The sequence below is a fragment of the Oncorhynchus mykiss genome, chromosome 27 (genome assembly GCF_013265735.2).
Source record: "Oncorhynchus mykiss isolate Arlee chromosome 27, USDA_OmykA_1.1, whole genome shotgun sequence".
NCBI classification, from domain to species: Eukaryota; Metazoa; Chordata; class Actinopteri; order Salmoniformes; family Salmonidae; genus Oncorhynchus; species Oncorhynchus mykiss.
This window is the reverse complement of record NC_048591.1, coordinates 1,402,331-1,690,688: the sequence shown is the minus strand read 5'-3', so window position 1 is coordinate 1,690,688 and position 288,358 is coordinate 1,402,331. Positions and strand designations below refer to the sequence as shown.

The window sequence follows — 288,358 nt, the reverse complement described above, 5'->3', positions numbered from 1 at the left end:
TATATACAGATACCGGTTAGTCAAAGCTTATTGAGGTAGAATGTACATGTAGGTATGGTTAAAGTGACTATGCATATATGATTAACAGAGAGTAGCAGTAGCATAAAAAAGAGGGGTTGGGAGGTAGTGGGACACAATGCAGATAGCCCGGTTAGCCAATGTGCAGGAGCACTGGTTGGTCGGGCCAATTGAAGTAGTATGTACATTAATGTATAGTTAAAGTGGCTATGCATAAGATAAACAGAGTAGCAGCAGCGTAAAAGAGGGGTTGGGGGGTGGACACATTGCAAATAGTCCGGGTAACCATTTGGTTACCTGTTCAGGAGTCTTATGGCTTGGGAGTAAAAACTGTTGAGAAGCCTTTTTGTCCTAGACCTGGCACTCCGGTAGTAGAGATAACAGCCTATGACTGGGGTGGCTGGGGTCTGACACATTTCAGGGCACTTCCTCTGACAACGCCTGGTGTAGAGGTCCTGGATGGCAGACAGCTTATCCCCAGTGATGTACTGGGCCGTACGCACTACCCTCTGTAGTGCCTGTCGGAGACCGAGCAATTGCCGTACCAGGCAGTGATGCAACAGGTCAGGATGCTCTTGATGTTGCAGCTGTAGAACCTTTTGAGGATCTCAGGACCCAAGCCAAATCTTTTTAGTTTCCTGAGGGGGAATAGGCTTTGTCGGGCCCTCATGATTGTCTGGTGTGTTCAGACCATTCTAGTTTTTTGTTGATGTGGACACCAAGGAACTTAAAGCGCTCAACCTGCTCCACTACAGCCCCGTCGATGAGAATGGGGGCGTGCTCGGTGCTCCTTTCCCTGTTGTCCAAAATCATCTCCTTAGTCTTGGTTACGTTGAGGGATAGGTTGTTATTCTGGCACCACCCGGCCAGGTCTCTGACCTCCCTATAGGCTGTCTTGTCGTTGATCAGGCCTACCACTGTTGTGTCGTCAGCAAACTTAATGGTGTTGGAGTCGTGCCTGGCCATGCAGTCGTGAGTGAACAGGGAGTACAGGAGGGGACTGAACACGCACCCCTGGGGAGCTCCAGTGTTGAGGATCAGCATGGCAGATGTGTTGCTACCTACCCTCACCACCTGGGGGCAGCCTGTCAGGAAGTCCATGATCCAGTTGCACAGGGAGGTGTTTAGTCTCAGGTTCCTTAGCTTAGTGATGAGCTTTGAGGGCACTATGGTGAACGCTGAGCTGTAGTCAATGAATAGCATTCTTACATATGTGTTCCTTTTGTCCAGGTGGGAAAGGGAAGTGTGGAGTGCAATAGAGATTGCATCATCTGTGGATCTGTTTGGGCGGTATGCAAATTGCAGTGGGTCTAGGGTTTCTGGGATAATGGTATTGATGTGAGCCATTACCAGCCTTTCAAAGCACTTCATGGCTACGGACGTGAGTGCCACAGGTCTGTAGTCATTTAGGCAGGTTGCCTTTGTGTTCTTGGGCATAGGGACTATGGTGGTTTGCTTGAAGCATGTTGGTATTACAGACTCAAATCAGGGACATGTTGAAAATGTCAGTGAAGACAGCTGCCAGTTGGTCAGCACATGCCCGGAGCACACGTCCTGGTAATCCATCTGGCCCCGCAGCCTTGTGAATGTTGACCTGTTTAAAAGGTCTTACTCAGGTCGGCTCCAGAGAGCGTGATCACACAGTCGTACTGAACAGCTCATGCATAACTCAGGTTTGAGTTATGGAGCAAAGTTTTGTTAGCAGCCAGGAACCCACCCACCCAGTCCCACGGTATAAATCTTGATCAAGGACAGGGTTGAAGTGGTGTGACTGAATAGGATGAGAATCCTGAAGAGGGCACGGCTTGTCCAACAGACGTCCACCAGTGAAGCTTATAGTGGAACGGATTCTGAACATAGTATGGGCAACACACAAAGCCTAGATCAAATCCAATTTTATTGGTCACATACAGTGCCTTGCGAAATAATTCGGCCCCCTTGAACTTTGCGACCTTTTGCCACATTTCAGGCTTCAAACATAAAGATATAAAACTGTATTTTTCTGTGAAGAATCAACAAGAAGTGGGACACAACCATGAAGTGGAACGACATTTATTGGATATTTCAAACTTTTTTAACAAATCAAAAACTGAAAAATTGGGCGTGCAAAATTATTCAGCCCCCTTAAGTTAATACTTTGTAGCGCCACCTTTTGCTGCGATTACAGCTGTAAGTCGCTTGGGGTATGTCTCTATCAGTTTTGCACATCGAGAGACTGACATTTTTTCCCATTCCTCCTTGCAAAACAGCTCGAGCTCAGTGAGGTTGGATGGAGAGCATTTGTGAACAGCAGTTTTCAGTTCTTTCCACAGATTCTCGATTGGATTCAGGTCTGGACTTTGACTTGGCCATTCTAACACCTGGATATGTTTATTTTTGAACCATTCCATTGTAGATTTTGCTTTATGTTTTGGATCATTGTCTTGTTGGAAGACAAATCTCCGTCCAAGTCTCAGGTCTTTTGCAGACTCCATCAGGTGTTCTTCCAGAATGGTCCTGTATTTGGCTCCATCCATCTTCCCATTAATTTTAACCATCTTCCCTGTCCCTGCTGAAGAAAAGCAGGCCCAAACCATGATGCTGCCACCACCATGTTTGACAGTGGGGATGGTGTGTTCAGCTGTGTTGCTTTTACGCCAAACATAACATTTTGCATTGTTGCCAAAAAGTTCAATCTTGGTTTCATCTGACCAGAGCACATTCTTCCACATGTTTGGTGTGTCTCCCAGGTGGCTTGTGGCAAACTTTAAACAACACTTTTTATGGATATCTTTAAGAAATGGCTTTCTTCTTGCCACTCTTCCATAAAGGCCAGATTTGTGCAATATACGACTGATTGTTGTCCTATGGACAGAGTCTCCCACCTCAGCTGTAGATCTCTGCAGTTCATCCAGAGTGATCATGGGCCTCTTGGCTGCATCTCTGATCAGTCTTCTCCTTGTATGAGCTGAAAGTTTAGAGGGACGGCCAGGTCTTGGTAGATTTGCAGTGGTCTGATACTCCTTCCATTTCAATATTATCGCTTGCACAGTGCTCCTTGGGATGTTTAAAGCTTGGGAAAAAATGTTGTATCCAAATCCGGCTTTAAACTTCTTCACAACAGTATCTCGGACCTGCCTGGTGTGTTCCTTGTTCTTCGTGATGCTCTCTGCGCTTTTAACGGACCTCTGAGACTATCACAGTGCAGGTGCATTTATACGGAGACTTGATTTCACACAGGTGGATTGTCTTTATCATCATTAGTCATTTAGGTCAACATTGGATCATTCAGAGATCCTCACTGAATTTCTGGAGAGAGTTTGCTGCACTGAAAGTAAAGGGGCTGAATAATTTTGCATGCCCAATTTTTCAGTTTTTGATTTGTTAAAAAAGTTTGAAATATCCAATAAATGTCGTTCCACTTCATGATTGTGTCCCACTTCTTGTTGATTCTTGACAAAAAAAATAAGTTTTATATCTTTATGTTTGAAGCCTGAAATGTGGCAAAAGGTCGCAAAGTTCAAGGGGGCCGAATACTTTCGCAAGGCACTGTACATTTGGTTAGCAGATGCTTTTGTGAGTGTAGTGAAATGCTTGTGCTTCTAGTTCTGACAGTGCAGAGATATCAACAAGGAATCTAACAATTCCACAAGAACTACCTAATACAAACAAATCTAAGTAAAGGGATGGAATAAGAATATGTACAGTTGACATACACCTTGGCCAAAAACATTTAAAACTCAGTTTCACAATTCCTGATATTTAATCCTAGTAAAAATGCCCCGTCTTAGGTCAATTAGAATCACTTTATTTTAAGAATGTGAAATGTCAGAATAATAGTAGAGAGAATGATTTATTTATTTCATCACATTCCAAGTGGGTCACACACTCAATTAATATTTGGTAGCATTTAAATTGCTTAAATTGGGTCAAACGTTTTGGGTAGCCCTCCACAAGCTTCGTACAATAAGTTGGGTGAATTTTGGCCCATTCCTCCTGACAGAACTGGGGTAATGGAGTCAGCTTTGTAGGCCTCCTTGCTCACACACGCTTTTTCAGTTCTGCCCACAAATTTTCTATAGGATTGAGGTCAGGGCATTGTGATGGCCACGACAATGCCTTGACTTGGTTGTCCTTTGGCCATTTTGCCACAACTTTGGAAGTATGCTTGGGGTCATTGTCCATTTGGAAGACCCATTTGCGACCAAGCTTTAACTTCCTGACTGAGGTCTTGAGATGCTGCTTCAATATAGCCAAAATTTTCCTGCCTCATGATGGCATCTATTTTGTGAAGTGCACCAGTCCCTCCTGCAGCAAAGCACCCCCACAACATGATGCTGCCACCCCCGTGCTTCACGGTGGGGGATGGTGTTCTTCGGCTTGCAAGCCTCCCCCTTTTCCCTCCAAACATAACGATGGCCAAACAGTTCTATTTTTGTTTCATCAGACCAGAGGAAATTTCTCCAAAAAGTACGATCTTTTTCCCCATGTGCAGTTGCAAACCGTAGTCTGGCTTTTTTATGGCTGTTTTGGAGCAGTGGCTTCTTACTTGCTGAGCGGCCTTTGAGGTCATGTCAATATAGGACTTGTTTTACTGTGGTTTTACTGTACCCGTTTCCTCCAGCATCTTCACAGGCTCCTTTGCTGTTGTTCTGGGATTGATTTGCACTTTTCACACCAAAGTGCATTCATCTCTAGGAGACAGAACGCGTCACCTTCCTTAGCAGTATGACGGCTGTGTGGTCCATGGTGCTCATACTTGCTCATGTTGGAGCAAAACTCATGACTATGATTACATTTCCATTATTAGCAGTATCTAGGCTGTCCAGTTTGAAGAGCTAAGACAGAATGGCTATATAAGGAATGGAACATATATGACCAGGGCCTGCTACCATTATAACCTATACAGCTGTCTGATGTGGGCGTTAAGCAAGAACTGAGAAGAAAAGATAATGATTAAAAAAGGTCAAGGAAAGCTATTTTCATATAGAGGGAGGGAACTCTATACGTAATGCAAAGAGAGAATCCTATTAAGGCAGGACTCTGTAATATGAGAATTTAGTCTCGGCTACATATGTAATGAAGTCCTTCCATGGGAGGGCTCGGCTTTCCAACTCTGTATTACAGCCTATATTGAATTCACAGGTTCTAGTAAAAGTGTTATATTTCTGAGTCGATATTCCACAACACGTACCATTGTTTGTACAAATGAACGTGGTACCTTCAGGAGTTTGGAAATTGCTCCCAAGGATGAACCAGACTTGGAGGTCTACAATTTGTTTTCTGAGATCTTGGCTGATTTCCCCATGAGGTCAAGCAAAGAGGCACTGAGTTTGAAGGTAGGCCTTGAAATACATCCACAGGTACACCTCCAATTGCTCAAATGATGTCAATTAGCCTAAATCAGAAGTTTCTAAAGCTGTGACAATTTTCTGGAATTTTCCAAGCTGTTTAAAAAGGCAGTCAACTTAGTGTACGTAAACTTCTGACCCACTAATTGTGAATTATAAGTGAAATAAAATATCTTAAACAATTGTTGGAAAATGTACTTGTGTCGTGCACACAGTAATGTCCAAACCGACTTGCCAAAACTATAGTTTGTTAATAAGAAATTTGTGGAGTGGTTGAAAAACGAGTTTTAATGACTCAAACCTAAGTGTATGTAAACTTCCGACTTCAACTGTACACATATGGAATGAAAAATCAAGATATGAAAACTTTAAAGTGACTAGTGATCTATTTGTTAGTGACCAATGATTTCAAGTCTGTACAGTCGTGGCCAAAAGTTTTTAGAATTACAAAGTCTGCTGCCTCAGTTTGTATGATGGCAATTTGCATATACTCCAGAATGTTATGAGGAGTGATCAGATGAATTTCAATTAATTGCAAAGTCCCTATTTGCCATGCAAATTAAATGAATCCCCAAAAACATTTCCACTGCATTTCAGCCCTGCCACAAAAGGACCAGCTGACATGTCAGTGATTCTCTCGTTAACACAGGTGTGAGTGTTGACGAGGACAAGGCTGGAGATCACTCTGTCATGCTGATTGAGTTCGAATAACAGACTGGAAGCTTCAAAAGGAGGGTGGTGCTTGGAATCAGTTCTTCCTCGGTCAATCATGGTTACCTGCAAGGAAACACATGCTGTCATCATTGCTTTGCACAAAAACGGCCTCACAGGCAAGGATATTGCTGCCAGTAAGATTACACCTAAATTAACCATCTATCAGATCATCAAGAACTTCAAGGAGAGCTGTTCAACTGTTGTGAATAAGGCTTCAGGGCGCAAAAGAAAGTCCAGCAAACGCCAGGACCGTCTCCTAAAGTTGATTCAGCTGTGGGATCGGGGAACCACCAGTACAGAGCTTGCTCAGGAATGGCAGCAGGTAGGTGTGAGTGCATCTGCACACACAGTGAGGCGAAGACTTTTGGAGGATGGCCTGGTGTCAATGTAACAGTATAGACTTTACGTCCGTCCCCTCTCCCCGACCTGGGTGCGAACCAGGGACGCTCTGCACACGTCAGTCACCCTCGAAGCATCGTTACCCATCGCTCCACAAAAGCCTCGGCCCTTGCAGAGCAAGGGGAACCACTACTTCAAGGTCTCAAAGCGAGTGACATCACCAATTGAAATGCTATTAGCTCGCACCACCGCCAACTAGCTAGCCATTTCACATCCGTTACATCAAGAAGAGTAGCAAAGAAGCCACTTCTCTCCAGGAAAAACATTAGGGACAGACTGATATTCTGCAAATGGTATAGGGATTGGACTGCTGAGGACTAGGGTGAAGTCATTTTCCCTGATAAATCACCTTTCCGATTGTTTGGGGCATCCGAGAAAAAAGCTTGTCTGGAGAAGAAAAGGCCAGCGCTACCATCAGTCATGGGTCATGCCAACAGTAAAACATCCTGAGACCGTTCATGTGTGTGGTTGGTTCTCAGCCAAGGGAGTGGGCTCACTCACAATTTTGTCTAAGAACACAGCCATGAATAAAGAATGGTACCAACACATCCTCCGAAAGCAACTTCTCCCAACCATCCAGGAACAGTTTGGTGACAAACAATGCCCTTTCCAGCATGATGGAGCACCTTGCCATAAGGCAAAAGTGATAACTAAGTGGCTGGGGGAACAAAACATGAATATTTTGGGTCCATGGCCAGGAAACTCCCCAGACCTTAATCCCATTGAGAACTTGTGGTCAATCCTCAAGAGGCGGGTGGACAAACAAAACCCCACAAATTCTGACAAACTCCAAGCATTGATTATGCAAGAAGGGGCTGCCATCAGTGGCCCAGAAGTTAATTGACAGCATGCCAGGGCGGATTGCAGAGGTCTTGAAAAAGAAGGGTCAACATTGCAAATAGTCTCTTTGCATCAACTTTGTCATTGTCAATAAATGCCTTTGACACTTATGAAATGCTTGCAATTATATTTCAGTATTCCATAGTAATATCTGACAAATTTATATAAAGACACTGAAGCAGCAAACTGAAAATGAATGTGTCATTCTCAACTTTTGGCCACGACTGTAGGCAGCGGCCTCTCCTGTGTTAGCGATGGCTGTTTAACAGTCTGATGGCCTTGAGATAGAAGCTATTGATAGATTCTGTTGATGCACCTGTACTGAACTGGACGGTAGCGGGGTGAACAGGCAGTGGCTTGGGTGGTTGTTGTCGATGATCTTTTTGGCCTTCCTGTGACATCGGGTGCTGTAGGTGTCCTGGAGGGCAGGTAATACTGAATCCAGAGCCTCACATGTAGTGGAATCGTCACTTTCATGACAAACATTGTTAGGTCCAGAGCAGGCCATATCATTAAAACCTGTGAATAAGCTTATTTACAAGATGAGCAAATCAGAAGCTTTTGCACAGCAGACAAATACGTATAGAACATGAGCCAGTTCCCTATTCAGCATTAGCACTGCTAATTGATTCAGGTCCTAAGGAACAGAGATTATTATTATTATTAGTTCTCTTTATTATGAGTCCTAAAGGTCAGATTTTAAGTGACTTGAGTATGAATTGAATATGGGTTTTGTAGACTGGTACATTTAATGTAATCACTGAAGGGTTAATGATAAGCACTCTCCCTCATAAGCACTCTCCCTCTGAGGGAAAAATGAACTGTTGCACTAAAACTATTGAATATGTTCTGATATTTTGCCATATTCAAGGAGGGGGAGAATATAGCAGGAGCAGTTTTCACCTGCAAGTAATTGTATGAAGTGTGAGAATGGTTCCAAGATGTTTTTCCTCTAGTCAAGGCTATTATGCATTGTTCTTACGCCCCCACCTGGTATAAACTGGTATTGGTCTTGTGTCAAGTTCAACGTTTGAGTTCCCTTTCATTTATGATTAGGGCAGAGACGGTACGGAGAAAGTTGAGCTCCGCTCCTTTTTGTACTATAACATGTCATATGTCTAGTCTAACTGTATAAGTATCTTATGAATATACACTGCTCAAAAAAATAAAGGGAACACTGAAATAACATCCTAGATCTGAATGAAATATTCTTATTAAATACTTTTCTTTACATAGTTGAATGTGCTGACCACAAAAATCACACAAATTATCAATGGAAATCAAATTTATCAATCCACAGAGGTCTGGATTTGGAGTCACACTCAAAATTAAAGTGGAAAACCACACTACAGGCTGATCCAATTTTGATAATAATGTCCTTAAAACAAGTCAAAATGAGGCTCAGTAGTGTGTGTGGCCTCCACGTGCCTGTATGACCTCCAACGCCTGGGCATGCTCCTGATGAGTTGGCGGATGGTCTCCTGAGGGATCTCCTCCCAGACCTGGACTAAAGCATCCGCCAACTCCTGGACAGTCTGTGGTGGATGGAGCGAGACATGATGTCCCAGATGTGCTCAATTGGATTCAGGTCTGGGGAACGGGCGGGCCAGTCCATAGCATCAATGTCTTCCTCTTGCAGGAACTGCTGACACACTCCAGCCACATGAGGTCTAGCATTGTCTTGCATTAGGAGGAACCCAGGGCCAACCGCACCAGCATATGGTCTCACAAGGGGTCTGAGGATCTCATCTCGGTACCTAATGGCAGTCAGGCTACCTCTGGCGAGCACATGGAGGGCTGTGCGGCCCCCCAAAGAAATGCCACCCCACACCATGACTGACTCACCGCCAAACCGGTCATGCTGGAGGATGTTGCAGGCAGCAGAACGTTCTCCACGGCATCTCCAGGCTGTCACATGTGCTCAGTGTGAACCTGCTTTCATCTGTGAAGAGCACAGGGCGCCAGTGGCGAATTTGCCAATCTTGGTGTTCTCTGGCAAATGCCAAACGTCCTGCACGGTGTTGGGCTGTAAGCACAACCCCCACCTGTGGATGTCAGGCCCTCATACCACCCTCATGGAGTCTGTTTCTGACCGTTTGAGCAGACACATGCACATTTGTGGCCTGCTGGAGGTCATTTTGCAGGGCTCTGGCAGTGCTCCTCCTGCTCCTCCTTGCACAAAGGCGGAGGTAGCGGTCCTGCTGCTGGGTTGTTGCCCTCCTCCACATCTCCTGATGTACTGGCCTGTCTTCTGGTAGCGCCTCCATGCTCTGGACACTACACTGACAGACACAGCAAACCTTCTTGCCACAGCTCCCATTGATGTGCCATTCTGGATGAGCTGCACTACCTGAGCCACTTGTGTGGGTTGTAGACTCCGTCTCATGCTACCACGAGTGAAAGCACCGCCAGCATTCAAAAGTGACCAAAACATAAGCCAAGAAGCATAGGAACTGAGAAGTGGTCTGTGGTCACCACCTGCAGAACCACTCCTTTATTGGAGGTGTCTTGCTAATTGCCTATAATTTCCACCTGTTGTCTATTCTATTTGCACAACAGCATGTGAAATGTATTGTCAATCAGTGTTGCTTCCTAAGTGGACAGTTTGATTTCACAGAAGTGTGATTGACTTGGAGTTACATTGTGTTTAAGTGTTCCCTTTATTTTTTTTTGAGCAGTGTATATTTATATCAAACTGAAGATCACACTCAGATATTTGAATATCTCAGCATCTTGATGCTATCTGAGCTAACGTTCTGAATGTTTACTTTGTTAGCCATTTCACGCCTCATTGGCTAACGTTACCACGAGCAGTCAAAACAGTTGAAACTGTTACATTTTCATGTACAGGAGCTGGAGGAATCTACATTCATAATGGTCTAACTTTAACCCCTGTTGCGTGCTTCATTGCGAGACTACAATAAAACGGGGCACTCGCCTGAACCCGAAGATCCTTTGTGCGCGCATCTCACGGAACCCAAACCTTATTGTGAATAAATTTATTTTGTCCCCCTACACCAAACGCGATCACGACACGCAGATTAAAATATCAAAAACAACCAATTATATTACATTTGGGGACAGGTCGAAAAGCATTAAACATGGTCAATTTAGCTAGCAAGTTGTCCTATTTAGCTAGGGATATAAACATTGAGTTGTTATTTTACCTGAAATGCACAAGGACCTCTACTCCAACAATTAATCCACACAAACAGGTCAACCGAATCGTTTCTAGTCATCTCTTCTCCTTCCAGACTTTTCCTTCTCTTGACTTTATATTGAGTTTGGCAATTTTCATAAATTAGGTGCATTACCGCCACTGACCTCATTCATCTTTCAGTCACCCACATGGGTATAACCAATGATGAGATGGCACATGGGTACCTGATTCTATAAACCAATGAGGAGATAGGAGAGGCAGGACTTGCAGCGCGATCAGCATCACAAATAAAGCTGACTTCTATTTTAGCCCTTGGCAAAAAAAGATGCTCGTTGGTAAGGGCGAGCAGTGTCGATGAAATAATTTAATAATCTAGATTTCTAAATTTATTTTGCAACGCTGGAGAGTAGTCAGGGTATCAGTCCTGCAATGTAGCGCCAGTCAAAAATTGAGGGGTTACACATGCGCAAGCAAAATCACAATTTGAAATCACCAATCCTGTTCCACAATCTCACTAAAACATATTCACCCATCACTCAGATGCTACGGTACACCCGCTTTACTCACCGATGCATTGTAGAATTGAGGCATCTTCCTTAAATTGGATTATTCTCCTTGAAGTGAATACTTTACCCTGGGAAGCAGCCCTTATACACGTGACAGCCACCAAGTGTCACACTTAAGATTACTTTAATGGTCAATTCCACACAAGGTTCCACCAAAACTTGACTCCTGCTCTTAACCCGAAACCTCCTAAAGACACAGTTTTTTTTTTGGAGAGGTGCTGCTGCGGCCAAGGGCACAACGACAGGCAATGGAATCTAGGAACCTACAGTTGCCAACTCACTACACGCCAGATTTTTCCCGTCATACCCGAGATTTGAACTGGCAACCCCTGGCCACTGGCTCGCCTCTCTAACCGCTAGGCTACCAGCCACCACAGGAGGGTAGCAGAGTGGTGGCCCAAGAGCAGCTAGGGCTTTTGCCTCGTTCCTTTTCATGCGTAAGTTGGCCTTATTGGAAGTCTCCTAATAGAACAGGAAGACAGTCCAAAACAGGACATATCTATCCCTACCACACATCTCAGGTTAATTATCAGCCCACCACCTCAAGTTAAACCATAACTGGACGGAGATACTCTTCCTCCCTGGAAAACCTGCCCACGCAAAGACCTTTGACGAGACTGTTGTTCTCTGCGACAGACACTTCCCTTGAGGAAAAGTCTTAGCTGATTCTGTTGTGTGTAGAGCATGAACCCACAGGTGCGGGTCACCACTGCAATTCAACTGCAACTCCCTGTTAGCTTATGCCATCAGTGGCCGTATGTGTCCAGTGTCTCACTGTAGGAGTTCTGATTTAAAGTCTCAATGAATAAGATTACATGAACATGGGGGGGGGGGGTGGGGATCTTCTCCTTGATTAGCACTTTTACTCATAGACCTCTAACTCATCCAGAATACTGAAGCCCATCTGCATGTTACAACTTATTTAATACATAATTCACACAGCAAGATTTTGATGTTTGCTACATGGCAATTGTGTTCTGCCAGTATATTACCATAGGGCACCATACATTCTATAAGTGTGTCTAAAACAGACACTACCCCTTTCTGAAACACATTATCAAACTTTCCAATGACCTAATGCAGGCACAAATGTGTCATCTGAAAGGAAATGGACAACAATTCTATGGATGCAGGGCCTAAAATAGTCCATGAGATCAACATGATACACTATAATTATATACACACACACAAAAGTACATGGACACCCCTTCAAATGTGTGGATTTGGCCATTTCAGCCACACCAGTTGCAGACAGGTTTATAAAAATCGAGCACACAGCCACACAATCGCCATAGACAAACATTGGCCTTACTGCAGAGCTCAGTGACATTCAACGTGGCACCATCATAGGATGCTACCTTTCCAACAAGTTAGTTAGTTGACCAGGGTAGAAATTTGACTACGTGCTGTTATTGTGAAGTGGAAACATCAAGGAGCAACAAATTGCTCAACTGCGAAGTGGTAGGCCACACAAGCTCACAGAACGGGACCGCAGAGTGCTAAAGCGCATAAAAATCATCTGTCCTCGGTTGTAACACTCACCGAGTTCCAAACTGCCTCTGGAAGCACAATAACTGTTCATCGGGTACTTCACGAAATGGGTTTCCATGGCACACAAGCCTAAGATCACCATGCGCAATGCCAAGCGTTGGCTGGAGTGGTGTAAAGCTCACCGCCATTGGACTCTGGAAACGTGTTCTCTGGAGTGATGAATCCCCCTTCGCCATCTGGCAGACGAATCAGAGTTGAGGATGACAGGAGAATGCTACCTGCCCCAATGCATAGTGTGACTAAAGTTTGGTGGAAGAAGAATAATGGTTTGGGGATGTTTTTCATGGTTCGGGCTAGGCCCTTTAGTTCCAGTGAATGGATATCTTAACACTACAGCATACAACGACATTCTAGACGATACTGTGCTTCCAACTTTGAGGCAACAGATTGGCAAAGGCCATTTCCATGAAACTACTTCTGACATTATGCACCCATTAATCTCTAGTGGACAGATTTAGTTAAACATAACTGGTACCGTAGATTCTGTCACCATCCTATGGGATGTGTGATAACAAGCAGCATTAGTGCCGGCTCTTGGGTTTCGTCATTGGTTATGTGGACCTACCAGGATTGGGTGAAGGCGGTGCTCAAACTGCTTTGGTTCAACGGATGCCAAACAGGCTGAGAGATCCCTTTTGTGAGGGTGAGGACTTCGCATACAGGAAATCTCAATTTATAACACGCTTATCCCCAGAACCTAATAGAGAACAAATCACAGAATATTTTACAGGCTAACCAAGATAATGCAACCATTACAATTTGTGGAAAAGCTGTTCGCTGTATTGAGAAGACCATGTGCCTAAATAGAATCTCTCATATGACTAATAATTCTGTAGTTTGTTGTAGTGCACATCACCAACAGTAAGATAGTAATTTTATTGACACACGCCATCTGTAGTCAGCTACCATCTGCCTCACCCCAAAAAACGATATAACACAAATGTTCCCACACTTTCTCAGTGTGCATACATTAACACATACATGTTTCATATACATACATACATAATATAACTTAAGCTTTACAATCTTTTTGCTGATCGCAGAGGGGTGGGGTAAAGGACTGCTGATCAGCAGTTTACCAAGCACATTTCAAAACCAACCTCCCCTTCCCCTGGCCTGTACACGATGACTGAAGCTTGGAGTTAACTGTGGGAAAAGGAGTCCTAGGTCATGTTCATAAGAACATGGAACAAAAAATAAATAAAACGGGAAACGAAAATTAGCTGTCTTATTGGACAAGTCCAGATAGTCCTCCCCGGTTTCAGTTCATTTTCTCCTATTTGGTGCCTACTGAACATGACCCCGAAGAGGGCAGGATATGCTGGCCTGTTTCAACAGAACACTCTTAAGAGAGAATCCCCTGTTCGATCTTATCAGTGCCTTGCATCCTCCAGGGCATGTATTCATACAACTCAGATCAGATAGTGAACATTTCATTATTAATGAGTGAAAGACACTTTTCTGGGCCAGATTTACTCAGTGTTTGCACCAGTTATTGTCAGAGTGGAAAACATGACCAACAAAGCCAAAAACATGACACCATTGATCTTCAAACTTTATCTTAAACTTTTCCCCTCTGGAAAAATTACAAGTGCAAATTTGGGTGCTTTCAGCAGAAGTGTATATTACAAGCAGGATCAATGAGTTCGCCAGCTAACTTTGATAAACAGAAATAATCAGATTTTCTGGCTCATTAGGAAATCTAAACTAAGATATGTGCTTCTGGTTGTTAGTTTAATCAGACCATGCATTTTCAAACGTGTCCTTCAAAAAAAAATGTTATTTCAGAATATTTAGGCAAGTTTGCTGGCTAAAGCATTGATCTTGCTTTGTACTATACCCCTCAGGACTCAACGTTGTGGAACTTTCAGATAGAAATAAGTAGAACATGGCTCTGACATATTGAACAAAGGAATCATTGATTATATTTATGGTATTTCTACCTGCAATGTTCGACAATATTTCACTACTGAACCTGGCCCTTTGTCAGCAGATCCCATTGGACCGAGTGATCCTTGCGGGACTGGGGTTCCCTGCCCATGTGGTGAACGATAGATACTAGTCATTGATATTTAGAACAGCATCATGTAAACATGACACATATGTCATGTGTGTCAACAAGTCCATTGAAATTAAAAAGAAAAACTAACAAAAACAGCATGCAAGTGTTAAGGAGTGGAGCTAATCCCCAGGCTATGGAGGACCACAGTATCTGCTTAACGTCTTTGGACGATGGGGTCAGCTTTAGGCCTACATAAAAGTTCCGATACAAATACATTATGTAGATTAGAACATACTGTACATGCTTTTATAGTGGGGAATCATGTCAGCTCTACAGGAAACATATCTTGAAACGTCCTGAACTACGCATCCCTCCAGAACGCGGCCCAGCATTTCACCCCTGGAATCGAGGTGAGCTGACCAATAAACGGGTCTAACAGTTGACCGATCAATAACAGAATTTCAAAAAGACCAGCACATGCTGTGGCCCTCCAAGACCGGAACATTGCATTATTTTAATGTTGACAGTGACTGATAGGACATAACACTGAACAAACACCTGAATAAATAGTATTAAGCAGATGTGCCAAGTGTGTGGGTTCATTCCAGCTGTCTAGAGAATAGTCATCTCAAACAGAGCATTCCCTGTTTAAATGTTACATGGGGGGCATGGTCATTGTGATTGGCACATGAGTTTGTTTTAGAGAATTGTGTTTACTCTTGTTCACAACACGTTTTCACTCCTTACAGCAGTGTTCTTCAATCCTGGTCCCAAGGACCCACGAGGTGTGTAAGGCTTTTGTTCCAGCCCAGTACAACTACTTATAAACTTGTTGTGGTGTGTTGGTGCAGAGCTATATAACAGGCCCTGTGGGTATCCAGGACAAGGTTAGAAGAGCACAGCATTTCAGTATTAACTTGACAACTCAATGCTCCCATACAGTTGGAGACAACCAACCAATCACCCACCTTGTGCCATTTCAGACACAGCAAAGGTGGTGCAAAGTGAATGGAAACACTGCTACATTAGAAAGACCGGGAACTGCACAAAATGCTTTCCGCTATTGTTGCCATGCATTCATTTTTTTTAAGGACAAAAAAAGGAATTGTATTTAAAAATTGAAACCTGGGCCCAGTTTTTCAAAGTTACCTGATCGGATTTTGGCAATTTGTTTAGATTAAATGCATAAAAATAGAACGAATCTAACAGACGTCCCCATTCAAGTCAATGATGCACGTGTTCTATTAATTCTATTTCTACGGATTAATTCTATCCAATTACCGAAATACGATCAGATAAGTATGGAAAAAGTGGGCCCAGGAGACAGACTTAAACTTTAAAAGCCTTTGCCCACCCCAAGGTCTTGTAAAACTAACGACGTGTCCAATTGCAGCCTTAAAAACCAGACAATCCAGCTCTGTTTATAGTGGCAATTTGGCAACAACTGTTTTATAATGTCATCTTTTAGTTAAACTGTCTAACTCATTCGCCTTGCCTTGGTTGGATATAATTTCAAATGGATATATAATTTTGTTTAACTTTAAGAGAAAACTCTGCCTTCATGGCTCATCACTCCTTGTTCAACTGGACACCAAAGCTCTGCTGCCACCCATGGGCCACCGGATGACCTCCTTTAGGTAAGAAAACAACTCCCCCAACGTATTGGAGCACAGAATGGTCCAATGCCAGTGAGGCAAAGTTGATGCAGGGGTTGGCCGTTAGAGGGTGGGGCTAGGGAACCCCCGTCCAGTCCGTGCCTCCATTGAACAGTCCAGACAGAGCCAGTCACCCAATGGCAGAGGGCCAGAGCAGAGCATAGCCAATCACATATCAGACCAGAGGACGGCCTTGCTGCCCTTCTCCACACTGACCACGTAGGCTCCCGATGGCGACCAGGACACCGAGTTGATGGCCGAGCTGAGAGAAGAGACAACAGAACGTCAAACCTGAGCAGGACGGCATAACGGGAGTGTCAGGTAGAAGTTGCACCTTACCCCAAAGAGATAGAAAAAGTGCCTTTCCTTGCATCTGCGCCAGCATGGGCTGCGCCATTGAGGGCTAACTTCATTTTAAAGTACAATCCCTTCTACCATGAGTCGGTCAACAAACAAAGGGGTCATACTGCCACCTGGAGTGTGTTGTCTGAACAGGCAAAACACGGTTGGTGATTTAATGCCATTGCAGTAATTGAATGTTTGCTGACGAGTACAGAGCATTTGGAAAGTACTCAGACCACTTGAATTTGTACTTTACAGCCTTAATCTAAAATGGATTAAATACTTTTTTCCTCGTCAATCTCTACACAGTACCACATAATGCCAAAGTTAATTTTATTTACCTTTATTTAACTATTCTTATTTTCAATGACGGCCTAGGAACAGTGTGTTAATAACTACCTTGTTCAGGGGAAGAACGACAGACCTTGTCAGCTTGGGATTTGATCTTGCAACATTTCAGTTACAAGACCAATGCTCTAACCACTAGGCTACCTGCTGCCCCAAATGTACACACACAAGTTTGGACACCTAGTAATTTAAGGGGTTTTCTTTATTTTTACTATTTTCTGCATTGTAGAATAATAGTGAAGACATCACAACAATGAAATAACATCTGGAAACATATATTTTATATTTCAGATGTTTCAAAGTAGCCACCTTTTGCTTTGGTGACAGCTTTGCACTCTTGGCATTCTCTCAACCAGCTTCATGAGGTAGTCACCTGGAATGCATTTCAATTAACAGGAGTGCCTTGTTAAAAGTTAATTTATACCTTCTTAATTGATTGGATATCATTTGGAAAGGCACACACACCTGTCTATATAAGGTCCCACAGTTGACAGTGCATGTCAGAGCAAAAACCAAGCCATGGGGTCGAAGGAATTGTCCGTGGAGCTCCGAGACAGGATTGTGATAAGGCACAGATCTGGGGAAGGGTACCAAAACATTTCTGCAGCATTTAATGTCCAACACAGTAGCCTCCATCATTCTTAAATTGAAGAAGTTTGGAACAACCAAGACTCTTCCTAGAGCTGGCCGCCCGGCCAAACTGAGCAATCAGGGGAGAAGGTATTGGTCAGGGAGGTGACCAAGAACACAGTGGTCACTTTGATAGAGCTCATCTGTGGAGATGGGGGAACCTTCCAGAAGGACAACCATCTCTGCAGCACTCCAGCAAATCAGGCCTTTATGGTAGAATGCCCAGACAGAAGCCACTCCTCAGTAAAAGGAACATAACAGCTTGCATGGCGTTTGCCGAACGGCACCTAAAGGACTCATGGTATGAGAAACAAGGTTCTCAAGTCTGATGAAACCAAGATTGAACTCTTTGGTCTGAATGCCATGCGTCACGTCTGGAGGAAACCTGGCACCATCCCTACGGTGAAGCATGGGTGGCAGCATCATGCTGTGGGAATGTTTTTCAGCAGCAGGGACTGGGAGACTAGTCAGGATGGAGGGAAAGATGAACAGAGCAAAGTACAGAGAGATCCTTGATAAAAACCTGCTCTGGGGCACTCAAGACCTCAGACTGGGGCGAAGGTTCACCTTCCAACAGGACAATGGCCAGAAGCACACAGCCAAGACAATGCAGGACTGGCTTCGGGACAAGTCCCAGCCGACGCTCCATATCCAACCTGACAGAGCTTGAGAAGATCGGGAGAAACTTCCCAAATACAGGTGTACCAAGCTTTTAGCACAATACCAAAGAATAATCAAGGGTTTAAATCACTGCCAAATGTTCTTCAACAAAGTACTGAGTAAAGGGTCTGAATACTTATGCAATTTTTTTTTATTTTTATAAATTTGCAAAAACATCTAAAAACCTGTTTTTGCTTTGTGATTGTAGGGTATTGTGTGTAGATTTTTGAGGGGGAAAAAACAATATTCAGAATATGGCTGTAACCTAACAAAATGTGGAAAAAGTCAAGGGGTCTGAGTACTTTCCAAATGCACTGTATATTTAAGCAATAAGGCCAGAGGGGATGTGGTATACAGCGGCAGGGTAGCCTAGTGGTTAGAGTGTTGGACTAGTAACCGGAAGATTGCGAGTTCAAACCCCCGAGCTGACACGGTACAAATCTGTCTTTCTGCCCCTGAACCCACTAGGCCGTCATTGAAAATAAGAATTTGTTCTTAACTGACTTGGCTGGTTAAATAAAGGTAAAATAAATAAAATAAGGGCTGGTCTTATGCACAGGAGAGTGCTGGGACACAGCCCTGAGCCGTGGTATATTGGCCAAATATCACAAACCCCGAGGTGCCTTATTGCTATTAGAAACTGGTTAAAAAAACATAATTAGAACAGTAAAAATAGATGTGTCACACCAGTGGTATAGCATGGCTTTCAGCCAAATCAGCATTCAGGGCCCAACCCACCCAGTTCATATTGGTTGATACAGAATTCAAGTTGCGAGTGCCACAAGGAGAGAAACATGTATTCTGATAAGCAGTCAATGCACATTTCTTAATGCAATTGCAGTAATCTTCTGAAAGCAATTTTGATCGACTTAAGAGGGGAATCCCAGCTTTCCATGGCTACTACTCTTTCTCAACTCCTAAAAAGGAGCACTCAGTGCTGTATATGAACATGGTTTAGGCGCATTTAGCCTCCATAATTCACTGTGTGCATTGGTGAGACCGGGGGATAAATGTAACACATTCACTGTGTTTATGTTAAGTTTTTGGTGGAACACTAAACACATTGATCATGTTTAGAGTTTGGGATCTAGCTAATGATTAGCCCAATTGAGTATATATATATATATATATATATATGGTTAACCCTGTGTCTCAGCCTATTTAATTATATTTTCATTAATTTTTGAGTAGAATGTCACTCCCCAGAACTGCCTTTCTCAGTCCTTATACAAAAAAAGTCTCCAGGTGGTTCATGCCCCTGGGACCCTCAGATAATCCTTACCCGAACCCTTGCCACTATAGCTAAAATTCTATGGGAAACACTGCATAGAAAGTCCCACCCAGTTCACTACCTCAAAATGGTAAAAGTCCTCAATGGCACTGCTCAAGTTAAAACAGGCTTTGTGGTACTAAAGCTGTATATCCAGGTCTATGGCTTACCTTCAAATCCTGAACCTGAAACCATTAAAAAAAGTGCAAAACTGACTGGAGAACAGTGTGGAAGGAAGACTTGATCCTACTCCGGAGGTTCAAACTGACCAGTGGTTCTTGTCCAGGGTGCGCTCCAACTTTCCCGTCAGGACATTCCACACATACAAGGCGCCGTCTGCAGAGCCCCCCGCCACGTAACTGCCATCAGGACTGAGGAGTACACAAGGCAATAGTAGGGTCAAAATAAGGGGCTCAAATGGAGTCATGGGACTGTGGTTGGAGGTGAGCATGTGCACACTTGCATGGAGAAAGGTAGGGAATTTGACCACAACCGATGTTAGTAAAACTAAACCAATAATAGCCATTTGGGACACAATCCAATCTATTCCCTACCTAGTGAACTCCTTTTGACCAGGCCCAATGGGCTCTGGTCAAAATTAGAGCACTATGTAGGGAATACGTTGCCATTTAGGACACAATATTGGTGTAAAGGGTGTCACTCACCTGAAGGTGACTCGGGTCCAGTCAGCACCACACTTGAAGCCCTGAGCACTGGGAAGAGAGATGAGAACACACAACATAAACCTCCAACACCACTAATCCGCGTCAAACCTGGGTTCAAATAGTATTTGGTTTCCTTTGAAATAAATTGAGTGTTTGATTGCGCCTGGAGTGCCAGACATGCAGGGTTTGCACTATTAGGACAATTCCATTGCCTACATATAGCATCTATTCACCAATAAGAATAAAGAGAATCTGACTACCAACGCATCCGATTGCTCAATTGACAATATGGGTGAGGCTCTCCATAACTAAATATATTAAATGAAAACCCTGAGCGCTGGCTTGACACAGCAATTGGTGTGTGGCGGTCAAGTGAGTGATCTGTAGTCTACAGTACTAGAGCAGTGACATGTCCCCGTACCTGAAGGTCTGGCGGACAGCGTTACTGCGCAGGTCGATGATCTTAACCAGGTCGTCCCGGGAGCAGGTGAGCAGCTCGGTGCGGTCGTGGTTCAGGTCAAGAGACGTGACTCGGCCCAGGAGCTCCAGCTCGCAGACTATACTCTCCGCTCTAAACAAAAAAACGAACAATCAAATGATTCATTAGACGCCACAAGCTAAAAAATGATAAGTGTTAGGAGAGGGGGGCATTCATTAGAGCACACCATAGCAAAATACGTTTATTGGACACATTCATGTAGGTCCCTCCCAGTTTATGCATGTATGCTTCCGCTTGGTTCCTAATGAATACATCCCAGGACAAAAAGCCAGTGTCACAACAAGAAAATAACCCTCAAGGCAAAGGGCCTATACAACCATTGCCCACGACACAATTACACTGGGTATGTATGATTTTCCCCAGCTGGGTTCTCCACTTCCAGTATTTGGATACTCCCCTATAGCAGCATGAGAGCGACATGTTACCCCTTTTCTAGCATGAGTACTACTTTTAAGTTTGGTAGGGTGCATGCTAACTGGAATTTAAGCAAAGTCAGGGGGACCGACAGGCTAAATTAGCTAGCTAGCCACGTAGATTAGCTAGCTATAGCCATTTACATTTATTTTTCCATTTTAGATAGTTTTTTTGTATGTTTAACTAGCTTAAGTTAGAACTTAGCTAAATATATAGTAGTTATCTTTGTCTGCATTGCCACGGAGCTGACTAGCAGCAGGTTCAGTGGATGGAGGGCAACCCCTTGTTGCTTGTTTGCTGATTAATCGCAGTACAGCTGTGACAGTCACCTCGCAATAACAAGCTATAGGAGATTAGGAAATTTTAAATTGCGAAATTATTTTGAAATTGTGCTTCATATGAAATCTATTTCATGTCCATGTTGCTCATTAGTGCACTCATACCCCTCCATTTCCAGCAACATTGCTCAGCGATTTTGCTATTGTATCATAGTCTTAAGGGGGTACTGTAAAATGTACATTTTTCCCAAAAACTTTGTTACATATCTTCCCAGTTTTATTTTTCCTTGTTTTTGATTATTTAGCATTTTATTGCTCAAAATTACAATAATTTATAGAGAAACAGGTCCATGTCAATGCTTAAATCATATGACCTTTGGAGGTCTGGGCAAAAAAAACTAACATTTTTATTTGAGTCTAATTCCCCTTTATTTCCACATCTAGGAGAGAAGAATGCATTTGCAGAGAGAAGTTTCTGTACTGATGCTGCTAATTTCATGGAAGACTTTGAAAAACAAATGGGAAGCATACATTAAGCATTACTAGGGATATGGTTATGTTTACAGTTTGTCAGGTTAAAGGGGCAATCTGCAGTTACGCCATCCATTTTCGGACTTTGAAATGAATAATATGTACCTATTGATTCTTGAAGAATATAACTTAAACACCTCATGAGCTTAGTTCAAACAACGAACCCCATCAGAACCCCAAATATAAGGTTATTTTACTACAATGTTTGTTTACAAAGTAAATGTACAAAAACCTAAATAACCTCAAAATATGGTTAAAACTAATTTTGATATCATGGATGGTAAGTCCCAATTCTCCAGCCCTATCCCACAGTACTTTACCGAAATGGGGGCGGGGAAATCGCTTGATTGTTTCCCCTGCGGATTGCCTCTTTAAGGTTAGTTGGATGTATACACCCCATCTAAAAATGGGGACTATCCCTCCACACTCACCTGATGTCCCAGAACCGCACTTTCTTATCAAAATGGCCGCTCATGACACACTGCTCTGTGCAAACTATGTCATTACAGCTGGACCCAGCAAACACAGTCTTCATGCCTGGAGGAAGAAACAGACGGGGGGTTCCTAACAAGAAAAACTAATCCGCAATGAGTAGACCATACACTATCTGCGTTAAAATCTTAAAAGCCATTTTGTGTGGCTGAAAAAATACAAATCCTTTAAAAAAGGGGAACCAGAAACGAGGAACAAACAAAACGCTAAAACTAAAAGGGGATAAGAAAAAAAGTCGACTCTTACAGACTTTGCTGCGCAGGTCCCACAGTTTCAGAGTCCTGTCGTAGCTCCCGGAGACGATACGAGCGTTGTCCAGGAGAAAGCGAGCCGCCAGCACCTTCCCGCTGTGGCCTGTCAGCGTGTGCTGAGGGGAACGAATGAAAACAAGCATTTATTGGCCAAGCTCAGATAGTGTTTCACTGAGCATTTTCTTCCATTTCGTGCCAAGTGAACACAACCCTGCTCAGCACAATATCTGGGCCATAGTTGGAGCCTATAACTAACTAGGCCTGGAGATTTCACTCAGTCACGTTAAGGTGAAGGAAAACTCATGGCCCTTTGTGTTTGAGAACACAGGTGCAGTCTCAGTTTGAAAGTTGAGATCAGCGGCCCAGCCCCATATCACAGCCTGATACTCCTTAGCGAATGGTTCTGTTGGACTTCTGTCACAGTGACTCCATGGTTTCTTAAAGACACAGGATGTGTCATCATCCTACATGTCAGCAGCCCGTGTCCAACGATGCACAACTAGAGCAGGCTGGGAATGGAGCAGGAGCTGTTAGGAGCCGATGGATAGCAGGCAGTGGAGCTGCGCATCAGACCTTTTACAACACATCATTGACCATCAGCACAGTATTTTTGCCGTCTCACACAAACACAGCCTAAAACAAAGTTATTTTAGGCTCCGAAAGCTTATGTTCTTATGTACATTGCATTCGGAAAATATTCAGACCCCTTGACTTTCCATATGTTGTTACATTACAGCCTTATTCTAAAATTGATCCACACACACACACACACACACACACACAATACCCCATAACCTGCAAAAACAGGTTAGACATTTTGCAAATGTATAAAAAATTTAAATAAGTATTCAGACCTTTCTTGAAGCACTTTTGGCAGAGATTACAGCCTCAAGTTATCTTGGGTATGATGCTATAAGCTTGGCACACCTGTATTTGGGGAATTTCTCCCCCTTCTCCTCTGCAGATTATCTCAAGTTCTGTCAGGTTGGATGGAGAGCGTCGCTGCACAGCAATTTTCAAGTCTCTCCAGAGATGTTCGATCGGGTTCAAGAACAGGCTCTGGTTGGGCCACTCAAGGACATTCAGAGACCTGACCCAAAGCCACTCCTGCATTGTCTTGGCTGTGTGCTTAAGGTCGTTGTCCTGTTGGAAGGTGAACCTTCGCCCTGGAGCAGGTTTTCATCAAAGATCGCTGTACTTTGCTCCGTTCATCTTTCGCTCGATCCTGACCAGTCCCCCAGCCCGTTCATGAAAAAACATCCACACAGCATGATGCTGCCACCAAGCTTCACTGCAGGGATGGTACTGGCCAGGTGATGAGCGGAACCAGGTTTCCTCCAGACGTGATGCTTGGTATTCAGGCCAAAGAGTTCAATCTTGGTTTCAGACTAGAACATCTTGTTTCTCATGGTTTGGGTACCTTTTGCCAAAAACTCCAAGCGGGCTGTCATGCGACTTTTACTGAGGAGTGGCTTCCATCTGGCCATCCTACCATAAGGCCCGATTGGTGGACCACTGCAGATATGGTTGTCCTTCTGGAAGGTTCTCCCATCTCCACAGAGGAATTCTGGAGCTCTGTCAGACTGACCACCGGGTTCTTGATCACCTCTGACCAAGGCCCTTCTCCCGATTGCGCAGTTTGGCCGAGCGGCCAGCTCTAGGAAGTCTTCGTGGTTCAAAGCGTCGTCCATTTAAGAATGATGGAGGCCACTGTGTTCTTGGGAACCTTCAATACTTCAGAAATTGTTTGGTACCGTTCCACATAACTGTGCCTCGACACAATCCTGTCTCGGCGCTCTACAGACAATTCCTTTGACCTCATGCCTTGGTCTTTGCTCTGACATACACGGTCAACTGTGGGACCTTATATGGACAGGTGTGTGCCTTTCTAAATCGTGTTCAAATCAATTGAATTTACCAAACGTGGACTCCAATCAAGTTGTAGCAACATTAACATTGATCAATGGAAACCGGATTCACTTGAGCTCAATTTCGAGTCTCATAGCAAAGGGTCTGAATACTTACGTAAGGTTTCTCTTATAAATGTGCAAACTTTTCAGTATAGGGTAGTGAGTAGATTGGCGAGGAAAATATTGAATTTAATCCATTTTAGAATAAGGCTGTAACGTAACTAAATGTGGAAAAAGTGAAGGGGTCTGAATACTTTCCTAATGCACTATGTATTGAGCTTGTCTGATGATTTAAGCACACTGATTAAATAATTATGACACACAAATGACAAGAGGAAGCCAGAGATGAAGATGGTCTAACCAGGAGGGGAAAAACATTTTTTAAATGTTCCTGATACCCCCTCCTGCTGCCGGCCTTCGCAGATTCTGCCGTTAACACCTCTGAAGTAACCGGTAATAGGCTACACCAGAGGTCGGCAACCTTTTCCATTTGGAGAGCCAATTTACCTTACAATTTCTACCGATCTGCGAGCCAGTTATGATTTTCATTTGCACATTTGTGGAACGTTTAATTTAGTTTGTCGTCTTTGTATCTCAAAATCACTTACAGTGCCTTGCGAAAGTATTCGGCCCCCTTGAACTTTGCGACCTTTTGCCACATTTCAGGCTTCAAACATAAAGATATAAAACTGTATTTTTCTGTGAAGAATCAACAACAAGTGGGACAGAATCATGAAGTGGAACGACATTTATTGGATATTTCAAACTTTTAACAAATCAAAAACTGAAAAATTGGGCGTGCAAAATTATTCAGCCCCCTTAAGTTAATACTTTGTAGCGCCACCTTTTGCTGCGATTACAGCTGTAAGTCGCTTGGGGTATGTCTATCAGTTTTGCACATCGAGAGACTGACATTTCTTCCCATTCCTCCTTGCAAAACAGCTCGAGCTCAGTGAGGTTGGATGGAGAGCATTTGTGAACAGCAGTTTTCAGTTCTTTCCACAGATTCTCGATTGGATTCAGGTCTGGACTTTGACTTGGCCATTCTAACAGCTAGATATGTTTATTTTTGAACCATTCCATTGTAGATTTTGCTTTATGTTTTGGATCATTGTCTTGTTGGAAGACAAATCTCCATCCCAGTCTCAGGTCTTTTGCAGACTCCATCAGGCTTTCTTCCAGAATGGTCCTGTATTTGGCTCCATCCATCTTCCCATCTATTTTAACCATCTTCCCTGTCCCTGCTGAAGAAAAGCAGGCCCAAACCATGATGCTGCCACCACCATGTTTGACAGTGGAGTTGGTGTGTTCAGGGTGATGAGCTGTGTTGCTTTTACGCCAAACATAACGTTTTGCATTGTTGCCAAAAAGTTCAATTTTGGTTTCATCTGACCAGAGCACCTTCTTCCACATGTTTGGTGTGTCTCCCAGGTGGCTTCTGGCAAACTTTAAACAACACTTTTTATGGATATCTTTAAGAAATGGCTTTCTTCTTGCCACTCTTCCATAAAGGCCAGATTTGTGCAATATACGACTGATTGTTGTCCTATGGACAGAGTCTCCCACCTCAGCTGTAGATCTCTGCAGTTCATCCAGAGTGATCATGGGCTTCTTGGCTGCATCTCTGATCAGTCTTCTCCTTGTATGAGCTGAAAGTTTAGAGGGACGGCCAGGTCTTGGTAGATTTGCAGTGGTCTGATACTCCTTCCATTTCAATATTATCGCTTGCACAGTGCTCCTTGGGATGTTTAAAGCTTGGGAAATCTTTTTGTATCCAAATCCGGCTTTAAACTTCTTCACAACAGTATCTCGGACCTGCCTGGTGTGTTCCTTGCTCTTCATGATGCTCTCTTCGCTTTTAAACGGACCTCTGAGACTATCACAGTGCAGGTGCATTTATACGGAGACTTGATTACACACAGGTGGATTGTATTTATCATCATTAGTCATTTAGGTCAACATTGGATCATTCAGAGATCCTCACTGAACTTCTGGAGAGTTTGCTGCACTGAAAGTAAAGGGGCTGAATAATTTTGCACGCCCAATTTTTCAGTTTTTGATTTGTTAAAAAAGTTTGAAATATCCAATAAATGTCGTTCCACTTCATGATTGTGTCCCACTTGTTGTTGATTCTTCACAAAAAAATATAGTTTTATATCTTTATGTTTGAAGCCTGAAATGTGGCAAAAGGTCGCAAAGTTTAAGGGGGCCGAATACTTTCGCAAGGCACTGTATATTTTGGTTAAGCTAAATGATACAAATCTAAAAATAACCTACATAAAGCAAACACAGAAACATCGCAGCCTGCAGGTAAAAAATATACTGATAAATATAAACATTCTATCAATCACATTGGCTATGCATGGCCTGTCTGCAACAAACTTGAAACATTGTTTCAACTAGTCAATGGATTAGTCCACTGATACAGGAGCAAATCAGACAGGTTCTTTGTGTAAAAAAAATATATTTCATCTATTTGCGACTGCTCGACCAGTCGACGAAATGGGGTCAGCCCTACAAACTTCATTTGCATGCTACAACAATAAGGACAAGCTAATTGGGTTTGTTTTGTCCTGGATGTATAGAAGGGCCCTTCTGAGGCACACTTACCCTCAGTCTGTAGTCATCCACAGTCCAGATCCTACTGGCAAAGTCATTGGATGCAGCCAGCAAGTAGGAGCCCTGCGACACACATCACCCAGTTAAACAGTGGAGTGGAAGAGCATCATTGCAGTCAGACATAGGTCATTCAATTACATTTTCTAAACCTGAACTGAGGCCCACTGAAAAGAAACAAGAAATCTAGTTCAAAGACAACAAAAAAATTGTTCAGGTTGCAACACCTCACAAAAGACCAAAGATGGACAGTCGTGACTCATTAAACTTGCTGTGCAAGTATCCACAAGCAAAAAAAAAAAAAAAACAAGTCAACAGTTAACATGTCATCCCCCACGCATAATGCAGCCCTTGGGCCAATTATTGCCAATAATTCAAGTTCAAACAGGACAGGAGATATGCTTGTTCAAAGTTTATAAATGCCGGATCCCTATGGAAAAACGTGTCATTCACAAGTTTGTCAAAATTGGGCTAGTGGTGTCATATATCGTGTATAACTAACGCAAATATGAACAGAGACAGATCCATAGTCTCCCCTCCGATTTCTATTACTGGTCATGCTGCAGGGTTGGGGTCAATTCCATTTAGACCTTCAATTTCTGAAATGTAATTGATCCCAACCCTGCTGCAGAGGTAGCAAAACAGAAGGCAGAGGTTGCCTGTGACCTGAATAGGGGAAATTAGGTCTTGCCTGAAATGGCAGCCTATTTCCTATAAAGTGCGCTTCTCTTTATAGGGCAGGGTCCTTTTTATTTTATTTCTTGTTGGACATGACTAAAAACACAAGCAAATCAGCTCCAAGTGATTTCATAGTGAAATATACTTTCCAAATGCAGTGAACTCAGACCTTGACTTTTTTCACATTTTGTTATGTTACAGCCGTACTCGAAAATGTATTCAATTGTCCCTCCCCCCAAGTCCACACACAAATACCCCATAATGACAAAGAAAAATAAGGAAAATATCACATTTAGACAAGTATTCAGGACCCTTTACTCAGTAATTTGTTAAAGCAACTTCGGAAGCAATTAAAGCCTCAAGTCTTCTTGGGTATGAAGCTACAAGCTGGGCACACCTGTATTTGGGGAATTTCTTCCATTCTTCTCTGCAGATCCTTTTAAGCTGTCAGGTTGGATGTGAAGCATCGATGCACAGCTATTTTCAAGTCTCTCCAGAGATGTTTGATTAGGTTCAAGTCCGGGCTCTGACTGGGCCACTCAAGGACATTCAGAGACCTGTCCCAAAGCCACTCCTGCGTTGTCTTGGCTGTATACTTAGGGTCGTTGTCCTGTTGGAAGGTGAACCTTTGCCCCAGTCTGAGGACCTGAACAGAGAAAAAAAAAACTGATCTCGCTGTACTTTAGCCCATTCAGCTTTCCCTTGATCCTGACTAGTCACCCAGGCTCTGCCAAAAACATCCCCACAGCATTCTACCACCACCATACGTCACCCTAGTGATTATGCCAAGTTTCCTCCAGACGTGGCGTTCGACATTCAGGCCAATGAGTTCAACCTTGGTTTCATCAGAGCAGAGAATCTTGTTTCTCAAGGTCTGGGAGTTTAGGTGGCATTTGGCAAACTCCAAGCGAGCTGTCATGTGCCTTTTACTGAGGAGTGGCTTCCATCTGGCCATCCTACCATAAAGGCCCGATTGGTGGACCACTGCAGATATGGTTGTCCTTCTGGAAGGTTCTCCCATCTCCACAGAGGAACTCCAGAGCTCTGTCAGAGTAACCATCGAGTTCTTGATCACATTCTCCCCAGACTGCTCAGTTTGACCGGGCGGCCAGCTCTAGGAAAAGTCTTGGTGGTTACAAACTTCTTCCATTTAAGAACGGAAGCCAGTGTTCTTGTGGACCTTTAATGCTGGAGAAATGTTTTATATCCTTCCCCAGAGCTGAGCTCTACAGACAATACCTAAGACCTCATGGCTTGGTTATTGCTCTAACATGCACTGTCAACTGTGGGACCTTATACATACACAGGTGTGTGCCTTTCCAAATCATGTCCAATCAATTGAATTTACCACAAGTGGACTCCAATCAAGTTGTGGAAACATCAAGGATGATCAATGGAAACAGAATGCACCTGAGCTCAATTTCGAGTCTCAGAGTCAAGGGTCTGAGAATACTTATGTAAATAATATGTTTCTTATTTAATACATTTGCAAAAATTCCTAAAAACCTGTTTTCACTTGGTCATTACGGGGTATTGGGAGTAGATTGATGAGGAAAATATTGAAATCAATTTTAGAATAAGGCTGTACCGTAACAAAATGTGTAAAATGTCAAGGGGTCTGAATGCACTTTATATACAAAAGTGGACACCCCTTCAAATTATTGTGGCTTTTTCAGCCACACCCGTTGCTGACAGGTGTATAAAATCGAGCACACAGCCATGCAATCAATCTCCATATACAAACATTGGCAGTAGAATGGCCACACTGAAGCGCTCAGTGACTTCCAACATGGCACCGGCATAGTCAGTTCGTCAAATTTCTGCCCCGGTCAACTGTAAGTGCTGTTATTGTGAAGTGGAAACGCCTGGGAGGAACAAAGGCTCAACCACAAAGTGTTAAGCCACACAAGCTCACAGAAAGTGACTGCCGAGTGCTAAAGCTGGAAGCAACGTCAGCACAAGAACTGTTAGTCTGGATCTTCATAAAATGGGTTTCAATGGCCGAGCAGCCACATTCAAGCCTAAGATCACCATGAACAATGCCCAGCATCGGCTGGAGTGGTGTAAATCTGGAGCAGTGTAAACGCCTTCTCTGGAGTGATTGATCACGCTTCACCATCTGGCAGTCCGACAGACGAGTCTGGGTTTGGCGGATGCCAGGAGAATGCTACCTACCCGAATGCATAGTGTTAACTAAAGTTTGGTGGAGGAGCAATAATGGTCTGGGGCTGTTTTCATGGTTCGGACTAGTTGATGATCCATGATATAGGGTGCCATTTTAGACAGGCTAGGAGATTAATCAGGATGACACTCACAGCACTGTCAAACTCTATACTGGTGATCCCGGCGTTGCTGCCAGTCAGAGCACCCTTAGGCTCACAGCGACCTGCATACAGGAAGAAAACAGGGGTATTCATTAGTGCACACCGTAGCAAAAAATGTTGCATAAGAAAACATTTAGCAATCAAAATGAGCTTTTCTTATTGGACAAATTCAGGTTAGTTTATCACCGTTTCCATCCATTTGCTTCCTTTGGGTTGATAGGGAATACACCCCAGAACCATATCTAATCGGTGCCTACGGAAGTCCCTGACCGGTCTACTCAAATCTTAGAGATAAATAAATGGCAGTCAATTTGAAAGGGGGTGATGTCTGGGCCGTGTTAAATTGTAGCACGTGGCGGAAAACTAAAATTAGTGTTTCGTATTGGACGAGTTCAGCTATTCCCCCCCCCCTTCAAGCCATTTTCTTTTGGTGACGAATGAACAAGACCCATGACAGACTGCTACAACACAGAACAAAAGAGTACCCATTAAAATACACACCAACTGAACAGTCAACCATTTCAAAATTACAACCTTTGTGCAATTCTATGCAGCTATGGTAAATAATCTGGGGTGTGAACGTTTAAACGAAAATTGGGATCCTTAATTTTAAGAAAAATCCCTGACAGAAAGCTGTTCCCCTCACCCCAAAAATGTATCACAATGCAGCTGGCTAGCCCGCGCTTCTCTTCGCTAATGATTTGAGCGTGTGTTCAGTCTGTCTGTTTCGTGTAGAATATCCTGGCCTATTCATTCATAGGCCCTGCTTTACTGAATTTGAGAGACATTGCAAGCAAAGAAATAGCGAAATACAGCTTTTGATTGCCGACAGATGGGCCTAGTGTGTGGTTCTGACTCGGACAGCCTGGTGGCCAACCTGCCTATACTTTGCCCATCCCCCAATCCCTCACAATGAAAGATGCGTCTGTGGTGCAGAATCAGAATTCTTTAGGTAACATATGAAAATGAATAAAACATCTTATTTATCAAAGTATACTTATGTGTAAAAGTTACTTGGGCCCAGAGAGGGGAGAGGTCGGGTTAGTCTTATCTGTGAATGTGTCTGTAACTATTCCTAAACCATGTGAAGGGATGGTGTGATTAATGGGGAACCAGTTACGTGGCTCCACAATGTCTGTGTGCCAGTCACTCTTCTCTCTGTAAGCTTGTCCAGGAGGGGTTGTATTTTTTATGGGAGTATCTAGAAATTGACAATTGATATGTCATTGGATGAGGTAATGTTTTGGTTCTAAGTGGTACCAAGAACGAGATAAGAACTTCAGTTTAGGAGACCAAACTGAAGGATAATTTATAGCCAATGCTGTCTGGCTATAGGATACTCCTTTTTTCAAGTAAAAGGTTCTTTGTGTAATGTTCCTAAGATCTGTTATTTGTCATGTGAGTTTAGATGGGTGTGTCTTTGCTATAAAGGATCTCAGTTGCCATTATGTTGACACTCTCAGAGAATTCATTTATAGACACTGAATTGATCTGAGAGTCACAGGGCTATGGTGAAGCTCATAATTAAAGATGGACTTTATGATAACTCTGACTTGTGTGTGGTTTGCCCTCATGATTTGGTAATACAGGAAATTTCCATGACACGTCTCTCACAGAAGTACGGCAACTAATATCAGTCTCCTCCAGTCCAAAAACATTTCATCTTTAGAGTCGATTCCTAGTGGACGATTCCTACCAAAAAAAACATCCTTCCCTGGCTTTTCCAAATTGATTGTATTTTGCATTACTTATTTTACAGTATATCACAAAAGTGAGTACACCCCTCACATTTTCGTAAATATTTGAGTATGTCTTTGCATGTGACAACACTGAAATTACACTTTGCTACAATCTAAAGTAGTGAGTGTACAGCTTGTATAACAGTGTAAATTTGCTGTCCCCTCAAAATAACAACACAGCCATTAAATGTCTAAACCGCTGGCAACAAAAGTGAAAATGTCCAAATTGGGCCCAAAGTGTCAATATTTTGTGTGGCCCCCATCATTTTTTCAGCACTGCCGTAACCCTCTTGGGCATGGAGATCACCAGAGCTTCACAGGTTGCCACTGGAGTCCTCCTTCACTCCTCCAAGACGACATCACGGAGCTGGTGGATGTTAGAAACCTTGCACTCCTTCACCTTCCGTTTGAGGATACCCCGCAGATGCTCAATAGGGTTTAGGTCTGGAGACATGCTTGGCCAGTCCATCACCTTTACCCTCAGCTTCTTTAGCAAGGCAGTGGTCGTCTTGGAGGTGTGTTTGAGGTAGTTATGTTGGAATACTGCCCTGCGGCCCAGTCTCCAAAGGGAGGGATCATGCTCTGCTTCAGTATGTCACAGTAAATGTTGGCATTCATGGTTCCCTCAATGAACTGAAGCTCCCCAGTGCCGGCAGCACTCATGCAGCCCCAGATCATAAAAATCCCACCACCATGCTTGACTGTAGGCAAGACACTTGTCTTTGTACTCCTCACCTGGTTGCCGCCACACACGCTTGACAACATCTGAACCAAATAAGTTTCCAGTAATCCATGTCCTTAGTCTGCTTGTCTTCAGCAAACTGTTTGCAGGCTTTCTTGTGCATCATCTTTAGAAGAAGCTTCCTTCTGGGACGACAGCCATGCAGACCAATTTGATGCAGAGTACGGCGTATGGTCTGAGCACTGACAGGCTGGCCCCCCACCCTTCAACCTCTGCAATGCTGGCAACACTCTTACGTCTATTTACCAAAAGACAACCTCTGGATATGACACTGAGCACGTGCACTCAACTTCTTTGGTCGACCATGGCGAGGCCTGTTCTGAGTGGAACCTATCCAGTTAAACCGCTGTATGGTCTTGGCCACCGTGCTGCAGCTCGGTTTCAGGGTCTTGGCAATCTTCTTATAGCCCAGACCATCTTTATGTAGAGCAACAATTATTTTTTTCAGATCCTCAGAGAGTTCTTTGCCATGAGGTGCCATGTTGAACTTTCAGTGACCAGTCAGTATGAGGGAGTGTGAGAGCGATGACATCAAATTTAACACACCTGCTCCCCATTCACACCTGAGACCTTGTAACACTAACAAGTCACATGACACCGGGGAGGGAAATAGCTAATTGGGCCCAATTTGGACATTTTCATTTAGGGGTGTACTCACTTTTGTTGCCAGCGGTTTAGACATTAATGGCTGTGTTGAGTTATTTTGAGGGGACAGCAAATTTACACTGTTATACAAGCTGTACACTCACTTTACATTGTAGCAAAGTAATTTCTTCAGTGTTGTCACATGAAAAGATAGTCAAATATTTACAAAAATGTGAGGGGTGTACTCACTTTTGATATACTGTACATATTTCAAAAAAATAATTGAATTTTGCGCGCTGCCTTTCCACCGGAATGTTGTTGAAAGGTTAACTTGCTGGCTCCCTAGCTAACTTTACGTGTATGACATTACACCCGTTGAATATGGCCAGTGTCAGTAAAGTCGGCAAAAAAGCGTAATGAAATTGTCAGCAGAGCAGGTTAGGCTGTTCATGTTATCCAGTGGTAAACAAATCATTGGCCAGAGCATCAAGTGTGCTCTCTGAATGCTCGGAGAGTGAAACGAGATGGGTGGGTCTAAAGCTTGAGGGTGTGAACAATGCTGAATGGGTGAAGACAGAGCTCTTCACAAGATAAAACATTCAAAAGACCCTTTTCTCAAAAGTGAGTTTACAAGTTTAACTTTTAAAACATAATTACTTTCCCATTGTTCCTCAAATGCAGTGCATGACATTGTGTAGCTCTGATTCTCTACTTTAATGAAATGAAAAAATTATAATTTCAAATTCTGTTACATAAAACCAAATCCAGGTGGTGAGTCAAATGGATTAATGGGCAATGATCGCGCTCATTACCACACAATTGAATTTAAATTAGGCCTAACTGAATGATAACGAATGCTTATTTATCAGCATTGGCACTCCCATTTAAAGCAAATTATTTGACCGCACGCCTTATGGGTAGATAAGATACTCTTATGTTTTAATTTGTGAAAAGCAGCAGTTAGGGCACCACTTTATTTACTATAAGAAACAAAAACATGCTACGTATTGCAGTAGGCTTTTAGAATATTGCAAAACATATGCTTGACTCTATCCGAGTTGATGCGTGAGGGGAAGCAAATGATAGCCAGCCTGTGCCAGCCCATCGAAACCACATTTAAAGTAGAAACTAATTTCACACATAAGAGTTAGCCTAAAGACAAGATTAAATTGACAGTCTGATGAGTGACAATATTAATCAGTGTACACGAAGAGATGGGCGCAGCTTAGAATTGACAGATGCAGGGAAAGGAGCATCACAATTAAATCCTGCTTCAGAAAGACTCCATGCAGGTAAAACGTTTTGATTTCTATATAGTATCAGAAAGAGCATATTCTGCAGTTTGTGACACTTAGTTGTCAAATAACAAATTCAAGAGATTCAGCTCTATTTCCAAATAACTTTTCCCAAGAATATCCACGCTGTCCATGCGTTCAGCACCACTCGAGCAGCAGCATAGCTCTGGCTATTAAGCAAAGACGAGTAACTTAAAAAATAAACAGAACAGCATATTTTAATACATTCTTATTTCCACAATGTTTCTTTAAACCTGACAAAACCAAATAATGGATTTAACTCTTGAACTAGCTTTTTTTAAAACATTTTTTTATACACGTCTAGCCTATGAGATTTGGAGCCTGCTGGTTCTGTTCTACCCGATAATAAATTACACACACGGTGTCCCGGGTATAAATCAGTCCCTGATTATATGGGAAAATTTTAAAAGATGCAGTGTAACTGGCTTCAAGGTCCAGAGTTGAGGGCCTTTAAGAAAAAAACAAATGCCATGTTTAAAAAATGTTTAAAAAAATAAAAATTCTAATGTGATCTTCATAAACAACCAAATGATTATTCTTCGGGTCACATAATTGAAATGTATTCATTGGACTGTTAGAATGTTGAGTCATTGGCTGGAAAGGGGGATCCCGAGTGGCGCAGTGGTCTAAGGCACTGCATCTCAGTGCAAGAGATGTCACAGTCCCTGGTTTGAATCCAGGCAGTAACACATCCGGCCGTGATTGGGAGTACCATAGTGCGTTGACCCAGCGTCGTCCAGGTTTGGCCAGGGTAGGCCGTCATTGGAAATAACAATTTGTACTTAACCGATTTGCCTATTTAAAGATTATTTTCTTTGCGTTTTAATGGAAAGACAAAATTGTCACATACCTAATTGACACAACCATTTGGTGCACTAATCATTCTCCTGTCATGAAGGTCTCAGCTGCAAAACTTGAGATCATCTACCTATCCCAAACCCACACCCTGATACTCCTTGGTGATTGGTCATGTTGGATGTCCAACATCACTGTGACGCCTTGGTCTCAGAGACACAGGATGCGAGGTCATCCTCTCTGTCAGCAGCCCCTGTGACCAACGATGCACAACTAGAGCATGCTGGGAGTACAGCAAGGGCTGCTGGGAGCAGAGGGGACAATGGGAAGGGACTTGGGCAATCAGACCTTTTACATTTCATCACTGACCTCCAGATCAACAAGTCACACACTTTCCTCATACAAAGACGTCACATACCTGAGACCACTTCCCACAGTTTGACCCTGCGGTCCATCCCTCCGGTGGCCAGGAGTCGGGAGCCTGGGCTGAACCGCACCGCATTCACTTCCCCATCATGGGCTTCCTAAACAGACAAATGCCACACACAGTGGTGACCAGAGGTCATCAGCGTCATTCATGTTGATATAGGCACACACGCAACTGAACATTTTTCAAAAAGGGGTTTGCGACAAAAAACATCTTATTTGCAGAATTCGTCCATTTGGTGCCTAATAAAAACGAAAATTGTGTTCACAGTAAATACAGGCAGTGACTGTAGATACAGAGGTTGTTTTTAAACCACAAACGTCATACACACTTTGCCAATTGGTCCACAGTTCCTTTGAAAGTCCATAAAAGCCATTTGTGACTAGTTTAGCCGTATGTCACCTAGGTTTTTTTTGCAGAAATGCCTTCTGGAACATGTTAACTTTCATGTGCCTTAAACTTGTACGCCATCTGTAAATACGAATAAAGTTGTTAAAGTGTCATCTATTTATAAAATATTTTTATCTGGACACTTTGTTCACCTGGAATTTCTCATCATTGTAGGCTACTACTTTTACCACTTAGTCTTAATCTTTACTACACTACTCACTGTTAGCACATGACCTCACATGTGAATCCTTAAAGAGATGGGTGGGGCTGGCTTAAAAAGGTGTGAACAATCCTGAATGGGTGTACACAAAGAGCTCTCCGGTAGGTGTCCCAAAATAGTCAAGGGCCATTTTCTCAAGTGGGGTTACAAGTTATCAACTTTCAAAGCAGAATTACTTTCCCATTGTTCCTCAAATGCAGTGTATAATATACCATTGTAGTTCTGTGTCTCTGCGTTTATTCAATATAAAAAAACACAATTTCAAATTTTTCTACATAAGACAATCAAGGCGGCCGATCACATTTATTTTTCTTTCTCTTCTGCATCGTTTTCTAAAGTCTAGGTCTCAGCTTGAAAACTTGAGATCATCTACCTATCCCAATCCCACAACCCCACACTCCTTGGTGATTGGTCATGTTGGATGTCCATCATCACTGTGACACCTTGGTCTTTTAAAGAGACAGGATGTGAGGTCATCCTCTCTGTCAGCATCCCCTGTGGCCAACGATGCACAACTAGAGCATGCTGGGAGTAGAGCAGGGGCTGCTGGGAGCAGAGGGGACAATGGGAAGGGACTTGGGCAATCAGACCTTTTACATCTCATCATCGACCTTCAGCACCTGACCTAAAAAATTTCATAAATTTCATAAAAATGTGTGCATGTCCACATGTGAGAGCTGGCCTGATCTCAAAATACTGTGTAGGAAAATGAAACCAAGACACTTACAAACACATGGAGGGCAGTGGAGGGAACGCGGACATCGGCACACACTCCGGAGGTCGTCTCCGTGTTTTCAGGTGATGTTCCGTACGAGTTCCCAGGACGACGCCTGTCAACAGAGTAGAGAGCCGTAAAACTACTAATCACCTCAAACACGCAGACAATCAAAAACAAAATGCATTTAGGGAAGTCGAAATACAACCATATGTTCACAGAACTCATAGCACAACATGCAATGGTCCCAGGGAAGCCAGTGCATGGTCAGAAAGCAGAGCGATGGAAGTGGGAAGTAGTCAGGGAACTCTTGTCAGGAAGCAAATGGAAGCCAGGGATTTCTAGGATCCCAAATCAGTTGCCGCTAACGGCCAAACTAGACCACAAGCGTAGCATAGCTGAAACGGTAACCAACGAGACATGCAGAAGCAACTCACAACTGCCTCACACTTCATTTTAGTCTGTTTCTATGCTAACGGAAAGGAAAATGCAACACTCGCAGGGTAGATTGAGTAAATCCACACCGGAAATCCTTCAAACAAACAAGGATACATACTATATCCAATACGCTATAGCCAAGTGTCACAGTAGCTAAATAGTGTAGGAGCGGTTGCCAATTGTAAACCACTTTAGCTGGGAAGCTAACCAACATGGAGCAAAACAATTGACTTATTTACAGTAAGCCAACAAACGTAATGCTGCCTCAAGAGAAAGACATGAAGTCTAATACCATGGTAATTTCACATCTAACAACCCATATTAAAAGTACCTTTTTTTAAATTCATAAAATTACAAATTATTTTATGAATAAGAAAAAAAAGGTACATATATATATATATATACTTATCAAAGATGGCTGGCTAATTTAATTATCCTGTTTTATGGAACACCCCAGTCTCCACGCTTATTTACATACCGGTATAAGGGTGGGGAAATCACATACAAAGACGCAGGTGCTTTGAAAAGCATGTCAGTATGTGATATTTGCACCCTAATGAGGGTATACTTACGAGATGAAGCACTTTGGAATTATCAAACAAATTACCCCATTCACAGATGGAATTAGTCTTATACTCAAAACAAGCAATAAAATGTTTTTAAAAAAAAAGGTAACATTCAGCAAGAGTTCCAAGATTTATGAATTTGCATAATATGATTAAAGCGCCATTGAATCACTAACAAAGCAAAAGTTATGTCCGAGACCATGTTTTAAATCAATCGATCAGTTTAAGATTTGATGGTCAGTCAATAAGTGCCACTGTCATTCCCAGATTTGGCCCTAGATAAATCCCACGTGGGAAACTAATAATCTGACCAAGTGTTTTAATTTGTTTTCACTGAGAAACCAAAATGTAATAGTGCCATCATCCTGGATTATTTTTAGTAGCTACATCAAGATGCCTCCTCTAACACACACACACACACACACACAGGCGTGCACACAGCTGTGAGCCCTACAGACACCACAGTGACGTTTCACCTGGAGTCTGGAGGAAGGAGTCCGGGATGCACAGACTCAGATACGCTGCAGACGGACAGACAGAGAGAAGCCATCAACAGGATGGACACACCCGTCCAAAGGATCCACAGTAACATAAGGGAAAATGTTTGAAAATATAATGAAACAGAAAACGAAAAAAGCCCCTTTCCAGGGGTGTATTCATTAACGCACACTGTTGCAATACTTTTTGCAACTCCTCCGTTTGGTGCCTTATGAACACAACCCAGGACAGACGAACAGACAGACACCCATAGAGCGGAAGACTTCAGACTCGCCACAGAGAACCAAGCAAACGCACCCAAATATGTTGGAGATTGAGTCCAACAGGCCGCTTTGAGGAGGCTGTCCGGAAATACGTTTACTACAAGAGAGGATCAGAGAGGAGGGTTATTTCATACGCGACGCAAAACCCCCGCCAAAAATATACATCCCGGTCCAGAAAAATGCCTAGCCCCAGCTTTCTAGGCACTTGTGTAGATTTGAAAAGATTTGAAATGTTGAGTATGAACCAGACTTTGGTTGACATTTTTTGGGGGGGTATTTCAATTACTTTCAAGACACATTTGGAAGTACAGCACCAGTCAAAAGTCCAGACACCTACTCATTCAAGGGTTTTGTTATTTTTTTACTATTGTCTACATTGTAGAATTATAGTGACGACATCAAAACCATGAAATAACACATGGAATCATATAGTAACCCAAAAAAGTGATAAATCTAAATATATTTTATATTTGAGATCCTTCAAAGCAGCCACCCTTTTCCTTGATGACAGCTTTGCACACTTGCCGTTCTCTCAACCAGCTTCATGAGGTAGTCACTTGGAATGCATTTTAATTAACAGGTGTTCATTTGTGGAATTTCTTTCCTTCTTAATGCGTTTTAGCCAATCAGTTGTGTTGTGACAAGGGTGGTATACAGAAGACAACCCTATTTGGTGAAAGAACTGCTCAAATAAGCAAAGAGAAATGGCAGTCCATCATTACTTTAAGACATGAAGGTCAGTCAATCAGGAACAGGTCAAGAAGTTTGAATGTTCCTTCAATTGCAGTCGCAAAAACCATCAACGCTATGATGAAACTGGCTCTCATGAGGACTGCCACAGGAAAGGAAAACCCAGAGTTACCTTTGCAGCAGAGGTTAAGTTCATTAGAGTTACCACCCTCAGAAATTGCAGCCCAAATAAAAGCTTTACAGAGTAACACACATCAACTGTTCAGCGGAGACTGCGTGAGTTAGGCCTTCTTGGTCGAATTGCTGCAAAGAAACACAACTAAAGGACACCAACAAGAAGAGACTTGCTTGGGCCAAGAAACACGAGTTATAGAAATTAGACAGGTGGCAATCTGAACTTGTCTGATGAGTCCAAATTGATTTAGTTCTAACCGCCGTGTCTTTGTGAGATGCAGAGTAGGTGAAAGGATGATCTCTGCATGTGTAGTTCCCACTATGAAGCAAGTGGTGTGATGGTGGTGGGGTGCTTTGCTGGTGACAGAGTGAGTGATTTATATAGAATTCAACGAACACAACCAGCATGGCTACCAAAAGCATTCTGCAGCGATAGGCCATCCCATCTGGTTTGCGCTTAGTGGGACTATCATTTGTTTTTAACAGGACAATGACCCAACACACCTCCAGGCTGTGTAAGGGCTATTTGACCAAGGAGAGTGATTGAGTGCTGCATCAGATGACCTGGCCTTCTCAATCACCCGACCTTAACCCAATTGAGGTGGTTTGGGATAAGTTGGACCGCAGAGTGAAGGAAAAGCAGCAAAGTGCTCAGCATATGTGAGCTTCCTCAAACTCCAAGACATGAAAAAGCATTCCAGGTGAAGCTGGTTGAGAGAATGCCAAGCATGTTCAAAGCTGTAATTAAGGCAAAGGGTGGCTACTTTGAAGAATCTCAAATATCATTTTGATTTGTTTGACACTTTGTAGAATAATAGTCAAGACATCAAAACTATGAAATAACACATATGGAATCATGTAGTGACAATGTAGAAAACAGTAAAAATGAAGAAAAACCCTTGAATGAGTAAGTGTCTCCAAACTTTTGACTAGTACTGCAAGTATTTGGATTATATATTTAGTAGCTGAATATTGGAATGCATTTGGAAATAGTGTATTTTCTAATACAACAAATAAATTCTCCCATGCATTTCAACCCAGGTCCGTATGGTATTTGGAAGGAAAAAATCTGAATAAGTGGGCTTTTTATACTAAGTTAATTTGAAAATAAGTATTTAAAGAACAAATCATTTGAACCCAGGTATGGTATAAACAATATGTAAATTGAAGATTTCACCCAAGCCTTTCATAGGGTAAGGTGGAGCTACTTCCATATTGTTTAGATCTATCAAATTCTTAGATCTACATCAAGTGTGTAGGACTGGCGAAAGGGGCCGTTTCTGGACAGGGTTTCACTAAGAACATGTTTGAGTCACACTCCCACCTGGGGGTGCGGCTGAGCGGCCGGTTGGGAGAGGCCTCTCTAGTGCCTTTCCCAGAATCCTCAGCTAGAACCTCGATGTCGTCGTCCCTGAGAACAGGAGACCAGAAAAGTCAACCACCAATCCTAGGGGTGAGTCTCAATTGTAATTCCTTGATCCCTCGCATCCGCTCTTGCCATAATTAACTGTATAGTGTGATATGCATTTAAATTGTAGATTTGATTACCGTAATTGCTGGACTATTAAGCGCACCTGAATATAAACCGCACCCACTGAATTATTAAAAAAAATGTATTTTGTACATAAATAAGCCGCACATGTCTATAAGCCGCAGGTGCCTACCGGTACATTGAAACAATTGAACTTTACACAGCCTTTAAACGAAACTCGGCTTGTAACAAAAATTAAAACAGTAGCCTGCCAAGAAAGTCATTGGTCACTATCTTCGTCCTCCTGTGCACTGAAACCACTGAAGTCATCTCCTTCGGTGTCGGAGTTGAATAGCCTCAGAATTGCTTCATCCGATGTTGGATCGTTTTCATTGTCGCTCTCATCACTTTCATCCGGAGGCAAATACCCCACTGAGCTCACGCTGCCCCTTCAACCCGCAGCAGTCCAGCCTTTCGAAACCCGTTGATGATAGTGGATTTTTTGACAATGCTCCACGCTGTCAGGACCCACTGGCAGACTTGACCATAAGATGCTCTTCGCCTGCGGCCCATTTTAGTGAAGGATTTCTCCCCACTTGTCATCCAAGCCTACCACTGAACAAGGAGCGCCACCTTAAATGCATGTCGAGTGGCTGCAAATACTTTGGGTCATCTGCTTTTCTTCCCTCTGAAAGCTTTTGTTGTCTTTCTGCACTGAGTCAGTTCCTCACGCTGCTGTTTCCAACGTCTTATCACCGACTCATTAAGGCCAAGCTCCCATGCAGCAGCTCTATTTCCTTTTCCAACAGCCAGATTTATCGCCTTCAACTTGAAAGCTGCATCATATGCATTTCTCTGTGTCTTTGCCATGATGAGGGTGACAAAATTACTACCGTAATCAGAATGATGGGAAGTTTGAGTGCGCTCGATTTACGTCACATTATGTGACGGTGCTCAGTTGGCGGCATGAATCTTGTGAAAGCAGGGGAAAAAAATCCAGAAATTAGCCGCGTCATTGTATAAACCGCGAGGTTCAAAGTGTGGGAATAAAGTAGCGGCTTATAGTCTGGAAATTACGGTAATAAAATATTTAAATGTCATCTTCCTCAAATATTGAACCGAGAATGAAGGGTATGATGAAGACGCTTTGCGACAGTAAAGAAAATCTGATTGGTCCTCAACTCGCAGCTCAAACACTTAATTCAGGATAAAGTGGAGTTAGCCTGCCACGGAAAAGGTTAAAGCTGATGCATTCGTTGCCATAGAAATGAACCTAACTAAAAAGGTAAGTCACCCCAAGTTGAGTTAAGAATTGACCAGTTTAGCTCACAAACTACTCTATCCCTCTGCTCAGAGCAGTCTGTGGTTCTATGGTAAATAATACTCACGGGTCCAAGGGCAGGGGCTCCTTTGCAGCGTCTGCAAGCTCCTTCTGAAGCTTGGCTTGTCTGCGCCTGGAACGAAAAGCATGAGAATAACTAGATAAAATGCACTCATTACTGGATTACACAACAACCTAAACACTTATTTGGAAGGTTTTACTTAAAATGAATGTGACATGAGGTCATCCTGCCTGCTTTAGTTGAATCCATTGATTGCTAGTTGCTCCGGATAAGAGTGTTTGCTACATGATTAAATACAAAAAGTACTAAAATTGCATGCAGGCCACTTGGGGGAACCTAGAAGATCGATCCCTGAGCCACAGCTGGGTTTCCAAGCCTTCTCAGCGCCAGGCCAGCCACCCAGTTGCTCTATGCACCCTCATCACACTAGGATATGATACAATTAGAGCCGAGTCAAGCTGTGACGCCCTGGTTCACTCACTTGTAGGTTCGGTTTCTGTAAAATATGGAGTGCTAAAGCTTGGAATAAATAAAATGTGACTCAGTGACAAGACAAAGTTGTTTTCCTCAAGAAATAGAATATGCTTCATATTTTGTTTCGTTGCCATGATACTTCCTGGTATCGTGATACCCGGTATCAGGACAACCCCACTCACTTGCAGTCTTTCTCATTTTCCGCATTGAGCTTGTTGGCCTCTTGGGATTTCTCAGCCATCCAACGCGACACCAACTCCTGGTTGTCATCGGTGGTGCGCCGCAGCTTCTCCTCCAGGGCACCGAAGGTGATCTGCAGGGCGTCGTACTCATCCTTCAGCGTCTGGTTAGCCTGCTCCAGGTCCTGCAGCTGTCCACGCAGCTCCCGGCACTCTCCCTCCAGCTCGGCAATCTGCCGCTGGTACTCCTGCATCCTGGCAGATGAGATTGGCAGAAAAATGTAATCATATCGGGGGGGGGAAAGGAGGAAAGACCATTTGGGATGGTCAGTTGCAATGTCGAATAATCTAATCTATACCGAACAAAAATATAAAAAACACATGAAACAATAAAAAGTTAGTTCATAAGCAAATCCTTCAATTTAAATCATTAGGTCCTAATCTATGGATTTCACATGACTTGGAATACAGAAATGCACCGTTGGTCACAGATACCTTAATAAAAAGGTAGTTAGGTGCTTGAAACAGAAAACCAGTCCGTATCTGGTGTGACCACCATTTGCCTCACGCAGCGCGACATCTCCTCAGCATAGAGTTGATCAGGCTTTTGATTGAGGCCTGTGGAATGTCCCACTCCTCTTCAATGGCTATGCAACTTTGCTGGATATTGGCAGGAACTGGAACATGCTGTTGTACACATGGATTCAGAACAGCCTTTCTTAAAAGTTTTGTTCGCAACGTGTTCGAGTAAATGTATAATTATTTCATTAATTAGGCCAAGTGCAACTGTGCTCCCTGTTCAGTGCGCTCTGCTTAGCAGCGGTGCCTCTGCTCAGCTTGGCAGCTAAGCGAGTGGGAGGGAGATGTGCTTCACCGGATCTTTTTTCGGCAGTTCTCTTGAAGATCACCCAGCAGCGCTGTCGTTCAGCAGAAGATGGGCTGTCTGCTACTAACTTGTCATTCCCACACACCATCACTCACCGCTGTCATCGAATTTGACTCAAGCTAGCCAGAAGTTCTGACTGAGATCAATAGTTTTGAAACAAATACAGCGATGAGTTTCTCACTCTTGGTTTCATACAAACATTGACAAATAACGAGGAGCGCCCACAATGTGTTTTGTGTGGAGAAGTGCTTAGTAATGGGTCTCTTAAAACGAATAAATTAAAATGAAACGTCCTGACTAAACATCCATAGCATGACAGTAAACCCAGGGACTTGGGGGGGGGGGGGGGGGACAAAAAAAAAATTGCATTTTTGTCCCCCCCAGTCTGATCTTTGCAACATTAGCTATTGTTTTTGCATCAATCCCACTAGACCGGAATCAAACGATGAAACCATCAGCCAAACGATTGATTCTGTTATTTCAGTGCAATGCCAGTTTTTTTATAAGGCCAATATGGCAATGTAATGTTATTGAGCTGTCAGTTTCCCTAGCTAATTACCTACTTTTCACACTGACAATTATAAACAGCTGTAATGTCACAGGCTTCACTGTCATGGTGAACAGTAAAGGCCTGCGTGGGACCCATTTCTTCATCCCGCTCCCACAGCTTTTCATGCACACTCCTCCCCCACCTGGCGGGACAACAAAAATATTTTCATCCCAAAGCCGCAGCATGAAAAATGCCGACCGCGCCGTAATGATCCCTGTCGGGACCTGCAGTCGTCCCGCGGGAATGCAGCCCTCTAGTCCACAACACTGCTCACCAGCAGGGTCAGACAACCAACGAAGGACCAGTCCACGGTCTTTTCTGTATATTAAAAATACCAGTGAATGTTACAAAGTTCCATCTTGAATTGATGGGTAGCTAGAGGAAAGCAGTTTAAGCTTAAGGCAGGTGTGACAAACCTCCAAAGTTGATTTCCAAACTGTATGAAGGTTTGTTTTTTGATGACAGAAAACAAGTAAAACAAAAATGTGAGGAAGTCCTGGAAGAAGCTATTGATGATTAAGGGTTAAAAGACATGAACATGACTGGGGATTCAAACATATCTTAGACAAATTACTATATAGTTTAAGACCAGCCATAGAAAGAACTATATGCCAGTGAATCTGAATCACATGGACTCAGAAATGTCATTCCTCTGCTGAGGTGTAAAACACAAAAGGAGACACATTTGCATATGTTATGGTCTTGTGAAGGCTGGCTGAATTCTTTCAAAGAGTATGTTATTTTATCTCAACATGCCTAAAAATTCTCCCCATTCCTTAGTTTCTTCAAATAAGCAAACAAAACCATGAAACCAAGCACTTATAGCAGCTAAGTAATGCATTTCCATTAATTGGAAGGTTGGTTATCCTCAGGAAATGTCAAGTTAAGTATCACTAGCTTTGATTTACTACAAGATTAAGGGTAAACTGGGCAACTGTCATAAGGTCTGGAGGCCTTATATGGAATACAGTTAGAATAAAGGAGTCTATTGAAAACATGCCCATGTCAGGGGAGATACCTATATAGGAAATCCCTAGCTGCTGGGCTGCTCAGTCCTGGTGGTCTGCCGCTCTGTGGGTTGTCACCGGCATTGGCCTAACACACCCAAAACTAGTAAATTTGTGTTTCACTAAGATCCTAAAGCTGAGTGGGGTGTGTTGGGGCACTGAAGTGTGGTAAACCCCTAGGGACAGGACGGGGCAACCCAGCTATAGTGTGCAAGTATAAATAGTTGTACATTACGGTTTGTCCTGTGAGATTAATTGCTGAAATTGCTGTTTGTGTTTTAAATGTATATTTGAGGAGTATGTGGGCTATTTATAAAATTATAACCTTTTCATTGATAATTAAAACATTTTAAGGTGGGAACTGGGAAGGAAATTGTATTGGGATGGAGTTGAGTTATTGACTAGGCTGGGGGGGGGGGGGGGGGGGGGGGGGAAAATCGGGCGTACAGGCAGCTCAGGCTTGCTAGTCAGTCTGGCTGAAATTTGATAGAGATGATGTCTTAAAGTCCACCAAAAGTCTGTAGTTTGTTAGTCTAATGGTTAAAAGGTGCAACATTATTTATTACCGAATTACCTATGATCGAGTTCAGTCTTCTTAATCAGTTAAACATAATTAATAATATCTTACCTAGCTAGACGACTGGGAATTTTTGCCTACTTTTTTTATTTCAAATAGACGACTTTTTGGATTGTGTATAAATGCAGGAAATGAGCTTTAGATGCCCCAAAAAACATCTGGGAGAGGACCCCTCCGCCAGGTTACGTCACACCCACTTCTAAAACCAAAATGGCGCCCCTGGCTTCAGGAAACAGTGCTTCAACAATGGAATAGTAAGTCAGATCTCAAGGTATTGTTGTCATTTTATAACAGGTGATGATAATGTAAGCAGAAATAAGGGATTACAATACGTTGAGTTTCTCTTTCAAACAATCACCTTGTACACAACTAGCTAGCTAACATTAACCAAAGCAAGCTAGCTAAAAACGTATACTGCAACCCTAAGTAACAGTACAGATTTTAAAAAATCCAGGCCTACTGTACATCTTACTGTTGAAAACACGTCTAGGTTGGAATTGTTGCTGTTTATTCTGAACTGGAATAAACTGAAGCAAGATGCTTTGGAGACAAACACTCACAGTTCTGGGTTGCTCATCTACTGGTACAGCAGGAAGCAGTCTCCTGCCTGCCTGAGATAGCAGTAGATGTTCTAATCCAGTTTGGCACCACATACCTATACAAGTCAGTGCTAGGGGAGTGATTTCCTTGTCTACTGACTCCTTGTGGTGGGACGGGTGTCTGCAAGCTGACCTCGATCGACAGCTGGACGCCGTTTCCTCTGACACATTGGTGCGGCTGGCTTCCGGGTAAAGCGAGCAGTATGTCAAGAAGCAATGCGGCATGGCAGGGATGTGTTTCAGAGGACGCATGGCTCTCAACCTTTTTGTCTCTCCCGAGTTGGAACAAGACTAAACCCCTTACAAGTACAGAATCAATGCTGCATATGACGTCAGGGTTGCAGTCAAACGGCGGCCAGAATAGACCTGCTTGTTTAAACCGTCAACCAGCCAAACAACTCATTAGGATTGCGTGTTTCTGTTTTCTGGTCTACACCTGTGTGATGTGATCAGATTATTACATTTCATAATAAAAATGATATTTTAACAGTCACAGTTCTGACCTATACTTTTTTTCAACAATCATTTCTAAAGTAAGATGTACAATAGGCCTGACCATTGTTCATCTGTATTGTTACTTAGGCTTGCACTATTAAAAAAAACTTAGCTTGTGTGTTCTGTTAGACATTTGTGTGATGTGATCAAATCAGTTTATTCCTGTTCAGAATTTAAATTATGTATTGTATTTTAACAGCAACAGTTCAAACCTAGACAGATATGCAAGAGTTTTTAAATGGGGATCAAACATGAATAGCTATTTATGAGTATTAAGTTATTGTTGTCGTCTATATTGCATTTGTTTTGGGCGTTAGGGCAATGTAATGTACACATATTTACGTATAGTTGCAGGTCTTCCTGGGTCCCAAGAAAACAGAATTTCTAGTTTGGGCCCCAGGCTGAAAGTTTAAGAACCCCTGATTCAGAGCTTCCCAAACAGCCTCAATGGGTAACACGTCTGGTGAGTTTGCAGGCCATGGAAGAACTGGGACAGTTTCAGCTTCCAGGAATAGTGTACAGATCCTTGCGACATGGGGCCGTGCACGATCATGCTGAAACGTGGTGGCGGAGGATGAATGGCATGACAAAGGGCCTGAGGATCTCATCGCGGTCTCTGTGCATTGAAATTGCCATCGATAAAATGCAAATTGTGTTTGTTGGCTATAGCTTATTCATGCCTATACCATAACCCCAACATGGGGCACTCCGTTCACATCAGCAAACTGCTCGTCCACACAATGCCATAGACGTGGTCTGTTGTGAGGCCGGTTTGACGTACTGCCAAATTCTAAAACATTGAGGCGATTTATGGCATAGAAATTAACACTTGATTATCTGGCAACAGCTCTGGTGGACATCCCTGCAGTCAGCATGCCAATTGCATTCTCCCTTACCTTCTGACCTCTGTGGCATTACAAAACTGCACATTTTACAGTGGCCTTTTGTCACCAGCACAAGGTGCATCAGTGTAATGATCATGCTGTTTAATCAGCTTCTTGATATGCCCCGTGTCAGGTGGATGGATTATCTTGGCAAAGGAGAAATGCTCACTAACTGGGATGTTAACAAATTTGTGCAAATGACAGAAATAAACTTTGTGCGTATGGACATTTTCTGGGATCTTTCATTTCAACTCATGAAACACCACATTGTTCAGTGTAAATAGGATGGTCAGAAATCCCTGATTTATCAGGAAGAAACCATAATTCTGGTTCATGGGAACGACATCAGTAGGTAACAATATAGCAAATAGCTGGAGTGTTGGAAAGTACAAAAAGTCCCAATCAAGCACAGAGACTAAATAACATGTAGAGTAAACTCACTTGGCCTCATTGTGCTGAATCTCCTTGTCCTTCTGCTGAATCTGGTGGTTCAGCTCAATCACACTCTGGGCCAGCTATATGAAAGCAGAGCAAGAGAGAAGAGAAAGACATTCAGTCAAAAACATCCACAACTGATGGCAAGTTGGTTACAAAACAAACCCAATTATAAACAAATGGAAAGTCAAGGTCTTAAATCCAGACCTTGCTCCAAATTACATAGTCGCAGACATTTTGAGACTTATTTGAATCAAATAGCTAACCAACAGTAGTATGCTCTTCAGATAATGTCTGGTAAATAAAGTCATTTGAGCAACAAGCTTACTTTGAAATCACAGATAGCCACATGGTTAACACGAGACTTATACACATTTCACCCCTTCGATCGATCATGACTCATGATCAATCCTTTATTTCCAGCCATCAGTCACCGCATCTTTGGGGACAGGGCTACATAAGTCTTGTGAGTTATAAGGCAATGAGGCCAATGACAAAGTCAAAAACAATGGAGCCTTTGATTCTGGTCCTCCGTCCCACTCCTGCCCCATACACAGTGATTTAGTGGAGGGTGTACGCCACATACCCACTTTTTCAGTTGCCATTGCATATAATCACTTCATGCCGGAGAATACAATATTACCGAAACACAAGGGGCGCTATTTCTATTTTTTGACACAACAAATTTAGGCAACAGGGATCTTGAGCCAGGAGGGGATTGAATGTTTGAAGTAACCAAGAAACTTGATCTTGACATCTAGCCACTTAGCTAGCAAACCAAATGCATAGCTGGAGCACTGGGCATGATATCATTTGACATCGTAAGATTTCTTAGTTACTCTTAACTTAGTATAAGAAGTGGCATAGCACATGCCCCTCTTTATAACTGGGAACTTTCTGACTCAGTTTGGACTGCCTCAATTACCAGTCAAGTTTGGACGCCTACTTATTCCAGGGTTTTTCAATATTTTTACTATTTTCTACATTGTAGACTAATAGTGAAGACAATTATACACAAATGGCACCGGAGAGGATGGCTGCCGTTTTACGGGCTCCTTAACCACCTGTGCTATTTTGTTGCATTGTTTGTAACTCATTTTTGTACATAATGTTGCTGCTACCGCTTATGACTGAAAAGAGCTTACGGACATCAGAACAGCGATCACTCACCTCGAACTGGAAGATTTTATCTTTAAAGACTAAAAAGTGAACTATAAACTGGACGATCTAAAATTAAAAGACTATCCTACCAATGGTATATTAAAAACTAATATCTTACATTTCACCGAGACGTGGCTGAACGACGACACGGACAATATAGAGCTGGCTGGCTTCTCCGTGCATCAGCAGGACTGAGCAGCTACGTCTGGTAAATCGAGGGGCGGGTTATTTGTCAACTGCTGGTACTCGATGTTTAATACTGAAGAAGTCTCGAGGTATTGCTCACCTGAGGTAGAATACCTCATGACAATTTATCAATTTACCTCATCCATATTATTCGTAGCCATCAATTAAACACCACAAACCGATGCTAAGATCACTCAGCGAGTTGTACAAGGCCATAAGCAAACAAGAAAATGCTCATCCAGAAGCAGCACTCGTAGTGGCCTGGGGACTTTAATGCAGGGAAATTTAAATCCGTTTTACCTCATTTCTACCAGCATGTCAAGTTCAACCAGAGAGGAAGAGAGATTTTTTTTTTTTTAATACGAAAGACTCTAGAACACCTTTACACCAAACAGAGCTCTCCTTCACCCTCCATTTGACAAATCTGACCCTAATTCTATCCACCTGATTACAATCCCCAACTAAAGCAGGAGGTACCAATGACTCGCTCAATATGGAAGTGGTCAGATGGTGCGGATGCTACTTTGTTTTGCTAGCTCAGATTGGAATATGTACCGGGATTCATCCAATGGCATTGAGGAGTATACCACCTCAGTCATCGGCTTCAACAATAAGTGCATCGACGACGTCATCCCCACGTACGTACATGTTTTACAGGCAACATCCGCATCGAGCTAAAGGTTACAGCTGCCGCTTTCAAGGAGCGGGATACTTATCCGGACGCTTAAAAGAAATCCTGCTATGCCCTTAAACCATCAAACAGGCAGTGTCAATACAGGACTAAGACTGCATCCTACTACACCGGCTCTGACGCTCGTTTGATGTGGGAGGGCTTGAAAAATATTACTGACTACAAAAGGGAAAGCCCGCCGCGAGCTGCCCAGTGACACGAGCCTACCAGACGAGCAAAAAGCCTTTTATGCTCACTCCGAGGCAAGCAACATTAAAGCATGCACGTGAGCATCAGCTGTTCTGGATGACTGTGTGATCACTCTCCATAGCCAATGTGAGGGAGACCTTTAAACAGGTCAACATTCAAAGACTCGGGGCCAGACGGATTACTGGGACATGTACTCAAAGCATGCGCAGACCAATTGGCAAGTGTCTTCACTGACATTTTCAACCTCTCCCTGACCGAGTCTGTATTACAGACCACCATAGTCCCTGTAAAGCTGATATTTTGGTTAGAAGACTTACATGCTGACCAGACAGCATGCATCACGTAGTCTGGCCCACCCACACACAGGTTGAAATATCAAAAAGTGAACCAATTATATTAATTTGGGGAAAAGTCAAAAAGCATTAAACATTTATGGCAATTTAGCTAGCTAGCTAGCTTGCTGTTCCTAGCTAATTTATCCTGGGATATAAACATTGGGTTGTTAACATTTCAGGTAAACTAAGTCCTCTACGCCGACAATTTATACACTGACGTCAATACAAATGTGTTCGAAAATCAAAAACTTCATGAGAACCTAGGAGCTCATTTTGCACCACAATTCTATAGGCTATGCAAAAGCACTAGAAAACAGTGATGGCCTCTACTAAAAAGAGGATCCCATCAGCTTTCTATAGGCTAGGCCTACTATATTTATTTCTCAACGTTCCTAATATTAAGCACATTGTTACTCTTTACAACAGGAGTATAGTCTACCTAGCTGACATGAAAACGAACCAAGGGAAAAGCATCCTCCATTTACTGTAAGCGCATAGATGACATGCATTTTCCCCGCTGCCCCCGTTTCAAGACATGCATGATAATGGTCTTTTAGGGAAGTATTCAATGCTTTGACTTCTTCCACATTGCTACATTACAGCATTACTCTAAAATTGATTAAATATTTTTTTTTAAGTCCTCAGCAATCTACACATAATACCCCATAATTGCAAAGCAAAAACAAATGTAGAAATGTCAGCTAATTTAGTAATAGTAAACAGAAATACCTTACATACATTGGGGCAAAAAAGTATTTAGACAGCCACCAATTGTGCAAGTTCTCCCACTTAAAAAGATGAGACCTGTAATTTTCCTCATAGGTAGACTTCAACTATGACAGACAAAATGAGAAAAAAAAATATCCAGAAAATCACATTGTAGCATTTTTAATGAATTTCTTTGCAAATTATGGTGGAAAATAAGTATTTGGTCACCTACAAACAAGCAAGATTTCTGGCTCTCACAGACCTGTAACTTCTTTAAGAGGCTCCTCTGTCCTCCACTCGTTACCTGTATTAATGGCACCTGTTTGAACTGGTTATCAGTATAAAAGACACCTGTCCACAACCTCAAACAGTCACACTCCAAACTCCACTATGGCCAAGACCAAAGAGCTGTCAAAGGACACCAGAAACAAAATTGTAGACCTGCACCAGGCTGGGAAGACTGAATCTGCAATAGGTAAGCAGCTTGGTTTGAAGAAATCAACTGTGGGAGCAATTATTAGGAAATGGAAGACATACAAGACCACTGATAATCTCCCTCGATCTGGGGCTCCACGCAAGATCTCACAAGAACGGTGGGCAAAAATCCCAGAACCACACGGGGGGACCTAGTGAATGACCTGCAGAGAGCTGGGACCAAAGTAACAAAGCCTACCATCAGTAACACACTACGCCGCCAGGGACTCAAATCCTGCAGTGCCAGACGTGTCCCCCTGCTTAAGCCAGTACATGTCCAGGCCCGTCTGAAGTTTGCTAGAGAGCATTTGGATGATCCAGAAGAAGATTGGGAGAATGTCATATGGTCAGATGAAACCAAAATATAACTTTTTGGTAAAAACTCAACTTGTCGTGTTTGTAGGACAAAGAATGCCGAGTTGCATCCAAAGAACACCATACCTACTGTGAAGCATGGGGGTGGAAACATCATGATTTGGGGATTGTTTTTCTGCAAAGGGACCAGAATGACTGATCCGTGTAAAGGAAAGAATGAATGTATCGTGAGATTGAGTGAAAACCTCCTTCCATCAGCAAGGGCATTGAAGATGAAACGTGGCTGGGTCTTTCAGCATGACAATGATCCCAAACACACCGCCCGGGCAACAAAGGAGTGGCTTAGCAAGAAGCATTTCAAGGTCCTGGAGTGGCCTAGCCAGTCTCCAGATCAACCCCATAGAAAATCTTGAGGGAGTTGAAAGTCCGTGTTGCCCAGCAACAGCCCCAAAACATAATTGTGCAAGTTCTCCCACTTAAAAAGATGAGGCCTGTCATTTATCATAGGTACACATCACTGCTCTAGAGGAGATCTGCATGGAGGAATGGGCCAAAATACCAGAAACAGTGTGAAAACCTTGTCAAATGTTCTGTAAGTCTTCCCCTCTGTCATTGCCAACAAAGGGTATATAACAAAGTATTGAGATAAATAATTATTTGGTCAATAACAAGTTTTCCACCATAATTTGCAAATAAATTAATTAAAAATCCTAGTGTGATTTTCTGGATTTTATTTCTCATTTTGTCTGTCATAGTTGAAGTGTCTCTCATCTTTTTAAGTGGGAGAACTTGCACAATTGGTGGCTGACTAAATACTTTTTTGCCCCACTTTAAGTATTCAGACCCTTTCCTACGAGACTCAATTTAGCTCCGGTGCATCCTGTTTACATTGATCATCCTTGAGATGTTTCTACTACTCCACCCGGCACAGCCAGAAGAGGACTGGCCACCCCACATAGCCTGGTTCCTCTCTAGGTTTCTTCCTAGGTTTTGGCCTTTCTAGGGAGTTTTTCCTAGCCACCGTGCTTCTTCACCTGCATTGCTTGCTGTTTGGGGTTTTAGGCTGGGTTTCTGTACAGCACTTTGAGATATCAGCTGATGTACGAAGGGCTATATAAAATAAATTTGATTGATTGATTGATGTTTCGACAACTTCATTGGAGTCCGTGTTAAATTCAACTGATTGGACATTATTTGGTAAGGCACACACCTGTCTGTATAAGGTCCCAGGGTTGATAGTGCATGTCAGAGCAAAAACCAAGCCACGAGGTCAAAGGAACTGTCCGGAAAGCGCCGAGACAGGATTGTGTCGATGCACAGATCTGGGGAAGGGTACCAAAACAGTGGCCTCCATTCTTAAATGGAAGAAGTTGGAACCACCAAGACTCTTGCTAGAGCTGGCCGCCGGCCAAATTGAGCAATCGGTTGAAAAGGGCCTTGGTCTGGGAGGTTCCCAAGAACCCGATGGTCACTCCGACAGAGCTCCAGAATGCCTCTGTGGAGATGGGAGAACCTTCCAGAAGGACAACCATCTCTGAATCACTAAGCAGTTGATGTTACTCTTCAATAACACAGACCAAAGCAAATCAGGGGGAGGAAAATAAGTTTATTCAAAGAGAACAAATCATGCGGGGAGGTAGATGTTCAGTCCCCCCTGTGCTTCTCTCCTGTGATTCTCTCCACAGAACAAAGGGACAGGATGTAGTTTTTTAACCCAGCCCTAGCCTGTGATTGACCAATTATAATTTCTTGCAATAAAACTGGGCCAATGGCCAAATTACAAGTATCCTATTTCAGGTTCAACATATAAACAATTTGGACCAATGAGAACTTGCCATGTAGCCTGGCACAGTGAAGCATGGCGGTGGCATCATCATGCTGTGGGGATGTTTTTCAGACGCATGGACTGGGAGACCAGGCAAAGTACAGAAAGATCCTTGATGAAATCCTGCTCCAGAGCGCTCAGGACCTTGGAAGGTGAACCTTCGCCCCAGCCTCACAGGAACAACGACCATAAGCACACAGCCATGACAACGCAGGAGTGGCTTCGGGACAAGTTTCTGAATGTCCTTGAGTGGCCCAGCCAGCGCCCGGACGTGAACCCGATTTAACGTCTCTGAAGAGACCTGAAAATAGCTGTGCAGTGACGCTCCACATCCAACCTGACAGAGCTTGAGGATCTGCAGATAACAGTGGGAGAAACTCCCAAAATACAGGTGTGCCAAGACTGTAGCATCATACCCAAGACTCAAGGCTGTAATTAATGCCAAAGGTGATTCAACAAAGTACTGAGTAAACAGTCTGAATATTTAGGTAAATGTGATATTTCAGTTCTAAAAACCTGTTATGGGGTAGTGTGTGTAGATTAAGGGGGAAAAAACAATTTAATCCATTCTAGAATAAGGCTGTAACAAAAAACAAAAAAATGTAAATAGTGAATACTTTCCGAATGCACATTTTTAAATTTGGGGTCTGCTTGATCTATAAAAATGTTTTAATGGAGATTCAGAACTCCCATGGTTTACTTTGGCCTTAGTTGGTGATGTTGATCACTTTTACTAGATTTATGACATATTTTAGCCTCTCTCCCTAATCTTGACACCCACCGCCTCATCGTTGGCGGGGACCTCCGGGAAGACAAAAGCTCTTTCTACATTCATGACCCAAATGGGTTGTGTTGATCCATGGTGCATCCACCACCCGGTCACATTGCACTTCAACTTTTCTCATGTTGATCAAGCCTACTCGCACATAGGTTCTATCTAAAAAGTAGTCTTTCTCCCTTCAGTTAAGACTACAGAATATTCTGCTATAGTAATTTCAGACCTTTCGCCCAAAATAATGCCTAAACTCTAACTCCGAACACAAGAAATTAGAATTGGAGATTTAACAGGACCATATTGTCTAACAAAGAATTCTGTGACTTTATCTCAACCAACAGATGTATTAATGACGACACCTCTCCCTCTTCTTTGGGAGACTTCCAAAGGTGTATTACGGGGAAAGAATTTCTTACAATGCTCATTATGGTCAAACAAAGAACTGAAACTTCAAGAACTACTGGACTCAATCCTGGCACAAGACCACCAATATACAACTTCACCATTCCCTGAATTATACACAGAGGCTAAAACTTCAAACTCAATTTAACCTGCTTTCCACTGAAAGCAGAGTTTCTGTTGCAACGAACAAAGGGGGAGTACTTCGAATATGGTGACAAGGCCAGCCTCCTGTTGGCACACCAACTTAAAAAGCCAGTCAACATTCATCTTATTTCTCAGGTATATGACTCGTTGCATAATATTACAAGTGATCCCTCTAATATTAATACAACTTGTAATTTTATTCCAACCTCCACAAATCCAAACCACCATCAGATAATACCGCTATGGACAACTTTTTAGATATTCCATCCATTGATATCCAAGTTATGGACGGACATAAGTAAAGTTCTGGATAACCCTCGGCATCTAGATGAAATAAAAGGGTCTAAAGGTAACGCAAAGTGGTAAGGCCACAGGCCCTAATGGCTTGCCCTTCCATTTATTTAAAGCCAATCAACTTGCCCCATTACTATCAGATATGTTCACCGACTCAGTATCAAAGGTAAGGCATGAATTATATCGTTATTTCTGAGTTGTGTGTCGCGCCTGGCGGAATGAAATATGATCGTCTTTGTTTGATGGGGTGCTGTCCTCAGATAATGGCATGGTTTGCATTCGCCGTAAAGCCTTTGAAATATGACACCGTGGCTGGATTAACAAGAAGTCAAGCTTTAATTTGACATATTGCATGTGTATTTTCAAAAATGTTAAATATTTACAATTCTGTAGTTTGAATTTGGCGCCCTGCACTTTCACTGGATGTTGGTCAGGTGGGACGGTAGCGTCCCATCTAGCCTAGAGAGGTTAAGCTATCTGTATTCCCAGTCATGTGAAACCCATAGATTAGGGCCCAATTAATTTAATTAAATTGACCGAATTCCTTATGAACTTTTACTCAGTAAAATCTTTGAAATTGTTGACTGAGTTTATATTTTTGTTCTGTGTATGAAGTGGTTAATTTAAACCCGTTCTATTTTTGCCTCAAACCGGGGCCAGTTTGTTTGAGAGGAAATGAGAAAGCAAGGATTTGGCATCTAGTAACATTTTCAGACACAGCCAAGAGGTGACCAACCCTCATTCTGGAAATCTACCCTCCAGATGTCATCCCAAACCTAATCTAGCACACCCAATTCTACTAATTAGCTGCTCCCCAGAACCTCAATTAGCTGAGTCAGCTGTGCCAGGTTAGGGTCAGCACGAAAGCCTACAGTGTAGTTCTCCAGAGAAAGATTTGGGCAGGACGTTGGACGGGCAGGCACAATAAACAAGCTAACCTCGCCCCTTTTCTTATGAAGCTCTGTCAGCTCCTCCTGGTGCCTGATTCGCATCTGGGCCATCTCCTGCTGTAGGTTGTCGCTGCGACTTGAGTCTGCCCCCGGGCTGAGGAATCAAACACAATGGTTATACAAGGTCACAAGCAAGGTTAGTGCTATCCGAGATTCTTGGGAAATCCCTACCCTAACCCTTACCTTAACCGTTTCAACATCAATGTGGTAACTAAGATTTGGATGTCCCAAGGATCCCATTTAGACATTCAAGCAAGGGATTTCTGGAACACCATCCAATCTAATGCAAACAGTTCTTATAACACCAATGCCCACTTCTAAATTAACCTCTATCCCCTAGGCACTCGAGTAGATCTGAAAGGACTGGATAGGTATAAGCAATATGGTAGTAGCCGGATTTCGCATCACACACAAACAAGTTCGAAGGTCAAATCCTGGGGAGGCCTACCTGCCGTCATGTCTGTTCTGAAAGTCATATTTGTCCGACTGGTATCTCTCTGAAAGAACAGCCTGTAGATCGGACTTCTCCAAGAGACGGTTATCTGAGACGAACACAAAAAGGAACTTTATTAAAAACACACTTTCTGGGTTACCTGCACAGGCAGCAGAACTAAAAAGCATCTTAGCATCGTGAGCACTGAGATATGGTATGTGGCGCTAACATTGGTGGATGATCTCCTCGAAGGCCTGCCTCTGCACACGGTCCCTCTGCTTCAGCTGCTCTCCGACGTGCCTCTTCCATGAACACTCCACACGACGTTCTGCCATCACCACCTGCACACACACCCACCAAAAAGTTAATACATCCGTCACACCCTGTCTCGTGAACCCATTTCAAGAGAAATGACTGGCAAAAGCATAGACTGGCTTCCAATATTAAGTAATAATATATCAAGTAAAGCCAAGTCTATAAGAATAAATGGGCAAGGCGAGTACTGCCGCTTCATTCTTGTTAGAATAAATTCATGTTCCATTTGATTATGAAATCTTTCAAAATGCCATACATGCTGACCAAACCGCTCACATGCATATGGATTTCGTACCCCCACACCAGACACGATCAGGAGATTCAGGTCAAAATTTCAAAACAAATTCTGAATTATATTAATTTGGGGACAGGTCAAAAAGCATAAGATTTAGGCAATTTAGTTAGCTAGCTTGCTGTTGCTAGCTAATTTGTCCTGGGGTATAAACATTGGGTTGTTATTTTACCTGAAATGCACAAATGTCCTCAACTCCGACAATTAATCCACAGATAAAAACAGTAAACCGATCTCGTTTCTCATCATCGCTCCTCCTTCAGGCTTCTTATTTTGGACTTAATATGGCGGTTGGCAACCAACTAAAGCAATACTACAACCTACCGGAGTGTGGACCGTCATCTTTTGCATATACCTATCCACTCCAATCCTTTCAGATCTACTCGAGTGCCTAGGGGATAGAGGTTAACTTAGAAGTGGGCATTGGTGTTATAAGAAGCGGTGTTTGCATTACGGGGTCAGGAAATCACCCATGATGGAATATGCTCCTAAAAAACTACGAGATTTGGCCAGACATGCAGCGCGTTGCGTGTCACAAAAATAACAGATTTCGATTTTAGCGCCGGGCCACCCGGACGCTCGCTGATGCCCGCGAGTAGCGTGGGTGCAATGACTGCGAAATTAATGTACACATACAAGCAATTCAAGGCTCGCACAATTGACGTGTCCGGTCTGGTCAGCATGTTATGTTAAGTGGAATATATCAATACAATTTATTTTTTTTAAATAGTAAACACGGACGAGAGCCAGAGATAGAGGCGAAGCGACAGGGTTAACTAAGCCTAAAAATCAGTCCACGAAAATAAGACAACGAACTGAGTTTCTGTATGGTGGTCAATGAGTGTCAAATTAAGTCAACAAAAAAGGGAATTGCTCATTTGATCTAATAGAAGTTTAGTAATGGTTAGGTTGTTAAGAATGCACTGATGTGGACGCACATAGCATTTTGTCAACGGAATAAATGTACTTATAGAGTTGCGCCTGTTGTTCACACAGGTACAGTTGAAGTCAAAAGTTAACAAACACTTAGGTTGGAGTCATTAAAACTCGCTTTTCAACTACTCCACAAATTCATTGTTAACAAACCAAAGTTTTCGCAAATCGGTTAGGACATCTACTTTGTGCATGACAAGAAATGTGTCCAACAATTGTTTGCAGACAGATTATTTCACTCTGTCACAATTCCAGTGGGTCAGAAGTTTACATACCTTAAGAAGTCAAAGGCACAGTCAACTCAGTGTATAGGGGGCAGCATCTCCACTTTTGTAAAAAATAGCATGCCCAATTTCAACTTCCTGCTACTCATGCCAAGAATATAAGATATGCATATTATTAGTAGATTTGAATAGAAAACACTGAAGTTTCTAAAACTGCTTGAATCGTGTCTGAGTATAACAGAACTTATGTAGCAGGCAAAACCCCGAGGACTAACCGTTCAGATTATTATTTTTTTTTTTAGGTCTGTCTGTTCAGTGAGTTCTCATTGGGAAACAATATTTTGTAGGCACTTGTTTTCAGTTCCTACCACTTCCACTGGATGTCACCAGTCTTTGGAATTTGGTCGAGGTTATTCATTTGTGCAATGAAGTACGACCATCTAGGAAATGGGTAACACTGGTGAGAGTTAAGCAAGACTTGAAAAGTAGCGTTAGTTTCCTCTCGTCCTCTATTGATCACAGATAGACCCATCTACAATTTTATCGATTATTAACGTTTAAAAATACCTAAAGGGTTATTACAAAAGTAGTTTGAAATATTTTAGCAAAGTTTATAGGCAACTTTTGACCAGGACGACTGATCCGTGTAAAGGAAAGAATGAATGGGGCCATGTATTGTGAGATTGAGTGAAAACCTCCTTCCACCAGCAAGGGCATTGAAGATGAAACGTGGCTGGGTCTTTCAGCATGACAATGATCCCAAACACACTGCCCAGGCAATGAAGGAGTGGCTTCGTAAGAAGCATTTCAAGATCCTGGAGTGGCCTAGCCAGTCTCCAGATCTCAACCCCATAGAAAATCTTTGGAGGGAGTTGAAAGTCCGTGTTGCCCAGCAACAGCACCAAAACATCACTGCTCTAGAGGAGATCTGCATGGAGGAATGGGCCAAAATACCAGCAACAGTGTGTGAAAACCTTGTGAAGACTTACAGAAAACGTTTGACCTCTGTCATTGCCAAAACAGGGTATAACAAAGTATTGAGATAACTTCTGTTATTGACCAAATACTTATTTTTCCACCATAATTTGCAAATAAGTTCATTAAAAAGTCCTACAATGGGATTGTCGATTTTTTTTCTCTCATTTTGTCTGGCATAGTTGAAGTGTCCCTATGATGAAAATTACAGGCCTCTCATCTTTTAAGTGGGAGAACTTGCACAATTGGTGGCTGACTAACTACTTTTTTGCCCCACTATATACCTGCTGGAGCGCGTGCTACGAGTGGGTGCTGCTATGGTGACCAGCGAGCTGAGATAAGGTGGGGCTTTACCTAGCAGAGACTTGTAGATAACCTGTAGCCAGTGGGTTTGGCGACGAGTATGAAACGAGGGCGTACAGGTCGCAATGGTGGGTAGTGTATGGGGCTTTGGTGACAAAACGGATGGCACTGTGATAGACTGCATCCAGTTTGTTGAGTAGAGTGTTGGAAGCTATTTTATAGATGACATCACCGAAGTCGAGGATTGGTAGGATGGTCAGTTTTACGAGGGTGTTTGGCAGCATGAGTGAAGGATGCTTTGTTGCGATTATAGGAAGCCGATTCTAGATGCATTTTTGGATTGTAGATGCTGAATGTGAGTCTGGAAGGAGAGTTTACAGTCGCCCACGTATTCTAAGTCAGAGCCATCCAGAGTAGTGATGCTGGACGGGCGAGCAGGTGCGGGCAGTGATCGATTGAATAGCATGCATTTAGTTTTACTTGCGTTTAAGAGCAGTTGGAGGCCACGGAAGGAGAGTTGTATGGCATTGAAGCTTGCCTGGAGGGTTGTTAACACAGTGTCCAAGGAGGGGCCAGAAGTATACAGAATGGTGTCGTCTGCATAGAGGTGGATCAGAGAATCACCAGCAGCAAGAGCAACATCATTGATGTATACAGAAAAGAGAGTCGGCCTGAGAATTGAACCCTGTGGCACACCCATAGAGACTGTCAGAGGTCCGGACAACAGGCCCTCCGATTTGACACACTGAACTCTATCAGAAAAGTAGTTGGTGAACCAGGCGAGGCCCTCATTTGAGAAACCAAGGATGTCGAGTCTGCCAATAAGAATGTTGCCAGCCGTAGAGAAATGCTTATTGAAATTCTCAATTATAGTGGATTGATCAGTGGTGACAGTGTTTCCTAGCCTCAGAGCAGTGGGCAGCTGGGAGGAGGTGCTCTTATTCTCCATGGACTTTACAGTGTCCCAGAACCTTTGAGTCATTTGCATCCTGTAGTACTTTCTGTTTGAAAAAGCTTGCCTTAGCTTTTCTAACTGCCTGTGTATACATTTGTTCCTAACTTCCCTGAAAAGTTGCATATCACAGGGGCTATTCGATGCTAATGCAGAACGCCACAGGATGTTTTTGTGCTGGTCAAGGGCAGACAGGTCTGGAGTGAACCAAGGAATATATCTATTCCTAGTTCTAAATTGTTTGAGAGGGGCATGCTTATTTAGGATGGTGTGGAAGGCACTTTTAAAGAGTAGCCAGGCATCATATACTGACGGGATGAGGTCAATGTCATTCCAGGATACCCCGGCCAGGTCGATTAGAAAGGCCTGCTCGCAGAAGTGTTTTAGGGAGCGTTTGACAGTGATGAGGGGTGGTCGTTTGGTCGCAGACCCATTACTGATGCAGGCAATGAGGCAGTGATTGCTGAGATCTTGATTGAAAACAGCAGAGGTGTATTTGGAGGGCGAATTAGTTAGGATGACATCTATGAGGGTGCCCGTGTTTACTGATTTGGGGTTGTACCTGGTAGGTTCATTGATCATTTGTGTGAGATTGAGGGCATCAAGCTTTGTTTGCAGGATGTGTTTTAAGCATGTCCCAGTTCAGGTCACCTAGTAGCACGAGCTCAGAAGATAGATGGGGGGCAATCAGTTCACATATGGTATCAAGGGCACAACTGGGGGCAGAGGGAGGTCTATAGGAAGCAGCAACATTGAGACTTGTTTCTGGAAAGGTGAATTTTTAGAAGTACAAGCTCAAATTGTTTGGGTACAGACTTAGTAATACAGAACTCTGCAGGCTAATTAACTTCACAGCTCTTCATTATAAAGGGTTTAAACACCGTTTCCCCATGCTTGTTCAATGAACCATAAACAATTAATGAACATGCGCCTGTGCAAAGGTCGTTAAGAAACTAACAGCTTACAGAAGGTAGGCAATTAAGGTCATAGATATGAAAACTTAGGGCACTAAAGAGGCCTTTCTACTGACTGAAAAAAAAACAAAAAGAAAGATGCCCAGGGTCCCTGCTCATATGTAGTTAAGAAATTCATGTCAGCAGGCAATATTAACTAAGGGGGGCAAAAAAGTAACTTCTCTTGCGTTCAGTGCAAGCAGAGTCAGAGTACATGCAGCAGTTTGGGCCGCCTGGCTCATTGCGAACTGTGTGAAGACCATTTCTTCCTAACAAAGACGAATTCATTTGTCATAATTATGTAAAATACCAGCAAAGGTTGTGTAATGTAACAGCAATATTTAGACTTAGGGTTGTCACCCGTTACATAAAATACAGAACGGTTCCGTATTTCACTGAAAGGATAAACATTTTGTTTACAAAATTATAATTTCCGGATTTTACCATGTTATACCAAGGGCTCGTATTTGTGTGTTTATTATAATTAAGTATATGATTTGATAGAGCAGTGACTGAGCAGTGGTAGGCAGCAGCAGGCTCGTAAGCATTCATTCAAACAGCACTTTACTGCATTTGCCAGCAGCTCTTAGCAATGCTCTAAGCACAGTGCTGTTTATGACTATGCCTAACAACTCCAGAGATTAGGCTGGCAATACTAAAGTGCCTATAAGAACATCCAATAGTCAAAGGTATATGAAATACAAATAGTAGAGAGAGAAACAGTCCACTAATAACTACAACCCAAAACTTCTTACCTGGGAATATTGAAGATTCGTGTTAAAAGGAACCACCAGCTTTCATATGTTCTCATGTTCTGAGCAAGGAACTTATACGGTCGTTTTTTTACATGGCACATATTGCACTATTTCTTCTCCAACAGTGTTTTTGCATTATTTAAACCAAATTTGACATGTTTCATTATTTATTTGAGACTAAATATATTTTTATGTATTATATTAAGTTAAAATAAGTGTTCATTGTTCATTCAGTATTGTTGTAATTGTCATGGGAGCATATATTTTGGCCGATTAAATCGGTATGGGCTTTTTTTGGTCTTCCAATAAATTGGTATCGGCGTTGAAAAATCATAATCGATCGACCTCTAGTTACAACACCTGCAAAGGATCGGTACAAAGTCGCTGGACGAGACAGGACTGGCAAAAAGTGCTCTTCACTGACGTGTCGCAGTTTTGTCTCACCAGGGGTGATGGTCGGATTCGCGTTTATCGTCGAAGGAATGAGCGTTACAGAGGCCTGTACTCGAGGTGGAGGGTCCGTCATGGTCTGGGGCAGTGTGTCACAGCATCATCAGACTGAGTTTGTTGTCATTGCAGGCAATTTCAACTCTGTGCGTTTACAGGGAAGACCTCCTCCCTTCCTTCCTGCAGGCTCATCCTGACATTACCCTCCAGCATGACGATGCCACCAGCCATACTGCTCGTTCTGTGCATGACATGAATGTCAATGTTCTGCCATGGCCAGCGAAGAGCCCGGATCTCAATCCCATTGAGCACATCTGGGACCTGTTGGATCGGAGGGCGAGGGCCATTCCCCCCAGAAATGTCCAGGAACTTCAAGGTGCCTTGGTGGAAGAGTGGGGTAACATCTCACAGCAAGAACTGGCAAGTCTGGTGCAGTCCATGAGGAGGAGATTCACTGCAGTACTTAATGCAACTGGTGGCCACACCAGATACTGACTTACTTTTGATTTTGACCCCCCCACCCTTTGTTCAGGGACACATTATTCAATTTCTGTTGGTCACATGTCTATGGAAGTTGTTCAGTTTATGTCTCAGTTGTTGAATCATATGTTCATATACATATTTACAGATGTTAAGTTTGCTGAAAATAAACAGTTGACAGTGAGAGGACGTTTATTTTTTTGCTGAGTTTAGGTAGGGGTAAAGTGACTACAACAGCATAGATAAGACAGTAGCATGTGTGAAAGTGTGAGGCATCAGTATGCATGTGTGCAGGCTCATGTAGTGTGTGTGGTGGGGTGTCAGTATGTGCAAGTGTGTGGGTTGAGTCCAGTGTGTGTGCGTAAAATAGGTAATATAGTGAGAGAGAGAAAAGGTTCAATGCGAGCAGTCCGGGTAGCCATTTGATTCGCTATTTAGCAGTCTCATGGCTTGGGGGTAGAAGCTGTTAGGGTACTGTTGGTTCCAATTGCCATGAGGTAGCAGAGAGAACAGTCTATGGCTTGGGTGACTTGAGTCTGAAAAATGTTGGGCCTTCCTCTAACACAGCCTGGACAGAGGTCCTGGATGGCAGGGAGCTCGGCTTGTTAAATCATATACAAGAGCAGTAACAACGTCATGTGGTGTTGGTGAAAGGCATAGCCTCCCGATTGACTGCGCAAGAAAGTACTATACACAATCATAAACAGCTAATTAACCTGTCAACTTTGAAGATTATGGTAGCCCGCTCTGGTCTAGCTAGGAGCTTGTTAGCAAGCTAACGTTAGCTAGCTAAATTTACGCCACAAATGCCTCCTACATTAACTAGCTAGTAGCCAGCTAGTTAAAAATACCTAACGTTAGTTTGTGTAGCTAATGTTGTTTTCTAACTAACGATACATGTAGTTTTAATTTTACAAATTCGTACGTTACGTCTATAGTACGACAAGCTAGCTAGCAGGCTATCTGCTAACGCTAGCTAGCTTGCAAGCTATGTAGCGATGTTTTCAAACACGCAGTCATTAGCTAGCGTGATAAATAGCATCAAGAGGAATGGAAAATGTTAACTTACGTTAGCTAGCGTAGGTAGTTCCACATCCACTCAGATCATGACATTTAGTAGTTTTCAGCTGCTTGCTTGTGCTAAATTGGCGTTGGTTGATGTTTTGAAAAAAGTTTTCCTATTTAAACCACATGGCTAGCTTGTGATACCTAACAGCCAGCTAGCAAACGGTAGCGAATTAAGATAGTCGATATTCATCAGCCGAGACGAGAGCCAAAACTATTTATAAAATAAACAGAAAATCATCTCGGATTGCACATTTTGGTCACAAACAACCAGGTGTAGGTACTGCTTCTTCTTCTGTGGGTTTTATGGCGGACTACATCCCAAAAATATGTATTGGCGCCACCAACTGGACGGGTTTTTAAAAAAAAGGGGAAAAGAATCTAATCCATACATGATAGAGAAACTAACTTAATCCACCCCCCAAAAAATTGTCAATTGACCAAAACTCCCACTTCTTCCTTCTTTCAAATCTCCATATCTCCCTTCTCAGGCTGTAGGATCTGAGAGGGTGATACGGCTTGTGACAATATTCCATATAACTCCTCCACCGAGAAACCTCTCCGGCACATCCACAATAATACTATTTTCCTGGACCTTCTCTCCACCTTGGCAGTGCCATTAATCACCATAGTTATAAAGGCCACAAAGTCTACCTTCTTAACCTTTGAAATATCAGGGTTCTGCTGATGAAAGGCAACCCCTGCAGCCAGTGGGGTTTCTAGCTTGTATGGCTCCTTGGGCGACCCCCGACCCCTTCAGCCCCCCTCAGACATTTGGAACAACACAAATAAATTATCATAACATTTAAAACTATATATATATATATATATATATATATATATATACAAAAATAAGACTCAAATATCAAAAATAAGTAACAAAGACAAATAGAAACAAATTTGTGTTGATTTGGCACTCGAGCATCAATACGTTACCCATCCCCCAACACTGTCAACGAAGAGTCAAGACTAAACCAATTCACCTTGGTGGTGTGCAGACTAGTTTTATATTATTCCTAACGATTCCGCACAAACCAGAAAAAAATCCAACAATATGTCTATGAAACTATGAATGAATTGTGGTTTATTTTGTAGCATTTCGTGGTGTGACTGATTTTACTAATTGCATTACTACTGTACAAAGTTAGAGGTGCGCTATTTGATAGATTCCCCTGCTCCCCCTACCTCGGGCTTCCAGTGGGGAGACCTGAGGTCAACCTACGCCCGCCCCCCTCCCCATCTTGTAGTTCTGAGTGGGAGACCTTCCCAGGCAGTAGCCTGTCTAGCTCACAAGCTAGAATCAGGGGGCCCACTCTGTCAAGGTTAATTGACCCACAGTCCCACATGGTGACATGATATCATTGACGTGACGTGCAAATGAGCGATAGAAAACCGATCACGCAAATGTCACCATTCCGTATTTTTTTGTGCGGGCGCCCTGTCCCGCCCTGGGCGGCTGCCCATGTGCCTCTACCTAAATCCACCACTGCCTGCAGCCTGCAATGAAGGCCTATCCACCACCATGGACACATCAGGAGCACCATTCAAACCCTCAAACCTTTTAACAGCTGCTGCATATGAAATGCTCTGGACAACCTTAACTTTGGCCACATCATTTTCTTTCACCCTTGTCGGGCATTCAAAAGACGTGGCTCCATGGTTCCTACCTCAATTGCAACATGTTACATCACTTTTATAACACATGATATGATCTATTCCACAACTTGGACATCTCAGTTTCTCCCTTCTGCAAACACTTGAAAAATGACCAAAAGCTTTACTATGATCACACTGCATTGGTCTTGGGATAAATGCTCTGACTCTGTAGTTGATATACTCCAACTGCACTTGAGTAGGGAGAGACTCCATTTCAAAAAACAAAAGAACAGATAAACTCTTCACTTATTCATCATTCACCACACGATTCATCCAACATGCATCAATCACTCCCAGAATATTTTTCATTTCTTCAACATCGACTTCCCACGAGACGCCAGATATTAACCCCTTGAGGGGTGACCTGTTCCGAAGAGACGCATACGACACGTCAAACTTATCAAATCGGGTGAGACGCAACACATGTTCCTTCTGATCCGCAGAAGTGCAAAAATCAAATCAGCCCGCCTCTCGTGATCCTCACAGCCTTCACTTCACCCATTACTCTCTCTACCAGTTTGGATAGCTCAAATGGATTCTTCAAGATTGGTATTTAGATTAGCTGCTCCTCATTAATAAACCATGCTCGTACAAGATCCGAAGGGACATTTTCAGCACTGTGCTCCATTTTCCATTCTTTTGGACAATACTCCAATTCTCCTTGATTCTAGCATCATTAGATTCACAATCCACTTCAGTGTCCGCTTCTGCCATCTTTCCTACAATGTACCGATGCTCCTTGGTAGGTACTCTAGCTGCGTCCTGGACTTTTGGGTGTATCGAAAGGAGTCAGTGTATCAAAAGCGCACTGGTTAGAAGCTCTTGATTGAACAGTGTTGTCTATGCCAATAAAAGTGTTCCCATTGGTCAATTCTAGACGTAACTAATACAATATATATACAAAAGTATGTGGACACCCCTTCAAATCAGTGGATTCGGCTAGTTCAACCACACCCGTCGCTGACAGATGTTTAAAATCGAGCACACAGCTATACAATCACCATAAGGCAGTAGAATGGCCTTACTGAAGAGCTCAGAGACTTTCAACATGGCACCATCATAGGATGCCACCTTTCCAACAAGTCAGTTTGTCAAGTTTATGCACTACTAGAGCTGCCCCGGTCAAATGTAAGTGCTGTTATTGTGAAGTGGAAATGTGTCGGAGCAACAATGGCTTAGCCACAAAGTGGTAGGTCACACAAGCTCAAAGAACAGGACCGCCAAGTGCTGAAACGTGTAGAGCGTAAAAATCATCTGTCTTCGGTTGCAACACTCATTACCGAGTTCCAAACTGCATCTGGAAGCAACATCAGCACAATAACTGTTTGTTGCGAGCTTCATGAAATACAGTGCCTTGCGAAAGTTTTCGGCCCCCTTGAACTTTGCGACCTTTTGCCACATTTCAGGCTTCAAACATAAAGATATAAAACTGTATTTTTTTGTGAAGAATCAACAACAAGTGGGACACAATCATGAAGTGGAACGACATTTATTGGATATTTCAAACTTTTTTAACAAATCAAAAACTGAAAAATTGGGCGTGCAAAAGTATTCAGCCCCCTTAAGTTAATACTTTGTAGCGCCACCTTTTTCTGCGATTACAGCTGTAAGTCGCTTGGGGTATGTCTCTATCAGTTTTGCACATCGAGAGACTGAAATGTTTTCCCATTCCTCCTTGCAAAACAGCTCGAGCTCAGTGAGGTTGGATGGAGAGCATTTGTGAACAGCAGTTTTCAGTTCTTTCCACAGATTCTCGATTGGATTCAGGTCTGGACTTTGACTTGGCCATTCTAACACCTGGATATGTTTATTTTTGAACCATTCCATTGTAGATTTTGCTTTATGTTTTGGATCATTGTCTTGTTGGAAGACAAATCTCCGTCCCAGTCTCAGGTCTTTTGCAGACTCCATCAGGTTTTCTTCCAGAATGGTCCTGTATTTGGCTCCATCCATCTTCCCATCAATTTTAACCATCTTCCCTGTCCCTGCTGAAGAAAAGCAGGCCCAAACCATGATGCTGCCACCACCATGTTTGACAGTGGGGATGGTGTTCAGCTGTGTTGCTTTTACGCCAAACATAACGTTTTGCATTGTTGCCAAAAAGTTTAATTTTGGTTTCATCTGACCAGAGCACCTTCTTCCACATGTTTGGTGTGTCTCCCAGGTGGCTTGTGGCAAACTTTAAATGACACTTTTTATGGATATCTTTAAGAAATGGCTTTCTTCTTGCCACTCTTCCATAAAGGCCAGATTTGTGCAATATACGACTGATTCTTGTCCTATGGACAGAGTCTCCCACCTCAGCTGTAGATCTCTGCAGTTCATCCAGAGTGATCATGGGCCTCTTGGCTGCATCTCTGATCAGTCTTCTCCTTGTATGAGCTGAAAGTTTAGAGGGACGGCCAGGTCTTGGTAGATTTGCAGTGGTCTGATACTCCTTCCATTTCAATATTATCGCTTGCACAGTGCTCCTTGGGATGTTTAAAGCTTGGGAAATCTTTTTGTATCCAAATCCGGCTTTAAACTTCTTCACAACAGTATCTCGGGACCTGCCTGGTGTGTTCCTTGTTCTTCATGATGCTCTCTGCGCTTTTAACGGACCTCTGAGACTATCACAGTGCAGGTGCATTTATACGGAGACTTGATTACACACAGGTGGATTGTATTTATCATCATTAGTCATTTAGGTCAACATTGGATCATTCAGAGATCCTCACTGAACTTCTGGAGAGAGTTTGCTGCACTGAAAGTAAAGGGGCTGAATAATTTTGCACGCCCAATTTTTCCGTTTTTGATTTGTTAAAAAAGTTTGAAATATCCAATAAATGTTGTTCCACTTCATGATTGTGTCCCACTTGTTGTTGATTCTTCACAAAAAAAATACAGTTTTATATCTTTATGTTTGAAGCCTGAAATGTGGCAAAAGGTCGCAAAGTTCAAGGGGGCCGAATACTTTCGCAAGGCACTGTAGGTTTCCATGGCCGAGCAGCCGCACACAAGCCTAAGATCGCCATGCGCAATGCCAAGCGTCAGTTGGAGTGGTGTAAAGCTTGAGGCCATTGGACTCTGGAGCAGTGGAAACGTGTTCTCTGGAGTGATGAATCACGTTTCACCATCTGGCAGTCCAACAGATGAATCTGGATTTGGCGGATGCCAGGAGAATGCTACCTGCCCCAATGCATAGTGCCAACTGTAAAGTTTGGTGGAGGAGGAATAATGGTCTGGGGCTGTTTTTCATGGTTCAGGCTAGGGCCCTTAGTTCCAGTGAAGGGACATCTTAACACTAAAGCATAAAACATGCAAAATAAAGTTATGCTTTTGAATCATCTATCCATTTTTGGCAAACCTGAGTCAACATTTTGGACAACATGGGTCCCATTATGCCTGGCGAAAACCAAACCCTGCATTCCACAGTAAGAACCTCATACCAACGGTCAAGCATGGTGGTGGTAGTGTGATGGCTTGGGGATGCTTTGCTGCCTCAGGAACTGGACGACTTGCCTTAAATAAAACATTCACGAATCAGAATAACAAATACAATTTGAATTACAACTCTTGATAACTCCATAAAATAAATAATTGTATCCCATAAGGTAATTCAAGAAATAGTGAAATAGACTAGAGACAGGTGTCCCTCATTCAGGGGCAACGCTCTCGGTCCTTCTCGTGGTCCGAAACACACATAGGACTATTAATAAATGATAACCTTCTTCCAATGTATCAGCGCTACAATTAAATCTCACCATATGTCTCTAGCCTTTCTGGTGAGGGTGATCAGGCCTCACCAGAAAGTCAGAACAGAGATCAGAGGTCATGCAACCCCATTAAGTGAGTGTTTCTTTCCCCTTTCTTTCCCTCTTCCTCAGACTCATTGTTTAAAAACATTTCAAACATTTTGTGTACCAGTTTTACATTGGGTTTTTCTGTACATTTCTGAGCAATAGACTTGCATGTTTGCAAGCAAAACTTGCACAATAGATACTTCATAAAATGTTATTTGTGTGCCATTTAAGCTGCATCCTTTCTAACCCATGAAAAAAACACTAAAACCAAATAAAAAGACCCCACACAATAAATGAAGCACAGTATTAACATCACTAACAAATATTCATAACAGGTGGGTTGTGTGTAGGTGCTGTCGTGGGTGGTAAAATGTAGGGTAAAAACAAACAAAATGGCCTGGCATTACTTCATTTTGGAGCTCCCTTAACAACCGGATCTGGGTACCTTTATACTGTTCCTGCCTCAGGACGCCTTTCAATGGGAGAGATACAGAATCATTGGTAAACTCATCAGAAAATTTGGTAGTGGACATTCCATCAGTCCTGGAAGAAATAAAATAAACATGTACTTAGTTTTCTTCATTTTAATCAGTCCTAAAAATTCTTAATCAAGTTTACTGCATCTTTGGGCATTATGTCTTGATAAAACCATGCGTACCCAGAATCATACTTGAGACACATCAGATGATACAGTGTCCCATTAAGCAGAATAGGCACCTTCTAAAGTAAACAATCCCAGTGCCCCTTTCTTGTAATCTTATCATTTTTACCTGTTGCATTGACTTATGTTCTGTACTGACTGTCCCTGTGACATCAACTAGTCAAAATATGAAACATGTTGTTTAACAACTCTACTAGGTCCTTCAAAATGTTGGTGCTGGCTTATAAGCTCAATATTCAAACATTTACTTGGATCTACTTCAATTTTGGACACAGTTCCACGTAATGTAATAATATTATTGTTTTAGATTACATTACCTTCTTACTTAAATCACTGGTGTTACCCAAACTATAGAATTGAGTAATAATAATTGAAAATGGTCAACAACATCTCTCATTCAATTATTCATACCTCTGTCTCAAATGTCCCATTGTGTCACTTACAGTCTGTTTGAGTTCAGTGAGTACCACTCACTTTCACTGGCGGCTTATCTATTTGTCCACAGGAAGCTTATCTCTAACCCAAACACCAGAGGCTCAATCCCTCTGTTCGTCATGTGACCTTGTATTAAAACCTCAGCATTTTCAAATTACTAAAATATCTGAAAGGCACTAATAACATATTACCATTCACATACTGGCAACACTCATTACATCTGACATCAACTGATAGATCGTACTGTTAATCTTTCCACTTTACCTTCTTTATCAATGTCTTTGTTTCTCTCCATATCTGTTACCTTCAACTAAAACCCTTCTAAACTTTCCAGCAGAAAAAAACATTCTCAATCACTACTGCTAAGACACATCACTCTCAAACAATGTCCTGCTTTTACCCCTATTGCAAGGTTTAAAAATCAAACAAAACAAACATGATAACTTTCTCCATATTGGAAGGCATTGTTTTCATTTTAGTCTACCCTTACAATGTTACTCTATGTATTTATTACCAATTTCTGTATTCACTTTCTGCTTCACATTATTATTTTAAGAGGAATATGTAATGCACCAAATTTATAAAATACATCGGCCAAATCAGAAGGGAAGAGAAACTTTGGAGGGAGCGTCCTTTTTGAGGTAGCTCTCGAGACTAGAGTATTATAACTAGGCTAACACTACTGATCAGTCCACTGTAGATGGAGTGATCTGTCCATAATAAGTCTGGCACCAGAGACAGGATAGGCTGGGCCTTAAGTTTAGTTAATTAACAAGTCTCTACGTGTTCAACATTAATTGGTTCAATTTAAAAAGGCATGGGTTTTGTTGGTAGAGGAAATCCCATAAGCATTTATAGTTTTATTGGTTAGGGGTAAATCAGGTCCCGTACTTTAACCAAAAGTGGATATAGTGGCTCTCGTATCTACCAACCATAATGTTTAGGCCAGATTAATCTATTTTTACCCGTGGGCATTGCAGTACCAAAGATTTTGTTTCCCCTAAGGGGCGTCCCTATAGTGGCTGGTTAATTTAATTTCTAATGAAGACTCTGATTAACATGGCATTATATTTTTTCAGTTAAATGCTGTTTTAAAAGCATAGAAAACATGCCAATCTTTGTTTGAGACTTTATTTCCCGAGACCATTTAGACAGTCATACAATGCTTTGATCTTATCTTTATCAAATGATCCATAAAGGGACTACTCTGAACATTTCTCAGAATACTTTTTACACCACTTACGTACATCTACGTGTGGGTATACAAGTTGTATATATATTGTTTTTTCCATTGTTTATCAAATCTGTGGGGCGACGCACAATTGGCCTAGTGTCGTCCGGGTTAGGGAGGGCTTGGCCGGTAGGGATGTCCTTGTCTCGCGCACCAGCGACTCCTGTGGCGGGCTGGGTGCAGTGCGCGCTAACCAAGGTTGCCAGGTTTCCTCCAACACATTGGTGCGGCTGGCTTCCGGGTTGGATACGCGCTGTGTTAAGAAGCATTGCGGCTTGGTTGGATTGTGTATCGGAGGACACATGACTTTCAACCTTCGTCTCTCCCGAGCCCGTACGGGAGTTGTAGCGATGAGACAAGATAGTAGCTACTAAAACAATTGGATACCACGAAAAAGGGGTAAAATTAAAAAAAATATATTAAAAAATTGTTTAACTTGGGTCAAACAATTTGGGTAGCCTTCCACAAGCTTCCCACATTAAGATCTATATTTCATAGGACTTCATCGTTATTAGAACTTATGGGTTGAAGTTTTTTTTGTGCAGATGATCAGATATTCAGGTCGGGTGATTTTTGGCCAATTCCCCCTGACAGAGCTGGTGTAACTGAGTCTGTTACGGTGAGTGAATGAGGACCCAAAAGCGAACTAACTTAAACAGAGCTTCTTTAATAACCAAACATAGGTAGGCTCAGATAGACCGGCAGATTCCGACAGGACAGGACAAGGTTACAGCAAACATGACGATAGTCTGGCTCAGGCATGAAACACAACAAACAAGAATCCGACAAGGACAGGAACAGAAACAGAGAGAGATATAGGGACCTAATCAGAGGGAAAAAGGGAACAGGTGGGAAACGGGGTGAATGGGTAGTTAGAGGAGACAAGGAACAGCTGGGGGAAAGCGGGGGAGAAAAGGTAACCTAACAACGACCAGCAGAGGGAGACAGGGTGAAGGGAAAGGACAGAAACAAGACACAACATGACAGTACATGACAGTACCCCCCCACTCACCGAGCGCCTCCTGGCGCACTCGAGGAGGAAACCTGGCGGCAACGGAGGAAATCCTCGATCAGCGCACGGTCCAGCACGTCCCGAGAGGGAACCCAACTCCTCTCCTCAGGACCGTACCCCTCCCAATCTACGAGGTACTGGTGACCACGGCCCCGAGGAAGCATGTCCAAAATTCTACGGACCCTGTAGATGGGTGCGCCCTCGACAAGGATGGGGGGGGGGGGGGGGGGAAGACGAGCGGGGGCGCGAAGGACGGGCTTGATGCAGGAGACATGGAAGACCGGGTGGACGCGACGAAGGTATCGCGGAAGAAGAAGTCGAACTGCGACAGGATTAATGACCCGAGAAATACGGAACGGACCAATGAACCGCGGGGTCAACTTGCGAGAAGCCGTCTTAAGGGGAAGGTTCTGAGTGGAGAGCCAAACTCTCTGACCGCGACAATATCTAGGACTCTTAGTTCTACGCTTATTAGCAGCCCTCACAGTCTGCGTCCTATAACGGCAAAGTGCAGACCTGACCCTCTTCCAGGTGCGCTCGCAACGTTGGACAAAAGCCTGAGCGGAGGGGACGCTGGACTCGGCGAACTGAGATGAGAACAGCGGAGGCTGGTACCCGAGGCTACTCTGAAAAGGAGATAGCCCGGTCGCAGACGAAGGAAGCGAGTTGTGGGCGTATTCTGCCCAGGGGAGCTGTTCTGACCAAGACGCAGGGTTACGAAAAGAAAGACTGCGTAAGATGCGACCAATAGTCTGATTGGCCCGTTCTGCTTGACCGTTAGACTGGGGGTGAAAGCCGGAAGAGAGACTGACGGAAGCCCCAATCAAACGGCAAAACTCCCTCCAAAATTGAGACGTGAATTGCGGACCTCTGTCCGAAACGACGTCTGACGGAAGGCCATGAATTCTGAAAACATTCTCGATGATGATTTGTGCCGTCTCTTTAGCAGAAGGAAGCTTAGCAAGGGGAATGAAATGAGCCGCCTTAGAGAACCTATCGACAACCGTAAGAATAACAGTCTTCCCCGCTGACGAAGGCAGTCCGGTGACAAAATCTAAGGCGATGTGAGACCACGGTCGAGAGGGAATAGGAAGCGGCCTGAGACGGCCGGCAGGAGGAGAGTTACCGGACTTAGTCTGCGCGCAGACCGAACAAGCAGCCACGAAACGACGCGTGTCATGCTCCCGGGTGGGCCACCAAAAACGCTGGCGAATGGAAGCAAGCGTACCCCGAACGCCAGGGTGGCCGGCTAACTTGGCAGAGTGAGCCCACTGAAGAACGGCCAGACGAGTAGGAACGGGAACGAAAAGAAGGTTCCTAGGACAAGCGCGCGGCGACGGAGTGTGAGTGAGCGCTTGTTTTACCTGCCTCTCAATTCCCCAGACAGTCAACCCGACAACACGCCCCTCAGGGAGAATCCCCTCGGGGTCAGTGGAGGCTACTGAAGAACTGAAGAGACGAGACAAAGCATCAGGCTTGGTGTTCTTAGAGCCCGGACGATAAGAAATCACGAACTCGAAACGAGCGAAAAACAGCGCCCAACGCGCCTGACGCGCATTAAGTCGTTTGGCAGAACGGATGTACTCAAGGTTCCTATGGTCAGTCCAAACGACAAAAGGAACGGTCGCCCCCTCCAACCACTGTCGCCATTCGCCTAGGGCTAACCGGATGGCGAGCAGTTCGCGGTTACCCACATCATAGTTACGTTCCGACGGCGACAGGCGATGAGAAAAATACGCGCATGGGTGGACCTTGTCGTCAGAGAGGGAGCGCTGAGAAAGGATGGCTCCCACGCCCACCTCTGACGCGTCAACCTCGACAACGAACTGTCTAGAGACGTCAGGTGTAACAAGGATAGGAGCGGATGTAAAACGATTCTTGAGGAGATCAAAAGCTCCCTGGGCGGAAACGGACCACTTAAAGCACGTCTTGACAGAAGTAAGGGCTGTGAGAGGAGCTGCCACCTGACCGAAATTACGGATGAAACGACGATAGAAGTTCGCGAAGCCGAGAAAGCGCTGCAGCTCGACGCGTGACTTAGGGACGGGCCAATCAATGACAGCTTGGACCTTAGCGGGATCCATCTTAATGCCTTCAGCGGAAATAACAGAACCGAGAAATGTGACGGAGGAGGCATGAAAAGTGCACTTCTCAGCCTTCACAAAAAGACAATTCTCTAAAAGGCGCTGGAGGACACGTCGAACGTGCTGAACATGAATCTGGAGTGACGGTGAAAAAATCAGGATATCGTCAAGGTAAACGAAAACAAAGATGTTCAGCATGTCTCTCAGGACATCATTGACTAATGCCTGAAAGACAGCTGGAGCGTTAGCGAGGCCGAAAGGAAGAACCCGGTATTCAAAGTGCCCTAACGGAGTGTTAAACGCCGTCTTCCACTCGTCCCCCTCCCTGATGCGCACGAGATGGTAAGCGTTACGAAGGTCCAACTTAGTGAAAAACCTGGCTCCCTGCAGGATCTCGAAGGCTGAAGACATAAGAGGAAGCGGATAACGATTCTTCACTGTTATGTCATTCAGCCCTCGATAATCTATGCAGGGGCGCAGAGACCCGTCCTTCTTCTTGACAAAAAAAAACCCCGCTCCGGCGGGAGAGGAGGAGGGGACTATGGTACCGGCGTCAAGAGCTACAGACAAATAATCTTCGAGAGCCTTACGTTCGGGAGCCGACAGAGAGTATAGTCTACCCCGGGGGGGGGGTGGTTCCCGGAAGGAGATCAATACTACAATCATACGACCGGTGTGGAGGAAGAGAGGTGGCCCTGGACCGACTGAACACCGTGCGCAGATCGTGATATTCCTCCGGCACCCCTGTCAAATCACCAGGCTCCTCCTGTGAAGAAGAGACAGAGGAAACAGGAGGGATAGCAGACATTAAACATTTCACATGACAAGAGACGTTCCAGGAGAGGATAGAATTACTAGACCAATTAATGGAAGGATTATGACAAACTAGCCAGGGATGGCCCAAAACAACAGGTGTAAAAGGTGAACGAAAAATTAAAAAAGAAATGGTTTCACTATGATTACCAGAAACAGTGAGGGTTAAAGGTAGCGTCTCACGCTGAATCCTGGGGAGAGGACTACCATCCAGGGCGAACAAGGCCGTGGGCTCCTTTAACTGTCTGAGAGGAATGTCATGTTCCCGAGCCCAGGTCTCGTCCATAAAACAGCCCTCCGCCCCAGAGTCTATTAAGGCACTGCAGGAAGCTGACGAACCGGTCCAGCGTAGATGGACCGACAAGGTAGTGCAGGATCTTGAAGGAGAGACAGGAGTAGTAGCGCTCACCAGTAGCCCTCCGCTTACTGACGAGCTCTGGCCTTTTACTGGACATGAAGTGACAAAATGACCAGCGGAACCGCAATAGAGACAGAGGCGGTTGGTGATTCTCCGTTCCCTCTCCTTAGTCGAGATGCGGATACCTCCCAGCTGCATGGGCTCAGCACCCGAGCCGGCAGAGGAAGATGGTAGTGATGCGGAGAGGGAGGCGACGGAGAGCGCGAGCTCCTTTCCACGAGCTCGGTGACGAAGATCAACCCGTCGCTCAATGCGAATAGCGAGTTCAATCAAGGAATCCACGCTGGAAGGAACCTCCCGGGAGAGAATCTCATCCTTTACCTCTGCGCGGAAACCCTCCAGAAGACGAGCGAGCAAGGCCGGCTCGTTCCAGCCACTGGAGACAGCAAGAGTGCGAAACTCAATAGAGTAGTCTGTTATGGATCGATTGCCTTGACATAGGGAAGACAGGGCCCTGGAAGCCTCCTCCCCAAAAACAGATCGATCAAAAACCCGTATCATCTCCTCCTTAAAGTCTTGATACTGGTTAGTACACTCAGCCCTTGCCTCCCAGATTGCCGTGCCCCACTCACGAGCCCGTCCAATAAGGAGAGATATGACGTAGGCGACACGAGCAGTGCTCCTGGAGTAAGTGTTGGGCTGGAGAGAAAACACAATATCACACTGGGTGAGGAACGAGCGGCATTCAGTGGGCTCCCCAGAGTAACGCGGCGGGTTATTGATTCTGGGCTCCGGAGATTCGAAAGCCCTGGAAGTGGCCGGTGGATCGAGGCGGAGATGGTGAACCTGTTCTGTGAGGTTGGAGACTTGGGTGGCCAGGGTCTCAACGGCATGTCGAGCAGCAGACACTTCCTGCTCGTGTCTGCCTAGCATCGCTCCCTGGATCCCGACGGCTGAGTGGAGAGGATCCGAAGTCGCTGGGTCCATTCTTGGTCGGATTCTTCTGTTACGGTGAGTGAATGAGGACCCAAAAGCGAACTAACTTAAACAGAGCTTCTTTAATAACCAAACATAGGTAGGCTCAGATAGACCGGCAGATTCCGACAGGACAGGACAAGGTTACAGCAAACATGACGATAGTCTGGCTCAGGCATGAAACACAACAAACAAGAATCCGACAAGGACAGGAACAGAAACAGAGAGAGATATAGGGACCTAATCAGAGGGAAAAAGGGAACAGGTGGGAAACGGGGTGAATGGGTAGTTAGAGGAGACAAGGAACAGCTGGGGGAAAGCGGGGGAGAAAAGGTAACCTAACAACGACCAGCAGAGGGAGACAGGGTGAAGGGAAAGGACAGAAACAAGACACAACATGACAGTACATGACAGAGTCAGGGCTTTTTCAGATCTGCCCACAAATTTTCTATAGGATTGAGGTCAGGGCTTTGTGATGGCCAATACCTAAACTTTGTTGTCCTTAAGCCATTTTGCCACAACTTTGGAAGTATGCTTGGGGTCATTGTCCATTTGGAAAACCCATTTGCGACCAAGCTTTAACTACCTGACTGATGTATTGAGATGTTGCTTCAATATATCGACATCATTTCCCATGATGCCATCTATTTTGTGAAGTGCACCAGTCCCTCCTGCAGCAAAGCACCCCCACAACATGATGCTGCCACCCCCATGCTTCACGGTTGGGATGGTGTTCTTCGGCTTGCAAGCCTCCCTCTTTTTCCTCCAAACATAACGATGGTCATTATGGCCAAACAGTTCTATTTTTGATTCATCAGACCAGAGGACATTTATACAAAGAGTACAATCTTTGTCCCCATGTGCAGTTGCAAACTGTAGTCTGGCTTTTTTTTATGGCAGTTTTGGAGCAGTGGCTTCTTCCTTGCTGAGACGCCTTTCAGGTTATGTCAGCATAATTTTCTGGAATTTTCCAAGCTGTTTAAAGGCACAGTCAACTTAGTGAATGTAAACTTCTGACCCACTGGAATTGTGATACAGTGAATTATAAGTGAAATAATCTGTCTGTAAACAATTGTTGGAAAAATTACTTGTGTCATGCACAAAGTAGATGTCCTAACCGACTTGGCAAAGCTATAGTTTGTTAACAAGAAATTTGTGGAGTGATTGAAAAACGAGTTTTAATGACTCCAACCAAAGTGTATGTAAACTTCCGACTTCAACTGTACATATGAAGTGGATAAAATGGTATGTAAACATTTTTTTAAGTGACAGTGTTCCAAATGACAGTGTTCCATGTTTATGTACATAGGTAGCAGCATCTAAGGTGCAGGGTTGAGTAACCGGGTGGTAGCCGGCTCGTGACAGTGACTAATGTTCATTGCAGCACTGTGGGAGGAGGCCGATTATTTAACAGTGCGATAGAAGCTGTTTTTCAGTCTCTCGGTCCCAGCTTTGATGCACCTTTTACCGACCTTGCCTTCTGGATGGTAATGGGGTGAACAGACCGGGAGTCGGGTGGCTGAGGTCCTTGATGATCTTTAAACCTTAGGGGTCAAGCCGAATTTCTTCCGTTTCCTGACGTTGAAGAGGAGCTGTCACGCCTTCTTCGCTACACTGTGTGGGTGGATCATTTCAGATTGTCAGCAATGTGTATGCCGAGGAACTTGAAGCTTTATACCTTCTCCACTGCAGCCCCATCAATGTGGATGGCGTGCTCCCTCTACTGTCTCCTGAAGTCCACAATCAGCTTTTTCCTTTTGTTAACATTGAGGGAGAGGTTATTACCTCTGTAAGCCCATCATGCACATTCAACAGAGGTTATCAGCATTCAGTTCACTCTTCTTACACCGTTACACACGTAGCACGCGCTCCATCAGGTGTATCTCACTGACCATCGCTAAAGCCAACACCTCATTTGGCCACCTTTCCTTCCAGTTCTCTGCTGCCTGTGACTGGAACGAATTGCAAAAATCGCTGAAGTTGGAGACTTTTATCTCCCTCACCAACTTTAAACATCTGCTATCTGAGCAGCTAACCGATCGCTGCAGCTGTACATAGTCCATCGGTAAATAGCCCACCCAATTTACCTACCCCATCCCCATACTGTTTTTATTTATTTACTTTTCTGCTCTTTTGCACACCAGTATCTCTACCTGCACATGACCATCTGATCATTTATCACTCGTGTTAATCTGCTAAAATGTTTATTATTCGCCTACCTCCTCATGCCTTTTGCACACAATGTATATAGACTCCTTTTTTCCCCTTTTTTTCTACTGTGTTATTAACTTGTTTATTGTTTACTCCATGTGTAACTCTGTGTTGCTGTCTGTTCACACTGCTATGCTTTATCTTGGCCAGGTCGCAGTTGTAAATGAGAACTTGTTCTCAACTAGCCTACCTGGTTAAATAAAGGTGAAATAAAATGAAAAAAAAAAAATGTAACATCGTCCCCCCCATCTGACTCCACACTGAAATAACAATTTGCTAATTGCCAATGTCAGGCTGGGTCTGTAGCTCTAAGGCCGTATTTAGACAGGCAACCCAATTCCCATCAGATCATTGTCAGAGCTGATCTGATTGGTCAAAAGACAGAATTGGGCTTCCTGTCTAAATGCAGCCTATTTAGCCAATAATTAAAATGATCATTTATTAGCTAGCTTATAAAGTGTCTAATTAAGTGGCTCGTTCCTAAAAACAGGTAGCTTAGTACTCAAACTCTGGAAGAACTTAATCTATTCTTTATTTTCTAGTTTAAAAACTTTTTTTCTCCCCAGTTGGTAGTTTTACAGTCTTGTCCCATCCTGCAACTCCACTACAGACTCGGGAGAGACGAAGGTCGAGAGCCATGAGTCCTCCGAAACACGACCCTGCCAAGGCGCACTTCTTCTTGACACACTGCTCGCTTAACCCAGAAGCCAGCCACACCAATGTATCAGAGGAAACACCATTCAGCCTGTAGGCTGACTTTCTATCTTCAGAGGCTTGAACATTTTTCTAATAAAAGATAACCTTTTGACCAACGACCCCAAAAGTTCTATATAGAAACCGAATTAACCATTTTTTCTAAGTGGGGTTCAAGCCCAGTCAGTGGCAAGTGAAGGGAGAAAGTGAAACAAATAATCTAGCACAGTGATGCTGGTTATATGAACCAATTACTGTATTTTTCCCTGTTTGAAGCAGTCCAACTGTAGATTTGTACAACAGATTCTGACCAAAGTATCTAAATTAGTCACATTGTAGACATATCAGATGAAATGTTAAAGAACAGAATATCACAATGTTTTTTCATCAAATGTCAAGTAAGGAGCTGAGCAATCACAAGACATTACTTGAACATATGGCTATAGTCAGATTAGAATCAAAGGATTCACTACTTACCCACTGGGCACACACTGATTGAATCAATCATTTCAATGAAATTACGTTAAACCGATGTGGATTAGAAGTCTGTGGCCAGTGGGTATCTTGTCCATTAATTTGGAGTTGTGGCATAGCTTATATTTTCTATTAATTTAGATATAAAATATCAATAGAACAATAATCATCAATAGAGAAATTGTTTTATTTTTGAAACATTTCAAAGTAATAAACATTGCATTAATATTCACAGTGACTCACGCAACTCAAGAAGACAACAACAACAAAACAACACAAATATAACAGCAAATGCAAACCAGTAAAATTACACTTTACTGAAGTAATAAATGGAAACAGACAAACAAACAACAAGATTTTTTTTTTAAACTCCCCGACGGACACAGGTGCTGCCCTGTAGATCTGTTGTCCACGGCTTGTTTTTGAGTAATTGTATGAATATCCCCTGTAAGACAAGCAGGGTACAAAAGATTGGGCAACAATGATTTCTTTGACTAGTTCATGTAACAGATGGGAAATTGTTAGCTAACTAGTGTTGGCTAGCCCATCACCTGCCTGGAGACTTGAGATAGCGTTGTCCTCTCTTTGCCCAACCAAGACCATGGTTTTGGTAGGATAATGGTTAGCTTGCGCGTTAGCTTTGGGAGTAGGAAGTGTCTTTGGTTGCATCCCAAATGGCTATATAGTGCACCACTTTTGACCAGAGCCCTATACTGCACTATATATAGGGATTAATGTGTAATTTGGGACTCAACTTTGTAGGCGCAATTACTCACCCTGTTGGTGGTGCTGATGGACCTCTCTTACAGGAACAGCAGAGCATGACCCCACCTAGAATGGCCGACCTGTATAGACCTGTACCCAGCTCAAACCTACAGGGACAGAGAATGAATCAACTTTACGTGTGTGTGTATAACCAAATCAGAATGATTCCTTCAATAAAATGTTTTTATTAACAAGGTTTTAATTGATTGGTTGAGGATCTAACTAGAATGCCAATTCCCAGGCAGTACCTTCAGCTTTTGGGATGTGTATTCACCTTACTCCTGCAAGGAATGGATCATGGAACTCCTGCACCACCCGCGCAGCGTACCATGACACAGCAGTCAAGGTGGAAAGACCTGCAGGAGAGGCAGATTGAGATGGTTGATAAACGGCAGAAGAAAGAGAGATGCGGAGTGGGGGGGAAGAAGAAGCGAGAGAGAGAGATTGGTACTCAGGTGATGATGCTGGCAGTTGGGGACACACCTGATAAGATGAACAAGCTGCCGCAGGACAGAGTGATTTCGCCCTTGACCTGTTCAGAAGTGCTGCCGATCTCTGTGCATTTCAGCCCCCGCACTGACACAATGATGGACGCTAGACCCAGGAGCAGAGCGATGATCATCAGGGCTCGACATGCCTGTATGTAATCTGACCACAGGAAGAAACAGAGTTCCAGTCAACAACAGACATTGGATCGATAGAGGGCCTGAGCAGACTGGGCCTTGGAGTCAATACGGGAAATGTGCTCAACTCTATCCCCTTGCGTGTCTCACAACACACACACACACTAAAGAAGGCATAGCAGAAATTTTGCAGGGTGTGCTAGTGGGACATGTTGCCTAAAGAAAATAAACAGACTTCAATTGATGCTATCAAGCAAGTACTGGTGGCCTTTTTTCATTGTTAGACACCGCTAAATGCCTATTTCAACTTCCTGTATGTCAACTACAGAACACACAAACAAATGGCGTTAAATCAGATATAGGGTGTGTCTAATATACAGAACTGTAGCAATACATGGATCATTCATGTTTTCTGAAGTGACACTCCATTGAAAATATGAAGACAGATTGTGTTGCTCTTATTCTTAAAACATTTGGCAACATCAGGAATCCAACAAAGCGGACTAGTTAAGGTTGCTGTATGTAATTGACTGACCTTCACACAGCAAAATCGCATCGCACAACATTAACCATTTGTTTAAGAGGGAGTGACAGAGGAGCAGGAAACTTTTCCCTTTAGAGTTCCCTTTGACAAGGGGTGTCAAACTCATTTGCCAATAATGTTTGGGACAGGTTTTGGAGATTATCTATTGGTCCAGTTTGGAAGTAGCAGTCAGTCCAGAACCTACCAGGCAGAGCGAGCATAGACTCAAAGTCTTTCCAGTTCCTAATGCCGGCGCTGTTCTCGGCACACGAGTGAAATAGATTCTGGAACTGACGTGTGGATACGATGACACTGACAGACACTGAGGACATCTTCCAGTAGTCATTGGCTAGTGAGGAGCCTGTGAGCAGGCAGCTTGCTACGCACAACAGGAACCCAGTTAGTTCCACCGCCGTCGACATGATCACCCAGAGCACACACACACACAAGTGTAGGAAAAGGCTTCTAATGGCTTGAGGTTGAAACCCTCAGACACACAGGATGATTGAAAATGGCCTCACGAGATATGTAAGTTGTCCTATGTTCCTGCTTGGTGTCCAATGTGCTGGGTGTCTGTTGTCTTGTTTCAAAAGCAGTGATAAGTGATAAGAGGCAAGTAAAAACCATAGAGGCTTCACCTATAAGGTGACAGTGACAAGGGTTTTGAGCTTAGGGGTAGTCTAAGGAGATAAACAATATGAAAGATTGGTTAATCGAAAGCAATGACACTGTTTGACTTCCTCAACTATTAAATCAGGAGTTTCACAATAGATACCTGCCATTGGTATCTCCTTAGAATATGCTCACTATTATTTTCAGGTTAGACAAAACTCTTTTATTCTCTCTCTGTAACAATGAAAGTACTCTGACCTTTGGTGGTAAGGTGACTACGGTTCTGACTTCAGTTCTTCATTCTTATGAACATGTGGTTATCTAGGAGCCTGTTGCTGTGTCATAGAGGTGAAAGGAAACCAAGGTCAGTGTGACTGTCAATGATTGACTGAGCGATCATACAATGATACATACTTGTGCGATTTACATCCAGAGTACTTTCATGGCCTGAAACTGAGACCATATGGCATGCATTCTTCAATCCGGAGGTAGCCAGGTGAAAGTGTCCGTCACATTGGAAAGGAATTCAAAAAGACTACCGTACTACAGTGTCCATTATGAGAACAGCTTCAAAAAGTCCTGCTGAGGCTGTCCTAATATAGAAGCTGTACTACAGGCATGCTACAATTTATTTAACAGATACAGTATGTCAGTCTCAACTACACAATACTTTTGTAACGCAAATACTTCTTTAGATCTTTGCTCAGTTTCTTAATTAATTTGTGCTGTATGGACACTTATCAAAGCAGAATATTCACCTTACAAATGTAAAACTGCATCAAGAGTCTAAGGATTTTAATGTAACTGCTAGGGTCACACTGTTGGCTGGCATTTGTTAATCGAAAGGCGCCTTTGCAATGTTTATATAGTGCTTTTGCCCACAAACCAATGTCCGTGCATACACACTCCTCATTTTGGAACTTGAGGCATCTACCAGGGAAGGAAGTATGTCTTTGTGGTATCCGAGGAAGATATTTGACAGTTTATACCCTGTTGTAAAGTACAGGAGAAGGGGGATCTTTCTCCCCCTTTAGTATCAAGCAAAGGAATGTCTTTGTTAACAGACAGCTTTTCTCGACAAAACTCTAACACGTCCAAAACTGAATACTGGATCAATATTTCTAACATAAGAATGTGGGGAATGGTCAGTGTGGTCAGTATTTTGTTATATCATTAACACTGGTATAAAATAAATACTGTAACTTGGAAAGTATATCCCCTTTATCTGTCAAGTTTCCATCCAATGTTGTGCATATAATATGGAAAATTATTGACGTATATTTGTTAAGATATGAATGTGATTTTAGGAGGGATAAGAGAATCTCCTATCTACTGTTCATAGTAAGTAGCCACGCCCTGAATGAGGTCAGAGAGCATGTCAGACTGACGGAACCGTCCCCTTTTGACTTGAGTGCATAAAAGGATTGCCCACAGAAATTAACAGTAGACCAGGAAAGATGGGGAGTTGCAGCCCAAGTCTAAAGTGGTTTAAACGCTGAATCTCAGAGACCAGGAAACATGAGGTGAGAGCTACATCTTTGAAATGGTTGGAACTTTAAACCTCAACATGAGGTGAAGAAATAAACTCACCTTCTTTTAGACCAGAGAGACGGCGAGCTGCAGCTCATGTCCACCGTGGTCCGAATCCTGAATACCAACACGAGGGGTAAAATAAATTCCCCTCTCAGACAATCACTGGTACAGCTGATTAGCTGTCCTGAGTCAAATATCTCAAACTCTTCAAACCATCCTACTACTCTTGTCAAATCACACATGATTCCTTATTCCAAATGGGCAGCGGTTCATGTGCAAACTATATGATAAATGTGAGGATAGTTCTGAAAAGTATCGACGATGAGTGTCTTTTTCTCTTGCTCCATGTTGTTGTGTAAAAAGCCACCGTATTGTAAAAGTCCACTAGGGACCTTTGTCTCATGTATTAAGTGTATATGTTATCCTGTTATTATATAGTTAGCTAGTAAATACATAATTAAACCAATTTGTGTAGTACTGAATCAAGAGTAAGGATTCAGTTTTTGCAGATGGATGAGATTACAACTGTTCCGAATGATGATATGATAAGAGATAATGATTATTAAGATGACTGTTTATTGATGTGATAGGTAAAGACATTTAAAGTTTAATTCAAGATAACTCTTTAAACGACCTCTTCCGTTATACAAACAATAGCCCATAATGACAAAGCAAAAAAAGTTTTTTTAGAAACGTTTGCTAATTTATATATATATATATATATATATATATATATATATATATATATATATAAATTATATTTACATAAATATTCAGACCCTTTACTCAATACTTAATTGAAGCACCTTTGGCAGCGATTACAGCCTACAATCTCCTTGGTTATGACGCTACAAGCTTGGCACAACTGTATTTAGGGAGTTTCTCCCATTCCTCTCTGCAGATCCTCTCAAGCTCTGTCAGGATGAATGGGTGTTGCTGATCAGCTATTTTCAGGTCGTGTTCGATCGGGTTCAAGTCCGGGCCACTCAAGGACATTCAGAAATTTGTCCCAGGCCACTCCTGCGTTGCCTTGGCTGTGTGCTTAGGGTCGTTGTCCTATTGGAAGGTGAACCTTCGCCCCAGTCTGAGGTCCGGAACGCTCTGGAGCAGGTTTGCATCAAGGATCTCTATGTACTTTGTTCTGTTCATCTTTGCCTCGATCCTGACTGGTCTCCCAGTCTCTGCCACTGAAAAACATCCCCACAGCATGATTCTGCCACCACCATGCTTCACCGTAGGGATGGTGCCAGGTTTCCTCCAGATGTGACACTTGGCATTCAAGCCAAATAGTTCAATCTTGGTTTCATCAGACCAGAGAATCTTTTGGCAAACTCCATGCGGGCTGCCATGTTACTTTTACTGAGGAGTTGCTTCCGTCTGGTCACTAAAGGCCTGAAAAAGCCCTGATTGGTGGAGTGCTGCAGAGATGGCTGTGCTTCCGGTAGGTTCTCCCATCTCCATAGAGGAACTATAGAGCTCTATTAGAGTGACTATCGGGTTCTTGGTCACCTCCCTGACCAAGGTCCTTCTCCAACGATTGTTCAGTTTGGCTAGGCGGCCAGCTCTAGGAAGTGTCTTGGTGGTTCTAAACTTGTTCCATTTAAGAAGGATGGAGGCCACTGTGTTCTTGGGGACCTTCAATGCTGCAGAAATGTTTTGGTACCCTTCCCCAGATCTGTGCCTCGACACAATTGTTGCAGGAATTTAATTCCTCTGTTTTAATTCCCAATTAAAATTAAACACTGTCAATTCATAAGAATTTGTAAGATCCTTATTTTATAGAGATCGACAGAGCCCGGTCTTAAAGTCAAATAGCAGCCTTTATTCACGAGTACTGAACACGATACAGTTTACCACAGGTTATAAACTGAAAATGACGTCATTAGTTTCAGCACCAACCCGTGCCATCTCCGTTCCAGTACAAAGGCTGTATGGTTCTCACATCGTCTCTCCCTATTAAGATCATATAATTTATAAGTCAAGGTCTTCTTGTGTAGATAAGCATTCTAGCCAGTCTGAAGATATCGTTCATTCATTTCTACCAAGGAACAGACAGTCATTGTTCTAACTCTTGACCACATTCACACACATTATATTCAGTACTGGGATCAAGAAAGAAAACTCATACATATACAGCAACATAATAGTATTCTGATTAGTACATATACAGTAACATAATAGTATTCTGATTAGTCAGTCCTGATTGAAATGTATACATAATTAGTCATCATTGATAAAAATTCCCTTAACAACAACCCTGTCTCGAAGCTCTACAGACAACTTCTTCGACCTCATGTCTTGGTTTTTACTCTGACATGCACTGTCAACTGTTGGACCTTATATAGACAGGTGTGCGCCTTTCCAAATCATATCCAATCAATTGAATTTACCACAGTTGGACTCCAATCAAGTTGTAGAAACATCTCAAGGATGATCAGTAGGAAACAGGATGCAGCAGAGCTCAATTTCGAGTCTCATAGCAAAGGGTCTGAAAACTGTTTTCGCTTTGTCATTATGGGGTATTCTGTATAGATTGCTGAGGATTTTTTTGAACATGGTTAAAACTATAGTTTGGATGGTCAGTTCATGCATCCATGGCGCTCTTTGAATTTGAAAGTGGTTACATTTCTCCAACAACTTTCCTCCGCTGTTTACCAAAACTATTTTGTTTTTGTTTAAACTAAAGATTGGCCCTTTAATACTCCATGTGAGTATTGCACTGAGCCCTCCATGTGTCTCTCAACTGGTAGCCCCAGTACAGTCTTGTATCTCTGGCACTGCACAGAGCCCACAGGTCATTCACAGGCCCTCAAACTGCCAGTTGTTGGTTGTGACAGCCTGAGAGTGGCTGTGGACCCTCCAGGAATAGGAACTAGTGTCGCTGTTCTCCAGACACCAGCCCATCACCCCTAAAGACAGACCCAGGACCTGGAAGGCTAAAAGCTTAGTGGTCAGTCATGCTGCCTGATTTACTTGGAAGAGAGAAGGCAGAACAAAATGTTTTTGTTATGTAGTAGTTATTAACCTACAAACAATGAGTGTTAGCTATATCCCAGTTGGCAAAACTGGTTGCACTGTCGTCAATATGATGTATTTTATGTCATCATGGTCAGATTGTATGATGGTTGTACAAAGACGTTTTGTTAATGTGGTTTTAACAACCAGGAAAATACTTTATCTGAACTACCGACATACAGTGCCTATACCCTTTGACTTATTCCACATTTTGTTGTTGTAGTCTCATAGTCTCTCGATTTTCTCACCCTACACACAATACCCTATTCAGTCCTAAGAGTGCACTTTTTATCTCATCTTTTGCGTTATGATCTCAGTCTTTCATGTGCCTTTTTGACATCCTGTTAAAAAACAAAAAGCGCACATGACTTCTGATAAAGGTGTGAGTGACATCCTTTCTGTATCCAGGTGACAACAGTGATTCAGGGGTACAAAGCCTGCCCTACTGTATGAAAAGATGTATAGTTTTACAGCTTAGTTAATGGTTTACTGGTGAAGGACTGAAGAGGGAGCAGACCATCACCTTTCTCAGTTTGATAGACATGAGACTCTTTTAGTGAAATAGTAAAGGCAATCCTACATGGTAAATACTGTACATATGGAAATAAATCAAAGTAGAGCTATAGCCTGGAACAAGACAAATACACATTTTATTTGAATCAAATAAACTAAATGTTTTCTTTAATCTACAACAAATATTCCTGTACACACAGTCTACAAAACATTAACACCTGCTCTTTGCAGGGACCAGTGAATAATGAGTGCTTTTGAATATAGACTTCATCATTTAAAAACACATGTAGCTCCCTAGTCATCCCCTGTACTGACAGTGGGAGGGGTTTCGTATCTTAGGGTTTAAACCTCCACCTCAGCATTTGGGGAGATGATGACGACCTGTAGGCTCCTGGGTCCGTTTCACATATAATCTTACTGATTATGATGTAAAAAGGTTAAACTAATTATAGATCAAAACTTTATTGAGTTACACTAGGGCCTGTATTCACAATATGTCCCCATTGTGGCCTCTCTTCTCTCACAAACACATAAAAGCATGATTAACACAAAAGCCCTGCATTATTTTGTAGTGTGTGTGTATAAGTGAGTGTGAGAGGGTACTGAATACAGATGGCATTTACATGTGTGAGTGTGAGAGACAAACATAGAGCTTGTGTCTGTGTGGGGTAAAAGGAGAGTTTGGCTTTGGTTTGTGTGGCCAGCAAGGCTGTTGATACTATTGACAATCTTCTGCCATCCATATGCATTCACACAGTCCAGTGCGCTCTACAGGGGGCCGCTGCCACCGTTTCCTCCCCCACCAGGACCCTTCGTCCTAAGGTCGTGCCACACCTTCACTAGAGGCTCGCGATTCTTCCATATCAGCTCGTGGCCATACATGATGTACCAGCTACAAAAAAAATAAATCAGAGAGAGAGAGAGAGAGAGAATAGGTGAGGAAGATATAGAGATAGGAAGAGAGGTAGAATGACAGAGCTTAAACGAGAATACAATAACATATCTTAATTTGTCAATTTTGGCTGTCTTGGTACCCGATCCAATACCACACATGTACACGATAGGTTGGGAGCGGCACGGGGTAAGAGAAGAAGAGTGGTGCCCCTGGAGCAGTTTTTAGAGGGGGTGGGGGTAGAGGATTAAGTGATGCCCAAACAAAAATCGGCAGAGCCGGGGTATTGTGGAGAAGATGATCTTGATTAGATGTTGAGATGTTTTGTCGCTGCCCTGTGCAAGTCATTTTAATGGGGATGAGTGTGTGAGAGAGTAATTGAATAAGTGAATGAGAGCAGACAGACAGATGGACTTGAAGCTGACTTGCATGCCAAAAGGTTTTCCGCCTAGCTGAACAGAGTGAGACTTACATGCCAAAAAGAGCACCGCCGAGATGGGCCGCGTGGTCGAAGTACCGCCATCCTAAAACTAGGCCAGCTGTGTCCATCGCTACTATGGCTTTCAAAGCCTGGACAGGAGAAGAGAAAACAGATGGTGTGAATAAACAGGACAACAAATAACTTCCTGGACTCACACTTACATTTTAGTCATTTAGCAGACATGCTTATCCAGAGCATTCATCTTAAAACAGCTACGAGGGACAAGCACACATCACAGTCATAGTAAGTACATTTTACCCAATGAAGTAGCTATCAGTAAAGTCAGAGCTACTAAGGGGGAGAAAAAATACATTTTTATTTATTTGGGATTATTTAAGATACTCTTTTGCCAAGAATCAGTGATCCAAGTCTTGAGAGCTCTCCTGGTGTGTGTATCCTTCAAACAGCATGCTTGATGGCAAACACACCAAGACAGCCGTGAAGAGGGCACGACAAAGCCTATTCCCCCTCAGGAAACTAAAAAGATTTGGCATGGGTCCTGAGATCCTCAAAAGGTTCTACAGCTGCAACATCGAGAGCATCCTGACCGGTTGCATCACTGCCTGGTACGGCAATTGCTCGGCCTCCGACCGCAAGGCACTTCAGAGGGTAGTTCGTACGGCCCAGTACATCACTGGGGCTAAGCTGCCTGTCATCCAGGACCTCTACATCAGGCGTTGTCAGAGGAAGTGCCCTGAATTTGTCAAAGACCCCAGCCACCCCAGTCATAGACTGTTCTCTCTACTACCGCATGCCAAGCGGTACCGGAGAGCCAAGTCTAGGACAAAAAGGATTCTCAAGAGTTTTTACACCCAAGCCATAAGACTCCTGAACAGGTAACCAAATGGTTACCCGGACTATTTGCATTGTGTGCCCCCCCCCCCAACCCCTCTTTTAAGCTGCTGCTACTCTCTGTTAATCTTATATGCATAGTCACTTTAACTATACATTCATGTACATACTACCTAAATTGGCCCAATCAACCAGTGCTCCCGCACATTGGCTAACCGGGCTATCTGCATTGTGTCCCACGCTTCTGCTACTCTCTGTTCATCATGTGCATAGTCACTTTAACGATACGTACATACTACCTCAATAAGCCTGACTAATAGGTGTCTGTATATAGCCTTGCTACTCTTTTTTCAAATGTCTTTTTACTGTTTTATTTATTTACTTACCTACACACATCTTTTTTTTCACCATTGGTTAGAGCCTGTAAGTAAGCATTTCACTGTAAGGTCTACGTATTCGGCGCACGTGACAAATAAACTTTGATTTGATTTTGCTGTTAGTCAATGTCAAAGCTTACTTGCAAGAGCTGCCCTCTCCCGATTGGTTGTCAGGCGGCAGCGTTGCTGAAATTTGCATAAACTTGGGAAATGTTCGAATTCTGGTCACTAACTCTGGCGTCTCCTCCTTTATTTGAAAATGACTGTTTGCTGGTAGTTGATTCTCTCAGTAAATGTGCACAATGGGTCACATAAGACACCCTACTAAAGGCATTTCACAAAAGCCACAATAAGACCAAATCCTAATTGTCAAAACACATACCAAATCAGATATGCCAACACACATCGTAACAAAAATCTGAAATACCAACAATACTAAATCCCCAAGTAGCATAAAGATGTGCGCAAAATGCATACGAAGGACAGTTTGACTACATTCCGATTCTGTACCCTTCTCCTGAACTGTACACATGTACACTCTAGTGATGAGGGGGAAAGAAGAGATATATACACACTGAACACAAATATGAATGCAATATGCAATAAGGAAATCAGTCAGTTGAAATAAATTCATTAGGCCCTAATCAATGGATTCACTGGGCAGGGGCGTAGCCATCAGTGGGCATCACTTGGGAGCCAGGCCCAGCCATTAAGAATGCGTTTTTCCTGTACCAAAATTCCAGTAATTTTCCTTCATAGCTGTTTCTCCATCTTTTAAATAGGGAACCAGCACTTGTGATTTCAGCACTTTTATTTCCATGACTGATCAAAATGTATTTTCTCATGGCTCTCTTGTCCTTCTGCAGCAGCAATATGTTTGGAACATCGAATCGCAATAAAAACAGTATTGAGTTGCAATATATGGCATACAGTTGAAGTTGGAAGATTATATACTTAGGTTGGAGTCATTAAAAATAGATTTTCAACCACTCCATACATTTCTTGTTAACAAACTATAGTTTTGGCAAGTCGGTTAGGACATCTACTTTGTGCATGACAAGTCATTTTTCCAACAATTGTTTACAGACAGATTAATTCACTGTATCACAATTCCAGTGGGTCAGAAGTTTACATACACTAAGTTGACTGTGCCTTTAAACAGCTTGGAAAATTCCAGAAAATGGTGTCATGGCTTTAGAAGCTTCTGGTAGGCAAAAGGGATAACTAAGTGGCTCGGGGAACAAAACATTAATATTTTGGGTCCATGGCCAGGAAACTCCCCAGACCTTAATCCCATTGAGAACTTGTGGTCAATCCTCAAGAGGCAGGTGGACAAACAAAACCCACAAATTCAGACAAAGTCCAAGCATTGATTATGCAAAAATGGACTGCAATCAGGCCCAGAAGTTAATTGACAGCATGCCAGGGTGGATTGCAGAGGTCTTGAAAAAGAATGGTCAACACTGCAAATATTGACTCTTTGCATCAACTTCATGTAATTGTCAATAAATGCCTGACACATATGAAATGCTTGTTATTATACTTCAGTATTCCATAGTAACATCTGACAAAAATATCTGAAGACACTGAAGCAGCAAACTTTGTGAAAATTAATATTTGTGTCATTCTCAAAAAACTTTTGGCCACGTCTATGTAAACTTATTGTCACGATCGTCGTATGGAGTAGACCAAAATTGCAAAAAAACTAATCTAAAGGGGAGGGTCCGGGTGGGCCTCTTTCACGCCGGCGGCTCGTGTGCTGGACGTGGACCCTACTCCACCATAGTCTTAGTCCGCTTTTGTGGCCTCCTAGGAACGGCGACCCTCGCCGCCAACCTAGGACTGGCAAACCTACTAAAGGACCCCACTGGACTGTAAGGGGGCTCCGGGCAGATGGGGAGACTCCGGCGGCTCAGGACAGACGGGGAGACTCCGGCGGCTCAGGACAGACGGGGAGACTCCGGCGGCTCAGGACAGACGAGGCGCACTGTATGCCTGGTGCCGGCACTGGTGGTACTGGGCCGAGGACACGCACCTCAGGGCGAGTGCGGGGAGGAGTAACAGGGAGAACTGGGCTCTGGTGACGCACAGGGGGCTGCCACCGGAGGGCTGGTGCGTGGAGATGGCACCGGATAGACTGGACAGAGAAGGCGCACTGGAGATCTGGAGCACCGAGCCTGCCCAACCTTACCTGGTTGAATGCTCCCCGTAGCCAGGCCAGTGCGGCGAGGTGGAATCGCCCGCACTGGGCTGTGCAGGCGAACCGGGGACACCATGCGTAAGGCTGGTGCCATGTATGCCGGCCCGAGGAGACGCACTGGAGACCAGATGCGTAGAGCCGGCTTCATGGCACCTGGCTCGATGCCCACTCTAGTCCGGCCGATACGAGGAGCTGGAATGTACCGCACCGGGCTATGCACACGCACCGGGGACACCGTGCGCTCCACCGCATTACACGGTGCCTGCCCGGTACAACGCCCTCTCTCTCCACGGTAAGCACGGGGAGCTGGCGCAGGTCTCCTACCTGACTTCGCCACACTCCCCGTGTACACTCCCCCAATACATTTTTGGGGCTGCCACTCGGGCTTCCAGCAGCGCCGCCGTGCTGCCTCCTCATACCGGCGCCTCTCTGCTTTCGCTGCTTTGGGACGGAGAAGTCCTTTGATTGCTGCTGCTGTCTGTTACCACGCTGCTTGGTCCATTGTTGGTGGGTTATTCTGTCACGATCGTCGTATGGAGTAGACCAAAGCGCAGCGTGGTTAGAATACATTCTTCTTTATTAAATGAAGAACACGAAGAACAAAACGAATAAGACGAATGTGACCGCTATATAAACAATGTGCCAACGTGCAACATAACATAGACAATAACCCACGAAATACCCAAAGAAGATGACTGCCTAAATATGGTTCCCAATCAGAGACAACGATAAACACCTGCCTCTAATTGAGAACCAATCTAGTCAACCATAGACCTACATAAACACCTAGATGGAAACAACCCCATAAATCTACAAAACCCCTAGACAGTTCAAACACCCAAGAATAAGACAAAAAGACACATATCACCCATGTCACACCCTGACCTAACCAAAATAATAAAGAACACAAAGAATACTAAGGTCAGGGTGTGACACTTCTGACCCACTGGAAATGTGATGAAAGAAATAAAAGCTGAAATAAATTATTCTCTCTGCTATTATTCTGACATTTCACATTCTTAACATAAATTGGTGATTCTAACTGACCTAAGACTAGGATTAAATGTCAGGAATTGTGAAAAACTGAGTTTAAATCCATTTGGCTAAGGTGTATGTAAACTTCCGACTTCAACTGTAGATAGAGAAATAGTCGTAGTGTGAGTCGACCAAGCACAGGTTAACTAATGATTTTATTGTGAATCCATGTTCCAAACATATTGCTGCTGCAGAGGGGCAAGAGAGCCATGAGAAAATATGTAAACGTCCCTTTTTCAAGGCCCTGTCTTTCAAAGAAAATTTGTAAAAATCAAAATAACTTCATAGATCTTCATTGTAAAGGGTTTAAACACCGTTTCCCGTGCTTGTTCAATGAACCATAAACAATTAACGAACATGCACCTGTGGAACGGTCATTAAGACACTAACAGCTTACAGAAGGTAGGCAATTAATACATCTTCTCAGGGCTAGGCCACCTGTTGACAACTTCTGGTGAAATTGGAGGGTGCCCAATTCAAATAAAACATAAAAATTATGGATATTAAACATTTAGGAACATACAAGTGTCTTATATCAGTTAAAAGCTCAAATTCTTGTTAATTAAACTGCACTGTCCAATTTACAATAGGCTTCACAGCGAAAGCGTGCCATTGTATGAGGATGGCGCCCCAAATCAAAAATTTTCCACCGGCACAGGCTTCATAAAAATCAAACATAGCGAATAAATATTGACTTACTTTTTGTAAATCTTCCTCTGATTTGCAATCCAAAGGGTCCCAGCTACAACATGTAGTGTCTTTTTGTTATATAAAATCCTTCTTTATATCCCAAAAAGTCCTTTTAGTTGGTGCCATCGATTTTAGTAATCCACTCCTTCAACATGCAGAGAAAGGAATTCGAAAAACTACACCTAAACTTTGTTTCAACAAGTCAAAATATGTTTCTATGTACTCCTCAGGTACCCGTATTTCATACGGAAAGAGGTATGTTCAATAGGAAAACAAAATTAGCAGGTGCTCTTCGACGGGCGCTCAAACCCGGATTTCCAAACTGGTGTCGTTGTACTAAAACTCATATTTCTTCTGTATTATTCAAGTTTCAAGGCTGAAACCTTGAATAAAGACTGTTGACATCTAGTGGAAGCCATAGGAATTGCAATCTGGGAGCTGGAATTGCATATGCCCCTATGCCTTCCATTGTAAGAGCATGGTCTCGAAAAAAAATAAAAAAATACAGTTGGGTTTTTATTTGGATTTTCTCCTACCATATCAATTGTGTTAGTCTCATACATTATATTAACATTTTTACAAACTTCAAAGTGTTTTCTATCCAATGGTAACAATTATGCACTTCTGGGCCTGAGTAACAGGCGGAAATTCAGAAAAAAGGACCCTAGCCTGAAGAAGGCAATTAAGGTCAGTTATGAAAACGTAGGACACTAAAGAGGCCTTTCTACTGACTCTGAAAAATGCCAAAAGAAAGATGCCCAGGGTCCCTGCTCATCTGCATGAACGTGCCTTACGCATGCTGCGAGGACTGCAGCTGTGGCCAGGGCAATAAATTGCAATGTCCGTACTGTGAGACGCCTAAGACAGTGCTACAGGGAGACAGGGCGAACAGCTGATCGTCCTCGCAGTGGCAGACCACGTGTAACAACACATGCACTGGATCGGTACATCCGAACATCACACTTGTGGGACAGGTACAGAATGGCAACAACAACTGCCCAAGTTACACCAGGAGCGCACAATCTCTCCATTGGTGCTCAGACTGTCCGCAATAGGCCTAGGGAGGCTGGACTTGTAGGGGGGGCTTGTAGACCTGTTGTAAGGCAGGTCCTCACCAGACATCACCGGCAACAACGTCACCTATGGGCAAAAACCCACCGTTGCTGGATAATACAGGTCAGGCAAAAAGTGCTCTTCACTGACGAGTCGCGGTTTTGTCTCACCAGGGGTGATGGACGGAGTCGCGTTTATTGTTGAAGGAATGAGCGTTACACCGAGGCCTGTACTCTGGAGCGGGATCAATTTGGAGGTGGAGGGTCCGTCATGAACTGGGGCGGTGTGTCACAGAATCATCGGACTGAGCTTGTTGGAATTGCAGGCAATCTCAACGCTGTGCTTTTCAGGGAAGACATCCGCCTCCCTCATGTGGTACCCTTCCTGAAGGCTCATCCTGACATGACCCTCCAGCATGACAATGCCACCAGCCATACTGCTTGTTCTGTGCATGATTTCCTGCAAGACAGGAATGTCAGTGTTCTGCCATGGCCAGAGATGAGCCCGGATCTCAATCCCATTGAGCACGTCTGGAACCTGTTGGATCGGAGGTTGAGGGCTAGGGCCATTCCCCCCAGAAAGGTCCAGGAACACGGAGGTGCCTTGGTGGAAGAGTTGGGTAACATCTCACAGCAAGAGCTTGGCTAATCTGGTGCAGTCCATGAGGAGGAGGTTGACTGCAATACTTAATGCAGCTGGTGGCCACATCAGATTCTGACTGTTACTTTTGACCCCCCCTTTGTTCAGGGACACATTCAATTTCTGTTTGTCACATGTCTGTGGAACTTGTTCAGTTTGTGTCTCAGTTGTTGAACCTTAAGTTCATATAAATATTTACACACGCTAAGTTTGCTGAAAATAAATGCAGTTGACAGTGAGAGGACATTTCTTTTTTGCTGAGTTTGTTTATATATACATATACAGTGCCTTGCGAAAGTATTCGGCCCCCTTGAACTTTGCGACCTTTTGCCACATTTCAGGCTTCAAACATAAAGATATAAAACTGTATTTTTTTGTGAAGAATCAACAACAAGTGGGACACAATCATGAAGTGGAACGACATTTATTGGATATTTCAAACTTTTTTAACAAATCAAAAACTGAAAAATTGGGCGTGCAAAATTATTAAGTCAATACTTTGTAGTGCCACCTTTTGCTGCGATTACAGCTGTAAGTCGCTTGGGGTATCTCTATCAGTTTTGCACATCGAGAGACTGAAATTTTTTCCCATTCCTCCTTGCAAAACAGCTCGAGCTCAGTGAGGTTGGATGGAGAGCATTTGTGAACAGCAGTTTTCAGTTCTTTCCACAGATTCTCGATTAGATTCAGGTCTGGACTTTGACTTGGCCATTCTAACACCTGGATATGTTTATTTTTGAACCATTCCATTGTAGATTTTGCTTTATGTTTTGGATCATTGTCTTGTTGGAAGACAAATCTCCGTCCCAGTCTCAGGTCTTTTGCAGACTCCATCAGGTTTTCTTCCAGAATGGTCCTGTATTTGGCTCCATCCATCTTCCCATCAATTTTAACCATCTTCCCTGTCCCTGCTGAAGAAAAGCAGGCCCAAACCATGATGCTGCCACCACCATGTTTGACAGTGGGGATGGTGTGTTCAGCTGTGTTGCTTTTACGCCAAACATAACGTTTTGCATTGTTGCCAAAAAGTTCCATTTGGTTTCATCTGACCAGAGCACCTTCTTCCACATGTTTGGTGTCTCTCCCAGGTGGCTTGTGGCAAACTTTAAACGACACTTTTTATGGATATCTTTAAGAAATGGCTTTCTTCTTGCCACTCTTCCATAAAGGCCAGATTTGTGCAATATACGACTGATTCTTGTCCTATGGACAGTCTCCCACCTCAGCTGTAGATCTCTGCAGTTCATCCAGAGTGATCATGGGCCTCTTGGCTGCATCTCTGATCAGTCTTCTCCTTGTATGAGCTGAAAGTTTAGAGGGACGGCCAGGTCTTGGTATATTTGCAGTGGTCCATTTCAATATTATCGCTTGCACAGTGCTCCTTGGGATGTTTAAAGCTTGGGAAATCTTTTTGTATCCAAATCCGGCTTTAAACTTCTTCACAACAGTATCTCGGACCTGCCTGGTGTGTTCCTTGTTCTTCATGATGCTCTCTGCGCTTTTAACGGACCTCTGAGACTATCACAGTGCAGGTGCATTTATACGGAGACTTGATTACACACAGGTGGATTGTATTTATCATCATTAGTCATTTAGGTCAACATTGGATCATTCAGAGATCCTCACTGAACTTCTGGAGACAGTTTGCTGCACTGAAAGTAAAGGGGCTGAATAATTTTGCACGCCCAATTTTTCAGTATTTGATTTGTTAAAAAAGTTTGAAATATCCAATAAATGTCGTTCCACTTCATGATTGTGTCCTACTTGTTGTTGATTCTTCACAAAAAAATACAGTTTTATATCTTTATGTTTGAAGCCTGAAATGTGGCAAAAGGTCGCAAAGTTCAAGGGGGCCGAATACTTTCGCAAGGCACTGTATATAATGAGAGAGAGAGAGAGAGAACCGCAATATACAGTACCAGTCATTCCAGGATTTTCTTTATTTGTACCGTTCTCTACATTGTAGAATAATAGTGAAGACATCAAAACTATGAAATAACACATATGGAATCAAGTTGTAATCAAATAAGTGTTAAACATAAATAAAATATTTAAAATTTGAGATTCTTCAAAGTAGCCGCCCTTTGCCTTGATGACAGTTTTGCACACCCTTGGCATTCTCTCAACCAGCTTCTTTAGGAATGCTTTTCAAACCGTCTTGAAGTAGTTCCCACATATGCTGAGCACGTTGGCCGCTTTTCCTTCACTCTGCGGTCCAATTCTTCCCAAATTCCAATTCTTCCCAAACCATCTCAATTAGTTTGAGGTCAGGTGATTGTGGAGGCCAGATCATCTGATACAGCACTCCATCACTCTCCTTCTTGGTCAAATAGCCCCCACACAGCCTGCAGGTGTGTTGGGTCATTGTCCTGTTGAAAAACAAATGATGGTCCCACTAAGCGCAAACCAGATGGGATGGCGCATCGCTGCAGAATGCTGTGGAAGCCTTGCTGGTTAAGAGTGCCTTGAATTCTAAATAAATCACAGACAGTCACCAGTAAAGCAACATCACACCACCTCCTCCGCGCTTTATGGTAGGAACCGCACATGCAGAGATCATCCGTTCACCTACTCTGCGTCTCACAAAGCCATGGCTGTTGGAACCAAAAATCACAAATTTGGAGTCATCAGACCAAAGGACAGATTTTCACTGGTCTAATGTCCATTGCTTGTGTTTCTTGGCCCAACCAAGTCTCTTCTTCTTTTTGGTGTCCTTTAGCAGTGGTTTCTTTGCAGAAATTCAACCATGAAGGCCTGATTCACACAGTCTCCTCTGAACAGTTGATGTTGAGATGTCTTGTTACTTGAACTCGAAAGCATTTATTTGGGCTGCAATTTCTGAGGCATGTAACTAATGAACTTATCCTCTGCAGCACCGAGATAACTCGGTCTTCCTTACCTGTGGCGGTCCTCATGGGAGCCAGTTTCATCATAGAGCTTGATGGTTTTTGCGACTGCACTTGAAGAAACTTTCTTGAAATATTCCGTATTGACTGACCTTCATGTCTTAAAGTAATGATGGACTGTCGTTTCTCTTTGCTTATTTGAACTGTTCTTGTCATAATATGGACTTGGTATTTTACCAAATAGGGCTATCTTCTGTATACCACCCCTACCTTGTCAAAACACAACTGACTGGCTCAAATGCATTTTAAGGAAATAAATTCCACAAAGTAATTAACAAGACATATCTGTTAATTGAAATGCATTTCAGGTGACTACCTCATGAAGCTGGTTAAGAGAATGCCGAGTGTGCAAAGCTGTCATCAAGGCAAAGGGTGGCTATTTCGATTTGTTTAACACTTTGTGTTAAACATTCCATATGTGTTATTTCATAGTTTGTCATTACTATTATTCTACAATGTAGAAAATAGTAAAAATAAAGAAAAACTCTGAAATGAGTAGGTGTGTCCAAACTTTTGACTGGGACTGTATATCGTATCGGCACCGAAGTATCATGATATTATTGTATTGTGAGGTGCCTGGCAATTCCCTGCCTTATTCCTGATACCCATGAGGGGGAGGGAGTGTACTATGGTGAAAACTCCCTCCATCCATGCTTACACCAATCCAATACTTTTAAAGGGAAACTTCACAATTGTATTCATAGTCATCATCTCCAGCACCACCCTATCAACAACGTATGTGAAAACGGTGCATTTCTATGTTTTGTAGTAAAAACGACTGAGGAAGATAAGTGTTTCCAATGACATTGGTATTTTTCATTTTGACCAATTGTGAGCAGTGGTGGACAAAGTACTTAAGTATATTTAAAACTCAAGTATGACTTAAGTAACAAAAGTAAATGGAATTGCTAAAATGTAAAAGTATTAATAATTGCGAAATTCTTATATTATGCAAACTAGACAGCACAATTTATTTATTTGTATTTCTTATTTGCAGATAGCCAGGGGGCACACTACAACACTGACATTAATTTACAAACAAAGCATTTGTGTTTAGTGAGTCCACCAGATCAGAGGCAGTAGGGATGACCAGGGATGTTCTCTTGATAAGGGCATGAATTGCACCATTTTCCTGTCAAAATGTAACAGGCACTTTTGGGTGTCAGGGAAAATGTATGGAGTAAAAAGTACATTATTTTCTTTAGGAAAGTAGTGAAGTAAAAGTTGTCAAAACTATAAATAGTAAAGTAAAGTACAGGTATCCCCCAAAACTACTTAATGAATACTTTAAGGTAGTTTTACTTAAGTACTTTACACCACTGGTTGTGAGTAGGCATTGTCTACTAATCTTTTTTACTACAAAACATAAAAACGTGACATTTTAACATATGTTGATGTTGGGGGTAGTGCTGGAGATGACGAATATGAAGTTGAAAATGTTCCTTTAAATCCCTGAGTGCACACTTCTGGAGATGGGTAGAAAATCAGAATGGAGCTTCTGTGTGGTTAAGTGTGCTATAAGGGTTGTTCACTCACATTGCCTGCAGAGAAAGCATACATCGGGAGGAAGATGATTGCCAGCTTAGCCTCTGGCATTTTGGTACAGACGGCAGCCAAGACTGTCATGATGGCTCCTGACTGGAGAGGACAGGAAGTGATGTCAGAAACAGGAAGTAAAGGGGAATTCCGAAGGGAGTCTAAAATGTTAGTGCTTACCGCTCCAAGAGAGGGACCCAAGCGCCCGCTGGCTGTCTTACACACATAGCTGAACATCGTAGATATAACACCTGGCAATGAGGAGATGATTGATTATTTATCTGAAAATAAATCTGTACTTTCAGGATTAGTAATCTGTCTATTACAATCTGCCATTTGTCGCTCACACACGCGTGCTGGTACCTGCAGACACGTAGACAGCCATGAACTGCTCCCTGCCTAGCATGGAGACGATGCTGGAGGAGAAGCTCCAGAGGACGTACATGTTGGCCGCCATGTGGAAGAAGGAGTAGTGGCTGAACGTGGACAGGAGCATGGGGAAACACAGGGTTTCTGTGGGTAGGGTACAGACAGGAGGAGATGATTAGGGAAGTGTTCAATAGGAACGGGGAGGGATCTACCTGAATTTTCTAGGGTTTGCTACTGTGTGCACTATTTCTTATTGGACAAGTCTTTTCAGAGTATAAATCGGTCTATAGAGGCTGTATATTTGTTAATATTATTTTTTTATGCCGTTTTTACTGTAATTTTTTAATATACAGTGCCTTGCGAAAGTATTCGGCCCCCTTGAACTTTGCGACCTTTTGCCACATTTCAGGCAAAATTTAATTTAATTTTTTCCCATTCCTCCTTGCAAAACAGCTCGAGCTCAGTGAGGTTGGATGGAGAGCATTTGTGAACAGCAGTTTTCAGTTCTTTCGACAGATTCTCGATTGGATTCAGGTCTGAACTTTGACTTGGCCATTCTAACACTGGATATGTTTATTTTTTAACCATTCCATTGTAGATTTTGCTTTATGTTTTGGATCATTGTCTTGTTGGAAGACAAATCTCCGTCCCAGTCTCAGGTCTTTTGCAGACTCCATCAGGTTTTCTTCCAGAATGGTCCTGTATTTGGCTCCATCCATGTTTGACAGTGGGGATGGTGTGTTCAGCTGTGTTGCTTTTACGCCAAACATAACGTTTTGCATTGTTGCCAAAAAGTTCAATTTTGGTTTCATCTGACCAGAGCACCTTCTTCCACATGTTTGGTGTGTCTCCCAGGTGGCTTGTGGCAAACTTTAAACTACACTTTTTATGGATATCTTTAAGAAATGGCTTTCTTCTTGCCACTCTTCCATAAAGGCCAGATTTGTGCAATATACGACTGATTCTTGTCCTATGGACAGTCTCCCACCTCAGCTGTAGATCTCTGCAGTTCATCCAGAGTGATCATGGGCCTCTTGGCTGCATCTCTGATCAGTCTTCTCCTTGTATGAGCTGAAAGTTTAGAGGGACGGCCAGGTCTTGGTATATTTGCAGTGGTCCATTTCAATATTATCGCTTGCACAGTGCTCCTTGGGATGTTTAAAGCTTGGGAAATCTTTTTGTATCCAAATCCGGCTTTAAACTTCTTCACAACAGTATCTCGGACCTGCCTGGTGTGTTCCTTGTTCTTCATGATGCTCTCTGCGCTTTTAACGGACCTCTGAGACTATCACAGTGCAGGTGCATTTATACGGAGAGTTGATTACACACAGGTGGATTGTATTTATCATCATTAGTCATTTAGGTCAACATTGGATCATTCAGAGATCCTCACTGAACTTCTGGAGACAGTTTGCTGCACTGAAAGTAAAGGGGCTGAATAATTTTGCATGCCCAATTTTTCAGTTTTTGATTTGTTCAAAAAGTTTGAAATATCCAATAAATGTCGTTCCACTTCATGATTGTGTCCCACTTGTTGTTGATTCTTCACAAAAAAATACAGTTTTATATCTTTATGTTTGAAGCCTGAAATGTGGCAAAAGGTTCCAAAGTTCAAGGGGGCCGAATACTTTCGCACGGCACTGTACATGGCAAATAAACTGGATCTCTGTCAGTGTTAATAGTAATGAAGTGCCATGATTAGGGCTTCTAGTTTTGCCTGACCATGTGACCTGACCAGGAAAAACTATAGCCTATAACAAGGGCTCCAGATTTCCCTGGTCAGGTGAAGAAAAACTCAGGGCCCTAATCCTGACACGTATTACTATTAACACTTCCTGAGGCAGAGATCAAGTTTTGTGTGTATTTGTCATGATATGATAGGATAGTTTCCCCTACTCACTGGAGGCAGGGTTGGATGTGAAGTATTTGATCATAGAGTGCTGGAGGGACGGCACCCTCCAACAGCAAAACACCACGGCATTAGCAGCTATGATCCCTGAGAGAGATGGGAGAGGAGTAGAAAAATACAGAATGAATGAGAGATTAGTGGATAATGAAAGATGGGGGGAGGTGCTAACGGGTGGAAAAAGATGGCAGGATGTTCCCTTGAGCAAGGAACCTAAACTGCACATTGGGTGCTGCACTGCGGCTGCCCTCTGCTCCAGCCTTTCCATCATAATGTGTGATTTGAAGTGGTTGGGTACATTTCTGTCTCGTACAGACAAAAAGTAAATATTATCTTAAGATAGAGAGGGTAGTAGTGAAAGTGACAATCATCATCTCCAAATATCTGTATCAACTAGTTACTATCGAGAGGACACAAGAAGAAGAAAAAATATGGGCTTCAGTACAGACTAACCTGTAACAGTACGTTGTCCCTCACTCAAGCCGTTCCACCACTGGTTGATCTGTAACAGAAACAGAACCGGTCTGAAAAAACAGCCACACATGTAGTGAAACCTGGGTTGTGTTCATTAGGCACTGAACAAAATAAAACTGACTGAAACAGGGAGGGACAACCTGGTCCAATAAGGAACGTACATTTTAGTTTTCTGTTGCAAAATGTTTTAAAACATTTTCTGTTGTGTGTAGTAAGGAACACAACCCAGCATAGGGAATCAACTCCAAGACATCAGTGTGACGACAGTTCAGCAAGAAAAGAGAGGGGGAGCATTGCGATATTTGGCCTTGCAAACCTGGGGGGTGCATTGAGATATTTGGCCTAGTGTGAGTGGCAAAGTCCACAACTTGGGCCAAATCAACCCTTTTCCTTATAAAACTTGAAAGAGGCCAGCACCGCAAATTCATAATTCGTCAAAATAATCACCGGAGGAATTGCTCCTCGTAACCTTCAAATCCCATTCAGTTACAAATGGCGGAGAGACTATAACCTTTAACCCCTGTTCCAGGGACCCTGCGCTGCTCCCAGCCTGTTGTACTGTATGTGTATGTTGTGGGGAGAGGCCGGGTACTACGACAGCAAAATAAAAAATGTCCAGTATAATGTATCAATAAAGATGAATACAAAATAATGAGGCATGGTATAAAACAAATGAAAAAAAGGATCAACCCAATATCACGCATGTTTTGACCCATCCTTCATCTCACCCATTTGCGAAGATCCCCCTGTTTCTGCGGCCGTAGTTTCTCCAGCCAGTCGGCACGGACCTCGTCAAAGTAGCTCTGGACCCGGGACTTTAGTGACTCATACTGCCAGATGGCCGCTGTGCCAAATGAACAGGCTGTAAACTAACATAGTGTTAGTCCCCCTTATTCTGTCAGTGCTGTGCTGAATTTGCCAATAGACTTACTGCAACAGTAATAGCTGTTCAGTGTGTAACAGGTAATGCAGTTATATTGTACTGTGTTGTAGTATAGCTTATCGAATAGTGTTTGTTAAGTTAAAGAAACACCTACCCCTATTGTGAACACCAGGGGCTTGACCAGTCTGCCAAAGCTCCTGGGGTGTGTGTATGCCACTGAGGGATGCACGGGGGGAGATGCCCCCCTCTTGTGAATGAGCCCTTCACTGGGCTCTGTGTGTGAGGGCCCCGTCTCCTCTATGACCCCCTTCTTGGTCTTTGTCTCCTTCGCTGCTTTCCTGAAGCTACATCTCTGTTGAGTGTTGAGGGTGAATCTAGGGAAAAGCATAAACAGGGAAGAGTAAGAGCTAGATGATTGGTCAATTAGTTAGCTATAATAACATTGAGTAAAAGGAGAAATGGTTTGAATCCTCCTTCTAGAGAAAAGAGAAGTGATTTTGAAAGTAAAGGGAGGAACTTACTAAGTTACTCTGGATAAGAGCATCTGCTTAATCAGTGTTTTTTCATCCTGGTCCTGGGGAGTGGAGTTATTGTTATTGCCCTAGCTCTACCTAATTCCACGAATAAAAAGGTTTGATAATGAGTGATAAGTGGAATCCGGGGTGTATTCACTAGTAACCAAATGGAGGCAAACTTAAGCAAAGGGAACGGGGAGGGACGGACCTACCTGAATTTTGTTCAATAGTAACTAGTTCTTTGCAAAACCTTTTCCGTTGCAAAACCTTCTGCAGTGTAAAACGTTTTTGCTACCGTTGTTGCTAATGAACACACCCCTGGTGTGTCGTGCTAGGGCAAAAACAAAAATGTGCAACCCTTTCAGTCCCCAGGACTAGTGGTGTAGAGTACTTAAATAAAAATACTTTAAAGTACTACTTAAGTTGTTTTTTACTTAACTACATTCCTAAAGAAAATAATGTACTTTTTACTCCGTACATTTTCCCTTATACCCAAAAGTACTTGTTACATGTTGAATGCTTAGCAGGACAGGAAAACAGTCAATTTCACACAATTATCAAGAGAACATGTGGTCATCCCTATTGCCTCTTATCTGGCGGACTCACTAAACACAAATGCATTGTTTGCAAATGATGTCTGAGTGTATCCCTGGCTATCCGTAAATTTTAAAAACAATAAAATGGTGCCGTCTGCTTTGCTTAATACAAGGAATTTGAAATTATTAACACTTTAGTATATTTTAGCAATTACATTTACTTTTGATACTTAAGTATACAGTGCATTCGGAAAGAATTTAGACACAGACTTTTCCAAAACGTTCTTATGTTTCAGCCTTCTTGTAACTTATTTTTTTAATTTCCCTCAATCTACACACAATAGCCCATAATGACAGAGCAAAAACTGGCTTTTAGAAAATTTTGCAAATGTATAATTTTTTTTAAATATATATATATATATAACATTTGCAGAAGTATTCAGACCCTTTACTCAGTACTTTGTTGAAGCACCTTTGGCAGCCATTACAGCCTCAAGTCCTATTGGGTATGACGCTACAAGCTTGGCACACCTGTATTTGGGGAGTTTCTCCCATTCTTCTCTGCAGATCTTCTCAAGCTGTCCGGTTGGATGGGGAGCATCGCTGCACAGCTATTGTCATGTCAGAGATGTTTGATTGGGTTCAAGTCTGGGCTCTGGCTGGGCCACTCAAGGACATTGAGACTTGTCCCGAAGCCACTCCTACATTCTCTTGGCTGTGTGCTTAGGGTCATTGTACTGTTGGAAGGCGAACCTCCGCCACAGTCTGAGGTCCTGAGACCTTTGGAGCAGGTTTTCATCAAGGATCTCTCTGTACTTTGCTCAGTTTATCCTTCCCTTGATCCTGACTAGTTTCCTAGTCTCTGCCGCTGAAAAACATCTCATGCTGCCACCACAATTCTTCACCGTAGGGATGGTGCCAGGTTTCCTACAGAAGTGATGCTGAGTTCAAGCCAAAGAGTTCAATCTTGGTATCATCAGACCAGAGAATCTTGTTTCTCATGATCTGAGAGTCCTTTAGGTGCCTTTTGGCAAACTCCAAGCGGGGTGTTATGTGCTTTTACTGAGGAGTGGCTTCCGTCTGGCCACTGAGGAGTGGCTTCCGTCTGGCCACCATAAAGGCCTGATTGGTGGAGTGCTGCAGAGATGGTAGTCCTTCTGGAAGGTTCTCCCATCTCCATAGAGAAATTCTGGAGCTCTGTCAGAGTGACCACCGGGTTCTTGATCACCTACCTGACAAAGGCCCTTCTCTCCCGATTGCCCAGTTTGGCCGGACGGCCAGTTCTAGGAAGAGTCTTGGTAGCCAGTCAGGGCTATGGAACCCTGACCTGTTCACTGGACGTGCTACCTTGTCCTGGACCTGCTGTTTTGGACTCTCTTTCTACCGCTCCTGCTGTCTCTAACGCTGAATGATCGGCTATGAAAAGTCAACTGACATTTACTCCTGAGGTGCTGACCTGTTGCACCCTCTACAACCACTGTGATTATTATTATCTGACCCTGCTGGTCATCTATGAACGTTTGAACATCTTGGCCATGTTCTGTTATAATCTCCACCCAGCACAGCTAGAAGAGGACTGGCCACCCGTCATAGTCTGGTTCCTCTCTAGGTTTCTACCTAGGTTCTGCCCTTTCTAGGGAGTTTTTCCTAGCCACCGTGCTTCTACATCTGCATTGCTTGCTGTTTGGGGTTTTAGCCTGGGTTTCAGTACAGAACTGTGCGACATCGGCTGATGTAAAAAGGGCTTTATAAATACATTTCATTGATTGGTGGTTCCAAACTTCTCCCATTTAAGAATGGTGGAGTTCCACTGTGTTCTTGGGGACCTTCAATGCTGAAGAAATGTTTTGGTACCCTTTCCCAGATCTGTGCAGACACAATCCTGTCTCAGAGCTCTACAGACAATTCCTTCGACCTCATGGCTTGGTTTTTGCACTGACATGCAGTGTCAATTGTGGGACCTTATATAGACAGGTCTGTACCTCTCCAAATCACGTCCAGTCAATTGAATTTACCATAAGTGGACTCCAATCAAGTTGTAGAAACAGCTCAAAGATGATCAATGGAAACAGGATGCACCGGGGCTCAATTTCGAGTCTCATAGCAAAAGTTCTGAATACTTATGTATTTATTTATCCATTATTTTACCAGGTAAGTTGACTGAGAGCACGTTCTCATTTGCAGCAATGACCTGGAGAATAGTTACACGGGAGAGGAGAGGGATTAATGAGCCAATTGTAAACTGGGGATTATTACGTGACCGTGATGGTTTGAGGGCCAGATTGGGAATTTAGCCAGGACACCGGGGTTAACACCCCTACTCTTACGATAAGTGCCATGTGATCTTTAATGACCTCAGAGAGTCAGGACACCCGTTTAACGTCCCATCCGAAAGACGGCACCCTACACAGGGCAGTGTCCCCAATCACTGCACTGGGGTATTGGGATATTTTTTTTAGACCAGAGGAAAGAGTGCCTCCTACTGGCCCTCCAAAACCACTTCCAGCAGTATCTGGTCTCCCATCCAGGAACTGACCAGGACCAGCGCTGCTTAGCTTCAGAAGCAAGCCAGCAGTGGTATGCAGGGTGGTATGCTGCTGGCAATAATAATGTCAATAAAGCTATTTCTGTTTTATATTTTTAATACATTTTCAAAGATGTCTAAAAACCTGCTTTGTCATTATGGGGTACTGTGTGTAGATGTATTAAATAAAACAAATAAATATTCAATTTTAGAATAAGGCTGTAATAGAACGTGGGGAAAAAAGTCAAGGCGTCTGAATAATCTTCGAAATAACTAAATACTTTTACTCAAGTAGTATTTTACTGGGTAATTCACTTTTACTTGAAAAACTTTCTATTAAAAAGGTATCTTTACTTTTACTCAAGTTTGACAATTGGGTACTTTTACAAGCATTGCACAGGACCAGGATTAAGAGAAACTGTGCTAACTGTAAATTCATTCTTTCATATTTACACGGCAGAATTTGTAAACAACAAAGGACTTTTGGGAGCTCCCAAAAGATAACTAGCTACATGGCACAGAAGAAGTCCAACTAATCAAACAATAATTCAATGGGAATACTGAGGTAACAAGCAGCCACCGATATTACTACAACTGTGGTTGCAAAGACTAGCGGATTGTGGCACCACTAGCAACGTGTCTCAAAGTGATCAGCTGTTCATCATCACGATAACCTACAGTAGCTAGCTCTGGCAGCCGCTAGCTGAGTTTTAGCTATCATTTCTAGAGTGACAATACATACATCAGATGCCAAGATCTCAGCCATGGGCAAAATACATTCCGTACACCATACCTGTTTCCTCTGGTTGCTGTACTAATGATGTCAGCCCTAGCCCATCTTAAAACGCAACCCCTCCACGCCATGTTGGTGAGCGGGTAACCCGAATGACCCCTCCTACATTCGCTACCGGGTCAAAAGTCTAAAACAGCCAAACATAACTGGGTCATATGGTTAGAAGGTATCCAGCTTTTGTCAAATTTACGTCAAAAGTAGAATATTTTTGCATTTTAGCTAACCCCCTACCCCTCATTCTCCTAACGTGCTACGCGAATTATCCAAACCTGCTACTTAAAGTTACATTGACGAAAGGCTGGATCCCTTCTAACTATGACCACCACAGAACTGACAGGGACAACTAGTGGAAACAAGGGACATGGCAGCATAGTACAGTGTGTTTCACTAGAATATCATTTCATGTTGTCATTTTTCCCAAAAATATTCTGACCATTTTAAACATTTTTTCTAATAATATCTAATATTTTGAAAATAATTGTTACAGTGATAACTGTTTTTATTTGATGTGTTTAAATAGTGAAAACATATAATCTTCCAAACAGCTCTTTCTTCTATGATAGGCCGGACAACGTATCTGCTACATAAAATGCGCTCGAGCAATTACTTCGTCGCCCTAGAAGAGCTGATTCAGCAGCGACTTGACTTCTGATTTTATCACTCTCACACTAGCTATGACAAATACCGTGTCTACTATTCGACATACCATCCCCAACAGTAACGCTGATGAGAGCACTTTGCACACCCCGCATACAATTTTGAAGGACCTCCGATTTGTTTGGTGCAAGCAGCGGCTGATGTTCTGAACTGAAGCCGAGGCAGCCATTGTGGGGCCTTGGGACGCTTGCGTTCACAATGCTGTTTTTTTCGTGCAAACATGGCGGCCCCTGCTCTAACCAGCCGGGCTGGGTCCGTAAATAGCTTGGGAAACAGCCCCACTGCGACTCCCAGCTCCACGACGAATAACAACAAGATCATCCCAAGCTACCTCGAGCTCGATTTCAGGTCCGGGGCCAGAATCGAGGATTTGAACCGATTGATTCAGGAATTTAGTAAACACGATCAGCGAGAATATGACGACCAGCGAGCGCTCGAGATCCACACCGCCAAAGATTTCATTTTCTCCATGCTCGGTAAGAGATTATCGGTGGGGGGGATCACGTCTGTTTAGCTGTAATTTGAACCTACAACGAGGCTCAACATTGTTTTATTATGCAAACTATTTATGACAATGCTCAATAACAACTAAATTCCGCTAGCTTCAGAGTGTTGGAGTATTTGGCTATACCGACATCTATGGATGGCATAACTGTGTCTATCAAGCAGGTATGATTACCACTTATTTTTTGGAATAGGGAGAAATAGGCCCCATATGTAATTCTATGATTATGCCCATAGAAAATGTTGGTGCCTTACCAGGCAGAAGTGAATTTTACTTTAACCCCTGCATAGGAGAGTTACAATGTTGCTATCACTATGCAGCCAACTGCCTACACTATAGTATGAAACCACGTTTCTTATTAATAATATACCACCTGTTGTCACACATGGCAAGATCCCATAATTGTTACAATTACAATATAAATAACACTTTTATATAACATATTTAACATATATTTTAATATTCCTGTAGAACTGTAAAAAACAGTAAGATCATTTGAGCTTTAGAAACAAGTGCTTTCATAAGTGCATGGCGGGCCTCGTTTCGCTGGGGCAGTGTAAAATAAGCTTTATGTCAATTACCCAGCCTTAACGAATTTAGTTTGTTTACATATCGAGTTTGATTGTCCAACATCAGTTTCAGCATTTATTTATTTAGTCTCCGCCTAGAGTGGCCTATTTCCTCTGCTGTGGTGCTGCATACAGTCAGAGATGTTTTCTCTCGGTAGCTGTCCGTGGTCCTAAAATCAAATTATCTGAGAGAGACCGAGAGACCTGCTTGTTGGAGATTAAAAGTAAGCTAAAGAGATGTTGTTAGACAACTCATGCTCAATTGATATGGTGGCGAGTCCATTGAGTCTCTTGATTTATAGCAGAGCGCAGGAGTTTCGGATGAGTTTGAGACATGGTCTCCGCTCTCTCCCCGTTCGCCATCCTCCTATTGTAGTGGAACACTGAACTTTCATTGACCCTCATCTCTTGGGAAATTCCCCTCCTTATCCTGATGTGGCGCAGCCTGCACTAACAAATCCCGTAAAGAACTATTCACCGGGATCTTTTATGTTTTTTGTCTGGGAGTCGGATTTAGCAGCACCACCACTGTCATCTGGGACGGGGATCTAAGTCTGGGTCCAAGATAGTAGGGTCTTCACTGGCATTGTTTGGAGGTGTGGCAAGGACTGGTGCGACCACCTGTTCTTGTCCAGCCAGACGGCTGTCATCATCGGTGGAAGTGCATTGATCGGACACCGGCTGATGGAAATTGCTGCACGCTGATATATTTCAGCAGTGAATTTCTTTGTTTTAGAGATTGTGCTTCTTCTCATTTTTTACATTTGTTTAATATTCGCTTCCTGATAGTTTGTCTGAGACATGGTAGCAAATTGTTTCCAATCGCTATAGTTTACTTTTATCTAGAATTATATCCACTAGTAGTAGCTAGCTAACGTTAACAGGCTAGGTTAGGCTACTGCCTTAATCACTAATTGTCTTCGTCACACACAAACATTAAAAAACAATACCATCATTTAATTTCATTGGAAGATTAATTTTTATGAATGTTTCACAATTGGATAATCCCATATAAACACACATCACCATAGCTACCAAGGATAATGGGAATGCATTTTGGGAGAAGCGGGAATGGGATGGGGATGGGAACTGCAGCAACGCTATGAACTGGAACTGGGGCACCGCCGGCGGTGTAGTAGCCGATCAGGGGCACCGGAGGGCAGCAGTCAAAATTCCGCCCCAAATTCACCGCGACTGCCTAATCTTGCCTAATGGGAGGGCCGCACCTGGTTAGCTTAATTTCAGCGGTGAATGGTAATTTAATGGCTACCCGGACTATTTGCATTGTGTGCCCCTTCCCCTCAACCCCTCTTTTACGCTACTGCTACTCTCTGTTTATCATGTATGCATAGTCACTTTAACCATACGTACATGTACATACTACCTCAATCAGTCCGATTAACCGGTGCCTGTATATAGCCTCGCTACTGTTATAGCCTTGCTAATGTACAGTGCCTTGCGAAAGTATTCGGCCCCCTTGAACTTTGCGACCTTTTGCCACATTTCAGGCTTCAAACATAAAGATATAAAACTGTATTTTTTTGTGAAGAATCAACAACAAGTGGGACACAATCATGAAGTGGAACGACATTTATTGGATATTTCAAACTTTTTTAACAAATCAAAAACTGAAAAAATTGGGCGTGCAAAATTATTCAGCCCCCTTAATTAAGTTAATACTTTGTAGCGCCACCTTTTGCTGTGATTACAGCTGTAAGTCGCTTGGTGGTATGTCTCTATCAGTTTTGCACATTGAGAGACTGAATTTTTTTCCCATTCCTCCTTGCAAAACAGCTCAAGCTCAGTGAGGTTGGATGGAGAGCATTTGAACAGCAGTTTTCAGTTCTTTCCACAGATTCTCGATTGGATTCAGGTCTGGACTTTGACTTGGCCATTCTAACACCTGGGTATGTTTATTTTTGAACCATTCCATTGTAGATTTTGCTTTATGTTTTGGATCATTGTCTTGTTGGAAGACAAATCTCCGTCCCAGTCTCAGGTCTTTTGCAGACTCCATCAGGTTTTCTTCCAGAATGGTCCTGTATTTGGCTCCATCCATCTTCCCATCAATTTTAACCATCTTCCCTGTTCCTGCTGAAGAAAAGCAGGCCCAAACCATGATGCTGCCACCACCATGTTTGACAGTGGGGATGGTGTGTTCAGTGTGATGAGCTGTGTTGCTTTTACGCCAAACATAACGTTTTGCATTGTTGCCAAAAAGTTCAATTTTGGTTTCATATGACCAGAGCACCTTCTTCCACATGTTTGGTGTGTCTCCCAGGTGGCTTGTGGCAAACTTTAAACAACACTTTTTATGGATATCTTTAAGAAATGGCTTTCTTCTTGCCACTCTTCCATAAAGGCCAGATTTGTGCAATATACGACTGATTGTTGTCCTATGGACAGAGTCTCCCACCTCAGCTGTAGATCTCTGCAGTTCATCCAGAGTGATCATGGGCCTCTTGGCTGCATCTCTGATCAGTCTTCTCCTTGTATGAGCTGAAAGTTTAGAGGGACGGCCAGGTCTTGGTAGATTTGCAGTGGTCTGATACTCCTTCCATTTCAATATTATCGCTTGCACAGTGCTCCTTGGGATGTTTAAAGCTTGGGAAATCTTTTTGTATCCAAATCCGGCTTTAAACTTCTTCACAACAGTATCTCGGACCTGCCTGGTGTGTTCTTTGTTCTTCATGATGCTCTCTGCGCTTTTAACGGACCTCTGAGACTATCACAGTGCAGGTGCATTTATACAGAGCCTTGATTACACACAGGTGGATTGTTGATTACACACAGGTGGATTTTTTTACTTAAATTGCACTGTTGGTTAGAGCCTGTAAGTAAGCATTTCACTGTTGTATTCGGCGCACGTGACAAATAAACTTTGATTTGAATGGATGCAATAATGAAAGCAAGTGTGCTGCTGTTTTACAAATTTATCAGTGTAGATCAAATCAAGAGGCTGACTAAATCCTTAATATCTATTTATCTGACACATCATTGTCCAGTCCTAGATACATTGATCAATATAATTAAGAATGGATTTAGTCTTAAATCATTCATAGGGCTGCACTGCCTGCAAACTGTATGCTCGAGGGCATACGGCGTGATAAAGACATCTTTTTCTGTTTGGGAGGTTTTATAACCATATAGAAACCAGATTAAGATGTATTTTTCAGAACATCATGAAAAATACGTATTATTTTGGTTGAAATCTGATTGAACTACTGACCAGTTATCTAAATGCTATTCAATTAATACCAATCTATATAAACATGTGCATAGTGTTATAAAAGTACTTAGTAAAAATACTTTAAAGTACTACTTAAGTCGTTTTTTGCGGAATCTTGACTTTACTACATTCCTAAAAGAAAATAACGTACTTTTTACTCCATACATTTTCCATGACACCCACAAGTACTCGTTACATGTTGAATGCTTAGCAGCACAGGAAAATGGTCAAATTCACACGCTTATCAAGAGAACACGTGGTCATCTCTACTGCCTCTTATCTGGCAGACTCACTAAACACATACATCGTTTGTAAATTATGTCTTAGTGTTGGAGTGTACCCCTGGAAAACTGTACATTTTAAAAACAAGAAAATGGTGCCATCTGATTTGCTTAATATAAGAAATGTTAAATGATTTATATTTTTACATTTGATTCTTAATAAATATATTTAGCACAAAATACTTTTAGGCTTTTACTCAAGTAGTATTTTACTGGGTTACTAACTTTTTCTTGAGTCACTTTATAATAAGGTATCTATACTTTTACTCAAGTATGACAGTTGGGTTTGTGGGCCACGCACCCATTGGATATAAGACACTAGAACCATTACAATTCTACAAATGGTGGTAATGTTATTTTTCCAGCAGGGTTTCCATGATTCAGTTTAGCACAGTTGGCAAACAACAGCTGGGAGAGCGCACCAAAGCAGGTTAGGGTCTCATGTACTCCGTCAACACGCTGGGACTATTCCGTTTGAGACTCGGGACTCAGACTCGGGGCTTCATGCGGGGCCGAGCTCTTCCGAGTCCAGCACAATCATATTACTCTAGGCTGAGGCTAATGGTACTCGGGTTGAGTCCACTTCAGCTTATCTGGCACGATTCATGTCTTCAGGAGTTATGTCATTTTAGATTTTTATCCTGCAGGTGATGGAACACCAATAAATAAATGAAAATATATATTTTTATTTCACCTCCATCGAATTGGCTAGGTCATTAGCAAGCAATATTTTGTGACAGTCTCTGTGGCCCAATCAGAGATGGTCCCTAATTTATAGGATCTCTGATGCTTTAAATGCTTTTGATTTTACTACAGGCTATGGCAATGCTTTTTGTAGTTGCAGTCCACCGAATTGAAAAGTGCACATTCACTTCCAAAGCATTTGTTCTAGGCTACCAGCATGTAAGATAAACATGCACAATAATACAGGATATCCTTACAAAAATGCACTGTTGTTAAAATGCAGTAAAACTGCAGTTCAATTACATTATGTTTTTTAAATGAAGAATATCTGGTGGCTTGCTGTGTGGCTTCTAATGGTAATCATTTGTTTATTTTGCTGTGCATTTTCTTCTGTTCCACTGAATGCAATTTCGATTTTCGAAACTAAATTTGTTTTCAGAATTTAACAAAATACATGTAGGCCTATATATTTTTATTTCAATATCCTAATACAATCCACCAATATTTATAAACCCCTATTTGTAATCCATTTATTTCCATCAATAATTAGTAAAAAAAAAATGATTACACCTGAATTTGTCCCTGAAAATAACAATCTATGTTTTCCTTTAAAGCTTTTGAGCAATTCAAATTACTGCACACATTGTTATTTTAATTTCAGTAGCTAAATGAAGAGGTAGGCATATCTGGTCCAACTCAAATTTGGATTGGAATCTGTGCCTTGCTCTCAGCAATGCATGTCTGTGCGCCTCGCAGGCAGCCTGCTTGCTCAAGTGTCAACACAGCTGGAAGACAATGACTGTTTCTCGAAATGTACACAAAAAACGTTTTACTTTTGTAAGTAGAGCGGCGGTTTGTTGGGGAGAATAATGTCAAGGAAAGTGTTTCTAGCAAGCTAGCGTTAGCTGGATATTTTTAGCTGGCTAACGTTAGCTCTCTAGCTAATCCTCCATGGACGTGGTAAGTTTGACTTTTTTTTAACCTGTTGTAGCTAGCTAACTAACGTCTTGACATTTTGATATCTGTTTAATGACAGTAAATGTGTGTGTGTGTTCTGTCTGTGTCAGAGATGGACAGAGAGCGATGATGATCACAATAACTTTAGAACACATTGTCAACATCGTCATGCTTCCTTGGTGTGTGAGAGATGGTTGATGAATACAAATATAGGAAACATTGATTGTGTTTGAGAACTTTTTAGCTAACCTAATACTTGAAATATGGATGTGAAGTTTTTGTTGATTCATCAGGGATCCTTGTATTTGACAATGATGCATTTTGCCTATCCTGACCCCCCCCCCCCCCCCCCCACAAACACTCATTCTAATGTTACACCTCTACCTCTTAACTGCCTTTTCCAACTCTAGATTTTTTTTATTTTTTTCAGTAATCTTCTAGTTTGGATGGAGGAGGGGAACAATGGGAAGGAGTACAGCAATTATCCAGCTTGCTGACTAAGAAATGTAAATAGACAGCAAAACAGGCTCTCTCTCTCCCGTCTGTCGGCCTGACTACCAGATTGCTGAGGGGAAACATGGTCAATGTACTTGCTAGGCTAGGTCTTCTGTAGTAGCTAGGTTAATGAACTTAATGGTTACTCATGATTTGTCGCAATCTTTATGGTTCCTGAAACATGTCAATGACCTAATGCATGACCTCTACAGCAGTCCTTGGCCACCCACTTAGTTACCAATGACCTATTCTGCCACGTCCCAGGAAAAGAAGAGAGCAGAACCACCCCTTAAGTCCATTGACAGTAAGTTCTGTGTGCAAGATGTTTTATTTTTTTCCCCTCTTTGATATTCTGATCTTTAATGTGTATTGATTCCTACTAACCACATTGGTAAGAGCTTAGTTTGTACTAGCTATGCTGATGATCATTAAAGTTTTCTCTTTGCATCAGGTCTCGGCTGATCTTAGTGTAAGTAGATCCACTTGAAATAGCATTGCTTCCTAATCATTTAAGTTTAAGTAAAGCAAATAAATTTGATTTAAAATCCCATCCCAACAAACCGCCGCTCTACTTACAAAAGTAAAACGTTTTTTGTGTACATTTCGAGAAACAGTCATTGTCTTCCAGCTGTGTTGACACTTGAGCAAGCAGGCTGCCTGCGAGGCGCACAGACATGCATTGCTGAGAGCAAGGCACAGATTCCAATCCAAATTTGAGTTGGACCAGATATGCCTGAGTTGGACCAAATTTTCTACCCTTTCTCTCTTGCTCGTTTTCCCAGTTGCTCATTCAAACTCATACACGTGTGCAGTTGCCGAGAAGAGGAAGAGATTTGCCAATTACACCCATTTCTAACTATATTTGTTGCAGGAATGATATGACAGACACAACTTTTTAAAAATATAATGTTTTATTGTGTCTTTACTGTCTTTACACATAATTACATTTCTGCATTGACCTTTTTTTTTTAAGACTGCCAAGCTGTCCTCAATTGGGGGATCTTCTGTCTGGGATAATGTCCTCAGGATTATGAAGCAGTGTGTTTTATAAAAAGTTGTTTGAATATTACAACATGTATTCAATTAAGCATAACTTCACCATTTAGAGATGAGTTTTAAAAAACAACTACTGTCTACTTTTGGTATCGTCTTTCTTAGTGTTTCGGATTGATGAACAATGAATTAATGTCCCACTTCAATATGAAGGGACAGAGAAGCAAACATGCCTTTGCTGTCACTTGTTGGTGCTCCATTGTATTTGATAAGTAATTGTGAGCATTTGAGACATTTGACAAGGATACATTTTTAGTAGATTCTGACTGTTAAATATATTTTACTGTGTTCCTCTTCTGTTGTGTCCTGCATGTCCACGTTATGCCAATCTTGATTTATTTTCTTCTCTTTTTATGCTTACAGCAAGTATCATGAAAAGCCTGAAAACTCAGGAAGTTGATGTGTTACGGGCCATAGGGACAGTCCTAAAATGTGTCCCGGACTGCCATGGTGGAGAACGACGCAAAGTATGTATATGAGCATATTGCTCTTTTTTGAAGACGTCTCTAAGCTATAACTGCAACAAACCTCTTCAACTATACTGAACAAAAATATAACATTTTACTGAGTTACAGTTCACATAAGGAAATCAGTCAATTTAAATAAATTCATTAGGCCCAAATCTCTGGATTTCACATGACTGGTCAGGTGCTCAGCCATGGGTGGGCCTGGGAGGGCAAAGGCCCACCCACTTGGGAGCCAGGCCCAGCCAATCAGAAGGAGTTTTTCCTCACAAGGGCTTTATTACAGACATAAATACTCAGAAGATCCCGCAGGTGAAGAAGTTGAATGTGGAGGTCCTGGGCTAGCGTGATTACACGTGATCTGCGTTTTTTATTTCCCTGTTGGACGTACTGCCAAATTCTGTAAAACAAACATTCAGGGAGGGCGGTAGATTCCTAGAACAGTTAACTTTAGAATTAGAACCTAGTAGAAGACTTTAAGCTAGAAATTAAAATGGTTTAGGACTGGATGTAGCCTTTAAAAGAGACACAGAAAGGATACTTTTTGTATAGATAGCAACACCACCACCTTTGCCAATTCTATCAGCCCTGAAAACTTTAAAACCATTAATGGTAACCTCAGATTCCACGATTTTCTCAGATAACCATGTTTCTGATAAAATAAGAATATCTGGATCTGCCTCGGAATTCCAGATCTTGATATAGTCCATTTTTGGCAAAAGGCTGCAAACATTTAGGTGCATGAATTTCAAGCCTTTTCAGGATCAAAAGCCGGATCATTACCTGCAAACCTATTATTCATAGCCTGCATAGCAATGACAAATTAAATTGTCAAAATTGACTCCAATCCACCCTACTTGTTGCTTATCTATGACTGATTGCTGGGGGCTTTGAGATGTAATAATAGTAGGGGTTACCTGAGACAGCAGCGGCTTCCCTGAATGCTGATTGGCTGACAGCCGTGGTATATCAGACCATATACCACAGGTGTGACCAGTTAATAATAGCAATAAGGCACCTCGGGGGTTTGTGGTATATGGCCAATATATCACGGCTAAGGGCTGTGTCCAGGCACTCTGCGATGCGTCGTGCGTAAGAATATCCCTTAGCCGTAGTATATTGGCCATATACAGTGCCTTGCGAAAGTATTCGGCCCCCTTGAACTTTGCGACCTTTTGCCACATTTCAGGCTTCAAACATATAGATATAAAACTGTATTTTTTTGTGAAGAATCAACAACAAGTGGGACACAATCATGAAGTGGAACGACATTTATTGGATATTTCAAACTTTTTTAACAAATCAAAAACTGAAAAATTGGGCGTGCAAAATTATTCAGCCCCCTTAAGTTAATACTTTGTAGCGCCACCTTTTGCTGCGATTACAGCTGTAAGTCGCTTGGGATATGTCTCTATCAGTTTTGCACATCGAGAGACTGAATTTGTTTCCCATTCCTCCTTGCAAAACAGCTTGAGCTCAGTGAGGTTGGATGGAGAGCATTTGTGAACAGCAGTTTTCAGTTCTTTCCACAGATTCTCGATTGGATTCAGGTCTGGACTTTGACTTGGCCATTCTAACACCTGGATATGTTTATTTTTGAACCATTCCATTGTAGATTTTGCTTTATGTTTTGGATCATTGTCTTGTTGGAAGACAAATCTCCGTCCCAGTCTCAGGTATTTTGCAGACTCCATCAGGTTTTCTTCCAGAATGGTCCTGTATTTGGCTCCATCTATCTTCCCATCAATTTTAACCATCTTCCCTGTCCCTGCTGAAGAAAAGCAGGCCCAAACCATGATGCTGCCACCACCATGTTTGACAGTGGGGATGGTTGTTCAGTGTGATGAGCTGTGTTGCTTTTACGCCAAACATAACGTTTTGCATTGTTGCCAAAAAGTTCAATTTTGGTTTCATCTGACCAGAGCACCTTCTTCCACATGTTTGGTGTGTCTCCCAGGTGGCTTGTGGCAAACTTTAAATGACACTTTTTTATGGATATCTTTAAGAAATGGCTTTCTTCTTGCCACTCTTCCATAAAGGCCAGATTTGTGCAATATACGACTGATTGTTGTCCTATGGACAGAGTCTCCCACCTCAGCTGTAGATCTCTGCAGTTCATCCAGAGTGATCATGGGCCTCTTGGCTGCATCTCTGATCAGTCTTCTCCTTGTATGAGCTGAAAGTTTAGAGGGACGGCCAGGTCTTGGTAGATTTGCAGTGGTCTGATACTCCTTCCATTTCAATATTATCGCTTGCACAGTGCTCCTTGGGATGTTTAAAGCTTGGGAAATCTTTTTGTATCCAAATCCGGCTTTAAACTTCTTCACAACAGTATCTCGGACCTGCCTGGTGTGTTCCTTGTTCTTCATGATGCTCTCTGCGCTTTTAACGGACCTCTGAGACTATCACAGTGCAGGTGCATTTATACGGAGACTTGATTACACACAGGTGGATTGTATTTATCATCATTAGTCATTTAGGTCAACATTGGATCATTCAGAGATCCTCACTGAACTTCTGGAGAGAGTTTGCTGCACTGAAAGTAAAGGGGCTGAATAATGTTGCACGCCCAATTTTTCAGTTTTTGATTTGTTCAAAAAGTTTGAAATATCCAATAAATGTCGTTCCACTTCATGATTGTGTCCCACTTGTTGTTGATTCTTCACAAAAAAATACAGTTTTATATCTTTATGTTTGAAGCCTGAAATGTGGCAAAAGGTCGCAAAGTTCAAGGGGGCCGAATACTTTCGCAAGGCACTGTACCACACCCCCTCGTGCCTTATTGCTTATTATAGTACCATGGAAATACTATTAGCCAGCTGAGTCCACAAAGTATCTTCAGGAAATGGCAGCAGTTTTACGGGCGCCAAAAATTGTGCTATTATGTGTTTGTTTTTTTTCACGTTATTTGTAACTTATTTTGTACATAATGTTTCTGTAACCGTATCTTACGGCAAAAAAGAGCTTCTGTATATTAGGACAGCGATCACTCACCTCGGAATAGACAAAGATTTTTTCTACAACAAAGACGATGCACAAGACATTCTCCAAACACCCCACAGGACCGACCTCCCCGTTATTTGCAAGAGGAAGCGGCGCAGGTACAGAGGACAAAGAGCCGGATGCCTGGTTAGGACCCGGAGAAGACGACTTGGAAAGCTGCCGTTACCGTCAATACTACTCGCCAACGTGCAATCATTGGACAATAAATTAGACGAGGTATGGTCCCGAATATCCTACCAACGGGACATCAAAAACTGTAATATCCTATGTTTCATGGAATCGTGGCTGAATGACGACATTGATATTCAGCTAGCGGGATATACGCTGCACCGGCAGGATAGAACAGCACACTCCGGTAAGACGAGGGGGGGCGGTCTGTGCATATTTGTAAACAACAGCTGGTGCACGAAATCTAAGGAAGTCTCTAGATTTTGCTCGCCTGAAGTAGAGTATATTGTGATAAATTGCAGGCCACACTACTTGCCTAGAGAGTTTTCAGCTATACTTTTCGTGGCTGTTTATTTACCACCACAGACAGATGCTGGCACTAAGACCGCACTCAGTCAGCTGTATAAGGAAATAAGCAAACAGGAAACCACTCACCCAGAGGCGGCGCTCCTAGAGGCTGGAGACTTTAATGCAGGAAACTTAAATCAGTTCTACCAAATTTCCATCAACATGTTAAATGTGCAACCAGAGGGGAAAAAATTCTAGATCACCTGTACTCCACACACAGAGACGCGTACAAAGCTCTCCCTCGCCACCCATTTGGTAAATCCGACCACAACTCTATCCTCCTGATTCCTGCTTACAAGCACCAGTGACTCGGCCTATAAAAAGTGATCAGATGAAGCAGATGTTAAACTACAGGACTGTTTTGCTATCACAGACTAGAACATGTTCCGGGATTCTTCTGATGGCATTGAGGAGTCACTGGCTTTCATCAATAAGTGCATCGAGGACATCGTCCCCACAGCGACTGTACGTACATACCCCAACCAGAAGCCATGGATTACAGGCAACATTCACACTGAGCTAAAGGGTAGAGCTGGCGCTTACAATAAATCCTGCTATGCCCTGCGACGAACCATCAAACAGGCAATGCGTCAATACAGGGCTAAGAACGAATCATACTACACTGGCACCGACGCTCATTTTATGTGGCAGGGCTTGCAAACTATTACGGACTACAAAGGGAAGCACAGCTGTGAGCTGCCCAGTGACATGAGCCTACCAGACGAGCTAAATCACTTCTATGCTCGCTTCGAGGCAAGCAACACTGAGGCATGCATGAGAGCATCAGCTGTTCCGGACGACTGTGTGATCACACTCTCCGTAGCCGACGTGAGTAAGACCTTTAAACAGGTCAACATGCACAAGGCTGCGGGGCCAGACGGATTACCAGGACATGTGCTCCGGCATGTGCTGACCAACTGGCAGCTGTCTTCACTGACATTTTCAACATGTCCCTGATTGAGTCTGTAATACCAATATGTTTCAAGCAGACCACCATAGTCACTGTGCCCAAGAACACAAAGGCAACCTGTCTAAATGACTACAGACCTGTAGCACTCATAGCACCCGTAGCCATGAAGTGCTTTGAAAGGTTGGTAATGGCTCACATCAACACCATTATCCCAGAAACCCTAGACCCACTCCAATTTGCATACCACCCAAACAGATCCACAGATGATGCAATCTCTATTGCACTGCCCTTTCCCACCTGGACAAAAGGAACACTTATGTGAGAATGCTATTCATTGACTACAGCGCAGCGTTCAACCCCATAGTAACCTCAAAGCTCATCACTAAGCTCAAGGATCATTGGACTAAACACCTCCCTCTGCAACGCTGATCCACAACACTGGAGCTCCACAGGGGTGCGTGCTCAGTCCCCTCCTGTACTCTCTGTTCACCCACAACTGCAACACCATCATTAAGTTTGCAGACGACACAACAGTCTGATCAACGACAAGACAGCCTATAGGGAGGAGGAGACCTGGCCGTAGGGTGCCAGAATAATAACCTATCCCTCAACGTAACCAAGACTAAGGAGATGATTGTGAACTACAGGAAAAGGAGGACCGAGCACGCCCCCCCATTTCATCGACGGGGCTGTAGTGGAGCATGTTGAGAGCTTCAAGTTCCTCAGTGTCCACATCAACAACAAACTAGAATGGTCCAAACACACCAAGACAGTCGTGAAGAGAGCACGACAAAGCCTATTCCCCCTCAGGAAACTGAAAAGATTTGGCATGGTTCCTGGGATCCTCAAAAGGTTCCTGGTACGGCAATTGCTCAGCCTCTGACCGCAAGGCACTACAAAGGCGGTGTCAGAGGAAGGCCCTCAAAATTGTCAAAGACCCCAGCCACCCCAGTCATAAACTGTTCTCTCTACTACCGCATGGCAAGCGGTACCGGAGTGCCAAGTCTAGGACAAAAAGGCTTCTCAACAGTTTTCACCCCCAAGCCATAAGACTCCTGAACAGGTAACCAAATGGTTACCAGGACTATTTGCATTGTGTGCCCCCCCAACCCCTCTTTATGCTGCTGCTACTCTCTGTTTATCATAGTCACTAACTATACATTCATGTACATACTACCTCAATTGGGCCGACCAACCAGTGCTCCCGCACATTGGCTATCCGGGCTATCTGCATTGTGTCCCACCACCCGCCAACCCCTCTTTTACGCTACTGCTACTCTCTGTTCATCATATGCATAGTCACTTTAACCATATCTACATGTACATACTACCTCAATCAGCCTGACTAACCGGTGTCTGTATATAGCCTGTCTTTTTACTGTTTTATTTCTTTATTTACCTATTGTTCACCTAACCTTTTTTGCACTATTGGTTAGAGCCTGTAAGTAAGCATTTCACTGTAAGGTCTACACCTGTTGTATTCGGCGCACATGACAAATAAACTTTGATTTGATTTTCTTTTAAAAAGATTGATACATTTGTAAATGCCCTGATTCTCTTCACTCTAGATCTGACACGTCTCATTAGTCTTCAAGAGGACCACTACGATCCAGATCGCCTTCTCTGCTCTAAGGTCCTTGATGACAATCTACCTCATCACACCAATCTTATTAAACATAAAAAAACTCCCAATGTGCGTTTTAATTTATTGATTTATTAACTGGGTAGTTCAAGCCCTGAATACTGATTTGGCTGACAGCCATTGTATAGCGTATACAAAACATGTATTTTTACTACTGTAATTACGTTGGTTAGTTTCTAATAGCAATAAGGCACCTCTGGGGTTTGTGGTATATGGCCAATATACCACGGTTAAGGGCTGTATCCAGGCGTTTCGTCTTGCATCAGATCGGCCCTTATCCGTGGTATATTGGCCATATGCCACACCCCCTCTTGCCTTATTGCTTAAATATATTCTGTCCCAGTCTTTCTATGCATGTAATGTCTGTAGGTGAATTAGGAAACAATTACTTTGCAAAGATTTGTGATGTAGATTGCTTGATCTATTTTAAATGTAAGAATATGTTGCAGATTGAAACTTTAATTGGTGCCTATGGAAACCAATCTAAATCTAATCCTTTTTACAGTAGGCAATATCCTGTAGTCAGGTGGTCATTACCAGATTATGATGAGATCTTATGATCGGGTGGTCTACTGATGTCTTTTCAACCAGGTTTTGCCCACTAGGTAATGTAACATGGATAAATTATGACTGACTGACTGACTGATCTACAAATAATAATCAGTAGTTATGATGAAAGGTGATTTATAGATCAGTCCGTCGGCAGTCTCCTAAACTGCTGCAATGTAGAACAAGCCCTGTGTGTCAGATCACAGTGGGCTCGTTCAAGCGGATCACTTTTGTTAAGTCGTTGGTCACAGCCTTTCAAAGTGTGTTGCATTATGGGGATTCAAATTGTACGAGTAGCTCCTACATGTTGACTGCATGATCTTTACAAAAATCATGTGATCAAAGGTCATGAAGTTTTGACTGCAGCCAACTGCAAGTTTCTGCAGTTGCTCTTCACAAAGTTAATCTTGCAGCCATCACCTACATTGTGGGGGGCTCTATTGTCAACCAATCATTAGGGTGTTTTTGTTTGACTCACACGGACGTGACTAAAAACATGACTGAAACAGGAACGATAAATATCAGTGGATATACAATTTAATGAGATTTTTGAGGCTCAATAATTAATTGTACACGCACATTAACAGTACCAGTCAAACGTTTGGACACACCTACTCATTCAAGGGTTTTTCTGTATTTTACTATTTTCTACATTGTAGAATACAAGTGAAGACATCGGAACTATGAAATCATGTAGAAACCAAAAGTGTTAAATCAAAATGTATCAAAGTAGCCACCCTTTGCCTTGATGACCGCTTTGCTCACTCTTGGCATTCTCTCAACCAACTTCATGAGGAATGCTTTTCCAGCAGTCTCTTGAAGGAGTCATTATGCTGAGCACTTATTGGCTGCTTTTCCTTCACTTTACAGTCTGACTCATCCCAAACCATCTCAATTGGGTTGAGGTCGGGTGATTGTGGAGACCAGGTCATCTGGTGCAGCATTCCATCACTCTCCTTGGTCCAATAGCCCTTACACAGCCTGGAGGTGTGTTGGGTCAATGTACTGTTAAAAAACAAATTATAGCCCCACTAAGCACAAACCAGATTGGATGGAATATTGTTGCTGAATCCTGTGGTAGCCATGCTCATTAAAACCTCTACTGACTCCCCATCCCGCATGCGGGAGCGTAATCATCGCCTGACACTAATTAGCATAACGCAACGGACATAAATATTCATAGAAAATATTCCTATTCATGAAAATCACAAATGAAATATTGAGACACAGCTTATCCTTTTGTTCCAGGTGACAACCCCATGAAGCGGTTTGAGAGAATTCCAAGAATGTGCAAAGCTGTCATCAAGGAAAAAGGTGGCTACTTTGAACAATCTCATATTACACACTTTTTTGGTTACTAAATGATTCCATATATGTTATTTCATAGTTTTGATGTCTTCACTATTAATGTAGAAAATAATACAAATAAAGAAAAACCCTTGAATGAGTAGGTGTGTACAAACTTTTGACTGGTATTTTTATCATTTAGAAATAAAGAAACATCTTTATAATCAATGCCAACACTGCCATGTTGATCTGACCCCTGTTGTTGGAAAACAACATTAGTGTTCAACTTTCGGCTGTCACAGTTGCACCTCCCATGACTTCACGCCTCGGCTTTTGTCTAGAGTTGGTTGCTTTAGCCTTACCACTTAAACTTGCCCACTAACTCGATGGTATTCAAAGTCTGGTCATGACCTCTATTGGGGTCGCCAAAATGATTATAAGTTTTATTATATATAAATAAAAAAAATGGACAGATTATTGTATGGGACAATATACAAACATTCTTTGAGAAAGATTATTTGAAAAATATTTATTGAGTTTATCGAGTAAATGTATTTATTGGTTTCATGAAAATGCAATGAATTGAAGGTTATTTGTTGAAAATAGTTTCCCTGCTGAAAAAGTTTGAATACCACTTTACTAACTTGAATAACTTCGATTTGACTGGCATAGTAGGCTAACTGTTGTGGTGGTACTGGTTTAGCAGCGGTGTTAGAAAAATGCCTACCATGAAAAATCACTCAGATGATTTGAGCAGAAGATACAAAAGGAGTAGAAGACAGACGCACACAGTCTGACACGCATATGTTTACTATCCTTGTGGGGATCTAAAATTGATTTACATTCAAAATCCTATTTTCCCTAACCCTTAACTCGAACCCTAACTGTAATCCTAACCCCTGAGCCTAAAATAGCCTTTGTCCTCGCAGAGACCTGGGAAACGTCTACACAAGGGGAGAATTTTCCTCCTTTTACTATCCTTGTGGGGACTTTTGGAGATTTCCGGTACCCACAAGGATAGTAATACAAGCCCACACTACACACACACTTGCGCTGTAGGCCTACACACTTAAGCTTCTTGCGCTCAGTGTCTCAAACAAACAGTGACAGTAGACCACAGCGCCGAGCCACTCGGGCCCGTCTCTTATGTCGGGGGTTATGGCTGCTGAGAGGGAACAGACACTTCCTGGAATCAGTGAAGAGGAAAAACAAACGAGGCAGAGCACTGCAGTCCACATAGATAAACTCAGCCAATGCTTATGGAGCATGCTAGGCCAGCTCAGTCGAGTGCAGTGCACACAGAACCCAAGAGCAAACTGCACAAGCTAATGCCAAGTTTTTCTTTACATCTGAAATGTTATGGAATGGCAGGATGCCTTTGACAGGGGAGATTTATTTGGCCTGTGTTAATATAATGTCATGTAAATGTATCGGGTTGGAACCGGTTCAGGGAACAGAAACTCTAATTTTTAGAGGAACGGAACCAAAACCGGGAACGAAAGTGGTCTCTAGTGTTCCGGTACAGACCCGTTATTTTCAAATCTTGAGAACCGTTTAATCTTTAGTTCCAAAAATATTCCTAATGTCTAGTACCTTTCCCTCAACGTCATCAAGACATACAGTAGGAGATGATTATGGACTACAGGAAAAAGAGAGCCGAGGACCCCCCAATTCTCATCGACGTGGCTGAAGTGGAGCAGGTTGAGAGCTTCAAGTTCCCTGGTGTCCACATCACCAACAAACTATCATGGTCCAAACACACCAAGACAGTCATTAAGAGGGCATGACAACACCTATTCCCCCTCAAGAAACTGAAAATATTTGGCATGGGTCCTCGGATCCTCAAAAAGTTCTATAGCTGCACCATCAAGAGCTGGTTGCGTCACCGTCTGGTATGGCAAATTGTTGGCCTCCGACCGCAAGGCACTACAGAGGGTAGTGCGTACGGCCCAGTACATCACTGGGGCCAAGCTTCCTGCCATCCAGGACCTCTACATCAGGGGAAGGCCCTAAAAATTGCCAAAGACTCAAGCCACCCTAAGCGTAGACTGTTCTCTCTGCTACAGCACGGCAAGCGGCACCAGAGCACCAAGTCTAGGGCCCAAAGGCTTAACAGCTTCTACCCTCAAGCCATAATATTGCTAAACAGCTAATTGAATGGCTACCCAGACTATTTGCATTGACCCCCCCCCCCCCCCCCCCCCCCCGCGTCAATTTTTTTATTTTATACATTGCTGCTAATCACTGTTTATTATCTATGCATAGTCACTTTACCTCTAGCTACATGTACATATTACCTGGATTACCTTGACTAACCTGTGCCCCTGCACATTGACTCAGTACCGGTACCCCCTGTATATAGCCTTCAGAACTTTATTTTGTGGTCGGAACACCGGAATGGATTTTTTTTTTTTAAAGGTTCGGTTCAGAACCGAACGATTTGGAAAATAATTTAGCTTCCAACCCCTGAAATGTAAATGCATAGAAATACTAGTGTAAAGATCAATATAGCCTAGTGTCTGGATCTGTATGTTATCCCCCACTGGGCAGCGTGGTGGTTTGACTGTGACAGGCACCCTGGTGGGGATGTGAAATAGGCATCTTGTGTCCGAACTTGCAGCCTGGGGGGATTAGGTGGAAATTGGCTTGCACTGCCCCCTAGTAGAGAGATGTGGTACAGAGGGATATATATATATTTTACATTTTAGTCATTTTGGAGACGCTCCTATCCAATTTCGCCAGGTATCAGATGCCATCTTCATCTGCCTTTCCAGCTGTTTGGGAGATGGGACTCCTGTATCTGCCTGGTCAGCAGCTTTGTAATTGGAGTTGTCCATCTCCTAGACTGGCTGCACGTCAGGGTTTGAAAGCCCAGTCTACTCAAAATTTTCCTGTAACCCTGGGTGGGGGCCCTAACCGGGTGTTGTGCGGGTAAGGGGCGTCACTCCCTGAGGTAGCATGCAAGGCAGAGCAATGTAGAGCAGAGCAGAGCAAAGCATGGACATTTTTCTCGACATTTCCAAGTTCAGCTTTCTTAATGAACCATAAAATGTAATTATTTCTAGTTGTTTATCAAGGTTAGCTAGCTAACTCATCCTGCTTTGTAGTATACTGGTAATCGGTTAACTTGCATTTAAACAACACTGATACAGGATCAGACATTTTCCCACCCACATGAATGTTAAGGTTAGTATTGGAAGTCGGGTAATCTGATCCTAGATCTGTGGTTAGAGATTTCCTCTACTGCAAGTGTAGCCTTCAGTGTGTATTGTCACAATAACACATACTCACAGAGCCAGGAATGACATAGGCTATCTTATTACAGAGCATTTGCACTGCTGAAACATAATCATAGGATATATATATGCTGTCTATTCATCCCCATATTTATTTTTTAAATGTATTTTTATTGAACAGAAAGGTCAGGTAAGGAAATGTAGGAGGAGGTTGAGTCAAAGGGCAGTAGGCCAGATTCAAACCCATGCCAACTCTAACCGCTGGACCACACAGGCCACTAATAATCCCCCTTTATCCTTCTCCCATCAGGTATGGTGCAGAAACTGGACCAGAAGCTCCCTGTGGCCAACGAGTACCTACTGCTGTCAGGTGGCGTGCGAGAGGGTGTGGTCGACATGGACCTAGACGAGCTGAGCGTCTACGCCCGCGGCACCGACTATGACATGGACTTTACCCTCCTCGTGCCTGCGCTCAAGTTGCACGACCGCAACCAGCCGGTGACTTTGGACATGCGCCACTCAGCCCTTTGCCACTCGTGGCTGAGCCTGCGCCTCTTCGATGAGGGCACCATCAACAAGTGGAAGGACTGCTGCACCATGGTAGACCACATCAACGGTGCCACCAACTACTTTTTCTCACCCACGATGGTGGCTGACTGGTTCTACGAGTCCATCAGTGTGGTCCTGGTGGAGATCCAGAAGAAGCCCCAGCGCGGCATGCCCCGCGTGGAGAAGGTGGAGCGGAACGGCACCATCATTTCCGTCATCCTGGGCGTGGGCAGTAGCCGCATGCTCTATGACATCTTGCCTGTGGTCTCCTTCAAGGGATGGCCGGCGGTAGCCCAGAGCTGGCTGATGGAGAACCACTTCTGGGACGGCAAGATCACAGAGGAGGAGGTGATCAGCGGCTTCTACCTGGTGCCTACCTGCTCCCACAAGGGCCGTAAGGAGAATGAGTGGCGCCTGTCGTTCGCCCGCAGCGAAGTGCAGCTCAAGAAGTGCATCTCGGCCAGCCTGATGCAGGCCTACCAGGCGTGCAAGGCCATCATTATCAAGCTGCTGTCAAGGCCCAAGGCCATCAGCCCCTACCACCTTGCGCAGGTGATGCTGTGGGCCTGCGATCGGCTCCCCGCCACCTACCTGTCCCAGGAAGACTTCTCAGCCCACTTCCTGCTAGGCCTCATCGACGACCTGCAGAACTGCCTGGTCAACAAGATGTGCCCCAACTACTTCATCCCGCAGTGCAACATGCTGGAACACCTCTCGGATGAGACGGCCATGCTCCACGCCCGCAAGCTCAGCTCGGTGCGCTCCGACCCGGCCGAGCACCTGCGCACCACTATCGAGCATGCCAAGGCGGCCAACCGGCTGACCCTGGACCTGCATTGGCGCGGCAGCGCCTTAAACCTGCCGTCGCCACAGTCGGACGCGGGCGGCGAGCACCAGCCGGATGACCGATTGGCTAAGAAGCTGCAGCAGTTGGTGATGGAGAACCCCGGCAAGTCCATCTCAGTGTTCATCAACCCCGACGATGTGACGCGGCCGCACTTCCGCATCGACGACAAGTTCTTCTGAGACTTCAAAATAGAAAAATACTACTTTCCCCCTCCCACGGCACCAATTCTTCTCCCCTTTGACTAGATTGGTCGAGTCATCAAATTAGTCGGTTTCCCAAGTAACGGTCGCCACAGAGCGTTGTGAGGTGCTTTTGTCCAATAGTGTCTTCCCATTTTGTTTCTCTGTCCCTGACACCTGTCCCCACACCCCACCAACCCTAACCCTGTCACCTTTAGAAGGCCTTTACAGGACTACATGAAACAGGTGGAAGAAGAGGTACTGCGTCTTGCCTCGGATGGTTAAGGAATGTCTTAGTCCCTGTAGGGGAACTGATGGTACTAACGCCATAACTGTACATAGAGAGAGTTGAGTGGATATGTGTGTGTGGACTTTGATCTTATTTTGCACAGAATGTAGAGTCACACATTTATCATGTTGGAAGTGCTATGAAGTGAAGTCTGAAATGTTGCTTATCTTTTAGGGAGGCAATTTCAATGGTCTTTTTTTCTCCACTGGGCTAAATGCTCTGAATTTATACCTACTGGTTTAGAGTATGTTTAGAGCTGTTATTCCAATAAGCTGTATCACAATGACAAGTTATTTCTAACTTAACGTTCTCTGTAGTCATGTCCATGTCCTATGTGTATAGTGAACAGTTCCAGACATATCCTGAATATGCCAAAAACCTGCAGATATCTGACCGGCAATGTGATACACATATCTTCATCCTCAAGTGCAATTAGTAAACAAACAAACAAACACACCATACATAAATGTGCTAACACTCATCATACATACTCCTGATCAGTGAAATGGTGTATTTAATACATATTTGTGATATTCTAGAACTCTGGGACGTTGTCATTTTGTTTGTCTTTGTTATATGGAACTCTGAAACATTTTACTGTGAGTCTTATTTTCCATATTTGCTGCTAACCTTATGAAGATGTTTTATGATTAACTGGTTATACAAATTAAGTTAACACACAATTATGAATTTTAAGTGTACATGTGCGTAGCTACTTTGTACACACGAATCCTGTTGAGTCAAACCTGTCATGGACCAATCAGAATGGACCAACCGTGCAACCTCACCATTGGCAGGGATCTAACATACTGCTTTATCATTAATTCGGACCAATCACTGCAGTGGCCTGAAGAACGTGTTCTGTGCTTCTACTTTTCCAAAGGCATACTGGCCGCGTTTCCCAGGCTGACTACATTACAGATGCCTGCCAATTCTCACAATGCCTGAAGAGCTGTCATATCACATCATATGATATGTCATATCACATGCAGTGCCTTGCGAAAGTATTCGGCCCCCTTGAACTTTGAGACCTTTTGCCACATTTCAGGCTTCAAACATAAAGATATAAAACTGTATTTTTTTGTGAAGAATTAACAACAAGTGGGACACAATCATGAAGTGGAACGACATTTATTGGATATTTCAAACTTTTTTAACAAATCAAAAACTGAAAAATTGGGCGTGCAAAATTATTCAGCCCCCTTAAGTTAATACTTTGTAGCGCCACCTTTTGCTGCGATTACAGCTGTAAGTCGCTTGGGGTATGTCTCTATCAGTTTTGCACATCGAGAGACTGAATCTTTTTCCCATTCCTCTTTGCAAAACAGCTCGAGCTCAGTGAGGTTGGATGGAGAGCATTTGTGAACAGCAGTTTTCAGTTCTTTCCACAGATTCGACTGGATTCAGGTCTGGACTTTGACTTGGCCATTCTAACACCTGTATATGTTTATTTTTGAACCATTCCATTGTAGATTTTGCTTTATGTTTTGGATCATTGTCTTGTTGGAAGACACATCTCCGTCCCAGTCTCAGGTCTTTTGCAGACTCCATCAGGTTTTCTTCCAGAATGGTCCTGTATTTGGCTCCATCCATCTTCCCATCAATTTTAACCATCTTCCCTGTCCCTGCTGAAGAAAAGCAGGCCCAAACCATGATGCTGCCACCACCATGTTTGACAGTGGGGATGGTGTGTTCAGCTGTGTTGCTTTTACGCCAAACATAACGTTTTGCATTGTTGCCAAAAAGTTCCATTTGGTTTCATCTGACCAGAGCACCTTCTTCCACATGTTTGGTGTGTCTCCCAGGTGGTTTGTGGCAAACTTTAAACAACACTTTTTATGGATATCTTTAAGAAATGGCTTTCTTCTTGCCACTCTTCCATAAAGGCCAGATTTGTGCAATATACGACTGATTGTTGTCCTATGGACAGAGTCTCCCAACTCAGCTGTAGATCTCTGCAGTTCATCCAGAGTGATCATGGGCCTCTTGGCTGCATCTCTGATCAGTTTTCTCCTTGTATGAGCTGAAAGTTTAGAGGGACGGCCAGGTCTTGGTAGATTTGCAGTGGTCTGATACTCCATCTCAATATTATCGCTTGCACAGTGCTCCTTGGGATGTTTAAAGCTTGGGAAATATTTTTGTATCCAAATCCGGCTTTAAACTCCTTCACAACAGTATCTCGGACCTGCCTGGTGTGTTCCTTGTTCTTCATGATGCTCTCTGCGCTTTTAACGGACCTCTGAGACTATCACAGTGCAGGTGCATTTATACGGAGACTTGATTACACACAGGTGGATTGTATTTATCATCATTAGTCATTTAGGTCAACATTGGATCATTCAGAGATCCTCACTGAACTTCTGGAGAGAGTTTGCTGCACTGAAAGTAAAGGGGCTGAATAATTTTGCACGCCCAATGTTTCAGTTTTTGATTTGTTAAAAAAGTTTGAAATATCCAATAAATGTCGTTCTACTTCATGATTGTGTCCCACTTGTTGTTGATTCTTCACAAAAAAATACAGTTTTATATCTTTATGTTTGAAGCCTGAAATGTGGCAAAAGGTTGCAAAGTTCAAGGGGGCCGAATACCTTCGCAAGGCACTGTATGATATGCAATCTGATGCCTGACTGTACAAATCAATCGACCACGGGTCGATGCGATGTAGTTGGCCTGAAATGTGACCATACTGTATGAGAGGGAGAGCAAGTCCCGCGTTCGGCCTACAATGACCACATCAAATCAAATTGTGTGAATAATCTGAGATCTGTGTAGATGGTAACACTATAAACAAGCTAAAATGTAATAAAACATATTTAACAACCCTAAAGAGAAACTGCTGGAAAATAATTGACAAACAATGTATAACATTCAAGTCACTTGTCTGATGCACATTAATGATGTGCATCGCAAGCCTAAGATCACTATGCGCAATGCCAAGCGTCGGCTGGAGTGGTGTAAAGCTCGCCGCCATTGGACTCTGGAGCAATGGAAACAAATTCTTTGGCGTGATGAATCACGTTTCACCATCTGGCAGAGTCTGGGTTTACCAGATGCCAGGAGAACGCTACCTGCCGAATGCATAGTGCCAATTGTTACGTTTGTAATCGCACAACCTTACTAATGCTCTTCTCGCTGAATGGAAACAAGTCCCTGCAGCTGTAACGGGATTCTTCCTGGGAAGGAGAGGAGGACCAAAATGCAGAGTGGTTACCTTTATACATCCTTAATGAAAGCTGAACAATATACAAAACAAGAAACGTGAAAAACCAAAACAGCCCTATCTGGTGCAACAAAGACAGGAAATAATCACCCACAAAACAGGCTACCTAAATATGGTTCCCAATCAGAGACAATGACTAACACCTGCCTCTGATTGAGAACCATATCAGGCCAAACACAGAAACAGACAAACTAGACACACAACATAGAATGCCCACCCAGCTCACGTCCTGACCAACACTAAAACAAGGAAAACACACAAGACCTATGGTCAGAACGTGATAGCAGCGATGTTACAACATCTCGTGCAAAGCCTTCCCAGAAGAGTGGAGGTTGTTACAGCAGCAAAGGGGGGACCAACTCCATATTAATGCCCATGATTTTGGAATGAGATGTTAGACGAGCACGTGTCCACATACTTTTGTCATGTAGTGTCATTACATAGGTTTTGGCTTCTTTATGTGCGAATAAGGTGCATGTAGGCACATTTACAATTTGATCGTCTCTGAACCGCTCACACGTGTCTGGGACAGTTTTTGAGATCCTAGACAAAATCCCCAAGTCACTGTTAACTTGGGGCACCGAAGCTCATTTCATGTGAGTGGTTCAGAGATGATCAAATTGTAAATGTCACATGCCCCAAATACAACAGGTGTAGTAGACCTTACTGTGAAATGCTTACTAACAAGCCTTAACCAACAATGAGGTTTTAAGAAACTGAGCGTTAAGAAAATAATATGAGGCTATATACAGGGGTTACTGGTACCGAGTCAATGTGCAGGGGTACAGGTTAGTCAAGGTAATATGTACATGTAGGTAGGGGTAAAGTGACTATACATAGATAATAAACAGTGAGAAGCAGCAACGTAAAAAAAGGGGGGGTCAATGCAAATAGTCTAGGTAGCCATTTGATTAACTGTTCAGCAGTCTTATGGCTTAGGGATATAAGCTGTTAAGGAGCCTTTTGGACATAGACTTGGTGATCTGGTACCGCTTGCCGTGCTGTAGCAGAGAGAACAGTCTATGACTTGGGTGGCTTGAGTCTATGACCATTTTTGGGGCCTTCCTCTGACACCTCCTAGTATAGAGGTCCTGGATGGCAGGAAGATAGGCCCCAGTAATGTACTGGGATACCGAGGAACTTGAAGCTCTCGACCCGCTCCACTACAGCCCCGTCGATGTGAATTGGGGCGTGTTTGGCACTCCTATTCCTGTAGTCCACGATCAGCTCCTTTTTCTTGCTCACGTTGAGGGAGAGGTTGTTGACCTGGCACCACAATACCAGGTCTCTGACCTCCTCCCTATAGGCTGTCTCATTGTTGTCGGTGATCAGGCCTACCATGAAAACTTAATGATGGTGTTGGAGTCATGCTTGGCCACACAGTCATGGGTGAACAGGAAGTACAGGAGCACGCACCCCTTAGGGACCCCCATGTTGAGGATCAATGTGGCAGATGTGTTGTTGCCTATCCTCGCCACCTGGGGGCGGACCGTCAGGAAGTCCAGGATCCAATTGCAGAGGGAGGTGTTAAGTCCCAGGGTCCTTAGCTTAGTGATGAGCTTTGTGGGCACTTTGGTGTTGAACGCTGAGCTGTAGTCAATGAAGTAGCATTCTCTCATAGGTTTTCCTTTTGTCAAGGTGGGAGAGGGAAGTGTGAAGTGCAACTGAGATTGCGCCATCTGTGGATCTGTTGGGGCGGTATGCGAATTGGAGTTGGTCTAGGGTTTCTGGAATGATGGTGTTGGTGTGAGCTATGACCAGCCTTTCAAAGCACTTCATGGCTACCGAGTACTATGGGGCAGTAGTCTTTTAGGCAGGTTACCTTGGCATTTTTGGGCACAGGGACTGCTTGAAACATGTTGGTATTACAGACTTGGTCAGGGAGAGGTTGAAAATGTCAGTGAAGACACTTGCCAGTTGGTCCGCGCATGTTCTGAGTACACGTCCTGGTAATCCGTCTGGCTCCGTGACCTTGTGAATGTTGACCTGTTTTAAGGTCTTACTCCCATTGGCTACGGAGAGCGTGATCAAACAGTCGTCCAGAACAGCTGGAGCTCTCATGCATGCTTCAGTGTTGCTTGCCTTGATGCGAGCATAAAAGGCATTTAGCCCACCTGGCAGGCTTGTGTCACTGGGCAACTTGCGGCTGGGTTTCCCTTTGTAGTCCGTAATAGTTTGCAAGCCTTGCCACATCCGATGAGCATCAGAGCGTTGTAGTAGGATTCAATCTTAGTCTTGTATTAAAGCTTTGTCTGTTTGATGGTTCGTCTGAGGGCATAGCGGGATTTCTTATAAGCATCCGAATTAGTGTCCCGCTCCTTGAAAGCGGCAGCTCTAGCCTTTAACTCTGTGCGGATGTTGCCTGTAATCCATGGCTTTTGGTTAGGTTATGTACGTATGGTCACTGTGGGGATGATGTCATCGACACACTGTCAGATACGTGTGTGTATAGGTGACAGGGAAGTCAGGCGCAGGAGAGTCAAACGGAGTGTAAAATGGAGTATTTTAATAAATGTCCAAGTAACATGCTCCATAACACTAATAAGAAAAATGAATATAAACAAATATGGGTACGAAGACCCGTCGCGCACCTATACAAATAAACACTACACTGACAATAAACAATCTCTGACAAAGACATGAGGGGAAACAGAGGGTTAAATACACAGGTAATGGATGGGATTGAAAACAGGTGTGTGGGAAGACAAGACAAAACCAATGGAAAATGAAAAATGGATCGATGATGGCTAGAAGACCGGTAACGTCGACCGCCGAGCACCGCTCGAACAAGGAGAGGCAACGACTTCGGCAGAAGTCGTGACACACACATTGATGAAGCCGGTGACTGAGGTGGTATACTCCTCAATGCCATCGGATGAATCCTGGAACATATTCCAATCTGTGCTAGCAAAACAGTCCTGTAATTTAGCTCATCTGACCACTTCCGTATTGAGCAAGTCACTGGTACTTCCTGCTTTAATTATTGCTTGTAAACAGGAATAAGGAGGATATAATTATGGTCAGATTTGCCAAATGGAGGGTGAGGGATAGCTTTGCATGCGTCTCTGTGTGAAGTGGAGTAAAGGTGGTATTTTTTCCCCTCTGGTTGCACATAAGACAAGGTAAAGAATTTGGTAAAACAGATTTAAGTTTCCCTACATTAAAGTCCCTCGCCACTAAGAGTGTCGCTTCTTGATGAGCATTTTCTTGTTTGCTTATGGCCTTATACAGCTCATTGAGTGCTGTCTTAGTGCCAGCATCGGTTTGTGGTGGTAAATAGACAGCTATGAAAAATATAGACAACACACTCTTGATAGATAGTGTGGTCTACAGCTTATCATGAGGTATTCTACCTCAGGCGAACAAAACCTTCCTTAATATTTCCTTAATATTAGAGATCGCGCAACAGCTGCTATTGACAAATACTGTACACACAGACCACCACCCCTCATCTTACCGAAGGTGGCTGTTCAGTCTTGCCGATGCGCGGAAAACCCTGCCAACTGTATATTATCCATGTCATCGTTCAACCACGGCATGATTTTACAGTTTTAATGTCCTGTTGGTAGGATAGTCTCGAACGGAGCTCATCCAGTTTATTTTCCAGTAATTGCACGTTGGCCAATAGCACGGATGGTAGAGGTGGGTTACTCACTCGCTGACAAATTCTCACAAGGCACCAGGATCTGCGGACCCTGTATCTCCATCTCCTCTTCATGCGAATTATGGGGATTTGGGCCAGGTCTGGGAGCAGCAGCATTTCCTTTTTGTCAGACTCATCCAGTTTGAGGTGAGTAATCGCTGTTCTGATGTCCAGGAGCTATTTCGGTCATAAGAGATGGTAGCAGAAACATTATGTACAAAATAAGTTACAAACAACGCAACAAAACACACAAAATAGCACAATTGGTTAGCAGCCCGTAAAACGGGAGTCATCCCCTCCAGCGCCATTATCAGTTGACACCCGGCTTAAGATGTGGGAGCTGCTGTCCTTTGAGTACTTGACTCTTTTACAATTGTCTTTCCTCGATTCCACGTGTCCTCTCCTCACATCCTTCTCAAAGTGCATTGGATGATAGTCAGAGATAATCCAGAACCTTGGATTTTATCCTCCAATCTATACAACAAGGTTTATTTGATCTTGTAAACATTCACAGCTTAAAGCTGAATCACATATACTGCCAAACAAAGACAAAACATAAATACATAAGTTGATTTAGATAAGGGAAGATGTAGAGTGATGGCTGAAGGGTTGATTGAAGCAGTTCGGGATGACTGGACATTTGTAATGTAGCCTACTTTATAGGTCCTCAACTTTTCTTGTAGATTTAATAAAAAGTACTTCTGAAAGGAAGGGGTTGATGAAATTGACAGTTCTTTAGGTGCAAGTATGTTATGTTATCTGAATGTATACTGATTATATCTGTGTTCTCTGTATTTGTCCTCACAGACTGGCAGCTCTGGCCTAAAACATTCAAATGTGTTGGGATAATCTATTTCCATTTTGTGTACACCCCCACCAGCCTCCTCTCCTCTCTACCTCTGCCAGGTTATTTTTGCTTCACAGCACCTTTTTTTGTCACAGCACCTGTCAGGACACCTGCGGCCCAGGCTCCGACCAAGCGGCTGCACACATCTCTTCCCAGCCCCACCCTCTCTGCATGGGGCGGCAGGGTAGCCTAGTGGTTAGCGCGTTGTAACCGGAAGGTTGCAAGTTCAAACCCCCGAGCTGACAATGTACAAATCTGTCGTTCTGCCCCTGAACAGTTTCTAGGCTGTCATTAAAAATAATAATTTGTTCTTAACTGACTTGCCTAGTTAAATAAAGGAAAAATAAAAATGCATACGCTCCGGGGTGAAGTTAGATCTAGGATGAGCTTCCCCTCCCCCAATCCTAACCTTAACCGTTAGACCTAAGATCAGCATCCCCCTACGCCCATGCACACTGTTGGAGGTGGAGGTGTGTTTACAGAGGGCTGTGTTCATCACTGTATATTCTAGGACAGTGAGGCTTATGGTTAAAAATAAGCCTTTTCTATCAGTCACGTTTATAAGAATATGACAAATACTGTATCTTGCACATTTAAAATAACAATTACATCCAAGGTCCAGTAAGAGCCTTGTGGCATTGACAGACAATAATACAAAGTGATGTACAACAACCCACAGCATAGTGGAAAAAACATTTTTAAAAATGCAGGTTTACAGGCAGTATTCCACATCTCACTATGTTCACTTTTCTCCCTCAGTGGTTTTAGGTTGCTTCCCAAATAGCACCTTATTCCCCTACACTCTTACAAGTAAAGGAGCATGGAAGAACCTTTTTTGGGGTTCCAAAAATTGCCACATGGGGAAACTTTCCAGGTCGCAAAAGTTAATCAAGGAACCCCTCTGAAAAGGTTATTCGAGGGACCCCTTGGACATGATGAATATATTCTTGCAAAAGTGCCACAGATTAACTCTTATACGCTGATACTAGGCTGGTTCAAACAGGAACCTGTTTGCGATGGGAGGGGTTTAATGTTGAACCTTTTTAATTCTATATTGTAGCAGCATTCTAATGGAACATTAACTTTGCTGATTATATAGAGCCATGACAATCATCTGAAATCAATGACCTCCTCCTAAAGAAATAAAGTGGTAAGTAGTCCAACATTGGGATTTGCATAGGCTCTTGAGGAACTCATACAAGCCTGTAAACCTCATTGAAGCTACAAAACTGTCAATGTACAACCTTAATATGTGGTGACATTATAACAGAACAGATAGACAGGAATTATGTTCACAGTGGCCAAGAAGAAGTATCTGAAAGCCACGCTCTTACTAAACCACATCCCCAGCATCAATAACCCAGCATCAACAACCCAACCTGGCTCTTTTTAAAGAAAACAATTCAACTAAGTAACCTAATGCCTGCAACCTGGCAGTTGGGTCATCCAAATAACCAAGCATTTTTAAGAGTGTAGACTAGGTTATCGTCGTAAGCAAACGTCATTACCATCACAATAAACTTTTCGGAATTAAAATAGGAGGCCGCAGTCATAATTTAACTGGCTTGACAGGACATGTTCTATCATTCAGCATTGCTATTTAAATAGTATTCATATAGGAATGGGTAATTGTTTATCGCTAGCTATCCCATAAAGCCATCGCCGAAAACTACATATTTTCATCTTCTGCGCAGGGCCGACGCCAGAATGATTCAGTTGGACGGGCATTTGATCCACGGGACCTCCTATGTACAGTATGTGTGAATTAATTATTTACATTTTTATAGTAAAGACGTAATTTAACTGTAAAAATGTATTACCTTTTAATATGGCAAGAACACAACCAGTCATGATGTTTTCATCTCATTGTCAAACAAATCACTTCAAAATGTAGGTTACCTTCACACGTTCGTCCAAAATTCCAGCATCCAAACTGAGCACTGTGCACCCGCCAACTTTCCTTCAATTGGCAAGTGGCCAAACAGCGTCCATGTGTCTTATGCTCTTCTTAGCACGACAGCATCAGATAAATTGGCTACACAGAGGGGCTCAGTTTCGCTCGCCCGGATGCTTTATCTGAGTTTGATGCGCCTTTCTGTCAAATAATTTATCAATATTCCATGTTTATATTTGGACAGGCAAGGAGGTACAGCGGGCCAGGCCCCCTAAGGCCTGCTCATAATGTCAGCTCTGCTTCTGAGTCTAGCAGCACAGAAAATCAATTTGCTAAGTCAATTATAAGTGCTCTGCAAGCCCCAGCAAAAAGGTTCGTCCAGAAACCTTTGCAACATTGAAACATTAAAGGTTCCTCCAAGAACCCCTCAACTAACCAATGCTGCTAATATGAACCCATTGACTGCAATGTTTTTTTGAGAAACTCCAGGGTTTGTTGAAAATCTCAAGGGTTCCTTGAGTTACCTCTCATTCTAAGAGTGTATGGTGCACTACTTTTGTCCAGAGACAGATGGGCCCTGGTAAAATGTAGTGCACTACATAGGGAATACAGTGCCATACAGGACACAACCTTAGAGACATTGAGAACTACAAAATAGTATATGATACTATATATGTATATGATCTGCAATGCATAACATGTAGCCCTATTTGGCCCAAATAAATATTTATTGAAATAGGGCCTTAACTACACTGAACAAAAATATAAATGCAACATGCAGCAAATTCAAAGATTTAACTGAGTTACAGTTCATAGAAGAAAATCTGTTAATTTAAATAAATGTATTAGGCCCTAATCTATGGATTTCACATGACTGGACAGGGGCGCAGCCATGGGTGAAGAAGCTGAATGTGGAGATCCTTAGCTTGGTTACACATGGTCTGTGGTTGTGAGGCCAATTGGACGTACTACCAAATTCTCTAAAACAAAGTTGGAGGTGGCTTATGGTAGAGAAAGGAACAGTTCTAGTGGGCATTCCTGCAGTCAGCATGCCAATTGCTCCCTCAAAACTTGAGACATCTGTGGCATTGTGTTGTGTGACAAAACTGCACATTTTATAGTGGTCTTTTATTGTCCCCAGCACAAGGTGCACCTGTATAATGATCATGCTGTTTAATCAGCTTCTTTATATGCCACACCTATCAGGTAAATGGATTATCTTGGCTCAGGAGAAATGCTCACTTACAGGAATGTTCACAAATTTGTGCACAAATTTTAGACAAATATATGCCTTTTGAGTGTATGGAACATTCGTGGGATCTTTTATTTCAGCTTATGAAACATGGGACCAACACTTTACATGTTGCTAGTAGAAAGAGGAGGAAAGGAAGCGCTACTAAGGTACACAATAGTGCATTTTGAGTGGAGTGACGAAGGCCATGCAGCCGAAACGCGTCGTTTAAAAAAACAACAACGTTTGTTTCTTTTGAACAGGCATTTTAATTAATTATATGAAGAGTGCCTTGGTCCTACTTTCTTTTTTGACTTTACATTTTGCATTTATATTTTTGTTCAGCATATTTCAATTTCAATATTTTTGGGGGCAACTAAAATGCAATATGTCATCAGCCCTTAAGCCCCTACAGCCTACAGGTCACCCAAAAGTATGCCCATCACAGTAACATCACTGTACTTGGGTGCTACCATGGAAACTCACACTAAACGTAGTTGATGAAAATCCTGTGAACATATTTTTATTTCTACAGCCTACATCTGCACCCAATTGAGTCATCACTTGAGACTATATCTGAAAAAGAACAGGACTTGTAGTTTCTTCTTTATCCAGACATATTCAGCTTTCTAAAATAGCAGAAATCTAAGGCCTATATACATGGGCTCAAATTGACTTCTGAGCTCAGCTAGATTATGTGAGAAGCAAACTTCTGAGTGCTCTGAATACAAATGAGTCGATGTAAAAATCGCAGAAGAGTAGGCTATGACGAGGAGAATGTTATTGGGCAGACTCTGATGCACCCTATCTCGTGATAGTCAACGCTTTCTCGAAGCTATTCTCACCTTGATTATGTCAAATGGAAAAAAAGCCTTATTTAATGTCTAGGAAAATATATAGCAGGTGTTTGTTGTCGGATGCACTGATTCAATAGTGGAAGTGACTCCCCCACTTTCTAACGTGTAACGCAGGGCAGTCTGTCGTGACGTCACGTCTGTATTTCACAGGAGCCCGAGCTGCAGCATAGACTTCAGCACCAAAGCGAGAGGACAGCCAGCTCCGGATAAACAGCGCGCGGACACTGGTTTAATGCACGAGCGTGGACAGAGAAAATACAGACACAGCGTCCAATTTGCTCGGTCGGAAATCATCCCAAAATCTCCAAGTCAGCCATTCTACCCTTCACTTATAACCAATATCAGTTGACTCACGGACAGTCCGGCCATTGACAAAACAGCTGTTCTCACCCATCACGCTTGTTGATTACAGAGCCAGGCAAAGCAGGGGGGAAGAAGAACCACATCCCGACCAGACCAGCTCTGACATCTTCCAGAAACGCACCGTCTCTAACTTCCCTCACTGATCAACCTAATCACAACGGGAAATGGAGATCATTAAAGTAGATAAAGCAGACAAAGCACCCGGTAAGCCACTTATTTAGTCATTTAATAACAGACTGGGTGTGTGTGAAATAATCACAGCGTGTGTGTGTGTGTTGTGTGTATCGAATAAGTGGGTCTGGTGCCGTGGCAGTGCGTGGCCCACGCCTTTGTGTGAGTAGACTGCGGTACTTGGAGCTCGTAATAGCAGTGGTGGACTAAGGTGTGGTTTATTTGGCTACGAACATCTGTGTATGTCTCCTGCTGCTGCGGGCGTAGAGCATCCATAGCCTACGACCACTCGCCTTTGTAAGGCTACCTCGTTGCTTTTGTTTTCAGCGAATGGCTGACAGAAAGAACCCTGATGCAGCAAATTTACTCAGGTTAGCGTTTTTCGTCATGAATCTTGTTCTGGAGGCAGCTCTGCAGAGCGGTCAACTGCCACAGACACAAAGTCATAACATCGGATTTTAAACATAACCCTAACATTAACCCTAACCTTAACCACACGGCTAACTTGAATTCCTAACCCTAGCCATGATTTAAGACAAAACATTTTTTTTTGTTTTCTTGAATTTCATATAGCCAATTTTGACTTTGCTGCTGGCCCATCTAGCGGGAATCGCTCAGTTCTGCCTCCAGGGCAAGATTCATGACAATAAACGTCAACCTGCCAATGTACAGCTCCGTAGGGTTTCGGGAGGGGAAGGGTGGGTTCTCTCAATTCTCTGACTATGGGCAAGGCTAAAGGCCCACACGCATTATCATTACACATGTAGCCTGTGTTCTAGCCTACTTCGACACCTGATATAAGAGGAGTAGCATATTGGTTGATAAAACGTGTGTTTTGAGTTGACCGGACTTTTATAATAATAATATTAAAATTAGGTTCAGTCAAATAATTCCTACACCTGCCTGAATTTCATCTGGGCTGCCTATTAAATACCCGTGCTTCATGGGTCATGGCACATGTTACATGTCAATAGCCAATTCATGATGTTGTCAATTCGCAGGGTTGGGGAGTAACGGATTACATGTAAGGGATTACAAAAACGGTAACAGTAATCTGTTATGTTACCAGCAAAAATATTGTAATCATATTACAGATACTCTTGAAAAACTAGATGATTACTTCGAGGATTACTTTTAAATTCAGAAAGGATGTTTGGGCAAAAAATATTTGACACTTCTCTATTTTCTCAATGACATTCAAGTCAGCATTGAAAAAAGGCGCACGTTTAAGTTTGTTCCACCTGAGCGAGTCTGACCACAAGTCAGAGACACCAAATGTGTTTGATGGATTGCGGGAAAAGAGCAGGAATAGGCTACAGTCCAAGCTATGTTTTGCAATGGTGCGACAGCTGTCGGCATCCAAAGATTATCCAACTTGAATAAAAGCTTGGAGTTAAGGATGACAGCAGTGTTACTGATATAGCGCATGGATGTGAATCACACTCCTGCTCTCTCATTTAGCTATTTGCACCTTACGGATTGTGGTTGTTGTGGATGGCTGTTCACAAATCTAAATGTGTATTTGAACCCAATAATGTTTGAATTCAAGACGTTTAAGCTGCCTATCAATCATTGTTTTTGAAACCAGTGGACAGCCAGACAGCCAAATGCGGTCTTGCAACAGCTGCTTAGTGCAGATCCAAGCCTATGGAATACAAGTGGGGCTTTTATTGCTCAATCTAATTCATGTTGATAGATAAAACAAATCCATAGGCCTAATGGACACATGCTCAAACTAGCACACTTTTGATAGACTTAAAGAGTCGATCTGGAGATGCTACATCCATTTTTTTACTTATGAATTATGTACATAGTACCAGTCAAAAGTTTGGACACTCATTCCAGGGTTTTTCTTAATTTTTTACTATTTTCTACATTGTAGAATAAGAGTGAAGACATCAAAACTATGACATAAAACATATGGAATCATGTAGAAACCAAAATATATTTTATATTTGAGATTGTTCAAAGTAGCCACCCTTTGCCTTGATGACAGCTTTGCACACTCTTGGCATTCTCTGAACCAGCTTCATGAGGTAGTCACCTGAAATGCATTTCAATTAACAGGTGTGCTTTGTTAAAAGTTAATTTGTGGATTTTCTTTCCTTAATGCATTTGAGCCAATCAGTTTTGTTGTGACAAGGTAGGGTTGATATACAGAAGATCGTCCTATTTGGTAAAAGACCAAGTCTGTCACGCCCTGATCTGTTTCACCGGTCTTGGTTGGTTGTCTGTGATTGTCTCCACCCACCTCCAGGTGTCTCCTGTTTTCCCCATTAGTCCCCGGTGTATTTATCCCTGTGTTTCCTGTCTCTCTGTGCCAGTTTGTCTTGTTTTGCCAAGTCAACCAGCGTTTCTCCTAGCTCCTATTTTTCCCAGTCTCTGTTTTCTCGTAGCCCTCCTGGTTTTGACCCTTGCCTATCCTGACGCCAAATCCGCCTGCCTGACCACTCTGCCTGTCCTGACCTCGAGCCTGCCTATCACCTGGTACTGTTTGGACTCTGACCTGGTTTATGAACTCTCGCCTGTCCCCGACCTACCTTTTGCCTACCCCTTTTGGTATAATAAATATCGGAGCTCAACCATCTGCCTCCTGTGTCTGCATTTGGGTCTCGCCTTGTGCCCTTAGAAAGTCCATATTATGGCAAGAACAGCTCAAATAAGCAAAGACAAACGACAGTCCATCATTACATTAAGGCATGAAGGTCAGTCAATCTGGAAAATGTCAAGAACTTTGAAAGTTTCTTCAAGTGCAGTCGCAAAAACCATCAAGCGCTATGATGAAACTGGCTAATGTGAGGACCGCCACAGGAAAGGAAGACCCAGAGTTACCTCTGCTGCAGAGGAGAAGTTCATTAGTTAACTGCACCTCAGATTGCAGCCCAAATTCATGTTTCACAGAGTACAAGTAACCGACACATCTCAACATCAACTGTTCAGAGGAGACTGCGTGAATCAGGCCTTCATGGTCGAATTGCTGCAAAGAAACCACTACTAAAGGACACCAATAAGAAGAAGAGACTTTCTTGGGCAAAGAAACACGAGCATTGGACAATAGATCGTTGGAAATCTGTCCTTTGGTCTGATGAGTCCAAATTTGAGATTTTTGGTTCCAACAGCCATGTCTTTGTGAGACGCAGAGTAGGTGAACGGATGATCTCTGCATGTGTGGTTACCACCGTGAAGCATGGACGAGGAGGTGTGATGGTGTGCGTGTGCTTTGCTGGTGACACTGTCTGTGATTTATTTAGAATTCAAGGCACACTTAACCAGCATTGCAACCACAGCATTCTTCAGCGATACACCATCTCATCTGGTTAGTGTTTAGTGGGACTATCATTTGTTTATCAACAGGACAATGACCCAAATAGCACCTCCAGGCTGTGTAAGGGCTTTTTGACCAAGAAGGAGAGTGGTGGCGTGCTGCATCAGATGACCTGGCCTCCACAATCTCCCAAATTCAACCCAATTGAGGTGGTTTGGGATGAGTTGGACCGCAGAGTGAAAGAAAAGCAGCCAACAAGTGCTCAGCATGTGTGGGAATTCCTTCAAGACTTTTGGAAAAGCATTCCCCATGAAGCTGGTTGAGAGAATGAGTGTGCAAAGCTGTCATCAAGACAAAGGGTGGCTACTTTAAAGAATCTCAAACATTTATTTTGATTTGTTTAATACTTTTTTGGTTACTACATGATTCCATATGTGTTATTTCATAGTTTTGATGTCTTCACTATTATTCTACAATGTAGAAAATAGTAAAAATAAAGAAAAGCCCTTGAATGAGTAGGTGTGTCCAAACGTTTGACTGGTACTGTATATATCCATTGATTCTTGATGAATATAACTTGCCTCATGAGCTTAGTTTAACTGTCACACTCCATGAGAACCCAAAATATAAGCTTGTTTTTCTCCAATGTTTTTAAACATTGTAAATGTAAACAAACACTGTATAGCCTTATAACATGGTTAAAACAATCATTGTGATATCATGGATGGTCAGTCCTTGCATCCATAGCTCTGTCTTTTAATCTGAGAGTGGTTACATTTCTCCACCAGGCCCATCCCTCAGCTTTTTACCAAAACAGAGGCGGGGCGACCGTTTTGTTATTGTTTCATCTGTGCATTTTCCCTTTAAACAGCTGCATATTATCAATATATAAAAGTGTCACCAGCAAAAAGGTTAACAGTAGGCCTATAGCAAATGCAACATATGGCATTCATTTTTATGGCATTCAATAGCACTTTTCAGTAGTGCTCAAAGCATGCCGTTCCATGAGGGCAGCATTTATTTTTCAGCTCGAATCAATGAGCCCAATCAGTCCTCCATGACAACAAAATCATAAACAACAGAGTAGGGCTGGCTAATAAGTCCTTAGTTTTGAGGTTATGCTAGGTAAAACTATTTGGTTAATCTATACTTCCATATTTCCAAGTGTTATTTTTGAAGATCAAGGGGTATAACATTTACTGGAATGATTGGAATTCTGATACTTAGATTTTTATGTAAATACATAATTAAAAATTTGGATTATATGTAGTTGAAAGCAATGAGTTAGAAAAAGCCTACATAACCAACCCATAAAGTAAAATGTAACATCCATATATGGCCAGCTATGTAAACTTTAACATTGATTTATCCTGCAATAGATGTTCTTCAATTGGTAACATACATTTGTGTCTTCTTCTAATTCCTCTTAATAAGAGCATTACAGAATGTAATCAGATTACGTTACTGAGTTTGGGTAATCCAAAAATTACGTTACTGATTACAATTTTGGACATGTAACTAGTAACTGTAACGGATTAGATTTAGAAAGTTACCTACCCAACATTGTCTATTCGTGTGTGTGAGTGTGCTTGGTTTGAGGTTAATGGCTGCCTACTTGTGTGACGAAGCTTAAATGTGACGGATGCCCCATACACATAAAAGGTTACCTGACAATTCTAATGGAACACCTATAGATATCTCCATTCATTACTGGTTATAGGATGGACATTCCCTTACAAACTCCCTAATCTTATATCCAAACAGTTTTGCTTTAAAGATGGTATGTCACACACACACACAAAATCAACATTGGATAAATGTGTAGTGATTAATATAACCGCAGATGGATGTGTTCATTGTGCTGTGACTCGCTCATGCTCTGCGAACATTCCCATTTCATCATCCTCTATCCGCCTCTCAGGGCCATGGATGGTTAGTGCTACTGGTGTTTTTGTGTGTGTGCCAGGTGCCCAGTGGTCCTAAACACCTCTGGAGCCTTGGATCCTGCTGGCTCAGCACACACACACACACACACACACACACACACACACACACACACACACACACACACACACACACACACACACACACACACACACACTGACTGGAAGGTGGATTATATTATCATTGTTCACCACTGGGAATTACTGTAGATGTTTTTGGGTCAAAACATGGTGTCTGATACCATCACAGATCAATATTTTGCTCTGGTCTCTTTCACACAGGCTCTACTTTATCCTTCTTCTCTTTCTCAGTTTTGCCCTGGATTATGTCCTGAATGTGGGGGAGTGCATGTGACTGTGTGTAAATGGGTTACATGTGTGTAAATGGGTTACATGTGTGGGATCGGAGTTATTTGCATAGAATTTTCATTCTAGATAAGTGTGGAAGGGAGCCATGTAATGTGAAAGATTGCAGATGCAGAGAAAGGGGGGAACTGGAGAATATAAAGTTGTGAGTTTTACATGGCCTCCAAGATGTCTGAAAAGAGGATGACTTGGCATGCATTTCTGCAACACACGTCTTGTGAAATAATTATACGCTTACTTTCTTTTCTTATCATGTGTTTGTAATGGTAGCTTTTCATTGAAACTCTATCACTCTAACGCTGCAATATACAACCTTTTGGGCCACCGGACCAAATTCACATAGAAATGTGAGTTATAGATCTGACATTAAATCTAGGAAAGGGTCGACGTGCACTATGTGTGGAGCGATTTCTACCTAGCGCATCTTTAATGTTGTTCTAAATAGAAGAATCGACTATGGCAATAACTTTTCTACAGGAACATTACTTTAGGTGATAAAGAGTCAAACCCAGAAGCAATTGTGGTAATGCTTTATTTCATGGCGCACACACACACACGCACACACACACACACACACACACGCTGGTGATTCAAGTGACAAAAAGTTTATATTAGTTTTCCCATTCATATCTGGATCCTGCGAAGTAGTTAGCGTTAACGCTGGGACCGCTGATATATGTACAGGGATCCTTGCTCAAACAAGGTGGTACTACATTGGCGAAGCAGCTAGCTATCAAGCGTGGCAACCTGGTCTATTACTGCCGGATACCAAGCACCAGTGGTGTGGACTCAAGTCACATGACTTGGACTCGAGTCAGACTCGAGTCACAAATATGATGACTTGCAACTCGACTTTGACTTTAACACCAATGGCTCGTGACTTAACTTGGACTTGAGCCTTTTGACTCGAACTGACTTGATACCCTCCCCAAGCTAAAATATAAAAAATGATGCTATTAAATAAAGTGTGCAGTGCATCAACTCTTCATTTAACGGATTACAGTTTGAATCGGACAGCAGCCAATCAAATTGTGCTAGCTGAGAAAAAGTTGCGTGTGGCAATGCAGAGGAACGTCGGCGGGTGAATTCAGATGGAGCCCTTGGAAAGATGATACCCCAAATTATTATTTTTGGATATAAAGACTACAAAAAACTACAGACTACGGATTGCAACTTGCAAAACATGCGGGAAGAAAATTACAGACGGAGGCGCAACAACTTCCAACATTTGAAGCTACACAAAGAACGGTAAGTCGTGGCTAATATAGCCGACAGCTATATATAACTTTGCTTGTGTAGCATGTAGGCTAACATAACATTAAGTCAATGAGACTCCACACAGTCAGTCAGTGCGGGAACGTGATCATTGCACCCAAGATTGAGCTACACCTGGCTAGGCAGTTGGTAGCCTAAATCCTGCCTGATGTTACTGCTGTTCCTAAAACCATTGATATACGTTAGCCTACTGTAACCAGACACAGAGAGGGTGTGTGTGTGTGTGAAGGTTGGGCGATTGTGTTGAAGTACATCGCCCAATTGCGCCCCATAGCGATCCTCGTTAGTCGATCAATCAGGACTAAATTGATGAAGTAAGGGGTGATGGGGAAAAAACTGTGGAGACCGTTGAACACTATTATGGGTAGGAATTCGAACACGTCCGCCTCTTTTGTTGAAAGAGGGTATATTTATTACAAAACCACACAACATCGCAAACTACTCTACTGAATATTTTACAGACAAAGTGGACAAGTTGAGGAAGGCTCTGATTCCAACTGATGGCTCCATGTCATATACAGTGCCTTGCGAAAGTATTCGGCCCCCTTGAACTTTGCGACCTTTTGCCACATTTCAGGCTTCAAACATAAAGATATAAAACTGTATTTTTTTGTGAAGAATCAACAACAAGTGGGATACAATCATGAAGTGGAACGACATTTATTGGATATTTCAAACTTTTTTAACAAATCAAAAACTGAAAAATTGGGCGTGCAAAATTATTCAGCCCCTTTACTTTCAGTGCAGCAAACTCTCTCCAGAAGTTCAGTGAGGATCTCTGAATGATCCAATGTTGACCTAAATGACTAATGATGATAAATACAATCCACCTTTGTGTAATCAAGTCTCCGTATAAATGCACCTGCACTGTGATAGTCTCAGAGGTCCGTTAAAAGCGCAGAGAGCATCATGAAGAACAAGGAACACACCAGGCAGGTCCGAGATACTGTTGTGAAGAAGTTTAAAGCCGGATTTGGATACAAGCGATAATATTGAAATGGAAGGAGTATCAGACCACTGCAAATCTACCGAGACCTGGCCGTCCCTCTAAACTTTCAGCTCAAACAAGGAGAAGACTGATCAGAGATGCAGCCAAGAGGCCCATGATCACTCTGGATGAACTGCAGAGATCTACAGCTGAGGTGGGAGACTCTGTCCATAGGACAACAATCAGTCGTATATTGCACAAATCTGGCCTTTATGGAAGAGTGGCAAGAAGAAAGCCATTTCTTAAAGATATCCATAAAAAGTGTTGTTTAAAGTTTGCCACAAGCCACCTGGGAGACACACCAAACATGTGGAAGAAGGTGCTCTGGTCAGATGAAACCAAAATTGAACTTTTTGGCAACAATGCAAAATGTTATGTTTGGCGTAAAAGCAACACAGCTCATCACCCTGAACACATCATCCCCACTGTCAAACATGGTGGTGGCAGCATCATGGTTTGGGCCTGCTTTTCTTCAGCAGGGACAGGGAAGATGGTTAAAATTGATGGGAAGATGGATGGAGCCAAATACAGGACCATTCTGGAAGAAAACCTGATGGAGTCTGCAAAAGACCTGAGACTGGCACGGAGATTTGTCTTCCAACAAGACAATGATCCAAAACATAAAGCAAAATCTACAATGGAATGGTTCAAAAATAAACATATCCAGGTGTTAGAATGGCCAAGTCAAAGTCCAGACCTGAATCCAATCGAGAATCTGTGGAAAGAACTGAAAACTGCTGTTCACAAATGCTCTCCATCCAACCTCACTGAGCTCGTGCTGTTTTGCAAGGAGGAATGGGAAAAAATGTCAGTCTCTCGATGTGCAAAACTGATAGAGACATACCCCAAGCGACTTACAGCTGTAATCGCAGCAAAAGGTGGCGCTACAAAGTATTAACTTAAGGGGGCTGAATAATTTTGCACGCCCAATTTTTCAGTTTTTGATTTGTTAAAAAAGTTTGAAATATCCAATAAATGTTGTTCCACTTCATGATTGTGTCCCACTTGTGTTTGATTCTTCACAAAAAAAATACAGTTTTATATCAGTATGTTTGAAGCCTGAAATGTGGCAAAAGGTTGCAAAGTTCAAGGGGGCCGAATACTTTCGCAAGGCACTGTACCCTTGTAAAAGATTATATCATGAAGGAGATGCAATGAATGTTCGAATTTCATCAAGTTGAAAGGGAAGAGGTAGAAAGGATGCTGTTGTCTCTTTCGGATGACAAGTCACCTGGTACAGATAATCGTGACATCAAATTGCTTAGAGTTACAGCTAACCAAATATCAGCCCCAATCTCTCATATTTGTAATAAGTGCTTGATGTCTGGGTGTGCCCAGAAGCCTAGAAAGAGTCAAAGGTTATTCCACTACCTAAAGATAAAAATCTGCATTCACTGGTCCTAATAATTGTCCTTTAAGCTTGCTGCCTGTGTTAAGAAAATTATTGGAAAAAATGGTATCTTTACAAATCAAGGATTATTTCTCATGTAATGGTCTGATAATGGGTTTCCAGCATGCATACAAAGAAGGGCATTCTATGCTGATGACTCTACAATGTATAGCGCAGCATCAGAATGTAACGAGCTAACAGATAATCAAATGGCTACCCAGACTAATTGCATTTCTCGCCCTCCCCCTTTGGAACGCTGCTGCTACACTCTGTTATTATCTATGCATAGTCACTTTAATAACTCTACCTACATGTACATATTAACTCAATTACCTCGACACCGGTGCCCCCCGCACATTGACACATTGACTCTACCGGTACCCCCTGTATTTAGCCCCGCTATTGTTATTTACTGCTGCTCTTTAAATATTTGTTATTCTTATCTCTTACTTTTTTGTAGGTATTTTCTGAAAACCGCATTGTTGGTTAATGGGTTGTAAGTAAGCATTTCACATTTCACATGTGACAAACACAATTTTATTTTATTTAATGTACTGAGTAGTGAACTAAAAATGGTGTCTGAGTGGGTTGATATGAACAAATTGGTGTTGAACATATCTAAAACTAAATGTATTGTGTTTGGTTCAAGATACAGTGGGGCAAAAAAAGTATTTAGTCAGCCACCAATTGTGCACGTTCTCCCACTTAAAAAGATGACTGAGGCCTGTAATTGTCATCATAGGTACACTTCAACTATGACAGACAAAATTAGCAAAAAAAATCCAGAAAATCACATTGTAGGATTTTTTATGAATTGATCCCCAATTGAATTTGTCGATGAATAGAACGCATGTAGAGCAAGTGAAAAAAAACAAAACCGCTAGGCATCATGTTGGACGCAGCTTTATCATGGTCAGGACACATAGATAATATTGTTATTAAGATGGGTAAAGGAATTGTTGTTACAAGAAAATGTTCAGAGTATGTAACATCTAGCACTCTGAATCAGGTGATTCAATCCCTGTCCTATCACACTTAGAGTACTTACTGTCCAGTTATATGGTCAATCCCTGGTCCTATCACACTTAGAATACTGTCCAGTTATATGGTCAATCCCTGGTCCTATCACACTTAGAGTACTGTCCAGTTATATGGTCAATCCCTGGTCCTATCACATTTAGAGTACTGTCCAGTTATATGGTCAATCCCTGGTCCTATCACACTTAGAGTACTGTCCAGTTATATGGTCAATCCCTGGTCCTATCACACATAGAGTACTCTCCAGTTATATGGTCAATCCCTGGTCCTATCACACTTAGAGTACTGTCCAGTTATATGGTCAATCCCTGGTCCTATCACATTTAGAGTACTGTCCAGTTATATGGTCAATCCCTGGTCCTATCACACTTAGAGGACTGTCTAGTTATATGGTCATATAACTTCAAGTCGGAAGTTGACATACACCTTAGCCAAATACATTTCAACTCAGTTTTTCACAATTCCTGACATTTAATCCTAGTAAACATTCCCTGTTTTAGGTCAGTTAGGATCACCATTTTATTTTAAGAATGTGAAATGTCAGAATAATAGTAGACAGAATGATTTATTTCAGCTTTTATTTCTTTCATCACATTCCCAGAGAGAGAGGAGAGGAGCCGACTTCGTTGGAAGTCGTGACATACTTTTACTAAGAGTATTAGTGTATTAGGAATTTACTGACCAGGTCTCTCCAGATCTCCAAACAATGCTATTTCTAGGGTCAATTTTAGATTAATATTATGCTTTTTCAGCCACTCCTGAACCTGAGACAGGCTATATGAGGGGAATACCAAATCAAATGGTCTATTGATTCAGTATCCTCACAACCAAATCTGCAGAGCTTCAATGATTTTATGGCCCAAATATTCAGAATTTTGTTGTACAATAATTTTTGCTGAAAATCAACAAATCTTTACTCTTGCATCATTTTATATATCTACTCATACACCCGTGGCACAGATGTCAACATCCTGATCCTCAAATGAAACTGGTATACTTTCCTAATTGAACCTTTATATTGGGCAGACAGACCAGTTCCCTACCTCCTCCTGCTGCCACCTGCCTCCTCCATTTTTGGGGTAATGCTGATTAGTTGTAATCTTGGATTGAGCAGACCTTCCCATACAATTCTGATGACTCCATAAAATACATAACTCTACCATTCCAATTTACATTGGTACATTGTTTGCTGCCTCCACTCATTTGGGATGCACTGTTTCAGTTTCAACTTGGACAAAAACAGATTAATGTAACTAAGGCTTGGAATGTCAATACAATCAAACTAGCAAGGGCAATTAATCAGTCATAATGTGGCTAATAGGCTAGCGCAGCGCTTCCCAAACTTGGGCCATGGGCCACCAGGGGGTGCACGTTTAGATTTTTGCCCTAGCACTACACAGCTGATTAAAATAATCAACTAATCATCAAGCTTTGATCATTTGAATCAGCTGTGTCGTTTTAAGGCAAAAAACAAAATGTGCACCCCTTCTGGTCCTGAGGATCGAGTTTGGGAAACGCTGGGCTAGCGTATCTATTTATGTAGCTATTTAACAAGCTTAAAACACAGAGCCTAACGTTAGCTAGCTAGATGCTGGTAGGATATCATGTCATTGGAGGAGTGAGTGGGTAAGTGACCTACTTTTTCCCCTCATCGATTTTCGGTGGCTACAGCTAGAGATGCAGGTGTCATTTGGTTAGCTAGCAAGACATATGAATGCTTTGCTAGCTAGTTAGCAATGCAGAAATTGAATGACTGTTATCCAGCTAGCATATCTCTTGTGTTGTAATTTCACTCTGGCTATCTACTCCAATTTCAGAGCACTCTCGTCTGAGTGCGCCAGAGTGCAGAATAACTGATGAATTTACGAACACGCAACACCCGCTGAATATGACCGGTGTCAGTCAACATCAGTAAAAAAGTAATTCAATTGTTGCCAGCAGCACAGTTATTCAGTAACGCTCTAGATAACATGTAAACAGCCTAACCAGCTCTGCTAGGGTGAGTAAAATGGCCAGTGAGGCGTTCTCTCATTTGTCTCTGGAAGTATCTAGCAAGCTAGCCAACTTTAGCCAGTTACCTTGGGTGCTTGATTGCCGTTGTGAGCAGGTAGCCTAGCGGTTAAGAGTGTTGGGCTAGTAACCAAAAGGTTGCTGGTTCAAATCCCAGAGCCAACTAGGTGAAGAGTCTGATGTGCCCTTGAGCAAAGCACTTTACCCTAATTTATCCTGTAAGTTGCTCTGGATAAGAGTGTCTGCTAAACTACACTGTCATGAATGCTGTGATCAATCCTACTCCTTGGCCAGAGCATGCGGTGTGTGCTCTGAACACTTAGAGACTGAAACGCTCTGAATTCTTGAACAACCCAGAACACGCTGACATACTGGGGGCAAATTATGAATTAGTTGTCGATCAAATGTATTTGGAATTGGGCAGGCATGCAAGTTCACCTTCAGTTGTCAAAATGTGGTTTGGAGCTGCAGAAGGACGAACAGGCAACTATTACTCATTGTTTATCAGTGAAATTTTGACTGCCAACTAGCTAAAAATGTTTGAGAGGGATTATCTAATGTTCCCTCTTTAGATTTTTTTCTCAACTCGCTCTGGCTAGCATTAGTTGTTGATGGTGTTGTTGTGCATAACTGAGGGAGAGAGAGCCTACCTTTTCATGGTGGTTTGATCAATAGGACTGTAAATTTCCCAAATATATGAGGACTCATGTGATGTTTACATATATTTACAATGTGTTCTATTGATCTAAAGTCACACTGTTGCTACTGCCTGTTTTCTCATCATACACATGCCAGTTCAAAGTGAATGATGGCAGGCCCATGTGGCAAATGGCTTATTTACATAAATGTAGCTCTGGTTGGCTATGGCGCACTGGTCTGCGTAGACTCTGGTCATGGAGGAGACTATGTTTTTATTAGGCTTTATTTACAACAGTTTCTAATAATTGTCCAAATGCACGGCCGCTTTCCCACTCTATATTCCTATAGAATTTTCACAAATCCCTCGCTATACATCGTTCCCAAACATTCTATGAATTTATGAAAACGTGAAAATGACCATATCTAATAACCCTTTCTAAATGACCATATTCTTCCTGGGCCTGTATATAAACAGATTTGAATACGATTTAATGTTGCTAAAACGCTGTCAGTTCCACTTTCAGTACCTGGTAAGCAGGAGCCTTTTGGATATTTACCAACAAGTCAATATTCTTTGTTGATCTCAAGCATTGTTGCTGAGAGAGACGAGAGAGAGAAAGGGATAGAGAGAGTGAAAGGAAGATAGAGACAGAAAGGGAAAGAGGGGTCATAAAGATTCTCATTTAGATCCACCTCCACAGCAGAACAGTGAAAATGAAACCGGGTCTGTTGAATAACTCTTCTTGGGGAACAGTTCAGGTTGCTATCACAAGACATCCCTGTAGAAACCATCCACCAGAACATATGATGAGACAATTTGGCCATTGTCCCAAATGGCACCATACTCCCTATGTATCTAGAGTACTACCTTTGACCAAGGTCCATAGGTAGTAGTGCACTACATAAGGAATAGGGTGTTATGTTGGTAGCATACATGGACACACAGTGAACTAAGCCCTTTGTACCATGCTGTTTCATTTTAGAAATGTTATAGTCATTTAGCAGACACTCTTATCCAGAGTGACTTACAGGAGCAATTAGGGTTAAGTGCCTTGCTCAAGGGCACATTGACATATTTTTTTTCACGTAGTCAGCAAAGGGAGTCAAACCAGCAACCTTTTAGTTACTAGCCCAGCAGTCTTAACCACTATGCTACCTGCTGTTTCAGACAAAAAGCTGCACCCTACTGCATTTTATATAGTGTAATGCAATTGTAAAATCTTGGCTATGTCTGTACTTGATTGCATTATACGATGTGCACCGCCACTGACAAATCAACCTTGCTAAATGCTTCCGTACACAGCTTTGCAAAAATAACTTGAATATAGACAGGGCAAGTGTGTGTGTGTGTGTGTTCAAAGCAGGTGGGGAGACCGAAATTCCTTTACGTTGAGGACTTCTGTCAAATGATATCAGGTTGCGAGTGGGAATCTCATCACAGACAATTTTAGCTAATTAGCAACTTTTCAACTACTTGGCATGTTAGCTAAATCTTCCCCTAACCTTAACCCTTTTAGCTAACCCTTCCCCTAACCTTAACCTTATTTGCCAACCCTAACCTTAACGGTAATCCTAACCTTAAAAACCCTTTAACCTAACTCCTAATCTTAACCTTAACCCTAGCCCCTAACCAAACTAATGTTAGCTAGCTAGCTAACGTTAGCCACCTAGCTGTCTAGTTAGAATTCGTAACATATAAGTTTGGCAAATTCTTAACATATTGTACGTTTTTCAATTTCGTAATATATTGCACATTTATCACATATAAAATGAATTATAATTCGTAACATATCATACGAAATGGGCGATGGACATTCACAAATTAATACATACCATACGGAACGTAGCATATTATACCAAAGGAAGTGTCTTGGATTTACATACAGAATAATATGAAATGCTCTGAGACCAGGTTGGGATGTCTAGTCAGTCAGTTTCTAGGTGTGGTTAATAAACTAAGCCAAAGCTGTCATAAATGTTTAGGGTGGGTTTACTGGGCACAGATTAAGGCCAGCCTTGGACTAAAAAGCAAGCTCAATAGAGAATCTAGTGCTCTATGGTCCGGCATTAGTCTTAATATGTGTCCGGGATTCATTTGGTTCAGGTCAGCATCACAAACATAACAATTTCAAGGAATTCAGAAATCATCACTTCCAGACACACGTAATTTTCATTGAATCAGTATCAATACAATCCCATACAAATAAAATGTTATTTATTGATCCATTACACAGACAACTGAAATGGTTAGTTTTGTTGTCATAGTACCCAGTCCCACCACACAACAGTACCTCTCCCTTCCTCACCTACAGTTTTACAAAGGGGCAGGCCCTGTCTGTGAGAGGGTGTTTAGGTTCTCCTCCGCTGCTCGGAGTGTAACCTGAGGCCCTGCTGATGGGACAAAAGGGTTTCCGTCTCTCCCTTTCTCACACTCTCCATCAGCCGGCCTGCTAGCTAAGAGCCCAGGAGACCCAGACACACACAGTCAAACAAGGTGCTGGGTTACACAATCAATGTCTGTCTGTTGCCCAGATGTAGTGGGGAAAGAACCCAAACAACTTTTGTTGCCAAAAGTGGGACAGTCCCCAGGTCCCCAATGCAGAGTAGTGTTGTGGCTGCTCTGTCAAAGATTTTCATCTGAATGTTAGACTGATGTTATGTTTGTTTCCCCTACCAGTCACCACCTGCACCGCCCTGTCTTGGGAGGCCTGGGTTAACATAGTTTTTGAGTAAAAGTGCAAGCACAGTCAAGCTTTAGCTTAAGTATTTTAATAATAGTGTTGGAAACCAGGGGCCCTATTTTCGGCGGCCGTTAAGGTGGCGCTAATGTCAAACTGCATGTTAATTTGCAATTTCGAAATGTAAAAATTGACGCACTGGCATTTTCCAGCCCTAATTTTCCAGCCCTAATGCCAGGTTTGGCTATATCCCTGTCTTAGATAAACTCGCTTGCACTCAGATGGTTGGGTGGAAATATTTGAGGTGTGTCCTTAAAAACATGATCCAAAGTGTTAATTTCAGGCAGCGCTGATTTTAGCGGTAACGCAGTTGGTTATGGCATGCTTTTGACAGCGGAAACGCAGCCTATCCAGCCGTGATGCACACTGCCCATATGCGTATGGAACGACAGTAGCCTAATGTGCTTTTAGTGCCTGTATAATTCGTATTTAGAAACATAAAAACCAATGTTTTTTCCCATTCCATTTGATTTTATTACAAACCAAGTGTTCTCAATTACATTTTTTTTGTGTCAGTCTTGATTACCTCACGATTGCATTAGACAATCGATGAACGGTTTGGCCCCTAAGACCACTTGGAAATAAATCTTAACCACCAAAGCTTTATTAAAATATCAAGTTTTAGAGGAGTAAAACTGTGAGTTGACGTTATCATTTTATCTATGTGTAGCCGATGTGAAATGGCTAGCTAGTTAGCGGTGGTGCGCACTAGTGGCGTTTCAATCGGTGACGTCACTTGCTCTGAGACCTTGAAGTAGTGGATCCCCAAGGGCCACGGCTTTTGTAGAGCGATGGTCGGGGCGAGGGGACGGACGTAAAGTCTAAACTGTTACATATGCATTGTAGGCAGGCCCACATTATTTTAGCCATGCAGGTCCCATTTTGGACGTGTGTAAAACCCTCCATAATCTGCTTTGTTTTAATATTATATGCCCGTGGGATAAATTATGGTGCCTGTGTGACATAGACTGTTTAAAACAAGTTTTTGTTTTGTTTAGAATTTGATTAGTGTAAGGGTTTTCCTCCTCTTCGCCCGAAGAGGAGAGGCGAGAAGGATCGGAGGACCAATATGCGGCGTGGTAAGTGTCCATGGTTTTTTATTAAAACACATAAACTGAACACTCCATCCCAGTCCTATTTCAGGAGGAGCCATGTGTGTGAGACCGGCCATCGGAAAAACCTTACTGCTCTCTAGCGCTATACAGTGCATTCGGAAAGTGCTTTGAAAGGCTTGTCATGGCTCACATCAACACCATCATATCAGAAACCCTAGACCCACTCCAATTTGCATACCGTCCCAACAGATCCACAGATGATGTATTCTCTATTGCACTGCCCTTTCCCATCTGGACAAAAGGAACACCTACGTGAGAATGCCATTCATTGACTACAGCTCAGCATTCAACACCATAGTGCCCTCAAAGCTCATCACTAAGCTAAGGACCCTGGGATTAAAAACCACCCCCTGCAACTGGATCCTGGACTTCCTGACAGGCCGCCTCCAGTTGGTAAGGGTAGGTAACTACACAACTTCCACACTGATCCTCAACACAGGGACCCCTCAGGGGTGCGTGCTCAGTCCCCTCCTGTACTCCCTGTTCACCCATGACTGCATGGCTAAGCAGGACTCCAACACCATCAAGTTTGCCGACGACCAAACAGTGGCCTCATGACCAACAATGATGAGACAACCAATAGGGAGAAGGTCAGAACTTGCAGTGTGGTGCCAGGATAACAACCGCTCCCTCAATGTGATCAAGACAAAGGAGATGATCGTAGACTACAGGAAAAGGAGGGCTGAGCACGCCCCCATTCTCATCAACTGAGCTGTAATGGAGCAGGTTGAGAGCTTTAAGTTCCTTGGTGTCCACATCACCAACGAGCTGTCATGGTCCAAACACACCAAAACAGTCGTGAAGAGGGCACAACAATGCCTATTCCCCCTCAGGAGACTGAGAAGATTTGGCATGGGTCCTCAGATCCTCAAAAAGTTCTACAGCTGCACCATCGAGAGCATTCTGACTGGTTGCATCACCGCCTGGTATGGAAACTGCTTGGCCTCCGGCACTACATCACTGGGGCCAAGCTTCCTGCCATCCAGGACCTAGTTGGAATAGGTACCTTGTTCCTTGTCAATCATTGGCTTATTGGTGAAATCATCAATCAAACCTTTATTAATGCAATTGCAGACAGAAGTTGACAATGAAATGTTTCAGAGTAAGTTTTGCAAAATAAAAAAGGTCCAAGATGCTTGCAGTCAACCCCTTCTACTCATGAGACCAAACACATGCATATACAGTTATACAAACTTGCAGTAGAGAACAATAGTCCGGTGTTTTCTAAAGGCTCAGCAGTAATTTTCCACTCCCGTGTGGCTTACAGTGGTATGTCTGACTTGTCTTTTATCTATTTACTCCCCTGCAGGGTTCTGTGTTTATGAATCTCTTTTAGACTTGAGGCGCTTTCTCACAGACACCCTGTTTTGACAGCAATAACTCACGCATCTCTCAGACCGTTTCTTATAAGAGGCAGAGACTAGAAAAGAACTGTGGAACAGTATTTAAACCTTAATTAAAATGCATATAATGCTAATCTATGGTCCAGGACCCTATAACTGTAGTGGGGGAGGGGTCTTATAGCCCTTCCCCTTCTATTAATACAACAGAAGCATAATCCATTATTATAATACATCAATTATTTGGTGCAGCCCCTATCATGTACCCAAGGTGACCCCATCATTCCCCCCTTTGAGACTTAATTAGTCTCATAGCTTCATTCATAATATTCTCTTCTGAAATCAAACAGATTTGGCAAATCCCCGGGATCCATTTGACCCCAGGGATGGCCTGCTAAAGGGAGAAACAACTCCTGAGATTCCTGGAATGCTGGTGGGGTGGGGTGAGTCTGTCTATATTCCCATTCCTCCTAGTAGTAGACCTGGGAAGAACCACACGAGTTGGATAGACAATGGGATTAAGAGAAATCAGAAATGCTCCAGTATCTCCTTCAGCACGATTTGTATCAATTTCCACCAACACCATCACTCCAGCATGTTCAAGAGCAGTTAGTCATTTTCATACAAATATAAACAGAGACTAGAAAAGAACTGTGGAACAGTACTTAAACTTTATAAGGCATATATTGCTAATCTGTGGTCCATGAACCTATAAATGTAGTGGGGGAGGGTCTTATAGCCCTTCCCCTTCTATTAATACAACATAAGCATAATCAATTATTATAATACATCAATCGTTTGGTGCAGCTCCTATCATGACCCCAAGGTGGCCACATCAACATCATCACCAGAGGAAGGCCCTAAAAATAGCCAAAGACTCCAGCCACCCTAGTCATAGACTGAACTCTGCTACCGCATGGCAAGTGGTTGCGGAGCGCGAAGTCTAGGTCCAAAAGGCTTTTTAACAGCTTCTACCCCCAGGCCATAAGTCTCCTGAACAGCAAACCAAATGACTACCCAGACTACTTGTACCCCCCCCCCATTTTTTTGCTGCTGCTACTCTGTTTATTATCTATGCGTATTCACTTTATATCTACCTACATGTACATATTACCTCGATTACTGACTAACCTGTGCCCCTGCACATTGACTCGGTACCAGTACTCCTTGTATATAGCCTCGTTACTGTTATTTTATTGTTGCTCTGTTAATTATTTGTTATTTTTCTTATTTAAATGGAAAAAAAGGTTGATAACCTGCTCCAGAGCACTCGGGACCTCAGACTGGGGTGAAAGTTCACCTTCCAACAGGACAACGACCCTAAGCACACAGCCAAGATGACGCAGGAGTGGCTTCGGTACAAGTCACTGAATGTCCTTGATTGGCCCAGCCAGAGCCCGGACTTGAACCCGATCGAAGATCTCTGGAGAAACCTGAAAATAGCTGTGCAGCGATGCTCCCCTTCCAACCTGACAGAGCTTGAAAGGATCTGCAGAGAAGAATGGGAGAAACTCCCCAAATAAAGGTGTGCCAAACTTGTAGCGTCATACCCAACGTAACAAAATGTGGAACAAGTCAAGAGGTCGGAATACTTCCCTAATGCACTGTCCATCACATCCTGTCCCCACCTGTCACAGACCTATCATACGGGCCCCGCTCACCACTCATGCCTCGTGTCAGCCATCTTCCATTTGTCTCCTCGTGTCAGCCATCTTCCAATTTTCTCCTCTCTCTCCTGCATTTTATCTCTCCACCCTCCAATCCCCCATGCTCTCTCTCCCTCTGGTTAATACCTCCTTCCTCTTCTCTCCCCTCTCTATCCCTTCTTTCTTCTCTCGCTCTCTCTGTGAGCTTAGAGTGTTTGATGGCTCTGCAGCAGTAGAGGGGAAATGCTGCAGCCATTGAAATCCCTGATGCATTAATGTTGAGAGGAGGCAGAAAGAGACCCTGTCTCATTTTGAGCTCTCTATATCTCCCCTCTCTCCTCTTTCCACACACGCACTTAAGCACATGCTGCCTACACTCCCAGTACATGCTTTCCACATGCTATTTAGTTGTAATATATGCTGTAATTTTATTATAATTTACATTGGCCTGGGATTCCCTAATCGTGAGGGCAGTCATACAAAAGGTTGCTTTCTATTGTAACATTGGCGTGTTCTGTGCTGTGTGATGCACAGTGCTGTTCATCACATGATTGATAGTATATTCCCATGTGGCCTCCCCATACAGTCCTATAGATAAACACATTAAGGTGCACAGCCATGCAGTCCTGCATAGCCATTCTCTCTCTCGCTCTCCCTCTATGCAGAGTAATGAGTTATATGAGTGTGCGACTGAATGGTGGTGCTAAGTAGACCTCTTAATTATTTACAGAGCTCTGCAAATGGACTCGCTCACATCGGAAAGAGCAGGCTGGCTGCACTCTGCCTCAAATTCTCCATCCCAGCTGGAAGTGGTTTGATGGATACTCCTCCTCCTCTTCACACCGGTCTGATAAAAAAGTTTTAAACTCTTTCCTATACTAATTTGTCTCTTCATTTTACCAATATTCAATGGAAATCTTAAAGTGGCATTCAGCAGTCGAAACAACAACAAAGTGAACACCCCGCACTGTTTTGGTTAAAAGGTCAGGGATAGGGCTGGAGAATTGTAACCAATCTAATTCATAAAGTTATGGATTCAAGTACTGACCATCCTTGATAGCAAAATTATAGTTTTAACCATGTTTTGAGAATACATTTACTTTGTTTACAAACATTGGAGTAAACAAGTTGATATTTTGAGTTCTGGTGGGGTACGACAGTTGAAATAAGCTCATGAGTCATTTCTAATATTCATCAAGAATCAATGGGTACATCATTAATTTATAAGTCCAAATATAGCAACTGCTGATTGAGCCTTTCAAGGACTATTGTTTTCTCGACAAATCTATGGCACAAATCCTCTACTCCAGTTAATTTTTTTAATATTGTTTTTGTCTCAACATAATTTTCACCTGGGAGTGTTAGTAGGACTTCCACTAAACTAATTTTGGACAATGACAAACACGCAAATAAATACTTACACTTGACCTATGATTCATTGTGATTACGCATACAACAACACCCACGTTAGGCACTCCTACAGCACTAAGTATGATTAGTTGCGACCAGTGGTGACCCGTCATTCAGGGCAGGTGGGTGTTGTTGTATGCGTAACAGCAATGAATCATAGATCAAGTGTAAGTATTTATTTGCGTCTTTGTCATTGTCCAAAATTAGTTTAGTGGAAGTCCTAACACTCCCAGGTGAAAATTATATTGAGACAAATACATTTTTTGGGGGGAGGGGGTGGGGACTTGCCTATTTTGCATGTTATTTTGGTATCAATTCACATATCAGTTTGCAAATAATGTAAAAAAAAATGCAGGTGTTTCTGCCTAGCTCAGTGCTTTCTGTGGTGGTAGGGCAAGCCAGCAGAAAATACGGAGCGTTGCGCCATGATTGCCTCAGTGTTCTGTCACTCATGGGGACACTAAGTCACTACAAAGTCTTAAGGGGAGATCTTGAATATTCTAGCCCTTTGGCTGCTGCCATAGTGTTACATTAGAAGTGCCCATCCAAGAAGGCTGAAGGGCATTAATGTCTGTAAAAAAGTACCCTTTTGTGGGGAAAAACTCATGCCGATTGGCTGTACCTGGCGCCCCTGCTCAGTCATGTGAAATCCATAGATTAATTTATTTCAATGGACTGATTTCCTTATATGAACTGTAACTCAGTAAAATCCTTAATTGTTGCATATTGTGTATATATTTTTGTTCAGTATATATTTCATGCAGCTGTCTATTACAGTGCATTCGGAAAAGTATTCAGACCCCATCACTTTTTCCACATTTTGTTATGTCACAGCCTTACTCTAAAATCGCTGAAATCAAAAAATGATTAATCAAAGTGAAATAGTTACATTTTTTTTATTTTTTATTTAAATAGGCAAGTCAGTTAAGAACAAATTCTTATTTACAATGACGGCCTAGGAACAGTGGGTTAACTGCCTTGTTCAGGGGCAGAACGACAGATTTTTACCTTGTCAGTTCGGGGATTCGATTGTGCAACCTTTCACATGCCGCGGCGGCAGGGTAGCCTAGTGGTTAGAGCGTTGGACTAGTAACCGGAAGGTTGCAAGTTCAAACCCCCAAGCTGACAAGGTACAAATCTGTTGTTCTGCCCCTGAACAAGGCAGTCTGTTCCTAGGCTGTCATTGAAAATAAGAATTTGTTCTTAACTGACTTGCCTAGTTAAATAAAGGTAAAATAAAAAATAAATGCTGGTTACCTGCCACCACTGTATTAAAAATATTACATTTATTAAAAACCATACAGTACCAGTCAAAAGTTTGGACATACCTACTCATTCAAAGGTTTTTCTTTATTTGGACTATTTTCTACATTATAGAATAATAGTGAAGACATCAAAACTATGAAATCACACATATTGAATCATGTAGTAACCAAAAAAGTGTTAAACAAATCAAAACATATTTTATATTCTTCAAGGAACCCGTTGCCTTGACAGCTTTGCACACTCCTGGCATTCTCTCAACCAGCTTAACCTGGAATTATTTTCCAACAGTCTTGAGCATTCCCACATATGCAGAGCACTTGTTGGCAGCTTATCCTTCACTCCGCGGTCCAACTCATCTCAAACCATCTCAATTGGGTTTAGGTCGGGTGATTGTGGAGGCCAGGTCATCTGATGCAGCACTCACTCACCACTCTCCTTCCTGGTCAAATAGCCCTTACACAGCCTGGTTGGGTCATTGGTTGGGTAATTGACCTGTTGAATAACAAATGATAGTCCCACTAAGTGCAAACCAGATGGGATGGCATATTGCTGTAGCATGCTGTGGTAGCCATGCTGGTTAAGTGTGCCTTGAATTCAAAATAAATCTGAGAAAAGCACCCCTACACCATCACACCTCCTCCTCCATGCTTCACGGTGGGAACCACACATGCGGAGATCATCTGTTCACCTACTCTGTGTCTCACAAAGACATGGCTGTTGGAACCAAAAATGTCAAATTTGGAGTCATCAGACCAAAGGCCAGATTTCCACGGGCCTATTGTCCATTGCCCGTTTCTTGGCCCAAGCAAGTCTCTTCTTATTATTGGTGTCCTTTAGTAGTGGTTTCTTTGCAGCAATTTGACCATGAAGGCCTGATTCACGCAGTGTCCTCTGAACAGTTGATGTTGAGATGTGTCTGTTACTTGAACTCTGAAGCATTTATTTGGGCTGAAATTTCTGAGGCTGGTAACTAATGACCTTATCCTCTACAGCAGAAATAACTGGGTCTTCCTTTCCTGGGTCCTCATGAGAGCCAGTTTGAGAGCCAGTTTCATCATAGCGCTTGATGGTTTTTGCGACTGCACTTGAAATTTTCCGGATTGACTGACCTTCATGTCTAAAAAATAATGATGGAATGATGGATTTCTCTTTTCTTATTTGAGCTGTTCTTGTCATAATATGGACTTAGCCCTATTTGGTAAAATACTATCTTCTGTATACCACCCCTACCTTGTCACAAAACAACTGATTGGCTCAAACGCATTAAGAAGGAAAGAATTCAACAAATTAACTCTAAACAAGGCACACCTGTTAATTGAAACACATTCCAGGTGACTAACTAATGAAGCTGTTTGAGAGAATGCCAAGAGTGTGCAAACCTTTCATCAAGGCAAAGGGTGGCTACTTTGAATAATCTCAAATACAACATTTATTTTAATTTAACACTTTTTTGTTACTACATGATTCCATATGTGTTATTTCATAATGTTGATGTCTTCACTATTATTCTACAATGTAGAAAATAGTAAAACAAAAGAAAAACCCTGGAATGAGTAGGTGTGTCCAAACTTTTGACTGGCACTGCATGTATTCTGAACTTTTGAACTCAGGTGCATCCTGTTTCCATTGATCATACTCGAGATGTATCTACAACTTGATTGGTGTCCACCTGTGGTATATTCAATTGATTGGACATGATTTGGAAAGGTGCACACATCTCTATATAAGGTCCCACAGTTGACAGTGCGTGTCAGAGCAGAAACCAAGCCATGAGGTTGAAGGAATTGTCCGTAGAGCTCCGAGACAGGATTGTGTCGAGGTACAGACCTGGGGAACACAGTAGCCTCCATCATTCTTCATTTGATGAAGTTTGGAACCACCAAGTCTCTTCCTAGACCTGGCTGCCCGGCCAAACTGAGCAATCGAGGGAGAAGGGCCTTGGTCAGGGAGGTGATCAAGAACCCAATGGTTACTCTAACAGAGCTCCAGAGATCCTCTGTGGCGATGAGAGAACCTTGTAGAAGGCCAACCATCTCTGCAGCACTCCACCTATTCAGGCCTTTATGGTAAAGTTGCCCTACAGAAGCCACTCCTCAGTAAAAGGCACATGACACCCCGCTTGGAGTTTGCCAAAAGGCACCTAACGGACTCTCAGACCATGAGAAACAAGATTCTCTGGTCTGATGAAACAACGATTGAACTCTTTGGCCTAAATGCCACACTGAGCATAAATATATATTGTTTGCAGTTATGCTGCATCAGATGACCTGGCCTCCACAATCCACCGACCTCAACCAAATTGAGATGTTTTGGGATGAGTCGAACAGCAGAGTGAAGGAAAGCAGCCAATATTTGCTCAGCATATGTGTGAACTCCTTCAAGACTGTTGGAAAAACATTCCAGGTGAATCTGGTTTAGATAATGCCAAGAGTGTGCAAAGTTGTCATCAAGGCAAAGGGTGGCTATTTGAAGAAATTTTAATATCAAATATATTTTTGGTTACTACATTATTCCATGTGTTATTTCATAGTTTTGATGTCTTCACTATTATTCTAGGTGTTCTAAAACTTTTGACCAGTAGTGTGTATATAATTTATAAATCAAAAAATGGATGTAGCAACTACAGATTACCCATTTAAGTCTATCAAAAGTGTGCAAGTTTGAGCATGTGTCCATTAGGCCAATGGATTTTTTTTATTATCATCATGAATTAGATTGAGCAATAAAAGCCTCACTTTTATTCCACAGGCCGGGATCCACACTATGCAGCTGTTGCAAGAGTGCTTTATTCACCTGCTGTCCACTGGTTTCAAAAACAACGATTTACAGGCAGCTTAAACTTCTTGAATTCAACCATTCTTATCATCAAACAACAACCACAATTCGTAAGGCGTAAATAGATAAATGAGACAGCACCAGTGTGATTCACATCAATGCGCTATGTAGATATTTTTATTTGATCTTTATGTAACTAGGCTAGTCTGGCCAAACCCTCCCCTAACCCGGACAACGCTGGGCCAATTGTGCGCCACCCGATCACGGGCGGTTGTGATACAGCCCTGGATCGAACCAGGGTTTGTAGTGACGCCTCTAGCAGTGAGACGCAGTGCCTTAGACCGCTGCACCACTCGGGAGGCAATAATAATAAGTGATTACAGTGTCGCCGTAGACTGTCATCCTTACCTCCAAGAGTTTATTCAAGTTGGATAATCTTTGGATGCCGACAGCAGTCGCACCATTGGAAGACACAGCTTGGACTACAAAAGCTGATTCCTGCTCTTTTCCCGCGATCCATCAAACACATTTGCTGTGTCATTATAGAGGTCTCTGATTTATGGTCAGACTTACTCACGTTGAGCAAATTTAAACTTGCGTCTTTTTTCAATGCTGATTTGAATGTCATTGAGAACAGAGAAGTGTCAAAGATTTAATCATCTAGTTTTTCAAACGTATCTGTAATCTGATTACAATATCTTTTCTGGTAGCGAAATGGATTACAGTTAAACATTTTGTAATCCCTTACATGTAACGAATTACATGTAATCCATTTCTCCCCAACCCTGAATACATGTTACAATCATCTTTGGCATCGATTACAGCTGTGAGTCTTTCTGGGTAAGTCTCTATGAGCTTTGCACACCTGGATTGTACAATATTTGCACAATATTTTTGTATTTATTCTTCAAGCTCTGTCAAGTTGATCATTGCTAGACAGCTATTTTCAAGTCTTGTCATTTTCAAGCCTATTTAAGTCAATCTTAACTAGGTCACTCAGGAACATTCAAAGTTGTCTTGGTAAGCAACTCCAGTGTATATTTGGCCTTGTGTATATTTGGCCACTGCTGCTGTCTTGCTGAATGGTGAATTTGTCTCCCAGTGTCTGTTCTAAAGCAGACTGGACCAGGTTTTCCTCTGGGATTTTGCCTGTGCTTAGCTCTATAAAAAATCCTTTAGTCCTAGCTGATAACAATCATACGCATAACATGATGCAGCCACCACCATGCTTGAAAATATGAACGCTGTACTCAGTGATTTGTTGTGTTGGATTTGCCCCAAACATAACGCTTTTTATTCAGGACATAAAGTACATTTCTTTGGTACTTTTTTTGACAGTTTTACTTTATTATTATTTATTTACCTTTATTTCAACAGGGAAGACTAAAGTCTCAATACTGTATTTCAACCTGCACATACTGCACAACAGGCCAGTATAGATCCACATAAATCTAGACGAAGTACACATTAAGATACAAAATACAGTCAATTATAAGAATGACGTTTGTATATTTGTAGTGACTGGGTGTATTGATACACCATCCAAAGTGTAATTAATAACTTCACCATGCTCAAAGGGACTACTAAGCTATATGGAATTGTTTTTAAAATGTCATACCAAGGATACTTTTGTTATTTGATTTAGTATTTTAAGACCCCTTGAAGTACCCCCAAAAATATATAAACCAATTATTTGATGGAACGATTTTATTTGTCCTTACAGCTATTAGGCTGTATCACATCCGGCCGTGATTGGGAGTCCCATAGGGCGACGCACAATTGGCCCAGCGTTGTCCGGGTAGGCCGTCATTGTAAATAAGAATTTGTTCTTAACTAACTTGCAGAGTTGGATAAAAAATAAAATAATAATTTGCCATAAAAACGCATTGAATAACAGATTCACTACATGGAACAACAGATAGTATCCCTCCCCCCCAAAAAACGAAAGGAAATTTGTTATAGAGCAAAACAACCGACATGTACGTGTTAGTGAGAGTCTCACCTTTACACAGAGGGGTCATATTAGTGTGTAGCCCAAACCATTCGGACGCTACAGACAGAAGTTGGCAGATCGGCTGTACTGACTTCAGACGAGTCCCAAGACGCTTGTGGGGGTCGCAGAGCAGAACTTTGTGTTTGTGAGAGCCTCATCTTTCCATAGAGGGGTCATAATAGTTTGTAGACCGGAAGCCACAGACGATTTTGTGAGAAGACTAATTTTCGGGATGTCTCATGGCCTGACAAACACCGCTCTAGCTCTGTCACCTTTCACCACAGATGCAAAGTGTTACATTGTAACCTTGTAAGTGAGGAGCACAGATGCACTTCATATTTGGCCACCTGCAGTCTGCGTTCCAATTAATCTCTTGAGGTCAGGGCTCTGTGCAGGCCAGTCAAGTTCTTCCACACCGATCTCAACAAACCATTTCTGTATGGACCTCGCTTTGTGCACGTGGGCATTGTCATGCTGAAACAGGAAAGGGCCTTCCCCAAACTTTTGCCACAAAATTGGAGCACAGAATCGTCTAGAATGTCATTGTATGCTGTAGTGTTTCCCTTCACTGGAACTAAGGGGCCCAAACCATGAAAAACAGCCCCAGACCATTATTTCTCCCCCACCAAACTTTAGAGTTGGCTCTACGCATTCGGGCAGGTAGCGTTCTCCTGGCATCTGCCAAACCCAGATTTGTCCGTTGGATGGAGCCAGATGGTGAAGCGTGATTCATCACTCTGCCAATGGCGGCGAGCTTTACACCACTCCAGCCGACACTTGGCATTGCGCATAGTGATCTTAAGCTTGTGTGGGGCTGCTCGGCCATGGAAACCAATTTTATGAATCTCCAGATGAACAGTTCTTGTGCTGACGTTGCTTCCAGAGGCATATTTTTACCTGCTACACGCTTCAGCACTCAGCAGTCCCGTTCTGTGAGCTTGTGTGGCCTACCACTTTGCGGTTGAGCCGTTGTTGCTCCTAGATGTTTCCACTTCACAATAACAGCACTTACACTTGAACGGAGCAGTTCTAGCAGGGCAGAAATTTGACTAAATGACTTGTTGGAAAGGTGGCATCCTATGACGGTGCCACGTTGAAAGTCTCTAAGCTCTTCAGTAAGGCCATTCTACTGCCAATGTTTGTCTATGGAGATTGCATGGCTGTGTGCTCGATTTTATACACCTGTCAGCAACAGGTGTGGCTGAAATAGCCGAACCCACTCATTTGAAGGGGTGTCCACATACTTTTGTATATATAGTGTAAATAGGCAATTTTCCATGCACTGCTTTGTACACAAAGATGAACCAGTGCTTCAGCCTTCTCGTAGAAAGGGAGGGCCATTGCACCATGTCTTATAGAGCACAGTGATGAGTGAGTGATCAGTGTACAGTATCTTAGGATGCTGGCTGCGGCATGCATATAAACAATATCACCATAATCTAGCACAGTTTTATTTTTAAAATCCTGACTGACAAAAAACATGATTTATTCCTGAAATAGTAACCCAATTTCAGCTTTTTTAATGAAATGTCAACGTGCTGTTTAGAACTCAGCTTTTCATCTATCCAGATACCAAGATACTTATACAATCTGAAAGTGGCTCCATTTGTCTGCTTTGAGACTGGAACAAAACATGAACTGTTATTTTCTGGCATTCAGCACAAGTTTCAGTTGGTAAAGTTGTTTTTGAATGTCATCAAATGCTTGTAAGTTCTGAAAAGTTTCCTCAATTTTGGAGGCACAGGAATAAACTGTTATGTCATGGGCATACATATGGAGATCCTACATTACTATAAATTTAATTTACAGTGGGGTCCAAAATTATTGATGCTCTTGATAAATATGAGTAAAAATGATTGTATGATTGTACCCTGAACAAGGCACTGTGAGGCCGAAATTTTGTTGAGTTATCCATGGAGTGTGCGACTCTCTTTATTTATATAGCTTATAGTTTATTTGCCGTTAGTCAGCACCTCTACATCAAATTATTTTCTGTGTGCGCCAGCTCATGTTTTTTATAAAAACAATTATTGTATAAAATAAATAAATAAAATACTGAGCTATATTGTATGCTAAAAATAACTGGGTTGGAAAACATATTGGGAGGGATCTTAGACCATTCCTCTGTACAGAATCCTTCCAGATCCTTGATATCCTTCATCTGCGCTCAATTCAATCCACAGGTCCAGAGACTGAGATGGCCATTGCAAAATGTTGATTTTGTGGACAATTAACCATTTCTTTGTGGATTTTGTTGTGCTTGGGGTTATTGTCTTTTTGGAATATCCACTTGTGACCAAGTTTCAGCCTCCTGGCAGAGGCGACCAGATTTTGGGCTAAAATATCCTGTTACTGGGTAAAGTTCATGATGCCGTTGACCTTAACAAGGGCCCCAGGACCAGTGGAAACAATATAGCCCCATAACATCAGAGATCCACCACCATATTTTACAATCGGTATGAGGTTATTTTCTGCTTATGCATTCTCATTTCGACAACAAACCCACCGCTGATGTGCATTGCTAAAGAGCTCTATTTTCACAAATAAGTTGAGTATTTCAGAGCTTGCCCCGAAAGACCTCAGCCTGCCGAGAAAGTACATGCGCTGTTGCAGCTTAGCACACATATAGTCCACATGGACAGTCAATCTCAAGGCATGGTCAACATGTACTCACTGTGAATGACGACCGGACTACGGTCTACCACTAACCTGCGTTCTGTCACGGATCCCTTTGGAACGGTGTCATTACGCACACCTGGTCCCCATTTCCACTGATTGTAATTGTATAAATGTGGTTCACTATGGTTCACCATTGGGCTGTTGCTTATTGTTCCATTGTCCGTTGGTCGCGTGAGGACCTGTGCTGTGTTTGATTTGGCTCTCGTGCTGCGTGTTGTGCGCTTGTGTTTTCGGGTCTCGTCCCGTATTCCAGGTACACCTCGCTCTTTTGTTTGGGTTCAACCCTGTGTTTTGTATCCGTGTTTGTTTGGTCTTCGTCCCCATGCCTTTACATGGCACGCTGTAATTTGGGTGAAATAAAAAATTACGCATTCCTACGCCTGTCTCCTGACCCTTTATACCAATGTGACAGGTTCAAAGATAACGTCTTGTGTTTTTGTGACATTCAGGACCAGAGTTCACGTTACATCATATACCCATTGATCCTTGACGAATATAACTCTTGAGCTTAGTATAACTGTCTGTCCCCATCATAACCCAAAATATATGGTTGGTTTACTCGATTGTTTGTAGGATCATGTTGGTCCCACTTTAAACAAACTACAAATTATAAAGACTTTTTATAGAGCATTCATAAAGTCTTCATAGACACATCAGAGATGCTTAAAATCCTTCAAAGAAAACAATTGGATGACGTTTGTTTCTGAATGGTCAGTAGCATCTATATGCTTTGTAAAGTGTATGAAGGATTAATTAAGTAGTTTGTTTGACAGATAGCTTGCAAGATAGTTTACTAGTCATGTACAGGGTTACAGATATAATTACAGGGTACAAGGTCTCCCAAGTGACACAGTGGTCTAAAGCACTACAGCCTGGGGTTCGATCACAACCGTCCATGACCGGGACTCCTATAGGACGGCACACAATTGGCCCAGCATTGTCCGAGTTAGGGGAGGGTTTGGCATGGGGGGGCTTTACTTGGCTCATCTCGCTCTAGCGACTCCTTGTGGCGGGCTGGGCGCCTGAAGGCTGACTTCGGTTGCCAGCTGAATGGTTAAGCGAGCGGGAGTTAAGAAGTGCGGTTTGGTGGGTCATGTTGTGGAGGACTCATGACTCGACCTTCACCTCTCCCGAGCCCATTGGGGAGTTGCAGCGATGAGACAAGATCGTAATCACGAAATTGGAGAGGGAAAGGGGGAGAAAAATAACACAAAAAATAAAAACACAATTATATTTACAGGGTACAATGAAATTCTTGAGCTCTGTGCTCCAACAAAGCAGGATAAAGTAAACAAAAATATAATACAAATAGATAATAAAAAAACTGAAATAATAATATCAACATGTACAATGATAAATGTCCATTGGGGTGGGAGCAGGGTAAATGTGACATGCACACGCACACACACACACACACACACACACACACACACACACACACACACACACACACCCAAAACACACCCCAAAAAGTCTGTTAATGAAGGCTTCATTAAGTTGTTTGTTTTTTGTAAACAAACAATGGAATGTCATGAATTCTTTAGAGTGGCTGCATTTCTCCAGCACCATTCCTCAGCTTGAAAGTGAACTATGTGGCAGGTCTGCCATTTGGCTGAAAAGTTCATTAAGGATTGTCTACCTGTGTGTGTGTGTGCAAGTGCAAGTTTGTGTATGTGTGAAAAATAGGATAATGATACTGTACAATACTAACCTCTGACCCTGTTTGTGTGCATGAGCGAGTTTGTGTGTGTGTGGGCAGGGAGGTCTTGCAGGTCAATATTTGTGATGAATGCCCTGCTACTATGAGGCTCTTCAGCTGTCCATAATACAGTCCAGGGCCCGGTTTCCCAAAAGTATCTTAAGGTTAAGTTCATCGTTAGTACCTTCGTAGGAACATCGTTAAGTTTCCAAGTTATAAAGTTGTGCTTAATAACGCTCATAGTCTAACACCTGCCTCAGACCGTATGCTATAGGCCTATTTTGTTCAATCAATTGAGTTATATTTTGATACTTGTAGACTATTGTCTCAATATATTTCATGATGTGTAGTGTAACATATGCGCAATGATATGCCAAATTGGTGATTTTGTGCATTTTTATTTTGTAGACATTAGCATAAACCACGTCAATATTTGCAGCCATAGATGGTATTATCTATCTAGTAGCGGATCAGTTGTCAGTATTGTGGAATAATTCTAAAGTTAAGGTAAGATTTGAATTGAGAAAGCTGACCTGAGAGCAGCACTGCCTTTCATTCGATCAGTATCGACACATGTGCTTTGCGACCGTTCTCTTTGGGAAACACATGTTACATATTTGGCAGTTGTAGGAAAGATGCATGTTAAAACCTGGTTTTAATGTCTATGGTTAAAACACTCAGAAGTTGCATCGCTATCGGAAAACTAGGCCCTGACCTGAATTGGAAGGAGACTGAAGTGTTGCTTGTGTCATCCGTTGCTATATAGGGCCCTCTGCTGGCCAATAGAAAACTTGCATCACAGTCTGCAGGCTGTATTTTTTAAATTTTATTTAACCTTTATTTAACCAGGCTGAGTTGTATACAATCACAGGCGAGCTTACATATTAATTCACAAGGAGACCATCTAATATAAGACCAAAGTATAACTAATAGATCCAAATAATGGGAACAGAAACCAAATTATGTTCTGGTCAGTTTTTTGTGTCTACAAACATGTCTACACACAAGTGCATCTGCATTCATTCACACAGAAACTATTCAGACAAACAGTCACAATAACTGTAGCAATTTACAACCCGCATGCAACCTTTACTGAAACCTTTATTCATAAATTGGCAATCACACCCATGCACATGGATGCACATGCACATACACACACATTTTTTAAACATTTCTCTTGTAATGAAAAGGCCTGAGTTAAACATATCACTGAATAAAAAAAATGTCATTATGAAAATCTATTTTGTAATTTAGTCATTACCGTAACACATAACCTATTTGAATTGTTTTGTTGTTGTTATAATCCCTTTTGTATACATGTTATAATTTGTATTTTTTATGAACACATATTTAGATAAAGAACAAAAGTCACACTATTAAATAAAGGCAAAAATAGTTTTTTCCCCCTAATATTTCCTAAATAGTGGTGCATTACGGTAATGATGAGCATGTTTTGGAGAAGAGATTGTATGAGTGTGGCATAGTTTGCCAAAACTGTACTGATCTCTATCAGAGATTCAGTAACCCAACAAATCATTAGTGTGTAGTTTGTTAATACCAAATGACTTGCATAATACTAAAATCACTGATCTAAATGCAATTGACTAAAATACCAATTATTTCAGTACCTTCAGAAAGTATTCATACCCCTTGACTCATTCCACATTTTGTTGTCACAGCCTGAATACATAATGTACAAAAATGATGTTTTTAGAAATGTTTTCACTTTTATTGAAAATTAAATGCAGAAATATCTCATTTAGAATCACGATTACAGCTGTGAGTCTTTCTGGGTAAGGATTGTACAATAGTCACCATTGGCCTCATGGTGAAATCCCTGAGCGATTTCATTCCTCTCCAGCAACTGAGTCAGGAAGGACGCCTGTTACCTTTGTAGATATTGATACTCCATCCAAAGTGTAATTAATGACTTCACCACACTCAATGGGATATTCAATGTCTCTTTTTTTATTTTGACCCATCTACCAGTAGGTGGGTGCCCTTCTTTGAGAGGCATTGGAAACCTCCCTGTGCTTGGTTGAATCTGTGTTCAAAAAATCCCTGCTCTACTGAGGGACTTTACAGACAATTGTACTGTATGTGTTGGGTACAGAGATGAGGTATCATTCAAAAAGCATGTTAAACACTAATGCACACAGAGTGAGTCCATGCAACTTATTATGTGACTTGTTAAGCAACTTTTTAGTTATTTATTTAGGCTTGCCAAAACAAAGGGGTTGAATACTTATTGACTCAAGACATTTCATCTTTTCATTTTTTGAAATAAATTTGTAAAAATGTCTCAAAACAAACTTTTCACTTGGACATTATGGCCAGTGATACAAAATCTTAAATCTTAAATTAAGTCTGTAACAAAACAAAATATGTAAAAAGTCAAGTACTGTAATTACATGCATGTATTTTCAAAAGTGAATTTAAAGTTACTTAAAATACAGTGCCTTGCGAAAGAATTCGGCCCCCTTGAACTTTGCGACCTTTTGCCACATTTCAGGCTTCAAACATAAAGATATAAAACTGTATTTTTTTGTGAAGAATCAACAACAAGTGGGACACAATCATGAAGTGGAACGACATTTATTGGATATTTCAAACTTTTTTAACAAATCAAAAACTGAAAAATTGGGCGTGCAAAATGATTCAGCCCCCTTAAGTTAATACTTTGTAGCGCCACCTTTTGCTGTGATTACAGCTGTAAGTCGCTTGGGGTATGTCTCTATCAGTTTTGCACATCGAGAGACTGACATTTTTTCCCATTCCTCCTTGCAAAACTGCTCGAGCTCAGTGAGGTTGGATGGAGAGCATTTGTGAACAGCAGTTTTCAGTTCTTTCCACAGATTCTCGATTGGATTCAGGTCTGGACTTTGACTTGGCCATTCTAACACCTGGATATGTTTATTTTTTAACCATTCCATTGTAGATTTTGCTTTATGTTTTGGATCATTGTCTTGTTGGAAGACAAATCTCCGTCCCAGTCTCAGGTCTTTTGCAGACTCCATCAGGTTTTCTTCCAGAATGGTCCTGTATTTGGCTCCATCCATCTTCCCATCAATTTTAACCATCTTCCCTGTCCCTGCTGAAGAAAAGCAGGCCCAAACCATGATGCTGCCACCATGTTTGACAGTGGGGATGGTGTGTTCAGCTGTGTTGCTTTTACGCCAAACATAACGTTTTGCATTGTTGCCAAAAAGTTCAATTTTGGTTTCATCTGACCAGAGCACCTTCTTCCACATGTTTGGTGTGTCTCCCAGGTGGCTTGTGGCAAACTTTAAACAACACTTTTTATGGATATCTTTAAGAAATGGCTTTCTTGCCACTCTTCCATAAAGGCCAGATTTGTGCAATATACGACTGATTGTTGTCCTATGGACAGAGTCTCCCACCTCAGCTGTAGATCTCTGCATTTCATCCAGAGTGATCATGGGCCTCTTGGCTGCATCTCTGATCAGTCTTCTCCTTGTATGAGCTGAAAGTTTAGAGGGACGGCCAGGTCTTGGTAGATTTGCAGTGGTCTGATACTCCTTCCATTTCAATATTATCGCTTGCACAGTGCTCCTTGGGATGTTTAAAGCTTGGGAAATCTTTTTGTATCCAAATCCGGCTTTAAACTTCTTCACAACAGTATCTCGGACCTGCCTGGTGTGTTCCTTGTTCTTCATGATGCTCTCTGCGCTTTTAACGGACCTCTGAGACTATCACAGTGCAGGTGCATTTATACAGAGACTTGATTACACACAGGTGGATTGTATTTATCATCATTAGTCATTTAGGTCAACATTGGATCATTCAGAGATCCTCACTGAACTTCTGGAGAGAGTTTGCTGCACTGAAAGTAAAGGGGCTGAATAATTTTGCACGCCCAATTTTTCAGTTTTTGATTTGTTAAAAAAGTTTGAAATATCCAATAAATGTCGTTCCACTTCATGATTGTGTCCCACTTGTTGTTGATTCTTCACAAAAAAATACAGTTTTATATCTTTATGTTTGAAGCCTGAAATGTGGCAAAAGGTCGCAAAGTTCAAGGGGGCCGAATACTTTCGCAAGGCACTGTATATATACATTACCAGTCAAAAGTTTGGACACCTACTTCTTTATTTTAACTATTTTCTGCATTGGACGCGTTGCGGGTGCAATTCCGTGGTGGGTAACCTACCAAGCAGCCTACCATGACGGTAACCTCCCAGACCCTCAGTAAGCCAGCTGGTAGCAGCGCGGTCACCCCGGTTTCCCGGGAACCCCTCTTACCTCCCCCGGAGCGCTACGATGGAGATTCCAGAACCTGCCGGGCCTTTCTCTCCCAGTACTCCCTCATCTTCAAGCTGCAGCCTTCTTCGTTCCCCTTGGACTGCTCGATGATAGCGTACATTATTATGCTGATGTCCGGGAGGGCACTCGCCTGGGCCACAGCGGTGTGGGAGCAACAATCTGCCGCCTGCCTCATCCTGGAGGTATTCGTGGAGGAGGTGAGAAAAGTTTGAGGCTCCGGTGTCCGGGAGAGAGTCTGCCCGGAAGTTACTCCAGCTTCGGCAGGACTCCCTCAGTGTGGCAGACTATGCGGTGGAGTTCTGCACGTTAGCAGCGGAGGGTACCTGGAATCCGGAAGCGCTGTTCGACACGTTCCTGCATGGATTATCGGAGGAGGTAAAGGATGAGCTGGCAGCCCAAGAACTACCGACGGATCTCGACTCACTCATCACTTTAACCATCCGGATTGATGGTCGGCTAGGATGGAGCAGAGGTCCGATTGCGTTCCCAATCGCTCACTAAGGGATCCCACCTCCTCCACGATCTCACCTCCTCCACGAATACCTCCAGGATGAGGCAGGCGAACTCAGGAAATCCCCGGCGTCTACGTCCCCGAGGGGATCCGTGCTTACCCGAGTCCCTCCAAGATCCACCAGAGACTGACGATTCACCTCTTCCCGAGCCTATGCAGCTCGGCAGGGCAAGGCTGTCTCCAGCCGACCGCGTACGCAGAATTGAGACCTAGAGTTGTCTGTATTGCGGTGCTGCTGGTCATTGTTACTACCTGTCCCTTCAAGGTACCTACTGTAGCTCATTCGTTTGAGTGAGTACTCTGGTGGGCCTTAAAGATAATTTGTCTCCCCTGGCTCGCCCCCCTCTCAGTGCCATCCTGAGGTGGGGCAACCAGTCCAAGTCTCTCCAGGTACTCATCGACTCGGGGGCCGATGTGAGTCTCATGGACGTTACCCTGGCATCCGAGCTGGGCATGCCCATGCTCAACCCCTCTCCATTCCCATTGGTGTTAGAGTGCTGAACGGGCGCTCTATAGGCCGGATCACCCACCAGATCACTCCGGCCAACCTACGAGTGTCGGGGAACCACAGTAAGACGATCCAGTTCCTGCTGGTTGAATCTCTGCGGGTTCCTGTGGTATTGGGATTCTCTTGGCTCCAGCGACACAATCCCTCCATTGACTGGGCTACTGGTGCAATCTTGGGCTGGAGCCCGTCCTGCCACACTCATTGCCTGAAGTCACCTCTGCCTGCCCCAGGACATCTTCCGGGGGGCTTGGAAATTTCCCTGGACCTCTCCACCAGCTCCAGAGTACAAGGACCTCCGGAAGGGGTTCAGTAAGGCCACTTCGCTTCCGCAGCACCACCCGGTATCGAAGAAGGTCAAGCCTGAGGCGAGGCGCTGGCATGCTGCTGTAGTGCCGCGGCTACACCCCCGGAAGCCGAGACCTTTCCCCCCCCCCCCGCTCCAAGATCATTAGCCCCTCTGCTGTTCATCCTCTTGCCCCGTACCCTCCGTATTTTTCCTACCTTTTCTGTGTTCAGAGTTAAAGTCATGTCATGTCATGCCCCATGTCTCCTGTTTCCAGCGTTTTTCCCCTTGCTCCTGCCTTGTCTGTTTTCTAGTTTTCCCGGTTTTGTCCTTTCTCCCTGACCCAGAGCCTGCCTGCTGTCCGGTACCTTTGCCCCACTACTCTGGATTACCGAACTCTGCCTGACCTGACCCTGAGCCTGCCTGACGTCCTGTACCTTTGCCTGCCCGTGTTCGAATTAATAAACCTTTGTTACGTCAACATTGTCTGCACCTGGGTCTTACCTTCAAACGTGATAGTATTGGTGAATTAGGACACGGATAATTGTGACTGTAAGGTCTTTTAGCTGTTCAGTGCCTTTGGAAAGTATTCAGACTCCTTGACATTTTCCACATTTTGTTATGTTACAGCCTTATAAAAAAATTACCACTTAATGACAAAGCAAAAAGTTTTTTTAGAACTGTTTGAAAATGTATTACAAACAAAACCCAGAAATACCTGATTTACATAAGTTTGGAATGGCGCACACACTCTATTTAAGGTCCCACAGTTGACAGTGCATGTCAGAGCAAAAACCAAGCCATGAGGTCGAAGGAAGTGTCCATAGAGCTCTGAGACAGCATTGTGTCGAGGCACAGATCTGGGGAAGAGTACCAAAAAATGTCTGCAGCATTGAAGGTCCCCAAGAACACAGTGGCCTCTATCATTTTTAAATAGAAGAAGTTTGGAACCGCCAAGACTCTTCCTAGAGCTAGCCTCCCGGCCAAACTGAACAATCGGGGGAGAAGGGCCTTGGTCAGGGAGGTGACCAAGAACCCGATGGTCACTCTAATAGAGTTCTAGAGTTCCTCTGTGGAGATGGGAGAACCTTCCAGAAGGGCAACCATCTCTGCAACACTCCACCAATCAGGCCTTTGTGGTAGAGTGACCAGACATAAGCCATTCCTCAGTAAGAGACACTTGACATCCCACTTGGAGTTTGCCAAAAGGCACCTAAAGACTCTCAGACCATGAGAACGATGTTCTGGTCTGATGAAACAAAAATGTAAACCTTTGGCCTGAGTGCCAAGCGTCACATCTGGAGGAAACCTGGCACCATCCCTTCCGGCGCCGACAGAGATGGCCGCTTCGCTTTGCGTTCCTAGGAAACTATGCAGTATTTTGTTTTTTTACGTGTTATTTCTTACATTGGTACCCCAGGTAATCGTAGGTTTTATTACATACAGTCGGGAGGAACTACTGGATATAAGAGCAACGTCAACTCACCATCATTACCACCAGAATTACGACTTTCTCGAAGCGGATCCTGTGTTTTTGCCCACCACCCAGGACAATGGATCGGATCCCAGCCGGGGCACCTAAACAACGACGCTGTAAAAGGGGCAGACGAAGCGGTCTTCTGGTCAGGGCACATTGCGCACCGCTCCCGAGTATACTACTCACCAATGTCCAGTCTCTTGACAACAAGGTTGATGAAATCCGAGCAAGGGTAGCATTCCAGAGAGACATAAGAGACTGTAACGTTCTTTGCTTCACGGAAACATGGCTCACTCGAGACATGCTATCGGAGTCGGTACAGCCAGCTGGTTTCTTCATGCACCGCGCCGACAGAAACAAGCATCTTTCTGGTAAGAAGAGGGGCGGGGGAGACCCTGGGTTTCAACCCCGCCCTGTGCAACTGGGTACTGGACTTACTGACGGGCTGCCCCCAGGTGGCGAGGGTAGGTAACAACATCTCCACCCCACTGATCCTCAACACTGGGGCCCCACAAGGGTGCGTTCTGAGCCCTCTCCTGTACTCCCTGTTCACTCACGACTGCGTGGCCATGCACGCCTCCAACAGGGACAGGGAGGAGGTGAGGGCCCTCGGAGTGTGGTGTCAAGAAAATAACCTCACACTCACCGTCAACAAAACAAAGAAGATGATCGTGGACTTCAGGAAACAGCAGTTGGAGCACCCCCCTATCCACATCGACGGGACAGTAGTGGAGAGGGTAGTATATTTTAAGTTCCTTGGCGTACACATCACAGACAAACTGAATTGGGCCACCCACACAGCGTGGTGAAGAAGGTGCAGCAGTGCATCTTCAACCTCAGGAGGCTGAAGAAATTCAGCTTGTCACCAAAAGCACTCACAAACTTTTACAGATGCACAATCGAGAGCATCTTGTCAGGCACAACCGTAAAGCTCTCCAGAGGGTAGTGAGGTCTGCACAACGCATCACCGGGGGCAAACTACCTGCCCTCCAGGACACCTACACCACCCAATGTCACAGGAAGGTCATAAAGATCATTAAGGACAACAACCACCCGAGCCACTGCCTGTTCACTACGCTATCATCCAGAAGGCGAGGTCAGTACAGGTGCATCAAAGCAGGGACCGAGAGACTGAAAAACAGCTTCTATCTCAAGGCCATCAGACTGTTAAACAGCCACCACTAACATTGAGTGGCTGCTGCCAACATACTGACTGAACTCCAGCCACTTTAAAATGGGAAAAATTGATGTAAAAATTTTATCACTAGCCACTTTTTAAACTATGCCACTTTGTTTACATACCCTACATTACTCATCTCATATGTATATACTGTACTCGATACCATCTACTGCATCTTGCCTATGCCGTTCTGTACCATCACTCATTCATATATCTTTATGTACATATTCTTCATCCTTTTACACTTGTGTGTATAAGGTAGTTGTTGTGAAATTGTTAGGTTAGAATACTCGTTGGTTATTACTGCATTGTCGGAACTAGAAGCACAAGCATTTCGCTACACTCGCAATAACATCTGCTAACCATGTGTATGTGACAAATAAATTTGATTTTATTTGGAAGTGGCAGTATCATGCTGTGGGGAAGTTTTTCAGAGGCAGGAACTGGGAGACTAGTCAGGGTCGAGTCAAAGATGAACGGAGCAAAGTACAGAGAGGTCCTTGATGAAAACCTGCTCCAGAGCGCAGAGGACCTCAGACTGGGGTGAAGGTTCACCTTCCAACAGGACAACAACCCTACAGACACAGCCAAGACAATGCAGGAGTGGCTTTGGGACAAGTCTCTGAATGTCCTTGAGTGGCCAAGCAAGAGCCCTAACTTGAACCCAATCGAACATCTCTGATGAGACCTAAAAATAGCTGTGCAGAAACGCTCCCCATCCAACCTGAAAGAGCTGAGAGGATCTGCAGATAGAAATGGGAGAAACTCCCTAAATACTGGTATGCCAAGCTTATAGCGTCATACCCAAGAAGACTGAAGGCTGTAACCGCTGCCAAAGGTCCTTCAACAAAGTACTGAGGAAAAGGTCTGAGAACCTAAAGTTGAAGTCGGAAGTTTACATACACTTTGGTTGGAGTCATTAAACCCGTTTTTCAACCACTCCACAGATTTCTTGTTAACCTGTCTACGATACTGGTTCCCAATTGGGAATCAACCCTCCCACGTTCAGCTGAAACGGTGGCGCATGGAACGCAAAAATATTCTTACAAATATTTAACCTCCACACATTAACAAGTCCAATAGCTCAAATGAAAGATAAACACCTTGTTCATCTAGCCAGCAAGTCAGATTTCTAAAATGTTTTACGGCGAAAACATAGCACATATATATGTAAAACCACCACCAGACACAGCTCATTTCAATAGCCAAAACATGCAATCAACAAACGCAGGATTAAAAAATAAATCGCTCACTAACCTTTTGAAAATCTTCATCAGATGACAGTAATATGACATGTTACACAGTACATCTTTTTTTTTTTCAATAATATGCCATTTATATCCATAAATGTCCATTTACAGTGAGTTCACGTTCAGAAATTACTCAAAAATGCCCGCAGGAAATCTATGTAGCGCGGCAAGATAACGTAAATAGACATCATAAACTTTGACTAAATATACATGTTCTACATATAGTTAGAAAGATACACTGCTTCTTTATGCAACCGCTGTGTTAGATTTATTTTTAACGTTACAGAAATCGCACACTATTCCATATGCTGAGACAGCGCTCAGTTCCAAGCTACATTTCCACGTAATGTTGGAGTCAACAGAAACACAGATTTAAGCATAAATATTCCCTTACCTTCGATGGTCTTCGTTCAGAATGTTCTGGAAGGCTTCATACTTACCCAATACATCGTTTGGTTTCAAGTCTTGCGTCTTTGTATTAGCTACTGCTAATAACATCAGCTGAAATGCACCCAAAACGTCCTCTGGTCCGGAAAAGTTGCGCATCAAAACTTCAAAATTACATATTATATGTTGACTAAACAGGTCAAACTAAGTGCAGAAGCAAGCTTTATGATGTTTTAGACACGCAAAACAAACTTCAATTCAATCGGCCATCGTCTGCTCTTCTCTTGAGTGCTGGAACAAAGGAATGGCTGGGACCAATTCGCGCCCATACGCACAGCCTATTCTCTCGTGGCACGCACTAATTTCACTCCCATAGGGTCAATTCTCGCGGGATTTGAACGATTCAAAGCTCTAATGAAAGAGGACATCTAGCGGAAGAGATAGAAAGTGTCCCCAGAATCATAACTGGTTGGGAAGGATGGGGGCCATGACGTCAAAGTTGCTCCAACTTTCATGGCCACAAAAACTAGTTTGGAAGAATGCCTGCCCTGTGAGTTCTGCTATACTTACAGACATAATTCCAACGGTTTTAGAATCTTTAGAGTGTTTTCTATCCAATAATAATTTTTATTTGCATATATTAGCAATTTGACAGATTTTTTTCCCAGTTTACTAGGGGTACCCAATCTCTCCAAAGGGGGCGTATGTCTGCCATATCCTTAACAGGTTCAAACTATAGTTGTGACAAGTGGGTTAGGACATCTACTTTGTGCATGACACAAGTTATTTTTCCAACAATTGTTTACAGACAGATTATTTAATTTATAATTCACTGTCACAATTCCAGTGGGTCAGAAGTTTACATACACTAAGTTGACTGTGCCTTTAAACAGCTTTCGAAAATTCCAGAAAATTATGTAATGACTTTAGAAGCTTCTGATAGGTTAATTGACATCATTTGAGTCAATTTGAGGTGTACCTGTGGATGTATTTCAAGGCCTACCTTCAAACTCAGTGCCTCTTTGTTTAATGTCATGGGTAAATCAAAAGAAATAAGCCAAAACCTCAGAAAAAAATTGTAGACCTCCACAAGTCTGGTTCATCCTTGGGAGCAATTTCCAAACGCCTGAAGGTACCACGTTCATCTGTACAAACAATAGTACGAAAGTATAAACAGGACGCAGCAGTCATACCGCTCAGGAAGGAGAAGTGTTTTGTCTCCTAGAGATGAATGCGGTTTGCAACTGCACATGGGGACAAAGATCGTACTTTTTGGAGAAATGTCCTCTTGTCTGATGAAACAAAAATAGAACTGTTTGGCCATAATGACCATCGTTATGTTTGGAGGAGGAAGGGGAATGCTTGCAAGCCGAAGAACACCATCCCAACCGTGAAGCACAGGGGTGGCAGCATCATGTTGTGGGGGTGCTTTGCTGCAGGAGGGCCGGGTGCCCAGCCCGGCGGAGATACAATCTTCGGCAAAATCATTCGCAGCTCGGGGGTTTGAACCACTAACCACTAGGCTACCCTGCCGCCCCTCAATCTATAGAAGATTTGTGGGCAGAACTGAAAAAGCATGTGTGAGCAAGGAGTCCTACAAACCTGACTCAGTTACACCAGCTCTGTCAGGAGGAATGGGCCAAAAATTCACCCAGCTTATTGTGGGAAGCTTGTGGAAGTCTACCCGAAACGTTTGACCCAAGTTAAACAACTTTAAGGCAATGCTACCCAATACTAATTGAGTGTATGTAAACTTCTGACCTACTGGGAATGTGATGAAATAAATAAAAGCTGAAATAAATCATTCTCTCTTCTATTATTCTGACATTTCACATTGTCTTTGGGCTTTAAAAAAAAGCATTAAACATTTTCAGAAATAGCGATAAATAAATCACTTACCTTTGAAGAGCTTCCTCTGGTTGCAATCCCATGTGTCCCAGCTACAGAACAAATGGTCGTTTTGTTCGATAAAGTCCTTCATTATATCCCCAAAAAGTTTATTTGGCGTGCTTGATTCAGTAATCCACCGGTTTCCCTCGTTCAAAAATGCATACAAAGGAATCCCAAAAGTTACCAATAAACTTCGTCCAAATAAGTCAAACAATGTTTCTAATCAATCCTCAGGTACCCTAATATGTATATTAACGATCAAATTCAAGACGGAGAATAGTATGTTCATTACTGGAGATCAATAATGAAGTGTGCGCCCTCATCCACGCACACTACAATACTACAGCCAAAATGGGAGTCACCTGGAAAAATGACAAATTCTAGCTAATTTTTCAAAAAACAAGCCTGAAACTCTTTCTAAAAACTTTTGACATCTAGTGGAAGCCCTAGTAACTGCATTTCTGATAGATATTCCTTTGATTTTCCCATAGACAGCCATTTCAATGAGACCTCAAAATAAAAAAAAAATCAGTATTTATTCTCCTCAGGTTTTTGCCTGCCATATCAGTTCTGTTATACTCACAGACATTATTTGAACAGTTTTAGAAACGTGATAGTGTTTTTTATCCAATACTACCAATTAAATGCATATCCTAGCTTCTGGGCCTGAGTAACAGGCAGTTTACTTTGGGCACCTCAGTCATCCAAACTTCTGAATACTGCCTCCTATCCCTAAGTGGTGATTCTAACTGACCTAAGACAGGGAATGTTTACTCGGATTAAATGTTAGGAATTGTGAAAAACTGAGTTTAGATGTATTTGGCTAAGGTGTATGTAATCTTCCGACATCAACTGTATGCAAATGTGATATTTCAGTAATGTGTAAACATCAACTAATATACCATTTTCATGATTTATGGACAAACTACAGCAACATCTTTTGGGTTGTATTCAAATAAGTTTGTTTTTCTAAAGTAAGATTTTATAAAATGCCCTGAGAATTTAATCCGGACGCATTTCTGTAATGAGAATATTCAGACGAAAATGTAAAATGTATTTAAATTCAGACACTTTACCAAAAACAAAACATCTTAGTCTTCAGAATTCGCTCATTTTTGCAGATGCATGAAATTGCTAAGTACATAGTTTTGCTACTGAACTTTCCCCCCCACCCCACACACACACACACAAACATACTCGAAGACAAATCATAGAAAAAAATGTTTAAAAAAATACACTGACTATACACTGCATACTTACCCATCCACACCCTGATTACCTAATGAAGACATACTCTCTTTAATATGTCCCCAGTGTCTCCGATGTCTTGCCTCTGTCATTGCTCAACGGGAATTTCCTCTCCCAGCACTTTCACCACGTAAACACAGATACAAATAGTTCCCACCATGCAGTGACCCCCATTTACACTCTCAGAATAGACTTTCCATTTCTATTGCATGGCTTGCCGGGGCCAAGGGATCACATATCCACATAGTTAAACCGTTTGAATAACTCCTAATTGTGTTTGACACATGGTGTCAATCACTGGAGAGGGAGGCGTGCAGCTGTCCCGCTTGACAAAGGTGAAATGGTTGACTTCGGTGTCTCATTGCAGTGTTAGATAACCTGCTTGCAAAGCCAAGGCGTGTATGGACGCAAGCGTGTGTGTGTGCTGCAGGAGCCTGGAGAGGGTGGTGGTGAGTTGGAGGGTGGGGATTTAGTGAGTTTTCGTGTCACCAGGAGCAGGACAAGGACAGCCAGGGCTAAATACGGTGAGACAGACACACACCGAGTGGACAAGGACTGGTCAGCTTAACTAACGATTTACAAGTGACACGGCAACTGACTTAAACAGGGGAAGGGGTAGTGTAAGCAGGGGCATAGGAGGGAAAAAGCAGATTAAGGGGTACAGGGGGGCTCTGCACTTTACGGACTGTGTTTTTGGACGTCTCAGAAAGCGTTGGAGAGCCAGACATGACTCGTTCGCTTGGTAGCCTGTTCCGACGCCTGCTGTCCAAAGACAGTAAGGGAGAGGAGGAAGATGAGGAGGAAGGAACAGCAAAACCAGACAGCGATGAGCAGGGTGAGTTCTCTTTACTCCAAGCCAGGGGTGTCAAACTCATACCATGGAGGACTGAGTGTCGGCTGGTTTTTTTTAAGACCTAGACAACTATGTGAGGGAAGTTCCTTACTAATTAGTGACCTTAATTCATCAATCAAGTACAAGGGTGGAGCGAAACCCCACAGACACTCTGCCCTCCGTGGAATGAGTTTGACACGTGCTCCAAGCCCTTCGCATAGGTTTGGTATTTTTGGGGTATTTTATTAGGATCCTATTAGCTGTTGCAAAAGCAGCAGCTACTCTTCCTGGGGTCCACACAAAAAAATGAAACGTGACATAATACAGAACATTAATAGACAAGAGCATCCCAAGGACAGAACTACATAAAAAAAAAACATTTTAAAGGCACAAGTAGCCTACATATCAATACATACACAAACTATCTAGGTCAAATAGGGGAGAGACGTTGTGCTGTGAGGTGATGCTTTATCTGTTTAAACGAGGTTTGCTGTTCATTTGAGCAAAATGAGATGGAATGGAGTTCCATGCAATAATGGCTCTATCTAATACTGTACGCTTTCTTGAATTTGTTCTGGATTTGGGGACTGTGAAAAGACCCGGGGTGGCATGTCTGGTGGGGTAAGTGTGTGTGTCAGAGCTGTGTGTAAGTTGACTATGCAAACAATTCGGGATTTTCAACACATTCATTTTTCTTATAAAAAGAAGTGATGCAGCCAGTCTCTCCTCAACTCTTAGCCAAAAGAGACTGGCATGCATAGTATTTGTATTTATATCAGCCCTCTGATGTGCCACCCTGTTCTGGGCCAGCTGCAGCTTAACTAAACATGCTTTGTTTAATGCCAGTGACAGGTCATTGGTAAAAATAGAAAAGAGTATAGGGCATAGGGAGCTGCCCTGCGGTACACCACACTTTACATGCTTGACATTAGAGAAGCTTCCATGAACGAAAACCCTTTAAGGTCTATTAAATACAGTGCCTTCGGAAAGTATTCAGACCCCTTGACTTTTCCCACATTTTGTTACGTTACAGCCTTGTTCTAAAATTAAATAAAACATTTTTCTAATCAATCTACACACCACAATACCCCATAATGACGAAGCAAAAACATAAAAAAAAAAAAAATGTTTACTAGTTTATTGAAATTAAAAAATAAAAATACCTTATTTACATAAGTATTCAGACCCTTTGCTATGAGACTCGAAAATTACCTCCGGTGTATCCTGTTTCAATTGATCATCCTTGAGATGTTTCTACAACTTGACTGGAGACCACCTGTGGTAAATTCAATTGATTGGACATGATTTGGAAAGGCACACACTTTTCTATATATGTGATATTTTTGTTTTGTATTTTAATACACTTACAAACATTTCTAAAAACCTTGCTTTGTGATTTTGCGGTATTGTTGTACAGTAGATTGAGGGGAAAAAACGATTTAATCATTTTTATCATTCACACACAGAACCTCTCTCAATGACTTACAGATTGCTGTCATCTTGCCGTTCTCCATTCTCCTGCAAACTGTTCTTCAGGTCCTGGACCGCTCTGGTCAGGTTGTCCATTCTTGTATTAGTTGAATCTACTAGTATTTGGACAAAACACTTGAAGCTATTTTATTGTTGTCACAACTGCTTGTAGAACTATTTTTGATTGTTAAATAAATCCTTCATCTATGATAGAGAGACACCACTGTCCTCAACGGTACTCCCTCCGGCTTTGGTCTTTGTCATGATAGTTAGCAACGTAGGTTACGCTGTTATTCATCGCAGTTCCAGACAGGGCAGGTCACAGGGATCTAGACAGCTACAAACCCAGGACAATCTGCGGTACCAGTCACAATGGCTAACCGCGTCACGGGCTGCGTTCAAGGCCTCAACTCCTCTTGCTTGATAGGTAGCTAGCTAGGAGCTAGGGTAGCTGCTACGCCAAATAGCTCCTCAGACCCAGCCTTGGTCGGCAGGATCACTGGACAGAGAGTAGCAGTCCCAGGAACTGATGCCAACTGCGTCGCGGGATCCAAACTCAAAAGTTAGCTACAGTTGAAGTTGGAAGTTTACATACACTTAGGTTGGAGTCATTAAAACTAATTTTTCAACCAAACCACAGTTTTGGCAAGTAGGTTAGGATATGTACTTTGTGCATGACACAAGTAATTTTTCCATCAATTGTTTACAAACAGATTATTTAACTTATAATTCACTGTATCACAATTCCAGTGGGTCAGAAGTTTACATACACTAAGTTGACTGTGCCTTTAAACAGCTTGGAAAATTCCAGAAAATGATGTCATGGCTTTAGAAGCTTCTGGCTAAGGTGTATGTCAACTTCCGACTTCAACTGTAGGTTTAGACTGAGGACAAACAGATTACAAACATACTTGCACACAATACGCACGCACCCAAACATGCACAAACACACAGACACATCAATTGTATTTCTCATACTTTTTATGAGAGTATTCTGAGAGTGGCAATAGTCTGCATGTCTGTTCACTGGTAGGCCTATGTGTTGGATCCATAAAAAGGGGGAGGCAGAAATGATTAGCCATATATGAAATCCAGGGGCGCCACTTTGGTTTTAGAAGTGGGGGGGACATTAATATTATTAAATATGTTTGTGTTTAATAAGACTGAACTAGATCAAAGGTAATTCAGTAATAAACAGTGTGTTGCACCTTTAACCTATAGCCTAACAAATGAACATCTCTTGAAAAAATTCAAAGACTTTTGATTCTCTTTATTTAAGGCATCCTCCATATCAAATTTCAGCCAGACCGACCAGCCAGCCCGGGCTGGCACGCCTGACCCCCACCAGTCTAGTCAATAACTCCACTCAAGTTCCTTCCCCGTTCCCACCTTTAAAAAATGTTGATACCAAGGAAAAGGTTTGGAAACAAAAAAACACAACAAAAAAGACACAGTGGGGCAAAAAAGTATTTAGTCAGCCACCAATTGTGCAAGTTCTCCCACTTAAAAAGATGAGAGGCCTGTAATTTTCATCATAGGTACACTTCAACTATGACAGAGAAAATGAGGGAAAAAAATCCAGATAATCACATTGTAGGATTTTTTATGAATTTATTTGCAAATTATGGTGGAAAATAAGTATTTGGTCAATAACAAAAGTTTATCTCAATACTTTGTTATTTACCCTTTGTTGGCAATGACAGAGGTCAAACGTTTTCTGTAAGTCTTCACAAGGTTTTCACACACTGTTGCTGGTATTTTGGCCCATTCCTCCATGTAGATCTCCTCTAGAGCAGTGATGTTTTGGGGCTGTTGCTGGGCAACACAGACTTTCAACTCCCTCCAAAGATTTTCTATGGGGTTGAGATCTGGAGACTGGCTGGGCCACTCCAGGACCTTGAAATGCTTCTTACGAAGCCACTCCTTCGTTGCCCGGGCGGTGTGTTTGGGATCATTGTCATGCTGAAAGACCCAGCCACGTTTCATCTTCAATGCCCTTGCTGATGGAAGGAGGTTTTCACTCAATCTCACGATACATGGCCCCATTCATTCTTTCCTTTACACGGATCAGTCGTCCTGGTCCCTTTGCATAAAAACAGCCCCAAAGCATGATGTTTCCACTCTCATGCTTCACAGTAGGTTTGGTGTTCTTTGGATGCAACTCAGCATTCTTTGTCCTCCAAACACGACGAGTTGAGTTTTTACCAAAATGTTCTATTTAGGTTTCATCTGACCATATGACATTATCCCAATCTTCTTCTGGATCATCAAAATGCTCTCTAGCAAACTTCAGACGGGCCTGGACATGTACTGGCTTAAGCAGGGGTACACGTCTGGCACTGTAAGATTTGAGTCCCTGGCGGCGTAGTGTGTTACTGATGGTAGGCTTTGTTACTTTGGTCCCCGCTCTCTGCAGGTCATTAACTAGGTCCCCCCTTGTGATCATTTTGACCCCACGGGGTGAGAACTTGCGTGGAGCCCCAGATCGAGGGAGATTATCAGTGGTCTTGTATGTCTTCCATTTCCTAATAATTGCTCCCACAGTTGATTTCTTCAAACCAAGCTGCTTACCTATTGCAGATTCAGTCTTCCCAGCCTGGTGCAGGTCTACAATGTTGTTTCTGGTGTCCTTTGACAGCTCTTTGGTCTTGGCCATAGTGGAGTTTGGAGTGTGACTGTTTGAAGTTGTAGACAGGTGTCTTTTATACTGATAACCAGTTCAAACAGGTGCCATTAATACAGGCAACGAGTGGAGGACCGATGAGCCTCTTAAAGAAGAAGTTACAGGTCTGTGAGAGCCAGAAATCTTGCTTGTTTGTAGGTGATCAAATACTTGTTTTCCACCATAATTTGCAAATAAATTCATTAAAAATCCTACAATGTGATTTTCTGGATTTTTTTTCTTCTAATTTTGTCTGTCATAGTTGAAGTGTACCTATGATGACAATTACAGGCCTCTCTCATCTTGTTAAGTGGGAGAACTTGCACAATTGGTGGCTGACTAAATACTTTTTTTGCCCCACTGTACATCTCAAATATACTGTACATTAACACACAGAAACAGCAAATCCTTCATGTAATTAATCTCCCAGGATTAGAGCTCTTTTTACTTGCACACAATATAGCTGGGTTGCCCTGTCCTGTCCCTAGGGGTCCACCACCCTGCAGCGCCCCCAACCCACACACCCCACACAGCTTTAGGATCTTAGTGAAGCATTCATTATTGGTTTCAGGTGTTAGGCCAAGGCCAGAGTGACAACCCACAGGACGGCAGACCACCAGGGCCAGGACTGAGCAGCCCAGCAGCTAGGGATTTCCTAAATAGGTATCTCCCGTGGCATGGGCATGTTTTCAATACGGACTCCTTTATTCTATCTGTATTCCATATACGGCCTCCAGAACATAAGTTGGCCAGTTTACCCTTAATCTGGTAATAAATCAAAGATTTTATTACCAAACTTCAATTTAATGGCACTGCATTTCTTAGCCGTTATAAATGCTTGGTTACACAGTATCTTCAGATAACAGTCTCCAGTATCAACATTTCCAAGCAAACAAAAATGGGAGGAGGGAGAATCTGTAGACATGCTGAGATAAAAGAACATACTCTTTGAAAGAATTCCACCAGCCTTCACAAGACCATATCATATGCAAATGTGTCCCCTTTTGTGTTATACACCTCTAGCAGAGGAATTACATTGTTGAGTGCATGTAATTCAGTTTCACTGGCATATAGTACTTTCTATGGATGGCCTTAAACTGTAGTCATTTATGTCTGAGATGATATGAACATGACTGGACATTCAAACATATGTATCCATTCATCATCATCAATAGCTTCTACCAGGTCTCCCTCACATTTTTGTTTTACATATGTGTCATCAGGAAAAGCCTCTATCAACTCTTGATACAGTTTGGAAATCAACTTTGGAGGTTTGTCAGACTGCCTTAAAATAGCATCTGACTTGTCAAGTGTTTGCTGCACAGAGAGAATTAAGTGTTGTGTCTGCAAAAATTCACCTCTTCCTTGGCTGCCTGACCCTGCTGGGACCCCGTCACCATCTGATCCTCCTAAAACGCGGCATGACAAAGAATTACCTTGGTGCACATTTATACATTATATTATCCAAGAATTGAATCAATGGTTCAGTAATTGAAATAACCATCATTCCCAGATCCCAGACTGTAGCTTTAAGCTGCTGTCCTGTAGCTACTGTAGGTCTACTCATCAATTCAAGATGGAACTTTATATCATTCACTGATATTGTTAATATACTGCAAAATTCCCCTGACCTCCATAGACTGGTCTTCCCTGGCTGTCTGACCCTGCTGGGACCCCTGTCACCATCTCGTCCTGCTAAGACATGATGAGCAGGGTTCCATTCCCGTGGGACGCCTGAAGGACCTGCGGGTTTGACAGAGATCATTGCAGCACAGTCTGTGGACAGTCAGCCAGATGACTTTGGGATTCAAATATTTTTGTTGTCCCACAGATTATTTGGAAACGGTCCTCTTTCTGCTTTGTATGGGTTAGCCTACCTATTGTATTAAAATGACATTATTTTGCGCATTGTTCACACACTCAGAATTTGCTGCTTCAACTTCAGTAGCCTAGCTACCACTGCTAGATGGGCTTGAGAGTTCAAGTGTTCCTAGTATGTGTGGTCTCATTGAAATAGAGTAGGCTGCCTACATGGACAGAGAATCACTTGGCAGTTAACTTCAATATGATTAGACTGTAGTTTACAACAGTGTCTGTAAATAAATATTGATACTTATTAACATGAGTCAGTTAATAATATTTGTCATAATAATATGTCTCTGCCTGCAAATCAGTCTCCTAAAAGGTAGGCTATATCCTACAGGCCTATGCAAAACGTAGCAAGTGTCATTGTCATCATTCTTGTTGCTTCAAGTTCAGTAGCCATACCTGAGCGATCAGGTCCGCGTGTGGTCTAAATTAAATAGAGTAGGCTATAGCCTATACATAGGCGGAGAAGCACGAGGCAGCTATCTTTCCAAGGAAATGTACTTCTTAAATAGGCCTATGATTAGGCTTTAGTTTAAATGATGTACCTCAAGATAAAGTGCAAGTCTCTCCATTGCCTTCAAAGTCCCAAATATTGATCACCCATACTTCTCTGTCTGAAAATCTTCCCACTCCTAAAATTAAGTCTATAAAAATACTGTAGCTCAAGAGAAAGTGCAAGTCTCTCCAACTCTGCTCTCTTCAAACTAGATCTAACATATTGGCTGATCTAGCCCAGTAACAAGCCTAATGTAAGGACCATGTGAGAATGCAATTTCAGAATGTGGGGGGGGGGGGCCCTCCGTCCCCAGTGAAAGTGCCCCTGATGAAATCCATATATAAGAGCCATACGAGATTATAAGGTGCATGTGATAGGCAGAGAGAAAGAACCGGAGGGTTGTACAGTGATGTGAAAAGCGTGGGGTGCGATGTCAATTTGGCATTAACGTCTGTCTTCTGTCTGCCTAATGTGTATGTGTGAGGCTGTGTTTGCTGCTCTTTGTGTGTTAGTGGGTGTGGGTGTCTGTGAGAGAGCTGATTGTTTGTTGCCTATTCTCCCTCTGTGTGTGTGCGTGTTTGTGCGTGTGTGAGTGCCTCCCTGCGTTCATGCGTTTGTGTGTGTGTATCAACGGACCTTGACCATGAAGACTGATGTATTTATAGCAGGTAGTAGCAGCAGCAATATAGGTCTTTATTCTAACTAATTTCAACACTCAAGTCAGAGATGTCATCACCAAGTACATCTAGTGTGTCCTGATTGATGTGTTGTTTGTGAATGGAGGAATCTATGGGCATTGATAAAGACATACAACTATGTAAATATTGATGGCTATTTTCTAGTGCTATGATGATACAAAATACATGTTTGAGGTTATCATCATCCAGACATGAAAAAACAACAGGCTACTCTGTGTGGCACAATGTCTACAATAGGACCACAATGAAACTGTACGCAAATGTAATTAATAAGTTTTGTACTATATCATATTTACTAAACAAGCATTGATTTCATACTTTTCAATATTATGCAATCATGAAATGACTCTGCAGTGGGAATGAAGATTGGTGTTTAGGTGCATTGACTGTACGTGTACGCAAGTACGTAAGAGCGCGTTGACGTCCCACCCTTTGATGTAAATGAATGTGATGGGGAGCCAGGGTTCCCGTGACAGCTCTGTCCTCTGCATGCTACAGCCTCATTTTGGTGAAATTATTACCTTGCATGGAACTGTGAGCACATTCACCTGTATAGACTTTAGTAGCCGATAATAGGCCTAAATGGGACAGGTTGACATTTATTAGGATGAGTCTTCTTGTCCTGGAGACAGAGATGAGCGATTTTACGCTAGATGTGCCAGCTGTAAAGTCAAAATTATGTATATCATAGAAATTCATGAAAACAAAAATGTGCTAAATTTAAGGTTAGGGTTAGCCAGTAGGGTTAACAGTGGGGTTAAGGTTAGGGTTAGGTTAAGAATCAGATTTGATTAAAGGAGGTCCCTCTAAGTTTGATTCTACTATGTCTGCTTCACTCTTCTAAAATAACCAGATATCATGGCCTTATGATCTTCTCATGATATTATCATCTTGTTTAGCTGTTCCAACGATTCACCCGACTTGACTATAACCCCATGGCCACATTGCAGGCTACCTTTCAATGTAAAAAAAACTCAACATTCCTAGAAACAATTTATCTAATATTATAACTTGGCGTACTTAATGTTGCCTATAGTATAGAAAAATCTAAACGGGATTTCAAATTCAATGCATTACTTGGGCAGTGAAATATAATATCACTACTAGGCTAGTTGTTTTTTCAGACTGGAAAACACACACCTAGGCAGTGGACCCACTCCTAGCAGAGGCGATGCTTTGACGATAAAATCATCATAACCACCCGCTGACGTCGGCGGTAGTGTAACCTCGCTCTCCCCTTTCCCCGTGGTCACACATACAGTGCATTCGGAAAGCATTCCGACCCCTCCACCTTTTCCACATTTTGTTAAGTTAGAGCTTTATTCTAAAATGTATTCAATACATTTTTTCCCTCATCGTGCTACACACAATACCCCATAATGACAAAGCGACCCTTTGCTACGAGACTTGAAATTGAGCTCAGGTACATCCTGTTTCCATTGATCATCCTTGAGATGTTTCTACAACTTTATTGGAGTCCACCTGTGGTAAATTCAATTGATTGGACATGATTTGGAAAGGCACACACCTGTCTATATAAGGTCCCACAGTTGACATTGCATCCAAAACCAAGCCATGAGGTCGAAGGAATTATTCGTAGAGCTCCGAGACAGGATTGTGTCGAGGTACAGATCTGGGAAAAAGTACCAAAAATGTTCTGCAGTGGCCTCCATCATTCTTAAATAGAAGAAGTTTGGAACCACCAAAACTCTTCCTAGGCCTGGTCGCCTGGCCAAACCGAGCAATCGGGTGACCAAGAACCCGATGGTCACTCTGACAGAGCTCCAGAGATCCTCTGTGGAGATGGGAGAACCTTCCAGAAGGACAACCATCTTTGCAGCACTCCACCAATCAGGCCTTTATGGTAGAGTTGCCAGACGGAAGCCACTCGTTAGTAAAAGGTACATGACACCCTAAATGACACCCAAAAGGCACCTAAAGTACTCTCAGATCATGAGAAACATGATTCTCTGGTCGGGTGAAACCAAGATTGAACTCCAAGTGTCAGGTAAAGCATGGTGGTGGCAGCATCATGCGGCAGGGACTGGTGGACTAGTCAGGATCGAGGGAAAGATGAACAGAGCAAAGTACAGAGAGATCCCTGATGAAAACCTGCTCCAGAGCGCTTAGGACTTCAGACTGGGGTGAAGGTTCACCTTCCAACAGGACAACGACCCTAAGCACAAGACCATGCAGGATTGGCTTCGGGGCACGTTTCTGAACGTCCTAGAGTGGCCTAGCCAGAGCCCGGACTTGAACCCGATTGAACATCTCTGGAAAGACCTGATAATAGCTGTGCAGTGACGCTCCCCATCCAACCTGACAAAGCTTGATAGGATCTGCAGAGAATAATGGGAGAAACTCCCCAAATACAGGTGTGCCAAGCTTGTAGCGTCATACCCAAGAAGACTTGAGGCTGTAATCGCTGCCAAAGGTGCTTCAACATAGTACTGAGTAAAGGGTCTGAATACTTACAGTGCCTTGCGAAAGTATTCGGCCTTGAACTTTGCGACCTTTTGCCACATTTCAGGCTTCAAACATAAAGATATAAAACTGTATTTTTTTGTGAAGAATCACCAACAAGTGGGACACAATCATGAAGTGGAACGACATTTATTGGATATTTCAAACTTTTTTAACAAATCAAAAACTGAAAAATTGGGCGTGCAAAATTATTCAGCCCCCTTAAGTTAATACTTTGTAGCGCCACCTTTTGCTGCGATTACAGTTGTAAGTCGCTTGGGGTATGTCTCTATCAGTTTTGCACATCGAGAGACTGACATTTTTTCCCATTCCTCCTTGCAAAACAGCTCGAGCTCAGTGAGGTTGGATGGAGAGCATTTGTGAACAGCAGTTTTCAGTTCTTTCCACAGATTCTCGATTGGATTCAGGTCTGGACTTTGACTTGGCCATTCTAACACCTGGATATGTTTATTTTTGAACCATTCCATTGTAGATTTTGCTTTATGTTTTGGATCATTGTCTTGTTGGAAGACAAATCTCCGTCCCAGTCTCAGGTCTTTTGCAGACTCCATCAGGTTTTCTTCCAGAATGGTCCTGTATTTGGCTCCATCCATTTTCCCATCAATTTTAACCATCTTCCCTGTCCCTGCTGAAGAAAAGCAGGCCCAAACCATGATGCTGCCACCACCATGTTTGACAGTGGGGATGGTGTGTTCAGCTGTGTTTTTTTTACGCCAAACATAACGTTTTGCATTGTTGCCAAAAAGTTCAATTTTGGTTTCATCTGACCAGAGCACCTTCTTCCACATGTTTGGTGTGTCTCCCAGGTGGCTTGTGGCAAACTTTAAACGACACTTTTTATGGATATCTTTAAGAAATGGCTTTCTTCTTGCCACTCTTCCATAAAGGCCAGATTTGTGCAATATACGACTGATTGTTGTCCTATGGACAGAGTCTCCCACCTCAGCTGTAGATCTCTGCAGTTCATCCAGAGTGATCATGGGCCTCTTGGCTGCATCTCTGATCAGTCTTCTCCTTGTATGAGCTGAAAGTTTAGAGGGACGGCCAGGTCTTGGTAGATTTGCAGTGGTCTGATACTCCTTCCATTTCAATATTATCGCTTGCACAGTGCTCCTTGGGATGTTTAAAGCTTGGGAAATATTTTTGTATCCAAATCCGGCTTTAAACTTCTTCACAACAGTATCTCAGACCTGCCTGGTGTGTTCCTTGTTCTTCATGATGCTCTCTGCGCTTTTAACGGATCTCTGAGACTATCACAGTGCAGGTGCATTTATACGGAGACTTGATTACACACAGGTGGATTGTATTTATCATCATTAGTCATTTAGGTCAACATTGGATCATTCAGAGATCCTCACTGAACTTCTGGAGAGAGTTTGCTGCACTGAAAGTAAAGGGGCTGAATAATTTTGCACGCCCAATTTTTCAGTTTTTGATTTGTTAAAAAAGTTTGAAATATCCAATAAATGTTGTTCCACTTCATGATTGTGTCCCACTTGTTGTTGATTCTTCACAAAAAAATACAGTTTTATATCTTTATGTTTGAAGCCTGAAATGTGGTAAAAGGTCGCAAAGTTCAAGGGGGCCGAATACTTTCGCAAGGCACTGTATGTAATTGTCATATTTCAGTTTTTAATTTTGAATTAATTTGCAAACATTTCTAAAAACATGTTTTTTTCTTTGTCATTATGGGGTATTGTGTGTGGATTTATGACGGAAAAAAACTATTTAATACACTTTAGAATAAGGCTGTAACATGACAAAATGTGGAAAAAGTCAAGGGGTCTGAATACTTTCCGAATGCACTGTATTATCAAGAGTTTTCGCCTCCGCCCCTCTGGAAACCTGTCTCAAAGCTTCGGATCAGGTTCAGCGTATGTGTTATTTTACACACGTTTCTCTCTTTACTCACCTTCTTCTGAAACATGATTAAGTAGCCTATGTCTCTGCCTCGTAATTCTGAACAGCTGAAATAAAAACCTTCAGAGATTTGAATGAACAAACATTCAAGGCCATTATGAAGGCTACAACCTTCTGTCTGTTGTAACAGAGTGCAGTTATATATGCAGGACACAGCCCTACATACTGCATTGGATCAAAAACAATCTGCGTTTTGTGTGATGATGTAGGCTAATCTTTGTAGTTGCTGCCATATCATAGTCACTAGCCAGAGTTGCTGAAAAAGAACACTACTACTCTGACTTCATGTCTGGCTCCTACTTAGCCAATGTCTGCAATTATTATTATTTTTTACATAACATGAAATCGCTAATTAGACTGTGCATCTGTGTCTTGCTTGGGTTTGATACAGTTGACGATGGAAGAATACATACACTTAGGTTGGAGTCATTAACTCGTTTTTCAACCACTCCACAGATTTCTTGTTAACAAACTATAGTTTTGGCAAGTCGGTTACGACATCTACTTTGTGCATGACACAAGTAATTTTTCCATCAATTGTTTACAGACAGATTATTTCACTTATAATTCACTGTATCACAATTCCAGTGGGTCAAGAAGTTTACATACACTAAGTTGACTACCTTTAAACAGCTTGGAAAATTCCAGAAAATGTCATGGCTTTAGAAGCTTCCGATAGGCTAATTGACATCATTTGAGTACCTGTGGATGTATTTCGAGGCCTACCTTCAAACTCAGTGCCTCTTTGCTTGACATCATGGGAAAATCAAAATAAATCAGACAAGACCTCAGGAAAAACAATTGTAGACCTACACAAGTCTGGTTCATCCTTGGGAGCAATTTCCAAATGCCTGAAGGTACCACGTTCATTTGTACAAACAATAGTACGAAAGTATAAACACCATGGGACCATGCAGCCATCATACCGCTCAGGAAGGAGATGCGTTCTGTCTCCTAGAGATGAACGAACTTTGGTGCGAAAAGTGCAAATCAGTCACAGAACAACAGCAAAGGACCTTGTGAAGTTGCTGGAGGAAACAGGAACAAAAGTATCTATATCCACAGTAAAACGAGTCCTATATTGACATAACCTGAAAGGCCGCTCTGCAAGGAAGAAGCTACTGCTCCAAAACCGCCATAATAAACCAGGCTATGGTTTGCAACTGCACATGGGGACAAAGATCATACTTTTTGGAGAAATGTCCTCTGGTCCGATGAAACAAAAATAGAACTGTTTGGCCATAATGACCATTGTTATGTTTGGAGGAAAAAGGGGGAGGCTTGCAAGCCGAAGAACACCATCCCAACCGGGAAGAACGGGGGTGGCAGCATCATGTTGTGGGGGTGTTTTGCTGCAGGAGGGACTTCACAAAATAGATGGCATCATGAGGGTGGAAAATTATATGGATATATTGAAGCAACATCTCAAGACATCAGTCAGGAAGTTAAAGCTTGGTCACAAATGGGTCTTCCAACTGGACAATTACCCTAAGCATACTTCCAAAGTTGTGGCAAAATGGCTTAAGGACAACAAAGTCAAGGTATTGGAGTGGCCATCACAAAGCCCTGACCTCAATCCTATAGAAAATTTGTGGGCAGAACTGAAAAAGCATGTGTGAGCAAGGAGGCCTACAATCCTGACTCAGTTACACCAGCTCTGTCAAGAGGAATGGGCCAAGATTCACCCAACTTATTGTGGGAAGCTTGTGGAAGTCTACCCGAAACATTTGACCCAAGTTAACCAATTTAAAGGCAATGCTACCAAATACTAATTGAGTGTATGTAAACTTCTGACCCACTGGGAATGTGATGAAAGAAATAAAAGCTGAAATAAATAATTCTCTCTACTATTATTCTGACATTTCACATTCTTAAAATAAAGTGGTGATCCTAATTGAGCAAAGACGGGGCATTTTTACTAGGATTAAATGTCAGGAATTGTGAAAAACTGAGTTTAAATGTATTTGGCTAAGGTGTATGTCAACTTTCGACTTCAACTGTATGCTGCCTAGATAGCTTCATGCCCCAATGCAAAACTCTCCACTTTTGTTGTATTTGAGTTTTGTATTGGGGCAAAATACTATCCGTGAGTTTGTATGAACATGTTGATCATGTCTCTTGTGAACAACATGTAAATAGCTGCATGTTGCCTAACTAACTTCCTGAAAAAATAACATGAAATTGAGCTAGTGCTTAATAGCGTACTGAGAGACATGGAATGCAATAGTTCAAACATATACAACATAGTTTGTAGGCTACAACAGACAAAGGCGTTAGTTGGGGAAACGAAAGTGGAGTATTGCGCAGCAGCGAAGAGTGCCGCAACTAAGATAAATAAATACCGCACATGCGCAGAAAACTCCTTATCTTAAACTACGGCAAATCAAAGTTTGGGGAAAATCTGGAACCGCAGCCACTCCTATAGTCGATAGCTTCTCTTTCTCACTCTGATATGCCCTGTTATCCCTCACGCCCCACTGTAGCCTACCACCAAGGATGAACAAGGCGCATTACCTCATCCACGGCGATGCTGTCACTCTACCCTGCGGTTTAACTTTAGCGTGCGCGCTTGAACCAGGGGACACCTCGTTTTACGTCTGCTAGTAAAACCGAGAAGAGGCATAGACTATGGGAAATTATTCTGAAGTCCTTGTGGCATAGTTTGAAATTTATGGAGCCATGGGTGTTTTTGTTGGAATTCTCATCAATGAAAAATATTTTAGGATGTGTCGGTGTAATGTATCGCGTTGCTTTGTCGAGGCTTTTCTGTGGTTTTCGATCTGCTGAGGGAAGCCAGGGATCTGGATCGACCTGAGGTGGCTGTACTTCAATAACCTCCACCGTAATCGTGTCAGATTGCGTGAATTGACGAAGAAACACTACAACCCAAATCAATGAAGATTCCGAGGCTTTTCCTGAAGAAAGGTGTGCATATGCTGCAGTGTCTCTGTGGAAAGCGATCGAAGTCGACTACAACCACGAGCGGTGAGACATCTTGCATGCTTCTTTCTTTCAGTGCGAGGTCTGTTCTCTAGTGGCGCGGGGGGATTCGCCTCTGCAGCGGTGTGCTTTCAGCAGTCTCCGTTTCTCAATGGGAGAAACAGTGAGAGCCATACATTTGAAAACAAAACAATTCGGCATTATTGTAGAATCATTAACTTTGAGACAAAATGCCTCCATCAATATTTTTGATTAAATTACTGCGAACAGTTAGACGTATAAAAGTCCCTATATTCAAACCAGTGGAGTCGCTTAAGTGGGCCACTGAGAGGCAGTAATTTCATACTGAGTGAGCATCTATCTACACTAGCCATGACACTTTAATGATAATCTTTCATCATCTTCTATTTTGTGTGTAAGTCGTGGTGATTTATCAGAAGACGTGTTTGTGTGTTGGAGTATGTATGTCTGTGTGATGCAGTGTGTAGATACATTAATGGGTGTATGTTGGCCTAGACTGTCAAGTGCAAAGTTTCAGAAGTAGCAATATGTGTATTGTGTAGGATAGATTGCTCATAACAGTGAAAGAATGTAATTGTATTCTGCAGCGCTGGTATCCCAACCAGCGAAAATGTCAAAACAAAATCTGAACTGCTCTGCCGGTGAGTTTTGCGCCCCAAGACTGATTCAGCACAATGGACAGCACAGAACCTTAACCACTGGTTTTTATCCGCAAACTAGCAACATAAAAGTAGACCACTACACTCGACTTACCAAAGTTAACGACAGCACTGTACGGCTACTACTAACTATTCACAATATTTTTCAAAAATCAATCAACCGAATGCCTCCCCCAAGACTGTGTTCACAGTGTGGTGGCTATGTATCTTTGTGAAAGTGTTTGGGCTTGCCTCTGAAATTGTATTTGTGGAGTTACGCTGTGCTTGCAGTTCTCTGGGGCAGGATGCCATGCCTCTCTCAGGAATTGTATGTGGCCCTGGCCTTCACAATGCAGAGGACAGTAGAAGGGCTGCAGAGGCTTCAGCACTGGGGCAGATGCACATGCAGGGTGAAAAAATGAATCTCATTTGACTAATAAAAGCAGGGCATTTTCCACATGGTGATCGACTGAGTCAGTTGTCTTTGTCCACAAGAGCTAATGAATCGAACTTCGTTCTGGGTTTGAATAGTATCTTTGAGCATTTGCTTGAGTGACAGAGGGGTGGGGTTTGGACTTTGAGGACTATTCCATTGGTCCCATTGGTCCAGGCAAGCTCAATCAAGCACAGCTAAAGTATTTGAGCGATTTCAAAAACTATACTGAACAAAAATATCAACGCAACATGCAACAATTTCCTGAGTTACAGTTCATATAAGGAAATCAGTCAATTTAAATACATTCATTAGGCCCTAATCTATGGATTTCACATGACTGGGCAGGGGCGTAGCCATGGGTGGGCATGGGAGGGCATATTGTAGGTCCACCCACTGGGGAGCCATATCCACCCACTGGGGAGCCAGGCCCAGCCAATCAGTATGAGTTTTTTCCTCACAAAAGGGCATTATTAAACAGAAATACTCCTCCGTTTCATCAGCAGTCTGGGTGGCTGGTCCCAGACGATCCCGCGGGTGAAGAAGCCAGATGTGGAGGTCCTGGGCTGGTGTGGTTATACGTGGTCTGCGGTTATGAGGCCGGTTGGACATACTGCCAAATTCTATAAAATGACTTTGGAGGCAGCTTATGGTAGAGAAATTAACATAAAATTCCCTGTCAACAGCTCTGGTGGACATTCCTGCAGTCAGCATGCCAGTTGTACTTGAGACATCTATGGCATTGTGTTGTGTGACAAAACAGCACAATTTAGATTGGCCTTTTATTATCGCCAGCACAAAGTGCACCTGTGTAATGATCATGCTGTTTAATCAGCTTCTTGATATGCCACATCTATCTTGGCAAAGAAAAAATGCTCTCCAACACAGGGACATAAACAAATTTGTGCACAACATTTTAGAGAAATAAGCTTTTTGTGGGTATTGAAAATGTCTGGGATCTTTTATTTCAGTTCACGAAACATGGGACCAACACTTTACATGCTGTGTTTATATTTTTGTTCAGTATACTTAAACCCAGGTATGAGTAAAATACGGGTCTAATGAGTTAGAGAATATTTGAGCCGAACAGTTAGTATGTCGTCATCTTCAGTGAGCCAGACACCGAGGCCCCGTTTGAATACTTAAGAATGCATCCTTTGTAATCTAAACTGATATGACTAGATACAGTGCATTCGGGAAGTTTTCAGACCTCTTTTTCCACATTTTGTTACGTTACAGCCTTATTCTAAAATAAAAACATTTCCTCATCAATCTACACACAATACCCCATAATGACGAAGTGAAAACAGCTTTTTAGATATTTTTGCATATGTATTCAAAATAAACAGTTTTCAGACTATTTGCTATGAGACTCAAAATTGAGTTCAGGTGCACCCTGTTTACATGGATCATTCTTGAGCTGTTTCTACAACTTGATTGGAGTGTACCTGTGGTAAATTAAATTGATTGGGCCTGATTTGGAAAGGCACACACCTGTTTATACAGTGCCATGCGAAAGTATTCGGCCCCCTTGAACTTTGCGACCTTTTTGCCACATTTCAGGCTTCAAACATAAAGATATAAAACTGTATTTTTTTGTGAATAATCAACAAGTGGAACACAATCATGAAGTGGAACGACATTTATTGGATATTTCAAACTTTTTTAACAAATCAAAAACTGAAAAATTGGGCGTGCAAAATTATTCGGGCCCCTTAAGTTAATACTTTGTAGCGCCACCTTTTGCTGCGATAACAGCTGTAAGTCGCTTGGGTTATGTCTTTATCAGTTTTGCACACCGAGAGACTGACCTTTTTTCCCATTCCTCCTTGCAAAACAGCTCGAGCTCAGTGAGGTTGGATGGAGAGCATTTGTGAACAGCAGTTTTCAGTTCTTTCCACAGATTCTCGACTGGATTCAGGTCTGGACTTTGACTTGGCCATTCTAACACCTGGATATGTTTATTTTTGAACCATTCCATTGTAGATTTTGCTTTATGTTTTGGATCATTGTCTTGTTGGAAGACAAATCTCCGTCCCAGTCTCAGGTCTTTTGCAGACTCCATCAGGTTTTCTTCCAGAATGGTCCTGTATTTGGCTCCATCCATCTTCCCATCAATTTTAACCATCTTCCCTGTCTCTGCTGAAGAAAAGCAGGCCCAAACCATGATGCTGCCACCACCATGTTTGACAGTGGGGATGGTGTGTTCAGGATGATGAGCTGTGTTGCTTTTACGCCAAACATAACGTCTTGCATTGTTGCCAAAAAGTTCAATTTTGGTTTCATCTGACCAGAGCACCTTCTTCCACATGTTTGGTGTGTCTCCCAGGTGGCTTGTGGCAAACTTTAAACAACACTTTTTATGGATATCTTTAAGAAATGGCTTTCTTCTTGCCACTCTTCCATAAAGGCCAGATTTGTGCAATTGTTGTCCTATGGACAGAGTCTCCCACCTCAGCTGTAGATCTCTGCAGTTCATCCAGAGTGATCATGGGCCTCTTGGCTGCATCTCTGATCAGTCTTCTCCTTGTATGAGCTGAAAGTTTAGAGGGACGGCCAGGTCTTGGTAGATTTGCAGTGGTCTGATACTCCTTCCATTTCAATATTATCGCTTGCACAGTGCTCCTTGGGATGTTTAAAGCTTGGGAAATATTTTTGTATCCAAATCCGGCTTTAAACTTCTTCACAACAGTATCTCGGACCTGCCTGGTGTGTTCCTTGTTCTTCATGATGCTCTCTGCGCTTTTAACGGACCTCTGAGACTATCACAGTGCAGGTGCATTTATACGGAGACTTGATTACACACAGGTGGATTGTATTTATCATCATTAGTCATTTAGGTCAACATTGGATCATTCAGAGATCCTCACTGAACTTCTGGAGAGAGTTTGCTGCACTGAAAGTAAAGGGGATGAATAATTTTGCACGCCCAATTTTTCAGTTTTTGATTTTTAAAAAAAGTTTGAAATATCCAATAAATGTCGTTCCACTTCATGATTGTGTCCCACTTGTTGTTGATTCTTCACAAAAAAATACAGTTTTATATCTTTATGTTTGAAGCCTGAAATGTGGCAAAAGGTCGCAAAGCTCAAGGGGGGCGAATACTTTCGCAAGGCACTGTATAAGGTCCCACAGTTGAAAGTGCATGTCAGAGCAATAACCAAGCCATGAGGTCGAAGGAATTGTCCGCAGTGCTCCAAGACAGGATTGTGTCGGCACAGATCTGGGGAAGGGTACCAAAACATTTATCCAGCATTGAAGGTCCCCAAGAACACAGTGGCCTCCATCATTCTGAAATGGAAGAAGTTTGGAACCACCACTAAGCCACTCCTCAGTAAAAGGCACATGACAGCCAGCTGGGAGTTTGCTAAAAGGCACCTAAAGGACTCTCAGACCATGAGAATCAAGATTCTCTGGTCTGATGAAACCCAGATTAAACTTTTTGGCCTGAATGCCAAGAGGTACGTCTGGAGGAAACCTGGTACCAACCCTATGGTGAAGCATGGTGGTGGTGGCAGCATCATGCTGTGGGGATGTTTTTTAGCAGCAGGGACTGGGAGAGTAGTCTTGATTGAGGGAAAGATGAACGGAGCAAAGTACATAGAGATCCTGAATGAAAACATGCTCCAGAGTGCTCAGGACCTCAGACTGGGGTGAAGGTTTTACCTTCCAACAGGACTAACGACCCTTGGCACACAGCCAAGACAACACAGGAGTGGCTTCGGGACAAGTTTCTGAATGTCCTTGTGTGGCCCAGCTTTGTCTTTATGGGGTGTTGTGTGTAGATTGATTAGGGGGAAAAACTCTTTAATACATTTTCGAATAAAGCTGTAACTTAACAAAATCTGGAAAAAGTCAAGTGGTCTGAATATATATTCCTGCCTGAAATTGCTCATTCTGATATTTCTTAATTCCTTTCTTTGAACTTTTTTGATTATGTTTTGTATTGACAGGTATTATTATTGCCCTGTTGGAGATAGAAACACAAGCATTTTGCTGCACCTGCGATAAGATCCAAAAACCTGTATACACGACAAACTTTTATTTGATACAACAGTAGCCTACACTTCACATTTGAACTTGCCTCTCTGCATTCAACATTTTACTACAACTTTGAAATTCATATTTTGTAGGAGATTATGAAGTTGATGGCTAAAACCCTTTGGCCAAAAGTTGTCTGAGCTGAATGAAGAAATTAATTGCCCTTTTACATGGATTTATATGATTTAAAAAGTTACAAACCATGCCTGCCTTTTCGTCTACTTACATTGTTTGAAATAACAATAAGCCAGAGAGTTGGACGTCCCATTTCTCATACCTCACAGTACTACTTTTGAAAGAAAATGAATGTGGACCAAAGTCTGGTTGAGTGGGTAACACTTGCTTCATGTACTTCCCTCTGTGGCAGGGATCCTGGTATGCACCTTACATTCTCTGCTCCCTTCACTCTGTCTCTCTGCTTCTGCTCATGTCCTGCCATAAAATTCAGAACAGTCCTAGGCTAGAAGAATATAACACCCTACCCCCTGGGCATAGATATAGATCTCTCCCATTCAGATCTAAGAGTGAAGCATCTATCAAACTCCTCAACTTGTTTTTGTTTTAAGTTACGATTGAATTAAATGTTATACTGTATGTGTTCTTTATTGTCATATGCCTTGCATGTACCAATTCTTCACCAAACATGAAGTTTCCTCTTAGAAAATAAAAGTGATTGGAATTGGATTTGAATTGGAATAGTTCATACAGAGGACTAATTAAGTCGCCGTGGCATGAGTAAGATTAATGTGCCTGTTAATGTTTTAGGACGGTATGATAAGTGCTAATCTATCTGATGTTGCGCACGATTTTGCCGACGGAGAAAGGCGACATCTTATCAAATCTAATTTTATTTGTCACATGCACATAGGTGTAGATCTTACAGGTGTAGAACTTACAGTGAAATGCTTACTTACAGGCTCTAACCAACAGTGCAAAACATGTATTAGGTGAACAATAGGTAAGTAAATAAATAAAAACATCAGTAAAAAGACTGAAAAATAACAGTAGCAAGGCTATATACAGGAGCGAGGCTATAACAGTAGCGAGGCTACATACAGGCACCGGTTAGTCGGGCTGATTGAGGTAGTATGAACATGTAGATATGGTTAAAGTGACTATGCATATATGATGAACAGAGAGTAGCAGCAGTGTAAAAGAGAGGTTGGCGGGTGGCGGGACACAATGCAGATATCCCGGTGTCAAGTAATTATTTAATCAGTGTTCATAAATTCTAATTATATTTATCTGTCTGATGCCCAGAGGTTGTAAAGTTCTGGTCTTAAATAAAACAGACAGAATTCCCAGCTCACAATTGATCAGATCCCAATTTATTTGCAAGAGCTCTCAAGTTTTGACAAATACATCTCTTCTGATACCATCCTAAACTATGCACATACATACACACCAACAGGAGTCTAAACACAGTTTATAACCCCTCAGCTGACAGTTCCGGGCTCCCCCAGACACTATAACTCTGGAGGAGCTCTCCCTGTCCTCTCTTATCTCCACATACATTCCTTTCTTCCTAGGTACATGCCATATAACCCCTTCCTAATGAACAAACATTATTTAATACTACAAGAAAGACAGGGTATAATTATTGCCAGTTATAGTGCAGTATACCTCATTTAGTCATTATTGATTAAAAAATCCCATAACACTGGTTAGCCAATGTTCGGGGGCACTGGTTGGTTGGGCCAATTGAGGTAGTATGTACATGAATGTATAGTTAAAGTGACTATGTATATATGATAAACAGAGAGTAGCAGCAGCATAAAAGAGGGTTTCAGGGGGCACACAATGCAAATAGTCCAGGTAGCAATTTGATTACCTGTTCCAGAGTCTTATGGCTTGGGGGTAAAAACTGTTGAGAAGCCTTTTTGTCCTAGACTTTGCACTCCGGTACTGCTTTCCATGCGGTAGTAGAGAGAACAGTCTATGACTGTTGTGGCTGGGGTATTTGACAATTTTTCGGGCCTTCCTCTGTTACCGCCTGGTGTAGAGGTCCTGGATGGCAGGCAGCTTAGCCCGAGTGATGTACTGTGCCGTACGCAATACCCTCTGTAGTGCCTTGCGGTTGGAGGCCGAGCAATTACCGTACCAAATACAGTGGGGCAAAAAAGTCTTTAGTCAGCCACCAATTGTGCAAGTTCTCCCACTTAAAAAGATGAGAGGCCTGTAATTTTCATCATAGGTACACTTCAACTATGACAGACAAAATGAGAAATAAAAATCCAGAAAATCACATTGTAGGATTTTTAATGAATTTATTTGCAAATTATAGTGGAAAACAAGTATTTGGTCACCTACAAACAAGCAAGATTTCTGGCTCTCACAGACCTGTAACTTCTTCTTTAAGAGGCTCCTCTGTCCTCCACTCGTTACCTGTATTAATGGCACCTGTTTGAACTTGTTATCAGTATAAAAGACACCTGTCCACAACTTCAAACAGTCACACTCCAAACTCCACTATGGCCAAGACCAAAGAGCTGTCAAAGGACACCAGAAACAGACCTGCATCAGGCTGGGAAGACTGAATCTGCAATAGGTAAGCAGCTTGGTTTGTAGAAATCAACTGTGGGAGCAATTATTAGGAAATGGAAGACATACAAGACCACTGATAATCTCCCTCGATCTGGGGCTCCACGCAGGATCTCACCCTGTGGGATCAAAATGATCACAAGAACAGTGAGCAAAAATCCCAGAACCACACAGGGGACCTAGTGAATGACCTGCAGAGAGCTGGGACCAAAGTAACAAAGCCTACCATCAGTAACACACTACGCCGCCAGGGACTCAAATCCTGCAGTGCCAGACGTGTCCCCCTGCTTAAGCCAGGACTTGTCCAGGCCGTCTGAAGTTTGCTAGAGAGCATTTGGATGATCCAAAAGAAGATTGGGAGAATGTCATATGGTCGGATGAAACCAAAATATAGCTTTTTGGTAAAAACTCAACTCGTCGTGTTTGTAGGACAAAGAATGCTGAGTTGCATCCAAAGAACACCATACCTACTGTGACGCATGGGGGTGGAAACATCATGCTTTGGGGCTGTTTTTTGTTTATTTATTTTTTACATTTTATTTCACCTTTATTTAACCAGGTAGGCTAGTTGAGAACAAGTTCTCATTTGAAACTGCGACCTGGCCAAGATAAAGCGTAGCAATTCGACACATACAACACAGAGTTACACATGGAATAAACAAAACATACAGTCAATAATTCAGTAGAACAAATGAAAAGGTGCAGTGATCTGTAAAATGCTCTGACAGCTGGTGCTTAAAGCTAGTGAGGGAGATATGAGTCTCCAGCTTCAGAGATTTTTGCAATTCGTTCCAGTCATGGGCAGCAGAGAACTGGAAGGAAAGACGACCAAAGGAGGAATTGGCTTTGGGGGTGACCAGTGAGATATATACCTGCTGGAGCGTGTGCTACGAGTGGGTGCTGCTATGGTGACCAGTGAGCTGAGATAAGGTGGGGCTTTACCTAGCAGAGACTTGTAGATAACCTGTAGCCAGTGGGTTTGGCGACGAGTATGAAGCGAGGGCCAACCAACGAGAGCGTACAGTTCGCAATGGTGGGTAGTGTATGGGGCTTTGGTGACAAAACGGATGGCACTGTGATAGACTGCATCCAGTTTGTTGAGTAGAGTGTTGGAGGCTATTTTATAGATGACATCACCGAAGTTGAGGATCGGTAGGATGGTCAGTTTTACGAGGGTATGTTTGGCAGCATGAGTGAAGGATGCTTTGTTGCGATATAGGAAGCCGATTCTAGATTTAATTTTGGATTGGAGATGCTTAATGTGAGTCTGGAAGGAGAGTTTACAGTCGAACCAGACACCCAGGTATTTGTAGTTGTCCATGTATTCTAAATCAGAGCCGTCCAGCGTAGTGATGCTGGACGGGCGAGCAGGTGCGGGCAGCGATCGATTGAAAAGCATGCATTTAGTTTTACTTGCGTTTAAGAGCAGTTGGAGGCCACGGAAGGAGAGTTGTATGGCATTGAAGCTCGTCTGGAGGTTAGTTAACAGTGTCCAAGGAGGGGCCAGAAGTATACAGAATAGTGTGGTCTGCGTAGAGGTGGATCAGAGAATCACCAGCAGCAAGAGCAACATCATTGATGTATACAGAAAAGAGAGTCGGTCCTTTTCTGCAAAGGGACCAGGACGACTGATCCGTGTAAAGGAAAGAATGAATGGGGCCATGTATCGTGAGATTTTGAGTGAAAACCTCCTTCCATCAGCAAGGGCATTGGAGATGAAACGTGGCTGGGTCTTTCAGCATGACAATGATCCCAAACACACCGCCTGGGCAACGAAGGAGTGGCTTCGTAAGAAGCATTTCAAGGTCCTGGAGTGGCCTAGCCAGTCTCCAGATCTCAAACCCAAAGAAAATCTTTGGAGGGAGTTGAAAGTCCGTGTTGCCCAGCAACAGCCCCAAAACATCACTGCTCTAGAGGAGATCTGCATGGAGGAATGGGCCAAAATACCAGAAACAGTGTGTCACGGTTTTCTGTATGTGAAAGAGAGTCAGACCAAAATGTGGCGTGGCTATTGCGATCCATGTTTAATAAAACAAGGTAAACACGAATCAAATACAAAAACAATAAACGTAACACGAAAACCGAAAGAGCCTAATACTGGTGCAAAGTAACACAGAGACAGGAACAAGGACAATCACCCACAAAACCCAACACCAAACAGGCTACCTAAATATGGTTCCCAATCAGAGACAATGACGAACACCTGCCTCTGATTGAGAACCAGATCAGGCCAAACATAGAACTAGACAAACTAGACATGTAACATAGAATGCCCACTCAGCTCACACCCTGACCAACCAAAACATAGAAACATACAAAGCAAAACATGGTCAGGGTGTGACACAGTGTGTGAAAACCTTGTGAAGACTTACAGAAAACGTTTGACCTCTGTCATTGCCAACAAAGGGTATATAACAAAGTATTGAGATAAACTTTTGTTATTGACCAAATACTTATTTTCCACCATAATTTGCAAATAAATTAATAAAAAATCCTACAATGTGATTTTCCGGATTTTTTTTCTCATTTTGTCTGTCATAGTTGAAGTGTACCTATGATGAAAATTACAGGCCTCTCTCATCTTTTTAAGTGGGAGAACTTGCACAATTGGTGGCTGACTAAATACTTTTTTGCCCGACTGTATATGCATAGTCACTTTAACTATACATGCATACTCTCGATGTTGCAGCTGTAGAACCTTTTGAGGATCTGAGGACCCAAGCCAAATCTTTTTAGTTTCCTGAGGGGGAATAGGCTTTGTCGTGCCCTCTTCACGACTGTCTTGGTGTGTTTGAACCATTCTAGTTTGTTGTTGATGTGGACACCAAGGAACTTGAAGCTCTCAACCTGCTCCAATGCAGCCCCGTCGATGAGAATGGGGGCGTGCTCGGTCCTCCTTTTCCTGTAGTCCTCAATCATCTCCTTAGTCTTGGTTACGTTGAGGGATAGGTTGTTATTCTGGCACCACCCGGCCAGGTTTCTGACCTCCTCCCTTTAGGCTGTGTCGTCGTTGTCGGTGATCAGGCCTACCACTGTTGTGTCGTCTGCAAACTTAATGATGGTGTTGGAGTCGTACCTGGCCATGCAGTCGTGGGTGAACAGGGAGTACAGTAGGGGACTAAGCACGCACCCCTGGGGGGCTCCAGTGTTGAGGATCAGCGTGGCAGATGTGTTGCTATCTACCCTCACCACCTGGGGGCGGCCTGTCAAAGTCCAGGATCCAGTTGCAGAGGCAGGTGTTTAGTCCCAGGATCCTTAGCTTAGTGATGAGCTTTGAGGGTACTATGGTGTTGAACGCTGAGCTGTAGTCAATGAATAGCATTCTCACATACAGTTAAAGTCGGAAGTTTACATACACTTAGGTTGGAGTCATTAAAACTCATTTTTCAACCACTCCACAAATGTCTTGTTAACAAACTATAATTTTGGCAATTCGGTTAGGACATCTACTTTGTGCATGACACAAGTCATTATTCCAACAATTGTTTACAGACAGATTATTTAACTTAACTCACTGTATCACAATTCCAATGGGTCAAGAAGTTTACATACACTAAGTTGAATGTGCCTTTAAACAGCTTGGAAAATTCCAGAAAATGATGTCATGGCTTTAGAAGCTTCTGATAGGCTAATTGACATAATTTGAGTCAATTGGAGGTGTACCCGTGGATTAGAGGTCGGCCGATTAATTAGGGCCGATTTCAAGTTTTCATAGCAATCGGAAATCGCTATTTTTGGGCGCCGATTTCTGATTATTCTTTTTTAAACATTTATTTTTTATACCTTTTATACCTTTTATTTAACTAGGCAAGTCCGTTAAGAACACATTCTTATTCTCAATGACTGCCTAGGAACTGTGGGTTAACTGCCTTGTTCAGGGGCAGAACGACAGATTTTCACCTTGTCAGCTCAGGGGATAAAATCTTGCAACCGCACAGTTCACTAGTCCAACGCTCTAACCTTTGCACTCCACGAGTAGCCTGCCTGTTACGCAAATGCAGTAGAAGCCAGGGTAAATTGCTAGCTAGCATTAAACTTATCTTATAAAAAACAAGCAATCATAATCACTAGTTATAACTACTGATCCAGTTTAGCAGGCAATATTAACCAGGTGAAATTGTCATTTCTCTTGCATTCATTGCACGCAGAGTCAGGGTATATGCAACAGTTTGGGCTGCCTGGCTCATTGCAAACTAATTTGCCAGAATTTTCTTTATTTTTATGACATACATTGAAGGTTGTGCAATGTAACAAGAATATTTAGACTTAGGGATGCCACCAGTTTGATAAAATACCGAACGGTTCCGTATTTCACTGAAATAATTGTTTTCGAAATTATAGTTTACGGATTTGATCATATTAATGACCAAATGCTCGTATTTCTGTGTGTTATTATGTTAGTTTGTGATTTGGTAGAGCAGTCTGACTGAGCAGCAGCAGGCCCGTAATCATTCATTCAAACAGCACTTTTGTGCGTTTTGCCAGCAGCTCTTCGCAAGCACAGCGCTGTTTATGACTTCAAGCCTATCAGCCTAATGGCTGGTGTAACCAATGTGAAATGGCTAGTAGTTAGCTGGGTGTGCGCTAATACTGTTTCAAACGTCACTTGCTTTTAGATTTGGAGTAGTTATTCCCCTTGCGCTGCAAGGCTTTTGTGGAGAGATGGGTAACGCTGCTTCGAGTGTGGCTGTTGTCGATATGTTCCTGGTTCGAGCCCAGGTAGGGGCGAGGGGGGGACGGAAGCTATACTGTTACACTGGCAATACTATAGTGCCTATAAGAACATTCAAAGGTATATGAAATACAAAAAACCTCTTACCTTTGAATATTGAAGTCTCATGTTAAAAGGAACCGCCAACTTTCATATGTTCTCATGTTCTGAGCAAGGAACTTAAACGTTAGCTTTTTTACATGGCACATATTTTACATGGCACACATTTTTACATGGCACATATTACTTTCTTCTCCAACACTATGTTTTTGCATTATTTAAACGAAATTGAACATGTTTCGTTATTTATTTGAGGCTAAATTGATTTTATTTATGTTTTATATTAAGTTAAAATAAGTGTTAATTCAATATTGTTGTAATTGTCATTTTTACAAATTAAAAATACAGTTAAAAAAAATTGTCCGATTAATTGGTATCGGCTTTTTTGGTCATCCAATAATCGGTATCGGCGTTGAAAAATTATAGTTGGTCGAGATCTACTGTGGATATATTTAAAGGCCTACCGTCAAACTCAGCGCCTCTTGCTTTAAATCATGGGAAAATGAAAAGAAATCAGCCAAGACCCCAGAAAAGAATTGTAGACCTCCACAAGTCTGGTTCATCCTTGGGAGCAATTTCCAAAGACCTGAAGATACCATGTTCATCTGTACAAACAAAAGAAGCCACTGCTCCAAAACCGACAAGAAAAAGCCAGACTATGGTTTGCAACTGCACGTGGGGACAAAGATCGTACTTTTTGGTGAAACGTTCTCTGGTCTGATGAAACAAAAATAGAACTGTATGACCATCGTTATGTTTGGAGGAAAGAGGGGGAGGCTTGCAAGCCGAAGAACACCATCCCACACTTTTTTGCAGATGTTTACTGACACTGGCCATATTCAACGGGTGTTGTACACACGTCACGTAATGTTATCTAAGGAGCCAGCCAGCTAAAGTTAGCTAGTTAAACAACAATGAACAAAGTGACAACAATGCCACAGTTCTGGGAGCTAACCAACCAGGTTCAATGTTTGCTAGCTAACATTAGGCTCTAACTAGAAAAGCAAACCGCTCTGGGAAACAAATAATGTCAGCTAGGGAAACAGCCAGCTAACGTTAACTAGCTAGCTAACAGTACAGTTTAGCTTGAAATTAAACCACTTTCTGTCAAAATTAGAAATATATAATATCAAAAAATTTAGCTAGCTATCTTACCTGTATACATCATCATGCACGATGGACTCGTCTCCCTGTCTGGAATGCCATACCACGGTTGCCCTTAGTTTGAAGATGTAATCCAGAGACAGGTTTTCTCTATCCTAAAAACTATCATACTCTAATTCCACTGATTTCAAAACTTGATCCTCCAGAAAGTGGAGGGCAACACTTTTGCAGCTCCACTACACGATAATAAAAAAAATCTGCATTTGACAGGATTACCAACACAGACTGACGAGCTCATAGACAGAAGCCTTCTATATGGCAGACCAATCCGAACTCGTCTCTCGGCATGTCCAGCCCACTCAATATCTCAGACAATCATGGCTAGCGGGACGGTTACAGTCTTTTTCTGAGGCTAAACCAACTATACTTGTAATTTAATTTTGTATTTACAGATAGCATGCACGTTTGTTATGAAGCCACATGAAAGTTCACATGTTTGAGAAGGCATATCAGCCAAAAAAAGCATTTTGCTAAAAAAAAAAATGTATCCTGTGAAGTCGTGACTTGCGACATATGCCTACTTTCCTGAATCGGGTCCCATATAGCTCCATTCTTGTGTATTTTATTCTTATTGAGTTAAAATTGTATTTTTTAACTCTGCATTGTTGGGAAGGGCTCTTTTAAGCAAGCAGGTATTCGATGCATGTGACAAATACAATTTCATTTGTTTCATTCAATTGGAGAGGACACATCAGAGTAGGCATAATAAGGCCACATTATACGTAATCATCATGTTTCTTCTAGCATCATCTACAGTGAAGACATGCCTTGGAGGGTAGGACATTTTATGTCAGGTTGGGTTTAAATGATAGGCCCTAATTGAGACCTCTAATGAGATATGAAGAGGTTCCAAAACGCTATATATACATTTTCAGAAATGATGGTACATTTGCTTTTATTGTTTAAAGAACTTATGAAAGAGATGTGTGTATCTAATCATGACATGGCCTTGTTCAATTACATACACGGTCCGCAAAACGCTATATATCTGTCTCACTTTCAGAGAAATAAGTAGTACTGATAGGTTTTACACAGTCAAATGTAACAAATAACAATACTTTGAATAAAGGACTATAAAAATGATAATTTGTGACACCAATATACCTATATAGTTTTGTATTAATCAATACAGTAATATGAGATCTGTATGCAAAACATTTACATTTGACATTTTAGTCATTTAGCAGATGCTCTTATCCAGAATGATTTATGGTTGGTTAGTGCATTCATCTTACGATAGTTAGGTGAGACAACCACATATCACCTTCCATTCCAGCTAAACAGTGGATTTATACTGTTTTGCAAAAAAAATAACTTTTAAAACACACTTAAAATCTCAGAATTAAAATCTGAGAACAGTAATATTTTACACACAACACACATGAAGGTACCCATAAGCGATCATTTCTGGTGAAAAAACACAAATGTGAAAAATGTGTGGTTTTTGCATTTTGGAAACAAGCTCTTCGTATGGCCTTCAGTTATGATGATCCAGTGCATTGGGAAAGTATTCGACCCCTTGAGTTTTTCCACATTTTGTTACATTACAGCCTTATTCTAAAATGGATTACATATTTTTTTTCTCATCAATCTAAACACAATAACCAATTTTTGCAAATGTATTAAAAATGAAAACAGAATTACCTTATTTACGTAAGTATTCAGACCCATTGCTATGAGACTCGAGAATTACGCTCAGGTGCATCCTGTTTCCAGTGCTCATCCATTGAACATCCCCACCACATGATGCTGCCACCACCATGCTTCACCGTAGGGAATGGTGCCAAATTCAAATAAATTACTATAAAAATCTAACTTTAATTAAATCACACATGCAAGATAGAAAATTAAAGCCATACTTGTTGTGAATCCAGCCAACATGTCAGATTTCAAAAAGGCTTTTCGGCAAAAGCAAAAGATGCTATTATCTGAGGATAGCACCCCAGTAAACAAAGAGAGAGAAGCATATTTCAACCCTGCAGGCGCGACACAAAACGCAGAAATAAAAATATAATTCATGCCTTACTTTTGACGAGCTTCTTTTGTTGGCACTCCAATATGTCCCATAAACATCACAAATGGTCCTTTTGTTCGATTAATTCCGTCTATATATCCAAAATGTCCATTTATTTGGCTCGTTTGATCCAGAAAAACACCGGTTCCAACTTGCACAACGTGATTACAAAATATCTCAAAAGTTACTTTTAAACTTGCCAAAACATTTCAAACTACTTTTGTAATACAACGTTAGGTATTTTTTAACGTAAATAATCTATAAAATTGAAGATGGGATAATCTGTGTTCAATACAGGAGGAAAACAAACTGTAGCTAGCTTTCTGGTCACGCGCCTCTATCTAACAGTACACTACAAGTGACCCTCGCTCTGAACACGGATACTTCTTCATTACACAAAGGAAAAACCTCAACCAATTTCTAAAGACTGTTGACATCCAGTGGAAGCGGAAGGAACTGCAAGAAGTTCCCTTAGAAATCTGGATTCCCAATGACAACCCATTGAAAAGAGAGTGACCTCAAAAAAACAAACAACCTGAATGGTTTGTCCTCGGGGTTTAGCCTGCTAAATAAGTTCTGTTATATTCACAGACATGATTCAAACAGTTTTAGAAACTTCAGAGTGTTTTCTATCCAATCTATACTAATATATATCTATACTAATATTATGCATATCTTATCTTCTGGGGATGAGTAGCAGGCTCAGTAACGTGCTCAATGGGATTGAGATCAGGGCTCTTTGCTGGCCATGGAAGAACACTGACATTTCTGTCTTGCAGGAAATCACGCACAGAACGGCTGGTGGTATTGTCATGTTAGAGAGTCATGTCAGGATGAGCCTGCAGGAAGGGTACCACATGAGGGAGGAGGATGTCTTCCCTGTATTGCACAGCGTTAAAATTGCCTGCAATGACAACAAGCTCAGTCCGATGAGGCTGTGACACACCGCCCCAGACTATGACGGACCCTCCAAATTGATCCCGCTCCAGAGTACAGGCCTCATTCCTTCGACGATAAACGCAAATCCGACCATCACCCCTAGTGAGACAAAACTGCGACTCGTCAGTGAAGAGCACTTTTTGCCAGTCCTGTCTGGTCCAGCGATGGTGGGTTTGTGCCTATAGGCGACGTTGTTACCGGTGATGTCTGGTGAGGACCTGCCTAACAACAGGCCTACAAGCCCTCAGTCCAACCTCTCTCAGCCTATTGCGGACAGTCTGACACTGATGGAGGGATTGTGTGTTCCTGGTGTAACTCGGGCAGTTGTTGTTGCCATCCTGTACCTGTCCCGCAGGTGTGATGTTCGGATGTACCGATCCTGTGCAGGTGTTACATGTGGTCTGCCACTGCGAGGACGATCAGCTGTCCATCCTGTCTCCCTGTAGCGCTGTCTTAGGCGTATCAGAGTACGGATATTGCAATTTATTGCCCTGGCCACATCTGCAGTCCTCATGCCTCCTTGCAGCATGCCTAAGGCATGTTCACCCAGATGAGCAGGGACCCTGGGCATCTTTCATTTGGTGTTTTTCAGAGTCCGTAGAAGGGCCTCTTTTGTGTCCAAAGTTTTCATAACTGTGACCTTAATTGCCTACTGTCTGTAAGCTGTTAGTGTCTTAATGACCTTTCCACAGGTGCATGTTCATTAATTGTTTATGGTTCACTGAACGAGCATGGGAAACAGTGTTTAAACCCTTCACAATGAAGATCTGTGAAGTTATTTGGATTTGTATTAATTATCTTTGAAAGACAGGGTCCTGGACTTTTCTTTGCTGAATTTATGAGCTCTAAGCCTTGTTTGATGATGTACCACAGTTAAACATTTTTACAGGCAAAGACGTCCCTTTTCCTCTTTATTTTGACATAGGATTTTTACAAGTATATTATGATAACTGGGACAGTTAGTATTGACATCAGGCGTTATGAATCCAGTTCAGACCTGGGTTCAAATCATCTGCATCTCTTATGTATCTTCACCATCATTCTGAGAGAGGGACACCGAGAGAGGGGGACACAGAGAGAGAGAGGGGGACACAGAGAGAGAGAGGGGGACACAGAGAGAGAGAGGGGGACACAGAGAGAGAGAGGGGGACACAGAGAGAAAGAGACGGACACAGAGAGCGAGAGGGACACAGAGAGAGAGACCCAGTTCTCTGTTACCATGCCGCATTTTCGTCACAGCAGCCCCTGACAGAGCATTCTGTCCGTCATCATCAGGAACATGACACCTGGCCGACAGAGTGACTGACTGTGCCTTTCACGCCTTCACTGCCTTTCTGTTCATTATATAATCACTGCAATAGTCTGCAGTCTCACTGGAATGTTCTTACTGCTCCAGCTGAGGTTTTGATGTTTTCGAACATCGACTTGGCAGACTGATATAAGTCATTCAAGCCACGTCTTGTTTTGGTTTCTCATAAATGTTTCAAGGAGGGGAAAAGAAGGGAGAGAAGGTGTGGGAGGAGGACAGAACAGGAGTAGGGGCACAGAGAGAGACCGAGAGACATGCTTTGCTGATGTTCACTGATGTGCTGGCCCGCAGAAATAATTCATAGGTCTGTACGCTGGATGTGTATTTTTAGTATCTCGACCTTACATTTGAGAAACACTCATTTGTTTGTTGGGGAAGTGGAATTCTTATCAATGCAATAGTGATTTATGTTAAAAGGTTCTGCTACTCTTGCTGCTGAGTGAGTAAAGCACTGTCCATATCTATGTGGGTTCGAGCTGCTGTTCTGAACGACAGACGTTCTAAAGAGCAAGAATGAAATAATGTTTACCGAAGCACCCTGTGACATTGTTGCGAGGGAGAGGTAGATAGAGACAGGAGGGGGTTGTGAGTATACTGTAAGCTGGGAAATTCAACACTGCAAGGAATATAGAGGGGTACACATGGATAATGGATTTAGAGTTAGGTTTTAATTATACACTGAGTGTACAAAACATTAAGAACACCTTCCTAATATTGAGTTGCACCCTCCCTTTTGTCCTCTGAACAGCCTCAATTCGTCGGGGCATGGACTCCACAGGAAGGCTGGGCCATGTTGACTCCATTGCTTCTCACAGTTGTCTCCAGTTGGCTGGATGTCTTTTTGGTGTTGTGCCATTCTTGATACACACGGAGCACTGTTGAGTGTGAAAAACCCTGCAGCGTTACAGTTCTTGACATGAACTGGTGGCACCTACTATATCATACACTGTTCAAAGGCACTTCAATATTTTGACTTGCCCATTCACCCTCTGAATGGCACACATACATAATCCATGTCTCAATTGTCTCAAGGCTTAAAAATCATTTTTTAACCTGTCTCCCCCCCTTCATCAACACTGATTGATGGGGATTTAACAAGCGACATCAATAAGGGATCACAGCTTTCACCTGGATTCACCTGGTCAGTCTATGTCATGGAAAGACATATTGTTTTGTACACTCAAAGTATTTTTCAACATTTTGTTGTGTTACAAACTGGGATTAAAATGGATTTAATTGTAATTTTTTTGTCAACACACAAAATACTAATGTCAAAGTAGAAGTAAAATAAATACAAAAAATAAACTTATTAATGGAAAATTAAACACAAATATATATAGTACCAGTCAAAAGTTTGGACACACCTACTCATTCAAGAGAGAATGCCAAGATTGTGCAAAGCTGTCATCAAGGCAAATGGTGGCTACTTTGAAGAATCTCAAATATAAAATAGATTTTGATATGTTTAACACTTTTGGTTACCACATGATTCCATTTGTGCTATTTCATAGTTTTGATGTCTTCACTATTATTCTACAATGTAGAACATAGTAAAAATAAAGAAAATCCACCACAGCTCTACACATGCACCCCATAATATTACTTTCATTGACTGTCTAATGGGAAAACACAGTTCATGTCCTAACATTTACAGAAATTGATCACAGGTTTATTGGATATTGTACACATTTGCAGCTAAATGCTGAATTGCGGTAAAAAAAAGAGAGAGATTTTGGATGGGGAGAAATGGTTTTATGGTGGATGATGGTGGTCCTATAGTCATATATGATAGACAGGTAGCCCACTGCTTGACATTGATGTGTCACTGAAGTGTATGCGAAATGTATGGCTCAGCACAGAGAAACCACACAGCTGAGGCAGTCCAGCTGACTCTTCTCTAGAGAGAAACCATGCAGCTGATCTCTGTGTTTGGATGTGCGTGTGATGCAGGGGGACAGTCTTTCATGTGACCTCAGCAGGAAAATCTTTTAACCCTAATCATGATGATATATCATCATTACATGCAAAGCTAGATAGAAAGACTAAATATGTATGAGAAACATTCCTGTGTGCGTAAGATTGTGTAGTGTAAGCTTGTGTGTATTTGACTTTCAGACCATACACTTCTGCCCCCCTGCAACTGTCTGTCCGTCTCGCCGTCTGTGTTCATGTCTGTGTGCATAATGGCTGGTTTAAATGTTTGATTTTAACATAAGCACATTTTGAGGATTTTAGATGCAAGTTTGTATGTGGACAAATTAGTTTAGTTACAGTATGAGTTTTTGTGATGGCGGCAGTGGTTTAGAGGTTGATTTCAGTGAGTCTCTTCCAGCATTAAAGGACTAGCTGAAGGACAGACCCATCTGTCCTTCAGCTAGCTCTCTATGGCATTGAGAATGAGCCATTGACCGGGCCAAAAGGGTGAGGAGAGGACAGACACGACAGCTTTGCTCCCATGGTAGCCTCTGGTGGAAGATTGAAGTACTACAGGCATCTTCAACAACATTTTACATTTACATTTTGGTCATTTAGCAGAGGCTCTTATTATCCAGATTAATACAAACTCAAATCCCCCGCACAGCTAATCTCAATTGCAACCATCATCCACCACCGATTTACCTCTCTATAATGCGGATGTCGGAGTTATCCTATAGTCCTGGTTGCAACCAACATTTTTCAAGATGATTTTGCCCTCTGGTGGGTATTATCATCGTAACTTTTTAATTTCACTAGTTGAGCAGACTAAGGGCAATTTGTCTATTTGACAATCATTCTGTACAACTGAAATTAAGTATTTCCTCGTAACAGTTTTGTTTATGTTTCCACTTGCTACTGCAGAAATATATGTAGTCGATGTTTATGTATTCCTATTGATTGGTTTAATTTACATACTATTAAGGTGTTATGCCATTGGTCATGTTTTCAGATAGGGGGAGATCGCACATTGTTGTAAAGTAGCACTTAAGTAATTTTTGGGGTATCTGTACTCTACTATTTATATTTTTGACAACTTTTACTTCACTACATTCTTAAAGAAAGTAATGTACTTTTTACTCCATATATTTTCCCTGACACCCAAAAGTACTCGTTACATTTTGAATGCTTAACGGGGACAGGAAAATGGTCCAATTCACACACTTATCAAGAGATCATCCCTGGTCATCCCTACTGCCTCTATGGTAAACTCACTAAACACAAGTGCTTCGTTTGTAAATTACGTCTGACTGTTGCAGCATGCCCCAGGCTATCCGTAAAAAAAAAAGAAGAACATTGTGCCATCTGGTTTGCTTAATATAAGGAATTCTAAATGATTTATACTTTTACTTTTGATACTTAGATATATTTTACCAATTACATTTACTTTTGATACTAAAGTATAATTAAAACCGAATACTTTGACTTTACTCAAGTAGTATTTTACTGGGCGACTTTCACTTTTACTCAGGTATGACAATTGGGTACTTTTTCCACCACTGAAATCGCAAACGTCAATTCTTCCCACTCTGACATTGACATTCAAGTGGTAGTGTAGTGGAAGAATGAGATAATTTTATACTCGCGTCTAGCGACTTGCTGGTGCCGAGTCCCAGCGCAATTACTCAATCACGATTTATGACATTGTTTGGATGGCTGACTATCACAGGGGTCAAACACATCTTATTGGTGGAAATCTCGAGGAAGAAATGTTTCCAAGGAAGTCTTGGGGTCACAGGAGAGTTGTGAAGACTGATGAAACTTGAATCAACGAAAATGAATGTTCCTGTATGAATTAAATTGTCATGTTTGGTTTGTTTTAAGAGTTCAGAAAGAGCTGTGATTTTTGACGTTTTATTGTGCTATGGGATGTATTGTATTGTATTGTTACAGGGAAACGTATTTAGTTTTTTGCACTGCTGCTAGTTCAAAGAGTAGTGACACGGGTGCGCTCCTATCATTTACATTGAGTTGATTAGACTAGAATGTGGGTGTTGTCATGTCTTTTTGTTTTTACGAGTTAAGTGCAAATGCATTTTCATTTAGGTTGGGGGGTGAGTTTCTTTTTGAATTTGGTTAAAAAGACTTGTGAATTTGTTCATAATTTTAGAACTTGCTACCAAGCTCATGTGTGGCTCAGTTGGTATAGCGTGGTGCTTGCAACACCAGGGGTGTGCGTTTGATTCTCATGGGGGACCAGTACGGTGAAAATGTATGTACTCACTACTGTATGTCGCTCTTGATAAGAGCGTCTGCTAAATGACTCAAATGTATCTGTTTTCTCTTAGACATTATCCTGAACTGAAATCTTAGCCTGTTGATGATAGTACTTTTTTTCTGACTAGTCTAATGTATTTCATGAACACTAATTGTTTGAATGTTAATTATTGAGTGATTTAATACATTCTATTAGTTGAACTGAGTCAATGCGTTGCTCATTTTACTCAGTCATTTGGGGCGGTTTCGGTGCCAAGATCTTTGTCAGGCAGGGTTTACACGACCAGTCCAAGTGAAGGGTTAAACCATTTTATTACTATCAGGTTTCGGCAGCGTTTCTGATATACAAAACCTCAAAACAAACAGAGTAAACACTTCATCACCAGTGGAAGGTCCTCCAGTCTTAGTCTTTGGGGGTTCAATTCTTGTTGAAATGATAAGTTCCATTCTTCTATTAAACCCCCCTCCTCCCAACAACTTCCAAATTCTTCACTGACTGGGATCAAAGTACTAAAACCCAGGGTGTGGTTAAGTAGAGGCCCTGATTGGTTTCACCTTTCTGCAGTTTGGCTCTGATTACAACTGGAGACAGGTGTGGCTGTTCTGCTGCAGTCTAGAAGTTTTCCCCTGAGCTGTCCATGGTCCTGCCTTTTGGGAATACTTCACATTGCTGTCCGTGGTCTTGGCAGCCAGAAAACAAAGAAACATTGCAGACACATACCATCCATCCACCACACAACCCCTGAAACCGCGACAAATTGTTTGATTGACTATACACTTATAATTTAGCAGGTCTATTAGTAGTTGTAATATTCACATAGCACATGCTTGGGCACCACCTTTACATCTCTGATCTGCTTGCCTCAATAAATTAATGCTATTGGTTGCCAGGATTAGCTATTTGTATGAACATTGGTTGCCAGGATTAGCTATTTGAATCTAGTCTCATAATAATTGCATAAAGGTGCAAGTTAGACACATGTTCGTTATTGTTATACTGACAGGGAATGCAAGGCTCGCTACCTTGACTAGATTCTTCCAGAGACGAACAGGGCCTGTTGTATTTATTCACATAATATTGGAGTCAGATTGATGAATGTAGTTTATTATTATTTTCAACATAATTTTGACATAATGGTTGGATAATGTCCATCCAACTACAGAATGGTGACTCATCCTCAGTTGAGGACTGACGACTACAATAGATCACGTTCTGGAAGAGTGCATTCTATTTACATAGTGACTATGAGTACGAGTTCAGTATGCACATTTCCTGAGATATACAGTTGAAATCAGAAGTTTACATACATCTTAGCAAAATACATTTAAACTCAGTTTCACAATTCCTGACATTTAATCCTCGTAAAAATTCCCTGTCTTAGATCAGTTAGCATCACCACTTTATTTTAAGAATGTGAAACGTCAGAATAATAGTAGAGTGATTTATTTCAGCTTTTATTTCTTTCATCACATTCCCAGTGGGTCAGAAGTTTACATGCACTAAATTAGTATTTGGTAGAATTGCCTTTAAATTGTTTAACTTGGGTCTAACGTTTCAGGTAGCCTTCCGCAAGCTTCCCACAATAAGTTGGGTAAATTTTGGCCCATTCCTCCTGACAGAGCTGGTGTAACTGAGTCAGGTTTGTAGGCCTCCTTGCTCGCACACGCTTTTTCAGTTCTGCCCACAAATTTGCTATGGGATTGAGGTGAGGGCTTTGTGATGGCCACTCCAATACCTTGACTTTGATGTCCTTAAGCCATTTTGCCACAACTTTGGAAGTATGCTTGAGGTCATTGTCCATTTGGAAGACCCATTTGTGACCAAGCTTTAACTTCCTGACTGATGTCTTGAGATGTTGTTTCAATATATCCACATGATTTTCTTTCCTCATGATGCCATCTATTTTGTAAAATGCACCAGTCCCACCTGCAGCGAAGCACCCCCACAACATGATGCTGCCACCCCCGTGCTTCACGGTTGGGATGGTGTTCTTCGGCTTGCAAGCCTCCCCTTTTTTCCTCCAAACATAACGATGGTCATTATGGCCAAACAGTTCTATTTTTGTTTCATCAGACCAGAGGACATTTCTCCAAAAGGTATGATCTTTGTCCCCATGTGCAGTTGCAGACCGTAGTCTGGCTTTTTTATGGCGGTTTTGGAGCAGTTGTTTCTTCCTTGCTGAGCGGCCTTTCAGGTTATGTCGATATAGGACTCGTTTTACTGTGGATATAGATACTTTTGTACCTGTTTCCTCCAGCATCTTCACAAGGTTTTTGCTGTTGTTCTGGGATTGATTTGCACATTTCGCACCAAAGTACGTTCATCTCTAGGAGACAGAACGCATCTCCTTCCTGAGCAGTATGACGGCTGCATGGTCCCATGGTGTTTATATTTGCGTACTATTGTTTGTACAGATGAACGTGGTACCTTCAGGCGTTTGGAAATTGCTCCCATTGAACCAGACTTGTGGAGGTCTACAATTTTTTTTCTGTCTTGGCTGATTTCTTTTGATTTTCCCATGATGTCAAGCAAAGAGGCCCTGAGTTGGCAGGCCTTGATATACATCCACAGGTACACCTCCAATTGACTCAAATTATGTCAATTAGCCTATCAGAAGATTCTAAAGCCATAACATAATTTTCTGGAATTTTCCAAGCTGTCAACTTAGTGTATATAAACTTCTGGCCCACTGGAATTGTGATACAGTAAATTATAAGTTAAATAATCTGTCTGTAAACAATTGTTGGAAAAATTACTTGTCATGCACAAAGTAGATGTCCTAACCGATTTGCCAAATCTATAGTTTGTTAACAAGAAATGTGTGGAGTGGTTGAAAAACGAGTTTTGATGACTTCAACCTAAGTGTATGTTAACCTCACGTGCTAGTCGGAACTAGGAAACTGAAATTTCCGACTTGATAACTGATTGAACGTGGCACGTGTATAACTACAACTAGTTATCAAGTCAGATATTTGAGTTTCCTAGTTCCGACTAGCTCTTGAACACGGCATTATACTCAAATAAGTATATATATATTTTTACATTCATTAGCCTTGGTTTCCGTTGCTTCGGATTGGTCGCTATTTAATTGTGGCGAGAGTAGAGATTCTAGACCAGCTGTCTGGTATCATAATCACTTGACGTGGTAACATCGAGGGATCAACTGGGGTGTATTCATTACGCTGATTCTGTGACAAAATGTTTTTGCAACACACCGTTTATTCCAAACTGAAATCGTTTGGCAATGAAAACGAGAGTTTCTATTGGACACATTCAGGTAGGTCCCACAGTGTTTTCTTCCATTTGGTTCTTAAATAGTAAATGGTTTTCTTAATGAATACACCTGATCTGCTGTTTTATCGTTGTGGGTTTTTCATTGATATCAAGCTTAGTTTAGCCCGGAGGTTCATGTAATCTCCCGTTAATAGCATTTTAAGAAACAGAGCGCTAACCTGCAGGATCACGTTAAATTCAGTTGCTTGTCAACACTCAGCTTGTCACAACATCATAATGGTTGACTTGAGCACCCCCACCTGGCTAGATTGTGCAGAGAGTAGGTGAAAGTTGCCCCTCATCTGGTCCTAGGTCTGGGGATATGGGAAACTTCACCCTCAACACATGATGTGAAGATGAGCCTAATATAGCTTATTATCGGTCTTACAGACATGGCTCAAAACAAGAGACTAGCCCAGACATGGTAGAAGAGAGAGACACAGTATGCAATATTGCTCAATCATAAAACAGTGGTGGCAGTCTCAAGAGAGAGTGCCAGTAGCAAAAGGGTTGCTGGTTCAATTCCCATGGTGGACAGAGAGCAATCGGGTGCAAATCTCATGTACCAGCTTCTGCCGTTGTGCCCTTGAGCAAGGCACCTAACCGACTCTAGGGGTGTTGCTCAGCAGCTGACCCTATGCTGCTTCCAGCCTCTTGTACGTGTGGTTTTTGGGGGGGTTGGGAATTTCCGATACAATAAAATTTTATTCTAGGTTGTTTTGTAAAATTAGAGATGGTCATTATTTAAGCATAACGAAAGCAGTAAGAGTACAGTGATTTACTTACATTTTAGGATACTGATGGGAGAGTGCAGCACACTCTTGAAAAAAGTGACCAGTGAATTTTATTTGACCACAGAATCTAAATTTTACCATATGTAACCGGTGGCTAATATACCCCACTGCCCTCGTACCTTACAGCTGCTGTGTGTGCATGATGAGGCACCTGGATGTTTTTAGATTCCGTTTAACCTCTTAGAGCTCTAGGGGCGCTATTTCATTTTTGGATAAAAAACGTTCCCGTTTTAAGCGCGATATTTTGTCACGAAAAGATGCTCGACTATGCATATTCTTGACAGTTTTGGAAAGAAAACACTCTGAAGTTTCAGAATCTGCAAAGATTTTGTCTGTAAGTGCCCCAGAACTCATTCTACAGGCGAAACCAAGATGATGCATCACCCAGGAATTAGCAGAATTTCTGAAGCTCTGTTTTCCATTCTCTCCTTATATGGCTGTGATTGCGCAAGGAATGAGCCTACACTTTCTGTCGTTCGCCCAAGGTCTTAGCAGCATTGTGACGTATTTGTAGGCATATCATTGGAAGATTGGCCATAAGAGACTACATTTTCCAGAGGTCCGCCCGGTGTCCTTTGTCTAAATTTGTGCGTAATCTTCAGGTGCGGTCATTTTCTCCTGGGATTCAGGAGAGAAAGCATGTGTCCAAGAACGATGTATCAATGAAGAGATATGTGAAAAACACCTTGAGGATTGATTCTAAACAACGTTTGCCATGTTTTCAGTCGATATTATGGAGTTAATTTGGAAAAAAGTTTGCGTTTTGAGGACTGAATTTATGGATTTTTTTTGGTAGCCAAATGTGATGTATAAAACGGAGCTATTTCTAATACACAAGGAATCTTTTTGGAAAAACTGAGCATCTGCTATCTAACTGAGAGTATCCTCATTGAAAACATCAGAAGTTCTTCAAAGGTAAATGATTTTATTTGAAGGCTTTTATGTTTTTGTTAATGTTGCGTGCTGGATGCTAACGCTAATGCTAACGCTAAATGCTAACGCGAAATGCTAACTCTAGCTAGCTACTTTTACACAAATGATTGTTTTCCTATGGTTGAGAAGCATATTTTGAAAATCTGAGATGACAGTGTTGTTTACAAAAGGCTAAGCTTGAGAGATGGCATATTTATTTCATTTCATTTGCGATTTTCATAAATAGTTAACGTTGTGTTATGCTAATGAGCTTGCTGATAGATTTACACAATCCTGGATACAGGGGTTTTTTCATAGCTAAACGTGACGCAGAAAACGGAGCGATTTGTCCTAAACAAATAATCTTTCAGGAAAAACTGAACATTTGCTATCTGAGAGTCTCCTCATTGAAAACATCTGAAGTTCTTCAAAGGTAAATGATTTTTTTGAATGCTTTTCTGTTTTTTTGTGTAAATGTTGCCAGCTGAATGCTAATGCTAAATGCTACGTTAGCCATCAATACTGTTACACAAATGCTTGTTTTGCAATGGTTGAGAAGCATATTTTGAAAATCTGAGATGACAGTGTTGTTAACAAAAGGCTAAGCTTGAGAGCTAGCATATTTATTTCATTTCATTTGCGATTTTCATGAATAGTTAACGTTGCGTTATGGTAATGAGCTTGAGTCTGTATTCACGAACCCGGATCCGGGATGGGGAGATCAGAAAGGTTAAAAGCCAGTTGTGTTTCAGATTCATACATTTTACAGAAGCCAAATTTCTAAATTAGTCACTAGTTGTGGAATGGAGCTCAGAGACGTTGACACATCAAACAGTTAACGTGTGTGTGTGTGTAAGATGGAGAGAAACAGAGGAGGAATATAGGCCATATAAAGTAAGAGTATATCTATGCGTGGGTGCCAGCTAAAATAGCAAGGCTATCTTTCAGTGCAATCTCTTAGAATATACAAAGAGATGTATCTTTCTAAACTACAGGATAAAATACTGTGTTTAGGGTTTAAGATCAGTCATTCATCGTTCAGATATGATCAGACTGTGCTGATGTTCATTGTAGTGTAGAGTTCTCAGGAACATACACTAGATGGCAATGTCTCATGGATAACTCACCTATCAACATACACAGTATTTGCTTTCTATACTGCAAGGATTCATCGTACAGTAGCCTCGTTATGTGCTCATTATGTGTATTTGTGTGTCTTCACAGCTATCTATACACAGACACTTAATATACACACCTGTGCAACAGACCTGGGTTCAAATACTATTTGAAATCTTTCAAATAGTTTTAGCGTTTGCTTTAGTGCCAGATGGGCAGAAGTTTGCATTCCTTGGTTCCATTGTGTCAGGAATGCTAAAATATATATATATATATATATTTTTAAACGTAACCTTTATTTAACTAGGCAAGCCAGTTAAGAACAAATTCTTATTTACAATGACGGACTATCCCGTCAATCAAGCCCAGATAAAGTATTTGAGATCATTTCAAATATTATTTGCTGTGCAGATGCTTTTCGAGCAGAGAGAACTGCACTATAATAGATTCAGGGGACTGGGGAGTGTTGACTCTGGGCCACAGCGTCCCCAGAGTGTTCTCAGCATTATGAAAATAGGAAGAACAAGACACTTGCTGACATTCACGTTGACTTGAATGTTTAATGCCAATAGCTTGCAGGCCGGCGGGCAAGAGTTTTTTTTTTACCTAGTAACACTTTAAAAACACACTGCACTCGTTGCCTCCCTCCTTATCTCCCACGGGATAAGACCATATAAGTCATTATCATCATCATAATTTCCTCCTGCCTCTACTGTGTGCTGTAGTTTGACTCAGCCAGATGCACACAGAGAGGATGTCGTAGGAAAGTTGTCCTATTCACTCACACTGGCAAGAACGAGTTGGATGCATGCAACATAAAATGAGTGAGTTTTAGAATAAATTTTTTTAAAAAGAGTAGTATGAATTTTAGTCATCTGACATTTTTTATTTAACTTGTATTTTATCATGGAGTCATTTTTACAGATATTGCAGAAATACACACATCAAAATACAAATACAAAATGCAAGCAGAAAGAAAACACACTCATAAAAAAACAACCACATTCATCAGTAATGGTCCTGAAATCAGTTTTATGAATTGCCCTAGAGGCACCAAAACTTCACATTTAAGAACATTTTTAAGATCGATCCACAAATAAGGTGCAAAAAAAACTAAAAGCTGATTTACCTGACTTAGTAGAGACCGAAGGAATTTCCATAAACCAGGTGTGGTAACTAAAGGTTAGTAATGATGTTAGGTAGAGTGGGAGTTTTTGTGCCTTATGAAAACATAGCAATGTACGTGACATCAGAGGGCCAACCAGCTTTCTGGTAGAGATCCGCATCTAACTGCTTTAATGAAGTGGTAGCTGCGTTCATATAAATGATGGCATCATAGTTTTGCATCGGTAGGAACGTCGACTGAATGTGCTTTCTACTATTTAGCGAGAGGCACAACCTATTTGTATAGATGGAGCACATTTCTATTGTCAGCTTCTTAACTAACTAATCAATGTTTTTTAAATTACAGATGTCTAGATATTAGTATTTATTAATGATTAATAAATACAATTAAGGATTAAGGATCCCTGCCAGTAGCTACTCTCCCTGGGGTACAGCAACATTAAGGTAGTCTAAAATATTACATGGCATTACATGTCATAACACTTTTCATGACACATTAAGTGTGTGCCCTCAGGCCACTACTCTACTACCACATATCTACAATACAAACTCCATATGTATGTGTGTGTATAGTGCAAATGTTATCGTATGATAGTACTTTGACCTAATCTAAAACTCGACTGATGTTCGTTATTGTTATGTAATTTTGTGTTACTTTTTCTATTTTCCATTAGTTTATATAGTAAATATTTTCTTAACTCTATTTCTTGAACTGCATGGTTGGTAAAGGGCTTGTCAGTAAGCATTTCATGGTAAGGTCTGTTGTATTCGGCACATGTGACAAATAACATTTTATAATTTTATAACATTTTATTTTAGAATACATTTCATAGATAAGAAAGATTTGAACATTTTAGCCAGGTAAGAACGTTTTAAAGTAGGGTGATAGTTATTTAGGTCACCTTCCAAACCTTGGGGATTGTACCAGATATAATCGTCAGGTTAATAATTCTGCAAACAGGGGGGCGGGCAGAGAGCTGAAGCAAAATTGGATCACGCATATAAGCCCCAATCTTAAGCAAGGCATCTAGTACAGCACAGGTAGTAGATTGTTGAAAATGAAAACAAAGATTCATTAACTTCTTGGTGACTGGGGGGCAGTATTGAGTAGCTTGGATGAATAAGGTGCCTAGAGTAAACTGCCTGCTACTCTGTCCCAGAAGCTAATATATGCATATTATTAGTAGTATTGGATAGAAAACACTCTGAAGTTTCTAAAACTGTTTGAATGATGTCTGAGTATAACATAACTCATATGGCAGGCGAAAACCTGAGACAAATCCAACCAGGAAGTGGGAAATCTGAGGTTTGTAGTTTCATTTAAGTGATTGCCTATCCAATATGCTGTGTCTATTTGGCCAGATTGCACTTCCCAAGGCTTCCAGCAGATGTCAACAGTCTTTAGAAAGTTGTTTAAGGATTCTATTGTGGAAGGGGGTCGAATAAGAGCTGTTTCAACAAGTGGACTAGGCTGTGGCCAATCAGTTATTTACTGCGCGGTCACGCCGTGCCTTCTTTTTCCTCTGTAATGAATACGCTATTGACCGGTTGGAATATTATTGAAGATGTATTATAAAAAGACCCTAAGGATTGATTGTAAACATTGTTTGACATGTTTCTACAAACTGTAATGGAACTCTTTTGACTTTTCGTCTGGATTTTGCACTCGCGCATTGTGCCTTTGAAATAGTGAACTAAACGCGTGAACAAAACGGAGGTATTTGGACATACATATGGACGTAATCGAACAAAACAAACATTTATTGTGGAAGTGGGAGTCCTGGGAGTGCATTCCCGATGACGATCAGCAAAGGTAAGTGAAGATTTATAATGCTATTTATGTCTTTTGTCTTTTGTTGACACCACAATTTGGCGGGTAACTGTATGGCTTGCTTTTGTGGCTGAACGCTGTTCTCAGATTATTGAATATTGTGCTTTTGCCGTAAAGCTTTTTTGAAATCTGACACAGCGGTTGCATTAAGAACAAGTTTATCTTTAATTCTATGTAAAACATGTATCTTTCATCAAAGTTTATGATGACTATTTCTGTTATTTGATGTGGCTCTCTGCAATTTCTCCGGATGTTTTGGAGGCATTTCTGAACATGGCGCCAATATAAACTGAGGTTTTTGGATATAAATATGAACTTGATCGAACAAAACATACATGTATTGTGTAACATTGAGTCCTGGGAGTGTCATCTGATGAAGATCGTCAAAGGTTAGAGATTAATTTTATCTATATTTCTGCTTTTTGTGACACCTCTCTTTGGTTGGAAAATGGCTGAATGCTTTCTGTGACTAGTTGCTGACCTAACATAATGATATGTTCTGCTTTCGCCAAAAAGCCTTTTTGAAATCGGACACTGTGGTTGGATTAACGAGAACTGTATCTTTAAAATGGTGTAAAATACTTGTATGGTTGAGGAATTTTAATTATGAGATTTCTGTTTTATTTTGAATTTGGCACCCTGCAATTTCACTGGCTGTTGGCTAGAGAGGTTAAAAGAAGACCACAGACCAAGGGTTAACCACAGAGTCAGCTAGAGGCTGGGAAGAGCAGTCAACCAGGGTAAAACACATCACGTTAATCTCAAATAAAAAAAATGCTGAGATGATAAAATGCCGGTTAAAAGTATCACTTATCACATTCTTCTCACGTAATGATGCCAGGGTCAGACAGAACTTGCTTAAGCAAGGAAGAATAGGAATTTGTACGCTTTAGTGCATTAACTTCTTTTACAAAATTTAGACGGATCAGCAGCAGAGTCAGAGATGGAGCTTAAAAAGTAGCTTGATTGTAACAATCTTAGGCGTAGTGGGTGCGGAGTCAGGTGCAGGAGGCAGAAAGTTCTGAATAGCGCTTTATTCAGCACCGAGCAAAATAGTATATACAACGAAACTGAGCGTCATAAAACAAGGAGGAGTCGTGACATTGATTTAGCTTTCTTAATCAAAATAGTACATATGTTTCTCAGTCTGAAGGAATGCCAATCCACTACAGTCAGTTATCCTTGCTTTGTCCAAGACCTGGTCTGAATGAGCTCAGATAGCTCCGAAGAGTTAACCCTCCATATCTTTAACTCTGGATTGTTTAAAAGGGGCATGTTTATCTGCCAGAGGAATAAAGGCTACAATTTCTAGAGCCAACTCAGGGTCAAGAATAGAGGAGACAGTGGATCATTTAGACTAGAACATTTAATCTAAAAATCCTTGAGGAGAAAAATAACATCATAACATAAAACTCTCCTTGAGGACAGCAAAAACGTCACCCCCACGGCAGGCAGCAAGTGGATCGATCCGCCTGTCCATTGACACTCAGCTGCAGCCCTGGTGTTGTCTTTTCCCAATCGATAGGGAAAGTGCACCAACAGAGGTCACGGAAATGACAGCATGGTGATTGTGAAGGCATACCATGCAACACACACACACAGTGTGTTCTCCGAACTGTTGAATCAGCAATGGAGTTGAAGTTCTAATTTAAGTATGCTAAAACACAGTTTGAAGGAACTTGAAGGTAGTTTCTGGGGCCATTGCTAACTAGCGTTAACTGACTGAAAATCTACAAGAGCAGCTAGCATGCAGAAACATAAAATTTTAGCTGTTCCTGTAGACTTCCAGTCATTGCGCTAGTTAGCAATGGCTCCTGATACTACCTTAAATGTCCTTCAAACTGCATGCAGAGACATACAAATGGTATCCATGAGTTCATGAGTAGAAAAATAGGTACATTTACAAAATGTTGCACTATCCCTTTAAAGCCATGTGTAAGTCAATAAAAGGAGGGAACAGTTACTGTATATTCTGTGTTAGGGTTCACTAGTGGCTTGAAACAGGCGGATGATCCTCCTTATTGGCCAAGGAATGGGTGTCTAAGACTGAAAAAGAGTTGTGATTGGGTGGTAGGTGCTGACTTGCGGGAGGATAGGTCATACATGTCACTTAATAGATTGGATGATCTGCTTGGTCAATTTGGTTTTGAAGGTTTTTGCCTGGAATTTCATCAAGCAAACTTTCATAGAACATTTTAATTGAGTTTTATTTCTGCAGCATTTTCTAATTATGACATGTTGGTAGCACTTTTTTTACGCTACACATTTTTTTCTGGAATTTATTTCCAAATGACATAGTAAAATGGTCATAACACAATAGTAAGAGTAATTATGTAAGAGATAATTGCCTCCGTTCTTTACATTACCTTGGAAATAATGGACGACACAGCGGAGTTCATTTTTCTAATGTAATGTACAGAATGGAGGTGTCGATCCCACTTGTGCCACAGTTGCCAAAGCAAACAATACTAAAGCACACATTTACCGATATAAATAACATGTTTTCCATTTTTTCTATCATGATTGCAATGTGTCCAGATGTCTTTTCCAACTATCCCGATATCTTTTCCAACTGTCCCAATATAGGACATTTATTTATTTATAGGGGACAATGCACATTAATTAACATCAATATTACAATAATGCAACATTCATGTAAATGTGCCGTGGTTAGCCAAAAGATAATTTGCACCTGTAGTCCCAGGGCAGGTAAGGGCAATTTCACAGTCACAATACACATACTCAATAAAACAATACAACATACAAATACATTACATCCAATAATATATCATTCTAACAACAACAACACTGTCATCAACTGTCGTCTTACATATGAGGAACCACAGACAACTCATGTGTACAGATTTGGATAGATTTGAGCCATGTTTTCAATTTAAATGTAAAAGTACATTAATCAGTGCAGCTTCTCAAGTCCATGGGCATTGCATTCCAGTATATGGTAGCTCTCACAGAGAAGGCCGATTGACCGAATTTACTGTGTTGAAAAGGGACAACGCAATCCCCTCTAGTTACTGCCCTTGTTATCCTGGAGGTGCTTTCCTTGAGCAGGATATTTAAACTTTTATTTAACCTTTATTTAACTAGGCAAGTCAGTTAAAAACACATTCTTATTTACAATGACGGCCAACCCCGGCCAAACCCAGACGACGCTGGGCCAATCGTGCACCGCCCTATGGGGCTCCCAATCACGGCCAGATGTGATGCAGCCTGGATTTAAACCAGGTACTCCAGTGACACCTCTTGCACTGAGATGCAGTGTCTTAGACCACTGCGCTACTCGGGATATACTGGCAGAGGGGTGGAGTGGCAAGACCATGCAAGATCTTAAAGCTGAGGCTTGCATCTACATACTGCTTAAAGCTATCCAGACTGAACGTTCCAACCGGAGAATTCCTATGTCTGTAGAGAAGCAATGGAACGCAGGTCGCTATCATGTGAAATGTGCGTGATCAGGACCTGGCTCTCTGCCAGACACCTGACTCATTCAGCTCCCATTCAGCTCCACATCACAGTAGAAGCCTCATTCAAGTTTCTAAAGACGGTTGACATCTAGTGGAAGCCCTAGTAAGTGCAACTTGATCCATATCCCACTGTCTATTCAATAGGGGCTGTGATGAAAATTGACCAACCTCAGACTTCCCACTTCCTGTTTAGATTTCTTCTCAGGTTTTTGCCTGCCATATGAGTTATGTTATACTCACATACATCATTCAAATAGTTTTAGAAACTTCAGAGTGTTTCTATTCAATACTCATAATAATATGCATAAATTAGCAACTGGGACTGAGGAGCACGCCGTTTACTCTGGGCACCTTTGGGCACCTTTCATCCAAGCTACTCAATACTGCCCCTACAGCCATAAGAAGTTTTAAGGTCTAGGCATTTTCCGGGCAATGGACCCAAAATATCAATGTTTTATTCCTCAAGCCACTTAGTTATCATTTTTGCCTTATGGCAAAGTGCTCCATCATGCTGGAAAAGGCATTGTTCATCACCAAACTGTTCCTGGATGGTTGGAAGAAGTTGCTCTCAGAGGATGTGTTGGTACCATTCTTTATTCATGGCTGTGTTCTTAGGCAAAATTGTGAGTGAGCCCACTCCCTTGGCTGAGAAGCAACCCCACACATGAATGGTCTCTGGATGCTTTACTGTTGGCATGACACAGCACTGATGGTAGCGCTCACCTTGTCTTCTCCGGACAAGCTTTTTTCCGGATGCCCCAAACAATCAGAAAGGGGATTCATCAGAGAAAATGACTTTACCCCAGTCCTCAGCAGTCCAATCCCTGTACCTTTTGCAGAATATCAGTTAGTCCCTGATGTTTTTCCTGGAGAGAAGTGGCTTCTTTGCTGCCCTTCTTGACACCAGGCCATCCTCCAAAAGTCTTCGCCTCACTGTTCGTGCAGATGCACTCACACCTGTCTGCTGCCATTCCTGAGCAAGCTCTGTACAAGTGGTGCCCCAATCTCACAGCTGAATCAACTTTAGGAGGCAGTCCTGGCGCTTGCTGGACTTTCTTGGGTGCCCTGAAGCCTTCTTCACAACAATTGAACCGCTCTCCTTGAAGTTCTTGATGATCTGATAAATAGTTGATTTAGGTGCAATCTTACTGGCAGCAATATCCTTGCCTGTGAAGTCCTTTTTGTGCAAAGCAATGATGACAGCACGTGTTTCCTTGCAGGTAACCATGGCTGACAGAGGAAGAACAATGATGTTTTGTGGGGATTCAGTTCAGAGAGACTTTGCAATTCATCTGATCACTCTTCATAACATTCTGGAGTATATGCAAATTGCCATCATACAAACTGAGGCAGCAGACTTTGTGAAAATGTATATTTGTGTCATTCTCAAAACTTTTGGCCACGACTCTATGTGACCAATAAAATGCGCAGTGCCTAAGTAAAGATATAAGTAATAAGTAAAGATACTGTATGTATTTACTGACTTGGGTCTATGGTGGCAAAATTGCTGGTATGTTAATCCAGTGTATCTATGTATTTAACTAAAGTCATATGATGTACTAATGAGACTTGCTCCCTCTGCTAGAACACTCCACCTTTGTCTACATGACTGACTCACGGTTCTGGACTTACAGCCAAATGCTGTTTCTCCATATCCTGTTATAGAGCAGTAGACTGAACTAAGCTGTGAGAGACGAGCAAGACAAATGTTTGTGGTTCTTTTGAGAACAGTGTTGTGACAATGAGCACTGAGAAATGGTGTGACATTTCTCAACAAGACCACACCACAAACCAACAGCAGCCTCATAGTTCCATAGTCCTTTGGCTGAGACCAAACTCTATTTCGTTTGGCTCTTAACTCTGCACCTTTTGAGTGAGTGTTATTAACTGCTCCGCTACGGCCCCTCTGCTCCGCTACGGCCCCTCTGCTCCGCTACGGCCCCTCTGCTCCGATACGGCCCCTCTGCTACGCTACGGCCCCTCTGCTACGCTATGGCCCCTCTGCTCCACTATGGCTAGAGGAGCCGGCCGGCCGACTGAGAGGGCCCTAGAGGAGCCAGCTTGCTGAGAGGGCCCTAGTGGAGCCGGCTGGCTGAGAGGGCCCTAGTGGAGCCGGCTGGCTGAGAGGGCCCTAGTGGAGCCGGCTGGCTGAGAGGGCCCTAGTGGAGCCGGCTGGCTGAGAGGGCCCTAGTGGAGCCGGCTGGCTGAGAGGGCCCTAGTGGAGCCGGCTGGCTGAGAGGGCCCTAGTGGAGCCGGCTGGCTGAGAGGGCCCTAGTGGAACCGGCTGGCTGAGAGGGCCCTAGTGGAGCCGGCTGGCTGAGAGGGCCCTAGTGGAGCCGGCTGGCTGAGAGGGCCCTAGTGGAGCCGGCTGGCTGAGAGGGCCCTAGTGGAGCCGGCTGGCTGAGAGGGCCCTAGTGGAGCCGGCTGGCTGAGAGGGCCCTAGTGGAGCCGGCTGGCTGAGAGGGGCCTAGTGGAGCCGGCTGGCTGAGAGGGTGAATTGTGGCAAAATTGCTGTTATGTTTATCCAGTGTATCTACACATTTAATTAAAGTCACATAATCCTGGACAATCAGACCACCATTATATTACGTTTGCAATCGCAACAAATAATCTGCTCAGACCCCAACCAAGGAGCATCAAAAGTCTATAAATTCTCAGACAACACAAAGATTCCTTGATGCCCTTCCAGACTCCCTCTGCCTACCCAAGGACGTCAGAGGACAAACATCAATTAACCACCTAACTGAGGAACTAAATTTAAGATCCAGAAAGACTTTGCCGACTTCGAAGTTTACATACACTTAGGTTGGAGTCATTAAAACTAGTTTTTCAACCACTCCACAAATTTCTTGTTAACAAACTGTAGTTTTGGCAAGTCGGTTAGGACATCTACTTTGTGCATGACAAGTAATTTTTCCAATAATTGTTTACAGAGAGATTATTTCACTTAACTCACTGTATCACAATTCCATTGGGTCAAACATGTATATACACTGAGTTGACTGCCTTTAAACAGCTTGGAAAATTCCAGAAAATGATGTCATGGCTTTAGAAGCTTCTGATGGGCTAATTTGACATAATTTGAGTCAATTGGAGGTGTACCTGTGGATGAATTTCAAGGCCTATCTTCAAACTCAGTGCCTCTTTGCTTGACATCATGGGAAAAAATCAAAAGAAATCAGACAAGACCTCGGAAAAGTCTGGTTCATCCTTGGGAGCAATTTCCAAACGCTTGAACGTACCACATTCACCTGTGCAAACTATAGTATGCAAGTATAAACACCATGGGACCACACAGCAGTCATACTGCTCAGGAAGGAGACGCGTTCTGTCCCTTAGAGATGAACGAACTTTGGTGCGAAAAGTGCAAATCAATCCCAGAACAACAGCAAAGGACCCTTGTGAAGTTGCTGGAGGAAACAGGAACAAAAGTATCTATATCCACAGTAAAACGAGTCCTATATCGACATAACCTGAAAGGCCGCTCAGCAAGGAAGAAGCCACTGCTCCAAAACCGCCATAAAAAAGCTAGACTACGGTTTGCAACTGTACATGGGGACAAAGATCATACTTTTTGGAGAAATGTTCTCTGGTCTGATGAAACAAAAATAGAACTGTTTGGCCATAATGACCATTGTTGTGTTTGGAGGAAAAAGGGGGAGGCTTGCAAGCTGAAGAACACCATCCCAACCGTGAACCACAGGGGTGGCAGCATCATGTTGTGGGGTTGCTTTGCTGCAGGAGGGACTGGTGCACTTCACAAAATAGATGGCCTCATGAGGATGGAAAATTATGTGGATATATTGAAGCAACATCTCAAGACATCAGTCAGGAAGTTAAAGCTTGGTCACAAATGGGTCTTCCAAATGGACAATGACCCTAAGCATACTTCCAAAGTTGTGGCAAAATAGCTTTAAGGACAACAAAGTCAAGGTATTGAAGTGGCCGTTACAAAGCCCTCACCTCAATCCTATAGAAAATTTGTGGGCAGAACTGAAAAAGCGTAGGCGAGCAAGGAGGCCTACAAACCTGACTCAGTTACACCAGCTCTGTCAAGAGGAATGGGCCAGAATTCACCCAACTTATTGTGGGAAGCTTGTGGAAGGCTACCCGAAACATTTGACCCAAGTTAAACAATTTAAAGGCACTGCTACCAAATACCAATTGAGTGTATGTAAACTTCTAACCCACTGGGAATGTGATGAAAGAAATAAAAGCTGAAATAAATCACTCTCTACTATAATTCTGACATTTCACATTCTTAAAATAAAGTGGGGATCCTAACTGACCTAAAACAGGGAATTTTTACTAGGATTAAATGTCAGGAATTGTGAAAAACTGAGTTTAAATGTATTTGGCTAAGGTGTATTTAAACTTCCGACTTTAACTGTATGTCCAGTTTAGATTTAATGCACTCCAGAAAATAGCATTTGGCTGTTTCAGTAGAATGGTTAGTTCTGAATTGTATTTGATGTATGGAGTTGCCCTGATTGAGGTGATCAGTCAGATGATCAGCCACCTATCTTTCAGCTACTTTTGATAGCACTGGAAGATTGCTTATAGGTCGGTCATTTTCCACCAGTGTTGGGTCACCAGATTTTAAAACCGGTATCACTGCAGCAGACTTCCAAGCATTGGAGAAGAACCCATATTTGATGGACAGATTAACTAGATGTACAATAGGGGCAATCATAGAATATTTGTGTCTCTTCAGGAATTCAGTGTCTAGACCAAGTACATATTTTGTTCTAGAGCTCCTGAAGAAGCTAATAATAATGTCCACTGCTGATGCTGAGATTTCAGGAATTCTGAACATTGGTTTATTATTATCTATGGGAGTGAGAACTGTGGTCTTGGTTGAAAATCTTTGAGCCAGTTCCCTTACAGAGCCAACAAAAAAAGTGTTAAAGGTGGTGGATATGAAATTGGAGTCTTGAATTAGAATCCCATTAACATTTAAATTGGGATATTTTTTTTACTTTTCAGCTCCTCTCCCTGTTAGTTTAAGATTTTCCAAATCCCTTTGCCATTTCCTTTTGCTTCATTGATCATTCTGAAGAATCTGATTTTGCTTTTTTTTTTTAATATGCCTTACCATCTTATTTCTCAGTGATGTAAATAGACATCTGTCATCATTCTGACCAGACTTCAGTGCTTTTTTCAAGGAAAGATCCCATTCTCTCATCTGCCTCCAGAGGTCCTCGTTGAGCCATGATAGAGAGGTTTTCCTTCTTGGTTTACGTAGAAATTTCCCGGTAAAAGAGGTATCCACTTTGTCAATAGCTGACAGAAATGTTCTGAATCCAGACTCTGGGTCTTCATTGCTTAACAGATCAGACCAGTCAATTTGACGTATAGCTTAGTTAGTTAAAGCTTAGTTATTTATTCGATCAGGTCTGTTAGTAAACACCAGATCAATTTGAGTCTGGGATGTCTGTGTTTATCTGGTTGGTCTTTGTATTATTTGAGTCAGGTTAAAATTGTCTGTGATCTCTTAGAGTTTTCCTGTAAGTTTTATTTTCACAGTTTATATTGAAATCGCCCATGAAGATGATCTCCTTATGATCACATTCTTTAAGCATGGCATTTAGATGGTCATAAAACGAGATATCAGATATCGGTGGTCGATATAATCCAATAATAGTGAGACATATGAGGGAAGAGGAACACATTCAGCCTGAATATATTCATGGAATATCCAGGGACATTAAAGGCAGAAATAGGAGAAGATTTCTTCAGCCATTTTGCAGGGAAACAGAAAAAAATCAAGATCAGAGTCATTCAATAAATATTCTACCTGTTCACTCTTAGAAATAATACTACGAATATACAGATGACCTTCTCATATTCCTCAAGGGTCCCAGAGTAATTTAGACTGATTAACGGTTTGAAAACGTTTAATGGTACAATGTTTTCAAATAGCTGGTTTTAATGTCCATTCTTGAATGCCTTTCTAACCAATCAGATACAAGTATTCAACAATGCTGTGGTATAATATTAATTCGTTTTCACTATTTGGTACCAGGTAATTACCAATTTTGAAAAATGATTTTATGTACCAGATAAAATACCCATTGATTCCTCAAACTCATAGTTTTAACTCCAGTGTTAAGGTACTTATAGTATAACAACATATGCAATTTATCCAAATTGTCTTTCAGTCATGCGTTTGGGTGGCCCCAGCGGGAATCAAACCCACAACCTCTGGCTTTGCAAGCACCACACTCAATCAACTGAGCCACTCACGACCACAGTATCAGCAGCCAACTGTAGGCCTACCATTGCTGATTCGCTGAAGCAGGTCAGTGAGAAAACTAATCATGGCATCCTCTCTGTGAGTCACATGGGTCCTCTACTCTCAGCTCTGAGGTGATCAGAGCTGGGGGGGTTGAGTGGCAATCAGGAGAATGATAGAGAATGAGGTTGGCAGCCAAACCAAGCTCCATGCAGTCTAATGGTGTATCACACAGAGCCTGTATAGATCATATCTTCTCGGTCTGTATAATAGTCAGAAATAGATTACATGAAGAGAAGCCTACTTTTGCATGTTTCATTGATTTCCAGAAACTGTTGATTTTGTAAATAGGGATATTTTAGCCTATAGTTTGTTAAAGACAGGAGTTATTGGGAAATTGTATCACGCAATCCAGTCTCTTTACAAAGTACCAATTGCTTGTGTGCGAATTAATGAAAATTGTTCCGATTTGGTTTCCCACACCCTCGGGTATAAAACAAAGACATGCCTTATCACCGACTGTTTGCTATGTTTATAAATGATTTGGCAAAATAAATTAAACAGTTAAATATTGGAGTAAGATGTAATGATGAAATGCTAAGTACCCTTTTATATGCTGATGATATTATTTTGATGGCAGAAACTGAACAAGACCTGCAGAACATGTTATTATGTACAGTCAGTTAGTGTAAAAAATGGAGACCCAGACAAAAACACAGATAGTACCTGTTTTTCTCAAATGCATTAAGAGAAGCGTTTTGGTGAAGACATTCTTGAGTTCAGTAACAATTTTAAATATGTGGTCTTTTTTTTTAATGAACATATTACCTTTCTATATGGAACATTTGCCCTGTCCGAATCAGAAAGTAGAGCTCTTAGGGGAGTTATAGGAAAACAAAAACACTCAAAGATATTGGTCATGCTATGTATTCCAAACTGTATCAGACATGCGTGTGTCCTGTTCTGGACTATTCAGCAGGAGTGTGGGGTGCAAAGCATCTCAAAAATGAACATGTCCATAACAGAGCAGTACGTTACTTTTTAGGTATCCACAAGTTTGCACCTATACTTGCAATAACTGGGGACATGGGCTGGGAACCCTGTGAGGTGAGATGGAAGGTGTGTATGGTGAGACTTTGGAATAGACTGTTGGATATGCCAACTGCCAGAATACCTAGCAAAGTTTTTTAATGGGATCTATCCAAAGGGGGAGCCTGGGCAACTGATATGTCTGACCTTATCCAACAGTCTGACTGTGAACATCCTGTATGAAAACCAAATTAAGGGAACAAAGAAGACCTCTCCAGTAGGTACCAAAACGTTCAAAGGCCATTTTCTCAAAAGTTATTAGGGCTATCTTCTGTATACCACCCCTAACTTGTCACAGCACAACTGATTGGCTCAAATGCATTAAGAAGGAAAGAAACTCCACAAATGAACTTTTAACAAGGCAAACCTGTTAATTTAAATGCATTCCAGGTGACTAACTCATGAAGCTGGTTGAGATAATGCCAAGATTGTGCTAAGAGTCTTGGTGGTTCCAAACATCTTCCATTTAAGAATGATGGAGGCCACTGTGTCTTGGTTTCATCAGACCAGATAATCTTGTTTCTCATGGTGTGAGAGTCTTTAGGTGTCTTTTGGCAAACTACAAGCTGGCTGTCATGTGTCTTTTACTGAGGAGTGGCTTAGGAAGAATCTTGGTGGTTCCAAACTTCTTCCATTTAAGAATGATGGAGGCCACTGTGTTCTTGGGGACCTTCAATGCTGCAGAAGTGTTTTGGTACCCTTCCCCAGATCTGTGCCTCAACACAATCTTGTCTCGGAGCTCTACGGACAATTCTTTCTTCCTCGTGGCTTGTTTTTTTCTCTGATATGCACTGTCAACTGTGGGAACTTATATCGACAGGTGTGTGCCTTTCCAAATCATGTCCAATCAATTGAATTTACCACAGGTGGACTCCAATCAAGTTGTTGAAACACTTCTAGCATGATCAATGAAAACAGGATGCACCTGAGCTCAATTTCGAGTCTCATTGCAAAGGGGCAGAATATTTATGTAAATAAGGTATCTGTTTTTTATTTAAATGCAAAATATATTTGCAAAAAAATCTAAAAACCTGTTTTCACTTTGTCATTATGGGGTATTGTGTGTAGATTGCTGAGGATAACAAAAACAATTATTTTAGAATAAGGCTGTAATGTAACAAAATGTTGAAAAAGTGAAGGGGTCTGAATACTTTCCGAAGGCACTGTGTGTATATATATATATATATATATTATTAACCTTTATTTATTTAGGCAAGTCAGTTAAGAACAAATTCTTATTTTCAATGACAGCCTAGGAACAGTGGGTTAACTTCCTTGTACAGGGGCAGAACGACAGATTTTTTCCTTGTCAGCTCAGGGATTAGATCGTGCAACCTCTCGGTTACTAGTCCAACGCTCTAACCACTAGGCTACCTGCCGCCCCAATGTATGTACAATGGGGGGAAAAGTATTTAGTCAGCCACCAATTGTGCAAGTTCTCCCACTTAAAAATCTGAGAGAGGCCTGTAATTTTCATCATAGGTACACTTCAACTATGACAGACAAAAAGAGAAAAAAAAATCCAGAAAATCACATTGTAGGATTTTTTATGAATTTATTTGAAAAATATGGTGGAAAATAAGTATTTGGTCAATAACAAAAGTTTATCTCAATACTTTGTTATATACCCTTTGTTGGCAATGACAGAGGTCAAACGTCTTCAGTAAGTCTTCACAAGGTTTTCACACACTGTTACTGGTATTTTGGCCCATTCCTCCATGTAGATCTCCTCTAGAGCAGTGATGTTTTGAGGCTGTTGCTGGGCAACACGGACTTTCAACTCCCTCCAAAGATTTTCCATGGGTTTGAGATCTGGAGACTGGCTAGGCCACTCCAGGACCTTGAAATGCTTCTTACGAAACCACTCCTTCGTTGCCCGGGCGGTGTGTTTGGGATCATTGTCATGCTGAAAGACCCAGCCACGTTTCATCTTCAATGCCCTTGCTGATGGAAGGAGGTTTTCACTCAAAATCTCACGATACATGGCCCCATTCATTCTTTCCTTTACACGGATCAGTCGTCCTGGTCCCTTTGCAGAAAAACAGCCCCAAAACATGATGTTTCCACCCCCATGCTTCACAGTAGGTATGGTGTTCTTTGGATGCAACTCAGCGTTCTTTGTCCTCTAAACACGACGAGTTGAGTTTTTACCAAAAAGTTATATTTTGGTTTCATCTGACCATATGACATTCTCCCAATCTTCTTCTGGATCATCCAAATGCTCTCTAGCAAACTTCAGACGGGCCTGGACATGTACTGGCTTAAGCAGGGGGACACGTCTGGCACTGCAGGATTTGAGTCCCTGGCGGCGTAGTGTGTTACTGATGGTAGACTTTGTTACTTTGGTCCCTCTGCAGGTCATTCACTAGGTCCCCCCCGTGTGGTTCTGGGATTTTTGCTCACCGTTCTTGTGATCATTTTGATCCCACGGGGTGAGATCTTGCGTGGAGCCCCAGATCGAGGGAGATTATCAGTGGTCTTGTATGTATTCCATTTCCTAATAATTGCTCCCACAGTTGATTTCTTCAAACCAAGCTGCTAACCTATTGCAGATTCAGTCTTCCCAGCCTGGTGCAGGTCTACAATTTTGTTTCTGGTGTCCTTTGACAGCTCTTTGGTCTTGGCCATAGTGGAGTTTGGAGTGTGACTGTTTGAGGTTGTGGACAGGTGTCTTTTATACTGATAACAAGTTCAAACAGGTCCCATTAATACAGGTAACGAGTGGAGGACAGAAGAGCCTCTTAAAGAAGTTGTTACAGGTCTGTGAGAGCCAGAAATCTTGCTTGTTTGTAGGTGACCAAATACTTATTTTCCACCATAATTTGCAAATAAATTCATAAAAAATCTTATGTGTTTTTCTGGATTTTTTTTTCTCATTTTGTCTGTCATAGCTAGTGTACCTATGATGAAAATTACAGGCCTCATCTTTTTAAGTGGGAGAACTTGCACAATTGGTGGCTAAATACTTTTTTGCCCCACTGTATGTTCAGTGCCTTCAGAAAGTATTCAGACACCTTCACTTTTTCAACATTTTGTTACATTACAGCCTTATTCTAAAATGGATAAAAAAAACATTTGCATTCCCATTCAGTCGCTGACCGATAAATCTCCGGTCGTCGGTATTAGGCCTACTGATTGATCAACTTTTACTTGTGACAAAGTCAGCAAAGGACATCACTGCATTTGGAATGCATTTGCAGCCGAAATGGACTCAACCAGAAAAATTATATGACACAACTTAGCCACAACACCCAGTGGGCATGCGTGATGATGTAGCCCAGGGATGAACTCATCATTTTGTATTTTATTTATAATGGCTGAAAGCTACTGCCAAGGCAGAATTAAGGCAGTTTATGCCGTTTTAAAACATTACAATACATTCGCAGATTTCACAACACACTGTGTGCCCTCAGGCCACTTCTCCACCACTACCACCTATCTACAGTACAAAATCCATGTGTACATGTATGTATAGTCCATATGCATGCATGTGTGCATATGTTTGTGTTGCTGTTTTTAAATCAAATTTTACTGCTTGCATCAGTTACTTGATGTGGAATAGGTCCAGGTCCATACCCAAACAGTTCGAACTACTAATTTTGAAAATGACTCTCTCCAGAAATAAGTCTCTCACTGTTGCCGCCTGCTACCGACCCCCCTCAGCTCCCAGCTGTGCCCTGGACACCATTTGTGAATTGCCCCCCATCTAGCTTCAGAGTTTGTTCTGTTAGGTGACCTAAACTGGAATATGCTTAACACCCCGCCAGTCCTACAATCTAAGCTAGATGCCCTCAATCTCACACAAATCATCAAGGAACCCACCAGGTACAACCCTAACTCTGTAAACAAGGGCACCCTCATAGACGTCATCCTGACCAACTGGCCCTCCAAATACACCTCCGCTGTCTTCAACCAGGATCTCAGCGATCACTGCCTCATTGCCTGTATCCGCTACGGAGCCGCAGTCAAACGACCACCCCTCATCACTGTCAAACGCTCCCTAAAACACTTCTGTGAGCAGGCCTTTCTAATCGACCTGGCCCGGGTATCCTGGAAGGACATTGACCTCATCCCGTCAGTTGAGGATGCCTGGTCATTCTTTAAAAGTAACTTCCTCACCATTTTAGATAAGCATGCTCCGTTCAAAAAATGCAGAACTAAGAACAGATACAGCCCTTGGTTCACCCCAGACCTGACTGCCCTCGACCAGCACAAAAACATCCTGTGGCGGACTGCAATAGCATCGAATAGTCCCCGTGATATGCAACTGTTTAGGGAAGTCCGGAACCAATGCACGCAGTCAGTCAGGAAAGCTAAGGCCAGCTTCTTCAGGCAGAAGTTTGCATCCTGTAGCTCCAACTCCAAAAAGTTCTGGGACACTGTGAAGTCCATGGAGAACAAGAGCACCTCCTCCCAGCTGCCCACTGCACTGAGGCTAGGTAACACGGTCACCACCGATAAATCCATGATTATCGAAAACTTCAATAAGCATTTCTCAACGGCTGGCCATGCCTTCCGCCTGGCTACTTCAACCTCGGCCAACAGCCCCGCCCCCCACCGCTGCTCCTCGCCAGGTTCTCCTTTACCCAAATCCAGATAGCAGATGTTCTGAAAGAGCTGCAAAACCTGGACCCGTACAAATCAGCTGGGCTTGACAATCTGGACCCTCTATTTCTGAAACTATCCGCCACCATTGTCGCAACCCCTATTACCAGCCTGTTCAACCTCTCTTTCATATCGTCTGAGATCCCCAAGGATTGGAAAGCTGCCGCAGTCATCCCCCTCTTCAAAGGGGGAGACACCCTGGACCCAAACTGTTACAGACCTATATCCATCCTGCCCTGCCTATCTAAGGTCTTCGAAAGCCAAGTCAACAAACAGGTCACTGACCATCTCGAATCCCACTGTACCTTCTCCGCTGTGCAATCTGGTTTCCGAGCCGGTCACGGGTGCACCTCAGCCACACTCAAGGTACTAAACGATATCATAACCGCCATTGATAAAAGACAGTACTGTGCAGCCGTCTTCATCGACCTTGCCAAGGCTTTCGACTCTGTCAATCACCATATTCTTATCGGCAGACTCAGTAGCCTCGGTTTTTCGGATGACTGCCTTGCCTGGTTCACCAATTACTTTGCAGACAGAGTTCAGTGTGTCAAATCGGAGGGCATGCTGTCCGGTTCAATTCTCGGGCCGACTCTTTTCTCTGTATACATCAATGATGTTGCTCTTGCTGCGGTCCCTGATCCACCTCTACGCAGACGACACCATTCTATATACTTTCGGCCCGTCATTGGACACTGTGCTATCTAACCTCCAAACAAGCTTCAATGCCATACAACACTCCTTCCGTGGCCTCCAACTGCTCTTAAACGCTAGTAAAACCAAATGCATGCTTTTCAACCGATCGCTGCCTGCACCCGCATGCCCGACTAGCATCACCACCCTGGATGGTTCCGACCTAGAATATGTGGACATCTATAAGTACCTAGGTGTCTGGCTAGACTGCAAACTCTCCTTCCAGACTCATATCAAACATCTCCAATCGAAAATCAAATCAAGAGTCGGCTTTCTATTCCGCAACAAAGCCTCCTTCACTCACGCCGCCAAGCTTACCCTAGTAAAACTGACTATCCTACCGATCCTCGACTTCGGCGATGTCATCTACAAAATGGCTTCCAACACTCTACTCAGCAAACTGGATGCAGTCTATCACAGTGCCATCCGTTTTGTCACTAAAGCACCTTATACCACCCACCACTGCGACTTGTATGCTCTAGTCGGCTGGCCCTCGCTACAAATTCGTCGCCAGACCCACTGGCTCCAGGTCATCTACAAGTCCATGCTAGGTAAAGCTCTGCCTTATCTCAGCTCACTGGTCACGATGGCAACACCCATCCGTAGCACGCGCTCCAGCAGGTGTATCTCACTGATCATCCCTAAAGCCAACACCTCATTTGGCCGCCTTTCGTTCCAGTACTCTGCTGCCTGTGACTGGAACGAATTGCAAAAATCGCTGAAGTTGGAGACTTTTATCTCCCTCACCAACTTCAAACATCAGCTATCTGAGCAGCTAACCGATCGCTGCAGCTGTACATAGTCTATTGGTAAATAGCCCACCCATTTTCACCTACCTCATCCCCATACTGTTTTTATTTATTTACTTTTCTGCTCTTTTGCACACCAATATCTCTACCTGTACATGACCATCTGATCATTTATCACTCCAGTGTTAATCTGCAAAATTGTAATTATTCGCCTACCTCCTCATGCCTTTTGCACACATTGTATATAGACTCCCCCTTTGTTTTCTACTGTGTTATTGACTTGTTAATTGTTTATTCCATGTGTAACTCTGTGTTGTCTGCTCACACTGCTATGCTTTATCTTGGCCAGGTCGCAGTTGCAAATGAGAACTTGTTCTCAACTAGCCTACCTGGTTAAATAAAGGTGAAATAAAAAAATAAAAAAAAAAAAAAATAGAGTTTCATGTAGTCATGACTCTATGTAGTACTGTGCACCTCCCATAGTCTGTTCTGGACATGGAGAATGTGAAGAGACCTCTGGTGGCATGTCTTGTGTGGTATCCATGGGTGTCTGAGCTGTGCACCAGTAGTTCAAACAGACCACTTGGTACATTCAACATCTCTCATTAATACAGGTGGTGATGAAGTTAATCTCTCCTCCACTTTCAGCCAGCAAAGATTGACATGCATATTATTATTAGCTCTCTGTGTACATCCAAGGACCGTAGTGTCTCCCAGCTCTGCGTACCCACATCCATACCCAAACATTTGTATTTTTTATTTAACTAGGCAAGTCAGTTAAGAACAAATTCTTATTTTCAATGACTGCCTAGGAACTGCCTTGTTCATGGGCAGAACGACAGATTATTACCTTGTCAGCTCGGGGATTTGATCTTGCAACCTTTCGGTCACTAGTCTAACGCTCTAACCACTAGGCTACCTGCCTCCCCATGCGGTCAGCGCTGGCCCTAAGCAACATTTTGTTGGCCCATCCCCAGTCTTTAATATGATATCTGGTGACAAATGGTGATACCTAACAAAATCAATGGGGGCCCCCTTTCGGTAATTCATCCATGATTACTACAAGTATAAAACACGTTAGCTGACATGGGCTAATTGAATGACTGTCAGTGAAAAACTGCTGATCCACATCCACATTTCGAAATTGACCTTGTGTATTCTACTATTCTAACTATCAACAGTAAGTTGAGACTGAGTCCCCCCCCCCAAAAAAAATCCCTGTGCCAAATGGAACAAGACACTTTTAACCCGCATCGGCCCTGAGAGATGCACAGTGAGGAGTATCCTGAGTGAATAATTTCCGCTTGACACGACAGAAGGTTTTGGAGAGAGAGAGAGAGAGAGAGAGGCCCGCTCGGTGATCCATTTTAGAATAGCATGAGTGTGTGACTTATTCACGGTGGAGGATTCACTTGCGTGCGTGTCACTTGCTGTAACCTAAAAAAAGCTACACTGGATGGAATTGTCTCAGTTGCTAGAACATGAGAATCACCAAAACACCCCACAACTGCACTATCATTCTGGACAAAATGAGAGATGGGAATATTAAGTGATCGTCTATGACAAGAGATCGTCCTGTTTATGGAAGTGTCCTCAAGCCATTTCTCAGCACAATGTGGTATAGGATATTCATGAATGATCAGACCATTAGGCCTTCTTGCTGATATCATCTGTTTCAATGTGACTATGGTCATCAATCAAAGCGTGTCGAATGACTTTATTGCCCTCGCCCCCCCCGCCTCCCCCCTCCCCCACAACTGTTACAGGCCTATATCTATTCTACCCTTCCTCTCTAAGGTCTTCGAAAGCCAAGTTAACAAACAGATCACCAACCATTTAGAATCCCACCGTAACTTCTCCGCTATGCAATCTGGTTTCCGAGCTGGTCATGGGTGCACCTCAGCCACGCTCAAGGTACTTAAATGATATCATAACCACCATCGATTAAAGACCTGGCCTAGGCTTTTGACTCTGTCAATCACCACATTATCGGCCTTGGTTTCTCAAATTGGAGGGCCTGTTGCCCGGACCTCTGGCAGTCTCTTTGGGGGTGCCACAGGGTTCAATCCTCAGACCGACTCTTTTCTCTGTATACATCAATGATGTCACTCTTGCAGCTGGTGATTCTCTGATCCACCTCTACGCAGACGACACCATTCTGTATACTCCTGGCCCTTCTTTGGACACTGTGTTAACTAACCTCCAGACGAGCTTCAATGCCATACTCTCCTTCCGTGGCCTCCAACTGCTCTTAAATGCAAGTAAAACTAAATGCATGCTCTTCGACCGATCGCTGCTCGCACCTGCCCGCCCGTCTAGCATCACTACTCTGGATGGTTCTGACTTAGAATATGTAGGCAACTACAAATATCTAGGTGTCTGGTTAGACTGTAAAATGCAGTCTATCACAGTGCCATCCGTTGTCACCAAAGCCCCATATACTACCCACCACAACAACCTGTATGCTCTCGTTGGCTCGCCCTCGCTTCATATTCGTCGCCAAACCCACTGGCTCCAGGTCATCTATAAGTATTTTCTAGGTAAAGAATTATAGATGAAAGCCCCGTCATATCTCAGCTCACTGGTCACCATAGCAGCACCCCGTAGCATGCGCTCCAGCAGGTATATTTCATTGGTCACCCCCAAAGCCAATTCCTCCTTTGGCCGCCTTTCCTTACAGTTCTCTGCTGCCAATGACTGGAACGAATTGCAAAAATCACTGAAGCTGGAGACTCCCTCACTAACTTTAAGCATCAGCTGTCAGAGCAGCTTACAGATCATTGCACCTGTACATAGCCCATCTGTAAATAACCCATCCAACTACCTCATCCCCATATTGTTATTTATTTATTTTTTTGCTCCTTTGAACCCCAGTATCTCTACTTGCACATTAATCTTCTGCACATCGATCACTCCAGTGTTTAATTGCTAAATTGTAATTAATTCACCACTACGGTCTATTTATTGCTTTACCACCCTAACCTTACCTCATTAACACACACTGTATATAGATGTAAGGGCGTTCGTCTGTAGGAGGAAGAGAAGCGGACCAAAGCGCAGCGTGGTGGTTATTCATGTTTTAATAACTCAATACACATGAACAAACTAACAAAAACAAGAAATGTGCAAACGCAAAACAGTCCTCTCCTGTGACAAACAAACACAGTGACAGGAACAATCACCCACAAACACACAGTGAAACCCAGGCTACCTAAATATGGTTCCCAATCAGAGACAATGACGAACACCTGCCTCTGATTGAGAACCATATCAGGCCGAACATAGAACTAGACCAAAACATAGAAAAACAAACATAGACTGCCCACCCAACTCACGCCCTGACCATACTAAATAAATACAAAAACAAAGGAAATAGAGGTCAGAACGTGACAATAGACTTTTCTACTGTGTTATTGACTGTACGTTTGTTTATTCCATGTGTAACTCTGTGTTGTTGTTTGTATCCCACTGCTTTGCTGGTTAACGTGCTCAACATCTGCTCTGAAGAGAGCTCATGTCTGAAGGAGGGTTAAAAAAAACACCCTGTTAAGAACTCTTTTTTTATTTTATTTTTTATATATATTAACTTTCAATGTCGCAGGTCGCAGTTATAAATGATAACTTGTTCTCAACTAGCCTACCTGGTTAAATAAAGGTGTGGGAAAAAAATTGCTAGACCCTCTCTTTTTTAATTAGGTTTACAGTATAAGGTAGAGAGATGCAGTGCCTCGGGACAGCCGGTATCCAGCTGGTTCATGTGTGTGGTAGGTTACAGGTACAGATACAGGCTACTAGCCTAGGGACTAGGTTTGCATTACCTCGCCCCCAGTCCATAGGCTATATTGCGCGCAGGAAGTATGTCTGGTGCGCGAGATCGGTTTGTGTAATGTAGACCTGCCTTTCTCATAGCCTTTGGTGAAATGATGTTGAATTATGGAATGTATCTGCTGCTGGCGCACCTACTGCCAAGCAGCCCACCATCACTTTCGTTTACAATGCACCACTTCTCTCTAACTCTCTTTCTTCCCTCCTGCTCTTTCTCCCTCCCTCTCTCAACCACACACACACACTCGCTAAAGCCCGCTTCCTCTCTCTCTCGTTGGTTTCCTTTCCCTCTCTTTCTCTCAGCCTCCGATAATTCCTCATCCGAACCACAATCACGTAGGATTGCATAGAGCGAAAAAGAAAGGCTGTTTGCAAACCAGGCAATGAAGAGTGGACTTCACCGGTTGCTTTGATAGTACTTTTCACCACAGGCTACAAGTGAGATTTGTGCTTCGATTTTTCCCACTGGACACAGACGTCAATTCAACGACTATTCCACGTTGGTTGAAAGTCATTTTAAAAGAAATAACGTGGAAACAACATTGGTTCAACCACTGTGTTCGAATGACGTCAGTTTAGGATGCTCATTACCTGTCATGACAACATATATTTTCCGACTGTTCTCCAACTTGTTATAACTCTCCGTCTTCCAGAGAACATTGAGGTTTCGAATTTAGATTTTTTTTTTTACCTGCTGCTCGAGTGTCGAGCCCGTAGTAGTCCAAAAGACCATGCCGTCCGCGGGCTGGTGAGGCGTACATGAACAGTGAACTCAGAAAGTTGTGCAATGTCGAGCACTAGAAATTGACGAGGAGTGAAAACGATGGATAATGAAACTATTTACGGGACATTTTATCAGGATAACTGGGAATAATCTGGACTGGAGATAAAGGAGTACCTTTGAGAAATGTGCACAATGTGCTGAATGTAAAATACAAATGTGTTTATTTAGAGATATAGTAGCCTACATATTTGTAAAGACTGCCTTTGCAATATTTCATATGTATATCGATGTTGTTACAGTTATTTAGATCGCAAATATGTTTGATTTCAACATTCAGCTTGTTCAGTCATTTTATGCACCTTACCTACATATTTATCATCATGGCGCACTTACGCAACCTTATGCATTGGACCAGCCATAATCAGCACCCTCAGCAGTATCTTCACAACATCTCGCTCATAGTAGATGCGGAGACGATTCAAGTGGTCTACACTAAGGTTAGCCTACCGGGGAGATGGCGGCGGCGCTCGCCAGCTCCCTGATACGACAGAAACGTCAAGCAAGAGAGGCAAATAGCGAAAAGGTCGCTACTTCGAAACGGCGCACCAGCCCCAACAAAGATCCCCGCTCCTTGTGTGAGAGGCATATATTTACTGTCTTCAACAAAATTCGGTTCTGCAGCGGCAAGAAAAGACCAGTCCGCAGGAAGCCAGGTCAGTGACCTCAGAGCAGGGCTGCGTTCAGTACATTAAAACGTAATATAACGTTCAATTTAACGGAAACGGCGCTGTACTGTTACTGTTTAACGTCACTCATTGCTTCAAGATCACACCCTGCACATCCATTGAGCGGAGCAAACATATCTGTCTGTTCAATAATTTACAAGAACGTTTTGGGGAAACGTGTTGTTCAGTTCAAATCATTCCGCAAATTCAGAATTTGCTCAAATTGAGCTGTACACTTTAAAAAAAATCAGCAAAATCAGGTAAATTGATAAACGCACACTTTGTTTAACCTCAATGTCAACTTGTTTTCACATTGCATTGTTGTTTTAAGTTGTACAGATAATGTATTTGAAATGTTTTCATTGTATTTTGAACGCTTTCAGACTGAGCATTTGAAATGTTATGAGTACTTTGGGGGTCAGGGAAAATGTATGGGAGTAAAAAGTACATATCTTTAGGAATTTAGTGGAGTAAAAATAGAAGTTGTCAAAAATATAAATAGTAATGTAAAGTACAGATACCGAAAAACGTACAGACTTAAGTAGTACTTCAAAGTATTTTTTCTTTACACCACTGAGCATGCCACCATCAGAGTCAATTCAAACTTTTTGCGTGTTCTTATGTTGGCATATTACATCATTTTAAAGAAGTCCATAACTGAACATTGATATACACAGTTGAAGCAACCTCTCTCCCCTCTTCATTTCACATGGGGGGGACATCCGAGTTTTTAAATCCATGTAGGATACTGGTCAAGTGAGTTACAACAGCAATGCACCAAGGGCTATTTAGTCTGGTTGTCTACAGGTAAATGTTTATTAGTTAGGGGGTTGCTGCACTGAGTGCCCTTAAAACAACAAAAAACATTAAAAAAACACATTTTTCACAAATCACGTGAAAAATGTCACGTGAAAACAAAAAATGCACGGACCAGACATGGTTTTCGGACACATAAAGTTTTACATGGATTTTTAACATGACTCAGACTAGTGGTTTTCCAACATTTCACATGTGATATTCTAAACCAGCATGTGCTTTTGAAACTGGCGGGATTAGATCCCAGGTCTCCCATGGGAGAAGCCAATGTCTTGACCATGCATATTTATTATCAATTTCTCTCAATCTCAGATATTGACTGTTCAATTCAAAATAGGGCTGTCCATTTTTTTATTTTTTTTACGTGACGATCATTCATGTTATTTATCGAATAATGCTATTTATCGAATAATTAACTATATTTAATTATTACGTAATTTAAATGAATCATGTAACAATTAACTAATTAGTATCTTGGGGCACCATGGGAAAAGTTTGTTTAATGAGTTACCGTTTCCCGAATTAACTCATTAACTCATTACAGTCAATAATTAATAATTTCCTAATTTCAGTCTCATTCTGAATGTCGTTGACCTCGTAAATCTGCACGAACCCTAGCCTAAAACATGAATAAGCGATGCACAAATTGGCTTAATTATTTATTTACTAACTAACTAAATAATCACGCAGAATTACATAAACACACACACTATTGTAGCCTGTTTATTAAATGTAACAAAAACCAATGGACAGCTAACAATAACAGAAGCTAAAAATGGCTAGCTAGGATGAAATGGAAGGCTAATAATAGAGTGGATAGCTCAGAAGTAAGAAATAATTATTTTTATGCTCAGGTAGGTAGGCTATGTAACCTTTTTATAGAAAAAAAGGTTTATAGAATGCAACACATTAACACCTTTTGACATGTGAGGAGAATAACACTATTTCACCCCCACATGTGAACTTACAATGGTTGTGACGTTTCTTACATATGAAACTGCAAATGTGATTTTCACGTGATTTGTTTTTCAATTCACATGTAAGGTGAAAACACGCTATTCTCCTCACGTGAAAAGGTGTTGTTAACATGTAATCTATACATTTAATACATGTGAAAATATGTTTTCACATATGAAATCTAAGCTCAACATCTGAAAACATACATTTATCATGTGAAAACGTGATTTTCACATGTTGTTGTTGTGCGGGTTCCTCCAGTACTTGAAGTGAAGGAAGGCACACTAATGAACTGGACCAGAGCTATTAGTGTCCAGGGAAAGGTGAAGCATTTTCTGGTGACAGTTAGGCTACAAGTTAGTCAGAGGTCTGAGAGTATCATATCTGTCACCGATGGATAAGAAGAGGTGGACCACACATTTCTGCATCATATTTAACATATCTTTCCACCTTTCAGGGTTTCTATCATCCACTGGGTCCACCTCATCATCAGCATTTAACTGGCACACCGACTTGCTCTAAATAGTGCTGTATTTTAGTCTTTTTATGTCTCTTCCTGCATAATTTGGGTGTTAGGCGGCTGTAGTGCCAAGTTTATCTGTCCCATATTGTGTGCCCAGTTCATGATCTGGAGGTGGCGTCTTTGACCGTTTATTTTTCAGTTCAGTTTTGACCCACCAACTGAAACCTTTTTTTTTTTATCTACAAGACTGGGAGATGGTTTAGATGGTTTTCCACTGATTAGTGTTATGTTGGTATCTGCATGCTCTGAATGCCCTTAGTACAATTAGCTGTTGTTTTCCCTGGTCAGCCCCTAATCATTGAAATGGGTACTGAGGGTATGAGGGCATGGCATTCAAGTGTTTTGGTGCCTAAGTGACCTGGGCCGTGGTCATCGCAATGGAAATCTAAAATGAGCTATTCTTATTTTTACACATTCAGGTAGTCCCTCCCTGTTTCAGTCCATTTTATTCTGTTTGGTGCTTAATAAACACGACCCAAGCAGCTAGCTAACTCTTATCCCTGTTGTGTTATATTGCAGAGCCGCAGCTGAAGGGCATTGTGACTCGACTGTTCAGCGAGCAGGGCTTCTACCTGCAGATGAAGCCGGATGGCACTATAAATGGGACCAAGGACGAGAACAGCGACTACAGTGAGTTTATATGACACACATTACAGTTCCCAACATGCACATCTCCTATCATACAATCTGAAAGTACAATACACTTTGTCCTGGTGAGGTCACGTGGGTCTGAAAAAATGCCTAGCCCTTACGATGACAAATGCCATTTCATCATGACACACCACAATCTAGAATTCCACAGATATCACCTGTGCAAGCCTCAACACTCAACACACACCCACTCAGGCCAGGTCAGGCTAGGAGCATTCCCGTCCATCTGTCTGGTGGGAAGGGGATCTGTCCCCTCCATGACTTACATGCAGTACCAGCCTAGAGGTACACAAGTTACGTGCATGCGTGTGTGCACACCATGGCTTGTGTTTCTTGTGCGTGCACACACACACACACTAAAGTGATAGTTTAATAGATGCAGGAGTCACTTGATAGAGTTGAAGTCCAGAGCAAAGTGTTGGCCCTATAAGTCACTTTTATCCAAAGCGACTTACAGTGCTTGCATACATTTTTGTATGGTGGGTGGTCCCACCTATCGAACCCACTATCCTGGCATTGCAAGTGCCGGGCTCTACCAACTGAGCCACAGGGGGCCACTCATCCAACCTGTGTGCTCTTGGAGGGAGGCACAACATGTTGCCAAGGACAGGTGGAGGGAGCTCTTTGTTTCTCAATAGAGATGAAGAGTATTAAGTAAGTAGTTAACCTGTGCTTGGTCAATTCACACTACGACTATTTCCCTATCTATGTCATAGCAGAGTGTGTGTGTTAGCGCTGCAGCACACACTGTATTGCAGGGGCGAGATTACCTACTGTACCTGGCAGTTGTGAAATGGCAGAGAAGAGTGGGTGGCGGCAGCCGCAGTTCCCACAGTAACTCAATTCGCAACTCTGCTGAACAAGAAAATTAAAGAAAGGCAACTTCCTCTTCCCTTCTCCACTGCTGTACCAGCTGGAGAGAAGAAGAAGAAGAAGGCCTCTCATTGTATCAGAATGAAAATATCACAGCATATGAGTCTCCAGAGCTTCAGGGGAAGGAGAATAGAAGAATCAACAGCTGGCAAGATGTTAAACTTATTTCGTTCACATCTCCTACTCATATTAAAGAGATAGATAGAGTAGAGAAGCCAGAAGTAAACCCAATGAGCTCTATCAGAAGATAGGAGAGGAGAGAAGAAGAGAGGAGAGTAGAGAGGAAAGCTGATATGACGAGGATGGGAGAGGAGGGGAAAAGAGGAAAAGATGGGTGAAATAGAAGAGAGGAGGAAAACAGGGCTGAGTAGAAGAGAGGCAAGGAAAGGAAAGGAGAGGTTGGAGACGGACCCAAAAACGATTTTGTTTCCCGGCCCAAAACGAGTCGCCTGCCCAGTTGTGCTCTTTCAGGGTGGATGGATGGTGGGTACAGTACAGTATGTGTTTTCGTGGATTGAGAGAAGATTAATGCCTGGTGAGCTGTGTAGCCGGAGGGCTCCTTCTTCATACAGGAGCTCAGTTGCACCCACTCATGATGCTGGAGTATTTTTGCATCCCCTTCTTATCCCTTTTGTATTTGTGTCCTTGCGGATTATTTCACCTATCCCTCTCTGTTAAAAAAGTCTAACTTTTTTCTTCCTAGCCCATATCAAAGCATCCCGAAAGGCTTAGTGTTGTTATGTGATCCTTGAATGATCGTCGAAGCTCTTATTTGTGAGTTTTGGCATTATGGAGCTCCAAGGCTGGCGTTAATATGAGGTTTAGCTGCTGCCCGAATTACCGTACAGTGTTTTTTTTTCTGGGCTTTAGCTCAGAATCCAGGAAGCAGTGGTGAAAAATGCTGCCAGGTCTTAGGATGGTTTTAAGGATATGATATGAAAATCTGGGATTGGTAAATCCTTTTTTGAACCTTTAATAAATTATTTGATACATAGCCATTAATTATTTAAAAAATATAATTGATAAATGCCTCATGAGCTTAGTTCAACTGTCAACTTAAATATAAGCTTTCTTAACTCCATTGTTTCTAAAACAATGTAATTGTAAACAAACACTGTATAGCTTAAAAACATGATTATGGCCTGGACTCTATCCATAGCACAGCACTTTGGACAGCTGACAATTCCGTTTTCAATGGAGGCACATATCATGGGATCATAACTAATACACAAATATCATGATATTATCTTAAGGTGCAAGATTACATTTAAACATTTAAAATTTGTGTAAAACATTTAAAGGATTGTGAGTCTAGTAATTGTTTTATTTTCTAAAGTCTAGCAACCCAGTTGCCAGCAGGCATGCCAGCTACAGGTAATTACCAAAATAGGGGAAACACTTGAGTAAATGATGGATACAAAGTACACTGAGTGTACAAAACATGAGGAACACCTTCCTAATACTGAGTTGCACTCCTTTTTACCCTCAGAACAGCCTCAATTTCGTCAGACATGGACTCTACAAGCTGTCTTCCACAGGGATGCTGGCTCATGTTGGCTCCAGTGCTTCCAGCAGTTGTGTCGAGTTGGCTGGATGTTCTTTGCGAGGTGGACCATTCTTGATACACAGTGTTGCAGCTCTTGACACACTCACACTCAAAGGCACTTAAATATTTTGTCTTGCCCATTCACCCACTGAATGGCACCCATACACAATCCACGTCTCAATTGTCTCAAGGCTTAAAAGTCCTTCTTTAACATGTCTCCTCCCTTCATCTACACTGAATGAAGTGGATTTAACAAGTGACATCAATAAGAGATCCCAGCTTTCAACTGGATTCACCTGGTCAGTCTATGTCATGGAACAAGCAGGTGTTCCTAATGTTTTGTATACTCGGTGTATATTGAAAGCAGGTGCTTCCACACAGGTGTGGTTCCTTAGTTAATTAAGCAATTAACATTCCATCATGCTTAGGCTCATGTATAAAAATGTTGGGCAGGCCATTATTTTGGCTACAATGGCTATATCCCCATAGGATGACTATTTCCCCATCCAGAGGGCATGATTGGTCATTGAATGGTTTGATGAGCTTGAAAATGATGTAAACCTTATGCCACAACCCTCTCAGTCACCAGATCTCAACCCAATTGAACATTTGTGGGAGATTCTGGAGCAGCACCTGAGACAGTGTTATCCATCAATAAAATACCAAATGATGGAATTTCTCGTGGAAGAATGGTGTCACATCCCTCCAGACACTTGTAGAATCTATGCCAAGGTGCATTGAAGCTGTTCTGGCTCGCTCTACTAAGACACTTTATGTTGGTGTCTCCTTTTTGGCAGTTACCTGTAGTTAGACAAACTACTATGACTTGATTGATAGCATGACATGACATGGTAGCTAGTTATGAGGTTGGGAGATTGGGAACCTATCTAGCTGGCTAGCTAAAGCCAACTTCATAAAATGGTAGGGGCTAGTATTATCAACGGCAGCTAAAATCAAATCAAACGCTGTGTGTGTGTGACTCTATACTCTCTCTCCTCCTCCACTGGCCTATGGGCATGACGCCCCTGCACAGAGTACACACACACACACACGTACACATTTGTTCAGTCTCTTTATCCCACACATACACTCACACTGACTCCACTTCACTCTCCGTCATGCATTTCTTTTGATCCACCCCCATCGTGCTTAAACATACACACACATGCATGCACAGTCACACGCACACACACATCATTTTCTGGGCTCTTGCTTCGCTGCTCCCCTGGCCTCTGGTATGCGTTACTCTTTTCTGCCTACAAAGGTAATTTGTTGGCCAACCAAGGAGCCTGTCGATTTTCACTGAGTGAAATTGAATCAGTGCATCTGACAAGGGAGTGTTGGCACATTCCCCCATACCCCTGAGGTTCTTATTTGATTCGCTTATTACCTTTTCCCTTATTCCCTCAAAGATCCACCATAGACCACTTTCCTTCCACAGCCTACCTTATTCAATACAATGACTCCCAGAGAACACTGAACTTGGTTTTCTAAACAGTCAACACTCTTCCCAAATGTGAAAGTCACAGTGCTGTGATGTTGCTCTACTGCTGTACTGTATTTAAATAGTAAGGTGGGTAGGAATAAACTGTAACCTTTATTATACCTGTGTTCGTTCTCCCTTATCCCTTCCTGTCTTTCTGTCTCTCTTTCTCTGTCTCTTTCTCCATATATCTCTTCATGCATCTCTCTTTTTTCCTCCCCCTGTCTCTCTCTCCCTCCTCTCTCTCCTCAGCTCTGTTTAACCTCATCCCAGTGGGACTGCGGGTGGTAGCCATCCAGGGGGTGAAGGCCGGCCTCTACGCAGCCATGAATGGAGAGGGCTTCCTCTACTCCTCAGTAAGTCCTGCCTCTGCTACTCTAAAACTTGACTGACTCTGAGTGTGTTTTTTGTGTGTGTGATTATATTCTAGATATATTAAAACTTGTTCTAGAAAAACTCTTTAGTAACTGCTACTTTTGTTGTACTGGATAATACGGACTTAGTACTGTGGACCAAGTCAGTTTAGATTCACTGTAGGTCTGCATTTGAACAGGTCTTCATTTGTTTGTCTCAAATGGCACCCTATTCCCTACATACACTCTAAGAAAAAAGGGTTCCAAAAGCGTTTTGAGGCTGTCCCCATAGGATAACCCTTTTTGGTTCCAGGTAGAACCCTCTCCAAAAGGGGTTCTTCAAATGGTTCTCCTATGGGGACAGCCAAATAACCCTTTTTGGTTCTAGATAGCACCCATAGGGCTCTGGTCAAAAGTAGTGCACTGTATAGGGATGCAACCTTTGTCTCTTCGGTTATTTATGGTTAATAGCTATTTAGTGTCTGCCTCAGTGAAGTCCCATTCTCTTTCCATCCCTAATTTCTGTCCATTCCCTCCTCTTCTTCCTTCCTTTCCATCCCTCCTCTTCTCATGTTCCCTATTTCTCCACCTCCGTTACCTTTTCTACCTCCAGTCCGGTGATATATAATCCTCTCTTCAGCTCCCACATTCATCAAGTGTCCCAGAGTAGGAATGCCGATCTATGATCAGTTTTGCTTTTAGATCATAAGGAGTCAGATTATTATGGACAGGGAGAACCTGATCCTAGATCAGCACTCCTACTCTGAGATGCTTGATAAATGCTGGCCCATATTTTCCCAGTTTGTTTTTGGGTCATCCTCTGGGGACCATGAGAAATAGTACAGTACACACACACAACAACCACTCTCCAAATGGAGATTTTATGAATGCTCTCTGACCATAATACACTCACTGCGTAATACACTCACTAAACAGATGTTTCCTACATGTTTGGAAAATACCATTACCCCCCTTATTTTGGAGCACTATATTGTATATTGGGACCATGCTTATAGAGAGGGGAGGGGGATACTTTATTTTCTGGGTATTCTTCTGGCCAAGATCAACAGCAGATTTCAAAGGGGAAGGACAAATGTAATTGCAGAGGTTGGAGCCATTCGTTTGTTTGACATCCCAACATAAAGCACAGTCTCGCTACACTCTTAGAAAAAAGGGTTCCAAAAGGGTTCTTAGGCTGTCCCCATAAGACAACCCTTTTTGGTTCCAGGTAGAACCCTCTGTGTAAAGGGTTCTCCATGGAACCATAAGGATTCTGCCTGGAACCAAAAAGTGTTATTCAAAGGGGCTATGGGGACAGCCGAAGAACCCTTTTAGGTTCTAGATAGCACCTTCTAAGAGTGTACAACAGGCCTCTTAGCAGTTATATCTCTGTGTGGCTCTTAGAGAAGGGAAGAGTGGGGCCACTGACTTTGTATGTCGCTGTGCTGTGGGTCCATCCCTAATAAGTTATTGATGCCTCCATCTATGAAAGTTTTAAATGCAATTCTTGATTTTCTATATGCAGAGAAGGGGGGTGGGGGGTTCTTTCATTGTCAACAAGCAACCATTATTTTATGATCAAACCACTGTCATTGGTCTACTCCACCGTCAAGTGTTTTCTCAGATCAAGGTCAAACATGTTTTTTTTTAGTTGCCCACGATGTGAATTTTATAAATACTCGACACATCTTAGTCAAATCTTCAAATTAATCAATGTTAAAACTTACTTGACTGTCTTGCATAATTTTTGGGAGCAGTACTATCACTATCAAAACTTTCCACAGCCCCCATCATCTCCCCACCTCACCAATAGGCCTACACCCATTAATGCACTACGCCAGGGATCATCAACTACGCCAGGGATCATCAACTCGATTCAGCCGCGGGACAATTTTGTCTTGTGCGGATGGTCAGGGGGCCGGAATATAAATACAATGATGATCTGTGCCTTGACTTGTTAAATTTCATCACTGAAAATGTCTGTTCACATAAACTCAGCAAAAAAGAAATGCCCCTTTTTCAGGACCCTGTCTTTCAAAGATAAATCATAAAAATCCAAATAACTTCACAGATCTTCATTGTAAAGTGTTTAAACACGGTTTCCTATGCTTGTTCAATGAACCATAAACAATTAATGAACATGCACCTGTGGAACGGTCATTAAGACAATTAACAGCTTACAGACAGTAGGCAATTAAGGTCACAGTTATGAAAACTTAGGACACTATAAAGAGGCCTTTCTACGGACTCTGAAAAACACCAAATGAAATATGCCCAGGTCCCTGCTCATCTGCGTGAACGTGCCTTAGGCATGCTGCAAGGAGGCATGAGGACTGCAGATGTGGCCAGTGCAATACCTTTCAATGTCCGTACTGTGAGACTCCTAAGACAGCGCTACAGGAAGACAGGACGGACAGCTGATCGTCCTCGCAGTGGCAGACCACATGTAACAACACCTGCACATTATCGGTACATCCGAACATCACACCTGCGGGACAGGTACAGGATGGCAACAACAACTGCCCGAGTTACACCAGGAACGCACAATCCTTCCATCAGTGTCAGACTGTCCGCAATAGGCTGAGAGAGGCTGCACTGAGGTCTTGTATGCCTGTTGTTAGGCAGGTCCTCACCAGACATCACCGGCAGCAACGTTGCCTATGGGCACAAACCCACCATCGCTGGACCAGACAGGACTGGCAAAAAGTGCTCTTCACTGACAGGTTGCGATTTTGTCTCACCAGGGGTGATGGTCGGTTTTGCGTTTATCGTCGAAGGAATGAGAGTTACACCGAGGCCTGTACTCTGGAGCGGGATCAATTTGGAGGTGGAGGCTTCGTCATGGTCTGGGGCGGTGTGTCACAGCATCATCAGACTGAGCTTGTTGTCATTGCAGGTAATCTCAACGCTGTGTGTTACAGGGAAGACATCCTCCTTCCTCACGTGGTACCCTTCCTGCAGGCTCATGCTGACATGACCCTCCAGCATGACAATGCCACCATCCATACTGCTCGTTCTGTGCGTGATTTCCTGCAAGACAGGAATGTCAGTGTTCTGTCATGGCCAGCGAAGAGCCCAGATCTCAATCCCATTGAGCATGTCTGGGCCCTGTTGGATCGGAGGGTGAGGGCTAGGGCCATTCCCCCCAGAAATGTCTGTGAACTTGCAGATGCCTTGGTGAAAGACAACATCTCGCAGCAATAACTGACAAATATGGTGCAGTCCATGAGGAGGAGATGCACTGCAGTACTTAATGCTTCTGGTGGCCACACCAGACTGTTACTTTTGTTTTTGACCCCCCCTTTGTTCAGGGACACATTATTCCATTTCTGTTAGTCACATGTCTGTGGATCTTGTTCAGTTTATGTCTGTTGTTGAATCTTATGTTCATACAAATATTTACACATGTTAAGTTTGCTGAAAATAAACGCAGTTGACAGTGAGAGGACATTTCTTTTTTTTACTGAGTTTACATAGATTGACCAAAACAGTACAAACATCTTCTGAGCATGACTCCTAATCTGTGGAAAGATTTGTTCATCGAGAGATGTATAGTACCTCGTCAGTGAAATTGTTTTGAATAGTTCTCCAATCACTGCATCAGACTGAAGATCGATAAGCTCAAGTTGCAGGTCAGTGTGAGCATTATCCACATTGACGGTGAAGGAGAGGAAACCAACAGCATGTCATTCCAACACTTTGAAAATCCTCAAAACGATGAGAAAAATCACAGTTCAAAGCACGCAGCAGCGAAGTATACTTCTCCCGCTGGTCATCTGATAGGGAACAGACTAGTAGTGTCAGAAGGTAAGTGAGATTGTTGGCTTCTACTTGGCAGGTCAAAGGAGTAGTACGTTTCCCTTAAAGGCTTTGACAAGGATGTACATCTTTTGTGTAAAAAGGCCCTTTCCTTGTAGTTTGGAATTCAGTTCATTCATGAGGGCTATCATGTCCATGGTGAAGGCAAAATCAGTCAACCATTCTTTATCTTGCAGGTGAAGGAAATCCACATATTTTCCTTTAATTTGCAAAAACTCAACAATCTCCAACTTCAGATCCCACACCCTTCTAAGCACTTTCCCCAAACTCAGCCATCTCATGTTTGTGTGGTAGGGGAGATCTGTAAGACCCGACTCTGTTTCTTCCAACAGTGAGACAAACTTGCCTGTGGTTTAAAGATTTTGCTCTAATGAAGTTTACTACTTTAGTGACTATATCCACAACATGGCTCATTTTCAGAACACAGTTACAGAGCACCTCCTGAAGAATAATGCAATGCAGGAAAATCATTTTCTGATCTGGATTCAGCTCAGCTACTTGATCTTGTATCCTTTTCAAAAGGCCTATGTTTTTTCCTGTCAAGTTTGGGCACCCATCAGTGGTCACACTGAATAACTTTTCAAAACTCAGTCCCAGCCTTGCCACACACTTATTGACCGCTGTAGTTTCAAAGTCTGGGGTTATGCCTCGTAAGAATATCAACACCTGCGCCATGTCACGTGCATCACTGCTCTCATCCAGGGCCAAGGACAAATAGATTAAATCCTTTACCTTGTCTTTCAATTATTCTCTGCAATATTCTCAACACGCCGTGTACCTGTTCGTCTTGACAGGGAAACATTTTGAAACAGCTCTTTCTTGTCAGGGCAAAGTATTGCTGCAGGGTCAATTAAACTTTCTTTAATGAATTCGCCCTCAGCGAATAGCTTGCTATGTTTAGCAATTTTGTGGGACAGTACATAGCTAGCTCTCGCAATTCCGTCGTTTGCTGAATGCAGTTTTGTGAAAAGTCCTTGTTGCTTTTGCAGCTGAGAAAGCAACTCTTTCGATGCACTTGCCCTCTGCTCAGAATACATATTCCTATATTTCTCTGCATGCTTCGTCTGGAAGTGTCAGGACAAGTTGTAGTCTTTCAAGACAGCGATGCTCTCTTTGCACACTAAGCACACAGTTTCCCTGATACCTCAATAAAGAAATATTTACATGTCCACTCTTGCTGGAACACCCTACATTCATTGTCTACTTTCCTTTTCTTTGAATATGTGAAAAACAAATTGTTGAGCAATTTCTAGCTAGCTACTATTTGTAACTGTGACATGTGTGTCAGACTGTCAGTCACTGTCTGTCCTCGTGCAGTTGTTATTATACGTGCCTTCAAAATAAATTTCCCACAAGTGGTGGGAGTTAAATCATTACACAAAGGTGAGTATTCATTGGGCCTTTAAAACTTTACTATTTCAAATTCTTTGTGATATGAGCATGATTCCATGGGCCTTTGCCCAGGCCTGGTCTAGCAGGTTGACGTTTGTCATGAATCTTGCCCTGGAAGCATAACTGACTGATTTTCGCTAGATGGGCCAGCTGCAATTCATGATTCTTTTTTTTGCTATTTGGTCTTAATTTAAGGTTAGGGTTACGCATTAGGGTTAAGGTTAGGGTTAGGTTTAGATTTTATGACTTTATGGCTGTGCCAGCTAGTGACCACTCTGCAGAACCTCGAGGTCAAGATTCATGACAATAAATGTTTATCCTGCATTTATCTATGGGGAACAGGGTTCACGTGTTATGCTCGACCTGCTCAGTTTTCCACCACAAAACACCAGAAAATGGCCAAAAAGAGTAGAACCAGCTCACCTGCTTTTACTCTGTGATTTTAATATTAGATGTTCCATGTTTCTTTTGTAAAAAAACTATTTTTAAAGGAATATTTAAACCAAATTGTCAAATAATTCTCTATGTGGACTATGTGAAAGTGCACTAATATACCAGGATTTTAAAATGGAGTGTTGGTGCACAATTTCTACTTAAAATATCAAACGGTTGCAAAAGACACTCTTTTAGTGGAATGACCCAGGAACCAAAAGAAAAAAGTGTGATTGTGGGTACCGATCCTGTTGATTGCTGTCTAGCTTGTTATACTGAGGTGTTGTTTGTTGGGGTGTTCGTTTTTTTGTTGTTTTACTTAATCAAGATCTGTGTCTGATGAAAATAACCTTTGTAGCTACAGTTTCCTACCGCTACGTTTGCATTATATAAGGTCATAAGTGTGACAGTGTTATCAGGAGGATGAGACATTTGTTGCTGTAGTTGATGATGATGGTTGGTGATGAGAGTGTAATAAGGAGGCTCTGGCTGCGATTCCCTCCTCCATTTTAGAAATCGATCAATGGCAACCATGATGGGTAAACAGTGGAAGATGATGTCCTCTAATCTTGATAGTACGGGTATCACAGCACAATAAAGTGAGTGGCCTCCAGTTTTGAGGTGTACTGGGTCATTTATCTTCCTGCTTCAATAACAATGTTTAATTTTATCAACCATTTATTTTGCATCGTTCTTTAATTTCTGTAAAATAAAAACATATATAGTATTTGGAGCTAGCACAGAATATTTGATTCTGGCTTCCGAGATGAATTCCATTGTATTCAATTTTTTCCAGAACAGGGACTGAGATATTATGACATAAAATACTCCCTCTTATTGGAGAGACTCATGACCAATGACTCAAGCCAACTGATCTGATACTATAGCCTGCATTGTATCTCTCATCTGACCTTCTCCTGGCTCAGCCTTGGCTCCCCTATTAGCCTAGCTGTCTACATAGAGTGGTCTCCCTGTTGATTTACTAAGCCTTAATCTGCTAACGTGGCTGTGGAGCGGGATGGGAGAAGGGGGAGCATCTCCCCGTCCCCCAAATCCAGTGAGATGTGTTGGGTGGAGAGCTGTCTTCAGCTTGCCCTGCGCTGCTTGGAACTGAGCCTTATTACTTGGTCAGTGTTCTTCTTTGGTATAAAGTGAGTTTGGTAACACAGCCTGCAAGTATAATGCTTCAACTCAAAATAACAGTTATTTACTCAGGAATTATAAGGAGGAGCCATACATGATTAGCAGAAGTGAATGTTAACAGTGGAAGCAGCCTAAGGTGGGCAATCTAGGTTATTAAACCTTAGAGGAAGAACTGCTTTCATTGTAGGAGATAGAGATATAAAGAAGTCAAATGTTTGGATTGGATATAATAAGTTCATTAGAAATAGACAATCAGTGGCGCCTCCTCAGAGGAGGAAGGGGAAGGCAGTGAATTTCAGAAAAAAATTAAATAGTGAAACAGTAAAAAAAAGTTATCATTTTTAGATAAAACTATACTAACTATATTCACGTCACCAAATAATTGATTAAAACATACTGTTTTGCAATGAAGGTCTACAGTAGCCTCAACAGCACTCTCTGGGGTAGCACCATGGTGTAGGCGGAGAACAGCTAGTTTCTGTCCTCCTCTGGGTACATTGACTTCAATACAAAACATAGGAGGCTCATTGTGCTCAGGTTTATTAATGTGTCAATTCTAGTAGCTAGCTATGTTGACCAGGGGCGCAACTTTGGTTTTAGAAGTTTTTTGGGCATCTGACGCTCATTTTCTACATTTCTACTAGGGCTGTCCATGACAAAAAAATAAACCAATCAATTGGTGAAAGTTTTCCTATGTTTATTTTTCCATGTATAGACATGTGTTTTAATAAAATCAACTAGGCTATATCTACTGCACTGGTCTGATGCTTTAAGCATGCTGTTTGATTAAATAAGTAAGACACACAAATGACTCAAGAAGGAGCCAGAGATCAAGATAGCCTAACTTGAAGAAAAAAAAACTCCCTCTGCTGCTGGCCTTCGCAGATTCTGCTGTTAAGCTCCTGAAGTGGCCGGTAATAGGCTACACCAGCGGTCAGCAACCTTTTCCATTTAGAGTGTCAATTTATCTTACCATTTCTACCAATCTATGTGGCAGTTGTGATTTTGATTTGTACATTTTTGTGGAACCGTTTAATTTAATTCAAAATAGTCTTTGTATCTTAAAATCATTGTCTGAGGTTAATCTACATTATATCTAAATCTAAATGAAAATTATACAAATATAAAATGAACTGTTATTGCCATTGCCAACTTTTAAAAATAGACTACATGAAGCCAACATAAAAACATTGCAGCCTGCAAATTAATAGCCTATAAATCACATTGGCTACTCATGGCCTGTCTGCAACGAACTTGAAACATTGTATTAACTGGGTCACCGAAACTCACACTAGCAAACTTGAAACATTGTATAAAATATTCTGGGCCCTCAGAGTTTCCCGAGCCAGTGAGCTTGGGACAGACAGCTGTAGGCTATTTGCGCAAGGGATAAGAAGTAATCAGGTATGACTATTCCACTGGATCAGAGCATTACATTTTTCCCTTTCAGGCCAAGTGGTTATCGAAAGGGAGAGAGCTGGAAATATTGTTAAAACACTGAGGAACTATTGTCATTCTCAATTGATTCTAAAAACATACTTTGTTTACTTGCTGTTCAGAATTATGTTGAAGCTCCACAGCTCATTAGTGGTGGTGAGTTAAGACAATCAGAAATACTAATCAGACATCCCTAACTGGGCACATTTATAGGCCTACATTTGCACGCAGGCCAGGTAAACTAGTCCTACTTCTATATCCATATTCAGGTGCAGGTCCTTACTCAACATTGACAGGAGCATTTCAAACGAAAGACGATCTATATATTGACAAAATTCATAAATTGAATGTAATAAACAAAAACGTGTTTCTCACAAGTGTAGCATAGGTTGGGATTGCTGCAAAACACATGTCCAATCCGACAATGAGAACGGTAAATAACTGTAATAATAATATATTGAAGGCATTAACAGAAATTACCGTAAGTTAACGGTAAATGTGGGCTACTACTGGTGATATATGTAATTGGGAATTGATAGTCACAGCAAACAATGCACACAATGAAGTTATGAAACAATGAATACCTACGAAATGGCTGGAGAGAAGGCATTCTGGAGAGAGACTTACGTGCCTTGTGCATCTGAGCCACAATCCCCATATTCTTGGACCGTGTCCCTGTGACCTCCTCCATGGATTAGTCCTCTGAGGCAGATGCAAATCAGACGGGTGTCTAGTGTGCCATGAAAAAAATGTATCTATTTGCGACTGCTGCACTAAAAAAGTATTTCATATAAGGCACCCAGACCTTGTGAAAGTTGCACAGTATACACTTAATCTTGTAATAAATCAAATCAAACATAACTTGACATTTCTGCCAACAATTGTGACATTGTGGGAGGATAACCAACCTTCCAATTAATGGCAATGCATTTCTTAGCTGCTATAGATGCCAGGTTACACAGTTTCATCTGATTACATTCTCCAGTATTAACTTTTCCAAGCAAACAAAAACAGGGAGAAGGGAGAATCTGTATACATGCTAAGATAAAATAACATACTGTTTGAAAGAATTCAGCCAGCCTTCAAAAGATCATAACATGCAAATATGTCCCCTTTTGTGTCCCCCGGCTTCTTCATCTGCGGGATCGTCTAAGACCAGCCACCCAGACAGCTGATGAAATTGAGGAGTATTTCTGTGTGTAATAAATCCCTTTTGTGGGGAAAAACCTATTCTGATTGGCTGGGCCTGGCTCTCAAATTGGTAGTCCCACCCATGGCTGCGCCCCTGCCTAGTCATGTGAAATCCATAGATTAGGGCCTAATGAATTTATTTCAATTGACTGATTTCCTTATATGAACACTAACAAGCGCATGTTGTGCAATGGTGCTTTCCATAGGGAATCACTAAACCGCACATTCTCTTGAAAATAGCTTTCTAGCATTGATAGCAACTCAGTAAAATTGTTGCATGTTGCGTTTATATTTTTGGTCAGTATAGTATGCTCTATGGATGGTCTTAAACTGCAGTATGTCTGAGATTACATGAACATGACTGGGCATTCAAACGTATCTGTGTCCATTCATCATCATCATCAATTGTGTCTCTCAGGTCTTCCTCACAGTTTTGTTTGACATTTTTTGTGTCATCAGGAAAAGCCTCTATCAACCTTGGATACAGTTTGGAAATCAACTTGAGGTTTGTCAGACTGCCTTTAAATAGTTTACATTTTTTAAGCTTATTGCTTGTCCAATGTTTGCTGCACAGAGAGAATAAAGTGTTGTATCTGAAAAAGTTCACCTCAGCGCCGTCACAGACTGGACTTCCCTGGCTGCCTGACCCTGCCGAGACCCCTGTCACCATCGGATCCTGTTCAGATGAGGCATGATAAAGAATTACCTTGGTGTACATTTATACATTATATTATTCAAGAATAGAATCAATGGTTCAATAATTGAAATTACCATTATTTCCAGATCTCAGGCTGTAGCTTTAAACTGCTGTCCTGTAGCTACTGTTGGACTACCCATCAATTCAAGATGGAACTTTGTATCCATTCACAGATTGTTATAGCTAATATCCTGTATAATTCACCTGAGCTCCGTAGACTGGTCTTCCTTTGCTGTCTGACCCTGCTGGGACACCTGTCACCACCTGATCCTGCTAAGACATGATGAGCATAGTATTATGTACTAACTGTGCACCATGACAGTGTAGGCTGTAGAGCTGTTTATACCATGTAAATGTGAAAAGTAGGGAATTTGCTAGGGAAACAGACAGATCAATAACGTTACATTGCTATACTGACTCTAATAAAAACTCACATTGTGCTGTCAAAAAAACATCAGAATATTGGTCTTCAATCATTTGGCCTCTGGTTTCATTGTTTAATTCAGGTCTAGTGTGATTGAGGCAAAGATAATAGCTAAAGTTAATGAGCTAGCTAGCTAACGTTAGCCAGCTATTGGCTAGCTCTAATGGTACATTAACGGATGAATACTATCCAAGTTAATTTACCTCTGTTGAAACGGGACAAAAAGGCTAGAAAAGCTTTCCATTCACATAACAGCTGTTAGATACAGCTACATGACAGATAACTAGAGACTAGAGCTGAACTGGCTGTGGTAGCTACTAGCTAGCTAATTCATTCTCTTCAGTCGAGAGGGGATGTTACTGTAGCTAACATTACATGTCAGTTACACTACTAGTCCAACAGAAGTTACCTTGCCAGCTACATCAGTCAATTAAAGTATAGCCAGTTTTGTCTCTGCTTGCTTTTACACCTCAGAGACAAAGCACAACACACAAAGAGACAGCAGCTGCAGACAGCAGCACCATGCCTTTCAGAAGCTGCCTTCACACAGCCTGTCCGCACTGTGGACACTCAGTGGTGTCCGTGCGGTCCTAAATCCAGCCGGCTGAAACTTCCAAACAGCCTACCAGACCGCTCTGAAGCATCTGCATGGTCCGATGCCGCTTTTGGTATTACAGTGCAAAATGATAAAAGTGGGGGGACAAAAATGCTATTTTAGAATGTGAGGGGGGGGGTCATGCCCCCCCAGTCCCAATTGAAAGTTGCGCCCTTGATGTTGACTATAATATTAGCTAATATGGTGACAACGATGTAGGCTGTGTGTAGAGATTAGCGGTTATGGTATGGCATGGAAAGTTTTTTTTGCCTGGTCACAGACAGCTGTTTTATTGTGTACTGAAAAGGTGAGAGGAGGAGAGTGCATAGATGCGAGAACAAATTATACAATGAACAAATGATCCTGCTGTTTGTATGTGGCTGCTATGAAAGTGAACTGTGTTTACGGTGATCAGGGATGTATTCATTCCGCCAATTCTGTTGAAAAACGTTTCTTAAACGGAAGCAAACGTAACGAAACAGGGATTAACATACCTGAATTTGTCCAATAGAAACTCTTGTTTGCAACTGTTGGACTAATGATTACACCATAGATCAGCTTGATGCAGGCAAGAGTGTGTCAAGTGGTATTGAATGTGTCACTGTCTGTCACCTTGATTACTCAATATTTTCTCTCGCCCTTTGCACCTAGGTTGTACATTTTCATTCGTAGGGTAAATTGTAGCAACCTCCAATATGCTGTAATAGAAATAAGGCCATGCTCCTCCCTCATCTTAAACGTCACCGACCGCCACTGTAGACAATGTACGTTTTTATTCATTAATGTGATCTTATATCTGAATAGAGTGATCTGGGTTGGGTGGTCAGATGGTTATATAAAAAGCCAGGACCCTTGACCAAAGTTCACTGTCTATTTCATTGCATGTAGCCTTCTACTATATTCTCTACGTTTTCTTTTCCATCCCTCAATTTCCCACTGCTCTCCCTCCCTCTCTTCTCCCACTGTCCTCCACGCTGTGTTCCTCACAAAACATCCCTTGGAGCTCAAGGAAACATTACCATCTGCTGAAATAATGGAGGGGTGATGTTAGAGATAATGTTGTCAAGTTGTATTTCAGGAAACATTAAACAGGGCGATCTCTGTCTTTTCGTCCATGTCTACAGCATGTGTCAGGTGTGTGTGTGTACACACTACTTGAGGTGTTTTGTGCTCTGATTAATCACATTCTCCACCCTGTCCACCTGTGCACAGCTCGAGGGTACTATGACACAATGGCACAGTCATCCAATTCCAAGGCCTGGAAAAAAGGAGAAATCTAGATCAAATTTTACTCTCTGTAGTAAGACGTACTCTTAGAAAAAAAATTGTTCCAAAAGGGTTCTTTGGCTGTCCCAATAGGATAACCCTTTTTGGGTCCAGGTTGAACTATTTTGGGTTCCATGTTGAATCTTTTCTGAAAAGGGTCCTTACATGGAACCCAAAAGGGTTCTACCTGGAACCAAAGAGGGTTTCTTCAAATGGGGACAGCCAAAGTACCCTTTTAGGTTCCAGATAGAAAAAAGGTGGTAAGAGGGATCTTCTAGAGGTCGACTTGGATTATTCTGCAAAAATTCCACCATTGTATTGGATTTTATACCTGTAATACCCAGTGGATGGGAATGTGGGGAGGATGTGCTCATTGTGATGTCTGGATGTAATGTAATGTAATCATAGCAAACACCCATAGCCCATCCTCCTAATTTCTTACATCAACAGCCTCCACTGGTGACACCCCTTCAGGCAAAAACCTAACATAACATTAGGAAAGTATTCAGACCCCTTTTTCTTATTTTAAAATTAATCAAAACATTTTTTCCCTCAACCTATACACAATATCCCATAATGAGAAAGCAAAACCAGTTTTTTTTAAAACATTTTGCAAGTGAATTACAAATAAAAAATGGAAATATCACATTTACATAAGTATTCAGACCCTTTACTCAGTACTTTGTTGAAGCACCTTTGGGAGCGATTACAGCCTCGAGTTTCTCCAATTCTTCTCTGCAGATCCTCTCAAGCTCTGTCAAATTGGATGGGGAGCCTCGCTGCACAGCTGTTTTCAGGTCTCTCCAGAAATGTTCAATCGGGGTTCTAGTCCGGGCTCTGGCTGGGCCACTCAAGGACATTCAGAGACTTGTCCCCGAAACCATTCCTGCGTTGTCTTGACTGTGTGCTTAGTGTTGTTGTCCTGTTGGAAGGTGGACCTTCGCCCCAGTCTGAAGTCCTGAGCGTTCTGGAGCAGGTTTTCATCAGCGATCTCTCTGTATTTTGCTCCGTTCATCTTTCCCTCGATCCTGACTAGTATCCCGCTGAAAAACATCCCCACAGCATGATGCTGCCACCACCATGCTTCACCGTAGGGATGGTACCAGGTTTCCTCCATACGTGACGTTTGGCATTCAGGCCAAATAGTTCAATGTTGATTACATTAGACCCGAGAATCTTGTATCGCATAGTCTGAGAGTCCTTTAGGTGCCTTTTTGCAAACACCAAGCGGGCTGTCATGTGCCTTTTTACTGAGGAGTGGCTTCCGTCTAGCTACTCTACCATAAAGGCCTGATTGGTGGAATGCTGCAGCGATGGTTGTCATTCTGGAAGGTTCTCGCATTTCAACAGAGGAACTCTGGAGCTCTGTCAGAGTCAAGTTCTTAGTCACCTCCCTGACCAAGGCCCTTCTCCCTCGATTGCTCAGTTTGGCAGGGCGGTCAGCTCTAGGAAGAGTCTTGGTGGTACCAAACTTCTTCCATTTAAGATTGATGGAGGCCACTGTGTTCTTGGGGACCTTCAATGCTGCAGAAGTGTTTTGGTACCCTTCCCCAGATCTCTGCCTCAACACAATCCTGTCTCAGAGCTCTACGGACAATTCCTTCAACCTCATGTCATGGTTTGACATGCACTGTCAACTGTGGGACCTTATATAGACAGGTGTGTGCCTTTCCAAATCATGTCCAATCAATTGAATTTAACACAGGTGGACTCCAATCAAGTTGCAGAAACATCTCAAGGATGATCAATGGAAACAGGATGTACCTGAGCTCAATTTCAAGTCTCATAGCGAAGGGTCTGAATACTTATGTAAATAAGGTATTTTTGTTTTCATTTTTAATACATTTGCTAAAATGTCAAAAAACCTGTTTTCACTTTGCCATTATGGGGTACTGTGTGTAGATTGATGAGGAAACATGTTTATTTTAGAATAAGGGTGTAACGAGACAAAATGTGGAAAAGAACAAGGGGTCTGAATACTTTCCAAATGCACTGCAACATAAAATCAATGTCCATTTTTGGTTAATATTTATTTTAGTTGTCAACAAACGTGAATTCAACTTGAAATAAACAAAACCTGTGTTCGTTGACAACTTTTTGCCTTTTCAACTAAGAATTCCATTGATGTTCGACGTATTTTAAACTGGTGGGCTAGATCTTTGAACACTGTACTATCTGATCTCAAGCGTTGTCTTCCTCTCTTTGTTCCTCAGGACTTGTTCACAGTAGAGGCAAAATTCAAGGAGTCTGTTTTTGAGAACTACTATGTCATCTACTCATCGACGCTGTTCCGGCAGCACGAGTCTGGCAGGGCCTGGTACCTGGGCCTCAACAAGGACGGCGTTGTCATGAAGGGCAACCGGGTGAAGAAGACCAAGCCCTCCTCACACTTTGTGCCCAGACCCATCGAAGGTGAGACCGAAACACCGTCTGGCTGCCAGCCAGCCACACTCAGGGCTTGATTCAAATGCAACACCTGCCATAAGTCAAGTCAAGGTTTATTTAAAGTAGGAGTCATAACACACTTTTACAAGCCTAGCTATGTTAATGAAGCATCTTTGTATCTGTTTATAAATAACCCAGCAGGTCAAAATTGTCATGGGACATTATAACGGCATTCTGTTTGGTGTAATGTCAGATTGCCAGATTACAAGAATTCTGTTTGTTTGAGAAGACCTCAATGTGCCTTTGATAGATTTGAGTCCTCAGATACAGGTACCCAGATAATCCATTCAAGTTTGAGAAGCTAAATTACTTCCTCGGTACTGGGAAGCAGGGTTAGGGTCAATTTTATTTGAAGTCATGCAATTCAGGAAGTGATCTGAATTTTAAATGGTTTAAATAAATAGGTTATTTTCAGTTTATTGAGAAAACATTGAAAATTGATTTTTAAAAATTCAATTATCTAATTGGAATTTCAGTTTATTTTTTGAGTTGACTGACGGCAATTCAAATTGACCCCAACCCTGCTGGAGGTTCAAATGTTGTGTGTGTTTGAACTAAACTAACTCTAAACTAATGCTGAATCTCTCAATTCATCTCCTCTGTTTTTTGTCTCTCTTACCTCCTTTATCTCCCCTACTCTCTCTCTCTCATTGTCGTCTCTCTCCCCTCCCTTCTCTCCCCTCCTGCTCTCTCCTATATAAATATTCCTTCTCTCACTCCTCTTCACTCTCTACCTCCATCTCTCTCTTTTTGTCTCACTTTCCCCCCTCCCCCGCCCTTTCTTCAGTTTGCATGTACAAAGAGCCATCGCTGCATGACATCGAGGAGAAGGGACGCTCACGAAAAAACTCAGGGACTGAGGCTCCCACTCTCCTGAACGGAGGAGAAAAAGTGGTGGGGCAGAACTCCACAGAGCAGGATGGTGGCTCATAGCCTGCACATCGCCCCACGTATTTCTTACACCTTGTTCAACGACAACAACAACGACCATAAACAACAACAAACAACAACAACAACAAAAATAGAAGAAAAAACATACAATTACGAAATTCTTGCCTGTGAAATATTTTAGAAAAAAGGGAGAAAATATTTTTAAATCAGGACATTGAATTGACATTTTATGCAAAAGCCTGATATGAGTGTGGCACCAGGGAGTTCGTCCTCCTCATCATGACAATGTCAATGTTTCAAAGCTTTAAACCATGGTAGTTCACACACGTTGATTTTATGAATGCAACAGCACTTTCACGTACTACTTGTGTTGTTAGAATCATGAATTAGCATGGTATTGTAATTGATTTAGGGCTTTATTCAAACAGATCAGCTTTAGTCGACATCCGTATAGCAGTTGTTTCGGCGGTGTCGGAGGTGGAACTGCGTTAGAGCTGTCAAATCGACAAGAGGCTCCTGGCATTATACCTAAAACAGACATTGCCGTTTAAGAGAAACGTTCGAACACTGGAATGTGAGATGTCATTTACACCTCGATTAGGCTGATCCTCCTAATTTTGTTTTAAATTTGAGCGTCATTATTTCTGTATAGCCTACACTTGCTCGTTCTGAACTTGGGTGTGGCTTCGTGACAATGATCAAGAACAGCTGCTCACCGATTTGACAGCTCCAACCCAGTTACACCTTCGACACGGCCAAAACATCAGCTGTGCAGTTGTCGGCTATAGCCAGTTAACGCTTGATCTGATTGAATCTAGGCCTAAGGCTCTTTCCCCTCTTCCTCCTATCATTACTATAATTTTCCTTTTGGGTTGGGGAAGGGAGGTCATGGATGGGGTAAAGGCAGGGGTTTGGCACGGGGAGGTTCTTCTGCAGACACTGCCGTCAGAGGGGGATAGGTGTGTATCACGAATCCTGCTCTCTGATTTGCTATGATGCTCTCATGGGGAAGGGGACGGGCAAGGGGTATCACTGGGGTGGGGGGGGGGGGGGTCACGGTACTCCACAGTACCAGTCGTTTGTTGGGCTTGATGGAGTTAGCTACCTTTCCAACATTAGGCTGGTCACATGGTACACTTTAGTATTATTGTTAGCCACTTGAGCTGATAGTGCAGCCACTCACAGAGCAGTCACATGCCATGGTCAAGATGTCTGGGTTGCGGTCATGCTGGTCCAGAATTGTCTGTGAGACAGACATGTAGAGTTCTGATACTGCACATAGTACAGTAGTGAAAGGGTACACAGATGTTTTTTAAGCCAAGAAACATTATGTACAGAATGAAATTCTGAAAAGGAAGTATTGTTATTGGTGTGCTGCTTTTTAAAAATTGTTTGCTACACTAAAAAGCATTTGATCGAAAGACCCAGACAATGATTTGAATGTGAGAGATGTGATGGACACACTTGAAGGATCCTGAATGAGGGGACAGCTAGGGCTAACGAGAGCAGTCAAAGGTCAAACCCTGATGTCATATGTCATGATACTTACTGCTGTCATCAAAACCTGAGTTCCACACCCAGGTATACCTTCAGACATCATCCAGGAACTCCTTCATATTTCAGTGGGACCTCCACTTATAATAGCAATCTAGATTTTTGTGAGTTGTGCTAAAAGCACAGACTGCTTTCTCAACCATCCAAATCATACAATGTGTCATTGTATAAACCTCAGCATTCCTGTGTGATAAGTTGCACTACTGGGAATCTGTTATACACTGCCCTGATTCATTGTAGACTCTGGATCCACTGCTGGGAATATCTATACGCACTGCCCTATATCCTATTGTCTTATTATCTCTTTACTTATCACAGTTAAACTCATCATGACTCGGTCAACCAACACTGGAGGAGAGTTTTTAGATATGTTTAAATTAGCCTATCAAGGAGTCATGAGGTCTATGAGGTCGTCTCTGATTGGCTGCTGTGCTGAAGGAGGCCTGGCCTGAAAACGGGTTCCCCCCTGAATTTTCTTTGTGTAAATTGGTGATTTTGCATTTAATTGGTGTACTACTACTCCACAAAGGAGAAAAATTATCCAATCACTCCTCTGAGAAGTCTTCCATTGGGGAAAATGACACCAGCACTAGGACTAGTTGTGTTGGAGAGTTGGGTCATTGATATGAGGTCAGGTCCATGGCATACAGGCAATGAATGGTATGGGGGCAAAAAGAGCCCTGCCTAAATGTGTACCGGTGTGTTTGGATATCTCATCAAGGAGGTAGGCCCTTTGTCGATTTCAACCTGATCATGAAGGGTATAACGGAAGGGTGCGATTAATGCCATATTTACGGTAAATGGTCTTTCTATGTGTTTGCTAATGTTTGCACCTTTATTGAAACACCTTCATATGCATAATATAATAGAAAAACATTGCAAATAAACAGCAGGATGAAAAATATAACTGAACAATAAAAAATAATGGTACCAAACCTCAGTCTCTTTGGCGTTTTATTGTTCCTGTAGTTTAAATAGGAGTCTTTGACTGTTGAATGCCTTTGATCTGACACACCCACTGAATTTGGTAAATATACACTATGGAAGTTTAATTGCTAAATGTTTACGTAAAATGTCTTGAATGTTGATTCATGAATATAATGTAATATTAATCAATTTCCTATCATGAAAGTACTCTACTACAAGTCATTAGTTTTAGGCAAGCAAGGTAATTGGGTAATTTTCTGGACAATATTGTAGTGAAGTAATATTTGATATATATGCATATTATACAGTGCCTTCGGAAAGTATTCAGACCCCCTTGACCTTTTCCACATTTTGTTACGTTACAGCCTTATTCTAAAATGTATTAAATAAATACAAATACAATCTACACACAATAATTACAAAGCGAAAACAGGTTTTTATACATTTTTGCAAATGTATAAAAAAAAAATAACCGTGCTAATTTACATAAATAATCAGACCATTTGCTATGAGACTCAAAATTGAGCTCCTGTGCTTCCTGTTTCCATTGATCATCCTTGAGATGTTTCTACAATTTGATTTGAGTCCACCTGTGGTAAATTCAATTGATTGGACATGATTTGGAAAGGCACACACCTTTCTATATAAGGTCCCACAGATGACAGTGCATGTCAGAGCAAAAACCAAGCCACAAGGTCGAAGGAATTGTCCGCAGAGCTGCGAAACAGGATTGTATCGAGGCACAAATCTGGGGAAGGGTACCAAAAAATGTCTGCAGCATTGAAGGTCCCCAAGAACATAGTGGCCTCCGTCATTCTTAAATGGAAAAACCACCAAGACTCTCCCTGGAGCTGGCCGCCCAGCCAAACTGAGCAATCGGAGGAGAAGGGCCTTGGTCAGGAAGGTGACCAAGAACCTGATGGTCACTCTGACGGAGCTATAGAGTTCCTCTGTGGAGATGGGGCAACCTTCTGAAGGACAACCATCTCTGCAGTACTCGGGCCGTAACAGTAGAGTGGCCAGACGGAAGCCACTCCCCAGTAAAAGGCACATGACAGCCCTCTTGGAGTTTGCCAAAAGGCACCTAAAGACTCTCATACCATGAGAAACAAGATTGAAATCTTTGGCGTGATTGCCAAGCATCACGTCTGGAGGAAACCTGGCACCATCCCTACGGTGAAGCATGGTGGTGGCCTCATCATGTTGTGGGAATGTTTTTCAGCGGTAGGGACTGGGAGACTAGTCAGGATCGAGGAAAAGATTAACGGAGCAAAGTACAGAGAGATCCATGATGAAAACCTGCTCCAAAGCACTCAGGACCTCAGAGCGAAGGTCCACCTTCCAACAGGACAACAACACTAAGCACACAGCCAAGGCAACGCAGGAGTGACTATAGGATAAGTCTCTGAATGTCCTTGAGTTGCACAGCCAGAGCCTGGACTTGAACCCAATCTAACATCTCTGGAGAGACCTGAAAAAAGCTGTTTAGCAACGCTCCCCATCCAACCTGACATAGTTTGAGAGGATCTACAGAGAAGAATGGGAGAAACTCCCGAAACACAGGTGTGCCAAGCTTGTAGCATCATACCCAAAAAGACTCGATGCTGTAATCGCTGCCAAAGATGCTTCAAGAAAGAACTGAGTAAAAAGGGTCTGAATACTTATGTACATTTAAAAATAAGGCTGTAATGTCACAAAATGTGGAAAAAGTTAAGGGGTCTGAAAGACTTTCTGAAGTTACTGTATACTCCCCACATGCGACTTGTAAGAAGACTAAGCAATTAACCCATTAAATTAATTATCTGACTCCATAAAGACAATACAGCAATAGGCCAGAGGCTATAGTTAATCATGTGCAATCAAGTATTATGTGTTTAGCTAAGATCAAGGAATGGTCATGAGGATTATCTATGTCAAAGGCACAAAGATTGAGTTGCAATTAAAAAACATTATTCTAAGCATGATCAGAGAGGGAGAGAGAGAGTCAAATAAACCATGGCTTGTGCCATGGCAAATAGCTCAGAGAGGGAGAGAGATAGTGTAGGTATCTCACCAGTGCAGGTTAGGAACAAAAAAAGAGAAAATGAATATACGACTCATAATAACATCTGAGTTGATTGGATTCCAAATCTGAGATGTTTACCAATAGCATTGCTGTAAAGTTAACCTCCAATCAGATATCAGAACTACAGACCTGTGAAGACTTTTGCTACCCGAAAGTATGACGAGGGTGTTGGCAAGACAACACAAAGGATATCCTTGATACAGTTGATTAGAGTCACTTCAATATTAAGGGACTCGAGAACACACCAAGAAGCAAAAATTCTGTGTAGCTTATTTAATATTACACTCCAAAATTTGTAAAAAGTCCCAGGCCTATTGCTTTGTAGAGCCGCAGGACGACTGATTTAGAGAATATATATATATATATATATGTGTATGTATATACATATTACACACACACACACACACAGTGGGGCAAAAAAGTATTTAGTCAGCCACCAAGTTCTCCCACTTAAAAAGATGAGAGAGGCCTGTAATTTTCATCATAGGTACACTTCAACTATGACAGACAAAATGTGAAAAAAAACATCCAGAAAATCATTTTTAATGAATTTATTTGCAAATTATGGTGGAAGTATTTGGTCACCTACAAATAAGCAAGATTTCTGGCTCTCACAGACCTGTAACAACTTCTTTAAGAGGCTCCTCTGTCCTCCACTCGTTACCTGTATTAATGGCACCTGTTTAAACTTGTTTTCAGTATAAAAGACACCTGTCCACAACCTCAAACAGTCACACTCCAAACTCCACTATGGCCAAGACCAAAGAGCTGTCAAAGGACACCAGAAACAAAATTGTAGACCTGCACCAGGCTGGGAAGACTGAATATGCAATAGGTAAGCATCTTGGTTTGAAGAAATCAACTGTGGGAGCAATTATTAGGAAATGGAAGACATACAAGCCACTGATAATCTCCCTCGATCTGGGGCTCCATGCAAGATCTCACCACGTGGGGCCAAAATAATCACAAGAACGGTGAGCAAAAATCCCAGAACCACACGGGGGGACCTAGTGAATGACCTGCAGAGAGCTGGGACCAAAGTAACAAAGCCTACCATCAGTAACACACTACGCCGCCAGGGACTCAAATCCTGCAGTGCCAGATGTGTCCCCCTGCTTAAGCCAGTACATGTCCAGGCCCATCTGAAGTTTGCTAGAGAGCATTTGGATGATCCAGAAGAAGATTGGGAGAATGTCATATGGTCAGATGAAACCAAAATATAACTTTTTGGTAAAAACGCAATTTGTCGTGTTTGGAGGACAAAGAATGCTGAGTTGCATCCAAAGAACACCATACCGACTGTGAAGCATGGGGGTGGAAACATCATGCTTTGGGGCTGTTTTTCTGCAAAGGGACCAGGACGACTGATCCGTGTAAAGAAAAGAATGAATGGGGCCATGTATCGTAAGATTTTGAGTGAAAACCTCCTTCCATCAGCAAGGGCATTGAAGATGAAACGTGGCTGGGTCCTTCAGCATGACAATGACCACAAACACACCGCCCGGGCAACGAAGGAGTGGCTTTGTAAGAAGCATTTCAAGGTCCTGGAGTGGCCTAGCCAGTCTCCAGATCTCAACCCCATAGAAAATCTTTGGAGGGAGTTGAAAGTCCATGTTGCCCAGCAACAGCCCCAAAACATCACTGCTCTAGAGGAGATCTGCATGGAGGAATGGGCCAAAATACCAGCAACAGTGTGTGAAAACCTTGTGAAGACTTACGTAAAACGTTTGACCTCTGTCATTGCCAACAAAGGGTATATAACAAAGTATTGAGATAAACTTTTGTTATTGACCAAATACTTATTTTCCACCATAATTTGCAAATAAATTCATAAAAAATGCTACAATGTGATTTTATGTATTTTTTTTCTCAATTTGTCTATCATAGTTGAAGTGTACCTATGATGAAAATTACTGGCCTCTCATCTTTTTAAGTGGGAGAACTTGCACAATTGGTGGCTGACTAAATACTTTTTTGCCCCAATGTGTGTGTGTGTGTGTATGTATATATATATATATATATATATATATATATATATATATATATATATATATATATATATATATATGCCTCTCTTAAAGGCCAATTGAATGATCTGTCTACCAATGAATTGGAATAATCCTGTTTACAGGGGCAATCAGCTCTTGCTGCATCCATTTTTGGACTTGATATGTACCCATTGATTCCAAATTATTTATTTTATTTTAATTTTTTTTATTTTTTATTTCACCTTTATTTAACCAGGTAGGCTAGTTGAGAACAAGTTCTCATTTGCAACTGCGACCTGGCCAAGATAAAGCACAGCAGTATGAGCAGACAACACAGAGTTACACATGGAGTAAACAATTAACAAGTCAATAACACAGTAGAAAAACAAAGGGGGGAGTCTATATACAATGTGTGCAAAAGGCATGAGGTAGGCGAATAATTACAATTTTGCAGATTAACACTGGAGTGATAAATGATCAGATGGTCATGTACAGGTAGAGATATTGGTGTGCAAAAGAGCAGAAAAATAAATAAATAAAAACAGTATGGGGATGAGGTAGGTGAAAATGGGTGGGCTATTTACCAATAGACTATGTACAGCTGCAGCGATCGGTTAGCTGCTCAGATAGCTGATGTTTGAAGTTGGTGAGGGAGATAAAAGTCTCCAACTTCAGCGATTTTTGCAATTCGTTCCAGTCACAGGCAGCAGAGTACTGGAACGAAAGGCGGCCAAATGAGGTGTTGGCTTTAGGGATGATCAGTGAGATACACCTGCTGGAGCGCGTGCTACGGATGGGTGTTGCCATCGTGACCAGTGAGCTGAGATAAGGCGGAGCTTTACCTAGCATGGACTTGTAGATGACCTGGAGCCAGTGGGCTCCAGGTCCAGGTTATGAACTTGTTTTACTCCAATGTTTGTAAACAAAGTAAATGTAAACAAATGCTGTACAGTTTATGGTTATCATGGATGGTCAGTCCTTGTATCCATAGCTCTGTCAATGAATTTGAGAGTGGTACATTTCTCCAGCTCCATCCCTCATATTTTTACAGAAACAAGGGCGGAGAGGATGATTTGTTATTGTTTCTACTGCTGATTGCAGTTTTAAGCATAATCTATTGGTCAACACTACTTGGGTTGAAGACAGGAAGTGTGATATAGACTGAAGCTCTGGATGTGTCCCAGTTAGAACCCTATATAGTGCACTACTTTGACCAGAGCCGTAGGAGGCGAGGACAGGACTGTTTTTGGACAATTCATTTTTTTATTAGTTTATTGACACACCTGTGCAAAAAAATCCCCATCAAAATCTGTCGGTTTAAGCTAGAGATATCTGTTTTTTTTGCACGGGCTACGTCTCAATTCACTGCATCCGCCTATGTCAGCCTTCCGAATCTGCAGTGGAAAGTGTAAGAACTACAGGGCTGTTTGTTAGACCATGAGACAACCCGAAAATCGGTCTTCTCATAAAAATGTCTGTAGTTTTAATATGACCACTCTATGGAAAGATGAGATTCGACACCAACAAGTGTCACGGGACTCATCTGAAGGTAACCCATACAATTGAATGGAAGTACGGAGGTACAGTGCCTTCAGAAAGTATAATTATTATTCCACATTTTGTTGTGTTACAGCCTGAATTCAAAATGGATGAAATTGTTTTGTTTTTTCTCACCCATCTACACACAATAATGACAAAGTAAAACATGTTTTGCAAATGTATTGAAAATTAAATAAAGAAATATTGTATTTACATAAGTATTCACACCCCTGAGTCAGTACTTTGTAGAAGCACCTTTGGCAGTGATTACA

The 288,358-nt window shown here is 42.3% G+C and overlaps 5 protein-coding genes and 3 non-coding genes across 24 annotated transcripts; 2 read left to right on the top strand and 6 right to left on the bottom strand.

The window, feature by feature from the left end:
• Positions 1-13,435: 13,435 nt before the first annotated feature.
• Positions 13,436-65,486, bottom strand: atg16l1 (ATG16 autophagy related 16-like 1 (S. cerevisiae)). 3 transcript variants are annotated; one of them, XM_021587226.2, is made up of 20 exons: positions 65,182-65,486; positions 57,713-57,824; positions 57,499-57,592; positions 57,039-57,144; positions 48,608-48,681; positions 43,172-43,423; positions 42,561-42,626; positions 41,026-41,112; positions 38,872-38,934; positions 38,553-38,597; positions 37,085-37,187; positions 35,739-35,844; positions 30,135-30,205; positions 27,136-27,207; positions 22,611-22,731; positions 22,304-22,409; positions 20,572-20,721; positions 20,151-20,198; positions 19,755-19,856; positions 13,436-16,497 (listed from the first exon to the last, which is right to left on the bottom strand). In XM_021587226.2, exons 2-20 carry the CDS (start codon positions 57,816-57,818, stop codon positions 16,404-16,406), a joined length of 1,866 nt encoding a protein of 621 aa, XP_021442901.1. In that variant the 5' UTR covers positions 57,819-57,824; positions 65,182-65,486; the 3' UTR covers positions 13,436-16,403. The 3 variants fall into 3 exon arrangements, with proteins under 3 accessions (XP_021442901.1, XP_021442902.1, XP_021442903.1); XM_021587227.2 differs by lacking the exon at positions 38,553-38,597; XM_021587228.2 differs by lacking the exons at positions 38,553-38,597; positions 38,872-38,934; positions 41,026-41,112.
• On the bottom strand, positions 22,948-23,210 carry LOC118944798. The gene has a single exon (XR_005040115.1).
• LOC118944796 lies at positions 35,423-35,690 on the bottom strand. The gene has a single exon (XR_005040113.1).
• Positions 36,700-36,969, bottom strand: LOC118944795. The gene has a single exon (XR_005040112.1).
• Positions 65,487-82,596: 17,110 nt separating the features above from the next.
• LOC110507041 (claudin-15-like) lies at positions 82,597-88,573 on the bottom strand (the record flags this gene model as incomplete). Its single annotated transcript, XM_036964626.1, has 4 exons — positions 82,597-82,683; positions 82,811-82,993; positions 83,679-83,852; positions 88,420-88,573. Coding segments are annotated over 4 exons (597 nt in total), but the record flags the coding sequence as incomplete, so codon positions are not given.
• A 685-nt stretch (positions 88,574-89,258) lies between these two features.
• Positions 89,259-110,009, bottom strand: LOC110507313 (presenilins-associated rhomboid-like protein, mitochondrial). The gene is made up of 10 exons (XM_021587225.2): positions 109,748-110,009; positions 105,534-105,753; positions 105,225-105,365; positions 104,476-104,524; positions 104,017-104,112; positions 102,111-102,260; positions 101,928-101,998; positions 101,748-101,849; positions 90,511-90,608; positions 89,259-90,038 (listed from the first exon to the last, which is right to left on the bottom strand). The coding sequence occupies exons 1-10, from the start codon at positions 109,816-109,818 to the stop codon at positions 89,915-89,917; spliced, it is 1,122 nt and encodes a 373-aa protein (XP_021442900.1). The 5' UTR covers positions 109,819-110,009; the 3' UTR covers positions 89,259-89,914.
• A 62-nt stretch (positions 110,010-110,071) lies between these two features.
• On the top strand, positions 110,072-132,751 carry LOC110507311 (protein MB21D2). 12 transcript variants are annotated; one of them, XM_036964698.1, is made up of 7 exons: positions 110,072-110,880; positions 117,060-117,135; positions 117,337-117,428; positions 118,541-118,644; positions 124,639-124,703; positions 126,510-126,575; positions 130,095-132,751. In XM_036964698.1, the coding sequence occupies exons 6-7, from the start codon at positions 126,521-126,523 to the stop codon at positions 131,357-131,359; spliced, it is 1,320 nt and encodes a 439-aa protein (XP_036820593.1). In that variant the 5' UTR covers positions 110,072-110,880; positions 117,060-117,135; positions 117,337-117,428; positions 118,541-118,644; positions 124,639-124,703; positions 126,510-126,520; the 3' UTR covers positions 131,360-132,751. The 12 variants fall into 12 exon arrangements, 11 of the variants coding, with proteins under 11 accessions (XP_036820593.1, XP_021442891.1, XP_021442894.1 ...); XM_021587216.2 differs by lacking the exon at positions 124,639-124,703; XM_021587219.2 differs by lacking the exons at positions 117,060-117,135; positions 117,337-117,428.
• Positions 132,752-143,475: 10,724 nt separating this feature from the next.
• Positions 143,476-282,502, top strand: LOC110507309 (fibroblast growth factor 12). 4 transcript variants are annotated; one of them, XM_036965186.1, is made up of 6 exons: positions 143,490-143,648; positions 143,753-143,907; positions 259,895-260,005; positions 264,181-264,284; positions 278,891-279,089; positions 279,910-282,502. In XM_036965186.1, exons 2-6 carry the CDS (start codon positions 143,868-143,870, stop codon positions 280,053-280,055), a joined length of 600 nt encoding a protein of 199 aa, XP_036821081.1. In that variant the 5' UTR covers positions 143,490-143,648; positions 143,753-143,867; the 3' UTR covers positions 280,056-282,502. The 4 variants fall into 4 exon arrangements, with proteins under 4 accessions (XP_021442883.2, XP_036821081.1, XP_021442881.2 ...); XM_021587208.2 differs by having other exon boundaries at positions 143,476-143,907; XM_021587206.2 differs by lacking the exons at positions 143,490-143,648; positions 143,753-143,907 and adding an exon at positions 188,963-189,302.
• Positions 282,503-288,358: the final 5,856 nt, after the last annotated feature.

What these genes read in the sequence shown, in the direction of transcription:
- atg16l1 (XM_021587226.2), bottom strand. Translation starts at nt 57,818, where the DNA reads ATGGCAGAACGTCGTGTGGAGTGTTCATGGAAGAGGCACGTCGGAGAG. An exon ending in GAGCCCCTGCCCTTGGACCC is followed by an intron (nt 41,113 to 42,560) that starts GTGAGTATTATT and finishes TCCTGTTCTCAG; the next exon opens with GGACGACGACATCGAGGTTC. An exon ending in ACTGTGGGAAGTGGTCTCAG is followed by an intron (nt 30,206 to 35,738) that starts GTATGTGACGTC and finishes TCCTGTATGCAG; the next exon opens with GTCGCTGTGAGCCTAAGGGT.
- LOC110507313 (XM_021587225.2), bottom strand. Translation starts at nt 109,818, where the DNA reads ATGGCGTGGAGGGGTTGCGTTTTAAGATGGGCTAGGGCTGACATCATT. An exon ending in ACAGCAACCAGAGGAAACAG is followed by an intron (nt 105,754 to 109,747) that starts GTATGGTGTACG and finishes GCTTTTCCCTAG; the next exon opens with ATTCACCCTCAACACTCAAC. An exon ending in ATGCTTTCTCTGCAGGCAAT is followed by an intron (nt 90,609 to 101,747) that starts GTGAGTGAACAA and finishes TCTCCTGTCCAG; the next exon opens with GCTTTGAAAGCCATAGTAGC.
- LOC110507311 (XM_021587209.2), top strand. Translation starts at nt 110,625, where the DNA reads ATGGCGGCCCCTGCTCTAACCAGCCGGGCTGGGTCCGTAAATAGCTTG. An exon ending in TTTCATTTTCTCCATGCTCG is followed by an intron (nt 110,881 to 126,509) that starts GTAAGAGATTAT and finishes CTTTTGTTCCAG; the next exon opens with GTGACAACCCCATGAAGCGG. An exon ending in AGCTGTCATCAAGGAAAAAG is followed by an intron (nt 126,576 to 130,094) that starts GTGGCTACTTTG and finishes TTCTCCCATCAG; the next exon opens with GTATGGTGCAGAAACTGGAC.
- LOC110507309 (XM_021587206.2), top strand. Translation starts at nt 189,194, where the DNA reads ATGACTCGTTCGCTTGGTAGCCTGTTCCGACGCCTGCTGTCCAAAGAC. An exon ending in AGGGCTTCCTCTACTCCTCA is followed by an intron (nt 264,285 to 278,890) that starts GTAAGTCCTGCC and finishes TTTGTTCCTCAG; the next exon opens with GACTTGTTCACAGTAGAGGC. An exon ending in TGTGCCCAGACCCATCGAAG is followed by an intron (nt 279,090 to 279,909) that starts GTGAGACCGAAA and finishes CCCTTTCTTCAG; the next exon opens with TTTGCATGTACAAAGAGCCA.